This window comes from Notothenia rossii (genome assembly GCF_949606895.1).
Source record: "Notothenia rossii genome assembly, chromosome: 11".
Lineage (NCBI taxonomy): Eukaryota > Metazoa > Chordata > Actinopteri > Perciformes > Nototheniidae > Notothenia > Notothenia rossii.
In genome coordinates, this window is record NC_136910.1 from 35,476,673 (window position 1) to 35,757,777 (window position 281,105).

General features: G+C 40.8%; 9 protein-coding genes and 2 long non-coding RNA genes across 28 annotated transcripts; 6 read left to right on the top strand and 5 right to left on the bottom strand.

Moving 5' to 3' along the window:
- Positions 1-31,262: 31,262 nt before the first annotated feature.
- Positions 31,263-62,137, bottom strand: LOC307024749 (electrogenic sodium bicarbonate cotransporter 1-like). 5 transcript variants are annotated; one of them, XM_079659131.1, is made up of 27 exons: positions 61,798-62,137; positions 57,239-57,312; positions 56,136-56,312; positions 51,148-51,280; positions 49,749-49,909; positions 49,482-49,661; positions 49,175-49,270; positions 48,436-48,512; positions 46,956-47,113; positions 46,756-46,843; positions 44,918-45,072; positions 44,202-44,327; positions 43,633-43,807; positions 42,325-42,458; positions 40,785-41,047; positions 39,625-39,677; positions 39,310-39,495; positions 38,294-38,407; positions 37,511-37,672; positions 36,881-37,059; positions 36,085-36,157; positions 35,161-35,229; positions 34,266-34,439; positions 34,003-34,167; positions 33,790-33,886; positions 33,462-33,535; positions 31,263-33,350 (listed from the first exon to the last, which is right to left on the bottom strand). In XM_079659131.1, exons 1-26 carry the CDS (start codon positions 61,812-61,814, stop codon positions 33,492-33,494), a joined length of 3,330 nt encoding a protein of 1,109 aa, XP_079515257.1. In that variant the 5' UTR covers positions 61,815-62,137; the 3' UTR covers positions 31,263-33,350; positions 33,462-33,491. The 5 variants fall into 5 exon arrangements, with proteins under 5 accessions (XP_079515257.1, XP_079515255.1, XP_079515256.1 ...); XM_079659129.1 differs by having other exon boundaries at positions 33,790-33,889; positions 61,798-62,136; XM_079659130.1 differs by having other exon boundaries at positions 33,458-33,535; positions 33,790-33,889; positions 61,798-62,136.
- Positions 62,138-62,870: 733 nt separating this feature from the next.
- dck (deoxycytidine kinase) lies at positions 62,871-67,607 on the bottom strand. The gene is made up of 7 exons (XM_079656788.1): positions 67,359-67,607; positions 66,959-67,074; positions 65,534-65,727; positions 65,109-65,256; positions 64,551-64,666; positions 64,133-64,232; positions 62,871-63,149 (listed from the first exon to the last, which is right to left on the bottom strand). The coding sequence occupies exons 1-7, from the start codon at positions 67,471-67,473 to the stop codon at positions 63,123-63,125; spliced, it is 816 nt and encodes a 271-aa protein (XP_079512914.1). The 5' UTR covers positions 67,474-67,607; the 3' UTR covers positions 62,871-63,122.
- An 826-nt stretch (positions 67,608-68,433) lies between these two features.
- On the bottom strand, positions 68,434-76,912 carry LOC307023407 (MOB kinase activator 1B). The gene is made up of 6 exons (XM_079656659.1): positions 76,587-76,912; positions 75,152-75,318; positions 73,403-73,496; positions 72,440-72,573; positions 70,560-70,723; positions 68,434-70,436 (listed from the first exon to the last, which is right to left on the bottom strand). The coding sequence occupies exons 1-6, from the start codon at positions 76,598-76,600 to the stop codon at positions 70,359-70,361; spliced, it is 651 nt and encodes a 216-aa protein (XP_079512785.1). The 5' UTR covers positions 76,601-76,912; the 3' UTR covers positions 68,434-70,358.
- Positions 76,913-83,029: 6,117 nt separating this feature from the next.
- Positions 83,030-105,347, top strand: tnpo1 (transportin 1). Of its 4 annotated transcripts, none has more exons than XM_079660441.1 (25): positions 83,030-83,156; positions 83,291-83,410; positions 84,870-84,945; positions 85,491-85,640; positions 86,411-86,517; positions 91,900-92,033; positions 92,639-92,720; positions 93,815-93,937; positions 94,551-94,669; positions 94,991-95,051; positions 95,225-95,396; positions 95,586-95,738; positions 95,843-96,068; positions 96,191-96,362; positions 96,661-96,747; positions 96,845-96,952; positions 97,538-97,696; positions 97,787-97,874; positions 98,277-98,375; positions 98,513-98,608; positions 100,601-100,676; positions 101,542-101,641; positions 101,728-101,802; positions 102,043-102,182; positions 102,306-105,347. In XM_079660441.1, the coding sequence occupies exons 2-24, from the start codon at positions 83,306-83,308 to the stop codon at positions 102,148-102,150; spliced, it is 2,676 nt and encodes an 891-aa protein (XP_079516567.1). In that variant the 5' UTR covers positions 83,030-83,156; positions 83,291-83,305; the 3' UTR covers positions 102,151-102,182; positions 102,306-105,347. The 4 variants fall into 4 exon arrangements, 3 of the variants coding, with proteins under 3 accessions (XP_079516567.1, XP_079516569.1, XP_079516568.1); XM_079660443.1 differs by having other exon boundaries at positions 97,547-97,696; XM_079660442.1 differs by having other exon boundaries at positions 83,039-83,156; positions 83,294-83,410.
- Positions 105,348-106,521: 1,174 nt separating this feature from the next.
- fcho2 (FCH and mu domain containing endocytic adaptor 2) lies at positions 106,522-163,678 on the top strand. 7 transcript variants are annotated; one of them, XM_079659502.1, is made up of 30 exons: positions 106,522-106,687; positions 118,661-118,752; positions 123,058-123,132; positions 123,231-123,372; positions 126,092-126,244; positions 126,484-126,588; positions 127,720-127,818; positions 137,467-137,563; positions 142,505-142,549; positions 142,697-142,766; positions 142,860-142,884; positions 143,063-143,119; positions 143,789-143,846; positions 144,145-144,320; positions 146,852-146,876; positions 149,240-149,279; positions 149,411-149,496; positions 151,107-151,190; positions 152,115-152,612; positions 153,003-153,118; positions 153,209-153,338; positions 153,471-153,554; positions 153,737-153,796; positions 154,307-154,418; positions 155,751-155,906; positions 156,568-156,700; positions 159,650-159,849; positions 159,938-160,002; positions 161,001-161,165; positions 161,250-163,678. In XM_079659502.1, the coding sequence occupies exons 1-30, from the start codon at positions 106,655-106,657 to the stop codon at positions 161,270-161,272; spliced, it is 3,204 nt and encodes a 1,067-aa protein (XP_079515628.1). In that variant the 5' UTR covers positions 106,522-106,654; the 3' UTR covers positions 161,273-163,678. The 7 variants fall into 7 exon arrangements, with proteins under 7 accessions (XP_079515628.1, XP_079515630.1, XP_079515629.1 ...); XM_079659504.1 differs by lacking the exon at positions 153,471-153,554; XM_079659503.1 differs by lacking the exon at positions 151,107-151,190 and having other exon boundaries at positions 106,523-106,687.
- Positions 163,679-197,999: 34,321 nt separating this feature from the next.
- Positions 198,000-211,726, top strand: LOC307025071 (uncharacterized protein). 2 transcript variants are annotated; one of them, XM_079659654.1, is made up of 2 exons: positions 198,000-198,177; positions 210,788-211,726. In XM_079659654.1, the coding sequence occupies exons 1-2, from the start codon at positions 198,109-198,111 to the stop codon at positions 211,463-211,465; spliced, it is 747 nt and encodes a 248-aa protein (XP_079515780.1). In that variant the 5' UTR covers positions 198,000-198,108; the 3' UTR covers positions 211,466-211,726. The 2 variants fall into 2 exon arrangements, with proteins under 2 accessions (XP_079515780.1, XP_079515781.1); XM_079659655.1 differs by having other exon boundaries at positions 198,000-198,159.
- Positions 211,727-217,965: 6,239 nt separating this feature from the next.
- Positions 217,966-220,574, top strand: LOC307025264. Its single transcript, XR_013804132.1, has 3 exons — positions 217,966-218,401; positions 219,110-219,189; positions 219,766-220,574. It is a non-coding gene; the product is annotated as an uncharacterized lncRNA (long non-coding RNA).
- A 4,000-nt stretch (positions 220,575-224,574) lies between these two features.
- LOC307025533 (uncharacterized protein) lies at positions 224,575-226,411 on the bottom strand. Of its 2 annotated transcripts, none has more exons than XM_079660260.1 (2): positions 226,038-226,411; positions 224,575-225,849 (listed from the first exon to the last, which is right to left on the bottom strand). In XM_079660260.1, exons 1-2 carry the CDS (start codon positions 226,096-226,098, stop codon positions 224,747-224,749), a joined length of 1,164 nt encoding a protein of 387 aa, XP_079516386.1. In that variant the 5' UTR covers positions 226,099-226,411; the 3' UTR covers positions 224,575-224,746. The 2 variants fall into 2 exon arrangements, with proteins under 2 accessions (XP_079516386.1, XP_079516385.1); XM_079660259.1 differs by having other exon boundaries at positions 224,575-225,853.
- Positions 226,412-241,126: 14,715 nt separating this feature from the next.
- Positions 241,127-246,260, top strand: LOC307025629 (uncharacterized protein; the record flags this gene model as incomplete). Of its 2 annotated transcripts, XM_079660445.1 has the most annotated exons (3): positions 241,127-243,753; positions 244,481-244,502; positions 244,883-246,260. In XM_079660445.1, one exon carries the CDS (start codon positions 241,127-241,129, stop codon positions 242,429-242,431), a length of 1,305 nt encoding a protein of 434 aa, XP_079516571.1. In that variant the 3' UTR covers positions 242,432-243,753; positions 244,481-244,502; positions 244,883-246,260. The 2 variants fall into 2 exon arrangements, with proteins under 2 accessions (XP_079516571.1, XP_079516570.1); XM_079660444.1 differs by having other exon boundaries at positions 244,481-246,260.
- Positions 246,261-247,521: 1,261 nt separating this feature from the next.
- Positions 247,522-253,749, top strand: LOC307025630 (uncharacterized protein). Of its 2 annotated transcripts, XM_079660446.1 has the most exons (10): positions 247,522-247,909; positions 249,425-249,542; positions 249,645-249,870; positions 249,978-250,163; positions 250,309-250,675; positions 250,918-251,104; positions 251,180-251,439; positions 251,592-251,763; positions 251,981-252,129; positions 252,372-253,749. In XM_079660446.1, exons 6-10 carry the CDS (start codon positions 251,043-251,045, stop codon positions 252,524-252,526), a joined length of 798 nt encoding a protein of 265 aa, XP_079516572.1. In that variant the 5' UTR covers positions 247,522-247,909; positions 249,425-249,542; positions 249,645-249,870; positions 249,978-250,163; positions 250,309-250,675; positions 250,918-251,042; the 3' UTR covers positions 252,527-253,749. The 2 variants fall into 2 exon arrangements, with proteins under 2 accessions (XP_079516572.1, XP_079516573.1); XM_079660447.1 differs by lacking the exons at positions 247,522-247,909; positions 249,425-249,542; positions 249,645-249,870; ... (1 more) ...; positions 250,309-250,675; positions 250,918-251,104 and having other exon boundaries at positions 251,118-251,439.
- Positions 252,627-254,000, bottom strand: LOC307025632. Its single transcript, XR_013804219.1, has 2 exons — positions 253,753-254,000; positions 252,627-253,125 (listed from the first exon to the last, which is right to left on the bottom strand). It is a non-coding gene; the product is annotated as an uncharacterized lncRNA (long non-coding RNA).
- Positions 254,001-281,105: the final 27,105 nt, after the last annotated feature.

Consider the following 281,105-nt stretch of genomic DNA (forward strand, 5'->3'; position numbering starts at 1 on the left):
AGGTGAAAATCACTACAAGTCTGGGCATGTTGAGAGCTGTACATACGAAAAAGGGGAGTTAGTCGGTTCCGTAAGAGCCAGCAGGCGGGACCGGCTTTACAAGGTTTCGGTGAGTAACATGAGTGTAATGTGTAACGTTAATGTCAGCTAGCTAACATTAGCTAACAAGGTACACTCTCGTGTTTTGTTTTAGTTGCTCTTCGAGAACGAGCAAGAGGTACTATTACTGGTATGATAACAACCTGGTACAAAGCAGATAGCCATCTTGTTAAAGTAAGTAAGTAAATGTATTTTTAGCTATCTGGAGGGAATACATCAGTTATGAAAGCACTTACACGACTCTGGGATTTGTAGTCTTTCTAGTTGCGTATTTTTCATAGTCTTATATTTCAACAGTTTTAAGACAAACTTTGAATTTTTTGACATGGAAATGATTTTGTGTAGTTCATGGCACAATTCAAACGGGATCAAAAGATAAGTTTTCTCTCTCCATTGACTTCAATGTAGTATTTTTTCGGAATAAGGTCCCATGATGCGGAAGTAAGTGGGCGTGACTTCGCCACTCTATAGATATATATAAACGACGCCTAGATATATATCTATAGGTTACTTACGTAACCCCAATTCTCAGAGTGACATTAAGTGAGATGTCTCACTATGGGATGCGCCTCATCGTGGAGCAAACAGAAGCATCAATCTCACATACGCCAATCCTGATTGGCAGGTGATATGCCCAGGATGTAGCCATACCACGAGTCGAGTGAGCACGCAAACCCGAAGGTGCCTGCAAACCCTGACTCGTATAGGCCAAAGCAATTGCCTCCACAATCCAGTGGGAGAGCCGTTGCTTGGTAACAGGTCTGCCCTTCTGAGGGTTAGCCCAGGACACAAAGAGTTGGTCATTATGACGAAACTTCTTTGATCTGTCCATATAAGTGCGTAAAGCACGGACTGGACACAGCAAATTCGGCTGCTGTTCCCCGGAGGGACACAGCGGCGGAGGAAATGCTTCAATGTCAATTGGAGAACATGAACCCACCACCTTAGGTAGAAAGGCAGGGTTGGGCTTCAGTAACACCCTAGTATGCCCTGGGGCAAACTGGGTGCATGAAGGATGCACAGACAGCGCTTGAATGTCACTGACACGTTTGGCGGAAGCCAGGGCCAGTGAGTCCATCTAAAACCACTGTCAAGTCCCATAAGGGCACCAGTGACCTGGAGACCGGGAGGAGCCTGCGAGCTCCCTTCATAAAACGGCAGACCAGAGGATGCTGGCTGGCCGTCTTACCCTCAAACCCCACATGGCATGCGGCAATAGCAGCCAAGTACACTTTGATCGTGGAGAAAGCTCTGTGTTTATCAACCAGGTCCAGGTAGAAATGATAAAATCACTCCAACAGGACACTGAAAGGAATTGTGCCTCTTTGGAAGACACCACTCCTCAAACACCCTCCACGTATAGTCATAGAGAGACCTGGTGGAGGAGGCTCTCGCACTCTGAATAGTGGTTATCACCTCTTGCGGGAGACCCACTGTACTTAAATTGTACCACTCACGGGCCAAGCCCAAAGGGCCATGCGCTCCGGGTGTGGGTGAAAGACCGTCCCCCCGCCTGAGACAATATGTCTCTGCGCAAGGGGAACTGCCACGGCTGACCGTGCAGCAACTGATAAATCTCCGCCAGCCAGTACATTGCAGGCCAGTGCGGAGCTATCAGGATCATTGTGTGGCGCTGTTCCCTCACTCTGGTCAGAGCTTGGGGTATCAGGGCCAGGGGTGGAAACGCGTACAGGAGGACCGGGGGCCACTCGTGTGCGAACGCATCCACGCCTAATGGTGCGTTTCGATCGCGCATTGAGAAGAAAAGCTGACAGTGAGCATTTTATTTTGATGCGAACAGATCTACCATGGCTCGGCCGTAACGCACCCACAGCTGGCTCACAATCGTTGGATGTAGAGTCCAGTGTGCATATAGTGGTACACCTCTGGACAGTAAGTCTGCCCCGAGGTTCAATACCCCTGGTACGTGCGTCGCTCTCAGAGAGAGGAGAGGGCCGCAGCTCCACAAGATCAGTTTGCGTGCCAGCATGTGTAACTGGAGAGAGCGCAAACCCCCTTGTCGGTTTATATACGACACTGTGGTCGTATTGTCCGTCCTCACGAGGACATGGTGTCCTCTGAGAAAAGGCAGGAAGCTTTTCAGGGTGAGAAACACCGCTAGAAGCTCCAGGTAATTTATGTGCGCCCGCTGGCGGTCTCTGCTCCAGAGACCCCTCACCGGGCGACCCTCGTAAATACCTCCCCAGCCTGTCAGACATGCGTCCGTGGTTACTATCCTCCGTAGAAGGACAGTTCCCATCGGTACGCCTCGTACTAGAAAAGTCGGGTGTAGCCAGTGAAGCGCCATGACGCGCGGGGTCCAGTTTTAGAGCGGCTACCCAGCGCTGAAACTCTCTCAAGTGTAAGCGTCCCAGTCGTATCACCAGAGTGGCTGACGCCATGAGCCCCAGTAACCGCAGGCATGATCTGAAGGGAACATGTTTGTGCAGCCGGAAACGAGCGAGACAAGCTCTGAAAGCTTTCACTCTTCTCGCCGACAAGCGGGCTGTAAAGGGCACAGAGTTTAGGTGTAAACCCAGGAAGAGCACAGTCTGTGCTGGGCACAGCATGCTCTTCTCTGTGTTTATTATGAAACCCAGGTTGAGCAGGTGCTTTACGAGGACATTTGTCTGCGTAATAGCCTCCTGCTTCGACTGTGTGAGGAGCAGCCAGCCGTCCAGGCAGGTTGCCAGGCGAATACCCTGTTGTCTCAACGGGGCTATCGCAGCTTCCGTACATTGTACAAACACTCTGGGACTGAGAGACAGTCCGAAAGGGAGTACTCTGTATTCGTAACAGACCCCCTGAAATGCAAATCTCAGATATTTCCTGTGTGGGCAATATACTGGGATGTGGAAATACCATAGACCAGGGCTATTCAACTAAACATTCAGTTGGGCCAGATTTTATAACTACAAAATTCGGCTGGGCCAGACATTCAGCGGCCTGTAAAAAGCGGGTAGTGACACATTTTAAACCAACACATATTACTGCGATGAAAAACATGCAATTTTTATTCATTGTTCATCTAACAAAAGGTAGGTCAAAAAGTGCATAAAAACACAACCAATTAGCATTAATTTAACAGAATCTGAAAAAAAAGTGAACTGTTGTAGCATTACATTTGTTTGCTTTAGAAGTCAAATATTCAGGTTATTTTTTTTGAACCAGGCACATCCCAAAGTGCATTTACTGAATACAATAATAGCAGTCTTAATGAATGTCCTCACATACAAAAAACACAGCTAAAGAGCTCCAATGCAACACAAAGAGGTAGTACTGTAGCAATACTTTTTTTTTACTTTTCAAGTAATAGCAAAAAAATCATACGTTTTGGTCACATTTGACCCAGACACATTACAAAGTGCATTTAAATGAATACAGAAAGAACTGTCAAACCCTTCAGTGCACAAACCCATAACAAGAGATACGGCTAACTATATGAATGAATACTACACTACACGCCTACTATAGTAAACTAGGTGCTTACTATCACCTCATTTGTGATTTGTCATCGCTGACTTACTCAATGGGAGAAGGGACATTTTTTGTTTTGAACAAGAGCAGTGATTTTTGGCTCATAGGATGTCAATGCAATCCTAAGACATTGGTGAAGAGTGCTGTCAGTCAGGGAGCAGCGAGTGCTACTTTTGATTGAGTTCATGTGTGAAAAGCTTGATTCACATGTGTATGTTGATCCAAACATACTGAGCACACAGATCGCTACTTTCTGAACGTTAGGGAACTGCTGTTTTTTGACATCACTCCAAAACTTCGCTGGCCCGTTAGTGCGCTGCATGTCAATAAGTTCCAGTGTATATTTCCCCTTGTCGATGCAGGGGACCACTTCCTTTGCTCTGGTTGATACGTCCCCCTCTATTGCAACAGTGAAGGGGTCTCTGGCAAAGCCCATCATCACCTCTGTGGGCAGAGCAAGTCCATCCAATCGACCGGCAAAGTTCTCTTTCAACCTCGCAATGAAATCTTTCATAACATCCGTGATTTGTGCCGGAGATGTGATGTGTTTGGGGAGCGTCGGAAAATGCAGCATCCGACCCGTGCTCAAGTCGGTCGCGAAAAGGTCCAGCTTGACTTGGATCTGCTCCACAAGATCAATGACCGTTTTGTCTCTGTTTACGCTTCAGAGTTGAGACAGACATGTTTTTGAGTTGCTATCATAGTACCACCGTTACTAGCACCACTAGATGCACTTTCAAAAAACGTGCTACGTTGTGGTTTGGTGGTTTCTATGAAAAGCGGAGTGTTGCGTTCAAGGTCTGTACTAGTGTAGGAATTTGGCTACGGGAGGCTGGGCCACTCGGGAGTTGGTTCTGGGCCGCATCTGGCCCGTGGGCCGCCAGTTGAATAGGCCTGCCATAGACTGTATATATAAATGGACGTAGGGTCCGTGACGTCACCCATAGGATTCTGCAGAGTTGCCGAGAAGCCCTTAGTAGGCGGAGTCGGCCACTAACGGCTCGACAGTGACGTCAGAGTTCAACTCCCGCCTTCTCCAGCCTGCTCCAAATAAGGGCAAAGAGGCGGAGCCGAGGCGGGACCTGGTGCCATGGCTGCCACCGAGCTGAAAGTTCCAGAGCTAGCTGAAGCTACCAAGCTAAGCTAACATGCTCCCCATCTGCACACTGCCGTGGCATTTTACGTTTCTAAGGTAAGCGGACATGAAACTATTCAGCAAAACTATAAAGTTATTGAGTTTTTAGCATAATACTTCAGAATCTTAAAATCCCTTAACGTTTGTATGCAATTGTGCTAAATTCAACACTGGGATCAAGCAAATATTAATATGTTTGCATGACATTAGTTATTTATATTTTGATATCACTTAATTATACGTTTAATACATTTAAGTCAAGCTAAGGTACATGTGATGGTAGCTAGTTAGTGCTCTTACCTGTGAGGCCTCCTCCAAACAGCATAATAACCAGACTGTATCATTAAAACTAATTACCAGTTCTAGATCCTTAACTTTAGACAAACAATTCAAAAGACAACATGTATTTAAAGACCAATCTTTATTTGAATGTGCTTCTTAACCTGATATATTAGTTATACAGTAATAGTATTGACAATCTAAAAAAATTGAGCAACTCAACAGTCAATTTTATGTTTCTTATTGTCTAAAGCATTTGTTATTTTCATTTTCCCCCTCTCATATTCAGTGTGGACGGATTGAGACAGCGTGGTGTCCAGAAAGCTGCAGAGACTTCAGGGAGAAACCTCCGTGTGATGGACGTCCTGTCTGTGTGTTTGGAGAGGACTGAGGGTCTTTCCTCTGTGAGGAGGTCCAGGCCTGATGGAGGAGCCCATGCTGGGCAAAGCTGATACAAACTGCACAGGCCTAATCTGTCACTTTATTTGACTAAATGTGTTTACTTTAATAGTTTTACACCTTCTGTCCATATGTGCTTTTTATTTAAAACATGTTTGATTAAGTTTTGGTTCACATTTCAATAAATTGTATTTGTATTTGCACTCCTTTTGTCCATTATTCTTACTGAAAATGTTAGATTACATCTGACTGAAGATTGGCCCCATTTATTTGTGACGTTGCAAACTCTGCGGTACAAGGCACAAGTGATGTGAAGCTCATAAAGCGAGGCAAATAGAAATAATCAGCTGATGGAGTGTAGATGTGGAAATAGGTGCATTCGATCAGCTGACTGTTTTTACAATAAAAGCAGTGTACTGGTCTTAAAATCTCATAGCATCAGCTTTTAATTTTCCTCTTGGATGTTCTTCTTGACCCTCAGAGAAGGAGAAAATGTTGTGTCTTTCAGGCAGGTCCTTTCCTAACAAAAATGACAGGAAACATAAAACATATTATTGCAGAACAAGTGTGTTATTTATGAAAGCGGTGTGTTTGCGTGTTTAGGGGCTGTAGATATAATTATTTTGTAATTGTAATGTTTTTTTTTTATTTCAACAGTAAGCTACAAAGACAATCAGATTATGAATGAAAATTATGAAGTTCATCAACATTGAAATACATGTTATTATCAAAATAATATATTTAACTGTTATCAAAACGTAGTGCAACTGTAGAAGCTTGCTCTGTTGTCTCACTGAAAGAATAACTTTTACCACGTTTTTTACAGACAATATTGAGAGATAAATAGTAGCAGTTCTCACTATGTGTTAAATATCTTTGCCTTTAATACATTAAATTAGAAAGCTGACAAAATAATATTGCTTGTTAATATCTAAATGTAACTTTTTGCACAGAAAAAACCCTCAACTTCACTGGTGTGTAGGTGATCTAGTATTGTTTAATGGAATTTATATCATTGTATTAAAGTCAATACTTTCTTGATTTTTTGTACAGTATGAAAAAAATAATATTTGTACTAGGGCCGGGACTTTAACACGTTAATTAAGATTAATTAATTAAACAAAAATTAACGCATTTTAATCGCACTTATTTTTGCACCGCGGAACGTTTCTCACTGGATGAGTTTCAGGGGTACCGATTATACTGGAGCACCAACTAACGTTCATGACTTCAGACAACAACAAACCACAGTGAACAATTGTCAAACATGAATGAAGAAGCTGATGAGACCGCTTTGGTTGGCCCCGTGAATGGGACATTTTGTTTTAAAAAATGGACGGATGGAACAAACAGGGACAGGGATGCAACAGAGAGATTTTATTTTTCATCAGGATATTGGAAGAATAGGAGGGATTGAGGTCAATCACTGGCACTTTTTTATTTTATTTGAAATGGTACACTTTATATTGAACTATTTATTACGTTGTTGGTGCAACTGGCACTTTATGTTGAACTGTTTATTGTTTTGGCCAAGGTTATTGAGAGAGTTGGACTGAAATTGATTAGATTTTTTAAATCAACTGTTGGTAAATCAACAAAGTCTGTTATGGCCTCTGAAGCAACAGAGAGATGTTTTCTAATAGTCAGGGTTTCCAATGTTCTGAATGTACTTGAAAGTATTGTGTTTTACTTAAAAAACAAAGTGTTATAGTTTACAGAAGGTCTACCTACCTATAGGCTAGCTGAATCTCTGAAATGTACTATATTCCTAAATATGCTATTGCTACACTTTATGGCAAAAATTGCACTTTTCTGTTGGTCTTGGTTAAGTACCACCTTGAAAAAAATAAACAATGTTTTGTTGCTTAAGCTTATGTATTCAGTCATTATTCAGTGGTATACTAAAATCCATGTGAAAAAAATTGCTTCTCACTATTCTCAGGTCAAATATTTATATGTGATTAAAAATGCGATTAATTTTGATTAATTAATTACAAAGCCTCTAATTAATTAGATTAATTTTTTTAATCGAGTCCCGGCCCTAATTTGTACCTGTGCTGAAGTTCACTGCTGTGAGGAGTCCAGTTCTGTCTCTCACTCTCTGGTCCAGCCTGTCTGCATCACATGGATACCTTAAACAAACAGATATATATGTAAAGTACCATGTGTACAAACAATATAACTGATTCTCTTCTGTTGAACATGTTGGATTGTGTATTGTCCGAGTCAGGGTCCTTTTTATTTTACTGTAACTTTGGAAGTTGTGTTACCAATGCTTGCTGTTTATTTGATACCCATTTGGTAATGCAATTCATAAAAACAACAAGGTTTGGGTTTGTTCTTCAGATGACTGTGATGTTAATGTGTAAGCTCAATAATGAACTCCAGCTCAACCAACCATATTGTAATATTTAAGTAATCATCTTGAAATATGACATTAATAATTGTAATATACACACATCTTGTTGTTAGGTTGATTTCACATACACTACTTCAACATTAGCTTGTCTACATACTTGAGCATAGCCAACTTAAATTAACCTTAGCGTGCATACAGTTCCTACCTACATAATAATCATCTCTCTAAGTTCAGTTTTTCCCCTAGGATGGAGTCATAGCAGCGGTGCTAAGGCATGTGGGCCCAGCATAATGTGAGCGTGGAGCACGTGGAATTTTTTAGTGTGTGCGCGTGCGAAGTGCGCCCCGCCAATTTGTTTCTATATGTCAGCACAAGAAAGGCTCTTGAGGCCTAGTACCAGGGCCGGTTCTAGACAATTTGCTGCCCTAGGTGAGATTTTAGGCGACATTTTATATGTAAAGAATAAATGAAAAATCTCTACAAAAGACAAATACACTGCAAAAACAGAAACTTATTGACATAGGTAATAGACGTCAAAATGACTTCAAATGTATTCCGTATTGTATGAACATGTTTGAATTGGGGGGTGGACGTCACATCCTCTAAGGGGGTCCGGGGCAATGTCTCAAGATTTAGCAAAAATACACCTTTATTGAACATACAGTAACACAAATACTACAAATCCACATAACAAACAATCAAAAATGAAAAAGGGTCGCCACTTATTATTATTTTAAGAAAAAAAAAAAAGGTTAAAAAATAAATAAATCTTTTTTTATTTTAATTTTTTGGTACCTGGCTGGCTCTCCCTAGCAGCGGCACTCAAATTTCAGCAGCGGCGCTGCGCCGCCACTATTTATATATAGGGGAAACACTGACAAGGATGACCTTATTTTATCAACCTCAAACAAAAGCCGTTTGTTCAACAGTATTATCCCACTTAACGCTTAACACTTTTCTATTTCATTTTAACCTTTATAAATATAGTATATGATTTTAACTTGGAGGCTACTATTAGCATCGTTAGCACCAACGTAGCTACCACTGGCTTACACGCTAACCCAAGCCGTAACATTAATTACGTAGTTGATTTAAAATCATTAACACATAAATAAGTACTCGAATTTCACTTACCACAAAACCGCATTCATGCACCGTCTATTTCAACCGCAGAGCGAGTCACAATAGTCCGATATATAAGCATGAAGAACAAACAAACACGGCCGGGGGCAAGTTGTGTTCCCTGGATGAGCTGAACAGGCAGAGTGCCTGTAGCTTCACGGAGCAGCTAGCAGAGAGACAAGAAGCTAACAGCAGCAGTCACTTCACAGACCCGTCACTCAATGTGACCACGCCCTAATTTATACAAAAACTTTAAGACCTAATATAAATAAAAGGGTCGTGTTAGAAAACAATTCACTCACAGATCCATAATCATAAAGGTGGAATCTAACTATTGTAGTGCCGAGAGACGGGAGTCGGAGGCGGGGTATCGAAGGTACAAGCTAGACTTTTATTTAACATCAGAACAACATGTAAACAGCTTTCAGCCCGGGAAGATAAGACCAGGGGAAACAGGAAGTCCGGTCAACTCACTAATGTCCGTGCGGAACAATACCCCAACCCATAGTTCCGTGGGTGAATAATGTCAATCACCACACAAGCCCCCCCAGAATTCACCCATAGTCAAAACCCTCGCGCCTGGGAGGAAGTACCGCCCGACCCCGGCGCGTACGGACCACAGGGGCTGAGGAGGGCGGGGCCGCAGGCGAGGGCAGGGGCAGGGGCGCCAACGAGGGCGAGGGCATCCCCACAGGGGGTGGGGGGCGGGACATGGGAGGGCGGCCCCGACGTGGGGGCAGAGCCAACTCCAACGGCCTGGAAACGTCCACGTGAGCAGGCTTAATCCGATCAACGGACACAGTCTCAGGCCTGCCACCAACGTCCACCACCAGGCTCTTGTCCCCGTGACGTATGACCCTGAACGGACCGTCGTAAGGGGGGCGCAGGGGACCGCGGTGAGCGTCGTGGCGAATAAAAACGAAATCCGCCGACCGTAATCCGGGGGACACCCGGAAAGCTGGGTTGCTGTGCTGCGACGTGGGGACGGGCGTGAATGTCCCGGCGGTCTCCAGCAGGGAGGAGCGCTGCCCGGCTGCAGACCAGGGCACAGTGGCGGTGGGAATGAATTCCCCGGGGACCCGTAGCGTCTGGCCATAGACGAGCTCCGCCGACGAGGACTGCAGGTCTTCCTTGGGGGCACACCTGAGGCCGAGCATAACCCACGGGAGCTTATCCACCCAGTTGCCGTCTGTCAATCCGGCACGCAGTGACGCCTTCATGGATCGGTGAAACCGCTCACACAATCCGTTAGCCTGGGGGTGATATGCGGTGGTGCGGTGCAGCTTGACCCCCAAACCCACAGCAACAGCGTTCCACAGCTCCGAGGTGAACTGAGAACCGCGGTCAGAGGAGAGGTCAGACGGGGTCCCGAAGCGCGCCACCCACGTGCCGATGAAAGCGCGGGCGACGTCGGAAGCTGACGTCGAGGTGAGGGGAACGGCCTCGGGCCAGCGGGTCGTCCTGTCCACCATCGTAAACAGGTAGGTGAAACCGTGAGAGGGGGGAAGCGGACCTACGAGGTCGACATTGACATGGTCAAACCTCCTCTCAGGAACCGCAAACAGTTCAAAAGGGGCCCTAGTATGGCGGTGGACTTTAGCCCGTTGACAAGCCACGCATGCGTCGACCCAGGACTTCACGTCCTTCTTAAGCCCCTGCCACACCAACTTCTGCGACACCAACTTCACGGACGGTTTCCTACCGGGGTGGGAAAGATTGTGAACCGCCTCAAAAACGGGTCGGCGCCAGTCCGTAGGGACTAGCGGTCGAGGCTGGCCCGTGGAGATGTCACACCACAGCTTCGCGCCCGAGTCACCGACCGTGACCTCCTCCAGTCGCAATCCCGTGACCGAGGCCTTGAGGGTCTGGACCCCGTGGTCAGAGGCCTGGTCAGCGCCCATGCGGAGGTAATCGAGGCCCAGCTGCACAGCTCCGATGACCGCTCTGGAGAGGCAGTCCGCGACCACGTTAGCCTTGCCAGCGATGTGTCGTAAGTCCGTGGTGTACTCGGAGATGTACGAAAGCTGGCGTTGCTGTCGGGCGGACCACGGCTCGGCCACCTTGGACATGCAGAAAGTAAGTGGCTTGTGATCCACGAACGCCGCAAACTCCCGGCCTTCCAGCAGGAAACGGAAGTGGCGAACAGCCAAATAGAGACCAAGGAGTTCCCTGTCAAAAGCGCTGTACTTGCGCTCCCTGGGAGTCAACTGGCGGCTGAAAAAGGCAAGCGGTTGCCAGGCGCCGTCGACCCATTGTTCATGCACCGCGCCCACAGCGTAGTCAGACGCGTCGGTGGTGATAGCGATGGGGGCCCTGTGTGACGGGTGAGCCAACATGGCGGCTTCGCTCAGGGCGGCTTTGGTGGCATCGAAAGCGGCTTCCCTTTCAGCCGTCCAGTCTATGGCCTGGCCGGGGGACTTGTCCTTGAGGGCCTCGTACAGCGGGCGCATGGTGTGGGCCGCCCGGCGGATGAACCGGTGATAAAACGTCACCATCCCGAGGAACTCTCGGAGCGCCCGAGCTGTAGACGGTCGTGGAAAGGCGGACACGGCCTCCACTTTCGATGGGAGGGGGGCGGCTCCATCTTTGCTGATGAGATGCCCGAGGAAGTGGATGGAGGACCACCCGAACTGACACTTTGCCGGGTTGATAATCAGGCCGTGTTGGCTGAGCCTCGCAAAAAGGACACAGAGATGTGCCTGGTGCTCTTCAGAGGAGGAGCTGGCGACAAGGATGTCGTCTAAATAGACGAAAATGAATGGCATGTCTCTGAGCGCCGAATCCATCAGCCGCTGAAAGGACTGAGCTGCGTTCTTAAGTCCAAACGGCATACGCAGGAACTCGAAAAGCCCGAACGGCGTAATCACCGCAGTTTTGGGGACGTCTGAGGGGTGCACCGGAACCTGATGGTAGCCCCGCACCAGATCCACCTTGGAGAAAACCAGCTTGCCCGCCAGGTGTGAAGAGAAGTCCTGGATGTGAGGGACCGGGTAGCGGTCTGGCGTAGTGGCGTCGTTAAGGCGGCGGTAGTCACCACACGGTCGCCAGCCACCGGCTGATTTAGGGACCATGTGGAGCGGCGAAGCCCAAGGGCTGTCCGAGCGGCGGATGATGCCCAGACGCTCCATGCTGTCGAACTCCGACTTGGCGACCGACAGCATGTCAGGGTTGAGCCGCCGGGCCCTAGCATAGACTGGGGGGCCTTCAGTGTCAATGTGGTGCTCTACCCTGTGTTTGGTAGTGGCAGCGGAAAAGGTGGGCTGCGTCAAGTCGGGAAACTCACTGAGAAGGTGCTGGAACTTGTCACCCTGTGAGAGTGAGCTGGAGAGCCCGCTGAATGACGCCTCGCCGCGGGTACATGCGAACGAGGCAAACGTCAGTGCGTCCACCAGGTGGCTGTTCTTGACGTCCACCAGCAGTCCGTGAGCGCACAGGAAGTCTGCGCCAAGGAGGGCGAAGGAGATGTCAGCCGTGATGAAATCCCACTTAAACCGCTGACCCTCGAAACACAGGTCCACTGTCTTTGTGCCATAGGTGCGGATAGGGGTGTCGTTAGCGGACGTCAAAGGTGGGCCGTGGCCCCCACCGGCGGCGTCCTCCACCGTAGCCGGCAGGACGCTCCGCTGGGCTCCTGTGTCACAAAGGAGTCTGCGACCAGAGAGGGTGTCCCTGATGAACAGGAGCCGGTTGGATGTGCCCACGCTCGCGGCCACTACCGAGCGCAGGCCTTGGCGTTTCCAGTTTCCTTGTAGGTGCAGGGGGGACGGCACATCCTCGCTTTCGCCCCATAGCGTGCATGGTACTGACACAGGCCAGGGCTGGAGTCGCTGACGTCGGCCCTGGAGCTTCTGCTAGGTGGCATGCCTCTACCAGGGAAGGAGCCGCTGCGTGTCGGGGCCAGCACCTCAGGGGTAAAACGCTGGGTGGCCAGGAAGAACCGGTCAGCTTCTTCGGCTAAAGCGCGTGGCTCAGTAATAGCCGTGTTAGCGAGCGCTGTCTGAACATGCGGCGGCATGTGCCGAAGAAACAGTTCTATGAACAAAAAATTGGGTTCTTCCGTACCTAGCAGGTTGAGCATCATTTCCATGTGGTCAGAAGGCTTGCTGTCTCCCAGGCTATGAATAGCGAGCAGGCGTCGGGCCCGTTCCGACCGAGACAGCTCGAAAGTCTTTAGCAGGAAAGCCTTGAACGCTGCATATTTATCCTGGGCAGGGGGAGATGTAATAAAGCCCACCGTCCGGGTCGCAGTGGAGCTTCCCAGTGCCGAAACGACGTGGAAATAGTGTGATGCGTCATCAGTTACTCCGCGGAGGGCGAACTGAGCCTCCGCCTGTGCGAACCATGCAGCCGCAGATGTATCCCAAAACTCCGGCAGTTTGAAAAAAACGGCGTTATTTGCCATGCTCGGTTCAGTCTCGGATCCTTCTACGAGACTTATGTCGGGGTCACCAATGTAGTGCCGAGAGACGGGAGTCGGAGGCGGGGTATCGAAGGTACAAGCTAGACTTTTATTTAACATCAGAACAACATGTAAACAGCTTTCAGCCCGGGAAGATAAGACCGGGGGAAACACGAAGTCCGGTCAACTCACTAATGTCCGTGCGGAACAATACCCCAACCCATAGTTCCGTGGGTGAATAATGTCAATCACCACACAATATTCATTATAATATTTATTGCATCCATGGGTAGAAACATGTTTTTTTCTGCTGTAAAGTTGGGCATTTTAACATGGGGGTCTATGGAAATTGCTCCTTTCTGCAGTCAGTCCCTATCGGCCAATATATGAACTGCAGTGTGTGCCACTTCCGTATTGGCGTCCCGGCTCTTCCCCAGAGTTTGCCGCTTGGGAAATACGCATCTTTCAGGTCGACTGATGTAAACCAGTCGTTTCGTCGCACGAGACGCAGCAGAGATGTGTGAGTGAGCATTATGAATTTGTATCTTCTTAAATACGCATTCAGAGCCCTCAAGTCTAGTATTGGCCGAATTCCGTTCCCTCCCCGTTTGGGAACGAGGAAATACTTGGAATAAAAGCCGCTCTGACTCTGCTCTGCGGGTATTATAGATATAGCTCTCTTTTCTAGAAGTGAGAGGATCTCCCTTTCTAGAATGAGGGCTGACTCCCCTTGGGCCTGTGAATATACGATGCCCGAGAAGCGAGGGGGGGGGGGACAGCGAATTGGAGTTTGTAGCCCAGTGTAACTGTTTTTAACACCCAAGCAGACTTTGTGAACATCTTCCACTGTTCGCTCCTTAGAGTCAGTGGAGATGACACGTCTCCTGCACCCTGAGTCTCCATTTGTTGTGTTATAGGGCCCTCTAGTGTCTGAACACGGTGGTACCCTGATTTGACGATTCCTACCGGCACTGCGCATGCGCGAGACGGAGGCGTCATCACAACCCCCACCGGCACTGCGTCTGCACGTGACGGTGGCGGCCTCATGGCCCCAGTCGTCACTGCGCATGCGCGAGGCGGTGGTGCCTTCACAGACCCGTTTATTGTCCGTCTTTTGAGAGAGCTCCTAGCTGCTCTCAAAAGGGGAACAAATGGCGGGCTGTTTATTGTTTTTATTGTTTTTATAGTTTTTTCTTTCATTTTTTCAAGCTGCGCCCTTGGCCCTTGGCCTGGATGCGTCAGCGGAAAATGCTTTATAAGAGAAAACGGAACAATATTGTGACAACATGTGTATTGGTGCACTTGAGGATGGCGTTGAGGCATTTCTAGAAGCAGCGGGAACACATCTGGAGCTGGGGAACCGTGGACTTCCAGCTCTGTCACGGGGGGGAGAAGAGGGGGCTGTCAGACCGGCCGCTTTTTCTTCCTCGCCTGTTGGCTGAAATTATGGGTTGGCTGTGCCTGGGCTGCAGCCGGACCGGAGATTTTCTGGGCCAGTTTGTCCTCGTCTCCTGCCTGGGCTGGGGACTCTGGGCGGACTGTGACCTCTGCAGCTTGGGTATCTTGAACCGAGCTGCTGGGGCGGCCTGGGTGAAGGACTGCCGCCGTGGAGGGAGCGGCTGGACCCGTCGAGGGAGAAAAAGGTGGAGGGCCTCGTCTTCCTTCTTTTTGGACTCGCATCTCTTCTGCATGGAAGCTAGCGCAGATCCAAAAATTCCCTCGGGAACGATGGGCATGTCCAGCACATCCTCTCGTTCCCGGTCTGGGAGGTTGGTGAGGTTGAGCCATCTCGCTTTTTCCTGCACCACCATAATTCCCATAGCTGCGCCTGGACGGCGCAGCATTGAACACGGAGACAGATGTCTGTGATCGCGGCTATCTCGTCCAGTACTGCCGGTCCAGGGTTGCTGGACATTTCCTCGCACAGCTCCGCTTGGTATGCGGTTAGCAGCGAGGAAATGTTCAATGCCCTGGCGGATAACGCTGCGGCTTTGTAGGACCGTTCAGTCATGGTTGACTGGAACCGGTCCGCCTTCGCCGGCAGCGTGGGGTTCCTGCTCGTTGCAGACACCGTCCTCGGAAGGAGGTGAGCTGCCACCAGTGGTTCCATCGGCGGCATGCGGAGTAGGCCGAGCTTCTCCATGCCGTCGCAGTCTAGGGAGGAGGCACCCTGGATCGGGGTCTTGTTGCTGAAGGGCCGGTCTCTCCACAAGACCGACACTTCTTCCAACATCTCCGGAAAGACTGGTAGGAGTTGCCTCTTTGTCCTCGTTGTTTGGGGCAATTTCTTGCCCTCGTAACGGGACCTGGAGGTCTCCTTGGCCATTTCAGGCCATGGGATGTCCAGTCTGGCTGCGGCACGCTGACACACGGCCTGCAGGTCCATACTTAGACAGGGCGAAGCTGGTGTGCTATCTCCCCCGCGAGCAGTCATCGCTCCCGGCGTCGCAGCCTGAGCCGATGACATGAAGACGTTGTCTTCCTGCTCTTCAGATTCGGACAGGAGGAATCCCGAGGCGTCCTCGTCATCCTCCGTATAATCCAACTCTAGGACGTCTTCTGCGGGCTGGACCATGGTGAGGTCCAGCCGGGAGCTCCAGCTTGGTATAGCGTGGGGCTCCGCTCGCACGTCCCTCGCTGCTACCGAGTCCCAGCCTGACACGGCGCGGGACTCCGGTTCTGCAGCGGCTACCACTGATGAGCCCCAGACCGACACAGTGCGGGGCTTCATCTCTGTGGAGGACGCCCTCATGTCATGATTTCCATCCGGTAAATCAGGGGACATGAGGGGGTCCTGACTCAACAGGCTAGCTTGGCGAGCTAGACGTCGGCGGAGGCTCCTCGTGGTGAAACGAGCACAATGCCCGCATGAGCCGGGGTTGTCGATAGCCTCCTGGGCATGTTGAAGCCCGAGGCAGGACGAGCAGACCTGGTGTGCGTCTGTGTACGAAATCTTTGACCCACAGCCGCAAAGCCGAGCCTCCGGTTCCCTGGCTCCTCTGGTGTGAGGGAGAGACCTGTCCATCTTGTTCGCCATTATGGCAACGTAGGAAGGACGCGCTTGTAGCAGGTGCGTTAGCCGAGAAAAAATCCTCTCCGACCTGTCGTTAATCCGGGGAAAAGACGACGGTGTAGGATTTATTCCCGAAGAATATTAACTGGTGTGTTAATATTTTTACTTAATCCTATTCTTCTCTGGTGGAGAAGAAAGCGTCCTCGCTAGCGTGGTGTCGGTAGAAAGGAGTGTAAGCTAGCAACAGGTGTGCTGCTAGCTTAAATCAAAACCTTACCTTTTCGATTTCCAAAGAAAAAAGGGTGAGGTCGAATGTGGCACTAACTGGTGTGTTAGTACCTACAATCTTCTCTTCGAAGAATATCTAAGGGTAGCTCGCGAGCGTCCGTCGACCGAATTTAGCTAGGATAGCTTGGTTCCGTCTGTGGAAAGTCAAGCTGCGCGGCTGCCGATAAAGAGATGTGCACTGAAGCGAGAGGAGGTGTTTGAATGACGCATGCGACGTAGCGCAAGCTACTTATAGGGGGTGGATTCCCTGACGCTGACGTCAAGATCACCTGCCAATCAGGATTGGCATATGTGAGATTGATGCTTCGGTTTGCTCCGCGATGAGGCGCATCCCATAGTGAGACATCGAACGGAGTGTTATGAATGAGAACTATGGGCAAACCAGTTGACTTCTTCTTCTCTCGGTTTTTTGGCGGATTGCAAACAACTTTAAGGTGCATACCGCCACCTACTGTATATGAGTGTGAATCATCATATCATTCCATCTCTTGACTCATGGACGTATCTATGATATAATCCAAAAATAAATAAATAAAAAAGTTAATAATAAAAAAAAAAAAAAAAACAACAATCTATGATCTTTTTGGCGTTAAAAACTAAACTAAAAAAACTAAACTAAAACAAACTAAAACACAGAAAACACTGAAAACACACAACAAACAAAAAAAACAGGCTTGTGTGCTAGTATGGTTTTTGAATAAACACATCAGTATTTTAAAAGGTCGAGGGAGACTGATACAATTTGATTTTTTTAAATGAAACAAAGATACAGGTGTCAAAGTACAAACACTCTGTTTTTCTGACTAAATTAATCCTGGCAGGTTTATGTAAAGTATAAGTGTCTGCAGTTAAAGATTTATCTGAACAAGACAATTATACTTTGGCAGGGGTAGACATACAGTATCACACACGTCTACCTGCATCACCGCAGAAGGAAGGAGGCTTTGAAATGCACCAATCATATTAAAACCTACATAAGATCTTTTTTAATTAATATGAATACCATCTTCACTAAAAGATACGTCCTTGTAGTTAGTAAACTATGTAAATATTAGTTAATAGTCTCACAAAACTTAAAAAGAAAACCCTTAGCAAGCACAAATCATTTAAAAAAAAAACCCAAATCAAATTTAGAGAGGACAATAACATTTTTAGGTGTCTTAGTGAGTGAAAATTAATGGCTTTTTATTTAGTTTGAGCGTATTTCTTTTTTTAAACTAACTCCATCTTCTTGCTTCTCGTCTTAATCAACACATAGAATAACATCCAAGGCTTATAACAGGCCGTTGCGAAATCACACCGGCCTGTTATAACACCTCAACCTTCACACCAAAGAAAAGATATCAGAGGCTAATTAGATTAGAGAAAAAAAGTGCTACTGCCAGGGTTCAGTGTCAGGAACCTTGACAGACACTTGGACTCAAACGCACGACTCAAAAGAAAGTTTGTTCGAAAAAGTCTTTACTTTGGAAAAGTATAAAGTTCAAACAAAAATCACTCTTGAGAGGCAAAACGTAGCAAAGCAAATTACAAACTAAATAAACTTGACTATGGTCACAAAGTAAAATAATCTCTTGGCGAGACAAGCTGGCTCTCTAAATGGCACAAGGCACAAGACGAACTGGCACAGGACAAAGGGAGACAGGACTATTTATACATGAGGTAAGGGGGAACAGGTGGAAACAATCAGGGGCGGGGCAGACGCTGACGATGGCGGGAAAACACACAAAGGGAGGAAGTAAGGGGACCTGAAATGAGAGACAAGAGGTAGGTACAAAAATAAAACATGAAGTGCAATGACAGGACTAGACAGGTGAACAAAAAGACTTGACTAAACATAAATCTAACCTGGGCTATGAACTAAACGTGAAACAATAACATGAACCTGATTAACATGACATGAATAATTTAGCAGACATGACGGGATGTTACAGTACCCCCCCCTCTAGGGACGGCTCCTGACGTCCCAGGAACTTCTGGGTGATCCCGATCAAAATCATTAATCATGGCCGGATCAACAATGAAACTCGCTGGGATCCATGCTCTCTCTTCTGGACCGTACCCATCCCAGTCCACGAGGAACTGTCTTCCTCGCCCTCGCTTACGAACTGCCAGCAGTTTCTTTACGGCGTAGACGGGGCCTCCTTCTACCATCTGGGGGGGTGGAGGGGGTTTAGAGGCGGGCACCAATGAGCTCTCCCTGACCGGCTTGATCTTGCCGACATGAAACGTTGGATGGACCTTTAATGACCTGGGTAGACGTAACTGCACAGACACCGGGTTTATCATCTTCGATATCGGGAATGGACCAACAAACCTTGGAGCTAGCTTTCTCGACATGACGTTGAGGGGTAAGTTCTTGGTATCTAGCCAAACTCTTTGTCCAGGCCGATACGGTGGAGCAGGTCTCCGGCGTCGATCCACAGCCTCCTTCATCCGGCTGGCACTGCGCAAGAGAGCCCGACGAGCAACGGCCCAGATCCGGCGGAATCGACGGACCATAGCGTGAGCTGATGGGACCGTGACCTCGGCCTCATTGGCAGGGAACAGAGGTGGTTGGTAGCCGTGCACACGCTGGAACGGTGTGAGTCCTGTTGCGGAAGTGGGCAGCGTGTTGTGGGCATACTCCACCCACATCAGGTGCTTGCTCCAGGATGCCTGGTTCTGGGAGACCAGGCAGCGCAAACAGGTCTCTAGTTCCTGGTTAATGCGCTCTGACTGGCCATTCGACTGGGGGTGATATCCTGAGGAAAGGCTCACGGAGGCTCCAAGGAGATGGCAGAACTCCTTCCAGAAACGGGAAATGAACTCGTAGTGACCACTGGGAGTGTTAAAACCGGTCTTCCACTCATCCCCCTCTCGTATCCTAATGAGATGGTAAGCGTTTCTCAAGTCCAGTTTGGTGAAGAGTTTTGCATCCTGCAAAAGTTCAAAGGCTGAAGACATGAGAGGGAGTGGGTATCTATTTTTAACTGTTATTTCATTAAGGGGACTATAGTCAATGCATGGACGGAGGGTACCATCTTTCTTATCGACAAAGAAAAACCCAGCGGCCGCTGGGGAGGAGGATGGTCTGATCAGTCCAGTCTTTAGAGAAGAGTCAATATAGAACTTCATAGCCTCCCTTCCCGGTGCAGAGAGACAGTAAAGTCTCCTTTTAGGGATCTGAGAACCAGGCAACAGGTTAATGGGACAGTCATACGGTCGGTGGGGAGGTAGGGACATGGCCCTAGTTTTGTTAAATGCTTCCTTTAAGTCCTGATAACACAAGGGCACTTTAGTCAGATCGGGATAATCTGAAATGGAGTCAGGCTTATGAGTGTGTTTGTCTTGTTCCTTTTCAGGTTCTGTGGAGAACCTAGGAAGGTCTGAACAGGTCAGCCTACAGCCTGGGCCCCAGTCCTTAACCCTCCCTGATCGCCAGTCAATGATCGGATTATGTTTGATCAGCCATGGATAACCCAAAATCAAGGGGTGTAGTGCAGAGTCAAATAAATGGAATTTCATTTCCTCTATGTGTGTATTGTCAATGGTTATTTGGACAGGTTAAGATACATGTGTTATTTTAAATAATAATTTGCCATCTAAGGCACTGGCAGTAACAGGGGAAGTCAACGGAACAGTCTTGATGCATAGTCTCTTTGCCAAACTCCAGTCCATCAGACTTTTGTCGGCACCTGAATCGACTAATGCCCCCACAGTAATGTCTTGGTCACGCACTTGAATATTTACCATGGTCAATGAACGTGGAGGGAAATCAGTTGCAGAGAATTGGCTCACCAGCGCCCTCCGTCGTGCCGATGAGCCTCTCCTTTTACTGGGCAAGAAGACACCACGTGACCCTGATGCCCCCATGTAGTAACAGCTTCCTTGTTGGACTCGGCGCCATCTTTCTTCTGGAGAGACCTTGGCTCTGCCCAGCTGCATGGGTTCCTCCGGTGCAGCCGAGGGCGCTGGTTCCTTGGGCGAGGCTGAGGAAGGTGGACTGGAGCTCCATGGGTGTCGAAAGGCAGGTGAGCGCCCCGGAGGTCGTGCACTGGTTCTGATTCTTTCCTCCTGCCTTTCATGAAGCCTGTTATCAATGCAAATTGACATGGCAATGATGGAATCAAGATCTGTGGGTAGTTCATGGGGTCGCAACTGGTCCTTTATAGAGTCTTGTAGACCATTCATGAAGGCATCAATTAAAGCAGGGGTGTTCCACCCACTGTCTGCTGCTAGGGTACAAAAATATATTGCATAGTCTGTCACTCTCTGTTGTCCCTGTTTGATCTGCATAATGACTCGTGAGGCTTCTCTGGAAGGTGATGAGTGATCAAACACACGGCTTAGGGTCTGGGTAAACATGTTCAGTGACTGACATATGGGCGAGTTACTTGACCACTCGGCTGTAGCGCAAGCAGCGGCTCTACCAGACATGTGGGACAACATGAAAGCTACTTTAGCTTGGTCCGAAACAAAGGCAGCAGGGTTATGAGCAAAATGTAGTTCACACTGTACCAGAAAGGGTAGACAGTTCCCAGAGTCCCCGGAAAACCTCTCCGGAGGAGCCAGACGAAGCGTCGATCCAGGTGGGGTGGTGTGATCCGAAACAACAGCAACAGACGGTGGACCTGGCATTGCTGGAGTAGGTGCAGAGGAACCGGCTTTGAGGTGTGAGAGAACTTGCTGCATTTGAAGTGCCAGGTGATTTACTTGGTTGGTTACAGCTGATTGGAATTCTACCTGACGATCCGTGAGGCCAATCATTCCTTGGTTGATGGAAGACAGCTGTTCAGCATGGAGGGTTAGCTTAGCTTCCTGCGCTAACACATCGGCCTTGAAGGAACCGGAGTCGGCTGAGTCCATCTTTTAGCCAGTTCGTTCTGTTAGGAACCTTGACAGATACTTGGACTCAAACGCACGACTCAAAAGAAAGTTTGTTTAAAAAAGTCTTTACTTTGGAAAAGTATAAAGTTCAAACAAAAATCACTCCTGAGAGGCAAAACGTAGCAAAGCAAATTACAAACTAAATAAACTTGACTATGGTCACAAAGTACAATAATCTCTTGGCGAGACAAGCTGGCTCTCTAAATGGCACAAGGCATAAGACGAACTGTCACAGGACAAACGGAGACAGGACTATGTATACATGAGGTAAGGGGGAACAGGTGGAAACAATCAGGGGCGGTGCAGACGCTGGCGGGAAAACACACAAAGGGAGGAAGTAAGGGGACCTGAAATGAGAGACAAGAGGTAAGTACAAAAATAAAACAGGAAGTGCAATGACAGGACTAGGCAGGTGAACAAAAATACTTGACTAAACATAAATCTAACCTGGGCTATGAACTAAACGTGAAACAATAACATGAACCTGATTAACATGACATGAATAATTTAGCAGACATGACGGGATGTTACATAGAGCACATGTTGCGAAACACAATAGCCAGCATGTGTAGTTCTCGGGGGGCGTTCGAGTCCAGTTTTTAATAGTCTGCCGTGTTTTCGTTCCATTTCAAAGAGCTTGACGCTTGTCGTAACCTTGGCGCACTGCCACTCCAACATCCAGTCCCAGAGCTTGAAGATTAATCACAGGGTTTGTCGCAAAGCGGACAGGCGTCGTCACAACAATAGCTGGGGATTGTGGGTAGTGTAGTCTCTTTGGCGCTCCACATTTCAGAGAAAACAAGTCAGAATTGAAGAGGAAAAACACAAAAGCATTGTACAAAATGTAAACATATCAATGTCGTTTAATTAACAAAGGTAATCTGGTGTTTTTGAGTTGATGAGTAGTGGAGATATCACTGTCAAATCAATCGACATTAAGGGGAATACTTACTTCCGGGTGTACAATTCTCCGTTATCCAATGGGAATGGACGCTCACATTGCCTTTAAGAGCTGCCGACATAAACTGATGCGGTGCTTCCCTGAGCGTCAAATACCGCCGCCGATGGGAATACATTGCAATCAGTTGAAAGCTCTTTGCGTCCGTTTATGAAGCTGAAGGAGCCTCGGCGTGTCACAACTGGACGCCACGGGACCCTGACCAAGCGTCGCTCCTGGACGCTTAGGGAGTGAGAGTGTGTTGTACAAAAGCGAACTTGTACCAATTTGACGACAAGCCAGAAAACTACTGGGCGTGGTACTCCTCATTCACAGACACAATTAGTGACATAAATTTAAGTGCAGCTCAGCAGCTCGACCTGATGACAAAGTGGCTTGGTAAAGAGTCATGTGAATACGTCAAACGCATACGTTCAGTGCATGTGGGCAATCCAATAGAAGTGCTATGAAAAGCTTGGGAACGTCTTCGTGACTGTTACGCTGCACCAGAGATAATGGAGAAGTCACTCTTTCAGCGGTTAGAGAGTTTCCGAAAACTCAACAACCGAGATCACATCAAGCTCCGTGAGCTGGGTGACTTGCTGTCCGAGATCCTCGGTGACAAAGAAGATGGCTATCTCACAGGTTTGTCATATTTGGACACCTCACGAGGTATCTTGAGGTAACACAGAACTGCTAACAGAGCACTTATATACTAATAAAGTCCTGGCTTATCTATAGCGAGTTGAGTAGCACTTAAAATGTTTGGCTCTATGAAACCTGATGTACTTATATGTGTGAGGATCTACAGTGCTGCCTCCTTCTTTTCCCCTTTTTTGTGTTTGTTGTTGTGTGTCTGTCTTCCTGGCTGGGCGTGGCTGACCTACATTCGATTCCCGCCAACTCACCTCCTCAGCTGTTGCTCGTCACTCTGATTCAACTACTCACCTACACCTGCTTATATACCCGGTTTTCGTCATCCAGTATTCACCAGTTCGTCGTTTCACCACAGTGGTAATACGTCTTGGTATTTAGCTCTTAGCAAAACCTAATCTCAGCGTTCCTGTAAATCTTCACCTTGTGCTCTCTCTGTTCAGAATCCATCTGCCTACTCGTCTGCCAGCCACCAACTCCTCGTCTGTGTTCCTCCGTGCTTCCACGCACACCTGCCCCAGCCTGCTTGCTCTCGTCAGCTCTGGATCCCCGGCTCTTCTCGCCTGTGTTCCTCCGTGCATCTCCGCACACCTGCTCCAGCCTGCTCGCACTCGCAAACTGGATCCCCGGCTTTGGACCTCCGCTCCACCTCCGGAGAAACTCCCTGGCCCTGGACATTGTTAATATCAATTCCCTCAGCTGTTCAGCATCACCGTTTTTGGAAATAAAGCTTTTTGTTTCTTAAACTTCAGGCTCCTCTCAATAGTGTTCAGTATTGTGGGTTCACACCTATGGTTCACACCTGTAAGCTCTCGGAGAGCGTAACAATATGATTCTGTTTTCTTCAAGGTTGTGTCTTCCTGGTCGAATGTACTTATTGTAAGTCGCTTTGGGTAAAAGCGTCAGCTAAATACAATGTAATGTAATAATGTAATGTATTGTAATCTTGTCGATCACAGAACAACTGCCCTTTGGTCTCCAAGAGAAATGGCTGTCCAAGGGCTCGAGTTTCAAAGAAGACAACAGTGGTTGGTTCCCTCCCTTTGAATACTTCTGCAAATGTGTGTGTCACGAAGCCAAAAAGAGGAATGATCCCAGCTTTATGATCCAAGGGAGTGCTGAAAACTCTGTCAATCCAGAAAGACTTGTCTTAAATTTTTTTGATAAAACGTTCTCAGTAAACAAAACAGAAGTCACCACAATAAATACCACCAAACAAACACATTTTGACCCAGCCAATAATTACCCAGTGCACAACAAACCACACTCACTACAAGATTGTCGAACATTTAGAAACAAACCACTCCACGAAAGAAAGGCCTTCCTAAAGGAAAAAGGGATTTGTTTCAGATGCTGTGCATCCACTTCACACCTTGCTAAGGATTGTAAGTCATCAGTGAAGTGTCAAGAATGTGACCACACTTATGTCACGGCCATGCATCCTGGCCCGCCATTGCAATCCCCTAAGGCTCCTTCACCATCACAACAGGACGGCGGGAAGGGAGAAGCAGAGGCTAGCTACGATGATGTTAACTCAAGCTGCACAGAGGTTTGCGGCAAAGGCCAATGGATTCGCTCCTGTGCTAAGATTTGCCTCACAAAGATATATCCTAAGGACGCTAGGCACAAGGCTGTCAATGCCTACGTGATTATGGACGACCAGAGCAATCGCTCACTAGCCAAACCAGAGTTCTTCAACCTCTTCAAAATAGAAGGCAAAAGAACCCCGTATCGGCTGAGAACATGTTCTGGTTTGATAGAAACATCAGGGAGACGTGCCGAAGGATTCCAAGTCGGATCACTGGAAAAGTGGTCATTACACTCCCATCACTCATTGAGTGTAGTGATATATGCCAAATAATCGTTCGAAGATTCCGACAGCAAGTGCTGTAATCCAACAACCCCATCTCCAGCATATTGCCAAACACCTCCAAGAGCTAGATCCAAAGCAGAAATTCTACTGCTTCTCGGAAGAGACATTTTGCGGGCTCATAAGGCAGACAGCAAGTCAACGGTCCACACAACGCTCCATTCGCTCAACGTGGACCTTGGCTGGGTGGTAGTAGGCGAAGTGTGCCTGGGAAATGTCCACAAGCCGACGGTCGACAGCTTCAAAACCAACATACTGGAAAACAGCCGTCATTCCATCTTTTCACCCTGCACAGGTTACATGCATGTCAAAGGAACGCACGGCAACATCAACCAAGCAGCAAAGCTACAGAGGAGACACTGGGAAAAACAGTGTTCAACAGAACAGAACAGGACAACAGACCAGCTCCATCGATCAAGGATACGATTTTCTTGGACATGATGGATGCTAGCGTCTACAGGAGCAGAGATAATAGGTGGGTTGCCCCACTCCCATTCAGGGAATTCCATCAGTGCCTTCCCAGCAATAGAGAGGAGGTCAACAGCAGGTTAACATCTCTGCACAGAGTACTGAAAAGGAAACCACACATGGGAGAAAAATACTTTGCATTCATGGGCAAGCTCATCCAAAATGGACACGCTGAAGTGGCACCACAACTGAAGGACGCGGAGAAATGCTGGTATCTTTCTACTTTCGGAGTATATCATCCTGGACAACCCCCAGATCTTCTCTCCATCGATGCTTTTCACCCAAAAGGCCGGTGTTCCACCACCCCTAGGCGATTTATCCGAGGAACGGTGGAAACACAGACAGAAATGGACATCACTTCACAGAAACCTACAAGTTGGGGATGTGGTCCTGTGCAGAGACAAGCAGGATGTACGCAACTCTTGGCCTATGGCTAGACTCTCCGCAACGTTCCCTGGAAAAGACGAAAACGTCAGGAAGGTCGAGGTCAAAATAGCCGACCGAGATACTGTGAAGACATTGCTCAGACCAATTTCCGAAATTATTTTACTTCTCCCAGAGGACAAGGCCTGACTGGCTTGTATATTGTATTAAGTGACCTCACTGAGGTCAAACGGGGAGTGTGGTGTTTTCAAAAGCACATTTGTAAGGTTAAAATACTGCTTGCAGCACCTTTCAGGTGACGTTTGTTTATTTGACACTGTTCATAAAGTGATTTGAATGTATCACTTCCTGTCAATCTTGCATCACTTCCTGTCATGCTGAAACTCAAGGAAGCCACATGTCTAGGCACTGTTAGGAGCCATTTGCATCTGCATGAAAAGACCGATCAATCAATGTCGTAAGTGATTACATTTCATTGTTAACATGTTGTGTTCCTATATCAATGCTTATTTGATGGAAAGAAGTTCAAGAAATTAAGAAACATGTAATGTTATATTGTATACATTTACAATGCAACTAAGGGTGTTTGAATAGACTACACAAGACTAAGATCGTTTTGCATTCTTTATTTATTGTTACAGTTTTCACTCCATGTCATGGTGAAGGAGTTACCAGTAAAGTTTCCCAACTACAACGATAACTCTTTTTCTTCATTTTGATTGGAGTTTAACTTCATGTTAAGTCTGCGGCTCTTACGTCCGGATAAGAACATTATAGTGATGTTATCATTGGAAACAATAAAAGCTAATTGTTTTGCTGTAGAATGACAATCTATAAATTGAATCATTAGAGCAGAACAGAATGGTTGTATTGTAGTCTGAGTTTCGTGCAGCCTTTAGTTTTACCTGGTGGAAACGTTTTCTATATAATGTGAATACATGTAGAACTAGACATTAAGAGGCACCTGACATTAGGCCTATTTTAAACAATAGTAGGGGCTTTTAACAGCTCGCTAACATACAGGCATCCTCTGCGTTGCAGTATGAATAGCCTTAAAAAAAAAAAAAAAACACTCTGCGTTAACGAGAGTCATGTATCTGAACCAAATGCCCTAAGTGAAGCCGCACTGTAGCAGGGCAGAACTGGGTGACTTTTAGTGAAGCCGTCCAAGGCCATATACAAAATGGAACCACGTACTAAGAAAAGGGTCACAATGTCATCAATGTCTCTCTTTACATTTGGCCAAATTGTAAAACAAAATAGTGGAACAAATGTGGAACACTAATCTATCATCATATGAAATGTAGAGTTAATTTAAAGAATTACTTATGGGTTAAGTCAAATGTACATTAACATTCTAATTAAAGTCAGTCAAAATTGGACATGCACGGATCAGAACTTAATCAATACACCATTTTCCCAGCTCTGTAATGAAAAGGATAACAACATTAGGTACATTACAGGAGTGTTAAAACACCCAAACATTCACACGTATCTTATTCTAGTAGAGATTAGAGGACAGGTCTAATGTTTTGAACCAAATTATCAAGTCAAAGTTATTTTATTTATTTTATCTTATGTACCACATTTAATTTAATAATTAATCTTGAATTACTAATAACTCTAAAGAAGGCAACAATTTACAATGTGGATAAGGTGAAGACTTATCCAAAATGTGTGTGTGTGCGTGTGTGTGTGTGCGCGCGCAAGACAATACACATGGTTTCTTTTGAAGTGCATCTATCAAACAGCATTATCAGAGCTTAAAGAGCAAACAAATAACAAACACCACCAAACAAAAATCACTGCAAAATAAAAGCAATGTGTGCTTTTATTTTGATGAGGCCCGGTTTATTGAGAACGACTCTTGTTTTGCCAGGCTGTGAAGATTCACCCCTGACATTATTACCTTTCATATACAAACAAAAAACGAAGTCTTGACTGATCAAAAAAGGCCCTAATAAATTACTTGCAATTTGTTTACAATTCTAGACTTGATGAGCTAAAAATATATATAATATAAATATATTTGATGCATTTTCCTTTGTCAATCCAATCTACAAAACAATTGCATGTATTGCAACACTATTGCATGATAATGTGGGTTTGTAACATTGTGGAAAAGCACAATCTTTAAGACATCTGTCAGTACAATGCAATTCAAGCATAAGAACAGCCTGCAATACAACTAGAGTTGAATTTACATCCTCCTTATACTTCAGTTTTTAGCACTATTTTAATGGATTGCATCACAGTTTTTGTTTCCAGATTTCTTCAGCGACCTTAAATGCTGATGTCGTAGACACAGTTGTGAGCAGAAATGGCTCCTGAATGTCTGTGCTTTAGGTCACTACTGCCCCCTTCAGACACAATATAGTATATATATATATATATATATATATATATATATATATATATATATATATATACACAGTGGGGCAAAAAAGTATTTAGTCAGCCACCAATTGTGCAAGTTCTCCCACTTAAAAAGATGAGAGAGGCCTGTCATTTTCATCCTAGGTATACCTCAACTATGAGAGACAAAATGAGAAAAAGAAATCCAGAAAATCACTGTCTGATTTTTAAAGAATTTATTTGCAAATTATGGTGGAAAATAAGTATTTGGTCAATAACAAAAGTTCCTCTCAATACTTTGTTATATACCCTAGGTCAAACGTTTTCTGTAAGTCTTCACAAGGTTTTCACACACTGTTGCTGGTATTTTGGCCCATTCCTCCATGCAGATCTCCTCTAGAGCAGTGATGTTTTGGGGCTGTCGCTGGGGAACACAGACTTTCAACTATCTCCAAAGATTTTCTATGGTGTTGAGATCTGGAGACCGGCTAGGCCACTCCAGGACCTTGAAATGCTTCTTACGAAGCCACTCCTTCATTGCCCGGGCGGTGTGTCTGGGATCATTGTCATGCTGAAAGACCCAGCCACGTTTCATCTTCAATGGCCACGATACATGGCCCCATTAATTATTTCCTTTACACGGATCAGTCGTCCTGGTCCCTTTGCAGAAAACAGCCCCAAAGCATGATGTTTCCACCCCCATGTTTCACAGTAGGTATGGTATTCTATGGATGCAACTCAGCATTCTTTCTCCTCCAAACACATCTAGTTGAATTTTGACCAAAAAGTTATATTTTGGTTTCATCTGACCATATGACATTCTCCCAATCCTCTTCTGGATCATCTAAATGCTCTCTAGCAAACTTCAGACGGGCCTGAACATGTAGTGGCTTAAGCAGGGGGACACGTCTGGCACTGCAGGATTTGAGTCCCTGGCGGCGTAGTGTGTTACTGATAGCCTTTGTTACTTTGGTCCCAGCTCCCTGAAGGTCATTGACTAGGTCCCCCCGTGTGGTTCTGGGATTTTTGCTCACCGTTCTTGTGTCACCCCACGGGGTGAGATCTTGTGTGGAGCCCCAGATCGAGGGAGATTATCAATGGTCTTGTATGTCTTCCATTTTCTAATAATTGCTCCCACAGTTGATTTCTTCACACCAAGCTGCTTACCTATTGCAGATTCAGTCTTCCCAGCCTGGTGCAGGTCTACAATTTTGTTTCTGGTGTCCTTTGACAGCTCTTTGGTCTTGGCCATAGTGGAGTTTGGAGTGTGACTGTTTGAGGTAGTGGACAGGTGTCTTTTATACTGATAACGAGTTCAAACAGGTGCCATTAATACAGTTAACAAGTGGAGGACAGAGGAGGCTCTTAAAGAAGAAGTTGCAGGTCTGTGAGAGCCAGAAATCTTGTTTGTTTGTAGGTGACCAAATACTTATTTACCATCATAATTTGCAAATAATTTCTTTAAAAATCAGACAATGTGATTTTCTGGATTTTTTTCCCCCTCATTTTGTCTCTCATAGTTGAGGTATACCTAGGATGAAAATTACAGGCCTCTCTCATCTTTTTAAGTGGGAGAACTTGCACAATTGGTGGCTGACTAAATACTTTTTTGCCCCACTGTATATATATATACAGTTTAGAATTATTCAACATTTAAAGGAGCAACCAATTATATACTGATTGTATCTGATGGTTACACAATTGCTGCATTTACTTTTGTTAAAGGTCACCTATTATGCAAAATCCACTTTTTGATGTATTTCATACATAAATATGTGTCCCTGATTCAGAAAGTTTCAGGAAAAAAGTTCAGATAATTTGCATTTAAAGCTAGAGAAACTGAATCAGCACTTTTGAAACAGGGGGGTTTATGGGATGCTCCAATGATCTGTTTGGTGTTTCAGCCAATCAGAGACATGTTCTGTATATATCTGAGACCTGGAATATAATGTTAAAAAAGAGTATAATATAACCTTTTCACAAACTTAAATGTTAAAGTGTATGCCTGACATTTGCAAAATGAAACAATGTGATTTTATAATGTAAACTTGTGAGAACCATCTTCTATTGTTGGGAGAACGGATGCAGGGGTTAAGGATATTTTTCAGGACATCCCGTCAGGTAATCCCCTCCTGAGCTTTGATGTGGACACAATCACTCGCATTTACTCACTAAGGCAAAACATGGACAAACTTAAACCTGAGCCAAATGTCAGGATAAAGACATCAATGTTCTCTGTTCTCTCCTGCACCAGAAAGCCAGAGTCATTCATTAATCCTCTTGGCAATGTTTAGAACATAGTAACTCATAATCATGAGCCAATTGGTTTCATCGCAGCCGACACAAGTCCTGGGAATGGGATGAAAGTATGCTGCCATCATTACTTACTGTATATTTGCTCAAACTGAGCACAGATTAGCTCTGAGCTAACCCAATTCATCCCCTTAAAAACACATGTCAACACTTGGACTGTAAAGGGGCCTTAATAATGCTCCTCTTTAGGTGTATATCAGTATGTAGTATCTCTACTCTAAAGAGTCCTCTCCTGCTGATGTTCAGGTGTATATCAGTATGTAGTGTCTCTACTCTAAAGAGTCCTCTCCTGCTGATGTTCAGGTGTATATTAGTATGTAGTGTCTCTACTGGGACATGTCTCCATGCTTTAATGTTCAAAAAGCTCTTTATGTTGCTCATACTGCCTGCTGCAGCACCTCTTTTCACCCTCTGTCTGAAACCAGAGCCCAGTCTGCTCTGATTGGTTAGCTGGCCGGCTCTGTTGTGATTGGTCCCACCCAGCCTATCACGTACAAGGTGTTCGAACGCTGAGCAGTAGAAACGCGTGTTACAAAGTGATGTCGCTATGTAGAAAGAGAAACTCCCTCTGGAGGGAACACAGGGATTTGAGCCTTTGCAGACCATTTACATGCAGAAAAACCGATAACACTACAGGAAAGGGACAACCCCAACAAGCAGAATAGGGCCTCTTTAACTGACATATTTGAGTGCATAGAGTGCCTTTAAGAAGTAAACAGTGTTATAAATTACTGTGCATGCCAAGCTTTACACAAAGTTGTTTCTCCAGATTTAAAACCCATCTTTTTGGAGCTGTATCTTCTGAACTCTTGGTGTAATTAAAAGAAAAACACAACAATGTATTTAAGAATCATTTGAACTGTTTTATTGGGCTCATTCGAAACACAACTCCATTAAAAAAAAAAAAGAAGTCTGCTTCCTTCAGAGTAACCTATGGATTTCAAGCAAACACGATGATTGTACAAAATCTGTTTCAGAATTCAAAAATATATCATTCATTGTGGAATCACAACCAGAAAGTCAAAAAGTCCAGATATACAGATCACAGAACAAAGTGGAACACCATGTTTTTGGTTCATAGCTATTGTAACAGTCTTGTGCTTCACATCTTGACAGTGTATTATTGTGAAAGCATTAAAGCCCTTATTTGCACACATATCAGATTAGAAGCATTGCTGATTGGGATTTTCTTCAAGGAATATATGCATTATAAATTATTCAGATGCATTACATTCAGATATGCATTAATATCCTAAATCAGTTTAGTGTGTACTTCACACAGTTATTTGAATAACACAGAAAAACTGTAAATGATAAATTAAAAGATTCTCAGTAAAATGTCCATTTTAAAATAAAGCTGTTGCACAAACACTTTTTACCTCCTATAAAGCTAATTTTTTTCTTCCAGGACTGAAAGTCACAACGTTGCATTACCTCACAGTGATTGTTTGTTGATTTGCATTAAAAAATAAAAACACATTACATCATTTAAAAAAACAAAACACAAATGTACTCAATGATTGAAAATGCATCACATTGTACAGCTTTTAAATATGATCACATCTTAAAAGGATATTCAACTAAAATATTTGCGGGGCGAGTTCACAGTCATGCGTGTAAATGGTTACAGTCATCATTTCCCCCCTTTCTTCAGTACTGGAACAATTGAAAAATATGTTAGGGACGAAAAATTTGATTTTGGTGGAATTACCCTTAAAAACACTGCAAAAATTATACATAATTTGTCAAAAGACAAACAAAAAAAATCGATATCTTAAGTGTCATAGAGCAAAAAGGGAGTCAACTGAAGACTCAGAGATTCTAAATCAGTGCCGGTTAAAACGAAAGTGTTTGATCACAAATAATTGCAAAACAGATGAATTTAATATATAATACCTGGCACCTACAAAATCATAAGAGGTAGAGCTAAATACAGGTATATTAACATCTAAATCTCCCTAAAACTGGGAAAAAGACAGAGGATAGACGACAAGGGGGAATATCGTGGAATTTGCACAAATGAGGGAGTTAAATAGTAAAGCCATAGGTTCAAAATGTTTAAATATAATAAATACAGGAGGAAAAAAAGGAAAAGTTAGACAAAAACAGAAGTCAAAGTCTGTCTGGTGTTAGCGTTTACCAAAAATGGAACAAAAATAATCTTGCATGAACTTCTGGGAGTTTTTTGTTATTTGTAAAGTCTTAGATGCTTGATAAATAATTTATACGCCCATAAATACAAAATGTATGTTCACGCTCATGACTGCGCAGATGACCTCGTGTAGCCCTTTTGTTCACTGTGAGTAGAGGGAGATTTCTTACGTCCATCCTCTTTTCTTGCCTCAAACTTCAGTACCTCCACTCTTAAGATTCCAGTGGTTATGATTCAAAACGTAAAAAAGTACTTTCAGAAAAGCTGGTTATGTTTGGTATTATTTGGAAGAAATCTTTGAAGAAAAAAAAATATGTAGTGAATTTTGGACATCTTTGGATAAAAATAATGTATCTTAGTTGGACACCAATTATAATACACCTTCATATGATATGAATGTGTCATTCATATGATATGAATGTGTCCTAGAAAAAAAAACCTGACTCCAGAAACTCTTTAAAAGCCACTTAACAATGCATACAGATGACCTCGAGTAGCCCTGTTTCCTGCAAGAATGCATGCAGAGCAGGAATGCACTAATGTATCCTGTGTCAATTTGAAGACAAATACTTCCAGCCATTTTGATTTGCATAGGGAATATTGAAAAAAAACAAGAGGTTCAATATTACAAAAGAGGATGTGTGACGTGTTGTTCTGCATCTCTGGATAGTTGAGTCACAGATTTGATTCAGAGCCCTTCCTCCAAGAGAAAGTGCTTTCCTTAGAGACGTCCATTCCAATCTGAGGCAACCCTTTTTCGTATGAATCTTTGCTCAGACTGAAAGAAGAAAAGATTTAGAGAATTATAAATATATAGCAGAGGAACATAACAATACACACAATTCATTACTGGAGCATTTCCTGCTAAATACAGCTTTTACTCACTCACTCTGCCACTGTGGAAGAGTCAAAGTATGGATCAGCACGGCGAATGCGTGTTAGGGACAGTCTGGGGTTGATCTCCTGAGGGGGAAACATATATATTTAAGGACATTTTCCTTTAAACTTCATATGAATTAACAGAGAATAAAATAAAGAGAAAGCAAATGCTGCAGAACTACAATAATAAAAACTAGAGTGTAAAGAAGTAAAGAAGAGTCAGAAAAACGAATGCATCTGGTGTGAAGAATTGCATGCAAGATGGCTAGTAAAAGAGAAAATAAATGTGGTCATGAAGCGTTTGAAAGCAGAGTTAGCGCCGCCTCTGGAGTACTCACTATCCATAGATTTATCACCCAACATGGGTTCCTGCTCCTCCATCATATCCATGGAGATTTTTATACTGGGTACATTGTCATTGTAGGGGTAGTCAGACTGCTGGAGGAGGGAGGGAGAACATTAACACTTTAGGATCTACAGGAGGCTGAACACTAACACATGACAACAACACAGGGAATATAAAGATCAGGTTGAAGAAATGGTTATCTTACAAATTCGATTTCGCTGTCTATGCTTCCCTTCTTCTTGATTTTCTTTTTCTTCTCATCCTCCTTCTTCTTCTTGTCTTTCTCTGGGATGACGTCGTCCAGGTAGCTGAGGTCGTGCTGGGAGAACACGTAGTCCATCGCCTTGCGAACGGCAACCAGCGCCAAGATCTGCAGACACAGACATTGTTTATAATGAGCATTCATGCTCCTATAGCATTTTATGTAATCCCTGTTTGGCTACATCTGTGTTGGCAGCCATTTCTCACCATGACGGGGAAGACGATGGCAGCCACGGTGGACTTGAGGACCCAGAGGAGGGCCAGACACAGGCCCTGGATGAAGGTGAAGAGGTGGATGCGTCTCTGGGGGACGTGGCGCAGGTAGATCAGGTCCGGCTGGTGTTTGGCCGGCATCAGCAGCAGCTGCAGCCGGTCCATGAACTGAGGCACGCAAACATCAGTCAGTCATGAGAGGCAATATTTAAACATATCAAGATGCTGCAGAATCTTCCATTTCACTTGAGGTCATAACCCATTTAGTTTACTTGTAATTGTTACTGCAGGTGGAATTTTCTAAGGGTGATATTAACTTTGATTTGTTGTTAGAAGCAGTGCTTTACAGAAATGTAGTAACCTTTTCCAGTCGAGGGATTACAATTTGAGATTCAGCTCTTACAGTACGAAAAGGGAGTGCATGAGGAGCAGTGGGTACAGTGCAAAAGAGGAAAAACAACCCTCCTCCAACATGTAATGTGACAACATGTTGGAAGACATTTACATTAGCTAGACACCAAATAGCTTTGCTTGGATTTGATCGGTAAACCTATATTCAGGTTTTGAGGGGCATGTGAACAGGAAAATCTGCGGTCACTGAATTTGCCAAAGTAAATACTTCCTAACCACAGGCTGGCTACCTGTAAACTACCATGTCCTTATTCCATTCTACATGTGTTAGGTTTAGAAGATGTGGTCTGAAACTCCGGACATTTTAGATTTGTTAAAGATGCTCCTCTGACAAAGCTGGGCTATATAAAGTAATGAATTAAAAGTAAAGTAATATGGATTTTTGTTGTTGTTGAATAATCAGTTAAGTAATGTAATAATGACTATTTTGAAGTATCCTGCCAACACTGGTCACCAGGCACTGTTCAGACTCACTTACCTGGACACCGTTGAGCGAGGCCACCCCCATGTAGAGGAACACACCGTAGAGCACTGGCATGGGAATGAACTGAAGGGGCACAACAAACAAAGATATTAGTCAGTTTCCATATTAAAGATTTGTTTTTAATCCAGAGATGACTAAGATGTTCAAGTTAGCTTCATACAGGTAACGATTATGTTTCATTTGATCAATCAAGGTTTACTTATACATCCCAATACCACACATTTTACATTTGTCTCAGGGGACTTTACAGTTTGTACAAAACATGAATACTACACCCTCTGTCCTTAGACCATCATTTTAGCAGCATTGCTAAGTTTGAAAAAGTTCACAACAAGTTTTTTGAAGAGTACTCTTTTAGTATTCTTCAGTGTCACTAGGGTGGCATTGGGTAATTCTTGGCAACTATGTATTCAGTGTTAGCCAAAGAAAATCAGTGTGGGAAGAAAAACACTGGGACATGTCAACTTATTGCAGATTTTTGCAGTTTAAATGTGAGTGAATAGTTTAATCGCCAGCAAATAAAGCATGAAAAATAGAAAGAGAAATAGTGTAGGAAATATAATAGTAATGTAATTTATACTAAAATATTTCAACTTATTTAAGTTGATACAGATGACAAGCCAGTCTGGGAAAGTACAATATCCTAAATGTCCACACGGGGGCGCACCAGCTCCAACAACCTCCCCTCACTAACACTGTGTTTTCCGTTTGGCAGCGTAATGTGGGAATGGAAACTCGAGAAGGCACTCGGAGATTAAGTTTAAATGAACATGCTTATTTCACTTCAAATTACTTCAACTATGGGAGTTCCTAATCGGATGAATACAAGATGTTTAATTATTTGACAGGAGTTTGTCCTAAAAGAGGCGGACAGTAATCCATATTTCCATGGAAGATTTAAGAAATTAGAGGTCTTACCTTGAGGATAGGGGCCATGAAGACAGAGAGTCCAGTCAGGAGGAAAACAATGATACCGGTGACTCTTTGCTCCCTGGATTGGAGAAGAGGAAAAACACTTTGTTATTGAGAAACTGTCACAAGCATGAAAAGCAGAAACTAAATATTGATTTTAGTCTCATAGCTCCATTTTTAACAGCTGTGTATGCATAGAATGGAGTTTAAAAAATGTGTGCTTTCAAATGACAACTTAAGAATGCTATATATGGTAATTGTGGTCATTGACTGCATCACAAATATGGGATGCCAAGATACACAAGACACTTCACTCTGAACTGCTCCTGTGGGTATTGTCCACTGTACTACATGTCTAATATATACAATATGTAATGTAAAGCACTTTGAGCACTTGGAAAAGCGCTAAAATAAATACCAACATTTATTATTTTCTTTAAGACTAAGAAAACATTCATGCTAATATAGTAATTCTCTATCTAAAAGTACAAATAATGTGGAAGTATATACATGAACATATGTGGCTCTGAGTAGATTTTGGACCCTTTTATCTAATTGTTGTGCCTTATGTTTCTCTCCTTCCTGAGAATGACTTATTTCTGGCTTGTATGACCCTTTATTGTTTAAAAAAAATGCATTCACAACAAATGTTAATAATGGGAGTATAGCAGGAGGGAACCACGCTTTACACAGAATGACTGGTTGGAATATTCATTTTTGGTATGGGATTGGCACACGGCATTAGTGCCCAATATTATTACTTAAATAATATCAACACTATCCAGCAGCTGCGTGGCCTCACCTGACTCCCAGGAATTTGGGCTGCTCCCCGGGGGCTGACGTCTGGGTCTCCATCTTCAGAGAGTCGATGTGAGCGATGGAGATGACGGTCGCAGCCACGTACCACGGCAGGCCCATGAAGGAGCAGATAATGATCAGGACCGCCACCAAGAACAGATCCAAGTGATAGCCTGCCCCTTTCTGAGAGGACACAGGAGGAAACATAATGTCAGTTAAACAAATAAAGGATTTCTAAATCATCAAAATGATCCGACGGTGTTAATTATATTAACAGCAGGCTGGACTTTTAACGACCAGAAAGTGTTGAAAATCTACAATACATACAACAGTGTTTCAGGTTATATTAAAAAATAAGAATTTTAAGAAGATATTTAACATAGAAAAGTCATCATTTAAAATGCTTTAAATGCATTTAGACAGGAAGATACTCTTTGCATAAAATACATTTTAACAGTTAGATTAGTATAGAAAATAATTTCAAAGAATATATTAGACTTTTTCTGGTGGTTATGTATTTGTCTTAAGGGGCAGGGGGTGAACCACTGACTGTTCATATATAACACTCTTGTCCTTAAATGGATCCATTAGTTTTATCCTAGAAATGAATACATCTTTGAGGTGGTGCACCAACCTTGAGTTTGTGCTCCTTCCTGTTGACAATCACAGCAGTGATCTGCTGGTCCATAAATATCAGAATAGTGACCAGCAGGGCGGGGATGGTAGCTGCCAGGTAAACCCACCAAGGGTTCCCTCCAAACGGAGGAATAAACCAGCCCCTCAGTGGACTCGTGGGCTGGACAAAAAGAAGAAGAGACAGGATCGTTAACCTGGACCATAAAACACTGAGACACCTGACTAGAGTATCCTCTTATTTCTTTGCAGTCCAGATCTCTTAAAAACAGATAACATCTAAAAAATTTGAAGTGATGCCCTATTACACCCTTTAACACTGAATAGAGCGTGGTGCATTATTACAGGACAGAAGTCTGAGAATTAAGACACTGTGGTCAGACAAAGCTGGTTCTGTGCTGGCGGCGATAAGATGGTGTGTGTTCACACATCACCTATAATCAAGTTGTTATTCGATGCAACTTTGCTCCTCTACCCCATCACTCCCTTCCTCTATGTCAAGGCGGGGTGGTCTTAAAGCCAGCTGAGGAACATTTGAGCTGAGTAATCTCTCAGACTGACTGTGCCTTAGCTTCCTGTATCACTTACTGGGCAAACTACAAAGGAAGCATTATGCTAGGATTTTCCTAGTCTCTCTGGCAGAAACATGGATCATTATCAGTGTAATCCCAGGAAACGGCATCCGGCTTGCACTCATCAGTCAGATAAAAAACAAGCCAATGCATAAAACATAATGATTGCTAGTTTTTTTATTGCAATCACTTCATTCATGCTTGGTACGTACCTTGAATTGACTCGGCACTATGAGCTTTGGAGTGTTCACACCCACAAGAGCATCCACGCCGCAGAACAGAAGAATAGTCAGGATGATGGCGAAGTCACTGATTAGCTTCCTCACCTAGAAGAGATACACATTTTACAGCAGTTTTTTTTTTTAGCTTGTGAAATGTTACTGAACAGCTTCAGTGAAATGTTCCTTGTGTGTTTGACCAAGAACAACTTCATCATGTCAGACAACATGTTTTACACATAACCTTGCCTAGCTTGCTACTTTGCTACTAACCTTGCGTTTGTTACTAGAAGTCATTATATCCATTATTTATTTAAAGTAAACAAAGTTGTTCTGCAATTTGTGACTAGAAGGCTTTAAACCAGACCGGAGGCTAATGAAGAACCAATTCAATTATTTTCTGGAAGAAAATGCAAATGGAACTTTACCATATCAGTTTTGTAACATTCACAAAATGCTATGTCATTTTTAGCCTTGCTAGCAGGGATGGCAATTTTAGCTTAGTTTGGCCAAGACTGACATATTGCAACAAATATTGGACGGTTTGCAATTAAACTTGGTATAGACATTCATGTTCCCATGATGCTGAAATGTAATAACTTACAATAAAGATTCCTTGTCTTTTTTATCGGCATCAATCATTTGGTTTATGAAATCTAAGCCTCAACACGATGTTATGTCATTTATTTGCGTGATTTACCAGATGTAGGAAAAATATATTAAAAAATGAGTATAAGCCAGCAATAATGTTTCGATCTGAGCTTGAGTCTCATGTCTTATTTACATCAAACACTGTTCAAAATGTGAGATCTGACCTCACATCGACTCTCACAGACATTGGAGCTTTTAGATTAAACTAAAAGTGCCACTTAACAGCCCGTTACATTACATGTGACATTATAGATGTTTGTGGTGTTCACCAGTTTCACTAGATGTGAGCTGCTTCCTGCATTAGGGTCAGAATTGAGAGACAAACAGCTGCAAAAGCATTGCTGGGTGCTTTCACTCACTGTGGTGGGGAAGAAGAGGCTGAACTTGAACTTCTTCAGAGCCATGGAGCAGGCGTAGGTCCCAAAGAACAGGATGAAGGACATCAGGGTGATGTCAGGCACGTAGCCACAGGCACTTCCGACCAGCTGCCCTCCGAACTTCAGACACTGCTCCATGTTCAGGGATGCCCATGTGGCATTCATTTGCTGGAAAGACAAGAATATCCTTAAAGCAACTATATTTGGAGAAAAACACTTCTTCAAGTCCATATGGCAAACATTTTTTAATTCTGAATCCATGCTACAAAATGTCACAAAATCAAGGAAACTACATACCATATCAGTACTGTTTGACCATGGAGAGAGATCATGGACATCTGATGAGTTGCCTGGTAAAGAGAAACAAAGTAATACAATGAGAATGCTTGTATTACTCACAGTATCACACTTTTTGATCAGTGTCAAAACTCTCCCCCAAACAATCCTGTCAAGTCACTCGACCACAGAAACCGATAGGGCTTTTGAGAAAGTAAACAGTGGTATCCACAGGCCTACTCATACTAGTGTCATTTGTTATCTCACAGTAAACACAGCTAAAATAAGAAAAACGCTTTGTTTAACATACAATGGTGATATCACTGCCAAATGGAACTAAACCAAATACCACTGTTCATCTTTCACTGTCTGGTATGACGGTGCCAAACATCTTTCAACATTAGAGTGGTGGTATCAGACCTGTGTTAAGAGATACAGTGAAACCCCTGCAGCTTTTTCTTGATCTGCTGCAGTATTAATCAATCCAATGAGACAAGTGTGTAATACATGATTGTGGGTCATGTTGTTTGTAAAGCCTACAAGACCCTCTGTCCTTAGACCCTTGCAGCAAAAAAGGAAAAATACCGAAGGACGGACACACACACACACACACACACACACACACACACACACACACACACACACACACACACACACACACACACACACACACACACACACACACACACACACACACACACACACACACACACACACACACACACACACACACACACACACACACACACACACACACACACACACACACACACACACACACACACACACACACACACACACACACACACACACACACACACACACACACACACACACACACACACACACACACACACACACACACACACACACACACAGGTTTCAGACAGAGGGTGAAAAGAGGTGCTGCAGCACAGGCAGTATGAGAAGAATAAAGAGCTTTTTGAACATTAGAGCATGGAGACATGTCACAGAAGAGACATTAAATACCAATATGAACTTCAAAGTTAAAATAATATGGCCTCTTTAAAGAGGGAAAAGTGGAGGAAACCTCAGGGAGAGCAACAGGAGGGATTTCTCTACCAGGATTGATAGACGTGCCATAGATGTCATTGATATAGATTTTTTATCTAAGATAATAAAATATATACATAGACAAATGAAGAAAAAAGATAAAGTACCAGGCATGCAGCTGCAGTCGTAGTTGGTGACGAGGTTGGGATCGTAGCCGGAGTTAATCTGGTTGTGGTGGGCCAGCTTCAACATCTTTTTGAAAGCATCGTAGATGAAGATGAAGCTGATGAGCGAGGAGAAGCCTTCCTCTGTGAATCGTGTGAAGTACTGCACCAGGAAACTGGCGTCCGTGGCGACCAGCACCAGACAGAATACCCCCGACCACAGCCCGATCCACAGCCGGAACTCTAGGTAGTCCAACTCGTTGTCTCTGAGAGAAAGGAGGCTTGATTAAATGAGGATTGAGGATTTATTGTGCACAAGAGTACTATTCATTCATAATAACTTCAAGATCTCAGTGTACTTTCCATCACCTCCGTCTAACCTGGATTGTGTGACAAATTAAAGGTTGGAACATATCAGTTATTCTCTGGAACTCTTTAAAATAAAACCTTGTGATTCTGAAGCTGTGAAACATTTTCCTCTATCTTTTCTCTCTACTTTTCTCTATTTGGAAGGTATGCATACAACAAACATTATTTTTTGTATATGTCCTAGATCACACCCCCTTAAATATAGAGTTCTATAGAGCTGAATGCAGGAGGCACATTTTTTTGTTGAAACCACTTGTATAAAACCCTCTCCTACATCTGGTACTACACAATGGTGTGTGTGTGTGGTTGAAGGGTAAATGGGGACAGGAAATTGACTGAAAAAAAACATGAAGCATTAACAATCAGCTGGCAACTGTAACCACCGGCAGATTTACAAAACACTTCTAGGGAGTTCATATAAACCTTTAAACTAAGTTGCCACCCTACCGTAAATATTAATTATTTTTATTCCACATGTTTTAATTTAATTTATAGAAGTACAATAAGATAGCATCAATGTAAACACACAGACAGCATGTCATTTGGGGATAGACAAAGATCTATAAATATATATCAGGCTACTGTAGCTGTATCTGATTTCACCCTCGCTAATGTGCATTGAGTCCAAAGTTCCTGAATTAAAAAGGTCCCCTATTCTACTGTTTTTCATCAATATATTATAGGTCTCAGATATATACAAGACATGTCTCTGAAGTGTTTGGCTCGAAACACCAAACAGATCATTCTAGTATCCCATGATCCCCTCTGTTTCAGCCCTGTTTCCAAAGTGCTGATTCTCTGTCTGTTACTTTAGATGAAAATAAGGAGCCCCTCCCCACGCCCCTCTGAGAGAGATTTGGTTAAAAATAACACAATGGTGCTCTAGGAGGAGATTCAGGTGATAAGGTGGGGGGGGGGGGGGGGGGGGGTTACCTTGGTTGCTGATTGGCTAATGGTTACACAAGCCAAAACATCGTTATGACATCATAAAGTGGCCACAATTTGATCAGCTCATTTTCAGACAGGTTTTTATATAAATGGATCAGGTCAAAAAGTGAGCGAATCTTTTTTCCTGAAACTTTCAGAGTCTCTTTACACAGAGGGGATACATGTTTACGTATAAAAGACATGAAAAGGTGGATTTTGCATAATAGGTGACCTTTAAATGACTCACTTGCTGAAACTGAAGAGAAGTCTCTCAAAGACCAGCACGGGGCCTGTGGAGCTGAGAATGGTGAGCGGCTGCCCGGCCAGCAGACAGAACACTATTCCTGTCAGCGCTGTGCCCAGGAAACTCTCCAATACTCCCTGCACGCAAGGAAAAAACACATTCAGCCTTTACACACAGCAGAATGGAACAACAAATACACAGAAGGTACGAGACAGGGCAATTATACGTTGTGCATGACTCCATATTTTCTACATTGGAAAGTATTTGTTCAACAGATTTTATGAGTAAAATAAAAACATTTCAATTTTGTTTTCTTTCTGAGCCTCCTGACATGATTACTGTAATTCAGCCAACTCAGCTGGAAGCTGTTTTGCCTGTACACATGACGCATCTGCAGGGCAGGCCCATCAGGACAGGCCTGTTTCACTTCCAGCCATGACAGATGCTCAGACTGAACATTTTACAAGCCGAAAGCTATGTGAAAACAGCCCATAGATGATTATTTACAACTCTAAGAAAGGTCAGGTGAGTTCAGGGATTCCCTATGCTGTGCTTGGAGTGGAAAGGGAAAGTGATGGAGGCTTTAGGAGGTGCTGGAGGGTCATTGGAAATGCAGCCATGACGAGGCTACAGTGTAATCTGTGGTTATTTACAGCCTGAGCAGATCCTCCAGGCCAGTGCAGGTGTGATATGAGGCTACTCTGTGTGAGTAGAGCGGCCAGGGACAGTACTCTGCACTGCCAGAACACAGGGATGGGCACAGCAGGGTATGATATTATATCACAACTTTTACATATGCAGTTCTGTCAGCAGCAGGTACAACAGATGGAGTATGAGCCTCTGAGTTCCAAATGAGCATGACTTAGCAGCTGGTTAACTCTTTATTTTGTTTAGTAGTCTGTGACTTAACAAGAGCTATGCCATCTAAAAACAGATGATGTCATCTCCTTAAGTGTACACAGGATCCATACGCCCTGCTAATGTGAGCTATTCTCCATTGTTAACATTCGGAAAGGCAAAATGTGCTATGTAAATGCAAGAAATGCTACACAATGTTTAGGTCATGCAGTAGCCATGAATTCGAGCCAAAGTACCATGACGCATCAGCTCTTTAATCTAGTTACCCTAACACCGTTTGACCAAAATAGAGGCTCAGAGTTGCACCTCTGTAAAACAAAGCCTACTTTAGCATTAGAATTAGGAAACAGCATGCTACAGGCTGCTTCACTAACTCAGGGCTATGTTTAATGTGCATTTAGGATAGTTCAAAGGGCAAATAGGGTTAGGTTTTTGAGGGATGTGTGGGTTTACCTGCATGTTTTCTGTTGCATCACCAAGCAAGCCTCCAAATGTGATCGCATTGGTGACTGTGCCTAGATAGATGAACAATATGGCCGACAGAGACTGGATATGGAGTGCATCATAGAAGTCACTGGCGAAAAATGGCAGCTTCCGCTTGATATCCAGGATGAGACCTCCACAAAACCTTAAAGACGAAGCCATTCAAGTTAGTAGGAGACATATTGTTTCATGTCACATCCTGGCCTACTATGCTTTACTGCTAATGGTTTCCAAAGAAAGGAAAATATATTCTGAATGTTGTTGTGCAATAGTGAAGCGCTTTAATTGTTCACTAGTCATGTGTGGAATATTTCGTTACTGGAAACTGACTGAGAGACTAAGAAAAACATATTTCCCAGTTATGACTTTTACTTTATGACGCATGTCTTCACTGACGGTATATCCCATGCCATCACAATTATGATCAGGACTATAATGCTCCCACATCCTTAAAAAGGTATGTATTAAGACCATGGCAATGCAACATTGGGATATTTCTTTCTTTATCATTTTAGTGTTAAAAAGGAAATGCAAATTACTTTTTTGTGCGCTGAAGCTCCTCTCCAACCGCGTGTCCTCCTCCTCCTCCTCCTCCTCCATGCCCTGCATCATGGGGAGTGTCACCATTCATCTGAGGCGCCTCTTGTCCAGAATACATGTTTTTCCTTTGAAAACATAAGAAACGGATCAAATTCCACAAAGACAAAAATGTGTGGGGTCAAATAAAAATGTTCACAATACGGTTAACAATAAACACTAATAACTATTCTTGGAAATGTATGTTATGTATATCTATGTGAATAGATCCAAACAAGAAAACAATCGATTAATCAGAAAAAAGGCATGACAAAAATGATTATGTAATATTTAGGGTTTTGTTTTGAAATGTGTGAAATAGTACTCATTCCAACTCACAGTATAGGTATAAAAAGAGATATGACTTCTGAAAGAATAAATTACATTTTTGTTCTTAAGAATGACTATCTAAAACTTCATCAATAAAAACAGCCTTATTTGGTCTAGTATGACTAGTGTCTGATGGCCAATGCAATCCATGTAAGCAAGCGTTTGATAAATATTGCTGAAACATACATTACCGAATCCATTTCTGACTTTAGGCTGAACAGCAACTTTGCATTTACCTTTAAATAATGATTTGTAACCACTGCTTTTTTTTGTTTTTTTGTTACACATTGGGTAGCAATATATTTATGCATAAAAATCATTTGGAAAAATAGTGTGGATTAAAGGAAACCTCTTGTCTGCGGAGGGCAGAGACTTGGGGGGCTCTATCCTGATGTCGGGGTCCCACTCTCCGGGGGGCAGCACGATCACCTCGTCCAGGAACTCCTCGATACCTGCCAGCAGGTCCTGCCTGTCCTTTGCTTTGTAGGCAATATCATGGAACACCTGCCAGCAAACAAAAATAACTTATCAATTAATAATCAGCAAATCACTACAATAGCTCCCTGAAGAACCACCTACCCTTGCTGGACAATTGTAATTATTTTTGACTGATATATGCTTTTTAATTCACAATATTGGAGTTTGAATTATTACCCAAATTCTTATTTAAATCAATGTTATTATAATTGTTTAAGTCTGTATAAAATACGGTATGTGTGGGACTGCACATGGGAAATTAAGTATGCCGTAATTCTATTTCAATAAACTGTATGGTTCAACCTAGTGTCTACTTGTGTTTATTTACTACAATGGAACCCAGCATGTCTCTAAAATGCAAATCGTAGCAGACAATTTAACATCTATACATTGACACAATGTATACAAAGAGTTGGTCATTATCTGTGTGCACCCCAGGGTCACAAAGACAAGTAGGTAGATTACTAATACAGGGCTGTTTACTCAAAAACACAAACATCTGATGAACCTATGTCACTGCGTTCAGAGGAGCGCTGAGAGGGGAAAGTTCAACTTGAGGAAATCCTGGACAACATGTCCTATCCTGGCTCGTTGACATACGAGATATACTGGGAAAAGCTGAGGCCTGTGGGAATGTTTGCGCAAGGTGCTCTCAGGGTTAAAAAGGGTTATGTGTCGTCTGTTAACATTCCTGATAACATTAAGGGGTTAGGTAAAGGTAAACACCAAACATAAGAAGCAGGCAGAGCTGAAAAGCCTGAATTTGTTTGCCTTATTTTATTATGCCAACACAAAAACAAATATGTGTCCTAAAACGTCAACACAAAGATTAACAATTAAGCTATCAAATGTTCACAGCCAAACAAATGTTTGGCCAGGTAACCTGCTATGACGATTCATATCCAGAGTGGATAGATTTGGCAAGAAGACAAGTAGTGTAGAAAGTGTAATCCTCTTTTTTTATCCAGTGCCACCATGAGATTTTTAGTTTTTTTTTTTTTTTCCTGTTAACTGGGATGAACTGTCATGAAAGACCAAATACCTTCAAAACTAGGGACATTAATTTGTTAAAAACGACTAAGTGCATGTCAATGCATGGAACAAAAGGTGGTTAACATGGTTAACAGAAACCTGCAAAAAATCAAGATGTCATGTATGCTAGCATGCCTACATTAGCATGTAGCTCAAAGCACCGCTGTGCCTAAGTAAAACCTCACACAGCAGCAAGCAGGGCCAGTAACTCTGTCTTCGTTATTGACGTTTTATTTATGGTATATAGTTAGACTGTAGACCGAGATTTGAGAAACCTTTTTTTCCTTGTATGCCAACAACTTCTATAACCTTAATGGGGTGTTTCATGTCTGGAGAAAAGGCCACATCTTTCCAGAACAGATTATCTTAAATTCACAACCAATCAGGATTTATAGGGGATAAAAAGGTGTTTGTTAGAGCAGTGAGGATTAATTTTCGTGTTCTGAAGTCCAGTTGCTTTAGAGTTCAAAACATAACCAATGCATGAATAGAAGCCCTAATATTTGGAAATAAAACTGGAAGAACAAAACGTGAATTTTAGAAAACACATTGCACCTGAGATTAACATAATCCCTTAACACAAGTACAGCTATCTCGCATCAAAAACACACTAAACTCCCTGCACAAGAGTGAATACTAAGAACTGTAAAAGTTATTATCCAATTAAAGTAAAAGTACCTCATCTGACATCAGGGTGGCGATGGCTCTTCCAATTTCATGATAGGACTTCGCTTTACCTTTGGGGCCCAGCAGGATAAAGAGAAATCTGTGCAACAAGAAAATAAGATGTAAGGCTACAATTTCAAAAAATGAGAATCTAAGTTTCATTGAAATAAGGTGATGGGAGTATTTTTCAGTAAAGGATGAAGCTTTTATACCTGGTGGGCACAGGGACCTCGGTCAGTGACCCCAGCATGACGGCCTGCTGCAGGCGAACAAATGCCACTAAGGGGGCTTCCAGGAAGTCCACCTCTCCAACCAGCACGTTTGATGCCTCTGCATCAGGGGGCAACTTCTTCATGAACTTATTCTTCAGCTATTAGGAAAGAAATAGAGAATGAAGTCAGCAAATTAAACTGTCAGGCTTCAATGCAAGATAGACCCAACATTCCTTTCTCTGTCACATGGAAAACAATTAAAGATAAGAAAGACATTGTAAATACAGTTTGTGATTAAAATGTGGTTGTAACAAGAAAAATACTGATGTGGTACAGAACCTCTCCTAAAATTACATCCTAAAACAGCAGCTATGCCTTTTTTTGAACACACAATACACATAAGTTGTCTTTAAAAGAAAAGGGAGAAGATTAACCAAGACTTTGGTGTGAAGTTACATTTGAACAACTACATTTTAATTAACAGATGCAGGAGCATATACCAGCTGTTAAGAGTAAACTGCTTCTTTGAGCTTTTATCTATGTGTGCGGGCAGGGGCGCGGGAAGGGGGGTGCTATATATATTTTTTATTTCATTTCATTGTGCCTGAGATATATTTGATATTATTATTCAAATGATAATTTTCAACTACATAATAAATGATTTAGCTTCAGGGAAGAAAAATAAAAAAAAGATGTGGAAAAAAAGTGTTGTTAGTTTTTAGTCGGCTACTTTTAACGTGACGCACAACACAAGTGACAAGTAACTGACATGGCGCAAAAACGTATCTCCGGAATTCTTTCTCACTAAAAACGCTAAATCTGCTAAAAAGATTGAAATAGAAGATGCAGGGGCAGGGCATTATTAAGCAGGATCTGTGTAATATGTAGCCAGGAATTAGCAATACCTTGATAGCCTACTTCAATGAATGTAAATTCCACATTGTTGGTAAAATAATATTTTACGTCTTAATAGTGTGTTTGTGCTCGCGCTTTTTTGCGTGCTCTATAGTGCCCGTAATAGCGTATACTGGAGTCCATTGTTATGCACTGTGTGTGTGTGTGTGTGTGTGTGGTTTTGCTCGGTGCATGGCAACGTCTCACACACACACACCCACCCACCCCACCCCCCGCGTAATTAGCACATCGGACAGCACCTCCACTCAAAATACCTTCCCGTGTGCGGAGTTTCTGTTTCGGGAAAAAAAACTGTTATTTTTTTTTCTCAGTCATGACTCATGACAGCGAGAGAAACTGCACATAGAAGCTCAGGACAAAGACTGGAGACAGTGAGCTTTTGTTGTGGGAGAGCGCGATAGAGAGCCAGGGGTCTTATCTATCAGTGTGTGAGGCTCATCAGCACACACACAGCCACACATGACCCTGCATAGCGCTCCTTTGTGAAAAGACAGCTTAAGTATCAGAGGATGCATAATAGTTGCATGTCTTTATGCCACAATTCAAAGAGACAGAAACAGATTACCTGATCCTTCTCTGGTTTGTCGGAGAAGTCACTCAGGCTGTTGGAGGTGAGGTTTCTGTGGGCAGTGGTTGGGCTACCTGCAGAGAGGTGAGACACTGTTAGGATCAAAAGAAGATAATCAAAACAGCAGAGCTTCAAATGAGACATTTTTGGCAAAGAAAGAAGACGAGCCCCAGAGAAGAAAGGCAGATGAAGAGAGCCAGAAACTGCTGGACATGGCTAAATGTGGCAAGGCTTAGCTGTGGGCCTAATGCCAGTTTGTCATTCACTCAGCCACTTCAGAGAGCTGGGACACTTTGCAGTCGTAAGTTGGCTGCTTCTGCATGTCAGCAGAAACAAGCCAAGTCAACTTCTGGCAAATGAGTGAAAATGTAAACTAGGATCGATTTAAGGATGATGTTAGTGACCATTTGACCTTGCTGTTGCCATTTGTCTTTCGTACATTAGTCTTGCAATATAATCTGGCAGCATTTTAAGCTACTTTGTATATTCTTGAACTATTCTATTATTATGCATTGCCATATCTACACTGTAGCTCCTGTGCACATGCCAATAAAGCCTTTGAAGTTGGGAGTTACTAATGAAGCCATTTTATAAGCGTGTCGCTGAATAATCACACATCCTGCTTCTTCTTTTTTAAACAAAAAAAAATGAAGAGTTTAACTGTGTCCGTTTTTACATGAGTGTGTTCAAACCATGCTGCTCTCAGTGGGAGTGCTATGACTGTGTTCTGTCTTACAGAGGTATCCCATGCTGGAGCTCCTCAAGACCTCACATGGTTCGGCTGGGTCAAGTAGGCTAGAACAAGGCACAGGGGTCTCAAGGCGGTTGCGGGCTATAACACCCCAGATGCAGGAGGACAGAGACAGACCCAAACGAGAAGGAAAATGACAAGGTAGGGAAGGAACAGAAGACAAGAAAAAAAAGATTAGGGAAAGAAAATCCTTCAATAGGAAGTTTTAGGATCAGAAATAAGACACCAGAAGAGAATACATGTAAGATGTTGGGTTAAGAGGGTAAAAAAGAAAAGGGGGATTTTGCATTACCGTTCTCCTGGTTGCTGAACAGTCTACTTGCACTGGAAACACTCTTGCCAATGTCAGCGAGGGAGCGCAGGTTGGACTTCTTGGTCTGGTGGCGATGCTTTCGTAGCAGCGTGTACACGACCTTCTCCTTCTGGTCGGACTTCAGCTGACCGGTCTCAATCTGGCTGTCGATGATCATCTCTGTTAGAGGGATAAAACATCATGAGTCACCTTCAGCTGTTTTAAAATCTTCAACAGTGTGCTGGTACTCTGATAAACCTCACTCACCGACAATCTGCGGCAGCGTGGAGGCCTCCAGGTCCAGCATGATGGTGCCCTTCTCGATGCATGTTTTGAGCTCCATCAGGCTGTGTAGGGACAGCGTGGCCACATGAGGCTTACTCCACCGCTCACCACCTTTCTCCACCTTCTCCTCAAACTTGATCCATCTGTACAAGGGAGGACAAAAAGACACAAGTAGGGAGAGTGGTGAGATGTGTTTTCAGGACTGGGCTCGTACTGCTGTGTTTGACCTTGTCACATAACTCTGTGTTCCTGAAAAGGCAAGAGTGAGAGAGGAAGAAAACAATACACAAATATGTTCCTGAAAGTAAAAAGGTCACTGCACATTACAAATAAAAAGTGCGTAACAGTGGATTTATGGGCTACAAACAAAAAAAAGGAGACAAGAAAGGTTCTCTTTTCTTTACAAAACAACCCCATAGTGTTTTGATTTGGTCACAGTTCAAAAGGCCAAAATAGGTGATGCAGGACAGCTTAGAAATACAAAATAATGGCATTCTGGGATGGCGACAGTCTTCAACACACGGTTAAATGTGAGAAACGACACTTCTTTCCTACCATGGATGAGATTAGCCTCGAAGGTAGGGTTCAGGAGAAGAATGATTTGTAATAATGATGCCTCACAAGTCACCGCTACAAAAGAGCCATTCTCCTGAGGCCTGAGGATGGGGTTTCCTCCGGGGATAGAGTATCCCTTCTGGCTCAAATCCAAACTCCTGTGACCAGCCTTCTAACTAGGAAAGAAGCCTGGAGAAACTGTCGACCTCAAAGAGTTCATTTATCTTCTCCGTCTTGCGAGCCCTGCTTCCCCTTCCCCAAAATGTAGCATGACTGCGCCTTTGCCCTACTTTCTAGTTTATCTGCAGCACAACTGTCTATCTCTCAGACCCAGATTACTATTTTTAAGTAACATACTAAAACTATATCCTTTTGATTAAAACTTCCTCTATCACAATTGGTAAAACAAGAAGGCAAACATGTCACGTGGACCATGTAAAAGCCGCTGTGGACAATAAAATAGGGAACCATTAAACATTTGTATAAGCTTTTTTTCTCATATGCTCCAGAGCCAAGTGGAACATTGAGTCTTGTTGTAGCCATGTGGGTGTTTCTGCTTTTTTCCCCCGGTCTCACAGAGGCAGGTACTACCGATCTCAATCAGATAAGAGCAGAGTGGGAGTTCACTGGGGTTCAGCCTATTTCCCTACACACACAAAACACGATTATTCACAAGTGATTGTGTTCTGCTGACTGCGCCGGGATTGGGAAGCAGGACATTTGGGAGCACACTGCCTACGGCTTTTTATGTAAAAGGGAAGAATGGGGGGGGGGGGTGATAGATGCATGCCTGGCTTTAAAAAGGACATTGGGCTCAGCAGCTCACCTGGCTGTTTCCTTCCACTCCATCTCCTGCCCGTCCACAGACAGGAGCTCGTCCAGCTCTGTGAAAAGCTGAGGAGGAGGGGGGCCATCGTCTTCCTCTCCCAGGATAAACCTGATCCTCTCAGCCGGAGAAACTGCAGAGAGGAAGAGGCATGTTAGGAATCATCAAAGCACCCAGCACAACTTCATCTGATGTCCAAGAAACCCTAACTTTGGAAAAAGATTTCAGCTCTCTAAATGTTACACTCAAGTTAAGGTTTAGTTACTGTACATAAGCCTGGTTTAAAATAATGGTGATTTGTGATTGAGAATGTAGTATGTGGCTGTGCATGAATGAGCTAAGAAATAGGCCATGCTAAACACTTCCTGATTGCCTAGACATTCTGGCTTTTTCCAGTGGAATTAAAATATCTTGGTTTTGTCGACTCTGCAGACTGAAAGTAAAATACACAGTACAATCTCATTATGCAATGAAACTAGAATACTTTGACAAAACGCCCTCGTGAGGAAAAACTTCCTTCAACTTCCTTCTGACAAAGGTGCGTCAAAATGCATTTCAATACTGACTTAAGATTAATCCCTTCCAGTAAATTTTCTTACTCCCCTTCAGAAATGTCAGTTATGACCTCATGGATCACAGATAAAGCCTCAATGATGCAACAAGGATGGTTAAAATGATTTATATTGTGTATATGCGGTTATCTATTTTAGGTAGAATGATTTAACACTTCTAGGAATGTTTCTTGACACACTAGTCAGGACTGAACAGGTGGATACCTCGACAACGTAACAGTACCTGTAACCTTTTAATCCCAGCACAGCATCCAGGCTTAATTAAGGATGCTTGTTTTTAAAATAGTACAGGTAGAACTCTTCTAATGTAGCACGGAAACCTAGAAGGTCAGGACAGATGTATTGGACACACTGGAAACATTCCTTCTCTGTTTTGTATATCAGTATATTGTATCGACACAGACGTCACACACCAACGGCCCAAAACATACACACTTGAGATCTGTCAGTCGTCCAAATGGCCTTTATGCCGTCTAGCCGACTGACTGGTAACGCAACACTTGGACACCACATGGTGTTCACAACACCACTCACCTCTAAGTCTCACAACCGATGTTATCAATGAAAACCAGGCCTTTGTTGTGGTCACACACCTTTTAAGTGGACGGATCCACAGCGTTTGCCAGAGTCAACAGGATTATGGGGATTTAGATGGAGGGCAAAACAGCGGAAAATCCAACAAGTGGAGGGCTCTGTCTAGCATTGTGTGTCTGTTTTGAATTAGGGCTTTTGACATTTGGCACATGTCAGTCTAAACGCAAACATCAAACTCTCTCACACACACACACCCACCCACCCCTCATTATTTAGCCTAAAAAATAGCAATAATTTAGTTTACATTTTTATTGTAGGGGGTTAAAAAAGTAGTTTACAGCGCAACAGGAAAAAAATATGTATCCCCACAGTGGCTGTAGCGTGTGTGTGTGTGTGTGTGTGTGTGTGTGTGTGTGTGTGTGTGTGTGTGTGTGTGTGTGTGTGTGTGTGTGTGTGTGTGTGTGTGTGTGTGTGTGTGTGTGTGTGTGTGTGTGTGTGTGTGTGTGTGTATTTAAAGAGGGCCACAGTTCAGTTTCAGTCCTGTCTTTGTTTAGTTTTGTTCCACATCTGAAGCCTTCTGATTAACAGTCTGATTCTTTGGATAAACCATCAACACTGTTTGCATTTAAACTAATGTTGCAGTGTTTGAACCATACACACAAAAGAGTGGCCTTAAATTACCCTGTTGCATTTTAAAAAGGCTGCAAGCATTTCGAAAAGACCTTTAATGAAGAGACCGCTACTGACATTTATTTATGATTCAATATTAAGTGTTCACAGCTACGGTTCTGATTTTTTACGACCCTGTTTTTGATAACAGCTTCACAAGGGGTCAAATAAGCATTATCAAATACCTAATATAATTGCCCATTAGTCTCTTTGAGAGGGATTTGCAATATTGGAAAAGGCTGTAATTGGGCTCACAGAGTAAACAGATGGGGGCCAGACATCTAGACAGATTAATGTGAGCAAAACTCTTGTTATATCATGCGAGCTGGGGATGACTAAGCACAAAGGGGTTTATCACCTGGGCACAAGGCGTAACAGAGGAGGATTACAGTGTCAGAGGAGCGAGAGAGGATTACTCAGGTGCTCGTCTGCTGCGGCAGTCTGCGAGCCGCAGCTCAACGTGATGATGGCAGGTTAGAGGAAGGTGTGAACGTGAGGGGGAAACACATCCAAGATAGAGGGACAATGTTCTTCTCGTATGATAAGTAACATGGGGATGCCTTAATGTTCTCCTCTTACTGATCTGCATCCAATTTGAGTAACAGATCAATAGGCAACTGAGGTCCTGAATACATGTTGAGGGAACAATCATATTGTATCTTGTAGAGGGAAAATAAGATTCTAAAAACTAATGTATGTCTGTGTAATTAGAACAAATAAACATAGGCAGATAGCAAAATTGACATCGGATTATCCTTGTTTTTAAAAAAAAAAGGGATTTGTAGGGGAGGGAAAGGGGCTTCCTTCCCTTGTATCAACACTGTTGTTTTTTGTGTATGCATGTTTTTTAAGTGGAACTTATTTTATGGCTGCAACATGTGTGAAAAGCCAAATCAGTAAAGTTAATCTTAATTTCGCAACATATGTAGCAGCTGCTGAATATAAAAAAAATGAAACTGTCAGATAGGGAAACATCAGTCATGACACGCCTGTTGCTTGATAATATATCCCAACCATGATCTGTAGCACACAGTGTAGTGTACAGTTTTATTTCCAAATCCAGTTAGAGGCATCCAGTTCTCTTTGAGGTCCGTTTCTTTGCAAATGTTATACTGCAGTCAACCAATAACACACACAAGCTTTCTTATTGTCCTGGTTTAACCTTAAAGATTATTTAACATGCCTTAAAATTTGATGTTGCAGTTCTACCTGTTCACTTTTTAACGGGTTTGTTTAATTCTAGGCTACCACTTCAAACCTACACAGACTTCTCTTCTGTATTTTCCCAGAGCGAGTGCGTGTCTGCACACGTTGCTAGAAAACTAAAGCTCCTTTATGGTGTCTTTGAATTCTTGTGTGATGCGTCTGCTATGATTGGATTAAACCACAATTTACTACACATTTGATTCAAGCCTTATCTTAAAACTGACTGTGACTGTCTATTTCAGATAGTAATTACCAGCTCGTGATATCTTATAATTTTAAAATGTAGTTAACCTTTCAAAAGGATTCAGGTATGTTGTGCTGATATTATTGTCCACAGATGCCCCACACACGAGTTAAGAAGAAAATCCCTTCCTTTTCCCATCTTCAGTTCATTTTGAGACCTTAATGGTTACCTCCACCACAGTAAAGCAGAGTGTAAACACGCTCCATTATGCCAGTTTCCAGGCTGTGCTATTAGAAGGTGAATTCCAAGGCTGGAATAATTGTATATCTTGCAAATAGCTTTAAACCTGATTGTAATGTTTGCTGCTCTTTGAATTCCCTATTGGGTTTGTGTGATGGTACAGACTATACAGAGATTAAACAAAGACCTACATAATTATATGGCTCATTTACCAACAGTTGCTCTTGGTTTCCCACCTGTGTAACCACAAGGTGTTCAAAAAAAAATTCTAATACATTCAGAAGATGTATGGCTTTGACACTGACCTATATCTAAAGACTCTTTCTGATTTACATCCTCCTGATCTTGAAAATGATCTTGGGATTATTGGTTTTACAATGCCCCTCCTTAAGCTTCTATATATGGAAAGACATCTGGTGTGTTTCCTTCAGCAGGAAGAAGACTCCAGAGACTTATGACTATTTTAATGTGCATTTTATGGACTAACATTCATTTAGTGCTATTGGCAGAACAGCACTAAAATACCATGGACATGCACTTTATTGGATTTATTTGGAACTACTAAAGGATTTCTGATTTTGAAAACCCGCTTCATCACCATGTTAATTGACAACTATCTGATCAATACTTGTTATTTCACTGCTCTTATAAGTACTGAAATTACATGAGGCCCATTATGTGTAGCATTATCCTCATATCACTTGTGAAAAATGATGCCGTTTTGGCTGCCTTTAACGCCAAATCTTTCTTCCCATCTACCTTTTTTACATGTTCTGGGAATCCTTCCTCACAGATCCCACACAGTACAGTGTTAATCATCATGACAACAGATAATACCCCTGTTGTAGTTACTTCACACACGTTAAGCCAATCCGGTATCATTTTCAGATTAGTATTCGGCATGTTCCCATTCCCTCGCTCCACTAATTCTGTTGAGTGTAGGTTTCTGTGTTGTGTTTTTTTTTTTGGGTGCTGCGACCCCACCCTGTGTCCTTAACTACAGAAACACTGTGTTTGACATTGTGTTTCCCAGAGGGCTGCTGGACCTCACCCAATGGGACTCAACCAATATCTCAAAAATTATACAACTGCTATTAATCTGGTGAATTTATACTCTGATCATTACCAGTGGACGATTGTAATAGAGTACATTTGTATCTATGTTACTGTATTATTTTATTCTACTATATTTTAGAAGCCAATATTGTAATTGTACTCCTTTATATTTATACAGATAATTAGCTAAAACTAAATATAAACCACTACTAAATATTGGTTATAACATCCAGCAGCAGTATATAAAGTAACTACAATTAGCCCACCTTTACCAGCTGTGATGAACACATTAACGCATCAATAATCATAATGCAGTCATTTAATATATTATGGGCCATTTTCCATAACAAGGACTTCTACGTTTGCTACCTAAAGTATATTTTGATGCTTATACTTTTACTCAAGTAAGATTTTGTATGCAGGAAATGTACTTGTTACAGAGTATTTTTAAAATATGGTATCTGTACTTTAGTACCGGTACTTCAGTAAAAGACCTGAATACTTTTTCCATCACTATCATTACTCACTGAGGGGTTTGAGGATGCTTGGAGGGGATTCGTCTGCGTTGTCCCCGTCCGACTTGGACCCCTCCGTGCCGTGCTCGGCCCGGTCCCGCCTCTCCTTGTGGCTGGACTTGCGTCTGTGGCGTCTCCTGCGGTGGTAGCTCTTGGGAACATGCACACCAATGTACACAGTGTGGTGACCTGTGCAGAACAACAGAGGAAACGCAGGTCAGATTACTCCCCCGGTTACAGGGAAATCACATTAATGGTGAATGCTGGCAATTTGTCTTGGCACTCGGATGCGGTGTGAAATGTTTGCTTATCACAAGGCTGCTTTGACGCAAACAGTTTTTTTAGCTTGCTGAGGTCGAAACGGTTCAGTGATAATGTTGGTCGGTTACTTATCAGTCAGTCAAACTGCAAAATCAAATAAATAACTACTTCCTACACAGCAGCACATACAGGAAATGGTAACTGAATGTCTCCAGGAAGTAATTAAAGAGACACAGAGAGAGAGAAAAAAATCAAACTGGATTTACTGACTGAGTTAGTGTTGAAGCAACCATGTATTTTTCCATTCAACCATGAATTCCATAAACATGCCTTTTTGGATTTGATGGTATCTTCCACATCCAAAGTTGTCAGTTTTGCTTCCTTTTAGAAACCAAAGACCACTTTAGGCACACGCTAAACAACATGCACACCACATTCCCATGCAAGAGAAGCAAAAAGGATTTTGCAACAATTACTGCACACGCACAAACAGCTTGACATATTTCCAGAAGCTGTGACGTACTTCTCTTTATGTGCAAGTGTTGGTTTGTGAAATGTGAATGTAACTGCAAAGCCTATCAAGATAAATTATTTTGTGGCTTTAGCTGACAGCCAGAACTGGACAGGATTAGAGCACTTGAAGACACTTCTTCCTGTTCAGAAATGTCAAGATAAAGTGGATATTTCTTCATGTTGTATAACTTGTTGAATTCTGTGCTTGTACTAGAGAGGACACTATAGCTTCGACATGCACACTATGCTGTGAACAGTATGCGTGGAAAGACAAGGATAGGTTAATGCTTATGACATGTCTGTCAGCTGGACAATGTGCTGGAATTCATCACTGATCTTACCCTCCACTTCCTGTTCATCGCAGACATGTTTGACACAGGACGCTCCTCTGTCCAAGACTGCCTCGTCTTCAACTCTGCAAGGCAAAAGAGATAAAATATTCAATATGGATCACCACATAGTCGCTGGAACATACTTGAAGATTTACACGTTTTGTCCTCCACCATCACTGAGGCAATAAAACAAACTCAAATTAAACAACCAAATATTTTAATACACATTAATCAAAAAAACATTAAGAAGCACCATTTTCAACCTTTAAGACAATGTGCTTTGCCCTATTTTTCTTCAAATCCATGTTGGGCCCAAAAATAAAAGTCATATTCTGGTTATTCTGTAACAAAATAGACACATTCTCAGCTAGTTTCTGCTGCTGAAAAAGCATACAGGCTATTCTATTGCTCTCTTTGTTAACTTGTAACTGTGCCACGACTTCCATAGCGACAGTAATTTTGTACATTTTAATTAAAAAAAAAGAAATATGATGAATAGGTGCTCAGATGTCAAGCTCTCACGTTTATTAGCATTTCTGATGCTATGCTTATCTCCCACAAATGTCAAGTTCCCATCCACCTACAATGCTTTGCACAACATTAATATATTGTATACAGCTTCTTCTCCTCTGTGAGTGAATGTAGAAAATGTAAAGTAAAAACCACTTTTCGCCCAGTAAGATCTGCAGAGTCATTATTGGACTTTAAGGTGAACAAACAATGTCTTATTTCAGAGACATCTTCTTGACCTTCAGTTTCCTTTGATCGGCAAATGTCAACATCCCTCAAAGCAGGAATGTGCCTCCTCCAGTCCAGCAAAGCGTGGACTAAATAAGTCAATAATGGAAAAATTGTAACTTTAAAATGGATACTTTGCTAAAAAGAAATTGCAAAATGGAAAGAATGCACCGTCTTCTTACTACAACGTGAAGGATGACGTTTCATTCATAGGAATAACTCTTGTCACATTTATATGTAGGCATAATGTCAAGAAACAGAAAGTGTATAAGAGGATCCAATTATTAATGTTAAGCGTGTCAGTATCAAATAATGTATTAAACTGCAGTGGCTAATTTTTCCAACCGCTTTATGAGTTTTCTCCAACAACAAAAAATAAATATTTGATTTTAGATGCGCATCAAGAATGTCAATAAACACATGGACAGTTTCCACTGAAAAATCTTCGTCTGGGGATGACACAGTTCAAGAAATGAGGGGATGGGAGCAGTGTACATCAGCTGCTAAATAAACAAAGTCCGGAAGGATGCAACTTGTTCCTCCGATTGCGCTGCACGCCCATCTGAACCTCCCCTGTGGATATGCTATCAGGCCTTAAGAGAGAGGGAGAGAAGCAGAACGCTGACAGCTGACGTAATGTTGATCCTCCAGCTCTGAGATCAAACAAGTGTTAAGGAGGGGCCGGGCTCGCTGCCAACTTCACAAGCAATACCAATACAGTGATTAGACTCTGTACCCTGCTTTTGTGGTCCATTGTTGCTCACAAAAAGAAAAGAGGAGGCTGGTTCCCACACAGCAACCTGTGAACAACGCCAGCGCTATTGTTTAGCTACAGATTCTGTGAATGTTCTGTTCAACTTGTCCTCTCTCCTTTCCCCCCAGGACAGAGCGTACACAAAACAGCACCAGCTTCAGGGATTTCGGTCACATGTTTTTTTCTTTTGGGAAGAACTCATACTTTTCCATTTATCATTAAATGACCCTATTTGCAACTGTGAATGTGTAAGTGAACAGACATAGAAAGCAAATAGGTAGAGTTTTTCTATTTTTCTTGCAAATATTGCATATGGATCTTTACAGAAGCACATCTCCATCCTGTAGCGTTTACATCTGCAACATGTAGGCTACCATGCAGGCAGGTCATTTCACTGAAAACTATTGGTCTCACAGGAGAGCAAAGAGAGCCCAACTTGCAGGTTAACTATGGCCAGTCTGTGGCGCCACGTTAATTCGATCTACTCTAAAAGGCCTCAGACAGGGAGACCCTCATGTTGAGAAACATACCACAGGTGGTGCACAGATCAAAAATAATAAGACCGGGATGTAAAGTGGGATGAAATGCAGAAGACAGAGGGAGCTGCAAGGTGAAAAAGCTTAAATCTACTCTACAGTGTTTAAGTCTAAACGACTTAATGTCAAAAATGTGAAAACCGGTAAAAAAAATAAAAGTCAAATGCATCTCTTGTAAATGTATATGAAGCACAAGACCGATAAGATCCTTGTTCTCCTTATAAATATCAACACTGCTCAATCTTCTTTTTCATTTGTCTTCTTCTGCATGATTAATACAAATAATCAAAGCTGGGTGAGGGTCAGAGCGATCAGATGCAGTCATCTCACAACCCCTCACTTCTGTGTCTTGACCTCATGAGGCTGGATAAGGCTGTCGGTGCGTGAGGAGCCGGGATCAGCTGCTGGGGATCAGGGATCATCTCCATCTCTTTACAGAGGGAGCAGCCAATCCCCCCCCGGCCAGGTGTGCCCCCCCCCCCCAGCCAGTAGAAACTCAGTTATGATTTAGGAGCCTCAAAGTGATACTCCACATAAAAACTAGTGTCGAACCCCAAAACCTGAAGGCTTGAAAAGGTAGCTTTGAAAATGTTTTTCTCCCCTATGATAGAAAGTTGAGAAGCCTGATTTCAAATGAGTTTTGATGTTCTTAAAATGTCCAGAAACTTCTCCAAAACTCTTACTGTGTAATCCATGTTTTAGGAGGAACACACTTTTTTTGTAGCGAGTAGGTTAAGGTTACTAGGACTAGAACATGCTTTCATTATTTGACTAAATAAATGACTTGTGGGATTTAAAAAGGTTGCAGCGATAATGTCCGGCATGTGTTCTTGTGATATTATCCTGTTAAGTCCCACAGGCTTTTTTTTTCTTCACGAAACTGTGTCTCAGGGCTTCTTAACCTTTAACAAACTATGAATGTGTCATACCCACCTAACGGGAAGAAACTCAGCTAACTGACGATATGAACAATTTTTACCGAAACAAAACACAAGTCTCACAAGAAGCGTCTAAATGAGCCCTGAGTGAAAAAATGCTAACACACTTAGCACAGAACTATATAAATACTTTATTACTTATCGGATCTGCACAAAAAAGATATCAGCTATTCCACAGATTCTAGAAATATAAAGTATCAATCTTGATACAGGGTACTTATATGTTAAAGCTTTTAGTCTACTATCCCATCATTCAAGGGTGGTTTTCACTATCAGTCATGTTTTTTTTGGACAGACACTGTAATTTACATTTTTGTACCATGTTCAATCTGAATTTACTTTAAAATAAAAAAACATCTATATTGATTCTGACTTTTCTACATCCAACTCACAAGTTTATCATTACTTTGAGAAAACAGATTATTAATGTAACCCTTTTAGAAGTGAAAATATAGTCATTTGTTCTGGGAATGTCATTTTCGAGCCTGAGACCTGGAAAACAGGCTTGGGGCTTAGGATATACCTTTTGCGCAATCATTTCATTTAAATGAACCACCCGCTCAACAGGTCTGCCTTCACTTTTGGAATTTCCTCGCATAGGTGAGGAAATGGATGGATATCAATTGTAGTGAGCATCACTCAGCATAGCACAAAGGACCATTCACCATTCCCGACAGCATAGAGGCACACAAGTCATTGCATGGAACAAAAGTAAAAGGGAACGTTTCCTCATTGCAACACATTTCGAGAAATGACTCTAAAGAATGAGGAATACAAAAAGCTTGTGTTTTTGCAGTTTCTGCAGCCATTGTGATAGCAAAGGACAGCAACATTAGGTCACTACAGGTTGCTTACTCTTGGTTTCACCCCATGTTGCTTTAAGGGATTGTGCCACACCTACTAACAATTCAGTGGGGCTCACACTGATACTTTAAATCTTACGTACACTGGCTGCAGCTGATTTCGCAAACCAGCTGATGAATTCCAGGTGCATGTCAGAAAGGTTTCTCCACACTAACTAGTGCGTTTCCGTGTTTGGTAGTAACCCTCCAGTCTGATTTGTTGCGGCTGCTGCGTCATTGCGCAACGTATACACACACGCTGGCTCACAACCAGTGTGGATTTTTGGGGTGTCTGCTCAGCTCGGATACCGCCTGGTCTGAGGCATACACAGCTTTAATCATAAAGTTACACCAGGGACAACTCTCCAACGCTTGGCCTGCTTTCCCCGCGTCACTCTAACTCAGAATGACAGCCTGGAAAATAGATTAGCCTTTTACAGGACGTCCATAACCACAGCAGTAAGGCAACAGTGGCTGAGGCAGCCAAGGTGTAGCTGCTTTCAAACTGTTCTGAACATAAACAATAGTTTACTAAAGTTATGGGCACCAATGGCTCTCTCAACCCAGATGATGTTCTGAATTTACGCACAGAAAATATCACGGAAAACACACTGAATATTCAGTTAAGTTGCTGAATGATATTCACCTGACGACTAATTTACACCTGGCAGGAAAGGGACCGCAAGTTACAAAGTAAAAGTTCACAAACATGGTTACTTAGACTGCTGAAAAGAGTACAAAAGGAAAATCATGAACTTACTTCTTTTCGGAACTCATGGTGACAAAGTTCGCCTTTACAGAGGATCAGTGTGGCGTTCAGTAGTCCTTTTGTAGTCGGTGTTTGAAAAACTCTAGCTGACGCTTTGTTTAAGTGGATAAAAGAAAAGAAGTCGAGGAGCTATCTCTCTGGAAGGATTTCTGCGACTCTACAAATCAAATATAACTTGGAACACACAATCTTCATATCGTGCTGGGCTGCTGCAGGTTTTCTCCAGGTGACATCTTGAGCTAAAGTCTCCTTTTGTGTCTCGCTGGAAGCGTGTGGAGAGCCTCTGAGACCGCAGCGTGTCTTTCTCCATATTTAAAGTGCCATCCCTCGTGACGCCACCGGGGGGTGGAGGTCACAAAGTTGCTCATGGGTGGCGCACCAAACACTTAAACTTTACAAAGGGCTTGTCTACTGTCCACATTGCATTTTAAAAGGACATCCTATAATATCACCGGATATGTCAAAAATGAAAATAAATAAATATTAGACGCACTTTCTTTGTTTGGACGGAGAATTCCATCAGCGTGGACCCTGTTTATTTGTAATGTACAGTTTCTATCAAGATTCAACCTATGATTAAATGCTGATGTGTATTCAGTTTGTATATCGGTCACATACTAACTAAACTAGTCATTATTGATTTTAAACACGTTTGTAATGGGTTAGGCGTTACACATTGCTGTGCATTGTGATATGTATATTAAATATGTTGTGTGTGTACACACATATACATACACACACACACACACACACAAGGCACCATAGGTGAAGGAAGGCACCTATTTCAGGTAGCTTTAATACAATTCCATTAAAGCTGCCAGGTAAAAGCAAGCTCAGCAGTCTGAAATAGCTGACAGCAGTGCATTATGGGGACTGGCGACATCTTCTGGAAGATGTGAGAAGATTCCACTCAGAGCCATAAAGGCCAGCTATTACAATCTTTTATTTTGAAGTCAATAAACCCTGGGTGTGGATGTTTAAATAAACTAAAATGATTTTAATTTGAAAAAATAGTTTCTTCTCATTACTTATTTCTACAGTATATAGGAAACACACACAATTAATAAAGTATTTCAAGTTTATTGTCATTTGTAAGGACCAACAGCCATGCATATGCACACAAACTATTTATAAATACACCGAAAATGTAAGAAAACAGTAATAAAAACGTTTTTTTAGAAAAACGCCACATGTCACATCATTAATGGGGATTGTAGGGGGTAGAAAATTAAGTTGATACATTTCATCATTATAAAAAACTCCATCCAGGTTCTCTTCATTGAGTAAAAAATTAAATCTCTATCATCAGTTGAATTCTACAAAGTGCTCAAAAACTCCTTGACCTGAAAAATAAAAAAACAAGAGTCAGCATGAATGAGTTAACACATTAGTACAATCATTGCTGTTCTTTAGGGAAATTATTCCAAAATCACAATAAGTGAAAAACAAGTAGCTTTCCGAATTGGTGCAAAGGGTTATGGTGATAACTGGACACATTGTGAAATCTCTAAAAAGCATCTGTTTACTATCAACATGAAACTGCTACATAAGCATCCCTGCAGGCCTCATTACCACAGGTGAAACCTGGATGTGTGTGTGTCAGTATCACAGCAAACACTCAGTACACATTACCTCCCCCAATACACATTGTACTGTCTATTTATACTTGATTTGGTTTCTAAATAGTGAACTAATGTTTTATTTTTAAGTGAAAATTGGGCGAACATATTTCTAATACAAATGAAGTGGTTTTCAAATCTTTTAAACTAAAAAGGTAATTTTCTTGATTAAAATGAAGCATGATGCCTTATTCTATCTTCTCTCAAATGACACAAATGTATACTTATTGAAACAACTTGATTTGCATTAGAAACATGCTTCACATTTGTTATAAGAAAACAAAAATGAAATGCTCAATATTATACCATGTAATGCTTTAATAGCTCGTTGATACTGCATCAGATAGGATTACTGTTAGATTGACATGAATGTACTCTTTTGATGTTGAGCTGGTGGAGGTGGAGCCCATTTGAACTACTTTCTGGTTAGGTAGTTACAGGTAACATACATTATATCTATGATGTCATCCTTTGTGTTTGCATATAAAAAAAAGAAGTAATTAAAGTCACTAATGCAAACAATAAATGTGGAACTAAACTCGCTCTGAAAGTAAAAAATCATTACCAAAAAGGCGATACTCTGGTTAAATAACCCAGCTGTGGGGATAACAAAGTAAAAAGGCGTGTTTGGAGTATTTGGGTGGACACAAATCCCAAACCATTCTTTGTCCATTTCAAATCTTAAATTTGGCTGAACCGTCACTCACCTTCTCAATCATGTCAGCGCTCTTGCTGTTGTTTCCTTTAAAGTCTTCATTTATATCTATGGTCAGAACGGGCACATCATTGAGATACTCAAAATCCGTTCTGTGGGACGGAGAGGACAGGGGACACTGTCAGTGATCATTAAGCAACATCAAAATGGATGCAGTATCCTGAATATGAATTAAGCTACTGAGGATGGCAAATCTTGGTTAGTAAATCGTGTACAGAGAATGGGACTAACCAACACATTTCCAGGTGATCACATGTTTCAAAACAGTTTCACTGTATTAGTTGCCCTCAGGTTATTGCAATAATGGGGTATTTTCTTATGGCCAAGATCAGTAAGAACATCCTTTTTCTGTTAGAAAAAGACATCTGTTGTCCACACAGCAATGCAACGTTTGATGTGTGTATATGCACCTCATGGTCTTGTGCTGCAGCCAGCTCTCGTGCTTAAAGTGGAGTTTCTCCAGATACTCCAGAGAGATGTCTTGCTCTTCTTCTCTGCCTCTCAGATGCAACCGCTGCAAACATTTCTACACACAACAAAATAATATTATTGAAATCTGTAACCTGTAAACCTCAGGTTTCATAACGTAATAATAATATTTTCATTACATTTCATTATTTTCATAATGATATATGATCAATTATTTGCAATTTCTACTACAATATGATTTTTATTAGATGCAGTTCAGTTACCTGCGATTGATATGATCATATCACCTCTAAACAAAATGTGTAATCATTCTAAAATTGAGTCAGAATAAGTTGACACAATATCATTAATGGGCAAGGGAAAGGTGATACACTAGGATGTAATAGTGACACAGACTTGCTTTGGGAATTACAAACTAAGGATGATGATACCCCTCCAAGACATAACACATAGTTCCCTCCCTTAGTATTTTCCTTAGCAAGGTCATTCTATTCCGGTGTAGTTTAATTGCAATGAGGCAACAGAGTCCGCCAGCCTACCTCCGGGGCCGCTCTGAGGTAGATGATACCGTCCAGCTCGATGTGCTTTCCAAACTGGCTGTGCAGCCACCCGTGCCAGTCCTGATAGATGGACCACTCCGTCTCGTTCAGGCACTCGCTCTCATACAGGTTGGCTGCAAAGATGTACCTGGGACATTAAGGACAAGGACTTTCAGATTATTAAACATATAACAAAATAACCATAGTCTGCAAGCTGCATATTCACATTAATCCCATTATCCATCAAAACATATTTTTCAATAAAAAGATTGAATTTATTTTTAAGCCATGACATCTTAAAATGAATACCAAAACACAAACTGTTCAGTTTTTGCCAAGAGTGATGGATAACCAACAACATCTTTTTTTATATCTGCACCTATGTTTTTTATACTTGTTGAATGCATCCGTTTTTTCAGTGGTACCTGTCGCTGTAGATGGAGCGCTCGAAGAACTGCACAGGGTTCTCGGCTTCCCGCAGCTTCCCATTGGCCGACGTGATCTGAGCGCGCACTCTGCTGATGCAGGCGTAGCTCTGGAAGGTGTAGGCCCACCTCTCAGGTTTCTCATACATCATCTGCAACACATTCCCCCCACTCCTCTGAGAGGTGGTCAGCTCCTGAGACACAGGGACAAGGGGAATGTAATAGAGGTCATAAGTGAGTGCATCCCAATTAGGGATCAATATGTCTGTTGCAAGTATAGGTTAGTGTACAGTCCATGTGTTTGCACATTGATTGCATTCAGATTGCAATCTAAACCCAACATTTGGTTGTTTTCCTAGTATATGTTTAAGCTAGTGAAAATCATCACATTGAAATTGCAGCAACTGGATAATGTTTGCAATGTTGCATTTTGGCAAAAGAAAAAAAATTGAAGAATCAATCATTAAAACACATATCTACTAAAAACTACTTGTAGCCTATTAAAAAAGGTGCCTGAATTATTTAATATTCTCTAGATGTAATCTTCCTACCAACTACACAATGTCTCCATAAATGCCGCAATTACATTTATTTAAGTTTTATCCAAAGCTTAAAATTAAAAATGACAACTCGCAGGATTGATGACTGAAGCAGAATTATTTAAAAACACTAATTCCATCATGCATGATTCTAATGAACTATTTAACATCATCCAGATCAGCAGAGGGCGCACAACCATCTATGTTTGTTCACAATATACTGAGAGTTGTGGCAGCAGATGAGTGTAGGAGGATTCCTATCCCTTTACTTTTACAGTGAACTAAGGGGACATTAATTCAGATGTATCAGAATCCTTCGTCATGAAGAGACAACTATACCATTCTACAATACAGTACATGTTAGGATATGCCAAAAAACTAGTTCAAATCACCCTGAATATTGCTAAACCCACAGTATGAGTGATGTGTATATGCGGGTGTGTTAAACCACTAATATTGAGTGTGAGGGTGAGGCTAGCCCTGCGTCTGTGTTGGGGGGTCAGAGATGTTCGCGCCGGCCCTAGGAAGGCATGTTCATCTGTCCAGAGACGGACCATCTGTTGGGTGTGTGTGTGGTGATGACCTGTGCAGATATGTGGACAGATGGCAGCTGCACTCTAAATACAGATGAAGACTCTCCCTGTCATCTTCATGTGTGCAGATCATGTAGAATCACTGGTTGAGAAAGGACCGCAGCATGCTGGTGCACAATGAAATGTATCCCAGACTTAAAGAGGAAGCAAAAGTGCAGCGCTTGCAAACACAGCAGATGTGAAGAAAGCAGATGTGAAGATATTACACAACAGTGTGCTGCATATTCACTGTATATGGGTGCCAACTGACTGATTTGGGACCATTACTATAAAACAAAATGCAATGTGAATACCTCAAAGTCACTGCCTTTTGTTTGGACATTGCACCATCTGGCGATTGGCTCTGGAACCACCTCCCAGTCCCCGCTCTCCTGATCCAAAAGCCGCACAAAGGTAGATTTGCCCGCCGCTGAACACAAAAGGATCCAGAAAATCAACATTGATCATAGTCAGTGACATGTAGCAACACATCATGCAGGTATGTTAGCTGTACAGACAGTACTGTTAGTATAGTTAAGTGGAGGCATAAAATGCAGCCTTCAATTGGCGGTAAAACTGTAACGAAACAATAGTGGATCAATAAAGAGTTATCACTGTCTGGAACGCAACACCTGCCACCTAAACTAGCGAGCAGTTAAGGTTCTGAGCTAGATTTTAAAAATTATTTTCGCCATAAAGTGGTGCTTTACTCACCAATATTTCCCTCAATTGATATCCGGCGTATCCTCTTCTCATGCCTCTTCTCCATGGAGTCGTTCATAGAGTCGTCTATTGAGTCGGGAGACGGCCTCTTTGGAGTTAAAGACATTTTCTGCAGATTAATAAACCTGCTTGTTAATCAGAGCGGTGAGAGCTGCAGCTTGTTGTTTAAAGTTTGGCGGTAACCCTGTCAGGAAGTGGCGGTCTGGTGCGCGCTGTGTCCCCGCCCAGGAAGCAGCAGCTGCCCCCTCACGTGGCCCGGCTCCAGACTTTGTGTTGTTGTAATACCATCAAATTCAATACCATACTGCAAACATAATGAATTATTAAGAGAAACCCCTGGATTTAATTGTTACCAAAGCTGTATTAGCATTAGAAAACAACATTTACTTATAGTATCAGAAGTAAAAGTACTAATTCTGCAGAATAGTCCATGCCAGTGTTGAAGCAGTTTTGTTCTTTAACCTAAATTAATGCATCTTTTGTATTACAATTCTTAATTTGAAAGGTAACTGGTATAGCTATTTAATAAATGTAGTAAAGTATAAAAACGAGCATTTCTCTTTGATATGTAGAAACAATACGTTTTTTTTTTAAAGTATAAATTGTAATGTTATACTATAAAACCCGTCGTACTTTTTGAGGAAATGTATTATGTATTATTAAAATACTGATTACACAATCCCCACAAATCATAAAAACGTATAGTCGGACTCAAAGTAAAGCATTTGAAATGTTGCCCAAGTAAATTAATTGAAAACAACGTACTTTAATTATCAAAGTTAACATCAGCCAGAAAGCGTTCAGTCAGTTACATGATTGGAAAATGATCAACGATGAATTAACATTCAAGCAGCACTTTATTTTGTAGTTGGTTAAAGATAATTTTAACAATACTTAAGTGATATTTAATCTGAAACAACGCAATATATTTTATTAACTAAATGTGTTTTGTATGGTGCATTTCCCTCTGAAATGTATTGGAACGCAGTGTAAAGTGGTATAGACAGGAACAGTTTTAGCATAAGTACCTGGAATTTGCACTTGACATAAATAAACACACGCTTCATTCAAAGAGTCAAGACCACCTTTATTTTCCTTGTAAACAGCATAAATCAATTCAGTAGCATTGAAAACCCCTACCAAGCCAATATTTACAAACATCTCAAGAATTATTACAGTCAAGGAGGAAAAACCGTAGGCAATAGGCTATGTTACGAGCATTTCATAAGGATGAGATGCTTTCAGGATGACTGATTTTACATTACATTTTCGGATATCTGGTGAGCAGTAACATTCAGAATAGTAAGCTAAGGAAGTGGGAAAAGATACAATAAAACAAACAAGGTTTCAATATGGGGGAGGAAAGCAGCCTCAAAAAAGACATGATGGCAAAAGCTGCCACTCCATGCTCGCTGAAAAATGATCTTTAAGACAGGTCTAACCCTCAGTATTTACATGTGTGCATTGAAGTATTACACCTCTCTCACAAGTTATATATAACGATATATAAAGTGTTCATCTCCCTGCTTTTAAACCAAACCTGAAAGACCATTTCATCATAACCCAGGATTTAAGCACTATAAAGGAAATTAATGTTAGATAAAGTATGAATGAGCCACCCTTTTAGTGTAAATGATTGCATCGTCAACAACATTTGATATTGGGAAGGTTTCATGCATCTGCTGTTTGAAGCACAGCGACAAACAACACATACAAAAAGCATAATAAATCTCACTTGTGCCTCACAGCCAATTTCAGAGGAGGTTGAGCAATTCAACATTCATTTGGGGAAGTAAGAGGGGAGGAAATAAACTATGATCAGTCACATGATACAGCTTCTCACAAAGCACAGTCTATGCAGAATAAACATTCAGGCAAAAAGAGGTCAGGGAAATAGTTCAAAGTGCTTTATGGCTAGTGAGATAACAAGGGATGCAGCATAATCCAATTATTATTGAACACTTTAGGTCGTGAATTCAAACAGGTCTCTATTTCTATTTGAGGACGTTTATATACAATTTGAGATCCCTTGAAGACTTTTCCTAAGATTTGTTTCTACTTCAAGTTTTGAGGGGAAACAACTCGTACAGAGGAACATGTCACTAAAGGAAAAGCTACACAGTTTAATCCATTTAAGTCCATGCTACAACATGACAATATTCTAGCCTTATTTCTATTTCCTCACAACATTCATGTATCATAACCTGCACAGAACACTTGGTTAATAGACTTTCAAAGTAAGAATAACATTGGCGAGTGTGAAGAAAATGGGCGTAAATATAGAACCACAGAAACTCAGAAGGAGGTGGCATGGATCATTTAATGTTTTGTCTATTAAGTCAGTAGTTTATGGCATTTATCTTCTTACAGCTTTCTTTGTTGAAATAGGGCAAAAATGAGCCATGTGAGGCACTTAGGATTATTTTGTTTTGAAGGATGCAGGCTCTTACAGATGAGAAAAAAGCAGACCCCAGCCCAAATCCATCCATGTAGATAATTGAATAAAATAACTAGCTACTGCGGTGAAGTTGGCTTAAACTCTAGCCGTAACACCCCCATAGCCTTCCTAATATGATTCAGTAACTTTGCTTACACACTTCTACCCTGCAAGTGAGTTAGAAATGGGAATCTAAGAGCATCGAAACGCCTCGTGTTGCCATCAATCCAAGTGAAACAAACATCTGTGCAGTATAATAAAAAACTAATGAGCATAAGTCTATATTATTCTAAATGTAAGCCATGACTGAATGCTGGGGCTCGTTCCATACCAATAAAAACATCTCCTCCTATATGTTAGTCTGTGGCTTTTTCTATTGTGTAATCCCTGATAGCGTTAGCCTTAACCCTATCAAGACCCTTCCTTCTTCCTGGCCTTATTAAAAACATTTCCCCAAATGGAAATATAGTATTTACTGCATACATACAGCCAGGGCGGGGTGGGTATCTGTGCAAAAAACTAGAAGACCAATAAAATAAGGGTTACATTGTTATTTATCTATCCTTGGTTGTCAGTTTTTCAATCAGCTCCTGAAGTGGAACCAGCTCTTTCCTGTCAATGAGGTTGAACTCCTGGAAAAGAGACGGGGAAGGGAGCAAACACAAGTCAGATGATCCGCTATAAGCTAGATTTTAACGCTCATATACAGTACATCATACATAAAAGTCCATACTCGTATGTCAGATATTCTTCACCTGAACAAAAAAGATGAAGTGTTTGAACGACGTGTTGAGGTGGGCCTCCTCCTGCAGCTGCATCACAGAGTCAAAGTGCTGGTGGTAGATGTGAGCGTAGACCCTGAACAGGCGCTTCAGGATGGTCTTCGCCACGGACATAAAGTTTCGCTTGAAGGGGACACCTGGGGGGAAAAGGGCAAGAAAGACTTATGATGTAACCAAAGATATGGATAATACAGTCAGTGTGTAGGTAGAGAAAATGACTGGATGGAAACACTTTGTTGTTTTTAGAGTTTCAAAATGACCAAAAAAGATATGTATTTTACAAACTGTGCTTGATATAATAACAATACTGCACATAGAGTACAATGGCAATGCTGTAACAATACTGCATATGTTTTATTATTGTATATACTAGTATTTTGTTATAGTATACCGTACGTAGGTTTTTGGTATATCTATATTTCGTATTAATCATTTTCTATATCTTAATGATAATCAATTTTTTTTGGGTTGTTTTCATTACTATTTATCTTCTTTAACTGTGTTTGTGCATGCACCATAGACACCCAGGCAGATCCCTTGTATGTGTAAACCTACTTGGCAATAAACCTGTTTCTAATTCGGATTTCTTCAGGCATAGCTTAAATACAAATAATACATTGGTAGGATCGCACCATCAAACAACCACTCAACCTTTGAATGATGTATTTTTCCGAAACAAACTATTAGCTACGAAGAAAAATATAAAGCCCTGACAGCTCAGAGCAATGAACACCGATGCAGCTACAACATGTTCTCGATTGCACATTTCAGGCAGGCCACAGCAAGATGTAAGTGAAGTGCAAACAATCAAGAGAGCAATAAGGAACCACCTCATGGAAACAACCCGTTCATTTGTAGTCGGGATAGTCTGATGTGTTGATTCAGTAAAGAGATTGTGAGTAGAGAAGCCTGATGGACAGCTTCTTCCCACAGTGTACATAGAGATAACGTAGCAACAGAAAAACTACACATCTATTATTCAAAAGGCGCTGGTGACCGGCAGGTAACCACCGAGGGCTGAATGTGCACATGGTCCACTCTTTTGAATAATTAACTTGGACACGAACTAGATTAATTCAGGAATAGTAATAATTTAGAGGTTAAGGTGGGATAAAACCTGACCAGGTACAAAATATTAAAAAGGTATCCTGTGGAGTTTTCTTAACTTGTGACCGTACTTGTTTTTAGGCTGGTGAAAGGCTTTGAGGCACTCCTGGTAAATAATGAATAGCACTTATTGATGTAGCGATGGTGGAACATGAAGCACATTCTATCACTACTGCTTAGTCATCAGCTCTTTTCATTGAGATTCACAGAGGAAAAGACGAGGCATGTCTTTGTGTTGGCTTCCATCCAGCTCTATTAAGGCTCCACCCTTGATAACCCAAGCCTCTACTAGGAAGGAGGCGGAGAACTGAGCTGGTAAGTATTCAAACCCTTCTCAATGAGCCTATACATGGTCAACTACAGGCAATGTTCATCTGGAATATATGTGAAATATATTTCGGGTGATACAAATAAGCACAAAGACGTATTTATGTGTGCTCAGCTGATGACAACGCAGACAACCTCCCCTAAGGACTTTACTAATAATCCATTTCAGCTTGTGCCATACATATTTATCTGTTACCAATGTTTATATAAATGCGTAAATTCAATTCAATTAGATTAATATTCATTTATCTTGGGTGTTTTAAGTATTGAGTAAAACCATCAGGCACAAGAACATAATGACGCATTCAGCAGGTTTATGAATGTTTCTCTCGTTAAAAGCTGAGCAGTAATAGAAAACATATGAAACCCTCACAAATACAAATATAAAGAAGATAAGATGAAGAAAACGCTAATCTTACCGATTTTTGAAGGGAAAAGGGTCTCATCATCCAGCTGGTCTTGCACCCAGGTCATGAGGTAATCGATATACTTGGGAGCGGAGCATTTGATTGGCTTCTTGATGTTGGTTCCATCCGCCCAATGGTACTCGTATCTAAAGAAAAATGTAGATGACCAACATTATATATTGAAAAAGATGAATGAATTCAATCTAGGTTCACCATCATTTACCACTGACGTCCATGAAGTGTGCAACACCAAGCTGTTTCTGACTTCAGTTTCACTTCCTCTTTTACAAAAGGCTGATGCAAAGTCACCAAACACATCCCTCCCTGCATCAGGGAGGTTATGTTTGAGACTCGGCTGTCTGTGTGTTTGGTGTCTGTCAGCAGGATTACTAAAACAACGACTGGCCGGCTTCGTTTGGCAATAATTGGAAAATGTAGTTCCTGACTGGGAAAGTTCTACATTTCCTCAAGTTGGAACAACAACTCAGAAACAGATATCAACGTCTTGTTTCAATACTCTAAGCAATAAAATGTTACACATTTCCTTTGTAGCATCCATGTTGTTTTAATATTACGACTTAAAGCATGTGATCAAGTTCCAAACTAAAGATCTGAGGAGCACACGAATGCAACATTGGCCTTCAGGGAGGTTTGCACTTTCGTGATGCGATTCTATTACTCATATGGACCTGGTCAATCTTTCATAAGTCAACATAGATGTTGTGAGCTCAGCTTTCCCTGTGAAATACTAGCTTGTAAAACATTCAACATAATTGACTGATCCTGGCAGCAGCTGCTGACTAGGGCAGGTGTTTTATATGACGTCTTCTGTATTATGAATATGAATATAACTTCCATTGTCACATTTATGCTAATTGAGGTTATTTTGTCTGACTGACAATCCCTGTTGAGCCATGACAGAGGAAGATGAGTGAGGCAAAGCTTGTGGTTGGTTTGAAAAGATAACAAACTTACTTAGGACCAGCAGACATGACTGGACAGCTTTCCTCTGTGCAAAAATCTGTGATGGTGCCATATAGCATGTTGATCTGGTTGAAGAAATCCACAGCTAAAAAAAGGCAAAAGAGCAAATAGGAATTGTGTACATGAGAAATACCTTTCCTAACAGCACATACAGCTGGCATCCCTCCCACTCCACTACCCCTATCCAAAGTACACAGTGCACACCGACCCCAGTTATCAGGAACAAATTGTGTTATCACTCATTACCACAGGCAGAGAGCCAAGTCTGGCTCTCCATCAATTGGAGAGTTACTTTTAAAGTGTTGGCAGCGTTGGTGTTGGAGCTCCATTTGCCAATCTCACAGGAAAAATTGATATTGAACAGCTGATGTGTGAAGTGTGAGGTCCTGCGTAGTGGGACGCCATGTTTAAATGACTGGGTTTACGCAGTCTCCAATAAAGGTATTTTTGTCTAAAGAGTTTGTATTCATAGCAACATGAAGACTTGAAAAGAAGTTTCAAAAAATGACGTAACCTCAGTTCTGTGGCCTCTGCCATGCCCTCAACTTAACTCAATTGTCACTGTGACCGAGTTTTCCGAGAGCGAAGAAAGACAAAGAGGTGTATGACAAGAGACAACAGCTCTACAGAACTTCATAGGTGCGCGGTGGTGGGAGTAAACTAGAGTTGTTGTATGTACACCTTCACAGTCATATTCTAGCCATGAAACTTTTGGTGCTATCCATTGAAATACCATCAAAACATAGTGGTAGGAGACGTTGTTATGCACAGGATTGTATTCCAACTTCCCTTTATTGTGCACGCTAAGCTTTAACAGCTTGTGTAGCATTGACTAACATTACTGCGTTTCCACTAACCTGATACGAAACCCAAGAATACAAATCTTGCAATGAGCAGTCAAGCTATTTCCCTGACAACAATGCTAGTGAATGCGCTAAATTGTTGCCTTCCATTTCTGTTAACATTTTGTAAAAATATGCAAGTCATCCTTATCAACTGCAATGACTTGAGTCAAGAGATTCAAGTCAATGATCAGAATAACTTTGTAATCCTTACCATTTGATGTTCTACTGTAAACAAGCTTAGACACTAGACATCTCAAACCCTAAGGGCTCTCTAAGGCAGGAGGAAATTCAACTTCCACGGACAAGTCGTTTGTCTCGATTCAGAGAAAAGTAAACAAAGCTCTCACAGCACAGACAATGAGGTCTATTTAACATTCACAGTGGTTTTTCCAGCATGAATGCACAGGGTCCTCAGTGGAGATGCCAAGATCTTACACCCCGATAGTTCACTCTCAACTGATTCTTGATGCCGACTAATTGCGATCTCAGGAGCAGGATTACCGAGTAGCATGCAAATACAAAAACTTAAGAGGTGAGGGAACAGATGAAAAAAATGAAATGTGTAAAAAGGTAGACACCGAGTCCCAGGATTTAATAAAGTTAGACTAAAATACTATTTCGTGCAACAGTCAATCATAACATTAAACGCAGAGTTAATCCCTAATCCCAGGTCAAATCTAACATATTGTTAAATCTGTTTCCTTGTTTCTTCTCTTAAATATTTGCCATTGTTGATGTTGCTAATGGAGTTTCTATGATGCAAGAAAGATTCCAGATATGATCGGACAATAAAGTATCACTGTATCGTACACTCACTCCAGGAACACCAATCAATACAGGGTGTATCAATACAGGGTGTATCAAGGAAGGTAAAAAAGTTCAAATTGGTGCTTACTGTTGACTGCGACCCACTCATTTAAGTCTTCCCCCTCGGGCAGCATGACTGCCATGCGCAGGTTTCCACTACCCAGTGTAGCCTCTGCATGTTTCAACAGCTCGTACTGATGCGAACCCTCCGGGATATTCTTCTTGGGCTTGAACGTCTTGGATGAACGGTTTCCACTGTGAGTCACATTGCAAACAGGAAGATAGTTAGTGTGATAAATAAGAAGGTAGTCAGATATGATGACTCATCGTGAGTTCACAGTGCCCCTGGCCCTAGGTGAGGGACTATTGCTCACATCAAGTCAGTATCTTCTTAAAAAGCTGACAGAAGAGTTGAGCTCTTGTTGACTTGGTGTGTTTGGCAGAATGAGAATGGGGGACAGGAACAGTATGTCTCTATGTGTTTAATGAGGCCATTTGGAGAGGGGTGCTGTATTCAATCCCTCTCATCGCTCCATTAAACAAGAATTTGAGTCATCACAATATGGTAGGTCACAAACTAAAAAACAGTGTTCCCTTTAATAGGAGCATTCAAATCTATATATCTCAAAATCAACATCCTAGATCACTATATGACGATATGTACTGTATATTCTAATAAATCAAGAGAACATTTTAATTCAGTTTAATAGCAATCAAATGCCTTGATGTAAAATGATGTCATAACTTCTCATTCTGCTGAAATGTGCTTGAGGCAACACGATTAATTAGGAATCAGCTGGAAATAATCAAAAGTGGAGCTGTTCTTGAGTAAAATAATTATAGTACAACTTTTTTATTTTTTAAAGGCTTTATTTGTCAGAAGTTTGGATCAATTTCAGATCAGTAGTACCTGAAATAAGTAGTGTAAATTGACCTATTTGATTGTTGCGTCTCTGAGGTTGAGGGCTTTTAACTCGACTCATTTACCTAACAACAGTCACATCCTCACCAGAGGGAACATTTAATGTTATCCCTCCACCCTCTGATTTGACCCATAAACAAGGTATTGTTGTGCTGCTTTAGAAATACCAGCGAAACAACTTTGTTACTTTGATCACATTTGGTGTCAAATATTTAATTGTGCGTTGTGTTGTTACATCAGGGCTGCTGGATTAGCCTTTGGCAACAAAGTGTCCGCTCCAGTAAATATCTAGGCCAGACAGACATCCCCTCTCAGTTACAATTTGCTCTGGCGTTAGTACGATTTATCTTAAAAGTGTTTAAGCAGAACAATAAGGGATTGCAAATAATTTACTATAGATGCTAAATAGTTAAAACCATAAAAATATAAGAAAGAATTAAAGTAATACATCACACATTCGGATGTGATTCCAGCAAGTAGACCCAGCCCGTATTATGCTATTGCTAACTAGCTAGCTTTGTAGCGCTAACATCTCTGATATTTCCATAATATAAAACAACATGGCAAGTCCAACTAAGTATTTATGAAAGATATTACTCACAAAAGAAAGCTCATGTTTCCTTGGACCGTAGAAAAATAACTCTCTTGGCAAAAAAGCTAACAAGCAGGTCAGACCAAAGGGATTGTTTGTTAAAAACTCTCACACGTCCTCGTTTATTCTCTGGCTTTCTTGTGTGCTCCTTGTAAAAATTCAAAAATAACTATTACTTTAGCTGAAAGTAATAAGAGTGTCTCCACGTCCGTATGAAAGAAAATACATAAATTGTGTAGAGAACTGGTCCACTGGATGCTGTTCTGTACGCTGAGAGGCAGCAGCGTACTGAATGTAATGCTAACTTCTTCATCTGACGTTTAAAGCAGATTCGATACATTTCTGTCGTGTGCTGCCATCTAGTGGAGCTCAATATCTTCTTCTTCTTCTTCTTTAGTGTTTATTGGCGGTTGGCAAACCACATTTTAGGTGCATTACCGCCACCAACTGGACTGGAGTATGGACAAGAGACTATGCAGAAAACAATAAACAAAATAAAACAAACAAAAAACAACAAAATAAATAAAACCAAAACTCTAGAATATTTTAAATTTATCAATTTCTCTAAGAAACGTAATAAGCTCACAATACATATTGCCTGATGTTTTCCCTAACAGCCCTAATAGCGAAAAGTCAATGTATTTTGCTTTCTTCAGTGTTTGGAAAAGCACATTTCTCTGAATACTATATTTCCTGCAATGCAGCAAAACATGTTCAACCGTTTCTGGCTGGCTACAGTGTGTACACTTTCCGGTTGGATGCTTTCCTATTACCCTTAATGTATGATTGAGACCTGTGTGACCTATTCTCATCCGAGAAATTACGTTTTCCTCCCTTCTTTTAAACCCCACCTTCCTTCCATCACCCACATACCTTTGAATGTTATAATGATGTCTTCCTGTGTCACTAAGGTCCCAATGATCTTGCCATGTTGTTTGCGCATATATATGTATGAATGCTTTAACCTCCGCTTTGCTGAGCGGAACTTCAATGTCTATATTCGTAATTCTGAGTGTTTGTTTGGCCAGAATATCCACCTGTTTATTACCCTCCACACCAACATGAGCAGGAACCCAGATGAAACGAGTTGCTATGCCTTTGATTTGCATTTTATACAAAATTAGAAATATTTCATTTATTATGTCCATTCTAAATGAAGATCTGCCTGATCGTATACTCGATAAAGCTGAATAGCTGTCAGATGCAATTACAGTATTATGTATTCCTTTCTCCTTTATCCATTCCAATGCCAATACCAATGCCAACAACTCTGTGGTGTATACTGACACATGGTCTGTTACCCTTTTCTTTATATGTGAATTACTCACTGGGATATAAACTGCTGCCCCAGCACGCCCTGTCTCTGGATCTTTGGAGCCATCTGTAAATATGATTGTTGAGTCTGAGTGATATCTTGCAAAAATAATTCTGGACTATGCGCCATACTGGTATTTCTTTATTTTCCTTCAACTCTTTTTGTATATTGAGGTCTACACTTGGCAATGGGAATAACCAGGGTGGAATGGACGAGATTGCAACTGTGGGGCAATACTGTATTTGATTCAATCCTATACTTGCCGCTTTAACATCACCAATCCATCCGAAACTTGTTAAATGTGACTCATTGTACTCCCAGCAGTCTTTCAAAAATACTTTTCGCTGGATGACTATCACCATGCCCCTGAAGGTTTACCCAGTATGCCAACATTAACTTTACTCTTCTTATCCTTAAAGGCATTTCTCCCATTTCTACCTGTATTGCTGATACTGGAGATGTTTTAAAAGCTCCACTACAAATCCTCAGGGCCTGAGCTTGTAGGACATCCAGCTTTTTAAGGTTTGATTCTGCTGCTGCCATGAACGCTATACACCCATAATCGAATACAGGTCTCATGAGTGCCCTATCTATGTTCAGTAGTGATGACATACTCGCTCCCCACTCCTGTCCCACCAAACACCAAAGTATATTGTTGACCTTTTTACATTTACTTTGAACTTTTCCTATATGATTGCTCCACGTTAGTTTTCCATCAAACCAAACACCAAGAAATCTTATTGTATTTACCTGTTCAAGAGGTTGCTCATACAATTTTAATGATACAGGAGCAATTTTATGCCGTTTTGTAAAACAAATGACTTGCTTCTTAGCTACTGACAGTTTGAATCCCCATTTATTTTACCATTTCTCCACTTCAACTATTGCAGCTTGTATTTTCTTTCCAACATGTGCTACATTGCGGCCTTTTGCCCACAAAGCCCCATCATCTGCATACAAAGATTTTCCCACACTTGGATGAACTTGATTAAAAATGTCATGTATCATTAAATTGAACAACAACGGACTACATACACTACCTTGCGGAGTACCATTTTCCACATCATACACACTTGAATATTCTGCACCTACTCTTACTTGTATTTTTCTGTCCTGTAAAAAATTCATAACCCAATTATATGCTTTACCATCAATTCCCAATGATTTTAACTTGATTAGTAGTCCTTCCTTCCAGAGCATGTCATAAGCCTTTTCAATATCAAAGAAGACTGCAATCACTACTTCCTTGTTGGTCTGTGCTTTCCTGATGTCTGATTCTAAGCACAATATAGAATCCATTGTATTCCGACCCCTACGGAACCCACATTGATATGGTGATAAAAGAGCTTTACTTTCTAAGATATATGTCAACCTTTCTGTAACCATTCTTTCCATGATTTTGCATAAATGCGATGTCAGGGCAATAGGTCTGTAGCTAGATGGATCTGAAGGGTCTTTCCCTGGCTTTAGTATGGGCACTATTATTTCTTGTTTCCAAACCGAAGGAAGTTGGCCAGAATCCCAAACCCTATTAAACAATCTTAACACAATGACTAGAGAGTTATCCGTCATATATTCCAACATTTTATAGCAAACACCATCTTTCCCAGGAGTGGTTTGACGAGCACTAATAATTGCTTTCCTCAACTCAAACATACTAAAATGCAGGTCCACCTGATCCCCCAACACTTCTACTCTATCCAATATTCTCGGGTTTTCCATTAATGTATTATCTCTGCAATGCCTGGCTTCCTCTGTAAGGTTATCTGAACTATGAACTTTCTTAAATGTCTGAGCTAGAAGTTCCGCCTTTCCTAAGTTTGTGACAGCTATTATGTCCCCACTGCTCAAAACTGGCAACTCATAATTCCTTCGAACTCCCCCCATTCTCCTAATCATGCCCCAAACATCTGCAAGCTGTACTTCTCTTCCAATGCTATTGCAATATTGCCTCCAAAAAGTGCGTTTTTGCGTTCGTATCGTCCTCCTTACTATAGCCTGGGCCCTTTTATACTGATTCAAAGCTTCCTGAGAATGGAGTTGTTTGAGTTGTCTGAATGCTTTATTTCTGTCTTTAATGGATTTGTTACATTCACCATTCCACCAGGGTACACTCTTCGTGCGCCTAACTCCTTCAACTTCCGGAGTTGTTTCTTTAGCTGAATGTATGATAACCTTAACGAGCTCCTCATTCAATTTATTTATATCATCATCATTTTCCTCTTGAAGTGTTTTACATCTATTCGTACTTACAACTTGGAAAGCATCCCAATTAGCCTTTCCCAATTTCCATCTAGGAATTTTCTTCTCCTTTTCAAAACGTATGTTGGTCCCAACTTTAGTCATTACAGGATAATGATCACTGCCCACTGTAGTATGCTTTACCACACTCCATGTACTTATACCTGCTATATCACTAGACACAAATGTCAGATCAAGTACTGTTTCTATATTCTTTGTACAATTATATCTTGTTCCTTCCCCAGTGTTAATACACACTAGCCCGTGGTCATCTATAAATTCCTCAACTACTGCACCATTTGCATCTGTGCTACTGCTACCCCATAGTGAGTTATGTGAATTAAAATCCCCACACCATATGACTTTTCCTTGCAGTAAACCCCCAATATCCTCTAATATACTTTGATCTAATTTCCCACACGGATTATAATAATTTACTATATCTATAGGTCCTCTATCATTCCATACCCTTATAACTATTGCTTCATGATCTGTACTTACATGCATAACTTTGTAACTTACACCACTCTGTATGAATGTTGCAACTCCTCCCCCTCTGCCAGAGTCCCTATCTCTTCTAACTGCAGTATATCCCTTCACAATAAAATCCAGTTGTGGTTTCAGCCATGTTTCCTGAATACAAATTACATTAGGTTTCTCTCCCAGATTGTCATTATATTTTTTAAACTCTTGTCCATTTGCAATTAAACTTCTGGCATTCCACTGCAGTACAACTAACACCATCAAGTTGATCCACTGCATGTCTGAGATTGTTGAACATCATCATTTAGTATATCTTTCACACTGCATCCCTTTCACATCAAGGTACTTTTCAGCTGATCTGACAATTATTTTTATTCTTTCATTCCGGCTATTAGTCTGCGCTGAACAGTTGATAATCTCTGCCATAAACAATACAAACTCTGTTTTACTCACTATCAGAGTGTCCTCCTTCAACTTAACACAGTTGTGGACTTTTTCTGTTTCTTTGCTCTTATTCTTGTTTTCCATTGTAACCTGCGTTCCTCCTGAAACTGTCTTTGCTGCCTCTGCATAGCTTACTCCCTACGTCACCCTGACTCGCTGCACCTCTTCTGCTTTATTGCTAACCTCACATCCACGGTACGCTGAACTATGCTCCCCTCCGCAATTGCAACATTTCAGCTTTACCCCTTCTTCACATTTGCCGTATTCATGATCTCCACTACATCTGCCACACCTTTGTTTCCCTCTGCACACTGCCGCCACATGTCCAAATCTCTGACATTTAAAACATCTTATTGGTGGTGGAACATACAATAAGTATTTTTTCCGGAAGCCTTTTCTCATCAAAGGTGATCAGAACCGAAAGACTATCTTCATTAACCCCATTGCGGTTTGCTTTCATGCGTTTGACATCACTTATTTTGGCATTTGTTATATTCTCTTTCACATCATCCGCTGTAATTCTGACGGGGATTCCTGTCACCACTCCCCTGACTAGCTTTTTACCACTAAACAGTGAACACTCCACTTTCTTACCCTCCACGGTACTCATCTTTATTGCCCTCCCCTGTTGCTCTCTATCCCTACATTTGATCAACATTGATCCATTCCTCAATACTTTGGCACTCATTACCTCCCCGATTACTTTACTGATCGATTTAGTTAACCGTATAGGGTTCCACTCGCCAAACGAAGCTCCCTCTTTCGCCAGTTTCACAACCACCATGAACTCCTGTTGCCTATTTCCGACTACTCTTTCTCTCCTTTCACCCTCACTATTACTCTCATCCGAATTAGTATTTCCTTGCTTTTTACGTTTATTCCTCCTCACTATATCCCATTCTCCATTTCCATAACTCCCGCCTACTCCCTCCATGTCTCCTAACTCGCTTCCTGCCCCGTCACTTCCCTCTGCCATCTCTCATCCAGTCACAGTCCAGTGTTGCCACCTGCCCTGCTCCAAATGTTTGTCCACGGTCAAGAACCGACCACCAAGAGAGCTAGCCACTCTGGAGCTCAATATGCAACACTACTGCTCTTTTAAATTAATTAATTTAAAGAAAAAACGTCCTGTATCTATTCACGCTACTGCAATATCTGCTGCCTTCACGGACATTGCTGATTACTTTTTTGTAAGTGCAACCATTATTAGGTTAGAGAAAAAAAAAGACATAATAATAAATAAACAAAAAATATATATAATTGATTTCTGTAACAATTTTATGTCATTGAATATGTTGATGTAACATTTACATATACATTTTTTTTTTATTGTGCTTACCATGCCACTGTTTCTGCTTAAAAATAATAACCTAATGCCATTTTTTCTCAAGAGCAATGTCCATGGACTTACTGTAACTAGGAAATTGTTATACTTCCAGTACTGGGTTGGATATTATTTATTCAATATCTTTATTATAATTTGTGTGGAATAATCATTGTATTTCCTACAAAATAAAACAGAAGAAGTATGTGGTATCCAGTGTTGCTACGAAAATTAAGTACATTGTATACATTTGCGTAAATCCTGTCTAGTTGTTTCGTTGCATAACAATAACACAAAGAGCCTCTAGATGTCAATGTTGAACATTTACCCTAATATAAACAAACGGGCCATGAACTCCAAAGGGTTTCAGACAAGCCTTGCTGCCTTCACTGCTATCGTAATTATGCAACCTTGTTGGACTGCATTATAAACCGCTTCTATGCTTCACCTTTTACCCTCTTTCTCACAGCTAATCTGCCTCTTATTAAATTGGATTGAGTTCACGTATATGTCAATGAAGTAAAGATAATAAATAATTAACAGTGTATACTGATTAGTGAACATGTTTTGGCTTAAACACGTCTAGCACTAGGACCTCGCAGCCGTGTGTCAGCTGATGGGGCAGCCAGATATATTGCGTCTGTATGGCCCGCAGCTTTTTCAGCTTGTTGCGAAAACGGATGTGGATCCTGTAACAGGCCCATGTCTGAAAACCCAGACAGACGGTCACTTTTCAACAGAAAGTCAGCTTCACTCGGCTCAGTCAAGACAGGTAAGAACATTTGTGTATCTAAAACCAGGTTATGTGTCTAAATAACGCACCGTTAACGTGTTATTGTGTTTTATGGGTACGCGTTTAGTGAGGCGTTTGATGACAAATCCTCAATGTTATTTCTTTATCCGCAGCAGCAGTAGAGCAAGATGGAGTGTGAGTGGAAGCCAGACGAGCAAGGACTTCAACAAATTCTACAGCTGCTGAAAGAGTCCCAGTCGCCAGATACCTCCACACAGAGATCGGTCCAGCAAGTATCCTTCCTCAAGCCAGACATGGATTATAACACATGCTTTGTTACATGTTATAATACTAGCCCGGGTTATTACCGTTATAACAGGTACGCAGGTGCTTACCGGTCGGTGCTTTTTGTCTCCAAGATGATAGAGTCAAAGCAGTCCGTGCCGTGCTCAAATGACTGCTGCATGGACAGCTATAACATTGGATATTGATGTACAATGTCAGGCTAATAAAACATTTCGCTACTGTACAAGTAAACGTCGCATGTAGGCTCGATACAGCAGCTTTAATCGCCATATACACCGAACAAATAAATGAACAGCCAATGCATGCCCCATTATGGCACTGAGCAAAATGCTGTTAATTCTATGTGATGTTCGATTTACATTTCTATATTGCATATTTTACATGCAAAATATCAAATATTGCATATTTTCAAAGCAAGCAGAAAATTATCAGGTTAAATGCACTTGTATTATAATAATTCTCTTATGATGATGATATTAATGATATTATAAACATGCCTACATATGGCATCTAAATTATCTGAGGTACAAATAATCACCGGTCTTTAAAATATATATCTGGCTGTCACACTAAAATGTGCACACCAACGTTTTTATGCAAATACCATTGTGTTTAAGCAGAGATTACTTGTTTTGTTAAATGCACCGAACATATACAACTTTCTTATGATAGGACACATTTCAAATCAAATGTAATCAGAATATAAATCATAAATGAGTATACTACTCTGAGAAAACTAACCCGGTCAGCATTACAAAGAGTGAAAAACAAAAAATCACATTCATTGATGTGCAGTTACATTAATTTAATCTTTCCATGTCTGATTACTGAAAAATCAATTCATGTTTGACAAACGACTATAATGGCCCACCCAACCAGCCTAATCAGCTAGCATTAGAAATATATATTCACTACAGCTGGGACTGGCCACACGAAGCAGGGAAGCTGTCTGGAAGATGTGTAGTTTCGTAATTACAGTTGTGTAACATTTAAAATGCATTATACATCTTCTGTTGTCACCTTGCAGATTTGATATTAGAGAACATTTAGTATCCACTGCTCCATGCTGCTGGCCCCTGTGAGTCTTGTCTTGTTGCACACTGATCTTAAATGATTTGCTTACGTAACGCATATATGTACTGCATCGTTAACTTGTAGACAAGCTGCTGTGAAAGCCCTAAATACGCCATCTGTCTGGGGACGTACAGGACTCAGTCACGTCATATGACATATTTATGACCACCCTCTACAACCACACACCTTCTCCCCCTCACACACCATTATACTGTTTCATTACAGCACTTAACTGCTTAACATTTGCTCTTTCTACACATCTTCAGAAGAGAGAGTCCATTATTACTTTGTGACAGTTTGCAGTGATGATGTGCTCTCTCACAGCCTTTTAACATCCATATGTACAGTGTCTTCCTCAACCACTTTTCCCAGAGACTCGAGCAGCTGAACCAGTATCCCGATTTTAACAACTATTTGATATTTGTTCTGACAAAGTTAAAATCAGAAGGTAAGCCCTCTCTTATAATCTCAGTTTCATTTTGCGGTGTGTTTGTGCTGTGTTCCTAGATCACCTGACGGTACTGGACAGTGTGAACGTCAGACATGTCAATTTTATGTAACTGTTCAGTGACAGCTCTGTTTGGCCATGACTCCGCGACCCAATGGCATCTTTGCCACAGATGATGTGGCGCACAGAATATGGGTCACTCTAATTTTAAACCTAATTCCTGGCAACACTCAACACTTGGCTTGACTGTCTGCACAGTAGAGCACCGAAATGTTAAGTGGTGTTAAGACATTTTAGGATGCTGTAACACTACTGCTCCTAGCTCAGATGCAACACACACATATTATACACCAATTTACAAGGAAAATACATAGTGTAAGTCAATTGTTTCTTTTAAATAGTTGTTGTTTTCCCTGTTAAAGCAAGGCTGTTTATGTTCCTCTGCTTGGGCTAAGTGAAAAATAATATAGTGGCAACAATATCCTGTGATCAACTAAATTGTTAGTTTACAATTCAATTATCTGTCTTTCCTCCACCCACACCAGATGAACCGACGCGGTCCCTGAGTGGGCTGATACTGAAGAACAATGTGAAAGCTCACTATCAGAACTTCCCTAATGGCGTGTCTGATTTCATTAAGAGCGAGTGCCTCCAGAACATCGGAGACTCGTCTCCTCTCATCCGGGCCACCGTGGGTACGTTACATCCTCCGCTGAATGGAATGGCCTGCTTTAATTGAGGCTCAATTAAATGATCACTCATCCTAACTCGCATGTTCATATGTACAGCAACAAATATCCTCCCCAGTACTGTAGTGTAGGATGTTTAAAAGCAGCTTTTAGGGATGTATTGTTCTGTGTGATGTTTGGCAGTAGACAAAGCAGGTAAAGAGGCCCTATTATGGTTGTTGTGGTTTCCCCCTGCCTGAAACGCCTCAAATGGACTCCTTTGTTCTCTGCCGTAAAATAGTGACATTACTATGTAACCCGTGCACTTCTATTGGCTACCGCTCAATCACATTGTATGTGATAGGCTAAGAGACCTAGCGGTTGACCAATCACAACAGAGCCGGCCAGCTAACCAATCAGAGCCGACTGGACTCTGGTTTCAGACTGCAGCACAGGCAGTATGAGAAACATAAAGAGCTTTTTGAACATTAAAGCACACGAGAGGCACTAAATGCAAATAAGAACCTGAAATTGAGCTTATTATCTGGGGATGAAGATTCCTGTTGATAAATATAAGATGTAATTAAAAAAATATAGGACAGTTTTCATTCACAATGCTAACTGACTGTATATGAAGCCTATCCCTACACGTCAATAAGTGTAATGTGATCTTGAAAGTCTGTATGGATTTTCACTCATGTTCTTTGTTTTGTTTGTATCATAAGGTAACAGTGTTTGTGCATAAGTTGTTCTTCTGTCACAGCGCTCTAACTAATATGAAATCCTTCACATTACAGGTATCCTCATCACCACCATCGCCTCAAAGGGAGAGCTACAAAACTGGCTGGAGCTTTTACCTAAACTCTGCCTGCTGCTGGATTCTGAGGACTACAACACATGTGAGGTAAGGATAAAAGAGGGAGATGTAGGTCTGAAGGCTGTGGGATTTTCAACTAATCAGACAGGGCCTATAGTAGGTGGTAGCATCTAGAGTGACATTATACTGTACTGAAGAACCATGACAGATAACATTTCTACTTTCTTTTTGCATCGTATACCTTAACTGTTTTTATAGGTTTACATGTAATGAGAGTGATTTAAAAGCAAGAACTCTTTGGATTGGATTAATTCGGCAGCAACCTTAATATATTTCTGTATAAATTACTATCTGTTATAGCGTAATCAGAATGAGAGAAACCATTTGCATAAATCAGAGGTATTAGATGACATCTGAAATCTTTTGACTACTCAATTAGCATTAAATATGGATTAAAATTAAAAACTGAATGCTGCCGCAGTTATTCATGCTTTGCTAATCTACAGTGTACCATCAGGATTTGTCGGCATACTAAAATAAAAAATGTTTAGCACACTATGTTGTCTACTGAAGCAATTTAATCTGGGGGCATTAAACTTAAACATGATAGTGTTTTTGGCTCAACCAGTATCTATATTGCAGTATATTTGAGAGATTACACTTGGCTTATTTAAGATATTATGGTATGGTATGTGTTAGTTGTATTAATTGGTGCTGGCGGTACATTTGGTTGCTTAAACATTATTTAGTTATTCTTTTGTCGTAGCTGTGTGTGTGTGAGGAAGAAAGAGAGACTAAGTGTATGCACATTTGTGATCACACACTCGGGCTATAAGTAGGCATGTCTGGGCACACAGCGCCGACTCGCTGTTTATTTCTTTCTTTATTTGTTTATTTATTTATTATGGGACGGGAGGAGAGCTGGGTCAGCTGTAAAGCAGCATCTGGATAGCATCCTGCTGGCCAGATGAGCTAAAGGCAGCCTCACAGCTGGAGGGGAAGCCACAACCACAGATTTTTCACCATGGAATCGTTTGTTCTCTTTCTATCCTTTTTACCAGAACCATTTTGACCCCATTTTCTGATTTCGCTAACATCAATACCCAGAATAGCTTTTATAATATGCATATCAGCAAAGTACAATGTGTGTTGTTCTGTTCTTTGCTGCATATGCCATCTTTTTTAGTCCATCCTAATCCAATTCTTGCATCCTGGAAATATATTAGACCCATGTGATTGCTTTACGGTACGTCAGCTCTTATCACTGCATACAGTAGAAGTGCTTGATGTCCTGAGTTGTTGATTATATCAGTGCTTGTGCAGTGACAACATTGATGTTGGGGGTTAAATGCTCCATGCAACGGCCACTGTAATGAGAGTACAGTAGCTAGTAGTGGGTGTTGGATCACCTGATCTGTGTAATGGTGTTGAACCCATGCTTAGGTTCACATGAACTGGTCGTTAATGTGCTGTCAGCTGCATGTGCCTCTGACATCAGACTCTATAGGAAAAGGAAGAAACATTACATAAGAGAACACACAGAAAAAAAGTTACAAATTCAATGTAAATTCAGCTGTGTCCAAAAGGCAGGAAATAAGTACTAGCTACTCATCACCCCTTACAGCAGCAATGCCATTTATTTGAATGTACCGACTGAATTTGAAGGAAGACTTGTGACAGAAAATGGCTCTCCATGCAGCAGTCAGCCTCCTCTCTTGTAAAGCTCATTGAGATGCTGAGATTTAGGTCAGCTATTTACTGCAGAGGATCTTGAAGTGTATGTGTGTACAAGGCTTAACACTGAACGCGACCAAATGTTGCAACTCCTCATAAGGCTCCCTATAATTTTGAAAAGCAGCTTGGAAAGCTTCTTAGCGTTTGATGTTGAAGATGCTTAAGTTGGTGCTGGATCAGAACAAGTGTCTTGTTATCTTGTGATATAAAGTGCAAACTATTTATTTAAGAAGATTTTAGTGCGTTTGGCTATTTATTATAAAGTTTGGGAAGCTGATATGTTTTGCATTTCTATTTATTTCTTCCTGAAAAAAGCTAAATAAATACATGAAATGTAATAAACTAATAGGCAAATTCACAATTCACAATTCACACAATGAATGGTTTGCGGTTGCTGGTAGCACCATGGATGTGCTTCTTTTGCAATCTGCCCTGTCTCAAGGTCCGATTCACAAAGACATCGCCCTAATGTTGTTACCGGGTGAAGTAGCCCATAAAGTTTTGCAGCGGAGTGCAATTTGTTCTTTTTTTTGCATCTGATTGTATTATCCACGTGGCAAAATAACATTGTAAATGCGCTTGAGTGCAATGTGTTGGAGTCGGCCTGAGGCAGGATGGGTTGTCAGGAAGGACTGCTCGAGTGCCACTTCCACAGAACAATCGAGGAAAGATACAAATGTAAGCCAAGGATTTAGGAAATGAGGAAGAGGAAAAAAAGAATGAGTTTGTATGGTAACCTTAGTGTTTTTTCTCATGTATTTTAAGTGACTTTCTTTTGGGAGCTTTATTTGTCACGACACAAACCCCATTGCATCATGTCAGCAAGAATTAGTTTGAGCAGACACCCCTGTAGTCTGAATGGGCTTCCGTTGTTAGCAACAGCTCTCTGAAGATGCCAATGATTCCACTGTAACTGCGTTGTGCAATCAGTGCTGAATTGGAGTGTTCTTGGGTTCCATTTGCATAGAAAGAGGCCAGTTTTCCACCATATGACCTCTCTTAAGTACGTGCAAATAGCAAAGGAGCACCGAGACCAATCGGCTTGACACCCTTTTAGGTGTTTTGCGAATTACACTGTTTCTTTTTTTCCTAACTTTTGCCGGTGTAGTGGCAAAAAAAGCTGCACAATTATTTTGTGCATTGTCACTAAATTAATATAGTTTTTGCCAAGTTTCCTGGAAAATGTGTAATTGTTTGTAGTTCTTGCTTTATTAAGAGAATGTATGTCAGATTCTGCATATCTTGTAAATACACTAGTGTATCCATGTCGTGCCAAACTAACTTTTAAGGTGATGACTGTTGCCATCGTGACCCAGAAATAATCCACACCATTACTGCCACACTTTGATATCTATTTCGGGAGTATGTTTGGTGGCTGCCAGTGTTGGGTTTCAGAGCAGTGTGCACTTAATATAAGCAACGAGGAACATGTTGGCCCTGCGCCATTTGATCAGGAGAACATGTCCTCTGTGTTGTGGATCAACAACAGATCAATGCAAGAGGATCTTCATCACTGTGACTGAAATATCCTCACACACAACGGTCTCAAACTGAGCTAATGTCTGCTCATGTACGGCGGAGCAGAGGGTTGATTGGATACCTGATATAATCCAGACGTGTAGCTGTAAACATTAACAGATATGTTTAATTGGGTTGGATTATGACATTGTCTTCTTTTAATAATCTTTTAAAAACCTACATGCATTTCTGTAATAAACAGCAAATCAACACGCAGGTAATAGCAGCTTCTGCAGCAGCAGTACCATAGGTCTTTTTCTCTGGGTTTCAGAGCAGCAGATGCATTAGGAGCCTCCACGCTGTAGCCCTCTCTCCAGCTCTATAAAAAGACAGGAGCAGGTGTGCTGGACGCCGAGTGTAATGTTGGTGGATGCCTTAATATAGGTTTTGCCTGAGAGCAGTTTTACTGTTGAGATTAATGGCAGTTGGAACGGTGTTGTGTAGATCGAATTGACGTTTTCTCCGGAAAGCAAAACGATTATATGAAAAATCGTTGTCACGTCCTCAGCCCTCGAGACATGTGTCACATTTCAGAGCCGGAGTCTGAAGGAGCTATTTGGTTTTCTAAAAGCATGCCTCTCTTTTCTCCGGCTGGCTGTCATCTGCATGACTTACATTCTGGCGTTTAATGACCTTCCACAGCAGGACTTGGAGGGAGGATTACATTTTAGATGCTTCAGCGTAACTGGAATGCTCTGAGGCCACGCCCATTTCTCTGCCCCTCTCCGTCCACTCACGGACAGCATGTCGCCGGTGGGAGCACTCTTCTGTCCGGTTCCACTCATTTTCACGTGGGATGAGTTATTATGAAGCTACATTTCAGAATATTATAGTGCAAAGAGCTTAAAACTGCATGAATTATTTATTCATTTTAAAAACAACTACTTTAGTATTCTGCTTTGTAGGAAAGCTGGGTTTTATTGTATTTACAAGGCTGTTACGTATTTACGAATACAGGCTGCTATTTTCAGGTTATTTTGTCCAACAACAACAATCAAGATATTGAGTAAAAAGGAATTATAAAATGCAGAAAGGTAGAACATCTTTGCATTTTAGAAGGGGGCAACATTTTGGGGGATTTTCTTCTTTAAAAAAATGTCAACACTTATTGAACATTCGTTTTGTAACAATTCTTCAATCAGGCATCATTGTTTTTTTTTATTATAGTACTATTCAGTTACATAATTTCTATATCTGGTGGTTTCATCTCAAAGCCTATAATACTATCATACCTTCTTTAGTCTCATTAAATGAGAGATGCATAATATCACCCCCCAAAAAGCATGCCTATTTATCAAGGTTCAATTGAGTATCATAAGTGAGGTTAACGTCTGTTTGCCCTTGGTTACACTTTGCCTCCTCCTGTCTGTGACCTTGACACAGTCTCCTCCTCATCCCCTCCTCATTATTTCATCTGCTTGGCTCCTGCACATTTTGAGACAATTCTGTATCTGTCATCTGAAAGGAATGCTGACAAGGGAACGGTTTCCATGGAAACCCATTTCAGACACCGTCGGTGTCAATGCTGTTTTTTAAGTCTTCTTCTCATGCTGCATTTTTGTGAGAAAGACACTGAAGTCTGCAGCATATTGTGATACAGGCACTAACCTTCAGTTAGGAAGCCAGTAATAAGAAAGTGTGTGTGTGTGTGTGTGTGTGTGTGTGTGTGTGTGTGTGTGTGTGTGTGTGTGTGTGTGTGTGTGTGTGTGTGTGTGTGTGTGTGTGTGTGTGTGTGTGTGTGTGTGTGTGTGTGTGTGTGTGTGTGTGTGTGTGTGTGTGTGTGTGTGTGTGTGTGTGTGTGTGTGTGTGTGTGTGTGTGTGTGTGTGTGTGTGTGTGTGTGTGTGTGTGTGTGTGTGTGTGTGTGTGTCAACTGTTTGAAGGTTATTAGAGCAGAAGGGGATGCATTCTATTGAAGATCATGGGTGAGGGAGGAGGATGAATACATATCTGAGCGCTCCCACTGTGCAGAACAACATCCTCTATATGCCCCATGCCTATGTAAACAGAGATGTTATTACATGTGTTCCCTGCAGGGCCAAAACAACATGAACACATATTAAATGATATGGAGAATATATTGCAAAATGTTGGTTTCATAATAACAAAACAGAAACTCATTCCACCTTCGCAGACTATAGCTGCAGAGTAGCCTGCCTTGAGGATTGCTGTCTTGACTTTCTTATCAATCTTTTTCCTTTTTTTAATGTTACCTTCAGGGAGCGTTTGGAGCCCTGCAGAAGATCTGTGAGGACTCTGCTGAGATTTTGGACAGTGACCTCCTGGATCGTCCTCTCAACATCATGATCCCCAAGTTCTTGCAGTTTTTTAAGCACAACAGTCCTAAGATTAGGTATCGTATACGTTTTTTTTCCTTAAACTTTATTAAGTGTAAAGTGAAATCATATCTAAATCAAACCTGTTCCTATTTAACTAGGTTACGTAGGTAAATGTTGTAATGCTACGTCATTGGTGATATTACATTAGAATACAAATGTACGTTTGTATTGATGATGTATGATCACTTGTTTATTTTCCATATATTTGATTTTGTGCTGTTCTGTGATTTTATAATTCCCCAAAATGTTTGTATTTGTTGTATTTACAATCTAAAAATCATTTATTTGTTTCCCCTTCCTATGATTAAGAGTGTTTCTATCTGCCACCTATTTGAACTCATTCTAAATAAATCATCGACTAATGATTATGTTTTAAGCAGATATACATATCCTCTTGACTGTACATTATTTTTACAAGACAGACTAAAGGTCTCTATAGATTCACGGTTGAAGCCTCAGACTGTAGTAATGCCACAGGCTGTTAAGAAGAGAAGTCTTCCTCATACTTGGAGCTTAAATCAGTGGTGGCAGAGAAGAAGACAGGGGGAGCATTCATAGTGTGGGACATGTGAGGAAAGCATGTGTTTGTGTTCACTAAGTGCTGGTTATATTTTTGCAGGTCTCATGCCATTGCCTGCGTGAATCAGTTCATCATCAGCCGGACTCAGGCTCTCATGCTGCACATCGACCCTTTCATTGAGGCAAGTGACAGTAATGCATCTTTACACTTCGTTGTTATGGATACAAAGATAACCATAAGCTTGAACGTAGTATATGGAGCCAGAAGGTCTGTCAGGGAGGCGTGTGGCGCAGTGGGTAGGGCATTGGTGTTCGGATCAGGGGTCACAGGTTCGAGTCCCACTGCAGTCAGCATGTCGTTGTGTCCCTGAGACACTTCACCCCAAATTGCTCCTGTGGGGATTGTCCACAGTGTTGAGTATTTAAGTCGCTTTGGATAAAAGCGTCTAACAAGTGACATGTCATGTAATGTAATGTCAACAATGAGAATGACCTCCCACCCTTCAGGTCATTAACACAAGCTACTTTACTGATTGCTCACTGAGGATTCATCTGGTTTATCCTTAACTAGATTATAGGTTGACTAACACTTCTATTATTTATTTGATTCATCGATTAAATTGACACATTGAGTTTCTCAACAAAGAGTAATGCAATAGCACCACTTAAATGTGCTTGCTTCTAGGATATCAGTCGTTTAGCATAGAAAAAGCATTAGATAACGACTTGTTGACTGAAAAAAAGGAAGCCGGCTAAGACCAAAATAAATATTTAGTTGCCTTATCATCTTTAGAAGTCATTCGTTAACTTCTGATTTAGTGTCGTCCCTTTTTAACATTTTCTTTAAAGGATTTATATTCCTAATGTATTTATTTAATTGATGAACATAGTGCATATATAAAATATTGCAGACATCTAATATTTTGCTGAAGGAAACTTTTGTATCTAATAGTGTAACAAATGACATAGAGACTTGGTGTTTTAATAGCAACCATCAGCGGGGTAAGCATCATATACCAATTTATATACCATCCTTAAAATATAAATACATACAAAATGCAGAGATAAGATGTTTTGCAGAAACGTTTACCTTTGTTAAAATGCTACTTAATGCTACTTAAAAAGCTACTTAGCCCAACCCAATTCATATATATTCCGGAAAGCACTTTGTGTTTCAAATGCTATGCAATTCTAAGTATTGTTTGTGTTAGTTATTGCTGTTGCACACCATGGAAAGACGACATTTGACCCTTGATTTTTTTTTCATCCTCTGTAGAACCTGTTTGCACTGGCGACAGATGAGGAACCGGAGGTGAGGAAGAATGTGTGCAGAGCTTTAGTCATGCTGCTGGAAGTCCGTCTGGACCGCCTCCTCCCACACATGCTCAACATCATAGAGGTCAGTGAGTCAAGACAAAGACTGAGAATGTGACAAAGGTTAAATAAGGATTAGTCAAACACAGGTAAAAAGATGTAGAATGAATATGTGTGTTTTTTAGTCTGGCGTATCTCGTTGTTGTCTGTCCAGCCAAAACTTGATAAAGTTAGTTTCTTAGCGACATCTTTTTATCAGAAATGACTGAAGACACATCAGTGAGCCACACCGTTTCACTGTGGTTCTTTCTCTATAATAAGCACTGCAGTTTAATTTGAGTTCATTCCAAAAAACACTAAGGTTTTAGAAATGCTAGCTCACCAAAGTTTACTCCAGTTTTAGTGACGTTGGCTTAAAACTACAGTACCCAGCTGCTTTAGGAAATACTTTTTAAAAAAAAGTATGTATTCACAGACATGGCATTAAAGTAAGCAAATATTGAGAGTATAATGCACCGTTGGTTTGGGTCTTTTAATGGGAGGTGTTTCTAAAAATATATAGAAAGACAATCTTTTTTGTAATAACTCCTGTAACGCCCTGTGGACGGACATGCTGGTGTTGCATTGGGATTTTTAGAAGAATATATGAAGTTTTGTTAATATAAAAGTATATAAGATATTTGCTTCATTTTCTTTAGTACATGCTACTGAGGACTCAGGACCAAGATGAAAATGTCGCCTTGGAGGCCTGTGAGTTCTGGCTTACTCTGGCAGAGCAGCCTGTGTGTAAGGAAGTGCTGTGTGGACACCTCTCTCAGTAAGAATACTCACACACACACACACACACACGTTGCCACAATACACAGACTGACACTCGAGTGTTAATATTAGAAGCTGTTGATTCATAGCAACCTTGAAAGTTAGCTGGTGAAGACCTTGTAATGGGATGATATTCTTCTTCCTCACATCAAGCCGGCTGATTAAGAGCCCTGACTGTTGACCTCGGCTGTAACATCTGTCAGCACGCTGTCACATTAAAGTGCCCCCACAGCAGGAATCACATGTGATAGATTGCCCGTGGCCTCTGACCTATCCTTGCCCTTTGTTCTCATCATGTTTCCTTTGGCCCCTGTTCCAGGCTCACTCCGGTGCTTGTCAACGGGATGAAATACTCAGAGATTGACATAATCCTGCTCAAGGTCAGTTTATACAGCCTAATATTTGTACCTGTAGGTAAGAGGATGAATTGCCCCATGACTCAGGATGACATGCAGTTCAATGAAGTGGTTTATGTGGTGTACAAATACATGTGAGTTTAATACTTTGTACGCAAAGATTAATAGAAGCTGATTTTTTTTACATTCACTATTAGGGGGACACCGAGGAAGATGAGGCTATTCCCGACAACGAGCAGGACATTAGGCCGCGCTTCCATCGCTCCCGCACAGTTGCCCAGCAGCATGAGGAAGATGGGATCGAGGATGACGACGATGAGGATGATGAGCTGGATGATGATGACGATACCATCTCTGATTGGAACCTGCGTGAGTTCAGAGCCAGTGCCAACATTTCTTTCAAAATGATTAAAAAACCTCCATTTGAATCGTCTTTCGTACAAAGCTAGCTAACAAAATATGAATGACTTGTCTTCTGTACCTGTGATGTCTGTTTGATGTTTGTCTGCTCATTTCTGTGTTTGTATGTATGTCCCTCTGCTGTTCACCGAACATTAGGCAAGTGTTCGGCTGCAGCGCTGGACGTGTTGGCCAACGTGTTCAGGGAGGACCTGCTGCAGCCCATCCTGCCCCTCCTCAAAGAGCTGCTCTTCCATCCCGAGTGGGTGGTCAAAGAGTCTGGCATCCTAGTGCTGGGGGCTATAGCTGAAGGTAAGAAGGGATAGAAGAAGTGGGGACAAAACACGAGGTGTAGAATTACCCCAGATTATGGAAAGTGACAGCTTTAAATGACTCTGTTCCTCCCCCGCCTCCAGGCTGTATGCAGGGCATGATCCCGTACCTGCCCGAGCTCATCCCCCATCTGGTCCAGTGTTTGTCTGACAAGAAGGCCCTGGTGCGGTCTATTACCTGCTGGACACTGAGCCGCTATGCCCACTGGGTGGTCAGCCAGCCCCCAGATACTTACCTGAAACCTCTAATGACGGAGCTGCTCAAACGCATTCTGGATAGCAACAAGCGTGTACAGGAGGCTGCGTGCAGGTGAGCAAGAAGCGCTGCTGAAGTCATTTTACACATAAAAGAATCTTTCAGGTGTTGGGATTGCATGCATATTTCTTTAAGTACTGCTTGCTGTATGATGTTTTCTTCCCTCTCCTTTTTAGTGCCTTTGCCACTCTGGAGGAAGAGGCTTGCACAGAGCTGGTTCCCTACCTGGCGTTCATCCTCGACACCCTGGTGTTCGCTTTCAGCAAGTACCAGCACAAAAACCTGCTCATTCTTTACGACGCCATAGGAACCCTTGCAGACTCCGTGGGGCACCATCTCAATAAACCGGTATGCAGAACGAAAAAAACTAAACTCAGTTTGACTTCACATTTAAGGTTAATATAAAATTAGCACACACTGACATCACAAACCTTCTTCCTCATTTCTCTTTTGTTGTGCTAGTAGTATATAAGATATATAAGATCTTATAAGATGTATGATCATTCAAAAGTATCAGCACATCTCCCAGGCTTCATAGATTTGTTTGAATGTCTGGGTTTGTGCTTTACCATCTTTTATGATCATGCCCACTCCGAAATGGCATATTCTTTGTGCAAAGGCTAATTGAGTCTGTGTTATTTGATAGGAATACATCCAGATGTTGATGCCTCCACTGATCGCAAAATGGAACCAGCTGAAAGATGAAGACAAAGATCTCTTCCCTTTATTAGAAGTGAGTCTCTGATGCAGATAGTGACTCGTTGTGTCAGTCTCAGTTCTGAGTGTATGAACACACACTGACTTTGTCTCCCCCTGCCTGCCTTCCTCAGTGTCTGTCGTCTGTAGCCACGGCACTTCAGAGCGGCTTCCTGCCCTACTGCGAGCCTGTGTACCAACGCTGTGTCAACCTGGTGCAGAAGACCCTCGCTCAAGCCATGGTGAGTGTGTATGGCTCCTATTATTTTCTTTATACGCAGAAAAAGCACATTCAAGGTGCCAGACACCTTTGTTGTTGACGATACCTTCTGTACAGACGGGCTAAACTTAAAGGGATGGTTTGGACGTTTTGAAGTGGGGAAGTATGAGCTTCTTATCTATAGTCAGCAGCTAGTATAATACCCCAAGTATGGAGGAACTGACATGAGTATGTGCACTGAAGCCAAGCGATGTTCTGCCGTGGGCGTCAAAACCGGTTAATGTTGATTATCATCAGATACCAATCGGGACTGAATTATTTTCTATTGTTTCTGTGATAACAGATTTTAACAATCACCCCTCGTGAAATCTGCGAATATTTTTCTATTTAAGTATCTAGTTATGATTTTAGATTTCCCATAGTTTTGCTGTATATGCTTATATAGGCTGGTAAAAAAGGGAGTGAATAGATACAGCAGTTATAGGACAACTAGGCCTGAATAAATTAATAAACATACTTGAAAGTCCCTTCCCCAGCGTGTTTTTTGCTATGTAGTTGCCCTTCTTTAGCATTTTCCTGTGAATGTAATGCAACCATTTTTATTCAGCTTTATCAGTCACAGCCGGACCAGTATGAGGCTCCAGACAAAGACTTCATGATCGTGGCTCTGGATCTCCTCAGTGGACTGGCTGAGGGTTTGGGAGGCACCATAGAGGAGCTGGTTGCTCGGAGCAACATCCTCACCCTTATGTACCAGTGCATGCAGGTGAGGGGAGTGAACAACTTGAGCAGCTAATCTGATAAACTGATTAAGTCTCGCATTGTTCACCTTTTGTTTTTTTCTGCAACCCTTCAGGACAAAATGCCAGAAGTGCGTCAGAGTTCTTTTGCTCTGCTAGGGGATTTAACCAAGGCTTGTTTCCAACACGTCAAACCATGCATCGGTATGTTCTCTCAAGATCACTCTTAAAGAGGCCCTATTATGCCTCCTGGGGTTTCCCTTTTCCTGTAGTGCGTTTTACAGGGTTTTATGCATGTAAATGGTCTGCAAAGGCTAAAATCACAATCCGAAACACTCAAAGTAGCTGACCAATCAAAACAGAACCTAACCAGAGCTAACCAATCAGAGCAGACTGGGCTCTGGATTCAGACTGAGGGTGAAAAGAGGTGCTGCAGCACAGGCAGTATGAGAAAGATAAAGTGCTTTTTGAACATTAGAGCATGGAGACATGTCCCAGTAGAGACACAAAATCAAACATGAAAATGAGCATGATAAGGCCTTTGAACCTTTGTTTGGAAATAATGTGTATGTCAGTTGCTAAATGAACTCGCTTTCCTTCTTCCAGCTGATTTTATGCCCATACTGGGTACTAATTTAAACCCAGAATTAATATCAGTGTGCAACAACGCAACATGGGCAATCGGAGAAATATCTATACAAATGGGTGAGTGCCTGAATTTCCTCTTCTTACCACAATATATCACAATTTCCTGTGTATATTTTGCTGTCAGAATACAGTCACCTTAGTTAACAGTGAACACATTTCTTTCCATGGTTTTCTTACTGTTCCTACACCCCCAGGCTCTGAAATGCAGCCGTACATTGCCATGGTGCTGCACCAGCTGGTGGAGATCATTAACAGGCCCAACACCCCAAAGACCCTGCTGGAGAACACAGGTACCACTCGGTGGCGGTACTGAGCCAGCCGCCACACACAGGGAGGTGCTCACACACACTCAGTTCCAGCCAGGAATCACAGCACTCTCTAGGGAGCCTGTCCTACCCTTTAATGTCCCTCCAAACAACCCTTCCCAAGCCACGGGCCTTACAGGTTTGGCTGGTTTCTCCAAAGTTAAATATTTCAGATAGTGATTTGCAACCTGGCAGTGTGGCCTGGAAATAGAGATAAAAGAAAGTGAAACCCCGGGCGAGCCCTAGTGTGAAATACTTGAATCCAGCGAGCCTTGTAAGTGCCCAGTCTTGGAAGATACTAATGTGCACACATAGGAGGAGTTATAATACTGAAACAGAAGAAAGGAAGTGTGTGAGTTCACAGCTTTACATAGTTACCTGTTACCGTAGGACAATCATCAACACTTAAACAATAACTACTGATTAATGATTGAGAGAACACCTAACCTGAATAAATGAAATATATCATTTCAAAAAGGTTACACTGTGCTCTTGTTTTTACCAGTTCAATTGGAAATTATGATTTAATGAGACCAAAAAAGATGCATTCAAGGGCGAAGTGTAACCTGTCTAAATTAATAAAATTCTAGGGACTCTGTAGATGTGTTCCTGTTTGTTTGCTGTCAGTTTATTTGTTGCTTTTATTTACTGTTGTTTAAATGTGGATGCAAATCTGCCAATAGATGTTAAATGTTGTTAAGAATGGCCAATGTTTGATGCAGGATACATGATAATTATAACGGTGTCATGCCCATTGAATGTTTTCATCTGACCCAAGATATATATTTACCATTTGTTCCCTGTTTTCAATGTGGTAATTGAAAACACAACATGGGCCTAAAGGATATTTAGGGAAGAGGATTAGGGCCAATGAGGAACACATATTGGGATGTGACCAAAAGTTAAAAGAAGAAGTTTGGTTCTGTCTTTAATCTCAGAATTGGGGGGGAAAAAGGAAAATATAAAAACAACAAAAACAGGAAAAATTAATTCTCACATAATTTTTATTTCCAGAAATATCATAATAGATTAAAAAAAACAAGAAATATTTTTCAATTCTGAGATAAAAGTTTTTTTTTTCATCACATCCTAAAAGATGTTTCTCATATGGCCCTAATCCCTCTTCCGTAGATACAACATTTCTCACAAAATCTAAGTTTTCTTATGTCTGTCAGAGATTTTCCAGGTTATCACTGGAGCTAAATTTAAACGACCTCCACCACAGATGTGGCAGAGTGCGTGGTGGCACTTTTCAGTTTGTCTCTGATCAGCTTATCCTGCACCGAACTTTATTCTAATGAGCATACCATCTGCTTTCCGCATGTGTCATTGGACTGTTCATAAATGCCTGTTTGTTAATGAGAATGTCACATAGTTTTGTGTCTCTTAAACTTAGGTCCTCCCTCCTCTCTGCCTCATAAGAACCTGCTGTGCTGGATACTAGTCTCCATCCATGTAGTTGGCTTGGAGTAAACTGTCCTTTTTTCTTTTCGAAAGAACCAAAAAAACAAACACATTTCTGTTTTTGTTATGAACAATTTGTGAGTTTAAGGGAGAAATCTCTGAATCGCTCTTGTTGAAGCCAGTAACATACACATGCTAACTTAGCTTGCTAGCTTGTGTCTTTACATTTTAAATCAAGCTAATGAATTTCAATCACTTTCGATCCATATGATTTGTGAAAGCAGATGCCATTGTTTGCCTTTTTCTATGAATGTCCTGTCAAAGTTGTCAATGTGTTCTCCCTTAAACGTGTTGTATGTTTTTTTTAGAGTGTCATATTTTACATTCCTCCCCGTGATAAAAGGGGCAGTAATAATCGACACCAGTGAAATCTTCTGTTAATTATCATACACAGATTCTGTTGATTTATGTCTCTGAGTTGTTTGTTTTTTCTTTATTTTTCTCCTCCCCCTCCTCATTGCTCATGTCTTGGTTGGCGTTTGGTGGTGTGTAACCGTGATTGCGTTACCTTAGCAATAACAATTGGTCGTCTTGGTTACGTTTGTCCTCAAGAGGTGGCACCCATGCTACAGCAGTTTATAAGACCCTGGTGTGTATTATTCAATCTTTTATTTAATTCATCTCCTCTCTGCTTTCTTCCTCTCTTCTCGTCTGTCTCCTGTCGCTCCCTGTTCTGCTCTGTTCCTCTCCTCACTTTCCTTCTCAAACAAAAGTCTTTTCAGTTTTTATTTTGATTTGATATCAGTTTGTAATCATTGCCAACCATGTGACTAACCCTGTCCTCTTTTAGGTCTTACTTGTGATTTGTTTTTGCCTCAGTAGCACCTTCATGTATTATACATTAATTTGTTTAATTTCTAGTTTTCTGTCATTGTTAACTGTTGTTAACCTAAAAGATGCATGGGATCAGATTTTTCACATGCCTGCTGGTTCAGAAAAAAAACTCGAGAAAGGATGCAGTCTTTGCTGCAGATAGAGCATACAAAATGCTACATGTCCTTTCTCATATAGTAATCACCCAGCTGCATGTGCCTGTCCCAAAAATGACCCAGACCTCCTTTAGACATATTTAAAAAGTAATGTTATTGTTAAGGTGCTATAGATGAGGTTTTGCTGAACACACTGCTCATAGACAAAGGTTATAAGAGATCAAATGAGTTGTTAAAAGTAGAAAAACATGTTTTATGTTTTGTGTGCATGCTTGACTTGTTGTGGTTATCTCTCAGGTCATGATAGACACAAATGTCTCCTCACATAGAGTCAATGATATGTTTAAGGATAAAGACAATAATGAGGAAATACCTCAACAGTATGTTTGTACTAAGGTTGGAAATAGGCTATATTTGATTATTTATCTAAAATATAAAGATAGTATATTCATTATAGTTGCATTCATAGTGGCAATAGTTTTTATTTTTTGAATGTCTGATACATGTGGTCGTCCCTGTTGTCAGGTGCACCTCTCTACGAAATATAAGAGACAATGAGGAGAAAGACTCTGCGTTCAGAGGAATCTGCACTATGATCAGTGTAAATCCAGGAGGTGTAGTGCAGGTGAGGTCCAGAGACACCATTTGATTGTGTTTATTACGTTGTTTCCCTCATTTGAAATGTTGGCTCACCTGTCTTCTCTGGAACAGGACTTTATATTCTTCTGTGACGCAGTGGCCTCCTGGGTAAATCCAAAGGACGATCTAAGAGACATGTTCTACAAGGTAAAAGCGGAACAGTGCCAACATGTACTAGATAAAATCACAATTTAAATGTATGATCTCATTCCCTCATGAATTAATCATGCACTGAGACCATTTACTCCTGTCTGCCCACCAGTGGTCAAATGGAGGAATTACAGTATCTACAATTGACGCCAATAATAATCCCATCGTGCAGGAGATCTATTTTGAATGCAGCCGTCATTACAACTTGTTTGAAATTCTCCCGGTGTTTCATTTCAGATCCTTCACGGCTTTAAGAACCAGGTGGGCGAGGACAACTGGAGACGCTTCTCAGATCAGTTCCCCCTGCCACTGAAAGAACGTCTGGCAACCTTTTACGGGGTGTAACCGTTTCCACGGCAGCATGCCTCATCACTGGGGTCAGTTTCCTCTCCAAGAACGTGCTTTTGCAAAATACATTGTAAATAAAAGTCTTGACGGTGTTTTATTTCAAATGTTGCTGCAGGATGGTGTTCTAATGAGCCTTCTCTTTCTCTGTGCAGGTTATTCACTATGGGAGACAATATAGGGAACCTCTTTTACCCAGGGAACATTTTACCCTTTACTGGGGGGAAGGGTCTGCCTGCTGAGGGGAGGGAAGGGTGCGGACCCTTCCCCGACCTGAAGGACGGGGTGGGAGGGAGGTGGTAGCTGCAGTGCTCGGTGCCCCCATGCACAGGCAAGGGGGGGAAGGGACTGCCAAAACAACCTTATCATGGGAGGAAAATTCATGTTGTCACATCTCAATCAGAAATATTGAAATCTATTACCCTTCTTTTTTTTCAACAATTAATACAATCTTTTTTACTGTTACCTGAACTGCTGAAAAGAATTGTAAGCAAAACAGGAAGCTCGGTTAAGCATTTGCTCTTCAATTTGGGTACAAAAGTGCAGAGCAGATACACATTTATTATCATGTCAATGGATGGCATAAGGTCGTTTTAATGACATCTCAATTCTACAAGTTGAGTTGAAGACTGTTCTTTGAAGAATGGAGAAGGTATTTTCTCTTAATACAAGGACAGCTTACAGCTAATGAATAGCAGCTGATGCTAATAAAGCATCATATTGGACCCGACTCATTTGATAACGCTGCATATCACCAAGAATTAGTTATCACCCTTATAGTTATTAGATTTTTTAAGTATTTCTAATTTTTATCAGGGCAAAAGCTGTCAATTATGGCACTGGAGAGCACAAGGTTTTCTTTAAAAAAGCAGCTTTTCTGGGAATAGGTAGCATGCTTTTATCGTTGTGAAAAGCTGTGGAACATTAGTGGTGTGTGTTGCGTTTGACAGCTGTCATTGCCCTGTGATAAGGTTCTTCTTCAACCTTATAATTTATCTATTTACAGTACTTTTGTTTGGTTTTCCTCTGCCAGAGAATTACGGCAAACAGATGTAATGTAGCATGACTGGGTTTACACACCAAATTTAAGGAAATGTGTCAAATCTTGGCTGTGATGTAGCGTCCGAGTGAATTTGGTCTTGTGGCGTGAATGTGACATGGACATTCATCAGAAAAGCTTTAGACGCTTCACAATCCTTTATATTGTCTGAACCTCACGAAGGAGAAACACGGAGGGGACAACACATCGACCCGAATCCTGTCTTAGTGGTTTCTTTTGGCTGTCAGAACCACGCAGTCCATCGAATGAATGTTCAATATGTTAATGTACTGACGTTTTCTTCTTGGTTGTTTGGCTTCTTGTGCTCAAAGCATGATCTTGAGGATGACTATAATGTTTTGGGTGGTTGTGTTTTGTGGGGTACTTTCATCTCTTGCATGTTGGTGGCCCCTCACAGCCCAACATAAAGTGGGAAGGGGATAACGGGGAGGGGGAGGGGAGCTTTAATTACAACATAGTAACCATTCATGTATTGCAACACTGGGACTTTTATAACTTCACATCAATGTTGCTGGAGTGTTCTCCCTAAACGTTTACCCCATAGCTGGATGTATAGTTTTGAAATACTGTGAAACTACAACATGTTATCGTCTCTGGTTGTTTTGCGCTGTTATATTTTATAAAAGTGTGTAAGTGTTCAGATAGCCTGAATGTATTCCATGATGGGTTGGAGAGATAGTACGATTTTTTTATTTAATTTTTTTTATATGCCCTGCCAGTAATTTTTCCTCTGCTGGCCAGAGTAGTAACTGCAGTATTTTAATCATTCACGATGCACATGACATGCACTTAAAATGTAAATGGCAAGTGCTTGAAATGTATGATGTAGCCGAACCCTTCAGAATATGACCTTAGCGTAACGGGATAATGAATTAAGTATTGCTGCTAAAATGTATTTACCTAATGCAATAAGTCATGTAATGGGGTGATGCGCTTTTGAAAGTGTCTTCGATAAACGTTAACATTTTATAACTGATCTCTTAGATTTAACATTAATATAAGGTAACACTGAATACAGGATATAATGCATCATGGAATACAGAGGCAAATACTTGTATGTGCCACATCATTTTGTGTTTTGAAGTGATTTTGTTTGTCTCATTCCAGCTGTTTGGCATGCAAAAAAAGAGGAGTAATCATGGCTTGATGGGGTGTGCGTGTATGTGCGTGTGTGTGTGCGCACGGTCCTGGTATTCTGTCATTGAGAGAGTGTAGGTCTTTAAAACACATGCAGAACCATTACTGTGCTGTATTTCTGACTTGACTGCTGCTATACATTGTAGTTGTGTTTCACTACTTGAATATGTGTTTTCTATGTGTTAACCTCAGGTTGTCTGTGTCCAGTGTTATTTGTTATCATTTCCCCCATGTGTACGCCTTCATGCATCTCCTCTCAACAACTAAAGATTAGTAAATATCTCGCCCTTCATATTAAAGATGGGTAAACAAGCGTGTTAATTGACATTAATCATATATGTGTGCAACACTGCTAGCTGTCAAATGTGATTACAGCTGCAAAGCAGGGGGAAGAATAAAATGGTTACATACTTCATGTACTTTTGTCAGAAGTGATTGTTATAAGACTATGGTAAATATTTAGTGTAATGTGTACACAATGCCTTGAGAGCAAATATGTTGAGGTTTTGTTGGTGTTTGCATTAGATAAACTGTATCTAAAGGAAGCAGTAACACCTAATTTAAAAGAAAAGAAATAGGTTGACAACTCATAAAGATAATGTTATAAGCATAATTTGCAAACATCAGTTCGACTTTCTATGAAGCTTTACTGAAAATTTGTATTTTATAAAAGCGCCCACCAATATTAAGGAATGTCTGGTCAAAGAACTCCTGTATTTTTATTTAGCCTTTGAACTTGATTAGACTATCTGCCTTCATCTTTTTTTGCTAATAAAAGCAAACACTTGATTTTGATAGACATGATTTGAATTTTCTTTTTTTGAATAAGCTGCTGACATTTTAAAAAAGTAATACTTTTGGGGCCACCAAATATTTTGGATCATGCAAAGAATCTATATTGTACTGTAGTAATTTTGTAATATTTGTAAGATGATATAGTGGATGTGACTGGTTACCATTGCTTGAATCTGTACATTGTTCCAATAAATTGTTTACATTATATGTGTCTGTTTCTTGTAAGTGTAGAGCATTCATCTCGCTGCAGCTGCACAAACATGAACAAGAGCAGGGACAAAACTTGTGTTGATTCATCTGTCAAATTTGTAATAATAGGTGTTTTTTGTATATTATATAGATAACCCTTCTTGTTACAATGGCAAAGATTTAAAATGTGCCCCCCTCTCATTTCTTTAGATACATGTCAGTGATCAATTAGACCAACAACATTAATACATAGGTATTTACTCTACTTAATTTGTATTTAAAAAGAACAATTTCACCCCATTCACCCCCATTTCACATGCATTAAGATAGAAAGCAAACATTTGTGAATAATTGTTTGGGCACCACAAACACTGATTTCCTATTAATTGTCCAAACGCTACACACTATTGTAATAGAAGCTGTGCCAATATGACAATGTATTGTCGAGAAAGAAACCCAGCACTCAGAAATTGCTCTAATTTCCGGTTGTTTGGGACCCAAAAAGTAGGCCTACCCCCCAATAATTATTTCTTGAACATTTCTTTAGATTATGTTTATTTGGTCTATTCTATGACAAAAAAACTCTCCAAATATTTTCCCCCAAAATGGCATCATAGTGCGTACCATAGAGGGTTAACAATGAACCTATAGTTAACTTTTGGATCAAAAAGAATGTTAAATTACATTCATAAATGTTAAACAACCCATGGTACCACAAATAATCAATCATTGTTTTTCTTTTTTGTGAGTTTAAAGAAAATGTGTAAAAAAATCCTCCCTGACAAACATACAATAAATCGGAATTATTAGATGATTGAAGAGTAAACTTCACAAGTTGTGTTCACAGCTGGTTGGAAAATGGCTTAATATAATATGATACAATAAACTATTATGTTATTTCGTATGTATCTGAGCTAGCAACTGTTTATTTTTCGCTTTTTATGTTATCAGTCAATTATGACAGACAGTTTTTAGACTAATTCGCAGCTTTCTTTCGTTCAATATACCACTGCAACAGCCTACATGAGTACAGGAGTTTACGTGAAACACATGAAGGCAGCATTTTACCGAACTAGTGTTAATCGGCCAAAGGAGGCGCTATTTCTTTCATAAAATGTAAACGGGAAGAAGCCATAGGGGAGAGAGATGCAATACAGACGGGTGGAGGTGGAGTCTTTAGGTGGGGAGGGAGAAGAAAGGGGAGAGGAGGAAAACGGGGAAAGGCAGATACAACAGAAACGGGGGGAGGACGGTGGATGATTTACGCGTTAAAAGTTGCCTTACAACATATTTAAGAGTTGCGGCGAAGAGGAATAAAACAAGATGATAATGCCCTACTTCCTAGAGAATTTCTGGGTAGGTGGTGCTTTTATTCACGTTGTTTACAACCGGTGCTATTCCTTATTATTCTGTTGCTGTGTTCCCTCCCTATCATGGCCATGTCAGCCAGGAATCAAATGTTATTAACGTTGCAGAGGTTCATAGCTTGCTGCTGTCTACCCGGTGGTGTCCGGTGCCGCCAGACTTACTGGTCAGCAGCTCCCCGGCCATCGTTCATTTTCCTCGGCGATTATTATTTTTGCCACCCCGGGGGTTTGGGCCTCTGTAACCCATCTAACTTGAAACCTCGAAGAGTCCACCCTTGCTCCCGCTAATTGGCTGTCTCAGGCTTGCGTGGAATGTTTATGGTCATTTCCTTGAATGCTATTGGTCACATTGGCTGTCAGTCACAGCCCCTGGACGTACGCGTCATTTTCTTCCGTAACAAAGTTTCAGTGAGAGACCAGATGTTTAGTAAGTTAGAGAACAGCTTTAAAAAACACGAAATCACTCTCCTACTGTATCAGATATTAAGCCTATATTTATATAGCGAGTGCTGAGGTATCTGTATTACTAATAAGCGGTATACAGTGTTATCTATTTACTTCCGAAAGGACATTTTCTCTTCCGATTTGACGTGGCTGCGGTAGCAGGTTGAAAAGTAAAAGCAATGTCTTAACCAAACAACCGAATAATTTCCTCCTCAGTGCTCCCTTTACAACAAACTGTTGGTCTTTTTGTATTGCTTTTGCAAAACCCTAAAGTCCTAAAAATAGACTGTTATTGAAAGTGAGAGAAATTCCAGCTTTATTTGGGCTAACAGCTCTAAGCTAAGGCCAACGATTGTATGCATTGATACCACTGTTGCAAGTATGGGTCATGTTTTAATTTGTGTTGAGTCATTTAGACAGTTGTTAATTCTGTTATCTTGGTTGACCACCCTAAAGGGTTTTGATCAATAGGCAAAGATAAATGGGACGACTGCAAATGGGATGTATTTGCTAATAACTGTGTTATTGCTTTGCTTTGTTGGTTAAGATGATACAGCTTGTTAAAAATGTAGTGCTTCAATTAAAATTCATATTGCATGCATATGCACTGTGTAATACCTGAGGTAGTATGCAGTATAGTTATTGCTCGGAATTTGGATATGATAATGTGTATAACTATTGTATTTTAACCTTCTTCAACTTCTTATATTAACCTTTTCAACTTTAGCTTTATTCTTTTAATGCGCTGTATCATTCACCAAGTCAAATTGTTGTGTATATTTGGCGAATGAAGAATGATACATATTTGAATGGATTAAGTGCTTCTTTGTTGATTAAGAAGGTGATACATTACTATTTTCCAGGCTTATGCTACAATACAAAGTACTGTCACATAGCCAACACTCATATTGCATCTCCGTCTTCTCTAATGCGGGAAACACAGCTTTGGTTTGTAGCCTCAGTGGACCTCACTACCAGCTAACACAGCTGATAACATTAGCTGTGTTACTGAACATTACATTAAGTAAAGTCATTTTTAAAAGCGCAGTGCTGTCAACCCAAAAGCCCTTTTCTAAAGGAGACTTCATCATGAACTAAATGGAGGAGAGGAGAGCCGAGACGCTCTTGATTCTTCAATCTGCCCTTTGTGCCCTGTATGGGAACACAAGAGAATCCAGTGATGGCAAAGATCAGCTGTGTGTTTAACATGCAGGACACACACACACTAGGCATTAGGAGTTGCACCCATTTCCCTTTGACTTGACTACAAATCATCCCCACAAGCAGACACACTTTTGAGAATACACCTGTCTCCGCTCTGTGCTCTTTCACTCTGTGGCCAGGATACATTTTCAATGATTCTCTTCTTTGAGTGCAATCTTGGCATGAATCTGTGATAGACAACATGTCCCCTCAGCTGAATAAACATGTTCTTTAGGAATTAGGAGCCAGACATGGAACCGCCATGGCGTCTCTCTGTCAAAGCTGCAGCACTTTTTTTGTTGTTGTCCCTGCTACATTTCCGCTCAGTAGGTTCGTGTTCAAGTTTCGCATGTCCGTTTCCCTTTTTCTTTGTGAAATGTGCACCAGTAAGCTTAAGTGAACTGAGGCCTGTTGAGGAAAGTCTGCATGTGAGATTGTCCCCACATGTGCTGAAATATCTCAGACACATGTCAAGTTAGCAAAAGCAGCAGGTAGTTGGCCTGAACTTAAGTTTTTTTTAGCAATACTTCTATGATAAGTACATGTTTAATGTGGAGTCATGGGAAAATCAGATGGAAGCGTGATAAGCAAACAGTGTTGGCGGGATGTCTTTCTCCTCCCTGGTGTGTGTGTGTGTGTGTGTGTGTGTGTGTGTGTGTGTGTGTGTGTGTGTGTGTGTGTGTGTGTGTGTGTGTGTGTGTGTGTGTGTGTGTGTGTGTGTGTGTGTGTGTGTGTGTGTGTGTGTGTGTGTGTGTGTGTGTGTGTGTGTGTGTGTGTGTGTGTGTGTGTGTGTGTGTGTGTGTGTGTGTGTGTGTGTGTGTGTGTGTGTGTGTGTGTGTGTGTGTGTGTGTGTGTGTGTGTGTGTGTGTGTGTGTGTGTGTGTGTGTGTGTGTGTGTGTGTGTGTGTGTGTGTGTGTGAGAGAGTGAGTTCTCACACTCCAGTTTTCACAGTCACTATCGCTCAAGTGTTGCAATAACAGCAAAAACCAAAGTAACAAGAAGAGATCAACAATAGTGACATTTCCTTTCAGCTTTCACACACTTCCATGTTGCTTTCACTCTTTATCTGTAGAGGGAAGATCTTGCTGAGATTGAGAATACCGTCCCCTTAGGTGAAACGGTTTGGATCAACATTGACTTGTGGTTGCACTCGTCGTAACACATATCCTTCCTCATGGTGGTTGTTTTCATTTTTATCATTTGTGTCTGATGAAATCCTTTTTCAACCTTTAAAAGGCAGTCAAATAAAAAAAAAATTAGTGCACGAAGAAACAGGGTACAGAATAATTGAAGATTATGTTTCAAGTCCAATGTGCAAGGAATGCAGATATACGGTAGTCAACTATATTCATGTCATAGAATGTTGTAAGTGACAAAGTATTTGCAGGAGTCTGTATACATGTCAATGGAATAAGATAAGAAAGACAGGAAGTGAAATCAAATACTGTACAGTGAAATTAAATACTGCTTATTGTAGTAGTAGTAGTAGTAAATAAATGATGAGATGCAATGTAGACTGGGTTACCAGGGGCTTAAATGGGTCTTGCTTTGTGGTAAAGGCACCTTTCCTGGGATTATTCCAGTAGCCATACACTTGATGTCCCAGCCCGACTCTAAGTAGTGTTATGTTTATCCCCCAAACAAAGCCCGGCTGTGTGTGCTCACCACATACTACGCTCTGTTTGTCTGATGTGACAGCTCAGTGCACCGCTCCCAGACCTCCCTGGTCACATGACCCGGGGCAGACACTGTGATGTCATGCTGCTGTCTCCCCGCTCTGTGCATGAGGCTCCGGGGACTACACCAGGCCATCGTGTACCGTCTGTCTGGAGAGAGGCTCGTGTTGTTGAATCCTCACTAGAAGTGTGCAGTATAATTCTTTCCAGTGTTTTGACCTGAACACAGTAATGTCCCCCGGGACACTCTGAGCACCTGCTTGTTTCCTGTTTACTGAGCTGCTAGTGGAAATGATATAACCGAGACTTCCTATGGACACTTCGGCTACATGTGATACATTTTGCACCATAATGAATGCACATACTATGTACTCTACAGCAGTGACCAATCCTTTTTGTTAGTTTGCTTTAAAAATGAAGAGAAATAGGTTTTTGGTAAAGCTAATGTACTTTGCAGCCTGCTTAGCAATATGGTGTATTTAACATTTAACATTGAAGCAGCACATCTTTTATTGTCTTAGGTGTAGTCTAATATTCTATTTTAAGCACATTATATTTAGTTAATCCTATTCAGAAGTTTTATTTCCATAGAAATGCTGTGCAAATCATGTATTAAGGCTGCAGTTAACTATTTTTTCTATTAGTAATTTATCACTAGATTATTTTCTTGATTAATAAAATAAAAATAATGACACTTCTCATTAGTTATAGCCCCTAGATGGACACTACCTTTAAAATAAGACCATGTATGATAATAAAATGAATGGAAGAATTTCTATCTTAGTTTTTCATTTTAGTTTAAAGCAATAGGCAGTAAAATATTGGAAGATAAGCAGCTCTCTCTGTCACGAGATGCCTTAGTGCGTGTCAGGCCATAAACACTGGATTCCCTAAACACAGGAGCTTGGAACTGGTTTTATGCTCCGAAAGAAAGAAAGTGAATTCCTGTCCTCCTCTGCCCGGCAGATGTTACATGACAAACTGCAGCTCTGTGGTTTTGTTTATCAGTCCTTAAAGGTGTTTTCTCAGATTAAACATTGGCCTTGTAACTGTCTCTTGTTGTGTTTCTCACCCTGTAATAACAGGGATGTTACTGTTGTGTGAAAACACAATCCTGTGTGTATTCCAACAGCAGTCTGTGGTGTGTGTTCTGGCCCCGGCTTCATGAAACAGACTTGAACCGAGCCTTTTGATTCTGCCACTTCCTGTATCTCATACTTTAAATAGACTCAATTATTGACGCAGGTGTCTGTTTGCTCAATACAAATGAGAAAGAGTGTCAATAGGGCATTTATGAGACTGCTGTGTCCTTTTGGTTATTTTATTATATGGTGTATTTAGGTCTCTGTGTTTCTATATTTTGTATTCAAGGACAAAACATTAACAGGACAAATAGGGCTGAAACGTCGACCTTTTTCACTGTAAAATGCCCTTACAGTTATCTATTGCCAAGTTGAAGTCTTTAAGTTGCTGGTTCTGTGCAAGAAGCAGTGTAACACCCCAAAATAAATCAGGTTAAATATCATGAAGACTCTAAGTAGTGAATCTTCACATTTGAAAAGCTACAACAAGGGAAAGTTTGATGCTTTTGCTTAAACATGTATTTAAACATCACGTAGTGTTTTGTGGAGTGTGCCTTTTGTGTTCTTATGGCGCTTTTCCACTGCAGGACCTAGCATGGCTTAGCACAGCTTAGTTTGGTCTTGGCAGGCCAGGCTCACTTTAAGCTGCATTTCCATCACAGTTTAGTAACTGCGGTATAGTACTATAGTAACGCAGTGTAGGCGGGGCGATCGGCTGTTCGGCGGGCAGAGCGACGCTGCGTAAAAGTGCCGTGACGTCATCTTCAATGCGAGCCACAAAACCAAAACATCATCCGTTAGCTGTTAGCACTCATATCTGTTCAGAAACCAGACTAAAGTTAAACCAGTACAATTCACAGACTGTCTGTGTCATGGTGAACACAGTCGCTGGTTTATTTCTGTCTGTAGGCCGTTGTTGTGAGTTTGGACGGAGCATATACAACGTTAGCTTAGCCTGGTCGACCCAATCTTCATTCAGAAAACACGCATTTTAAAAGGTTTTTCTCCTGCCGTCTTGTCTGCAGACAGTCAGTGTGTTGTTACTTCGGCATCATTTTGAAACGTTACAATTTAAATCACGGTAAAATATGTCCATGTTGTTGTAGTTGTAGCCCCCTTGCCAGCGATTCTCTCTGACCATTCAGCAGTCGAGAGTGTTTACGTCACTAGTTTAGCATATTCAGCCCGGTTGTTGGCCCGGTAAGAACCTCGGTTTTGGAAAAAAGGTGAAAAAGTAGCCCTGAGCTAACCCTAGTGGAAAAGCAAAAGAAAACGTGCTGCAGTGGAAAAGCGCCATTAGTAGCTGATTGGTAGAGCTTGCTGAACTTTATTTTCGTCTCTTTTGAATCATTAACCATATAGCCCACTCCAAGTTCAGATTCAATTCTCAAATGTTTCTAAAATGACTATTTTGACATGTTGCTATTGTCCATGAAGTAAAAGGAATGATTAGAAATGAAATGGTTAAATTGCCACGAGGAAAGTGGGGGCAGAATCAAGAGTCAAAGCTTTCTCACTAATGCAAAGCTGTTGTTTAGTTAATAATTATAACTTCAGTGAAGAACTCCATGAACCCTCAGCAGCTCACTTCTGCTTGGGAAACAGACCTGTGTCAGTCTAAATACCACAAATAACCTGAACGTATATGTCTTGGTGTGTATTCAATTCTGCTTTAATTGGTAATGAGGTAAGGTTCCTGCTTTTTCCATCAAAGCTCACCTTCTCCTTGCTCATGAGTGAAACCACTCTTCCAGCAAGAGCATTAGTGCACATGTAACCATGACGTAAGCTGTCTAGTTGCCAGGCTATTACCTACATTTTTTCATGTCAGCCTCAAGCATTCAAGACGCTGAGTCCCCTGTAGTGAGCCGTGTAGACTTAGCACAGGATTTAGGTTCTTGTGTAAGAATGTGTGGCCTATATACCCATAAGAGCCAATACTAATGGGTAGAGGACGTTAAACTATTCTGTTGAAGGAAGCGCGTCTACAGCAAGTCATTTTGTCTGACTGAGGTTGAAGAGAGTGGAATATAATTCAATTCAATCAGAAAATGAAACACTTATAGATCTTCCAGCAGCAACCAATAAAAACAATGCATGATTCACTCTTGCACATGTCAGCAGTAAACTCTATTTTTGCTGCCTCTATCTATATGCTCTGCTCGTTTTCAAGCCTGTTCTATATGTGTATATGTCATATTGCTGCTTTTAACAACTGTGCGCAATGTGCTACTTTATGTATATATATCCTTACTGCTTTTAACAGCTGTGTGCAAGGCAGTACTCACTGTATAAGTCTCTCTAGCTTTCTGCCCATTTTCAGTTTCATATTAGTATTTGTGCCTCTTCTGCGACAAATTTCATACTTTAATGTTCAAAAGGCTCTTTATTTTTCTCATACTGCCTGTGCTGCAGCACCTCTTTTCACCCTCTGTTTGAAACCAGAGCCCAGTCTGCTCTGATTGGTTAGCTGGCCGGCTCTGTTGTAATTGGTCAACCTCTGAGAGATGTCTCACCCGTTAGCATGTACAATATGTTGGAGCACTAGCCACTAGAAGCGCGGTTGTACATAGTGATGTCACTATTTTACGGAGGTAAACAAAGGAGTCCAATGGAGGTGTTTCAGGCAGGGGGGGGAGTGGAGGGAACACAGGGATTTTAACCTTTGCAGCAACACCATTTAGATTAGGGTGCGGAAATTAAGGCTATTAAAAAGTATTAAACGGCGTTTTCCAAGGTATTACATTTTGTGGCTTGTTTTCAATAAGTCTATAAATTGTCCAAAGAGGTTGTATTCTACAGTCTGCCTGAATGTAATCATTGCGTAGGTGTGTAGTGTGATTCTGTGTAGTTTATTTATGGCATCCCGTTGGGTTTGACGTCATCTGAACAGGACATCGCACGCTCACTGCTTGATAGCGCGCGAAGGTCCGTTTACGCCGGTTGTTAAACAACATCGTTATGGGGAAATGCGAGTCTGCGTCCAAATGGTTGGAAGATAAGGAGGAAGGACAATCAATACTGTATAGTCAATGTGAGTTAAAGTGTGTCGCCAATGTAACCGGTTAAAACTCGAAGTGGCGATGAGGTCTTAAAATGTATGGAAAGGGTCTTAGTAGAAAAGTCTTAAAAGGTATTACATTTGACTTCAGGATTCCTACATATACCTTGCAGATGCACAAAAACCTTTATAGCACAATTCAGGAAAGGTGAAAACCCCAAACAGCAATCTGAATATGTGTCCTTTTCCAACCTGCCTGCGTTCGGTTTTTTTTATATGATGTATTTTCGAAAGCATTTAAACTTCATGCCCTTAGATTTTTTTCATTTGGCAAATGTTGCCATTTTGATACCATGCTTATTATGTTTATTTGCTAGATGGGACAGTGCTGAAGAGAAAACTAAAGCAATCTGTTTCTGTGTTAATATTGGCAGTGTTTGGATATGGAACAGCTGACACTATTCAGTCTGTTGGAAGCTGTCTCAGCGGCATACTGTGCTTTTGCTGAAACAGACTGTGAGTGACATGTGTGCTAACCTCTCAGCATGTCATCCTCTCTTTTGGGTGGGGCAGGGAGTTTCAAACCTCTCCATCTAAATCCAAGAATAAAGACCACTTCTGAATTTCACAATGTGTGGTTGGAATATTAAACACCCAGTAGGGAGGCTTTCATCAATGAGTGTCCAGAATAGGATATTGAGAAACTGTGCGGTAGACCAGTGTCACTTCTCCAATTCTCCCGGTTGTACAATCCTGAACTAGCCAGTAGACAAATATAGACATTTCTATTTAACTTCAAATTCTTAGACATTTCTGGTTGGTTTCAAGGGGGTTCATTCTTGCCTCCTGCTTTTGTAGGATTATCTTTTTTGCAGAATTTATATTGTAACATGGCTGCTGAAACGCCCCGAGCAGTTTCCTGTGTTTGTTTTTATTTTTCATTTTGTATTCATTGATATTACATTCCACATGAGCACAGTTAGTTGTTGCACAGAATGGAGTCTCTTCCTGTTCTGCTCTGTTCTGGGCCGCTGTGTGTTTTCACTCACTTTTCGTCACTTCCCTGTTTTGTCGACTGATTGGCCAATTGTCGATGTTTGTCTCTCTTTGTGTTTCGTTTAGGTGCACAGTAGGGCTGCTCAATTCATCGTATTTTAATCGCAATTAAGATTTTGGCTTGCAACGATTATGAAAACAACATAATCAAAATAAAACGATTCTTTTTTTTCTTTTTTTTAATTGAATTATGCTTAAAGTTCAGGGTAATCAACTGTTAAAAACACACGACACATTTCTTTTTTCAATAAATTGATGTTTTCAAAGTAAATGGATAATCGTTTTTAATAATCGTGATCTCAATTATTGACCCAAATAATCGAGATTATGATTTTTGCCATAATCAAGCACACTCTATGGAGAGGCGAAGTCCCTCCCCTTCCGGTGGACCTCCATGGGACCTTATTTCGGAAAAGTTATGTATTGAAGTCAATGGAGAGAGAAAGATTATCTTTCGATCCCGTTTGAATTGTGCCACGAATTACACACATGATGTTTGTCAATTTAAAAGATAATTTTACAAGTATAAAAAATAAAAACGTGTCGTAAAAGTGTGAAGTAACACTTTTTTTTGTGTGAAACTGCTCAATGAACTACATCTCCCGTCTCGCACCACACACCAAGACGGCCGTCACGTTGGCACATTTCATTTCTTTCTTTCAGAACGAGGCGGAAAGTATTAAAAGAGGTGAAAATCACTCCAAGTCTGGGCATGTTGAGTTAGTCGGTTCCGTAAGAGCCAGCATGCGGGACCGGGATTCTGGGATTTGTAGTCTTTCTAGTTGCGTATTTTTCATAGTCTTATATTTCAACAGTTTTACGACAAACTGGGACTTTTTTGACATGGAAATGATTTTTTAAGATTGACAAACATCTTATGTGTAATTCATGGCACAATTCAAACGGGATCGAAAGATAATCTTTCTCTCCCCATTGACTTCAGTACAAACTTTTTCCGAAATAAGGTCCCATGAGTCCCACCGGAAGGGGAGGGACTTCGCCTCTCTATTGCAAAATCTGTCAGAAAAACCGCAATTAGATGATTTCCCCAAATCGTGCAGCCCTATAATGGAGGACATAAGGTCAGCTGTTATGGTCGGTGTCTCACCTTCCCGTCTTGACATCTAATGCGTGCAGAAGTTTGCATGTCATGCTGTTTTCTGCAGGCCGGGTTACTGCTAAACTTTTACTTTGTTACGGTTATCTTGTTACAACAGGAAGCTAATCTCAGTGGTCTGCTCGCTGGGGTTGAATATAGGTCAGTGAGCTGCAGCCCAAAGAGGGCTTTCCTTTTTAATGTCTATTTGCTCTCTAAACAGAGTTATATCAGAGCTACCTCTGAGCTTCATTTTGACCTTTACTCTTTGTTAATGTGCAAAAACAAGGACTTGTTAAAGCTGCCTGTTTACCGAACTGCTGACAGTGTATTGCTCCAGGAACCAGGAAGTATCTGTGACTCTCGGGTTGAGGTGAAACAAAGTTTGCTGGCAGATTTTAGACAAGAATGAGGATAAACTGCTGTGTTATCATGATTACATTTCACTGAACATATGACTTTCCTTATCTGTCTGCATGTGGGTAGAGCTATTGTTCAGTTCTTTGCATGCTGTTCAGCAGAATCTATTATATTTGACCATTTGCTTTAGAAGAGAGAGAAGACTTTTAAAGGCACTTCCTAGCTTCAAGCCATGGTTCTATTCCCTCTGTCACTGAATAGACGGCCTGAAGGAGGTCATTGAGGAAGTGATTTTTCTGTTGTGGGAAATGCCAAGAAGGTGTTTGTGTTTTAGGTGTGTCAGGCGTGTAGACCATGTATCAAATAATCAGGTACAATTTCAATGAAATGTCATGCTGCCTGGTCCTTCAATTTGTGCATTAAAACGTTTTAAATAAAAGAAAGTGAGTTCTGTGGGGGTTAAAGTTAGTGACCTCATTAAGATCCTAGTGATATCGATGCACAAGCTATTGCTGAGCCTCTGGTGTATTCACTTTTGATCTTCTTGACCTAAACAGGGAGAAAAGGCTGTGATCTGAAAGGTTGGATCCTTAATATTGTTGTCCATCACAGGGTGTACATATTCTTATGCGGGGTCAAGCACTGCCTATTGTGTGTCCAGCAGAACAAACCCCTATTTGTAGGGACATGTGGTTCTGTCCTCTTCTGTTGGCTCACCAGACAGTAAGGAAACGCTTAGTGCTGCTGGAGTAGAAACTCCCAGGAACTTTCTCAAGTGCCTCTGCCTTTCCACAAGTCAGTATGCTGCTCCCAGGTCAGGCCTTCTGTGAGGTGGCCACCAAAATACACAATCTAACTACCCTCCCCACGAGGACCTGTCTATAATAATGGAGAATTATTTCTCTGCTTTGTACCAAAGTCTACAGTCGGCTCCTTCAGCCGAACATCATTTGTATGACCAACATGCCTGCCTTGTCAACTCTACTACAGACAGCCAGAGAGGTAGGGTCAGGTCAATAACTGTTCTCCAAATCAGCATAGCTCTTATCTTGAATACAAACCCAGCCAGCACCATCAAAGTCATTCTAGCAGAGGCCACCTGGCCTATCTACTGTAATAGTGAAGTTCAGAGTTTATTATCTGAATCTGAAGGGGATTTATTGGCTGTTTTCAATACAGTCTGCAAAGGCCTTATCAGTCCTAGCATGCTGATAGTCAGCATAATACATATCGTACACAACAACACACAATATCAAATACAAACTTATCAGGGCCTTCTGTTGGAAAAACAATCTAATGGTTACTCATTTTATAAGTCTGCAATAAGCTAATATGAACATGTCAGCCTGGCTGATTGATTGGTCCAGCTCTGATAAAGGAGGTAGCTTGGTGAAAGAATACAAAAACAAAAACTAATTTGTATTTATTATGTTAATATTGTCCTTTGAATTCATTGTGCTTTTTTACTTTTATGTATTGAATTGCCTTCATTCATATTTTGTGTATTCTGTTTGTTGGATTATATAAGTATGTGGTACACAAATAATCTTTTTTCATTATTAAAACATTTAATATCAGTAGTAGTAGTAAGAGGGTGTCACTCTATCTTTACTTTAAGGGTCATTTGTGATTATTAAAAACAATCTTAAATGGAAAACCAACATTTTTCATTAATTTAAATTATTCAGAGGTATCTGCAATTTTTTTAGGGCATCAGTGCAACTGGACACCCGTCCCCAGGTGGCATGGCAACGGGAACACAGACGGACAGACCTCTATCTGTTACATTATCTGCCCCAGACATAGACCAGTCCACAACACTTCATACATTTTTTTTGAACATACATTTCTCTCAAACATGGCAAAGATGAGTATGGTTGACCAGAGGCTTCTGCACATGCAGCTGGACGCTATGCAGACAATCAGAGTCCTGCTTTTAGAAAAGGCCATCACGGTAACGTCAGTACAAAGTTGTTGTTGTTGTTTGTTGGGCTTGGTGCTGTGACTCATCTATCTGCATTCCTTTTTTGTCTTTGAAATGCAGGGTGAAAAAAACAATGGCTTTGATGTGCTCTACCATAACATGAAGCATGGCCAGATTTCCTCAAAGGAGCTGACCGACTTCATCAGAGAAAGGTAGGATATGGCACTCTGACACACTTCACTTGATCTGAGGAGGTGGCCCTCTCTACGTAGTTAACAACATGTGAATCCAGTACATACAATAAGTTACTCATTAGCCTGCTGTGATGTGTTTCTTCTTCAATACATGTATTACCTGTTGTGTGGTTTTCTTTGTATTTGAAATGTACTTCCCAAACAGCACCAGCAGATCCTGTTCCTGTAGTAACACCCAAGTACTTAGCTGCTATTCGAACCACTCTGAATGTGGCTGATTGCTAAATACATCTCAAACCATATGGGTTTGTTCCAAGTTGAGCCTCAACTTTTTTACATTATATTCCTTAAGAATAAATCCTCCTAGTTATTTGTTCATTATTGGTTCAGTCTGCGATTAGTCAGAGAACCAAAAAGAAATGAATTTCACTGTAATACTCAGGGTTCCTACGGTCATTAAAAATCTGGAAAAGTCATGGAAATTCAAAATGCAAATTCCAGGCCCTGGAAACGTTATGGAAAACAATATTTTTCCCAAAGTTTTGGAAAAGTCATGGAAATGTAACCAAAGTTGCATCAAATATAATTTATATTTTATTGAATCGCCAAAATAGTAATACTATAACGATAATAAATACTGTATAGTAATGAAACGTAAAATGGCCTTTAACTGTCGAGGTATTTAGCTGGTGAGAGATTTTACAATCACGCCCTCTAGTCTACAGTGGCTAGTCTGTAGGAGCTAGTAAGCCTACTATTCGATTTGTTTTAGATAGGCACAGCATGTTTCATATGCAGACCTTTATTTTCCAGCTTACCATGTTCATATAAAAATGTTTCAGTGGTACCGCTGAGAGTCCTTTTTTTGATCATAGAAAATAAGGTAAAGATCATGGAGAAGTCATTGAAAATCATTGGTGAAAAAGTGTATGAACCCTGAATATATATATATGACAAAGAAAAGCAGTTTAACCTCATATTTAAGAAGCAAAAAATATAGAATATACAAGTCAATTTTATCATCAATATCTGTGATTGTGTTGCAAACAGGGAGACCAAAATTCAGTTTTACACTGTCCCAAAGATGAAAATATATACCACAAAAAATGTATATACAAACATACACAAAATAAAGAAAACAATATAAAAAAGGCATATAAATAAATATATAAAAATAGTACAGCCTTTATTTTAAAAATCCCTGAAATGATTTAGTGATAATCAAACTATCTGTCCATTTTTTTATTCTCGATTAACTATTCAATAAATCAACTAATCATTTCAGCTGTAGTTCTCTCATGAAGATGAATTTTTTTTCAAGGAGGTAATCAATATTTATCAGATAAATGAACTGTAAATGTAATGAATGATTTGTATTGAGTCCTTTATTTAAACAGGTAGTCTTGTTAAGATCAGTTGCTCGTTGTAAAGAGACATGTGTACAAAATAAATAAATATATCCACATACAAGTCAAGCATTGAAAGACGAATACATGTAACACCTGAAGGTGGGTGTAGATTATTGTGGTAATGTTATGCAAGCCTAACCTCTTTGTGAAAGAAGCATAAAACTTAGCCCACATGTGTCAAACTCAAGGCCCGGGGGCCAAATCAGGCCCTTGGTGGATTTAATTTCGGCCCGCAGGATAATTTTAAATTACTATTAGATCTGGCCCGCTGGTATATTGCACGCACACCTTCACTCCATCCGGAGGGTCTCCTCAGCTCAGAGCCTGACCCCAAACATTGATGACCTTGCACCCAAGATGAGATGCCAAGTGTCTGGTTTGAACCAGCATCACAGAGCAGCACACTGAGTTTCAATGGGTGTTTTCTTTTGTACTTTTTTCCTCTCATGACAACAGGGCCTGTTTGGTTTTTTCTTTGAGGGAAATAGTTTTTTTGATAAGAAATGGCTCTGCAGATAGAGCCATAAGAAATGAATGCAACAGACTATTTAATGTTGTTTTTATAGGCAATCATATAAGCTTTGTTAGTTCCAGGTTTAATATGTGCAATAAGTTCATTTCAATAAGTTTTGCAATAAACGTTGAACCAGTCCTGCCAACGACTAGTACCCATTTTTTTTTATTTTGGCCCACTGTGTATTTGAGTTTGACACCCCTGGCCTATCTCTACCCTGGAATTATGTAACACACCCCCAGTGTCTGCATCTGGATAATACCATAATAATACCTTCTTTACAAAATGATTTCCACATCCACAGAGATTAGCCTCCCTGTGTCAGAGGTGTGTGTTTATAACCTGCCGCATGATGGATGGGCGACCGCTGGAATTAAACCGTGGATTCCAGCTCTCTCACTGCGTCACTCAGACACTTCATTATAACACTGGGTGCAGGCTTTAATGTGCTCCATCTACTGGATTTATTGTAAAACTGGAAGTCTTATTAATAATAAACAAAGCTAAGGTTATGTTACATTACCTTAATGGCTGGGTCACAGGGAAAATAAGCTTCTTTATCACATTATTCCTGGTGGCAGGGGCCCTAAATTAAAACCATTCTCTTTTTGAAGAATTTCTGTGTACAATGGCAAATGCACCAATGGTAAAGCTCTGTCACTGTTTAAACCATTCAGACTGATTCTTTCTAATAAATCATCTTTAAGCTTTTAACTGTGCTTAATTATTAACACTTTATTCAGTCAGCTGGAATGTCTGTTTTATACTAAACAAATGAATCGATACATCATCTGTAAAAGAGACAAGAGATTCATTTAATTATTTGTATTGTAACATTATTGCTTATTTTTGCTTAGTTTTATAAACACTGTCCAAGTTTCTAGGATGGCTTGGGTGTTTCAGTTCCCAGGCTTATGTTTTGTTTTGTACTTTAGAATACTGCACAATGGCTCCCTCTGCTGGACAAAGAATCTACATGCACTGTTTGAATATACCTCAGATTTCTTTCAATACAACATTCTTTTACAAGAGCTAAATAGAAATGAACAATCTCCAACAGGTGCACACAGGTCCGTACAACATATTTTAAGAGATTAATCACAGTTATCTGACCTGAAAGAAACAGGTGTGTGAGCTCCAGTCACTATATAACTGTTCACTTTTGAGCTGTAAGTAGAATTTCTTTAGTGTTTAGCTGTTTTGAGTATCCTTTATCTTGTCACTGTGTGAGCTCACTGCAGTTTCAGCGTATGACGTGAATCAAGAATCACCATTTGTGATTTAAATGTGGTCATCATTTAAAAAAACAATGTTTTCACCAAATACAGTCTGCTTCAGGTCAAAACCATTTATCATATCCATATAAAAAAAAGATGGAAATAATAAGACCTTAGCCCTAAGAATTACAAGAGTTAGACGCCTTAAGCCACATTAGGGTAGCAGGGTTCTTGAATAGTACATGGCAACTAACATAGGACGCAACCTCCAACATATGAGACAGGAAACATGAACAAAGCTTAACGTCATGTTAAGAGGTTGTCTGGCTTGACAAGTGTGACCAACATAAAAAAAGAGCTGTGTAAAAAGAATCTTTCAGTAAAACACGCATTTAAAAATGTCATTGTGGTAAGCTCTGTACAAACACTACGACGTTTTTTAAAATGTTTTTATTAAAAGGCAGAGGTTTCTCCTGGCACTTTGTCAGTAAAAATGCAAAAGGTATACGAATAAACTTCCATTCTTGGCTCACAGAGAGATGAGGAAGTTTCCTATAATGCATTTCTATCTATGTTGTTGTGCAATGTTGGATGTTTGCTGGCAGGTACCTGTGTGTGTTTATGATGTCTGTGTGTGTGCACGTGTGTCCCGTTTCCCCCTGGCCCACCTCCCTCCTGTGACGTGACTTGCAGAGAGAGGCAGGCTAAATGAGACATGCATAATTCAGAGTTTCACTATAACACTGCTGCAGCTTTTTTTGTGTGTGTGTTTTTTGAACTCCTGTCACTTTGCTGCAGAATCAAAGAATAAAAAGGGAAATTGAGGGAAGCAGGGGATTCAAACACTAGCTTTCATACTCTTGTCAGCTCCGACATGATGTTAATATGAACACATCACAAGAGGAACCACACGTATTTCCCTCACACTGTGCATGTAGTCAAACATGTATGTTGCTAGTTGTTAGTGGGTGTTTCTGGCTGGGATCTACTCTGGCTCTGGGGACATGCCCTATTTGAACCTAGTTGCACAAACTTTGAAAAACGTTGTGAGACTACATATTTTAAGGGCATTGTTATGTTAACTTTGGTGACATGGCGTTGTTAACTTTGTGGTTATTTAAACTGTTATTTGTGATCATTTATAACTATTTAAAAATGAATCTTTATTTTTGCTCGATTCTAGGAGTACTATTGAAGAGGCGTATGCCAGGTCTATGACCAAACTTGCCAAGTCAGCGGGCAACTTTTCTCAGCTCGGGTGAGTGTGCACAGCATTGTAGTTTTCCAGAGTGAAGACTAGTTTGCATTAATATAAGTTTTTCTATCCTCTGATGGATATTTTCTGTTTAATCCCAGGACTTTTGCTCCGGTGTGGGATGTGGTCAAGACGTCAACAGAGAAGCTTGCCAGCTGTCACATGGAGCTGGTGAGGAAACTACAGGAACTTATAAAAGAGGTCCAGAAGTATGTGGAGGAGCAGGCCAAAGCACACAAAAAGGTAAAGAGATCGAAAAAGAAATGTGGCAATCACTTTCTCAAATCGCAAATGATGTTTTAACTGAAGCTGCTGTAATAAAACGTCTCTGAATAATAACATCTTTAACATTGAAAAGCCACCATTATGTCAATTCTGTGATGAGAGGAATACCAGATGTATTTGTTTTTCTACAGTCCAAACGTTGCAAGTCTGTAGTCCAAGATTCAAAATTGGCTAAAGCCACGCTATATTGACTTTTTACATTTACACCTTTAAAATTATTTTTGGGGCTTTTGGATGAAAATAGATGATAACAACAATTATTCTTCTGGGTAAAATACTTATTTTTAAAAGTCAATCAAGGAGTTATCTGCATTAAAAGTGTTTAAAAATATAAATTGCAAAGACAACTTTATCGCCCCAAAAAAACCTCACTAAAATACAGAGTAATATTGAGGAATGGGAATTTAAATCAGGAACGTGGATGAGAAACAGGTTTTGGCATCATCAATACCGAAATGTTCCCTTTTGGTCTGCCATTCTTTCCCATAAACCTTGTTTTTTACAAGTGGTTAACATTACAAAATAAGAGTTTAAAGATGGACCTTTTCTCACCTCTATTTCTTCCTCCGTTATTGGTAATATCTGTTCTTCGTCGCACGAAATTCTTTATTATTCCGCCGGGTTATTTTGCGCCTCTTCTGCTCCCACATTCCATATCGCAGAAACTCCATTCAAACATCAAAACGTTCAGCTCGGTCGGGAATCGATGGCTATTACTTTTCTCATTCATAACTTTCATAATTCCAGAGATATATCCCATAATTCATCACATCTTTAACATGGAAGTCAATGGAGAAACTCTTCAGACTTGAAAAATCTTCATGCGACTTCAACTGCTAACTGCTCCTTCATACTTTCACTCAGAAACCTCATTCCAACTTTAAAATGTTACAAATCTTTCTTTAATTATTCGTGTAACACAACTTTTGAATCTGATTCATACTTTTAGATATATTAAACATTGTTCAGACCTTGGTAAAGAGGCCTTCTTCAGATTTTAGAGTGCGTGATGTCACAGCTAAAGTGGAGGACAGATTTAATTCTTTCTTCCTATTTTCTTTTAAACCTGCCATAATTCCCAAATCCTACATTCCTGAGACATCATTTTTCATGACAAACGTAGGAAGACATCTCGTAGCTTGAAAAATAAAAAAAGATTAAGCAAAATAATTAAACAAAATGCCTCTTGAGGGCATGAAGTGACAAAACATTTCAACATGTCTCTATTAAACCCCATTGTAAATTCAGCCTCATCTTTCCCCACCATAGCAGCCGTAAACCTTTTTAGTTAATCTGCCAAAAAGGCCACATTATTGACCCGAAAGTACACAAAAAGCACACTTCAGATGCTTAAGTTCCTTGACATGCTTCACGCTTTGAAATTTCACTGATATTTGTTACGGTTTTTCAACAAAACGTTCACATCTAAGAGGTTTATCTCTCATTCAGAGCAATGAAAATGCTCTCCTCTCACTGATTACTCCACATTACCATGGAAACCTTTGGTCTCTGGACTCGTCGTTAGCTCAAATATAAACACCTGTGTCATGGAACACGATGATGTCATAACTCCAACTGACATGCTCAGAGCACAGGAGTTGTGTTTGTGCTTTCAGCATGACAAAAAGCTGTCACAGCGCCTCTCCGTCGCAGCGCCTCTCCATCACAGCGCCTCTCCGTCACAGCGCCTCTCCATCACCTCCCCACACTCCCTGCTCCTCTCACTCTGTGTTTCTTGGCTTACTTGCAGACACAGTGAATACTGTAGCTAAGCAGTGTGAATAACACAAAATAAACACTCTGAGTCTTGGAGTGGCTCCTGAGAAAGCCTACATAATTTATTTAGCTTACTCCAGGGATGTTTACATTATACCATAAATGTGTCAAAATGAGAAACAAATAGGGTTCAGAGACGGTGATGAGTAAAACAAACGACCAAGCTTACTGTGTGGCCACTGTCATTACCCCTTTATTTAACACTTTTATGTCCTTAAAGTAAGCCAATGTGACGAGCTTTGCAGATGGAACAAATGTGGTTTATTAAGAACAAATGCAGAGACTTATATATTTTTTAACAGCCGCTATATAATTTTAACTGCTTCCTGCTGTGCTATGCAGTTCTTTATCACATGCTGCAGAATAAAACTGAAGGACTGCAAAAGGGTTTTAATAGAGCCGTAAAGGACCTCTGTCTACACTGAAATTGAGTTTGTTATTAACTGAAACTTATTTATTTAGGATAAACTCCTTGAGATGAACCATCTCACTTTTAATGGGGTCCTAACATAGTACAAACAGCAACACAGTGAAGAGGAAACAAAACAAAATGACCAAACCAAATCAAGTCACAACACAACCAACAGAAATGAATCACAACACAAACACTCACAACAATTTAAAATGCTAACATAACCATGGCCACAGAGAGGCCATGAACAAATACATTGGCCCAGCAATAAAAATGAAATAAATATGGACACAATTCGCCTCAAAATCAGAAGACAAAGTATTTTTAAACATTTGAATTGTTAAAAATTTGAAAGGAAGTTATTAGCGTAACTAAGTTATGATAAACAAGGGGATTCCAAGACAAGTGTTTACTGTATTACGTTAACTATACAATAGCTGCATAGTTAGTAGCTGACATATCATATTTTATTCATGTGTATGTTTTCAGACAAAAGAAGAGGTGGCGTCCACCCTTGAGGCTGTGCAGAACATCCAGACCACCTCTCAGGCTCTGCAGAAGTCCAAGGAGATCTACAATGCCAAAACCGTGGAGCAGGAGCGCCTCCGCAAAGAGGGGGCCACCCAGAGAGATGTGGACAAGGTGGGAGGTCACAAATGACGTACACACACACACACACCCTCATAGTCATGGTTTTAGTAATAAGGCATGATGAAGTGCCTTAACACTCCACTCTATACAGAAACTTTAACCCCAGAAGCGGCTTGGCTTCAGAAGTTAAGTGGAGCTCGGTTTCCTTGCTGATTTGTCAGTCGATCTGTGAAAACAGAGGGCCTTTGTGTATCGTACATAAACTGATGATGGCTGTTTATACTTTGCAGGCTGGAGTGAAAGCCAAAAAGGCCACGGAAACCTACAAGTCATACGTGGAGAAATATGCTGCCGCCAAGTCAGAGTTTGAACAGAAGATGGCAGAAACAGCACAGGTGTGTGTGTGTGTGTGTGTGTGTGTGTGTGTGTGTGTGTGTGTGTGTGTGTGTGTGTGTGTGTGTGTGTGTGTGTGTGTGTGTGTGTGTGTGTGTGTGTGTGTGTGTGTGTGTGTGTGTGTGTGTGTGTGTGTGTGTGTGTGTGTGTGTGTGTGTGTGTGTGTGTGTGTGTGTGTGTGTGTGTGTGTGTGTGTGTGTGTGTGTGTGTGTGTGTGTGTGTTTGTGTGTGTGTGTCACAATTCATGCCCTGTATCATCTCCAGATTGTGTTTTTTCCTCTGTAACGGAATCGTTGTGGAAAACCCTGATTGGATCCATATTGAAGGACTGATTAGATAAACTCCAAATTAAAATCAGATCAACAGAATTTGGCCTCCATATCCTCCCTCACCGCCACCAGAAATGTTTCCAGTTAGCGTAGCGTTTCTGTTTCCCCCCTAGCGAAAGCAGCACTGCTCCCCCCAGGATCACAGTCTACGGCTCATCTCAAACGCAGCACATGTGGACATGAGTTATAAACACTGAACACATGTGTTCTGACATCACCAGGGGTCCTACATGTGTGTCCTCTTTGTTTCGAGCGTGTCTGTGTGTGAGCATATGCTATCTGTTTCCGTGGAGAAGGACAAAAGCCTTATTTATTTGTCTCTGTAGTGTAGATGCAGGAGCGTGTGGCTCTTTATCTCTGAGCTTGTGGTTTCTTCTTCCTCTGCATCCTCACTTTGATTATCTCCTCGGTTAACCCTGAGTCAGACTTAAATGGGAGTAAACACTAGTATTTAGTCTACACCATACTACTGCTTGAGGCCAAAATGAACCTCCGTCCATGTGTCTCATGTATGGAATAAGAGACGCCAGGAACTATAGCAGAGGTGGAAGAAGAGTAAATGTACTAAGTTACTTTACACCACTGAACTAAAGTGTGTGAGAGCACGATAGACTACCCAAACAGACACGCAGGAAGCGGCTGGGGCAGAATAAGGAAGTGAAGTTTCCTATTCTGCATTTCATCCATAACTTGTTTTTGTTTTCATGCCTGTTAAACGACACCATGATGCAGATTGTGCATGAAACTCATTTGATATGTTTGTTGCTCCACCGTGCCATAACTCACCTCGCCCTGTTTTTTTAGAAATTCCAAGACATTGAAGAAAACCACACTCTCCACATGAAGGAGATCATCCAGTCATACTCGCAGTCCGTCGAGGAAACACACGTTCAAATAGGAGAGGTGAGTGTGCACACACACACACACACACACACACACACACACACACACACACACACACACACACACACACACACACACACACACACACGCTCTGAAACATTCCTGTGGGTGGAGTAGGTGTCTTGTTGACCTGTGGCTCCACTCATTGGGTTCACTGTGTGTCATATCAATTAGTGTCGTCTTTGATCTCGCTAATCGTTTAACTAAGAACCAGGAAATGGGCCATTCAGCCTTTTATGCCAGGCAATTAAAAACTGATCAAAACTCCCTCTCAGCCTATCTAAAACACCTCCAGAAGTCCAAACACTCGTCAAATCCTGTGTCAGAAAGTTAGAAGTGCTGCACTAGGCGCGTTTGTTCCTGCTAGATTGTGTTTAGGTTTGAGGATATGGCATCAAGTTAAATTCAATTACGATTTTAAAGGCTTTCAAACATTATCCACAGCTATATTAATCAGAATCTAACATTAACCAGAGATTTATTTTCATTTATTTATTCAGCAATCATACTTACCAGCGCCACACAGAAAGACTAACGACAATCTGTTGCTCTGTTCTCATTCATCTGAAGCTTCTCTGAGCTGATGCTGTGATGTAGTTCTGCTGTTGCCCATAGATGGCGTCACAGCTCCACCAAAAGGGTCTCAGTCCAGTCTGCAGCCTGGTCTGCACTTTGGAAAAGATGTGGAGCGACAGGCTACCGCAGGTTATTCAGCCTCACAGTTTGGGCAGGAGATGGCCAGTGCTGCCTGTTGCTGAAACAAATGAAAATATGACTACCGTAATTTTCGGACTATAAGGCGCACCTGAATATAAGCCGCAGCAGCTAAATTGAATGATGTGTACATATATAAGCCGCACTGGACTATAAACCGCAGGTGTTTTAATGTTTAATTACCATATGTAAGGGTTCGTGCACAGAGGGGATTGTCGGGAAAGAGATGGCTGTTTGAGGAAGCTCCAATTTTATTAACATTTCAACAAACAAGTTGCATATTTGCTTAACGTATTCAAGTGTTAGCATTTAGTGCAATAGTAGCTACAGAACATGTACTGTGCTGTATAAACTGTACTGTATGACATAGCGTTTCAGACACACAAACTTTTCAACTTTCAAACTTAAACGGTGCGCTCCCAGCGCACGTACCGACAGTGATCTACAGCAGTGGTTTTCAACCAGTGGTACGGGGACAAACTGTCTCGCTCTCGTAATGTCTGTCTGTCTTGCTCTCGTTCTGTCTCTCGTCCCACTCTCGGTTCCACTTTTACATTTGTGCGCTACCTGTCTCAGTCTTTTCCGGCCTCCAGCTTTTCCTGCTGGAGCCTGCCGCTTAAAGGTGGGGGGCACGGACCGGCCATAGAGCCCATAGAGTTAAAGGTGGTGGACTGTAACCTGTAAAATCCATAGATTTAGGAGGTCCCCTAGTAGCCGTTAGCTGTAAAAATCCATAGATTAGCCGCACCGTTATATAAGCCGCAGGGTCGAAAAATGGGGGAAAAGGCGCGGCTTATAGTCCGAAAATTACGGTAGTCCACCATAAACAAGAAAAACCTGAGCACACAAGGAAATAGTGATTTAGTGGTCAATACTCTGAAGACCGAATATGAGGGACTATGGGATGTTAGTAGGCTTGTTTGAGACAAGCGAGACCTGCGCAATTGCGATCAACATCTTGCTCGTGCGTTGCATGATGGTTAGTCATTTTGTCCAACTTGCTCTGGAGGCTCGCCTACATGAGACGTTGAAATCTCGCGGGACAAAGACGCCCGCAGCCTTGAGAGCGAGGCGCGGCGAGGCGGCGCAGTTCCTCTCCAAGGGCTGCGGAAGCGAAATGCTTGATGGGAAACGACTCGCTGGTATCTCGAGCTGAACGCTCATTGGTGGTTTTTACCCCGTGCTGGTGATGAAACTCTCCAATTGGCTCGGCAAAAGTTTGTTGTTGTTTTGTGTCAGTTTTACGTCGCCACTTCCATTCACATTTTTCATCATTGTTCCACAATGTTTATCATCATGAAATTAATATCTATATATGTTATACTATGCTTGCACTGCTTACCGTTTTTATACTTTATATATCTTAGCATATTCATACACACTGTTCATACTGCTCACAGGCTGCTGTGTATATCTAGTGTATTCATACCCCTCACTGTTTATTCATCATTCAATTCATTCTATATTTTATTCTATAGATTGTGTACATTACTTTTCTCTTTACTGCTTGTTGCACTCCTGGTTAGAAGCTAAACTGCATTTCGTTGTCTCAGTACCTGTAATATGTGCAATAACATTAGAGTTGAATCTAATCTTGAGCAGGAACAAATGTATTTACTTAGTAGGCCTACATATCTGACATTAACGATTAAACACGTGTGCATTCTTTATAAATGCAAACTTAGTCAAGCCGACTCCGGAGGTGGCGGTATGCACCTTAAAGTTGTTTGCAATCCGCCGGATTCTTCAAGCCTAGTATCACATAAGGGGGAGGCAAGAGGGTGAGGGAGGAGGGTGAAGCAACATTGTGCTTAGTCACTGTCTGAGCCCACAGGCCCTGATGCTGACAAGCTAACACACACACATTCATACGTTTACATATACTTGCATTTTTGAATGATACCTCTTAAACCCCACGGACCTGCCGAAGGGAACGAAATCACAACATCTGCAAGCAAAAGTGTCTGAGGGCTTCTTAAGATTTAATAAACTATGAATGTTTCATATCTATGTTTTTTTTTTTTAAAAGCCTCTGAATTAGCGACGGCCAAAACAATATTAAGGCCGTTAGCACAGAACTCTAGCTATACCGATCAATATACTTATTGGGTCTGCACAAACAAGCTTAGCTAACATCCTGAGATTCCACAGATTATAGAAGTATAAGGATCATCACTTAGCGATCAGAACTCGTGACAGGGGAAGCAAAGACAGACAACACGCGAGTAGCTTTAGGTAGCAAAACATGGAGATATGCTCACTTTAGCTGTTATTCTGATCAAAAGTCGTGTTCAATGGCATTAAAACGAGAAAAAAGCGGCTGAAGGTTAATCCAAAGGTTATAGCAATGTGTCTGTCACTTTGAAAAAATTATTGATAGCCCATAATTCAATTTTTATGCAAAAATCTGAGAACAAAAATGAGCTGCTAATGGTAGCCACCAGAGTCTAGCGCAGCTTCCGGTTTTTCTACGCGTCACTATCACTCCTTATTTAGTAACCTGTGTGTGTATGGAGAACTTTCCCTCGATTCCATTGACTCTGACGGTTAGAAAGAGATGTGAATCATCAAAATCGACCAAGGGGGGCCGGAGATATGGAAAATCCACCAAAATGACCCCAGAAGTGGTTTTGTTTAGCTAAATCTCTCTAAAAAGGTCAAATGTCAATTGTTTTGCATCAATCTTGATACAGGGTACTTATTATATGTTGTACTTTGGATTCCTAAAGCTTTTAGTCTACTAACCCATCATCCAAGGTTAGTTTTCACTGTAAGTAAAAAAAGAATCTTTGGACGGACACTATAATTTACATTTTTTTTACTATGTTCAATCTGACTTTTCTTTAAAATAAAAAACATCTATATTGATTCTGACTTTTCTACATCCAACTCACAGGTTTTATCATTACTTGAGAAAAAAGATTATTAATTTCCCCTTTTTAGAAGTGTAGTTATGGTCATTTGTTCTGGGAATGTCATTTTCGAGCCTGTGACCTGAAAAACAGGCTTGGGGTCTAACAGGTTGTGCTGTAATTTTCCTTCGAGCAAGAAACTGTTTAATATAAACCTCCAAAACAGTTTTCTTGAGTTTTGTCCCACTGATTAATTCTTAAATGATATTTTATTACCCAATGTATTGTTATATTGACAGATGTTCTTACTTAAATAAATCCAATGTAACCGGTAATATAGTTCAAAGCGGCAACAATAAGTGACACGTACCTTGTCCAAAGACTTGCGATACAGTACATTTACAGTTATATCCACTGTGCCTGATTATTTCTGCACACAAGAGCAAAATTAAGAATTGAAAGACAAATTAAAGTAAACTCTTATATGGTTTTCAATAGTTCATATGAAATGTGTGCTAATGGAGTGAGGTAAGCTGAAGGTAAATGAGGAAAGGTCAATTTTCAATATTGAAACGAGATAGCAATAAGATATATATATACAGTCAAACTATTTTTGTATTGTTATATATAAATCGTTTAACTTTAATTATTTATTCAACCAATAAAAGCTTTCCAAATAGTTTCCAACAGATTAAAAGTATGAATAGACAATATGTCAAAACAAACAGGTAGAAGCTTAAATGGTGACTCCACTGATTTTAGGCATCATTCTTCATTGTGATGAGGAAAGACGAAATGACCTTGAAGCTTCATCAGCAGCTTCTTATTGACATTCAAAGCGCCTGTGAAGAGGCCTGCACCGCTGGGTGTGATAGTAGTGTGTGTGTTCTCAGTAAACATCCTAACTGGCAGGTGAACAGGAACTGCTGAAGACATGTGTGTCACTTTATCAGAGGAGACAGGGGTGGTCTGCACTCTCACCAGGTCAACAGTGGAGTTAGTATTGACTGTTGAATTGAATTTTACTCCACTACATTTATTTAATACCTTTAGTTACTTTGCAGATTTGAATTAATGATGTGAAATATAATCAAGTTTTAAATTAGACTTTAGTTCCACCTGGAGTGAATTCACAAGCTATCCTGCAGCATACAAAGTCATTAAAGGGCCCATGTCATGCTTTTCCGGTTATTACCCGTCCCCTTGTGTATTATGAAGGTTTTTCTGCATGTAAACGGTCTGTAGTCACAAACCCTCAAAGTACACCCTGTAGCGAGTAAAACTCTAACACAGAAAAGACCTGTCTATGCTGCCCCAGAACGCCTCGTTGCTGTATGAGAAACCAATGAGATTTTGGAAAATTGAACAATATAAATCTATTCTAGTAGACCTCAACAATGGAATTATGATCAGTAGAAATGGCCATGACATGGAACCTTTTAAAACTAGCTGCACCTTTACCAGCTTTGAGAACACTTTAATGATCAATAATTATAAAACACATCATACAGTATATATTATTCTGAAATGGACCAATCAGCACAATGACTACTTTTACTTTTGCTACTTTTATATATTTAACACTTTTCTACTTTTACTTGAGTAACATTTTGAATACAGGACTTGTACTTGTTACAGAGTATTCTTACACTCTGTTACTTCTACTTTTCCCACCTCTGTACGTACGAAGAAGTGCAGAGAAGTAAACTCAGGGCAGGTGTGTCTGTGAGGTTTGCGTGCTCTGTTTGTTTTTCGTAAGTGAGCGTGTGTGTGTGAGTGTGTATGGGGATCCCTTGAAGGCAGAGGCTGTTTTGAGCATGTGGTCGAAAGTCTCCATGGGACGAGGTGTGTGTGTGTGTGTGTGTGTGTGTGTGTGTGTGTGTGTGTGTGTGTGTGTGTGTGTGTGTGTGTGTGTGTGTGTGTGTGTGTGTGTGTGTGTGTGTGTGTGTGTGTGTGTGTGTGTGTGTGTGTGTGTGTGTGTGTGTGTGTGTGTGTGTGTGTGTGTGTGTGTGTGTGTGTGTGTGTGTGTGTGTGTGTGTGTGTGTGTGTGTGTGTGTGTGTGGCAAGCGGGGCACGCAGGTTGCTGACATTACTGCCCTCCGTCATGGCAGCAGCACCTGACAGATCGCGTGTGATGCAGCGAGCATGATTCCTCACACACACACATCACCCTCCCCCCAACATCCTCTCCTGCCAGGGCACAGAAGGCTAATGCACTCCACCTCTCCACAGGGGCCTGGGGGGCAGACACATATGTGTGTCTTTGCGTGTGTGTTTGTTTGATGGTGGAGCCACTCTGCGCTTACAGTATCACGCACATCTAAATGGTTTGGTGAGATGGCACAGTTAGATGCTGTTCTTCATCCCCATGCCTATACGCAGCTCTCACTTCCCCCTCAGTAAACACACAAGCCCATGCACATCCAAAACAAACAAGCAAACACACACTATCCTTCCTCTGATACTGCCCAAAGGGCTTCAGCTGACCACAGTGCTAACTACAATGATTCAACCTGACACAAAAGAAACTCAGTAAAGTACAGTATATCTCTGTGGGGCCAATTACGCAAAGCACCGTGGGGCGGCCTCCACAGATGGCGTGCAGTCTACGCATCCTGGTGTCAGGAAACACTACGCCAAGTAGACCAGGCTTGCTAAAGCGACAAAACCCTATCTAACTACAGTAGATTGCTATTAAACTTTGGCGAAAAACAAAAACATTATCAACGTGACCAGAGTTGGGTGTAACGCGTTACTGTAATAATATTACTTTTGTCGGTAACGGAGTAGTGTAATGCGTTACTTTTATAATTCAGTAATCACACTACAGTTACTAACATTGCCCCGACACGCGTTACTTCGTTACTTTTATAAAATCAGTCATAATCACACTGACAGACAAGAGGGGTTTCCGTCGCAGGCGTACGTAATCTGCGCGACTTGCGCGTCCACATCTCCACGTGCAGTGCTGCATAAACATGGCTGAGTCAGCGATAACTTTCGAGGGGTGGAGGTATGCCCATTATTTTGAGTTCGTCCGAAGAATAGACAGGAATGTGACGGTGCATACTGTGTCCAGGCCAGAAGCTGTTATCCACTGCTGTAAACACCACGTCAAACCTCAACAAACACCTGCAAAGAACATATGCTAAGGTGAAGCTAATAGCTAAGGTTTATACAGTTAGTTTTATACAGGCTATTTATTTGTAAAGTATTTGTTTATTTTGCCAGTGTCACATCACATTGATATGGCCCACTTTTTCCGTTATTACACATTTTCTCTTGAAATGCTCTTTACGTTTCACAGACTTTTAGCTTGTTGTGGTAGGCTGGTAGCCTATTTTATTAAAGAGCATATCAAAAGAAAGACTTGTGTTATGTCTTCCTTAATGCAATAGTAATTGGGGGTGCAAGTGGAGTCTCGCAGAGGCAAAACTGTGGCGCGCTTACACTGTAGGTGCGCTGCAGTCTGCGTGATTTGCCTGTAGGGAGGGGCGGGCCGGCCCTGCGAGTAAAGTAACGAGTAAAGTAACAAGTTACTTTATGTAGAGAGTAACGAAGTAGTGTAATATATTACTTTTTTTTAAAAAGTAATATGTAATATATTACTTTTTTTTAGTAACGACCCCATCTCTGAATGTGACATACCGATTTGTAAGTCTACTCCTGCTCTAAGGAGTTCACTTAGTGCAGGTTTAAAGTGTCCATAATTGCATTATGTAATGTATGTAGCTGACAAGAACAAGACTTAATAGATTTATTGCAGTTACAAAAGTTTTTCTTTGTGTTCTATTCAACTATTGCCTCACTTTAAAAAAAACTCTCATTCTTCAGGCTAACAGCATGCTTGGCAAACCACCATACATTATGTATTGTGTTGTTCCATCTCTGCTGGTGTGTTTTAAAAATAACTGTGCTGCCAGCACTAGGATGTAGTTAACAGTGTGTGTGTGTGTGTGTGTGTGTGTGTGTGTGTGTGTGTGTGTGTGTGTGTGTGTGTGTGTGTGTGTGTGTGTGTGTGTGTGTGTGTGTGTGTGTGTGTGTGTGTGTGTGTGTGTGTGTGTGTGTGTGTGTGTGTGTGTGTGTGTGTGTGTGTGTGTGTGTGTGTGTGTGTGTGTGTGTGTGTGTGTGTGTGTGTGTGTGTGTGTGTGTGTGTGTGTGTGTGTAAATAATAAATAGATCAAACAATTAAATGTGTAAGTCTTTCAACAAGACACTCAATTAATCAAACATTCACACATGGTGCAGTAAAAAAATGTTTCGATTACTTTTTTTATTCAAAGTGAAGGCATATGTCAGAAAATATTACAAATAACTTTACTTAAAGGAGAGGTGTCATGGCCATTTCCACTGATCATAATTCCATTGTTCAGGTATACTAAAATAGAAAAATACTGTGCAATTCTCCAAACTCACATTGGTTTCGCATACAGCATCTCTGTAAAGTATGTGTATTCAGCAGTGTTCACTTTCTCCACTAAACGGCTCGCTGCAGCCCCCCCCCCCCCCCCCTTCCGTGATTTCCTTGTTTAGCGACACACAGCCAAACACAGCCAAACTCAACCTGAACACACACAAAATCACAGCCGAAATAAAAACAATAAGTGTGGCTTGATATTGAATAAGAAAAAGGTTTATAGGTTGATAAACGCTGTGAGAATGGGTCTGCAGAGAGAATTTCGCGCGATCCCAACTGTCTGTTCTCAGCCTGCAGCACAGAGCAGAAATCAGCAGGGCTGCCTGCACTGAGTGTGTGTGTGGATTGGTCAATTTGGACCAATCAGCCGCGGCTTAACGTAACGGCTCCGCGCACGTAACGTAACGGCTCCACGGATTGGCCCATTTAGTTCCGGGTACGTGCTTACGAAAGCACGTACCCGGAACTAAATGGACCCGTACCCGGAAGAATCAAATGACTATGACGTCATGATGACGTTTCACCAACGAGGCGTTTTGGGGAGGTATTTTCTGTTTTAGAGTTTTACTGGCTACAGGGTGTACTTTGAGGGTTTGTCACTCTGCAGACCGTTTACATGCAGAACAACCTTCATAACACACAAGGGGACGGGTAATAACCGGAAAAGCATGACATGTGGCCTTTCAAATCAAATCAAATCAAGTTTTATTTATAAAGCAAATTTATAAACGATTTTTGGTCGAGCCAAAGTGTTGTACATATAATAAAAATAGCCTACAGTAGAGACACTTTACAGCAAATACAACAGCACAGTTTGTTCAGAATATCAGTAGGAGAAAAACGACACCCTCTATCCTTAGACCCTCACATCGTACAAGGAAAAACTTCCAGAGAAAAAACCCACAGTTTAAAGGGGAATAAATGGGAGAAACCTCAGGGAGAGCAACAGAGGAGGGATCCCTCTCCCAGGACGGACAGACGTGCAATAGATGCCGTGTGTAAATCGAAGAGATAATACATTTTACAGCCTATAGACCTAATGTTAGGCAATGCATGTGTCTGTAATAAGAAGATGAATCCACGAGGATGTCAGCTACAATCCTGTGGAAGCCATCAGGGAAGCAGCATGACGAGACCCAATGCAGGACCGCAGAGACAGGTTCAGCCACGACCCGAAGTCCACGACTTAATCCAGAACTCAGGATAGAGGATCCAGGACACAGGAATATAGCAAGAGGATCAGCCTCGACTCCGGATCCCGGCGTCGATATAGATACAAAACAAGAAAAAAGATTTGGGTGGGTTAATCGGAACAAGAGAATACACCGACACAGACAGAGAGGGAAAAGGTCATTGGATAAAAGTTATTCTTGATAACCCTCTAGAAAGATCTCATGAACTTCCCCACTCAACCTTTATGACACTCAGGTTCATATCAGTGTAAAAATAATACAAAAAACACAATGTGATGACAACGGCACAGAAATGATATAGTTTCAGCAAATCCACATGAATTAAAAACAATATGTTCACAAACAAGAGGAATACCTCGTAAAGGCCACTATGATGACATTTATTGAATCATTACATGTTTTCTTTTGTCATTGTTGCTTTGTTTTACCTACACAAAATGTAATTATTCATGATTTGTTTTGGATTGTGTAGGTCCAGAATGAATTTGTGAGGAACGTTGAGAACACCTCAGTGGACAGTTTAATACAAAAGCTGGCCGAGAGCAAAGGAACGGGCAAGGAGAGACCAGGTAAGAATCTTTTATCTTATATTCTAATAACAAATATTTGTGTTGTGAGTAAATAAGTGAGCGTGCCTGTCCCTGCCTCTTGGGGAGGTTAGGGATGTATAGAGAGGGGCAATTAGAAGTAAGAGTGCGCCATCACAGGCAATCATAGTAATCTGCTGTAAAGGTAGCAGGCTTGGCATTCCAGTAAGCATGTGACACACTGGGGGCTTTGCTCTGCACAGACTAAGCAGGCAGAACAACCTTTCAGGAGGTCAGAGCCCAACAATGACTCTTGTGTAAACTTTGCCATGCCACAATAATCAAGGGAATACTCCTCTTGCTCTACCCCCTCGGCTCCCTCTTTTTCACACACACACACACACACACACACACACACACACACACACACACACACACACACACACACACACACACACACACACACACACACACACACACACACACACACACACACACACACACACACACACACACACACACACACACACACACACACACACACACACACACACACACACACACACACGCTCCAGCTCATTCATTGATAGTTGTAGCAGTGTAGGAGCTCTGAAACATGATCACTGTTTACTTGTTTTAGTCAGTCAAATCTAATAAGATTAGAATAGATCCACTAGACACTATGGACAGAATACATGTACCATAGACTGTTTTTGTCATTTTTAATAATATTATGAGGTCCCTCATCAGATCCAGTCAGTCACTGGGTATCTGGGGGGGGGGGGGGGGGGGAGTAGTGTATGTGTATGCATTGCATGTTTACATTTTGAAGCCCTGTCTTAAATATACAATTACTCCCCTGGTCGCTGTATTGGTACTACATTACGTCAGGTCACACACACAAAGGCTTAACCTCTGCTGTGTTTGTGTGTACACACACGGTGACCCCTGTGTCCAGACGCTGCGTCCAGGGAGTGGTGGCCTTCATTTGTTTGGACAGCAGAATTAATTGAGGCTAAAAAAACGGTCAGAAAATTCCTCTTGTATCAAGCTGTTCATTAGGGATTGCGCAGCAGCCCTGGGCCTGTCAGAAAAATAACCTGTCCGTCCCCTGATGAAATAGCTGAACGGATGGCTGGTCCACTGCCTTTAGAGAGAGAGAGGTTGAATAAACTTTCTATTGAGGAAACAATCCCAAAGTGACACGCTGCGAGGCAGGGGGGTTCGGAGTGTTCAACGATATCCAGCTGAGCTGTCAACTGGCGGAGGGCCAGACACGCAAACCCCCCGCCCCTCTCCCACTCCCAGTGCCATGTGAAGCATATGCAATTTAAAAAACCATTCTCCGCTCATGCGTGACTGCATGCTTCCCTCACAGAGAGGAGGAAGAAAAGAAACATCTTCCCCTGTATAAACAAAGTCGTCTGTCTGTTTAGGAGATGTTTAAACAGTTCCTAATGTCGGCCCACATTTAGGTAATATTCATGTGTCTGGTGTTTGGACTTTTCCTGCAGTTGGTGTGCATAAATATTGTCAGATGCTATCCCAGGGTGCTAGAGGCAAAGAGTTCCTGCTCTGCCTGGGCCTGACGTACATGCACAGCATGTGTTTCACATCCCAGAGATAACGAACACAATGTGTGATTCAACAATTCTTTCTCAGTCTTTTTTTGTATTCCTTTTGTTTGACAATATCTCCAACTGATGCATTTCATGAAAGGTGAAATCAAATGAGGTAATGTTTATGAGCTCCTTCTCTTGAAACACAACACACCTCTTGAGTTAAAATATCCTCACCTGTTTTCTGTCAGCACACTTACCGAATATGGATGATGGATGGATAGATAGATAGATAGATAGATAGATAGATAGATAGATAGATAGATAGAAAATGGTTTAAGATACTGAAAGTATATTCAGTATCTTAACACTTTTTAAATCATAATACATTTGAATATTCTCTAATATATACAAATCTACTCAACACATAAACATAGTGAACTTTTATACACTAAAATATTATATACAGTAGCTTGAAATGGCCGTCTCTCCTGTTTCCTCCCATGAGAGAAAGTTCTTGAATGAGCATGCCAATCTTGTTTTGATTGGCATGAGACTCTCTCCCTTTCACACACAGCGGTTCGTGCTGCCGTTGTGTGTTCGCCGGCGGTGAAGAGGCCCGATATTGCACAGTAGAGTAGATCGGTCATTGGTTTACTTTATCCACTTCACTTGGCGTGATGCATGCCTCTCGTGACTCGCGGCTTCCCTGCGCTTCACTCGGCGCTGCACACGCCAAACAAAGCGTCAATTCTGCGCGTGACTGACATCCTCTGGGGAGAGAGATTGGACTGCTGCTACTGTATACATTTTGAGTTAAAATATCATTAGCTTTGTTGTTTTCAGGTCAAGGCATGTTAGTGTATCGGACATACTGCCAGAGGGTCTCTCTCTCTTCTGCTTAGCTTGCAAGCTATTAAGCTGTATATACATTATATCTGTGTCCATGTGGTCTGATGGCAAACACACTGCATGTCTTCCAGGTCAGGCTTTTTGTGTAAGAATGTATGAATAATATACACTAAAGGCTATTTAAATGCATAGTCAAACGTACAGATACAATGGACTAATGCAGATTTTACACTGACATAAAGGATTTCAGACAATTTGGAAAAATACTCATTTGCAATATTTCGAATGATATTGCAACTGTGAAATTGTTCACGATATTCGAGAGATAAGTAATTTTTTTAATTAAACTTCTCATTGCCATTGAAAAATGAATTTAGACTATTATAGTGCCATTTTTAAAGATGATCAGTTGCAAACAAATCTTATTTAGTTAAGTCTGTAGACTACGATTTGTATGCAGGTAAATCCCTGCTGATACTTCATTAAAAACACTTTTTATCTAACAAATATTGTGCATCCTGCTATTTGAATATTGCACGAGTCCATAATGCAATCTAAATATGCAGTTATAAGGTTAAGGTGTCACTCTTCCTAATAGATATTACAATCACACAACACCAACCGCCCAACCTAGCTGCTTTCTCTGAGTGACATGCACACTCATTGCATGCCCTGCCTCTGTTTTCTCTTCAGCTTTCAGTGAGTGTGTGCGTGTGCGTGTGCGTGTGCGTGTGAGTGCGTATGTGTATGTGTGTGTTTGCGTGAGCATGTGTATGTTTGTTACAGTGCTTTTCCTTTGAAAATCCTCCATAAATGTTTCTGGAGGCACTCTTGAAGCGTGACAGTGCTGTGCAGGGCCTTGGAGGTACATGTTGTGTATAATTGATGAGCATTAAATTAAGTGTAAACACTTTTGTTTTTTGCTCTTCTCGTCATTTCAATCATAGATCTGTATAACCAAAAGCAATGTTATTTTTGTTTGGATAAATCCATGGCTGGTTGTGATCTGAGGGATATTACGGCTGTTGGCTGGAATACATCTGACACTGTTAGTTCAGTCTATTAATCAGGGATGCTATGATTATTTCAGATGTGTGTTCGTTTGTGCTGATTATTTTGCTATGTTTATTTTAGGGTAGAGCTGTAACAATAAGGTCTTTAGACAGAAAAACAATTGCCAACTGTTATGATTATCATTAATAGTTAAGTGATTTCTTCATGCAGAAATTGCAGAAATTGTTATTTTCAGGCCCTTTTTTAAATACAAAGATTTCCTGATTTAAAAAAAAAAAGAATTCAGTAAACTTAATGGATACATTAGTGTTTTTATCTGACAAGAAAACATCAAAAATAAGGTGCAACCTTAGGGTTGGAGAAACTAAGACATATTTCACTTTTTTTGGCATTTTATATTGGAACATTCAAAGGCTTCATTGTCATATGCACAATAACTATAGTGTAGTTACAATGAAAATCTTGTGTTCAAGAGACCTCCAACAGTGCAACTTACCAATATAATTAAAATATTAACAAGTATGTAAGTCAAATAGTTTAATAAACTTGTGAGAGGGACACCATAGTAAAAGTAAAATAAATCAAATGAATAGATCATTGTAATAAGGGTGTGTTGCAGTATGGTACTTTCCCCTTGGGATTTCTTGCTTGCCAAAGAGAGAGGGAGAGGAGGGCTGCTTCTAAGCCCGAGAGCAGATTTGTCCATGTGGCTTTAAACACTTCACTGCATGTAATCTCCCACTTGTTTGTCTAGTTGTAATAGGGTTAGGGACTTTGCATGTCCCGTGTTGGAGGTTCACTTTTCTATTCGTTGTTTGCTATGAGCACCTATCCTGTTCATAGAGAATCAGTTCATGATGGGTTTTAGATTATATTCCACTTTACAAGTACTAAGACAACAAAATGTAGTCAGCATCTAACCAGAATTCCAAAACAAGTAGTGAAGAGTTATTAATAGTATAATGTATAGTCAGTATTTACACTACAACTCTATAAGGAGTTATACACACAATACATCATTTCTATCTGTATATATATGTCCCTCTTAAGGGTGACTAGAAAACAATAAAGGTTGGTCACAAAAGAAGGTGGTATAATCAGCAGAATAGAAATTCCATTTATTAGAGATCAGGTATAAAAGATGAATGCAGCCAATACAAACAGAATACATGTGAATACACTATAGACCGTTTTTGACATTTCCAATAGTATGAATAAATATGAGTATGCTTAAGAATGTTATTGTTTTCATGTGAGGAAGACTTTGTGCTGCATAGTGCTTTGTGTCCCCAGGAGGCAGTGTCACATCTCAGTGAGGGCCACCAGACACACATTTGACTCTGCTGTTGACCCTGTCTGCCCTGTGGGAGCAGCCGGCCTGTTTGTGTATACACTCTGTAGCACACCAGACTGAATGCTGTGTGTTTGCCAAAGTGTGTTTGTGCTGTGTGTATGTGTGTGTGATTATTGCGTGATGTACATTCACAGCATTCACAGCAGTAGGCCGTTGACCCTTTCCGTGCCAAATGAACCTAACATTTTTTTTTTGTCTCGTTAGGACCCATTGAGTTTGAGGAGTGCAATACAGCTATTGCTACGGAAGGTACGTCTTATTACAAATACGTTATACAACAAATATTTTAACAAATGCACTAAAGTAAAGAATGTAATGTTTGAATCAAGTCGAGAGCAGATTTAAATGCATTTTTTCTTTATGGTTGATCAAGTGCTTTGGTTTTTTCGTATTAAGGTGCCAAACCAAGAAAGAGAAAACCATTCGGCATCCCAGGTCGAAGGAAAGATAAGGATACAGACTCGACGTAACAGAACATAACTTTAGTCCACCAACACAATTAATGCAACTTGTTTTAAATAAATCAGTCTCATCATGATATCATCATTCTATCTTTCAGGGAGTCTACAGAAGTGGAAGCTGCTGTGAGTATAATTTCAACAAAACACCAATTTAATTGATTTTTCAGTTTTGATTTCAAACAGGAGGAGGTGGGAGGGATCATTTTGCATTCAATTGTCTTTCTCTCTGTGTGTGTTCCCTCCCTCCTGTTAGTTTTGTAGATTGGCTCATTCATTCATCTCTCTGTGTTTGTGCTTGTAGAACACTGCCAATGGAGCTCCCCCTGGGTACTATGGGGCCATAGACATCCAGAACGCTGTAAGCAAGCCGATGCACACAGGAGCGAAATGTAGTCATATCCAGACCTTTTGTATCATTCAAATCAAATATATTTGTTGAGCACATTTCTAAACAATGTGACAAAGTGCTTCACAATAAAAAGCTCTAACAAGTAATAATAAAACGCACTATTTGTAAACCACAATAACTTAAAAAGTTAAATAGTGGAAACTTAGATGTTCCTTATTTTCACTGTCCTTTATTACTTTGTATATCACATGTCTTAAAAACAGAATGCCATACATTAAATATGCACTTTCCATCTATATGATAACAAACAACAACTGTTACTTGACAATTAGAGAGCAAAATAAATAAAACGATGTTTACATTTTTGACCTATGTTAAGATTCAGTGTAAAAGAGGGATATTTTGAATGGTATCATTTATAATTATATGTATTATGTATTGACTCATTTTAAGAATGTTTGGCCTACTCGCTGCCTAAAATGTAATTTGAAAAACATTTTATGCACAATAAGATGTGCACATTTTAAGTGTTGCTAAATACATTGTGGGTATTACTTTACCGCTTTAAAAGTGTACTTTATTTACAGAGGATACAAATATGATACATTTATTTAAAATTCGGTTAGAAATATACAATAATGTGATATTTTAAAACGACTTTCTGTTTTTGTGTTGCAGAACGTTCCCCAAGTTGATGCAGAGGGCTTCTGCATCAGACCGGAAGGAAATGAGAACGATATCCTTTATGCTTGTTTTGAAACTGTTTAAACTCTGAGGCTCCATCCTCCTCATCCTCCTCCTCCTCCTCCTCCTCCTCCTCCTCATCATCATCATCATCATCATCATCGTCGTCATCGTCGTCGTCGTCGTCGTCGTCATCATCGTCATCATCATCACCATCGAGGATCTGTCACTGTGTGTTTCTCTGTTCACAACCTGCCTCCTGAAGCCAGGCCAATTCAATAAGAAGATGATCTTTCTATTGTTCTCTCTTTTTATAATGTGTCTGTTTTCGCCTTAACTGTTTTGCTCACATGCCAAAGAGAATTCCTTCTATTCGTCCAGCGACTCTGAGGACGAAGATGAACCCAGGAAGTTCCACGTAGAAATCAAGCCTGTTCTGCCAAACAACGGCACGCACCAGAACAGAGCCACCATCGACGAGCTTAAAGCCTCCATCGGAAACATCAGCCTGTCTCCATCGACCTCGGTACGGCTTTAAACACACCAAAAACACCATCAAAGACACTATAAATACTAACACTCCCTAAACACAAACCTGTTGCTCTGTTGCTCTGCTGCTCTGCTGCTCTGCTGCTGCAACACTAGAGGGCAACAGGAGAATATGAAACCTCTGTTAGAGTGGATGCCGTTCAATCCTATTATCCCACTTACAGATGCCGTTAGTCACTTTTCTTGGAGCTTATTTAATTTTTATTAAAAAGGCATTTGTATTTAATTTAATTGATTTCCAGATTGTCTACTTTTTCAGTGATGTTCCCGTTTGGACACATTTCCTGGTTTCTTATACTTAATGTAGTTGTCGAACTACTTTTGGGGTATTTTTCTCTCTTTTAAAGTAAATACATCAAGAACTCAGATATAATAATTTGTGATTTAAGTATCTGATTTTGTTGGCCTTCAGTGCAGACTCACACTTGCTGTCCTTGTAGGAATGATTTGCGGTAGAGGGCAGGCTACACACGCACATGCACATGCACACACACACACACACACACACACACACACACACACACACACACACACACACACACACACACACACACACACGCGCAGACACACACACACACACACACACACACACACACACACACACACACACACACACACACACACACACACACACACACACACACACACACACACAGAGATCCGTGACCTCACTCATGGACTCACTCCTTCATTCAGTCTCTCACCATCACTCTATCTTCCGCTCTATGAAAATAGCCGCTGCTATTAAAGTTAAAAGCCACTACTGCTGGTGTGCAAACATTCACTGAGCTGCTGCTGCTGCTGCTGCTGTTGTTGTTGATGTTGTTATTGTGGAGCAGTTGAAAGAGCCCGCTCGGTGTGGAGAACGGGGTATTGTGGGTTTCACCCGCCGCTCTCCCGGCTGCACATTAAACAAATGTCAAGGCATCTCCCCCCCCGCCCCCCCCCTTTCTGCTCCGACCACTGTTCCTCCTCCCTGTGTGTGATTTACCTCACTCTTTTTCCCTCCTTTCTTTGTTTGCTTTCACTCGTTTGGTTTGTATTGGAGACCACTTGTGCTAGACAGCACTCTGTTGTGGTTATTTATGAATACTTTATGGAGTTAGTTTTGGGACTTATGTTTTCAAATCTTCTCTTTCTCTTGTCTGGCAAAGGAACTAATGACAAAGATAAAATACAAAGGATGTTTTTCTTTTTAATATAACAACATTCAGTTGGAAACATGTTTTTTTTTTTTTAAACCTTTTGATTTTGTCCGTTCCAGTTTTGTTTTTTGTCGGGATGCAAACCCACAAACTTTCTCATCCTTAAAGTACAAAAAAAACACAAACCACAGTTTTTGTGTGTTGACTCTGATTTGCATTTAAAATACCTTTTTTAATTAAATGTTTCCGACTCTCTGTCTTTTCAAATTTTTGTTTAGCACCCTTTTCCTTTTTTTTATATTTACCCAAAGTTCTGGAATAAAGTTAAAACACATCCAAGGCGATGACGAACGTTGCATCATCTGGTGTGAATTATTGAGAGATTTTCTTTTCTTTTTTTCCTCTGCTCATTTTGCTGTCTTTTTCATTTTTCCTCCTGTTTGGTTCCTCTGCGGTGTTCCCTTTATTGAAATAGCAGTGGAAGTCGTGTGTGTGTGGCCAGCAATAGCCGTAATTGAACCCATTTGCCGCTTAGCGCCTGTGGGACTAAACCCTGGCCTCACAGCTCTACGGTGGTTAAATGCTTTTGCTATGTTCCTTAAACCCATTTTGTTTCTTTTTCTCCCCTCCTCCCTTGACAGACCCCCCACCACACTCACACCACCTTTCTCATTGTGCAAATAAAGTCTTTATTGAAATTGATGCTCAAACTTTCCATTGGGTTGGTGACCCTCAACAGCCAATCTCGCGTATCTTGTGTTACGCAGCATGACACAGCAGATTTATGTCCGCTGTGTAACGGAAATTGGTGAAGTGTTGGGGGCACGCTCTCTGTTTTCCCTCAGTGATCGTCAGATGGGCTTAAATGCAAAGTTTTGCGCTGCTGAATATTGCACCCTAGGTTTAACGCCTGGTATGTGTGAGGCGAGAGCAGCCCTGAGATTTACTGTCTTTAACTCTGAAGTGGAAAATTCCCTTTGCCCCTGGGACTAATTAATAATACAGTTTCCAACCCTTTTAAAGCTTTTTTCCCACTATTTACACTGTTTTATATATTTGACATCTTTATATATTAAGGCTGAAGGGCTTTAGGTTTCAAATAGTTTGACAAGGACTTTAGAAATTTGAGCTTCCAAAAGTTGCATAGGTTGTAAAAAAGGCGAGAAAAAGTCACATTAAAAGGCTTTGTATCACTTTGTAAAGAACATATAGCCTGTTTGAGGCCTCTTCTATTCAGCTTGACCATTTCTCTTAGATTTCTCTTTTTTTATGATTTCTTTCCAACCAACCAAGCAAGTCAAAGTTGGAAAGTCATGGCGTGTTGCAGCGTCTTTTCTTAATTAATGTCTGTTTGTGTTTTCAGGGACACATGCGGAGGAACCAGTCCAGTGAGTATTTGCTCTGTCTGACCTCTCTGTATCTGTGTGTGCTGGATGACTGAAGGGGGTCGACTGTACAGCGTCTCAACTACATTTTTCTTGGCACAAGACGTTTTTAAAGAGGTTGTTTTTTAAAAAGGAAAACCCAGAAACTTAGCCAAAACCAACATATCCCGAGAAAAAAGTCAATAAGTGTTCTTTTCTGTTAATGTGAGCTTGAGGGACATTTCCCTCCACCATGGTCCGAATAAGATTAATTGCTTAATTGGATGTTTATGGTTTGAAATGTCAGAAATTATGTTTTCCACTCTGCAAACTGACACGGCTTGGAGAAAGTGTGTGTTTGCTGTGTTTGATTAATTCCACAAATGCTTGAGAAATCCTCTAAATATAGTGTGTGTGTGTGTGTGTGTGTGTGTGTGTGTGTGTGTGTGTGTGTGTGTGTGTGTGTGTGTGTGTGTGTGTGTGTGTGTGTGTGTGTGTGTGTGTGTGTGTGTGTGTGTGTGTGTGTGTGTGTGTGTGTGTGTGTGTGTGTGTGTGTGTGTGTGTGTGTGTGTGTGTGTGTGTGTGTGTGTGTGTGTGTGTGTGTGTGTGTGTGTGTGTGATATATACATATATATTATGCACATATATACACACACACACACCATGAATAATGTTCCATGGGTTCTTAATGTTGGTTTTCAAAGCTTGAAGAGTAACTGAAAAGGTGTTTTGATTCTAGTAAAATTGTTTTTTTCTTGCTAACAAGAACCATGTTTGTATGTAACTAAACGGTCAAAAGAATGACATTCTGCAGGTGAAACACTGATATAGATCAACTTACACAGTATATCGCATGTTTTTTGCATATTGATAGATAGGAGTATCCACCTTAGGCTGAGTTTGTTTGCTCTGTTTTCTTTACTCCGCAAAGGCTTGAGAAATCCTTCAAATATATGAAGCTACACTATATAGCATGTTCCATTGGGTCTTAATGTAAGATTCAGAAAGCTTACATATTTACTATAAAAGTAATGCTAGGAAAGTTGTTGTTTTTTCAAAAGTTGCTAACACAAACCAAGTTTATATGTAAGTAAATGATAATACAATTCCAATTCTGCAGTTGAAACACTGATAAAATATCAACTTACACAGTATATTACTCTACCTACTACGCTAAGCCTTAGCCTTTAGAGTACACTGCACTAAGGGAACACAGAAGTATCTACATCAAGCAACGTTTGTTTGTTTGATTTACTGCTTGAGAGACCCTTCAAATATGCAGTATATACCTACACTATAGAGCATCTGTCACAATCAGAATTCCTTTATTAGTCCCACAACGGGGGGATTCACGGTATTACATCAAAAGTGGCTGAGCAGGTAAAGAAAGGCATGCAATAATGGAGCGTAAGCTAACACATTAGATATAGAGAAGAAAGCACACATTAGTAATGGACAACCATGGCTAAAAATTAGTTTTATCTTGAGGCATTATAAAACTGTATAAAACTATTTGGACGTTTATAAAGATGTATGTTTTGTTTTTAGTTTTTTTTGTATGCATCATCCATTTGGTTTTAATGTAAGTTTCAGAAAGTTTGAATATTAACTAAAAGAAGTAGTTTTTTGCTCGCAAAAAAGCATGTTTGTATGTAACTGAATGGTAAAGGAATCACATTCTGCAGCTGAAACACTGATAATGCTCAACCTAGACAGTATATTCCATTGATAGATGTATACTCTACACACACTTAGGGAACACAGGAGTGTCTGCATTGAGCTCTAAGGCTCAGGGTCCGGGTGAGTATGTTTTCTCTACAGTAGTAAGCCCACACCCCGACCCCCCCCCCTGCCACAACCCTCCTCTCAGCTGACACACTCTCACTGCAAACTTTTATTTGTAATATTGAAATGGTTTTATATTTGGGTCCTCTCATTGCCTCCTCTGGTGCTTTGGGGCTGCTTCAGGTTGCTCGTATGGTTCTTTGCAATGCTCTGTAACACTTTAGAAAAGGGGCGCAAAATAACAAAGTAATGCTTGGTTTTATTTGAGGTGCTACATCCCCTGTTGTAAAGGTTTACCATCGAATCAAAAGCACATTTGAACCCTCTGCAGTATTTGGGTAAGATGTTCACTGTGTAAGGTAGAAATAAGAAAAATATTGTAACCAACCGAAATCTTACTGCAAATATACTTCTATGACTTTTCACAGCTGTCAGAACCTCAGTTTATATTTCTGGTTTAAGGTGTGAATAACTTTAAATATGGCTTTTGGCAACTGTCACCTTCGAAACCCTCTTGTGTTGGGGTTTTATTTGTATCTTAGTAATGTGCTGTGCTCTGCAGGTCTGTTGGGTCTGAATTTTCCGTTTGTCTCTTCCTGCAGGTGATGAGCTGGCAAAACCCAGAGTGCCAACACCATACGAGTAAGTATGAATGTGTCCATGACTGCCACCTATTTTAACATGTTAACACTATCTTGTTTTGTATGGAAGGAAATTGTGCCGCTTTCTGCTGTAAATGTTTCTCATTTTAACTTGACCCTCTCCCCCTGCAGACTCACCAACAACGACCTTCTGTCTCTGGACCCGTTCGGCCCGACCCTTGCAGCAGGCTCCTCTTCCTCTGTGTCTTCATCAACAGGTAATCCCTCAAGACTCATTCTTTCTTCACTGCTGTGCACATAACTTACAGGTTACTGCAATTCCTTTTTAATTTGTACTTCTTGACATTTCCGTCCCGGTTCGTTTGGCCACACCCCAAAGTGTAGCTAAACTGACTCGCATTGTTTGAATGAAGAATCAATCATAATAGCAACAGCGACCTGACTTCATACTGTACACAGTGTAACACGGTTTTGAACACGGTGATAGGAGTTAGTTATCTTGATGAGAAGTTGAATGTGTGCAGCCCTTCTTCCAAAATGTCCTTGTAGCTTCTTCTTCTTCTTGTTCCAACAATTATATGACATGTTCTGACACGATGCAGGACAGTAAACCCTAAACAGTGAGGCTGATATCAATCAAATAAGATCTCGCTGGATACATGCGTTCTTCATTTCCTGTATTATAATATACTGTAATTACAGAAGGTAAGTACATTGAAGATCAGATACAAATCAGAGCATATCAAAGTGGGTTTGATTTTATAAAAATCTCAAGATTGATAACTTTAAGTAGCAACCTTCTTTATGTTTTGTTTTTAATAAGTCAAATCCATAAACCAGAGAAAAAGAAAAAGTCAAACAAAAGTTTTTTGTTCTGTTAATGTGAGCTTGGGGGATATTTCCCCTCATATGGTACAAATAAGATGAATTGCTTAATTTGATGTTTATGTTTTGAAATGTCAGAAATGATGTTTTCTACTCTGCAAACTGACAGCTTCAAAAAAGTCTCTAAAATGATAACTTTAAGTATGCTACAAGCATTCTGGCTTTTACTCCCACGTTTGAGCCAGTGATCGTGTCCTTTTTGCTGTTTTTGTAGTCTCCCCTTTCCTCTTGTTCTTCTTAGGACCTCAGTAGATGACTTTCCTCTCAGGGCAGTCCCAGTTAGAGGAACTAACCCCTGAGGTCAACAGCATATTCAGCCTTAGAGAATTAAAATCGCTGCTATCACAGTTTTTACTTTTACAATCCTTTTCAAATCTTGTGCTCCTCCTGTTTCCTATACATCTTCCTGAAGTCTCTACAGTCATATTGCGCTCTAAGTGTTTGTTTGACTTTGAAGTGTTGATAGAGTGATTCTCATGGCTTTCCATGCATGACACCAGTGTTTAAACAGAGTGACATTAGCGCTGACCCATTGCCTAGGCTAAGCGTAATCCACAGTTAATTGGCACCTAGTTGAGGTCAGGGGGTCGGCTATAAAGCCCCCTGGCACGTATGTTGTCAAACATTGTCTCGTTACTGTCAAAGGTCTCGGCTTAAAAGTCAAAAGAGCATCGCAGAGTGCCCTGATTAAGCTACTGTGATGGGAATTAAGGCCCTGCTCACAGCCTGTTAAATCTCTCTGTGTACAGTGCAGCAGCATTAGCACACACGACACTATACATAAGTCTGTGCTCACTGAATCAAGCCGCATGTACAGGATTTGTTTTCATATATTGTATTTATTGCTTTTTTCTGTACATTTTCATTTGTTTTACATATTGTTTTATTCCTTTGCTTTTTGTTTTCATCAAACATTTTTGTCTGAGTTTAAAAAATATGTTTGTTCCTTGTTTGTTTTATTCATTTGAACTTTTCTTGTTAGACCTTGCCTCTATCTTCCTTTCAATCCCTCCATCTCCATCTTTTCTGATGAATGATTCAGAGGTCTTTCTGCCAGAGGCATCAGGTAAAGAGTGTGTGCCCCGTTTATCAGACCGTCAAACGTATCAACTACCGTTCTGCTGCATGGTACTTATGTCAGATTTGTGTTGAAATGCATGTGGACAGGTATGACATATACTCTAATAATCAGGATGTGTGTCCTTATGTGTGTCAAAAATCAGGGTCATCGCTTTGCTCATTTATTCCTGATAAGAGGAAACATTTTCCATTCAAATATGCGTCATATTTCCTCAAGACTAAGGATACTCAGAGTTTTGCCTGTGCTTTAAACTTGCAGTGTGATAAAATAGGTACATAAGATCTATGATTCCCTTTTCGAGTTAAAAGAAAATGTAGTATTGTAGACAGCGAGGTAACAGCCACTTACTAAAGATTAAATAATGTGTATATCGGTTTGTTTCTGTTAAAGTAACCCCTACTGCGTGTGAGACGATTAAAGTGGATAAACAATATGTTTTAAACACCTAGAAAAGACTTAAAGACTACTTTAATACAGTGCCACAGAGGTGCTTAATATTTCGTTCACCCTGGGATGTTAAAGAATAGCAATAAAAAGGGGGAAATACTGGCATAGTTCTCCAAATGACTCACTATACTACTCAAATATGTGAGTTGTATAAGGTTTGGCAATCAGTAATACAATATGTTGTTACAAGCAACATTGAGACAACCCGAGCCAAATCATCTCCCATTGCATACAAAAAAAAGACCTGCAGAACTATCTATTTGTATTTGTCAACAACATTGAACTGCATCAACACAGAAGCAAACCAATCCCAAATGAAAACTAGAAGGACACTCAAGCATCATCTCGTATTGTTAACTAATGTGAAAAGTATTGTTAAACATGTAACTACATGTCTGATTGTTACCTGTCTACACTTTGCTTTATCATGTTTATCGCTCTATCACTCACGCGCCCCCCCAGCTGAGGCAGTGACACAACGGGAGCGTTCCCCCCCTCTGGCAGAGAGCCAGCAATCCAAAGAAGTGTCCTCTTTCTCCTCGTCCACTTCCTCTCCCTGGGACTCCCCAGAAAACCCTTTCCAAGTCCTCAAGCCCGTGCCAGCGAGGGCCCAGAGCGCTCCCATCACCCTGCCCACGGAGCCCATCGACCCCATCAGAAGCCCCTCAGCTGCCAGCCCCCCAAAGAGCGGCGACGCCTTCTCTTCCGTCAGCTGGTCCCAGAGCCAGTGGATCGCCTTCAGTGATAACTTAGCTCCAGCGCGCCATCAGGGGTTCAGTGTGAAGGAGCTCCAGAGGCCCCACACCGGCCCCCCCCGGTCCACCCGCTGCCTCTCTGACGACTCTGCCGACGCATACTGCAAAACGTCCGGCAGCAGAGAAGACCCCCGCTTTACTGACGTCTTCTCTGGGATTACAGAGAGGGCGATGGCAGCAGCTCAAACAGGCAACATATTGAATGGTAACATTATAACTGATGCTAAGGTTGTGATGTGGCAATGCCTGAAGTTTGGAGTTTTATTTCTATTTGTGTTCCGTTTCTTTATGTTCTCATGTGTTTTATTGTGAAGAATGTATTTTTTGCAGTGTTTTCATTTTTGTTTCAAGGAAAATGCTTGTCTAACTCCCTGCCTGCTTTGCAACATGTTTGTATTTGAGTTTTTTCTTGTGAAGTTAATTTGGGAATGTGTTTTTCTTGTGAGGTAATGATTTTCATGTTTTGCAATTATGTTTTTTATACTTCATGCATGAGGTTTTTGCATCTACTTGAATTCATTTCAGTGTTTTTACCCTATTTCGATGCTGTTTTCCGCCACCAACCAGTAAAACCTCCATGTGTTTCTGTGTGTAGTGCCTTTACCAAATCGACCAACCACCCCCCTCACAGCTGGAGCCCTGGTGCCCCCACCCCGACCCTCTTCCAGGCCCAAACTCCCCACAGGGAAACTCACAGGAATCAATGAGATTGTGAGTCACTACAGGAACACAATACTGATTGCTATAAAAATAACATTCTGACATTGTAATAACATCCTATTTATGACTCCCTTCACTCAGGTACGGCCGTTCAGCCCACCCAAGACCTCCAATGCCAGCCCCCCTCCCGCTGCGCCCCTTGCCCGGGCGGAGAGCTCCTCCTCTTTGTCCTCGAATGCCTCACTCAGTGCCGGCAACACCCCCACTGTTGGTAAGCCCCCTCTAGACAGAGAGAATCTCCTTTTTCTTCTGCTTTTCAACTCTTCACCAAGTTTCCACCCACCTTTTGTCCCTGCATAAGATCAGCTTTTCCTCCTTGCTCCCTTGACTCCTCTCCTCACAGGAGCTGAGCCCCCCTCTGCTCCCCCCCTCTCCTCCCCAGAGCAAGAGCTGCTCTTCCTCTCTCCTTTCTTTCCTCTAAGCCAAAGTGAGTCCGCCTTTCCAAACTGCCTTCAAAGATACTCCTTTCAATGAGGTCATGCCCTGTACTCTGTACATGTCACCTGTCACTCTCACACATCACACTGCTTAGCATTATCATGTTTGTGCTCTCTGGGTTTTTCTTTTATCTCATTCTTTCTTTTTGTATCGCTTTAATTTGGCGTGAAGAGGATGATTCGTTCATAGCCAAGCTGCCTACCTTTGAGAAGCGGTGTGAAACACCAGCAGGTATGGTTGAGATCATGCAAGAGGACCCTCCTCTGTATTTAACTCAAACTAACCCCAGTCTGTTCGACTGGATGGACTGCTTTGCAGTGATGCATTTCTTTGTCTTGTGTGCTCTCACACATTCAGATCATTCCTCCCATTTGTCCTACCGTCAACTGCATCAACTCCTAATATTATACAAATGTTGTTGTTAGAATAACGACGTAATGAATGATTTGACTGGTAAATATTTTGTTGACTTAACTTTGAATATGCTGCCTGAAGCAATCTACTGTATGTATAACTAATATAATTAATTTGAAGTATAGAATCTGGAGCATGATCTACTCAAAAAAAGTTTTTTTCATTATGAAAATTAACAGAATGTACTGCTTTGAAATGTATGAATGACTGAATTGCAGCAATACTTCTATATTATATAATGCATCTTTGCATGGTCAAGCCTTCTGATGTGAGCTCTGGTTTGAAAGTCCGATCAGGCCTCTCACTCTGCGCCTTTCTCTTTCTCAGGAACGTCTCGCGGCCCCAGCCCTGTGACCCTGGCGTCCCAAGATGCTTTGCCCATTGCCGTGGCCTTCACAGAATCGGTTAATGCTTACTTCAAAGGCGCTGATCCCACTAAGTGAGTCTCACATGACCTCCTGCTGCTCAAAGGCCCAAACATGGACCTGTACGCATACGCATTTGTGTCCATATTTGAACTGAAACTTCACCACGAATGACGTTATGAGTTAAACGGTGTCATTCTGCATGATGTGCACTGCACTCAGAGCCTTTGGTTTTGTGTGTGCACCTCCCTCTCGCCCTGCATGTGTGGATTTTTTTGCGTGAGTCTGACACCATTCTTTCAGAGTGGATAACCTACATGGGGCAGATTATAGTCCGGGGCAGAGAAAACATACAGCCGTTTATTGGTTAACTGCTGTTAAATTGCAGCTGTGCAAAAGGCTTATTTTTGCAGGGTTTAGTAAATGGAACGTTTCATAAGCAATGCAGCAGAGACACGGTGCGAGGTTCAGACACGCTGTGGACAGTTACCACCGCAGACTCTCATCTCAACTGAAAGGAGAAGCTGGATTTATATTACTGTAGAAGCACGCAGATGTGCGTGAAGAAAGGTGGAAATGGAGATGTGTTGCATCTAAAGCCAATGTGTTTCATGTTTACTCTAAAAAGGGCCTTGTTTACTGTATATCTTTGTATACAAAGCAGATTAGTAGGCTTAAGTACAATATATAATCACAACAAATATGTCCTATTACTGTAAGCTTTGTTCTCAGTAAGAGTAGTGATTAACTCTTGTGTTCATAATGGATTTTCTAAGAATAAAATCCAAACAGGCTCTCATTCCAGCTTCTTAAATGTGTTCATTTTATACTAATCTCTCATTGCTTTTTAAATAAAATAGTATATATGGGTTTTGGACTGATGTACAGACAAAATGTAGAGAAGGCAGCTTTATTTATAGAGCCTCATGTAATTACAAAGAAACCCAATGTGCTATGTATTCAAAAGAAAAGAAAGAAAAACATCTAGCATTATGCAACACAGCGGTATAGAAAAAATATAACAAAAATAGATACTATTTATATATTTACTCCTTATTCCGGGGACATTTGAAAAGGAAAATAAGAGCCAAAAGCACATCAAACAATCAAAATAAATACCATATACAGTTATACACACAGTCCATACACATCCATATATGCTCCTCAAAGGCCTGAGCTTCTCTTTAAATCAACATACAGTTTTTCTAGATGCAGAAAAGCATTTCAGAAGGTCGTTCCACAGAAAATAAAAGCACCTTTACAAGCTCCTGATGTTATTCTGGTTAAAACCAAATTGAAATCTGATGAAAAAAGAGGTCTGATGGGGTCATTGATTCAAAAGAGGGGCTCTGAGAAAACCCTTTTCTGACATTCATAATTCACGTTAACTTGTCTGCGTTCCACAGGTGCATTGTGAAGATCACAGGAGACATGACCTTGTCGTTCCCCATGGGCATCATCAAGGTGTTCACCTCCAACCCCTCCCCCGCCGTGCTCACCTTCAAACTGAAGAACACCAGCAGGCTGGAGCAGATCCTCCCCAACCAACAGCTGCTGTACAGGTGAGCTGTCCACAGGAGTGTGTAAAACATGTTTAAGAAGTCTGAAGAACGAAATGAAAACCTGTCAGAGTGGTGGTTAAGTGAAAGAGGGATTTGGACGCGAGAGCAGAGGAAGTGTAGTCTGCGTCAGTAAGAGGAAATTCAATTAGTAATCTGACATAAACCTCATCATTAGGCTGTCAGGGAAGCATTTTCCCAGCAGCGGCCTCTCATCAGCCCACGTCTCTTCTGAAATACTTCACACGCTGAAATGGCAAACTTCATATAACAGCTGCTTAATCCAACATATATAAATCTACCTCTCACCTCTTTTGTCTGTCAGATGTGTATTTTACCTCACATGCAGTGCAAGATTCAAAAGTCCACAATTTGTTTTGTTTCTATTTTAAAACTACAACTTTTTTAAACTAATTGAATGTGACAAGTTCACAACGGTTCATAAAAAGTTTAGATAAAGTGCATGTTTTCTAGTGCAGTGCATGGTGGGAATGAAACGGAATTCATGATTTAGCAGCTGGTTAGATACAGCAGGGTCATTTTTTCCAAGCTATTGGAGCTTAGCACACAAAGCCAAAAAGAGTGTTGAATAATTGAGCCTCTGATTATTCAGAGAGTGTGAGTGTGTGCACATATCTTTCTGATTGTTTATCTTTTTATCTAGTGATCCTTCCCAAAGTGACTCAAATTCCAAGGACTTCTGGTTCAACATGCAAGCGCTGACGTCCTACCTCAGAAAAGCCTCAGATCAGAATCCTACAGCTTCCTATTACAACGTGGACATCCTAAAATACCAGGTGAGTCCGCCAAAGGCCAGACCATAACATAAACCGGATCAAATAACTATATTTAAGAATTAAAAATATGTTTCCTCAAGTGTTTCACAAGAAAAAAGCTAAAGAAATGATCCTGGTGAGGTACAGCCAGTGCAGTGTCCTTTTTATTTTAAATAATAAAAGGTAATAACAATGGTATCAGAGTATTTGATTACTGCTGTGTGTCAGAGGTCTAAAGGATGCTCCAGACATTAACATATCTCATAATATTAGTTTGAACCTTTGTCTCTGCTCCTGCCTCACAATCTTCCTGGGCCAGTTAGGAATGTAATTAATGTGTGGTCCCTAACTTTGTAATTGAATGTACTGCTCTAACATCATGTATTGTTATAGTCTGGTTCAGACCTCAGCTATATACTATAAGCCTACTGTGGTCCTACACTGGTGGAGGCTCACACGTGAATGCCCACACTGGATGACATCATCTTTTAAACAAACCCTAAAAGTCTTGTTTTACAGCTTGAAACCAGCGTATTTACATGATGACATTAGTTTATATTGCATGTCCCTGTGCATAAAAAAGTTATTGTGAAAGATCTACCTATAAAATCCAACTATACATAAAAACGTTGAATAAATCTTGATAAAAATACTCAAAAACCCATGTTGATATAAATTATTTTCAACGGTGTAAACAGATTAATTTGTTTTCCTACCTACGACTTGAGATCACACAGTGTATACTTTTTTTTAGCTTGTATTCTGAACTTCAAAAACATAAAACAACTAAATCTGTGTGTCAGATCTGCAATATTAAAATAATAGTTTTTTAACACTTTAATTTTTTGAGAGTTTTCATTATAAAGAAATATCATACAGAATGTCATTGTCAAATACATACAGTAGATGCAACAGTGCACACTTCAACTAGACTGAAGCAGATTAATTACACCCCCACCCCAGCATGAAAGAAAACAACTGAATGCAAAATGAAAGTAGGTGATACATATATAGAACATTTTGAAAAAGAAATAAGAAAACAGAGTAAATGGGATAAGTATACAAGTTTTCATAACGGACACAAAAACAAAAATATATACAACACATACAATATTGCTATAGAAATGGTGGTAGACCAGATTTCAGCAGCACACAATCATCTTCAAAATGTTAAATCCAGCTTGCGAAAATAATACTTTTTGATTCAGTTTTTGATTTTAAACATAGTCTCATTTCATTACTCTAATTCAGTGACCACCAACTGGCGGCCTGCGGGCCACATCCGGCCCGCCAGACATTCTCATCCGGCCCGCCAGACATTCTCATCCGGCCCGCGCGACTTAGGTGACTGTGGCGTTGGCGGAGTGGTTACTGCGTTCGCCCCCCGCCCAGTTTTTTTTTTAAAAAACGTCTCGTGCAGTACCAGAGTCCAACAGAGAGGCAGCAGCTGCGGGACAGTAGACTGCCTACTGTGAAACCTTCCCTTCCTTGAAGAAGAATTGATCCTTCGTTGTGAACAGTCTTCTTTGTGCGCTCCACAGCAGCAGCAGCCGTGCTGCGACAGAGTCCAACAGAGAGGCAGAAGCGGCGGGAGAGTAGCCTAGAAGCAGGGTTGGGTTGTAAAGGAATATATGCAGGGGTGCACATAACTGGTACGCAGGTACGCATGAGCGGCAACAATCCGAAATGCGTACCGTCTCTTGTGTCACAAAGCGCATTTGCGTACCGACGTACTTGTGAAGCTTTTCCAGAAGGCGGTTAGATCACCGGACGACAGAGTCGGTCTCCGTGTGCACAGACAGAGCTGCTGTTAACGTTGGTCTGTACATATATGAATATATGTAACGGAGTTACGTAATCAGAATACAAAAATCAAGTAGGCTAACTGTATTCAGAAGCTGGCGTTACATTTGAAAAACGAGTAATCTGATTACATTTACTTTCGTAAACCTGAAGTGAATACATTTTGGAATACTTATTGGAGTTATTGGTGGAAAAGTTTCCTCACAAAATGTAATATTCATTACCGGCAGAACTGTGTGCAGCGCTGCAGCATGTCTGTGAGCGAGAGAGATGCAGTGTGTCTGTGAGGCCCCGCCCCCGCACGGAGATGAGAGAGAGATCTCTTATAAAATATATTGAAAGTTAGGAACGGAGATGGTTAGATAAAATGTGCAAGATAACGTTTATGTAGCATTTATCTATTGTTGAAATGATGACATTTCATAACGGGATCAAATCAAAGTGAATGGCCTGCTGCTGCTGCTGCTGAGTGCATGGGGCAAGTGACTGGAAAAAGTTTTAAAAGTTATTACATCGTTTCAGATAATAATAATAATAATAATAATGATAATTCATTCAATTTATGGGCACCTTTCAAAGCACCCAAGGACACCTTACAATTCATAACATATTCCAAGGAAAGGTTTTAAGACAGTACAAAGAATGCAGTCCGGGTGATGTTTTTTATGTGGGGTGCAGATGAGAGGGAGCTGTCCAGAATGACACCAAGATGTTGGGTTTGAGTTCTTGATAAGCCATTAAAACAGTAAAATAAGTGTCTCCTGTTCACCAAAACATACCCATCTGTTATGGAAAAAGAAAGTATTCCAAAAGTATTCTAAAAGTAATCTGAATATGTAACTAACTGTATTCTGATTACTTTCAGAGCATGTATTCAGTATTCAGTAACTGATTACATTTTCAAAGTAACCCTCCCAACCCTGCCTAGAAGTGATCCTCCGTTAGCGTGAAGAGTCTGCTAAGCTTTATGCTGTCCGCAGTACCTGAGCGTGCTCCACTAGCATTGTGGACTATATAAAAATTGCTGGTCCGCGATAGTGTCTATTGGATACATTTTGGCCCTTGGACAAATGTAGTTGGTGATCCCTGCTCTAATTGCTCAAATTTGCTCAAAAAAGCTTTATTCTTATCGAATGTTCTAAATGTCCACTCTACTGCTGCGTTCAGGTGCAGTCAGACGGGATCCATTCCACTCCTCTCAACCTGGCCGTGTACTGGAAGTGCACGCCAAGCACATCCGACCTGCGGGTGGACTACCGCTACAACCCCGAGTCCATGGCCCACCCCGGACCCCTGTCCAACGTCCAGATCCTAGTGCCTGTGGACGGAGGGGTCACCAACATGCACTCCCTACCCAACTCCATCTGGTAAACGCTGTTCCATCAGTGGGAGAACACAAAGTGTGAGGCGCTGAACAGAAGCAGCTAATATTTCATTTCTTGTTTCTTATTTTAGGAATGCAGAGCAGAATAAGTGTCTGTGGAAGCTGAATGACATCTCGGAAAAGTCTGAAAATGAAGGTAAATCCTGCTTTTCTTCTGTGTTTGCAAATGAACTGTAAATGGACTGTATTTACAAAGCACGGTTTCAGTCTTTGAGACCCCTCAAAGCGCTTTTACATTCAATTCAGCTTTCACACACATTCATACAAAGGCAGCCTGCTCTGATCAAATGGAAACGTTGACTTTAATTAAATGTATTATGACAGATTTCACATAACTGTATAAAGTTAATTGAAAGCACTAACATTAAGTTTTAATATGATGTGTTTCAACTAACCTAATACAGTTATGTGAAATGTGTTGACATAATACATTTAATTAAAATAAACGTTTCAGGTTTTTTGTGCCAACTGCTCATGAATCTAACATGATCACATGACTGCAGGAGCTGGGGATCAAAAATACAAAAAAAGCCCTTAAAAATGTAATGTAGGCCTTGTAACTGATTCACCAGCATTTACAATGGTCTGCCTTGCTGGAAGTGAAGATATCTGCACTTTCCTTGCTGTTTGGAATTTCAATCTTTATGGTTTTTGCACTTATTGTAAGTCGCTTTAGATAAAAGCTTCAGCCAAATGTAAAAAATGTAATGTATCAAACCCCCCGCCCCCCCGCCTTCTCATTGGAGGATGGCCATCTAGCTCCTGAGCCACAGCTGCCCTAATTAGAATGTTTGATCAAAGTCCTGCCTGTAGAGATTGTGTACATTGATCAGTGAGGGTGTACAGTAAGTGAGGGTGTACAGTAAGTGAGGATGTATAGTAAGTGAGGGTGTACAGTAAGTGAGAGTGTAAAGTAAGTGAGAGTGTACAGTAAGTGAGAGTGTACAGTAAGTGAGGGTGTACAGTAAGTGAGGATGTATAGTAAGTGAGGGTGTACAGTAAGTGAGAGTGTATCGTAAGTGAGGGTGTACAGTAAGTGAGGGTGTACAGTAAGTGAGGGTGTACAGTAAGTGAGAGTGTACAGTAAGTGAGAGTGTACAGTAAGTGAGGGAATGTATTTGTGTCTGCCCCCAGGTGCCGGATCCCTGAGGGCCAAGTTTGAACTGTCAGACGGACCCTCGAGCTTCTCCACCCTGGCAGTGCAGTTTATGAGTGAGGGGAGCACCCTGTCAGGGGCGGACATGGAGCTGGTGGGGGCGGGGTACAGACTGTCTCTCAACAAGAAGAGGTTTGCTACAGGTATGTGGTGCTGGATCATCCTTACCTACCTGATATTCATATATGTAATGCTCCAGCAACTCAAACCTTTGTTCTGTTCTGCAGGACGTTATATGGCCGATTGCTGAGTTGACCCAACACTCATGAAATCAAATCTTCAGACACAAACGGCTTCCTGAACCTCTGGATCCATCTGAGCTTTTGCCCGGGAGGCGAGAATCTCACTACAATAAAAAAGCACTGAGTATTGAACACTGTTTAAAAGAATAAAAGAAGACGAGCTTTCAGGAAATGTGTAGATATGAATTCTAATAATGCTTTCTGATCAACTCACTTGTGTATAGTCAGAAACAATTTATGAATTAGATATACATCTATATTGTATTTGAAATCAGAAAAAAAAAGTGCACTAACAATCTTTAACATGCTCTTCTTCCTCTTATAGTCATTTCTCAAGAGTCCATAGGGAATATAAAACAAAAACCATGTCTGCGTGGAAGAAAATAATCTGCTCTTTTCTCTTTTCTGTGAACTGTAAATATTAACTCTGATTATTCTGCTCGACCAGCTCTGACTCAACGCTCAAATCAGTTCTGTTTACTGAACCTTCCTCTTTCCATGATTTGTCTTTTTCTCATCACGTGCAATGAAGCAATGAAGGTATAATCTGTCTTCAACACACACTTACACTATGGCACAAGCTTGATTTCTTAAAATAACAAGTGCTTTTTAACAAATGCAAAAAATCTGACCTCAGTGCCTCCTCTGTGGATCAAAAGGCAAAAAATGTGCGTCAATGATTGGCCCACATGTGGGTAGCTTTGAATCGCCCCTAGTGGGGTCTGTGATCAGTGGGATCTTTTTTAAATTCTATATGTTTCCCCTTTCAGTCATGGCTTATATTTTTACAATTCTTAAGCCCTTCATTTTTATACTTTTTGACTGTAAACATTGTGTCAAATGTCAGTTGCTTTAAAAAACGAATCGAGAGAGATTACCCTAAATAACTTGCAGCCTTTTTTTAAACTGGTGTTTTTTTTATCAAACTTTGGTGCCCTATTAATGGAGAAATGTGCCGGAATCAAACTTTTCTCTCATCTTGTTTGTATACTACAACACAGTCGATGAGAATAGCACCAACAATGTGCCAGTCTTTTTTTTTACTTCTACTATTTGGATGTTGAAGGGAAAATCTCCTCTTTTTACAACTGCCTTCCAGCAATGAATGAGTCATATTGGCCTTATTTGATTGAATGTAATCATCAAACTGTTTTATAGCTTGTATGTTTTCTATTCAACACTCGTCTGTTGACTTGTACCCCTCTCTCACAATGTAAGTGAGTAGAAGCACAATAAGGCCAAATTAATGATGGAAATGCCTTATCACAACGTTTTGACGCTGAGTGATCCTGTGTTGTTGACTGTGGTTAGATATTGTGACACAGTACTGCCATTGACCTGTGATACATTACTGGCCTGCCTTTCACCCAGTGCATGCTGGGAGAAGCCTCTTTTAACTATACACAGCACAACCGGGTATAGAAAATGGATGGATGGATGAACATGACCACGTTTGACTCTCGGTGCTTCATTTTTCTGTCTTTTACTAATGAAGGTTGCTGTAGAGGCTGCTGTACTTCTTGATGGGGTACTTTTATGTGTTTCATTGTCCAAACCATGTAATGATCCTTTCATTGGTTAAAATGCTGGTAGGTGTAGTCAGTTACGTGGAAGCTGTGATTCAAAATTGATGACCCTTTTTAGGGCAGGGGTTTCTAACACTGTGCCTCGTTGGCCAACTGACCTCTTGGATAGGATTTTAGAAACTAACTTTTCACATCAGGCTTGTTTTTAACCGTCAGCCATAGAACAGGCTCAATATGGCAGGTCATTTAAGCTCATATCCATACTTCATTCATCCTTTGTCAAATGATCATTTATTTGATTTCACTCTTCATATCATTACCAGCTTTGTACAATTCTGGAACACGATTCAAGCCTTTATTAATATTCTAGAGGCAAACAATAATCCTTAAGTGGCGGATGGAAAGATCCATTTAAGTCGGTTATGCTGAAATGTTGTATCACTCTGAACTTTAACCAGGTGTTTGAAACGAATGAGTTCACACACAATCGTAGCTCCAGATATGTGTACAGTGAGACATCAGCGTGTAGCGCTGTGTTTCCCTTTGTAAAGCATACCTGTGGTTTGGATCAGAACAGCCAAATGCATAAAAAGAACAAGTAAACACATTTCATGTTCAGTATTAGCAAGCTGGTTCTTGCTCTCCTAACGAAAAGTACAAAACAAAGTAAAGAGGCTCCTTTTCCCTCACTTTCACATCCTTTCTTTCTTTATATGTTGTATTGGACAGAGTTTAAAGAGAGCATTATTATGTAAATGATTCTCTTAAATTGTACATTTTTACCAATATCTCAGCCACTTTCTGTCTCAACTTTATGATTGCTCATTGTGTCTGTATTAAATGTGTAATATATGAATATATACAAATATATTAAAATGACTAAGGGTGTTCTGTGTGTTTCTTTTAGCCTCGCCATAGAGATCTAGAAAGAGCTTCAATCATATCTCAAAATGTACTCGTACTCTTGTTCACCATGTGAGTCTGTGGGTGTGTTTGTGTGTGTGTCTGCACTGATGTTGTCTTTGTTGACTACAACAGTGTAAAGTTCAACATGCAGTAACAGAGCTGTGTGGTTGAGATTGATTTGAATTTGAAGAACAGGGCTTAGATACTGTTGGTCCATCCACTTGATGCACCTGGTCCGGTTTAGCATCCCGCCTGATGTGATCCCATTGAAAGATGCTCTAGATCTTATTTTCTGCCTTAATTTGACACTTGTTCTGAAAGTTAATGTGTATAAGGTGCAGGAAACGGGGGGCGGGGGCTATGACCATGCTGCAAGCTTAGCTGCTTGAAAAGTTATTTGAATTTGAAATTGCTAATATGAGGCAGGGTCGACTATGGTGGTTGCAGAAAGAAGTCTGGTTGATTGTTTAGAGGTCTATGAGGAAAGCACCTTACTTTAACTTGGTATATTACCTCAGTGGACATTGTAAACATGAGTTTGTTGCCCAGATTGCTAGTTTCAAGTCTTTCGCATAACGTTATGATGTTGTTTTTGTAAATGATCTTCCTGTTTAGAGTAAAATAAAATATATTTAGGGCCTGCTACCTTGTCATTGGTGTGTTGCTACCAAGGTGCAGTCCAGTCTGGGTGTTTAGGTTTTTTCTTGGATCTTCAACCTTTTGAGCAATGTGTTTTCAGTTCATTCAAGTAACATCTTTTCATTTTTACTCCCCTTGTGTGTTGTGCTTTGCTCCAACCTCTCTTTTCACTTTTGGTGAATGCCAAAACGCCAAACCTAAGCATATGTAGCAAATATCCATCTACATCCCTGCAAAATATGCTGATGAATTGTTGTAGGCTCAAAAGTCTGGATTTTCAATAGCAAAAGAGAAAGACTATTATCCTTTTTTTCTTTTAAGTAAACACAATCCATGCAGGAAGACAGGGCATGAAAACAAAGCTAGACACCACCACACATGTTTCTGATGTAGGAACCTCATGCAGAGCTTTGCTTAGGAGGATGTATGCATGACTGTGCGTCCACGCTCAGCACTACATCAACACCTTGTCCATATTTACACACTCAGTCATGCCTTGTGTCCCTCGGCCAGAAGACCTCCTCCTCGCTGTTTGAATTCACCGCCTGAGCTGCCTTTTCACAGCCACATGTGTGAGCCATCAGTGTTGACTCCACTTTTCCCTGTCCGCCTCACTCAGACAAGGAGAAGGAGATCTTAGGCTTCCTCCTGTATGATGTTATTCTCTTACAGGCCAAAGTGAGACATCTGAACTGCTGAAGTCATATTCAGAATCTGTTGGTCCATATGTAGACTCTCGTGTGTGGTCAGGCATTTTAAACAAGTTGAGCGGATCTTTGAGTGCGTTGATCACACAAGTAGCAGCCTTCTAGAGGGAAACGTGATGGAGAAAGCTTATTTGACATGATCTGCCTGATTGCCAAGAACTAGATGAGAAGATTGATTCCACTCTCTTGTATGCTAAATGAGGCTAGAGTACGTTAGCTTAGCTTAAATAATGCATACGTTGGAACAGATAGCCAGGCTCAGATCTAAGTCATTTTATCGTATTAGTGTTGCTCTTAAGGCAGAAATGCTTATAAGTTTGAGTAACATTTTATTCATTTGTATCCCTCATAGTTGTAGGAGTTTAGTCTACAACTCAAAGCTTTTTAATCCAATGTTAGTTAACCTTTAAGTCATTAGGGTAATTTTCATCCACATTTGTATTTCTTAATTTGTCAGTTGTTATTTATTTTTTTAGTCTTTGTCTTCTGAGTGTAGTCTCAAATGTCCTTCTTCAGTCATCTGGTTAAAACAGTTTACTAAATCTAGACTAGCCAAAATATATTATTATTATTCATATAAGTCAGACTTTACATTATATATTTTCTTTGATGAAGAAAAGGTTTAATGACTTAGATCAGGGGATTGATCTTCTCCCAAATGTCAAACTAGAGTAAATCTGTGCTCTGGGATGGTGGATCTGTCTGGTGTCCATTAAGAGGGTCTGAATCATCTCTGTGAAACAGTGGAGCAGAGGGAGCATTTAGTCTTTGTTGTTCGGCATCACAGTTATGTTGGTCCAAAGGCCCTCTGGAACCATAGACTTGAGTTATTCTAGGATCCAGCGAGCGAGCCCCACATCAGTAACATTTATGGACAATTGAGAATTGATGTGCCTATTTGATCTCCCTCTTCTCCACTAGGAAAGCCATCTGAACAAACATGCATGGTGTAGGTTTATAGCACTAATATGGACGCTGCTTTTTCTTTGCTACTCCTGCTTAACTCCAAAACCCAGACGACCTCTTTAGAATAACTCAAACCCGGATCACGTCAGACTCCCTTTCAAAGGAATCTGTCAAGTTTCCCTTCAACTCTTTTATTTTGGCAATAAAACCATGAACACAATTCACTGTTAATCAAGCTGACAAATAATGTATTACTTCAAAAGGACTTGGACAAACGTATTTAATCTGGCTGACACCGGGGTATCACCAACTTTATAATCAGCCAGTCCATCATATTCAAAACACATGTGAGTGTTTTAATAGATGTTGGGTATTGTTGCCAGAAGTCAGAAGATTGAAATCTCTTAACAGCAGCTGCTTAGCAAGAAATGACAAAAATGAAATTTGTTGTGTAACATGTCATCACAAATACCCAGGTGTGTTTTCTCCATGGGGGCATTACTGAATAAACCTCTCAGGGGGCCACTAAGCCAGAACCATGCGTGAAGTTGCTCAGTCAAAGAGTTGTTCAGCTCCAAAACTGAAGTGAAGTATTTCTATGCATATAATTGAATAAGGAATAGTCAAAAAGAAAGTATAATTTTTCTCCTAATGTGCCGCGCTACAGCATAGATTTGTCATTGAGGTCTTTGCTCACCAGAGAAATGGTTTCTTCTGTTAGAATTGGGGAGACATTTGCACCACCAAGGTGTGTGTGTGTGTATATATATATATAAAACTGAGAGTGTTCAACATGGGTACTATCCCCCATGTTCAAATGGGCTTTTGCCCTGACCTTCTGCTCTGGAAGTACTCCATTGAGTTAAAAATTGTTATTGATCATTTGTAGACGGTTTTCTGTTTTATAAATTACTTTTGATAATGGAAGTGTAGAAGTTTGCAGAACAGGTTTCTTGGAATTCAGTTTCCTAGGGAATTGTTCAAGTGTGTGTGCCTTGTTAATTAAAAAGGAAATGTAATGCTAATTAGTGTGAATGCTGTTTACAACATTCCACTATACCGTAGTTCTTCAAATCTTTATTCTTCAACTTCATCTTATTTCAGTTCTTCTGTACGTTTTTTGCCTTCGAAAAACTTCAGCATACTTTCAGCTACAGAAACCATGCAAATATAAAAAATATTCAGCCTTTTCTGCACATGATGGGAAACGTTCAACTTTTTCAAAATATATTATACTTTTTGAAATATTCAGCTTTTTAAACTCTTTTTTTAACATGTAACTCAATGGGAGGAACCTTCAAATCCTCTTTTACCTACACCGTGCGCCAAATGCTACTCCTTCCACATACTTTCAGACTTTTGAGACTTCATTCCAACTTTAATACGGTCACAAGACCTTCAGCTATAAAACGTATCCTTCAGATCTTTGATATCTTTTACACTTTTTGAGATATTTAACTTAGTTTGGAGCTTGGTAAAGAGGCCTTCTTCAGATTTTAACATTAGGGTGTATTGCGCAGCTCGTTAAGGCTTAGAGTGCGTGATGTCACAGCTAGAGTGCAGCAGAGCTTGAAATTCGCCTTCATTCTTTTTTTTTTAAACCTGCCGTAATTCCCAAACCCTACACTCCGTCCTTGGACATCATTTTTCATGAACAACGTAGGAAAACCTCTCCTACGTTGAAGAATAAAAATTTTTTTTTTTTTAAATATATTTTTTTTAACAGAATGCCTCTTGAGGGCATGAAGAGACAAAAACTTTCAACATGTCTCCATCAAGGCCCATTGTAAATTCAGCCTGATCTTTCCTCAGAGCACCAGCTGCACACCTTTAATAAATCTTCCAAAAATGCCACATTATTGACCCGAAAATACACAAAAAGCACACTTCGACGCTCAGGGTCCTTGACATGCATCACGGGTTGAAATGTTACCGATGGCAGCTATCGTTGTTTTAACTATAATTAGGAATATAAGAAGTTTATTTCTCATTCACATCAATGGAAAGGCTCTCCTTTCACTGATCACTGCACATCTCCATGGTAACCTTTGATCTCTGCACACAGGAGTTTGATAACGTCGTCACCATGGTAACCTTTGATCTCTGGGCTCACACACAGGTGTTTGATGACGTCGTCACCTCAAACACAAACACAGAGGGCGTTTCTCAATGTTGAGGAAGACTGCTCCAGAGCCACTATTTCAAGCATACTACATCATCGAGTGCCACCGAAGGGCTGTTCCAATGTCAAGCATACTTGGAATTCTACCGAGGCTGGCGTACTTTGTAGCGGGAAATTTTGAGGCTGCACATGTGTAGACTCCGCGGTCTTAAAATCCCCAAAATGCTTTGCGCACGGACAAATTTCCAAATCTTTGGCGGAAATCGCGCTCCATTTAAGGCGGGGCCTCTCATATGACGCACACCTGCACACCTGTTAGCCTGTTCCACAATTCTTCGTTTTCCAAGGCTAGGAAGGATTCTTGCCTCGCTTCTGAAGCAACTGACTCGGAAGACATGTGCTACCGAGCAAGCGTCCTCGACATTGAGAAACACCCACAGACTGGAGTTTAACATACTGTCTCAGCCTATTCTTTTCTGTCTGAGGAAGACTTCATACTGACTTCAACATGTTCCACATATTTTATACATTATTGGTGATGTATGGTTTTACTCCAAAAGTTTGCAGTTAAAATATTCTGCTGCTCTTCAAAGCGTTTTTACTTTCTTTTCTCTTCTTAATACACATTCATTCACTACTACGTACATCTGATATCTAACTCCTTCAGCCTACTTTCAGCTACAGAAACCATTCAGCTATTACATTATTCAGCTATCTCAGGACATTGAGGCTGTTGTTGTTTATACCTTTTTTTAAACCTTTTCTTTTAAATATTAAGCTTCTTTACTATTTTTCCTACTCTTCCAGTTTAACATTTACTTAAAGTTGAACTTACTTGGTTTTTGTAGCTAAAAGCAGCTACAGAGACCATTCAACTAATACAATATAAAGCTTTTTCTGCATTTTCTGCTAAATTCAGCAACAAATGTACACAGTTTACAGCATTCACATGCATTTTCTGCAGGAAATGCATTTCTAGTTTCCAGGTTCATGTTTGTGTTGTATGCCTGTACTGTGACATGTCTCCATGCTGTAATGTTCAAAAAGGTCTTGAATATGAGATTCAGTCATATTTTATTTTACTTGAAATGGTGCTTCAAATTGTGCCTGTTCTATCAGACTTGAAATGTAAGACATTGTTGTGAAGAGATAATTGGCTGCACCAAACTGTTTTGGTCTTGTTTTATTTTATTTGCAATGTAGGCCTCATAATGCTAGCTATAAGGCTAATTTTATTTAGGTTGGTTTCCATACAAATGCCACGCTTTGTTGTATGTTAAAGTACATGGTGTTGATTTTATTTCATTGACATATGGGTGGGCTACTTTATGCAATTTAGACATTATGAAGTGTGGACCTTTGCTGGGAGGAAATATTAGGGTTAGGGTTATTGGACCTCTTTAAAGTGTCAGACGGTGAATCCTGAGACGGACAGATACAGGAATACTACCTTTTGATTCCACTGGATTTTTTTTTTCTGACCTCTGCTAGAAAGGTGAAATGATTCAGAGGAAGTGAAAGTCAGTTGCAGCGAGGAGACACTCAGTCCCGGAGTGGACCCTTCCGTGCCATGTTCACAGAGACACGTCACAGGCTATTTGTCATCGTAAGCGCGTGTGTGTGAGCGTGTGTGTGTGAGCGTGTGTTTGAGGGAGGGGATCGCTGAGAAATGGTCACATCTTAATTCCTGCAGTGATCCATTGGCCCTATTTTGTTGGCCCAACAGCATGTGCCACTGGAATTGTGTTGCTTTGTACTGTATGTATACTTAATCCATACTTAGACCCCTGCTTTGAATAAGAAAAAACACTCAAAATATCCTTAATGGAGCAAAAAAGGAGGAACCTCAGGAAGAGCCTGAGAGGAATGGTTATTATAAACATATAACAATAGTATATTTGAAGTATGGAAATCGGAGGAACTATATTTCTGTATTTAGATAGTTGCTGCCTAAACCGGTTGGATAAATAGATGAGGAAATCCTTTAAACATGGGAGAACAGACAAGGACAGTGTTTGCACATAAGGACAAGAGGAAATAAGGTCGAAAAGGTCACTTTTGCGCCGGCTCAGTTGAGGCTCCCCCCGCAAGATGAGGCCCCTCCGTAAGATGAGGCCCCCTCCGCAAGATGAGGCCCCCTCCATAAGATGAGGCCCCCTCCGCAAGATGAGGCCCCACGCAGTCTGCGTGATCGGCCTGTTGGGAGGGACGGCCCTGCCTTAGCCTATCACGCACAATGTGTTGGAGCGATAGCCAATAGTAGCGCGAGTGTTACATAGTGATCTCATTAGGTTGTAATGTAATGTAAACAAAGGAGTCTAATGAAGAGGTTTCAGGCAGGAGGTGAATGTGTAGGAAACTAGCCTTTGCAGACCATTTACATGCACAAAGATCTTTAAAGTGGCATTAATGCTGAACTTTAGGTATTTGACATGTGGCTGCTCTTGGATTATTTCTGATATAAGAGCGAGTTTTCTTTCGTAGAATGGTGGCACATAGATCAAGTGTAATGAAGCATAGGCCCAGGGGATCAATACACCTTAGTGTGAGGTAATAGCACACACACACACACACACACACACGCACACGCACACGCACACGCACACATACTGATCTCTCCTTCCTTCCAGAGAGGAAATGTTCAGACCATAAATATTTGGAGTTGGCTAATTGAAAGAATCTGTGCAGCTTCAATTCTGGGGGGTTCTTTAAACACTGCCCTCATATGGATTCTTTGTATAGTTATCTGTCCCTTTGTTCATTAGTGCCAAGTGAAATGAACTGAGGCTATAGTAAACATAAAGACAGAAAGACGCACACATTCAGGCACACTGACACACACAGGTTAGGTTTGTCTGCCTCTGGCATTGTGTGTTTGATAGTCTGTTGTTTCCTTTTGTTTTGCTTGTGATCCTGCCTTCCGACTGGCAGGTTTGTGACACGCAACACAGAGCGGACGTGCTTTCATGCAGGCGAATGCAAGCTGTCCACTGGGAGAAGAGCAGACTGCTAGGAAATTCAACTGAATTTTTTTTTGCATGTCACCGTGTTTGCATTCGGGATTAAAAATTCAGGAACATAGGTCTTTTTTTAGTGCACACACACATGTCTAGCTGTTTTTTTAGACTGCTCTGCTGCAGCCTGGAGAGGAAACACTGAGTAAGGGAGACTATAGTATGATACATAAGTAAGCTTTATAGAAATCAAATTAAGTTTGTACATATACAAATGCAACCATAAGATATAATGGAGATATGGGAAATGGGTCACCCCGATTAGCTTGCCAAAGCTTTATAATAGGGGCCTAGACACTAAACAGAAAATATGTATAATATATATAACTAACACTTCTAGAGTTGGAGAGAGTTCATGCATTATTAGAAACATTTACAAGCTAAGGAAAACTAAAAACCCTAATCCTAGCGCTAAAAACTAAATCAAATATACCCTGTGGGCCGAAAACCTTCTAAACATTGGTTAAAAATGGGTAATATTTCAAACCAATCTTCAAAAGCAGTCAGACAACAGTTTCAGGAGAACTGAAACAATAGACTTGTAGACTGAGAGAGCAGGCAGCTTTAGTGACACCCCTATAAAGTGCTGAGGCTCTCTCAGTGGGCCGCCTGCGTGTTCTGTGTGGGTTTCACTTTGTGTGCAGCCCATTTAGCCTCTGACTGTAACACGTATAGCGTGATGTGTTTTTAAGCCCCTCCACTTAACATGCTAGACTGATTGTTCAACTATTGCAGCACGAGCTGTAGCTGATAAGTTATGCATTGCAGCGCAGATGGGAGACGTGTCTGTGTGAAATGACATGTGACAAGGTGGATTTTTGGATCACGTTCTATGCGTGCAGGAATCCCCCTTTCTTCTTATTTTCCTGCCTCTCAGATGGACCTTAAACACACCAAATCTCATCTCGTGGTCTTAATACCTCACGGTATGCTCCCTGGGGGCTGGGGACATGTCTCATACCTGACTAAAATACATGCCTTATAGGGTCTTCTGTAAATATAGTACAATCATTTCACTGCAGGCTTATGTTTTATTGTGTAGGAGGATGTTTAATACACTAAAATACATATGCCGAAACATATTATCTGCCACAAGCATTTCTAATTCACCATCCCAATATTACTTTGTGCATAAATGACTATATATGCATTATTCTGTATACTCTTTGTCTAAATGAGTTCATTTACTGAAAAGGAAAAGCTGCTATTTGTAGATTGTGACTCATAATGTTGCACCGTGTTTTTATGCAAAACAGAATTAAAGTGCAGGTTAATTTATTACTTTAGTTACTCAGTGTGCATACGTTTGACTTCACTGTGAGAGAATCAGTCTGAGTGTCACACACCCAGGAGACTCACGATTGAACGTTTTCTGGACTCACTTGATGTTGCAAAGGCCTATCATGGAGACCAACCAGGCCAGACATCCTGCACATTCAGACAGTTTGCAGTACAACAAGAAGTCTGGAGTCTTCCTGCTGTTCTCAGGAGTTTCCCTCGGCCTTGCGGGTGCCACTTTAACCACCATGGGCTGGTATCACTACCCAGAAAACTCCAACTTTGGGTGGACCAAATTTCTAGGACCCATCCTGATCTCCATCGGAGGCACCGTCATGCTAATCAGCTTCTATAGGTTTGGGGTGGTCTCCTGCGGGCCCTGCCGACAGCTGGGTGAAGGAGCGCCTGCCATGGATCAAACATCAATAGGACCTTCGATCATTTTAAGTGGCATAAATCCACCAATCATGTTACACAATGCCACAGCAATGTTTCATCTTCCACCTCCATATGACTTTATAAACCGGGAAGTACACCAGGCTGCTGGGTTCCAGTCTGGCCGGTGTGTGAGTGGCGCCGGGTTCTGTGTGGATAATGCAGCATTCACAGCAGAAGAAGAAGAAACAGAGCACATGAGAAGCAGGTATAAAACACTGCTTAAATACATTGTTCAGAAATTTGAGGAAGCACAAAACTTAAATAATCTGTACTTCCAGTTTGGGTACTTAAATGTGACTTTCAGTTTCATACTTCTATTTTGGTTACCAATATAACATTTTTCCCAATGCAATAATGTTCAAAAACACATTATTTTTCAAATACTGTCAGTCTTTCCTTTATTCACCTCAGTCGAAATTTTTTAAAAGCCACATTGTTAGATGATGCATGTTCGCAAGTTTGTGGAGAAGCTCGCATTAAGTAGCGGTATATTATACACCTGCATGCTTCCTAGAAAAAGGAAGCAAAATGTTATTGGCAGCCCCTAAAATACTAACTGGGTAGTCTTACTTCACAAATTGTGGGTTGGTAATCACTTGAAATACCCAAATGTGTGTGCATTGACACTGAAGAAATTTGTTTTTTCATGAAATGTCCCCTTAAAACTGTTGATGAAGTTCTCTCAGCATGCAACAGCACTGAAGCAGCTAAAACTGGCAGAGGTAGAGAGTTAATCTTCAATCTTCAGTCAGATTTGTGCCTAAAACTCACAGCTTCTCACAGTGCTCATTAAAACAGAGTGTGCCTGAGTTCATTTCTTATTAACCACAAGATCACTTTCCACTTGGCCCAAAGTGTTTTTGGCCGTCAAACCTCTCTGTCAATTATAGCGCAATGAATCTCTCTAGAAGTCAACACACGGATATTTGTATAAATCTTTATACTTCAAAATGTGTCAAAAAGTAATATAAGAAGGAAAGAAATGTTTTGCATATATAATGTGTTTAACACTTTCTTAGGCTTTTCATTAAACCAAATAAGGCCTGTGTCAATAAAATGAGGAGGATTAAAACCGAAATTGCTCCTCAAATTCTTTTTTAATCACCCTTGGCACCCAGTCTTACTAGCGGCATCATCAAAAATATGGCTTTCACTGAGCAAATTCAACGCTATAACGTCATATTAAAGGTATTTGACGGTGTATATAAAGCTAATTGGGGCATCATTAATCATATCTCCCCACCTGTTCAACAAAGTGCGGAGGGAATCATAACATGGCGAATTGACATAAAAAAAATCTTTCTTCCACCAATTGCACGAACCAATTATTTGAAATCCAATCAAATATCCTTGGACAGGCTTTCTGCTCAACACAAAGCTGCTTTTCATTAGTGGAAAGTTGCAAGTTTTCACTTTCTTTTATTGTTTTTAGGCGATTACTCCCAGCAGGTTTCCAGGAAAGTAATTCACTTTAATAAAAGCAGACAGCAGCAATAATACAGTTAACCTAGGATAACTTTAAACTGCTGCCCTGATCTTATGAACACATGCTCTGCTCACCAGCTCTCACTTAAGCTGTCACAACTTCTGACCTGTTTTTGTCTCTTTCCACTGCTTAATGCCACATACATAAGGTAGGAATTGCTCTGTGTTTTCTTTTAAAGGGGCAATCTGCTTCCTAATGTGCGCTTAAAGAATAACCAATTGGGGCTGGAAGAACTTGGATATTAGCCAGTTCTTCTCTTTAATATGTTCTGCCATGTTGTTTTATTCTTGTAGGATTGAGAAGACGGAGGAGGAAAGAAGACGTGGTGATGCTATGAGTTCACGTCCACCTCGATATGAAGACATCTACCCTTCCTTTTTTAAAACAACCTGACTTCTCCTAACTTGTTAGAAATGTCTTTCTTAGCTAAAAATCTTTATTTTTGACATGTTCATTTTAAAGGAAAACTCCAACCTCCCATGTATTTACCACAGCATGTGCAAGTAAGTGAGTGAGTAACTTAGGTTTTACTTCCCTCACACAGCTGTTATCATGTACAGTTACCATCATAATTATGTATGAAGTCATACAAAATGAGGCTCCCTGGAAGAAAACCTCATTAAAATTGAGATTTATGGATAAGCAGCTTCATGTGAGGGCTCTAAGGTTCTGGAAACGTATATATATTTGGCAAAAAACATCACATTTTGTATCCAGTGCTTGTTGTCTCTCAATAGCTGCTGACAACACTGTACAACCATTTCATATTGGCAGAGAAAATAAAGAAAGCAATTGTTGCCTGAAACCAGGACAATTTACCAGATACGTTAAAAGATTAACCATTATTATACTGGGAGAGAATTAACATTAAAAGAGAAACAAATTTCATGTTTGTTTGTGGATTTAAAAACATCACGAAAGTTAAAAAAATCTAAAAATGTCTTGATTGCAGGCTCTCTTACCACTACTACAAATACTACAAATACTACTATTACTACTATTACTACTACTACTACTACTACTACTACTACTTATACTTATACTAATAAGAGTAATCCTAATAGGTGATGATAAGGACAGTAATCTACTCAATGAAGTGTCCATATTTCCCCTTCTCCCTGCAGGGTCATGTAACAGTTTAATGAAGCGTTCACTGTCGTTTGTGTTTGCAGGATAAACACACTGTAAGGTTCACTGCACCACACGGGGGCAGAAACACTGAGGAAATCTGAACACCTTCACTTACCGGCTCAGGTCAGGTGGTGTTACCGGGACTATTCAAGTATGCTATAATGCATAGCCTATTAATTATGATAATAAGAATAATTAAATTAAATGTCGTTTTGAAAAAACAACATTAGGCTACCTGAAACCATTCTTAGAAAGTGCCTGCCCATCACTAAATTGCACATTTCGTATCCGTCGCAAATAACTTTAATTTTCCAGTTTTTTCGACTTGTGCTTATTAAGGCCTATATATCTTTATTTTTTACAATTTATTGTAAAAACCTCTTTCGCTTCTATAATGTAGGCTACAGAACTTTCAATGGACTTTTTGTTGAAAGGTCTTAAATAAACACGCCTTGCTTAAAACAGTCCGTGTTAATGATTAATGAATGACGTCATTGCTCCCGGTGTTTACACACTTTTTTCCACTGAGTAACTGTTGGTTATTACAATTAAATCAATTGCACAATTCATAATTTGTGTAAAGATAAAGCATAAAAAAGCCTATTTTTTATGTGTTATCTTTATTTTGTGTATGTTTGTATACTTACATATATTTCTTTTTTGTAGTTCTTTTTAATGTGTAATCTTTGGGACAACGAAACGCACTTCGGTCTCCCTGTTTTTAACACGATTAGAGATATTGATAATAAAGTTGACTTTGACTAAAAACTCGTCTCATTCATGTGTTTATGAATGAACAGCTAAATAATTTTACAGCATTAAATAATTACATAATTTAATTGTGATCAAATCAGGAAACTTTTGGGGATTCTCTGAAAGTTGATTTAAAGTTAATGTATGTAGTTAAAAGTTATTGTAATGGATACGTGCCAAACAGTTGATGATATATAAATTAAATATCAAGTATTTGATATATATTTAAGAAATAGATTCAATTTATAGATGTGGATATTATCTTTTGACATTGGTGATATATTTGTACAAAGAAGTGTGTTTTCTGTATTTCTGTCATTATTATTTTTTACCACAAATTGAAAATCATCAGTAGAAAATACTTTAACTAATTTATTAAACTCTTTATTTGGACAAAGATGATATGTAACTGTGCTCAGCTCGGTAAATATTGAATCCATAACAACAAATATATTTGACAAAATATGGTCAAATCCCGCATGTTAACTGCCGGCTCCGCTCCAAAAAAGCATGCACTGTCCAAATAACTTTCCAAAAATTCACATCAATTTATAAAACATCTCCGGGCCTCCTCAACACTTGTGCCGTGTTCCTGCATATCTGAGACCGCAGCGCAATATGACTTTCATTATTTTTACAGCACAGTAAAATGCGGGTGGGCGACAGGGCCATTATTTCACCATCCTGCAGCATGGAGGCGATTTATGAAAGTATTACGGAGCATGTTGAATGATCACAACTCTGAAACAAAAAAGAGGGGGAAAAGTGGGGAAAAAAATCGCCCAAAAAGTACAATAATGTGTAATATGAGGTTTAAGGCTATAAATATAATAGCAGTTAATGTTCAGGGAAACAACTGTGTTATTTCAAGCTGGAGGAAAAAACGACTAATTCTTTGTTGAAAGTGTTGTACTTTTTAAAAACATATTTGGCATCCTAGATTAATCTTTAAAACTTTGTTTAATCAAATAATAAATAAATAAAATCCTAAGTTTATTATAGCCTTGAAACTCTCTCAGAAGGCAACAGGTGTTTTCCTTCCGTTATGCATCCCTGCTGGACTTGAACAAACTCTCCTCACTCACAGTGTGTGTTTTTTTGTCACGTGTTTTCCAGGATGAGCGTGCTTTGTGGGACCACTAAAGTGGTTTGATTGTGAAGGAGGGCCAGAGCTGGAGGCCCTCTCTCTGAACCGCATGTGCTCAGCTAAACATTTGTGGACGGATTTGGAATACATCTGAGATGGTATTTTCCTTTTGAAATCAAAAAAATACCAGAGGCTCAGATAATCCCTGGAAATCATGATTAGAGTAATTAGCAGTGACCTTTCTCTGTGCTGACAGAGTGGACAGAGCCTTTGTGTTTGCATTGTTGCACCATATGGCCGGTGCTATAAGACTGAGGCTGTGGAACTCACAAACAGCTGAAGTTGGTGTTGGACAGTAACCTGAGCTCATTGTCTGAGGATATTCTGTTGTAACACTGCGCTCAACAAGGGGCTTTGTTTTGACTGACAAAAAGCTACAAAATAAAGCTACGGTGTAGAAAAATGCACAAAGGAAATGTTTAGTCAATTCAGTTTGAGCAATTTAACAGCTTTCCAATTAGCATATACATACATATTCATGTGACCTTTTAAAACTCATCTTATGTGGCTTTAACCAGCATTAAATCATATTATGTCACTGTTAATCTGACTGATCATCTTTTTACACTGAGTGAAATCTTCAAACCTCAATTATTCCATGTTTTTATTTGTTCAATATTCCAAGAAGAAATATATATAAATAAATATACAAATACTGCTCACACATTTGCTATCATTGTAATCTTTTTTACCTAGAATGTGCATGTAGACCATGTCATCAGTGTAAAAATGACTTTTCCATATCTGTTTCTTAAGGGGTTGCTTATTTCTTCATTGCTAATGTATGTAATTATCAGTAATGTATGTAAGTCATTTGCTTTTATTTGCAATATGTAAGTGAGATTACAAAAAAAGTTTGAACAGTGGCTCCCTGCATGCTGCAAAATGTGCATACATGTTTTAAACTGAGAGAGCTTAAAGAGGTGACACTAACATTTTCTCAAAAAGAAACAAAGATTGGAGAAAAGTCAGAAAAATATATATTGTATTAGCTGCATTTATTCATTTCTGTATATTTGGATTTAAAAAAAAATATTCATAAGTGGTTTACTTTCATTAATAACAAAATGAAAAATTCCTGAACACATCAAATCCACACTTTCTTTTAGAGGTCAAAATGGAAAATATGTTTTGTTGTATTACAGTGGACCAGCTCTTTCAATTTCACATGCATGTGTTGAAAATCAAAGGAACACTTTCCAGCAAAGTGACATTAAAGAACTCAAGCCTCTGTCAGGACATTATTTTGATGGGGGGGCAGATCTGGCCAGCATCACTCACATGTTCCTCTCGGTCCCTCGGGATTATTTTTAGCAGCTGAAAGTGGCTGTTTTCAAAATAAGTTCCTGAACGTATATCAAAAGATCCCAGTGCCACAGTGGTGGGCTCGCTCTGTGCCTGCTTTCATTGCACTGTGTGTGTGTGTGTGTGTGTGTGTGTGTGTGTGTGTGTGTGTGTGTGTGTGTGTGTGTGTGTGTGTGTGTGTGTGTGTGTGTGTGTGTGTGTGTGTGTGTGTGTGTGTGTGTGTGTGTGTGTGTGTGTGTGTGTGTGTGTGTGTGTGTGTGTGTGTGTGTGTGTGTGTGTGTGTACAGGGCATGAGAAGACAGGGGACAAATGGATTCCATGTTTGCAGGAAAACACGCTGCAGGCACAGGAAAACTTTGTTGTTTATGAAGAACACGTGAAACCAATCAAATGTGAATTATCTCCCTGTTGTTCCAGCTTTTGTCGTTTGCAGTTTTCAGTTCGCTCGCCAGCAGTGTCACCACCCAGCGAGCAGGTCTGTGAGGGAAGGTAGGAGCTTTCTGCCCGCAGACACACACTTGCTCTGAACCCACACACCCAGCGGCTCACACGGCAGGCTTTCAGTGCTCTCACTGTTTTTCTACTGACACTCTGAAATGGATTGCACAGGTCTGTCACTTTCAGATTAAAGTCCTCACACTTTTTATTGTGTGTCTTATGGTGGTGGAGGTGGTGGAAATGCAAATTGTCAGCTTTAACATAAAGGGAAAAAACACAAGTTTAATCTTGTTTTTTGTCTGTCTACTTTTAGCTTCCTTACACACACACACACACACACACACACACACACACACACACACACACACACACACACACACACACACACACACACACACACACACACACACACACACACACACACACACACACACACACACACACACACACACACACACACACACACACACACACACACACACACACACACACACACACACACACACACACACACACATACACACACACACACACACACGCACACACACTTTCTCTCTCTCTTTCTGCATTGTGCAATATAAACACTTTTTTGCAATTGTAGTGCGATATCACTTTTATGTAAAACATACATTTCGTTAAATGTCTAAAAACATTTCTAATGTCTCGCCACCTAAATATGTTACTTATGTCACTTTTTTTGTTTTTATATTTAAAAAATAAATGCTGCTACGCATTTTTAGCCATGGTTGTGCACTTTTTTGTCTTCATATTGATTTGATTACTAATTACTGCGGGACTAATAAAGGAATTCTGATTCTCATACACACTTTGCAGATAGAGGCTATGAATGCCCCTGTTTCCAGGACTTATGTGGCAAAACTATCAGCAACAATTAGATCATTTTTCATCTTTGCATAGACTGTAAGCCAAGGATTATATGCATCCATGATAAATCATATCCCCCTCTGTCCCCCACCCCTCTAATAACTTCTCCCTCACATTTCTTTACGGCCAAACTCCCTCCCAGCTCACCTCAGGGAGCAGGTGTTCAGCTCATTCATGGTAATCTTAGCGGGGTCAGCTCCATGCACTGCGTTATTGGAAATAACTATATGGTGTTATGAGGGCAACCGCAGTGGATTTAACTGTTTTCTGAGTGCAATTACATGTGTCCTCTGTAAGGGTCAGTGCTTTGTCACACCGCAGGAGGACATGTCATGTGGAAAAATACTTTAGAGATGATTACATATTTCATTTTGTACATGATAAGGGGCCCTCGTGAGAATTCTATATTACTTTAACAAGTATGAGGCTTTTAATGTGGGATATTATATGGTGGATTCATTGAAAAATGCAGGCAAAGTTCCGGAGTTTGAAAAAATGTGTTTGTATCACACAATGAGCTTTCAGGATTATATAGGATTTAACATGAAGAAAATAAGTTAAGTGCATCGAATGATTTAAAAAATAATCTTATGCAAGCCATTTAGTGCACAAGCAAAACAATAAATACCAACAAAAGCTAAAGTGAAAACTTTCAAGGAGTTTGTACTTCCTCAACTTTTAAACGTGTTCTCTTTGGTCTCAAATACGAAGCTGCCTCTTTAATGGACTTTTTATTTATTTCTATGAATCTCTAAAGTATATCTATAATGTTTTAACTCTTATCAAGTTCCTAATGATGTCAGTTGTCCAAGCATACATATATATTTACAATTTCAGTAATTCAGATGTGTGTTGAAAGGATATTTTAGGGAATAAATCAGCCAACGATAAGTAAAATAGTCTTATGTGTATACTAAACCTGAAGTCGATTGGTTTTGTTTTTACTGCAGATAATGTGATAATGAATTTTTTTTTTTATATATATATATATTATGGGGGAAAAAACATCTGATTACAGTTTGATTGAGCCGGGAAAGAAACTGCAACGCAAAGCAAATATTGAGAAATTATTAATGGTTGGTTTATTGACTGTGTGAATGGTGATTAATCAGAGATTTACTCAAAGTCCCCAGATGGTGAAAGGAGCTTTCCCGCTCGTATGATGTGAAGCTGAAGGGACAGAGTGTTACTTATTTGGCGGAGCGATGCCCCATAAGAATTACTCTCTGGCTCCCAGGTTTCCATTCCTCCCGTCAGCGAACGCAACAGTAAGTATAACATTTCACACTAACAGAAATTAGGGGCAAGGAGAAAAGTAAACATGGTAGAATTTGGGAGCAGGGTATTTTGGAAAAGAAATCCTGTGTTTGTATTAATATTTCACCCCTGGGAAAACTTCTGTCACTGACAATTTAAAAGGGCATGCGGCCAACATTATGTCAATTTGCAGTTACGGCGGTATTTATGACTTTATTGAATTAGGGCAGAAAGTCTGCGGTGGGTCGAAATGTTCGTGGTGGGAGGAAAGGCAAAGACGGAGGGAAAAAAAGACGGAAAATCATGACTTATTTTTGTTTCAAATGTGCTTCCGTCCACATATGGTCCTTGTTTTGGCCTATACTGAGAATCTCAGAGCTGACCCCTGACCCGGCTCCTCAGACTAACATGATTTTGGCTGTCTCACTTTGAGTTCAATTTGACCCTGTGTCCCAGAAGTTCAAGGGTCACCTCCAGGGAGCAGCAAATTAACCCAATGTGTCAAAGCAGGCATGACACCATGTTCAGCCGAGCTCTGCTGTTTAAATATTCTCCTACTTTCCACTTGCATGCATTTGATGTTAAGCTGTCTCTTGTCCAGTCTTTTTTGTGGGTTATTTAAAATTCTACCTCTCTTCAAAGTTTATGGTGTGTGACTAATTTGCCCCCTTTAAACCCCCCTCATCCTTTTCAAACCCACCCCTCTCCACTGCAATCATTCTGTCTCTTTTTCTTCTTCTGTGATGTCCTCTTCTTTTATTTCGGGCAGGATATTTCCTTCTGATCTTCCTTTTCTCTCCCTCTCACCATTCCCCTCTCAGCCCGAGACCTTTCTCTCTCTGTGTCTCTGCCTGCGGTTAAAGACGTTTCAGTTCAGCTGTCACAAATTATGTTCGCCTGCCCAGCTGTCAAAACAGGGGGGTGTCCCTTTCATTCCACCTCACATACTACGAAAGGGGATGTGAGGGAGGAGGGCTTTAACGCCCGTGTTTGGACACAAGCAATTATCTCTAATTATTGTTTTTCTTTTCAGTTTCCCTGTCCTGATGGAGGTCCGACGAGACGAACATGCAATAATCCGCTCCAGTCGTCCAGAATCAGCGGGCCTTCGTAGTCCGGGCTCGGTCCCGGGACTCTGTGGCTTTCATCTCAATGTGAGTCAGGAGTTGATTCAAACATGGAGTGATGGGAGAATTAACCCCTGGGACCCAGCTTTCAATGGGCTCAGCTAAGAGATTATATGTGTTGATGGCAGGCTTTTATATGCACTGGGCTTTCAAAACTTCAGCTGTTAAATCAAGGCACAGGATCTTCACCTTTACATCTTAAGTTTACGCCGTTTTCTGCCTGCAGGCACCTCATGCTTCGTTTTTCTACCCTAAAACTGTGTGAGACACAGTCATATGTCCTCTGAAGTGACACGGCTAACAACTCCAGAAGTTATAGAGTACATGTTCAGAGTCAAAGGACCCTCCTCTGACAACCACTGGGAGTTTATGTTCAGTGTGCAGACTCAGATTCCCATGACTGTCACTGAGCCTTTGGGTTCAGGCTCTTTTTAGTGCATGTGAAATAGGGCTTGGAAGCAGATGCATACTTACGTTACGTGAACAGGGTAACGGAAAAATGCAGTTGATGTCAGACGAACTGGATCATCCTCGAGATTTGTAATTCATTTGAGGGTTAAAAAAGAGAAAGAAAAATCCCTGTCCCTCTTTGCAGACATGTTGCATGCATCCTTTGGTTGGACACCCATGCCAAAGCCAAAGGATGTTTTGGCAAAACAAAAAGCCACATGTCTGAAATGGGACTGACAAAGGGGGAGGGAAGAGGAGGAAGAAAACTCAAATGGAGACAACAAATTAGTTAAAGAAACTGTTTAGTGAATAAAGCAGAACATAATTAATATAAAAAAAGAAACAGTAGATATGGGTTAGCAATTCATCTTCCTCTAATGTGCTATGGATATGGAATCTGGATTAACCTCATCGAGCCTGACCTCTGTCACATGATGTTCTCACTTTACCAAATGCTCCCTGCAGAGACTGCTTATACATCCTAAATACCCGATACCAACAGCATTTAAAACAGTTAATTTGTGTGCAAAATACCTTTATTTCAATGGAAATGGCTCGCAGGGGGCAAAGTAAATCCATCGCATCGAGTTTTACTTTGCAACATAATAACAAGTTGTGTTGACAGGGCTGACCTTTTAGGGAACAGAGAGCAGGGTTATATGCTGGAGGATGCGACTGTAGCTGATCTGTTGAAGAACAACTTTTTAAAAAATATTATTTTTAAACTAGAGTAAAAAACCAATGAGATAAAAGGGCGCAGTACAGAGAGTATAAAAGTGTGCTGGCACGTTAGCCAGCCAACAGCCACAATAAACGTCACAAAACATACCTGCAAGTACTGTAGTTGCTTTATCTCAAAGCACTGTATTCATTTGCTAAAAGGTGAATACGTCTAGATGTGTCTCTTTATGGTTTGATCTAGCTCTTCCTAATTCTCCACTGGTGGCCATCCAGTTTATGTGACCATTTTGCAAACAACAACACTTGGAGACTGCTGACCACAGCCAATGCATTATGCCGTATCTCACAATGATATCAAACTACGAACTGTGTGCATCTGCCCTGCTCTAAAATGTAATAAGTTCCAACTTGCCCCAGGCTTGTTATTGAAATAATCGGATAGGTTCCAATAAGTAAAACAAAAATACAGCTCAGTAGTTTTTATGTAATTCTGCTGACAAACAGACAGGGATAACCCTCGCAGCGTCCACACGGCGGCGTGCGTTGAAGCTTGCCGGTGAGCTTGTCTGAAACTCGACCAACAACCAATCACATGAATCTCCCACCCAGGACACACAAGCACGCGGTTTGATTGATTAGAGCTTGTACTGGCATATGATTTGATTGGCTTACGCTTCCGTCGAAGCTTCAAAAGTTGAACATTGATCAACTTTTGAAGCGAGCAAAGCGAAGCAACGCTCCCACAATGCAGTTCGGCGAATCGTGACGTCACCCCATTCAAAGTGAATGGGCAGAAGCGTTGAAGCTTCAATGCACGCCGCCGTGTGGACGGGCCGTAACGGCCCCTACACACGGCGGCGTGTGTTGCCGCTCGACGGAGGCGTCAGCCAATCGAATCATATGCCAGTACAAGCTCTAGCCAATCAAACCGCGTGCTTGTGTGTCTGGGGCGGGAGATTCATGTGATTGGTTGTTGGTCGAGTTTCAGCCCCCCCCGCCGGCATGCGACAACGCACGCCGCCGTGTGTAGGGGCCATAACCCTCAGCAGAAAACATAACCTCTTGTTAATGGAAATAAAAACATTATTTGATATCAAGGTATATTATTCAATTTGGCAAATGTCTGCAATAATTGAATACATTTTAAAATGAATGATCCTGACTCCACTGTTAAGCATTACATGAGACAAAACTCTTTATACTATATTATGTAAGAACCAGTTGTACTGTACTTGCTAAATATAATATATTTTGACCACAGACATTTGTGAAAGGATGACAGGACACAAAATATATAGAAAAGTTACCCATGATGCATTGCACTGTTCTATCTCAGAAATATAAGAAAGAAAATATGGAAGTTAGCTGAAGTGAATTGCTCATATGCGATTTAACGACTGAATGAAGCTGATCTTCATGACTAATCCAAACCTCATGCAGTATTTGGTGACATTATAATATAGGTCTAGAAATGTGGGCCTGATTACACGGACCACCGAGGTAAGTATGCTACATTCACACATGTAAGAGCAGCTTATATCCCTTTTTTTGTGTGGAATGATTTTGCCTCTGTAAAAGTCATCTATGTCACTGAAAACCACCAAGACGAGTTCTGCCTCGTAGAGTTATGAGCCTGCATGTGCTTGATGCATTGAGACCTCACTTCTCCCCTCTGGTTTTTCCTCACAGAGCTGAGCGGATATTTGTGGAGCAAGTGTTTGATAGACACTTTTAAAGCAACAGATTATTTTTTTAAATGTGAAAATTCGTAATTTGAATCCTGATAAGCGTCCTATGGTTGATTTTTAGGCCAGTTGGGGGCAGCAAAAAAAACAAAACATATTTAACCAAAATGCCGATATATCACCTTTTTAAGTTGATTTTTTGAACATATTAGCAAACAGCTGAATCTTTGCACATCCAGCAAATCATTAGCAACATCAATATTAATGTGTATTTGTTTTTGAAGAAGGGTTTTGCCAAAGAGCTCCAGCCACGGATCCCCATCCATCGGATCCTGAGTTGGAGGACGAAATGACGTCTGAAACATCACAACCTCTAGCAACAACACCAAGCTAAACAATTCAAACTTAATATGTCAATATAACTGTCACATGAAGCCAGGTAACATAATATGTTTAGTGGTAAATAACTCATCATAGGATTGGCTAACTTAAATGTCCCATGTCATGCTTTTCCGGTTATTACCCGTCCCCTTGTGTGTTATGAAGGTTTTTCTGCATGTAAACGGTCTGCAGAGTCAAAAACCCTCAAAGTACACCCTGTAGCGAGTAAAACTCAAACACAGAGAAGACCTGTCTATGCTGCCCCAGAACGCCTCGTTGGACATTTTCTTTTTCTTCCTGGGTACAGTGACGTATTGGGTATAGTGACATTACGTTACGTGCACGGAGCCGTTACGTTTGGACCAATCCGCGGACTTCCTCACACACACACACACACACACAATCTTTTCTCAGCTGCAGCTCCGCGGATTTCTCAGCCTGAGACAGCGGGATGCGGGGAGGCTGCGGGTGTGTGTGTGTGTGTGCACACAGACTCACAGCCAGGCTGCGGGTATGTGTGTGTGCTCGGGCTGGGTTCGGGCTGGGTTTCGCTGTGTCTCGCAGACCCCACGCAGCAGCCAGGAAACAACACCAGTAATACAGCTCACACTGTCTGCTCCTCGCAGCAGCGAGCCATGCAACGTCCCGCCAACACGGCACCCAGACCCCACGCAGCATTCTCATCTGTTTGTCTTTACTGGTGTCATGTTCTGGTTGCTAACAAACGCCATTGTAACACATAACCACACATCAGAGCACAGTGGGCTCATAGGGAGGGGGGGGCAGGAGCTCCAACAAGCCGTTTAGGACAGAGTGAATACACTACACAGAGATGCTGTATGAGAAACCAATGTGAGTTTGGAACATTGAACAATGTAAATCTATTCTAGTAGACCTCAACAATGGAATTATGATCAGTAGAAATGGCCATAACATGGGACCTTTAAGTTAAAAACGATGCAAATGTTGCCCCTGTTGTTGTTAATAATAATATCATTAGTTTGCTAACTATTAGCATACGTAGCTAATGCGAACTTATAGGGTTAGTCAAAGTTATATGCTGTTTTACATAACATAAATGTTTGTTCAACTTGTTTTCGTTGCTGGAGGTAGTGTGGCATGAACGTGATTTAGCGGTGCGCAACATACCAAAGTACAGTAGCATGTAAACATAGTTTATTGTGAAAACACAGGAGATTAAATATTATGATTTTCAACCATCGGTCCCAAGGAGCACTTTTAGTTTGTTGCTATCTAGTGAACATAACTTAAATTCTCTGCACTTGTTGCTCGGTTTTTGGTAACATCTCAGGATTTATCATATATTTTCTGCATTGAAAAACCAGCCTAATGCTCCATATAAGAGTGGTGAGAAATAACCAAATCAGTAAAGATGAAGGCCATAGAAAGCTAAATAATGAACAAGGAGATGTTATCAAATCTGTAGCTAAGTGGAACGAAAAGTAAACAGAGCGTTCTTATTTCATTTGAGCCAATCATAATACCCCGCACACATGGAGCAGTGCTGACCCATGTGATGCTGAGCTTTGTGCTGCCATGTCTCCCTGCCCCACCCCCCGTCCACCCCATCACCCCCTCTCCATCTTCACATTGTCCCAAAGGTGGTACCTCTTGGCTGGTGTCACACCCACCCCCCCTGCCTCCCCCTCCTCTAATTCCTCTATCCTACGGTCTGATCCACCCTTTTATTGTGTCAAGAGTCTATAGTGGAGACATTACATGGCAAATCTCCATTGTCCAGCTTCAGGCTCTGCTTGTAATCTCTCTTGTCAAAGGGAATATTTAGCGATTAGCCCCCGCAAATTACAAGGGGTGATCAGTGTGTCTGTTCAGCTCTCATTAACTGCCAACAGAGCTTCATCAGAACCACCCACACTACCGGGACCTTCAACCTCTCACCCCTGACACCTGGAACTTTCTCACGTCGGCTCCCTGAGCGCAGACTTCTTTCTTAATCAGAATTGCTCTTCTTTTTGTGTCTTCCTGAGGCATCTCGGGTAAGACGGGGTGATTAAAGACTCGCAGTGGTAGTCAGAAAGAAAATAGAAGATCTTTCCAGTGACTGGCATCAAAGTGGCATCATAATGAGAAGGTTGTGATCGCCTGCCTGACATCATACTGGTAGCCTTCCATCTTTAACACTGTTGTGATGGTGAGCACAAGGAAAGGTGTCATTCAACGACAAGGCAAGCCCTGTGCCGAGCTATCACAAGACCACCCATCTTTTACATATGTTGAACAAACACAAGAGTTTTTTTTGGTGTAATATCTAACAGATGGGGGTCGGCCCGGCGGAGAGGGCACATCAGAATGGGGTCGTATGATGCTGGTCAACTGGTCATTTCTCCCGGCCCATTAACCACCTGGGAGACTATGTTTTGTCAGCTTTTTCCCGGTTTTAGGTTTCATTTGCCGAGCTTTGAAATCAAACACGCACACCCAGAAACAAAGCTTTCTCTGACAAACGCTCCTAACTGACATCTGCCCCAACCTCCTCAAACACATACGTACATATACACAAATATACATGCACATGCCTATTTATACAGTAGATATTATTTACATTTATTACCTTTTTGTTTGTGCTAGAGTTTATATTTTGTAACTTTGTATCCATCCTTGACATTGGTATCAGCCTTTCTGTCGGACTCAAATATCTCAACAACTACCAGATGGATTGCAAAGAAATGTTAAACACAAATTCATGATCCCCAGACGATGAATCCCTTTGAACGCCCTTTTTCTCATTTGCTAAAAGCAGTTCAATCTTCCCTTATCCATTGAAATGTTTCAACATCTACTACATAGATAAGCATACTATGGAAAAAAAAGACACTCATGGTTTCCAGACGATAAATAATAACGTGATTCTCAACGGTCAAAGAGCAACGGTTAGAGTAGCATTTGTGCTAACAAGTCAAATCTCTTGTCTGCTATAGGATGGAGGGCCATGAAATTCGGTACAGGGTATTAACCCCTCAGTATGTTTTGTACAAATCAAATGTCATCCTCTGACCAAATTATACCTGCAAAACTGACGTTCCTTCTAAGGCTGAACTTTTTATTTTGTACTAAAAGCCACATTTTATCATTGAAATACTTAAAACTTAGATGATTGACGTGATAAACATTATACCTCCTAAAAATCAGCATGTTCTATTTTGAGCAAGTTGCAAAATACTGTATATGCTTTTAGCTCAAAGCATTTGTGACTAAGTACAAATATACAGAGCCACTGGCATGGCTGTCAACTTTGCACTGTCACATCTCATTTATCTTTCAACATAAATAGCAATAGAAGTTTTCTAGCCCAATATCCAAAATCACAGTGAAAATAATGTGACCTTGGGTACAGTAAACATTGTATAAAATGATCTTCTGATACAAACAGGCGAAGGATATGCTGCAAATATGAACAGTATGCCTTTTTTCTTAATGTATGGTTACACAAGAGAAAATGTGACTTGAAAGGTTCACGAGGTGAAGTAACACTGTGATAGACTGTGATCATGTCATAAACCCACACACTCTGAGCCCACATGTGAAGATCTTTTGTGCGTCTGCCAGTGAATTAAAGACTGGACAGATTTAAGTGCAGAAGTCTTTCAGGATGAAAGAGGAGTTACTTATCGTTTTCCTTCAAAAAGCTGCATCATCTTACAATTCACCTTTCAGCCTTGTCGTAGACATCACCGCTGAGACTTTAAGTGATAAGACATGAAAAGTAAAAAGGAAACTGATACTCTTTATAAATCTCATGGTGTCCAGACTGCACAAGGAAATGCTGAATTCTAATTTTGGAAAGAAATGTTGATTGTTATCAGATGTAGGAGAGACAGTCTGTTAAGTTTGAACACTTTGACAACTATATTCGACACTTCAGATTCAAACTTAACATATATATTTGGGCTTTTCTTATTTTCCAAAGAAGATAACTGTTTTTCAATGTCTCATTTTGGAATAAAGACCTAACAAATATTTGCAAATGTTACTATGATCAGTCTAGGAGTCTGTTTTTATTGATGAGTTGCCTGAAATAAAAACAGTGAAATGTAATCCGAACAGTATTGTTGACATGGAAATCTGCCACCAACAAAGCCTACATATAACTTTCATGGCCATGATATTCATTAGGCTGTCAGCAAGTGTGGGGCCTTCTTTCACTGCGGCTTTAATATTCAATCGTATAAGAAGCCCCCTCAGCATGTCCTTTTAATTATACTTTTCTTTGTAGTGATGTGCTCGACATTACAGTAAAGATGAAGCTGTATGACAAAGAGGAAATTACTGTTTACAAACAAAATAACTAAAACCCTGTGATTTATTTACAATTGTTTCAGATTTAGACACAGCAAAACAGCATTTGCCATGTGCATGGGGTGTATGTGTGGACACTTGAAAAAGGAGGCCATCATGGGCAGACATACAGCCCTACTTGACATCACATGTCTCTGTTGGATGAGATTTTGTAAAAAGAGCTGCTGATTTGATAGGATCTTAACATACCTTTTTGAAGGCTATTATTTTGGATATGTGGAACTGAAATGCTGATTTGAGTTTGCTTTGATTTGCTTTTGTATGCGTCATTTCCACCAAAGCAAATTTGTCGTATGTGTAAACCTACTTGGCAATAACCTGATTCTGATTCTGATGTGAAATGCTTTCAGATCCATGCAGATCTTAAAATATATTCTAGTGGCATAGTGTTGAACTGAAGGCCAACCATGTCTTCAGCTGTCCATGGCCTCAAAGTCTTGTTTCTTGTGCAAAATCATGGGAAACGCAACGTTGACGGATATTATGCTTTGGACTCTGAATTACTCTTCAGGACTCATGCTGTTCATAATGAATGGTATCACTTCTGGAGCTCATCGTTGAGCATGTCTCTCACAAACATGTTGTGCAAAAAACATTTGAAAGACAGCTTCGCACGCACGCACGCACGCACGCACGCACGCACGCACACACACACACACACACACACACACACACACACACACACACACACACACACACTTGGCCAAATTACAGTTGCATCTGGATTTTCTCAATTGTTTTGCATCACAGCTCCTTCAGCATAGCTATAGATCATTTTGTCCCGTGGGAAAATCTCAGTCTAAGTTTTTAGGCACCTACTTTGATGGGAAATTAAACAGGATTTAACCCGCTACACACCACACTCATCAGCATGGTACAAAGCACATCAACATGGATAACGAATCAATATAATTAAACATCAATAAAATCAATGTTTTACCAGAGCCCAAGGGTGAAATGCTTCCAACTGCCCTGCAACAACAAAGACATTATTTCCGGCAATGTGTAATGTTGACAAAATGTTACATTTGCTGCTACTCACTATCATCCTAGGCCCCTTGTCTTTAACAGAAAATGTGTTCCATCCATCCTCACATGTGTGTGGTTTGGTTAAAAGATGATTGCAACATGTTGGCTCCCCTGCTCATGGGAACTTTGTAGAGAACCGTAGAGTAACTATTGTGCAGAGGACCACACTCGAAGCCTTAACCAATATCTGCTCTGCTCCATATCGATATTTCCATGAAATGTTATTATGAAGCTAATTGTGCTCCTGTACTTCAGATCAGATTGCCAGCGTATGAAAGTCAATAAAATGTGGTATTCGTGGTTTCGAGGATAAATCCACTTCGACATAAATGATCTAACAGCCCTCTCACTTACTAACTGTGTGGCGTTCATGATTGAAATTTCAGCGTGATTTTTGTGAACATTGCAAAACCTTCTGGCTGGGAAATGATCGATTTTACCCCCATAGCAAGGGCGTGTGAGGGTCTCCTTAAGCCAAATGTGAGCAGAGTAATGGTTACACTGCAGCACAAGTAGTTAATGCTCACTTAACTGAGCGTGACAAAAGTAGATGGATCACTAAACGTAATATTTGAAAGGCAGCATGCAGGCCTACAGTAAGTGGATAAAAAGATAGATCCATTATCTATCTGATTAATGTTAAATGTCCTTCACAAACTATTATCATGCTTTGGTGGAGAAAACTTGGTGTTGTTGTATGGGAGGCCAGCTGTGCGGTGCTGATGAAGATATTGCACGGTAAACAGTTCCAGCCTCCTGCAGGAGATTGTTGCAGTAAAACGGCACACAGAGAATGTGAGCACCCCAGCTGAGAGCCACTGCTATCAGATGGAGGGCGCAAACCGCAGAGTGTGGGACCATGTGGGGCGGACCACCCATGAGTGGGCCTCCCCCAATTTCCCCGGGCTGCAGCTGGAAGAGACACAATACTGGAGCATGGGAACCGAGCGCAGCCATCCGCCGTGGAGCTGGTCCCTTAAACGGGGATATCTTTGGTTTAGAAAATGATGACGGTCTCACTCGACTTTTCAGTGAATGCACAGGTTTTTTAGGCTTTCCTCTCTAATGCCACTCTGAGCCTTTATTTGTTTATGGAACGTCCTCTGGGAATTTCAGACATGTGTAGTTTGCAGCCTCGGAGGTAGATGGGAGATAGTAGTTTAAACTTTTTTCAAACCTAAGACCAGGAGGAAAGTTAAAGGAGCACATTGGGCAATTAAAGCAAATAAAAATAAAGTATAATTTGGTTCAAGAAAATGTAAGATTTAAGAACTTTCTCGTCATTGTCAAGGCACAACAACATTTATTTTGTGCTGCTCCTGTAGGTGCAACATTATAAATTACAATTCTAAACACAAATAAATTAACACAAATAAATTAACACCCCTTCAAAGCTAGTAATAGAAAGAGATAAACAGGATAATAATAAATCAATCAATACAGCTAAACTAAGTACACTAGATATGTTCAGATGTGGATTGCACATGAAAATGCACTATGTTGCACAAATGGCTTATTTTACTGGTGTTTTTCTCAGACTGTGGAGATCTGATCAGAGATCTGCAGGTGTATGGAAGTTAGAAAGAAGCTGTGGTTATGTGGGCTAATCTAATGTACTTTAAATGTCAAATCAAACAGGTTATACATTTTTTCTCTAGCTGATCCCCTTTGATTTGAAATAAAAGGACAATTTCTAAAATGTCTAATCTATCATCCACCAATCACATTCCCACTTTACAACCACTTGCCAGCCTGGATCATAATCCCCATCATCCTCACCCGCTGTCACTTTCAACTGGGTTAAAAAAAAATGAGACTTTTGTTAAATACGTTGAAACCCAAAGCCCGAGCGTTCAGCTGCAGTGTTTAGGTTAAGTAACCCCCTGGGTTAATAAACTAAACAAAGGTAAACCGTGCAAAATGGCCACAATGAAAGCCAGGCTAAGTAAACGAAGCAGAGTTTACAAGATACAAGAGGTTGAGGCTGCATGCGTGAAACTTTAATGTGAAACAGGTGATGAATGTGTTTTTACTCTAATAAAAAGGCTTTGAAGGGACAATCCTAGTGAAGACAAGATTATTGAACATCACATTACAAACCTTTATGTAGGGCTGTTTATGGTGCACGGTCCACAATTGATATTACAGCAATAGCCTGGAGATGTTATCTGTACCGTATCATGTGATCAAACATTATGGCTTTGGTGTAAGTCTGGGCTTATTATGGTAGGTCACTAAATTGTTCGCTAAGTCTTGGCCGGGTATAGAGCATGAAGTTAAATTGTCTAAACAGGATTTCTGGCGATCACCTTCAATAAAAATCCTGCAGCTCATAGTTTGCACCCTTGCTTGATTTATGTTTTATGTAAGAGATTATCCGTGGACTCTTCTGAGAGTTTGTCTTCACTTTAGGTGAGTTATTACATTCAGGTTTTACCCTTTTCATTTCCAGTCGGGGGAACAAACACTGCACGTGGAGCAGCTCCAGAGAAAATATGAACCCCAAGAACAACAAGAGGGTTCTTTTTAACTTCTTCAAACCACATCTCCCAATAAAAGCTGAACAAACATACCCTGCCACTTGCAAGCGGCTGCTGTCCAGTGAGTTTCACAGAAAAAAGGGCTCGCTTTCCAAAGGGGGGGCTTATGGGACTAATGAAAACTTCACCTTAACTGAAATAATAAAAAGCACACCACCCAAACACTGGCGATTTGTTCCTCTCTCCGGTGTTTTCTCTGGGCCTCGGCTCCTTATTCTAGATGTTTTGAGAAAATTCAACGCACATTGAAATGTAATTTTTAGCTTGTGTTTTGTGGCCTGTTGATTCTTTTCGGGGAATAATGTTTTTTAAAAGATTTAAAATGTGCTAGGAAGTGCAGGAAACCGCATTGTTGTTGGAAGTCTACAAGACCTGGCTGCGACGGCCCGTCCCTGAAACCCCCCCGAGCCCCTCCTGTGGGAGACAAAGCCGGTTTAGCAGCATTATGAAAAAGAGTGGCCTGTGAATGGTTACTGTTCAATTTGTATTTGGTTCCCCGCTGGTCGCTGAGCTGAGATCAGAGCCGAAAGTGAAAACACATGGCGAGGGTCAGCAGGATCAGAGGACCACCACACACACGGCAGAGAGAAGGAAAAAGGCAATGGGAACTTGTGTGAAGAAATGGATTGAATAAACAGAGTCTGCAATCGCCTGCACCCTATTATCCTATAATTTACACTGCATGGGAGCTTGCAGGCTGTGGAAGGCGACCAATGGTTTCCACTGAGAAGAGGCATTCCATGCCTCATGCCAATCAAAAGGCCAGGCATTATAGCCCGAGACAAGTTTTGAATTCTTTCAGGCTAATGTGTTTATTTTAAAAATCCCAAGGAAATGATTACATCAGCGGCAAGCAATGTCTTCAGGAACAGCCGGGCGCTTTGAAGTTTCCAGCAGCAAATCATACATTTAATTACATAATAACTTTGAAAATTGTGTTTGGACAATCAATAGCGAGGATTAAATGTGGAAGTATGAGATTGGGGCTAAAAAATTGGCCGTACCATGACAAAACAAACTTCAGAGGGAGGAGAGGCCAAGAAAAGAACTAGAGATGAAGAATTAGCCTGTTGGTTTGGCCCGGAGCTCAGCATCAGCTTTCCCGCCTCAGCCCTGATGAATGTTAGCTCTCTTCTTCCACCTCGCTTTAATCACGGCTCTGTGCACTCCAGCCTCTCCAATCCAGCAAGAAACGAACACCAGTGAGCTCAACAGTCGTGAAAACATCACTCGAAACTCTTCAAATATGTCCTATATGTTTCTACAGGGATCCTGCTGCCAATGAATTCTGCACATTGAAGACGTTTTTTGCTCCTAATTTGAGTGAAGGTGCAGTCGCTCATCTACTAACAAAGTGCATCGTAATGCAGCGGGTTGAATTGTAAGGATGTGACATCAGTGTTTGTAGAGAAAACAGCTGATCTACTTTGATGAACTGATCTAATTACACGGAGAGTTAGAAAGCTTTGCATTACATGGCAAGACGGTTTCAAGCTTTATGAGGCTCCTGCATGGGGATAGAAAGGGACACATGTTTTTAACAAACACCAAAAAGGAGAATAAAGTGTATTCTCTCACTTATCTTTTGAATGCATTCAGAAAAATGTAAGCTCTTCTCTTCTTCAGACCTCCACCCACATCCCCCTGTGGATCTGGGGCTGAAGGCTAATTGGAGTCAGTGTTGTCCCATGGAGGATGGAGCAGATTACTACGCTCTCTCATCTGTTTGGTTTGATGGGCATTGGCGGAGGTTATCCCGCCTTTGAAACTCTCTGCTTATTTATCCAACAGCTGGGCAAATACCCACAGCCCTTCTGCATTAGGGCTCATTTTTAAACATTTAGAAAAGACAGAGCCCAGTGTTTATGCCTCCATCTTCCTTCACATCTGCACTTAATATTATTTTGCAGACTTTACGCAGAACAAGGGCTCGATCCTTTGTTATGACAGGAAGATATTTTGAACTTTTTGACGATTAATACTGTTTGCTTTCCTGCTCACTCCCTTCAAAATAGCTCCAGGGATCCGATAGGTTAAAGCTGAAATCCGTAACTGAATTTGCCCAGCCTTGTGGATGGGATATTGTTTTCAATTCATCTGCCACTTACATTACTCAGCTGGGATGCATTGTCTCTTTTATCAATCCCTCTTTTCCTCATTTTTTTCTCCATCAGGGTTTTATTATCCAGGAAATGTTCAGTGGAAATATGTATTGTTCTTGGTATGAGCTCATTTAGTCTCCATCCATAACTGTAATGAAAGCTACTTGGTCTTTCTTTCATAATCTGATCAATTTGTTATTTCTGCATTACATATTTTTATGAAGTTTTCATCGATTTATAATCGTCTTGGATGTAGTCTTGGATGTAGAAATGTTGTTATTATAGTGAAGTCAAACTTTGTCTTTGAATAATATGCTATTATAAAGTATTTAGCTAGACTTTTTTTTTGAATGGTGCAGGATGATATTAAGAAGCCAACCAATTCTGCAGCTCCCTCCAGCTCTTTGTCATTTAAAACGTTTGGTTTAGGCGTCGCAACTTCACTACTTAGTTTTACTGTTCTCGTCAAGGTTAACAGCTTTTTGTGGACAAAAACATAAAATAATTTAAAGTATTTTCTGCTAATTATAGATGTTCAATAACTTAATAATACAAATGAAATATCAACAAGGAAATCTTTAAATATTTTGAGATGTCTTCTCTTTCATGTAATGCCTCCAGTTGTAGGATCTTTGCATGCATGTATATGTTGCATTCAAGCACGTAATACTGGCTATTGTATGAATATTCTTGCACTTTCTGTACCCAGATTCAGAGCCAGATCAACTAAATCACTCATTTAGTTTCTTGATAATAAAGATGTTGGTATCTCAAGTTGAATTTGCTGAGATTTATTTATGGGGCATTTGATATGCAGTAGGATTTGAGAGAATTTGAGGTTTCCATCGTTTTTTGTGTGTGTTGTTGTGACTTGACCACAGTCAGTATGTGCATCTTAGAATGGCACCGGGCAGAAACACAAAAACTAACTAGCAACAGACACAATTGCCAATTCGTTGGAGAGAGAAATCCTAATGTAATTTATTGTTTTCCCGGATTGAAAGATGTCTAGCTGTTCTGCGTATGTTTTCTTGATGGAGCGTTTCAACACATGGCCACATATAGATTTATATCCCTTATTGCTCTGAGGCAGCGGTGGTCTTTGACTCTTTCAACAGGGACCAATCAAACAGATTATTGAGGAAATATTTTTGATGGTTTGAATTTGATATAATTGATTCAAAACATTGTTTTGATGGAAAATTTAACTAAACAATTATCAGTTTTTACAGAACTTTTATTCCTTGGTTTAATGAGCAGGGCTGGCTCTCATTTTGAGGTCCCACACGCTTAACATAAAATATTTGACTTATTCTGCGGGAAAGAGAGATTTTTTCGGAAAATAGCTAAAGCTCTTGGCAGGAGGAATCGTGGAAGTGGCAAGACAACTCTTGTCGATATGTGTTTTTCACTTTAAGAACGATACAGATTTAAGTTTTTAGCAAAGTAATGACATATAGGTTTTTTTTCTCAATGTGAACAGAAAACACACGTGAAAAATAGGGAAAACAAGACATTAGTATTACTATTAATACTTTAACAACAATCGTTTTAAGGGGTGGACACTAGGGTTGCGTTCCGATAATCCAAAAATCAGCTCCTAAATTCTAACCCTATCTCCTATTCCTTGACCTCTGAGTGAAACATCACGGGGTTAAGGGATAGTGGATAGGAGAATTCAAAAGGACTTAGGAGAAGAGACTGCAGTACTTTAGAGAATCCGAATGCACTTTCTCTATCCGGCGTGTTTATGATGCGCCAGCGGACGTCATTGTGTGCGTCTGCTGCTCTGGTGAAACTACAGTGTTCTATACAACGGACTACATGGATGTTTAATAAGAACGAGGGACTCATCTTGAGACTCTGCACCGTGCTCTGATGCTGTTGCTTTATGCTTTATGAACGTGGACAACAGAGAAACATATTCTTCATGACCAAAGTTGTAATTGAAATAAAAAAGGAAAGTGAAATTTATGCTCGTCACCCTCTCCCTCCGGTCCACATTAATACAAATGATCCCAATACGTATGATTGTATGAAAATATCTTAAAATCAATACAAATATATTTATTATAAACGTTAGTCCTTAACACCTATCACTGTGTACATCACCATTCAAACATCTTTTAAAAGTTGAACAAACCCCACACAGCTCAGTGAAATGTTGACTTTATTTGATCATTTCAGTAAAAACTAAAGTTCATTTTTCTCTTTTAGATTATAATACTGATGAACGTTCAAAACAAAGCACTTTGGCAACTTACCACATACGTTTTAAAATGCTTAATAAACACCGTAACTTTCATGATATAATTTCTCCGTCATAATCGTTTGTTTCCGTGAACGGCCGACTGTTGTGTGACGCAAGGGGTGCGGCTGCAAGGCATTGTGGGGCAGCATTTTTTCCTCTCCTTTCGGTAAGGGAGGTCCAGTGGTTCCTAAGCCAAAGGAGGCTATGAAGAAAGTTTGAAACCTCCTTTCCTTTCATTTGGAGAATTGGAACGGCACTTAACATGGCTGCCACTGACGTACTTCCGGGTCATTTCACTTGGTTAGGAAGGTTCCTAAGCTAAATGGACTATTGGAACGCAACCCGGGACTCAGGCACAATCAGACCAATCAAGGTGAGAGGACTGAACCAGGTGTGTGAGCTCCATTCATGCTCCTGAGATCACATGCTCCCAATGGTAAACCAAACAAATGCAAATGCACCTGAAGTTTTACATTTTGTATCTAAGTGTTTATACAGAAACAGTTTGATATCTTCGGGATTTAATCAAAAATAAACTAAAGGTTGATTGTTCATCATAATGATGAGTTGTATGTCATTTGGTGGGCTCATTGATATGTTTTTAAAGAGGCCATATTGTGTTTTTAGGGTTGTCCCTTTCCTGTAGTGTGTTGTTCTGCAGTAGGCTATGAGAAAAATAAAAGCAGGTCACAGAGGAACAAAATATGAACCTGAATAGGAGCATACAGGACCCCACTAATAGAATTTTGGGGGAAATGGAGCTGTATTGCACAGAGAAATAAGATATATCAGGCTTTGGATACATAGATAGACAAACATTTCAAACATCATTTCAGTCTTTCTTTTTTTTTTAGAGTATTTCAATGTAGCGCAATCTAGTCTTTCAATGCTTTTAAATTCAGGGTAATGTGCTGTTAATTTCAGTGATGACAGATGTCAGCTTTATGACATGAGGACACTTTTGCGTGTGATCCCTTTTATGATTCCGATCAAACTGAACACCAGTGTTGTCCCGTGCCGTCTACAGTCAGTATATCTCCTTGAATACTTGAATGATGGTGTCTCATAGTGGTTACTGCGCATGTATGTGTGTGGTTTTATCTGTGTGTTTATGTGTGTGTTTGTGCAAGAGCAGACACACAGAGAGCAGAGGACAGACACGCAGTGAGGGAAGTGTACTGTAAACCTGCCACAAGTGATTTACAAAGTCGTATTTTTTTTTGCCGTTGACCAGCAACATGTGGTGTTCATAGACAGCACATGAGATAGGACATAATGGAGGCTTATAGGATGGTTTTGCCCAAAGTGGTTCTTTCTGTCCTCTAAAAAGTTAAAAACACACACATGCACAAAACATTTTCTTAACCATAATTCAGAGGGACCACCAGCTAAGTCGAATGAGAGTGTAGGCTATGCTCGGTATTTAACACGCACCAATCTTCCCCTCACACTGTGAATTACAGCATCTGTCAAAAAGTGAAGGAGATGAATAGAGAAAACTTCTCCACCCATCGTAATGAGCCTCATCCCCAGACTTTTTCTAACCATAATTGGATGGGACTGTCAGAGGCGCATGAGCATAAAAATAGAGATTGATCATTTTTTGTTTCCTTGGTGAACTATAAGGGGAGAAAAAGATAAATAATTATTAATTTCCGTTGCAAACAACAAAATACTCTGAACATTTGATATTTGTTTGATGACATAGTAGGACTGAGCATCCACTCTATTAAGTTCTGATTTATTTCATCCCAACGGACAAGCGTCCTGTTGCTGGCTATGAATGTGGCGTGCTATGCTTCAATTTACCCCTGCAGAGCTGCGATCGATTACTTTTCATCGTATTTTACACTATCAACTTGTTGCACTTGATTACATTTGATGGAGTTGTATTTGTCCCAACTCATGAGGCAAACACAAGGCAGCTGAGAAACATTACCGCTGGTTAACTTTGTACTCAGAAAGATTAATTTCCTAATTGTTTTCATATTTCTACTCACGGAACTCAAGGATTAAGCATCATAAAATATACATTTGAGCCATTCCAACTTCACTACAATGTACTCATTACTTGTCTAGGAAGTGAAGACCAGCCAGTGTGTGTGTTTGTGTGTTTGGAATGTAACACTTTACAGAAGGCTCGACCCTCTGCTGTGTAGAGTTGTGCTGATATGCTCACAACGACAATACGTACAAATGAATACAACTGTTTATCAGCCCTACAGAGGAATAGGAATGTCATTAGTTTGGCAGGCATGTGTTCATAAGTCAATGCATGGAGTGCAGCAGGAATGAGTCCTTAAACCTGGAAATGAGTTAGACTTTTGCACTTTTTGTTCCTTGGTTAACTTTGACAGGAAGTAATCTGTGTATATCAGTGATGTGTAGATCATTTATAGCCGAGCTTGTCCTTGAGACCATTTTATGCTTTAAAAATGAAATGTGGTATTCATTTGTGAGGATTATCTTGCTGAAACATGGAAGTATTTTAAACTTTTCTTTGCCAAAATTCATGGTCTTTTTTTTGTTCAGTGAATAGAGCATTGTTTCACTTTTATGAATTACATCACAAAAAGTCCTCATATTCAGGAATACATTTCCTTTTTCTCATTGTATTAGTCTTTTTAACAGCATTTCTGATGATTTAGCTGGAAATTGATCTGTGATTATAATACTTCCATCTGGGCCCTTAACAAGCATTATTCATCACATGTCTTGCAGCTCACCCAGGTACAAAACCTGTTGACTGAGATGGATAAGTTATATATATATAGAGCATGGGAAAACTGCAGCGCTGTTTGTGGGGTCTCTGAGTTAACCACGTACCGGCCAAATTTGCTGCCGTGCATACTATTAATATCATGCAGGACTCACGCTGCGACATGCTCTTGCTGTGCACATGCTCTATGTAATGGGGAAAACCACAACTTAAGACCACTAACGGTGGGGTATAATTTTTCTAAATTGTTCTAAAAGCCACATAATGTTAAATGCTTGTATAAATCCAACCCACACCAGACTTTGGGGGTATTTTAGCACAGCCCTGGGCCTAATTATTAACCATCATCCAGGGAGACACAGTGAGTGGGAAACCCCTGAGCCACCACCCACATTGAATACAGCAAGAGTCATTTGCACAGAACAGGTTATCCTTCCTAATGAGAGGTGGGTGGGTGGAGGGTGACAGACTTGCTTGGCCTATGTGTACGCGGCCCACTGCACCCAAACTAAAGAGGGGATGGTGGTCTCCGCCTTCAGCAGACATTAGGCTCCGGTGGGGAGAGTAAGCTGGCTGTGTCAGGTGTCAGTGGACACTCAGCGACTGTGGAGGTCAGTACACAGACAACCAGCGCTGGTTAGATCCCTACTTATCAGAGGACAAGGCCTCCATGGTCAGTGCATCAGCCCAAAGAGCTGCCCTAATCCAATTAGAGATCATTTTGTTAGCATTTGTGTGTGTGCGTGTGCATCTGTCTCTTTATTTTTGTAAGCTGTAAATCCCTTGTAAACCAGAGGCAGTGCTTTCATTTCATTTTTTAAATAATCAAACTGTTGTCATTCTTTCAGCTCGTGCTAGAAGACGCAATATCGTTTCTTTTCACAGTTAAACAGGAACATAACAAAAGCACTTGTGTACACCAAACTGATTCAGCCCTGTGGGGTCCGAGACACATTTATTTCTCAAACGTCTCTCTGTCAACATGGAGTCGGTCACACAGTAAGCAAAAAGGCCAGCCAGATTTCCTTGTGTGTTCCTCTCATCAGATAACCACCTCAGTGCCCTGAGTGTTCATGAATGAAGGCCCAGATGTGTGCCATATGCAGATTTGTATCGCGGAGGGTGGGAAACATGTTGAAGTGAATGACGGCTGAGGGATTTTCACATACGTGGAAACACATCTCCTCTGCGGTGGTGATTCCTGAAATGGCTAATTAGGCTTCAGCAGCTGGCAAAGGAGGAATCTGGCTGCAGGGGTGGCCATGAGCAGTTTTAGGGATCGCCCCGGTTTCTGTTTCTGTGGGTTCCCAAAGCTCGTCTAGAGAGAAAAACCACTTGTTGGCGTTTGAGGTGTGCAACATCTGCAGCTAAAAGAAGAGTTTCTTATTTTTCTTCATGATAAAAAGTTTGAAACAGTTCAAAAACAATTCCAAATCTGTTGGCACATTTGTTTGTGCCATAGAATTAAACATATTTCACACATAGAATTATAGAGTCCTTCAATTCAGAAATAATGACCTGCTACCTGTTTTGAAGTCCTTAGATATTTGAAAGCTGGGATAATGGCCCTAAATGTGTCCTTTTTTCTGACTATTGTTTTTACAGTCACTATCTTTATTATTCCAATATAGTGCATACTACCCCAGTCATTATATATTTCAATACATCCAGACTAATGACAAAAGTATTTTGTATCATCCACTGCGATTCCATTTTAAAGACACAAGCCATTTGGTTAGGATTAGGAGAAGATTGTTGTCATGAATAAGAGAAATCAGCATGGACTGTGGGTTGGAAACAAAAACAGTGCTATCCTGCGTCGAGGTCCAAACTTTTTTGATACATCCATCCACCCAAAGTTCTTCCTCAGGATAATTTTGTGCTTCTGATATCAATGTTACACCATGTTCACCTTTGTTCCTGACAGGCAATGCTTTTAGCTCCCAAAGCCTATGTCTTTGTCAGATAAATAACACATATTTCTTCTTTAAATAACGATAAATGCGTAATGTTCTTGTGTGGATAGCCTCAGATGTTTTTAAGCTGGACGCATGACAATATCCATTCATTCCCCACACTACGAGGGACATGTGATCAGACCAGATTCAACTCCAGATTCAAGACTTTTATTCAGGGAATTTCTTTCATGAAAAACCCACGCCTTTCAACTCCTTATCCTGTTCAAGACAACACAGCCGAACCCATTTTCTGCAGAACTTGTATTGTAATTTGAAACACACTTGAGAAACACCCCCCCTACAGCCCAATGGCTTCCCTCCACACCATTGTCAATTGCAGCGAGACAATTAAGACCACATTAGATCTTTTCAAGTGCTTGTAATTTCATAAGAGTGGGCTTTCTTTTCCTCTTTCTACCCTTTTTGAAAATGAAATGGGGGAAACCCGCAGTTCCTCAAGAGCCACTTAGAAAAGATGGGAAACAGATATTAACCCTGCGAGTGATGGTTCTCCAAGAGGCCTCCTCACTCAAAGCCCCCCCCCCCCCCACATCTCAATACCGCGAGCACCTCGACTATGGGACCACACACACACAGACACCTGCACCCTCTGAGAAACATGCACACTGAATCTGGAACCCTATATTCAAACAGAATGACACACTCTCCCTCTCTAATGTCTATTTAAAATAGAAACTGCAATAGATCTTGACTGATTTCCTGTCTTTTAATGACTCAAGATGTGCAATTACTTCCATTAACCATAGAAATGGTCATGTTTATGTTTAAATAATTGAACATACAGTATATTTCATGTATTTGATTCATTTTCCTAGGCCCCTCATAAGCTCCCATGCATGTTGAGTAACCTGGGCCTCTCCATTTGGCCTCATTCCACCGTGTTAAATTGAAATGATGTATTGTCCTAATTAGATGAAAAAATATGAGTAATCCTCCCAGCATGCACCACTTCTGAGAGGGTTTATTATTCTAGCCGAAGGTGCTACTTTGTTTTATTTACTTTGATCCTGCATGTTTCGGTACTCTTTGGTAATCAGAGGTAGAAAAGTCATTACATTGTTATCACAACTGCAGCTATGGCGGCCAGAGCTTGACACAAGACGTTAACCCGTCTGAGACGTAGAGGCCTTCTCTGGCTGAGCGGCTGGCCCACACCGCCCGGCCCCCGGAGGAACATACATCACAGGGCCACGACTTCATCACTACCTGCCCCTGAAACCAGAGCAGCAGCAGAGGTGTGGGAAGCCCGGCTGCGGGGGGCCCGGGGGAAGTGGGGGAGCAGGCTGGACGCCCTTTGAGCACCAAGGCCTGAATATCAAAAGAGAATGAGTGATGGGTGTGATTTGAACCCACTCCTCCACCCTCAGTCATCGCAGTAATCACCACTTTAAATCAATGTGTTTAAAGGAAATATCACCATGGGAATTTCTGAGCTACAGATTTCATTAGGAGCTCTGCTAAATGAATGGAAAGTCGCTCGGCATTGTTTGTTTTTCCTGGTGTGTTCTGTCACCTTCCCCTTCCTCCCCCCCTTTAAGATCGGCATTGTGTGAGTGGCAGCCATTTCACCTTGACCCTGATGATTGACCCTGGCGATTGAGGTGAAAAAACCGCTCATCAGTGTGAAAGTCTAAAACTTTTTTACCCATCCACCTACTACTAAAACATGTTGTGGTTTTGATATCAATGTTCAGCTTTGTCCCTGAAAGGTAATGTTTATAGCTCCCAAAGTCCTTTTCAGGTGAACACAATATACGTAATTTTAGTTATTTAAAAAAGTTCAAATGCTTAATTCTCTCGTCTGGACGGCTTCAGGTTTTTTCAAGCTGGACTGCATGAAAATATCTATTTATTTCCCACACTTGCCGAGGGACACCATGTGATCACACCCGATTCAACTCCAGATTCAAGATTGTCAATCAGGGCGTTTATTTTACGTAATAAAAGGGCCTCATCCAAGCCTTGCACCTCCTGTTCAAGACAACAAAACCACACAACACAGCCGAGGGGATTTCTGTACTAGAGATTGTATTTTTGGATTCATGTGTCTTTAACAAGAAAGAGGGAAAGTACTGAGTCCTTCTTTCCCACATAATACAAAGCTATGTTTTAATTTAAAACTAACTGTATAGCTCTGTATTACCAGATGGGGAGTAGTTTTATACCGGGTAAGCAGTCTGAAGGATGCAGGTGTTTCAACAGATCCAAGTTACCAGATTCACCACAAGCATAATCTTAATTCAGGCCGCGCAGACTCTTGGCGTGAACATGTCACTCTGTAATGTTTTGATCCTTTTCTGCTTATTAAATATTCAAAGACAATCTCTTGACTTGAACCTTTGTGTCTGAGGTATGAAATATGTCCACCACCAGATTTCATTAGGAGCTCTGCTAAATGGATGGAAAGTCGCTTTGTTTGTTTTTCTTGGTGACCTTCCCCTTGTCGATGTCGGTGAAAAAATCCCTCATCAGTGTGAAACGTTGCCATGGTTTCGTCTGAGCTGAGACCCCTTGTCGTGTTTAACGGGGACAGTAGGGATTTCCTCACCCCCTCCTCTCTTCCGTGGCTCCCTGCCACAGCCATGTGGGGCTGCATCATGTCTGCAGGCCCTCTCACACGATCAAAGCACTATTGCGTGCCGAGGCTGCACTGAGAGCACAGCATTTTCACCCCACTACCTTACGCATGAGTAGGCTTGGGAGGGGCTGAGTGATGGAGGGTGGGGAGTAAGGGAGAGGGGGGAGGTAGGGGCGATGATGTAGATTGATGGAAGAGGATGAGACGCAGAACAAAGCTCATGGTAACTAGGTGAATATTAGAAAAACAAGCAAATGATTGAGAGATCTGAGGTTAAGATGAGTGAAGGAGATAAGAAATGAGGTAAGAGGGAGGAAGGGAATCTCCTGATGCATTATTCAGATCATACACAGACAGCAAGATGAGCACTCTCTGAGGTATCACACACACACACACACACACACACACACACACACACACACACACACACACACACACACACACACACACACACACACACACACACACACACACACACACACACACACACACACACACACACACACACACACACACACACACACACACACAATGAGAGAATAGTCTGGGCAGTGGGCACTCAAACCACAGACAAAACACTGAAAGCATACACACTTTCCCTCCCTCTGTCTCACACAAAGCTACACTCACCCGCCCACACACACGATCACTAAGTAAAGCACGGTTATTTACTCTGATTAAATGGAAAGCATTAACTAGGAGCAGATTTATGTGCTTAACACAATTTCATGATTTCCAATTCCCTATGCAGTTCCGCAGACACATCCAGAAGTCCCTTACTGTGTTATCACCCTAACATACTATATGGAGTTCATGTCTACTGATTGTGCCATAGTGATCTGTCTTTTTCTCTGAACACATACAGCATGAACATAGCAATAAGATTCTGCATTGTTCTTGTATTGCAGGAGCTGGTTTACCTTAGTGTTACAATGTGGTAGCAAAACGTAAAATCAGAACATCTTTTGGTTGTTAAATAATCCCTGTTTCTATGGTGAGATTACTTTTAAGAAAGCATGCTTTATTGTGCATTTACTGTACAAGAGTTACATATTTAAATAGTGTTAACTTCCCTAAATAAAAAAAATTGCTTTTGTGATGAGTCAGTTGCTAACATGCTAACATTTGAGACTGGGACAAGATGGTTTAATCAATTTCTCAATTTTCACAATGATGAAGAATCATGTGGCATATTAAAAATGAACCAAGTGTGTTTTATTGTTATACATTTAAGTAGCAGTTAAAATTACTTTTTTAATCTGCAATATAGCCTTTTTGGTCTGCAAGGACAACTAATAATTGCACTAATCTAAATCTAAAATCCTGCTCGCGGTGACTTCGCAAAAAATCCAAATAAAGATCTAAATAGGGTTCTTCTCAAGCTCACTAATGCTCACCACCACATGGCCTGTGTGTGTGAGAAACAGAACGGGTGTTACTGAAGCACTTACGTTGCTTTAATTGTAAATGAAAGCCCATAATAGATGAGTAATTTAGCGCTAAGTTAAAATGTGTGGTTTCTCACATGTCCTAGCGTTTCTAAGTGTTTTTTCCACTATTTGTACCACTCTCACCCCTTTAGAATAACATTATTATCACAAGCATGAAGAGCACCACAATTATTCACAGCCCGCTCTTTCTCAAGTTAGGAAATCGCCTTGAAAATTGGGGAGGCCTGCAGAGTGTTTGCCACTTAAGTCCCTGTGCTTAAGAGGTGTGTGTGTGTGTGTGTGTGTGTGTGTGTGTGTGTGTGTGTGTGTGTGTGTGTGTGTGTGTGTGTGTGTGTGTGTGTGTGTGTGTGTGTGTGTGTGTGTGTGTGTGTGTGTGTGTGTGTGTGTGTGTGTGTGTGTGTGTGTGTGTGTGTGTGTGTGTGTGTGTGTGTGTGTTGACATGGAAACTCCACACCATGCATGCTGTCAGATCTTAGAGCGTAACATAAACCAATTTTCAACAGTGTTTCTCCTACAATAACAAAAAGAAAAAAAGTTATTTGTAATTGCATCTACAAATTAGGTAAAATCTAGCTTGCATACATTTTCAACTTATACAAAATTTGGTAACACTTTATTTTGATAGTCCATATTTAACCCTCTATAAGTCATCAGTTGACATTTAGTAGCATGTCAACAGTGCATCAGTTGACATGTGTCAGTTGACATTCAACAGCATCGTTCAAACCGACAAGTAACTAAGCATTAGTTGATGATCAACAGATAAGCAACTAAAGTTCAGTTGACTATTACATTAAGCATTAGTTGATGATCAACAGATAAGCAACTTTAGAGTTTAGTTGACTATTACATTAAGCATTAGTTGATGATCAACAGATAAGCAACTTTAGAGTTTAGTTGACTATTACATTAAGCATTAGTTGATGATCAACAGATAAGCAACTTTAGAGTTTAGTTGACTATCTGTTGATCGTCAACTAATCTAGAGTTGACTATTAGTATACTTTTAGTAGGTTTTCCACTTAGCGTTTGTAGGCATGTGTTAGGACTATCCAATTAAAGTGAAAAACAGTTGAGAACAGTAGAAAGTCTATAACCTATCAACAGAACACAAACATTCATCCACTAATGATATGCAACAGACAAAAGCGAAATGTTTTGCACAACTGATCACGAATACTGGATAACTGAAGTCAGTACCAGACTATAAAGCACAGTAGAACAAACACTGTACACAGCATATCAGAGAAAGAAAGCTTTTTTAGTTTAATAATATACTACAAGTAAAAACTGAACAGTTGTGAACCACATTCAATCCTACTAAAGGACATCTAAACATAATTATTAACAGGTCGCCAAAAAACTTCCCCAAAGTAGCTTTCCAAAATGAAAAAACTCCCCCCCTACAACAACAACGCTCAACCCACATTCAGAATTACCTGGCAGAAAAGGGGATGAGCTGTTTGTTGCTTTTCATTTCAGCAATCTTTTCTGCGAGTTCACCGACTATTTTTCTCTGATAGAGTTGGGCTAATTTTAAAAATTTGGTTTTACCCTTAAACTGGTCAAGGACACTTTTGTCCACCAGGAATACTTCAGCAATTGCTGCAGTGTCTTTCGCAGCATTCCTGGAAACATGAGCTTTCTTAAAAGCTTTGGTCATCTTGAAGCCTCTCTGCACCAGTTTAAGGACACGCCGATATCTTCTCACCACATCTGAGATGGAAGACACTGAAAAATAAAGAATACATTAATGTCAATAAATGTTATTGCCCCCCAATAATTGTTGTGGTCTGTATTCAGTGCAGTGTCTTAGTTGCAGGGTGAGCCATAGTGTTTCTCACATATTTTCTCTTGAAAAGGGACCACAACTTGGATGAATGTGTGTGACTTCCCATTTGTTTTAGAACATGTGTTGTATTTTATAGTAGGTACTAGGTAGTGTGCCTGTATGCGCAGTGTGCAAATCTAGTTAGATAATTGGCTATTTATTGATAAAAAACATATTGGTGGTAAAAACTGGTGAGAACATTATTTATATTTCATTATTCATTACAGGTTCAGCTCAAACAGCCATAAGAGATGAGCATTAGAGGTGTGGACATTTCTCGATTTATAAGATGCATCGCGATGTACGATGCACTCTGAAACTACGGGGCGGCCGAGAACAAAAAATACACATGCGTTAATCGCGTAAAAATAATTAGTGGCGTTATTTTTTTTTTGCGTTAACGCGTTAACTTGACAGCCCTAATTTAATCTGGAGTGCAGTGATTTTTTTCCGTTTGCCTGGTATTGAATACCAGCTGGTAGATAATGTGTTTCAAACTTTATTTTTTACCATTTCACAACTGTTCGGTGTTTTTACTTTTAGTATATTATTAAAATAAAAAAGCGTTCTTTCTCTGATATGCTGTGTACAGTGTTTGTTCTACTGTGCTTTATAGCCTGGTATTGACTTCAATTATCCAGTGTTCGTGATCAGTTGTGCAAAACATTTCGCTTTATTCCCATGTCTGTTGCATATAATTAGTGGATGAATGTATGTGTTCTGTTGATAGGTTATAGGCTTTCTACTGTTCTCAACTGTTTTTCACTTTAATTGGATAGTCCTAACACATGCCTACAAACGCTTAGTGGAGAACCTACTAAAAGTATACTAATAGTCAACTCTAGATTAGTTGACAATCAACAGATAGTCAACTAAACTCTAAAGTTGCTTATCTGTTGATCATCAACTAATGCTTAATGTAATAGTCAACTAAACTCTAAAGTTGCTTATCTGTTGATCATCAACTAATGCTTAATGTAATAGTCAACTAAACTTTAGTTGCTTATCTGATGATCATCAACTAATGGTTAATGTATATTCTACTGGCAGTTAGTTGAATGCATGTTACTTGTCTGTTGAAACAGTGTTGTTGAATGGCAACTGATGACTTATAGAGTGTTAACTATGGACTATCAAAGTGTTACCAAAAAAGTAACTAGATTTAACTACATTGGGAATTCCTTTCATTGTTGGTTATAGCTTTTACAATGTATTTAAAAAATCATGCAACACTCAGATTATCTGACAAATAAAGGCTGGACTTCAACATCTCATTCTCTTTAGAGTATTATTAATCTGCCTCTCTCCCAGCTAGAAATCCTTGGTTCTAAAAACATTCTGAGAATGTTACCATTCATTGTTCTAGGAATGTTTTCAGCGGGAAGTTTTAGTTTGGTTCCCAGAATGTTCTTCTGAAAGGTAGGATAACGTTCTCTAAAAGCATTCTTAAAATGTTTGGTAATAACCTTCTTAAGATGTTTTTGATAACATTGTTCCAACATTATGCCCTAGCATCATCGCCTAAAGTGGGAAAAGAAATGCCTTCAAAAAAAGTATCTAGCAGTTTTTTATTCCTACAGGATTCGTAAAGTCTACTATAGAAGTTCTTAAATGTGTTGTTGATTTCACCAGAATCATGGGTCAGGTGGCCAGATTCATTTCTGATTTGAGCTATTAGTCGTGAGCTCTCTGAGCGCCGCAATCGGTGAGTAAGAATTTTGGATGCTCTTTCGCCCTGCTCATAAACCAATCCCTTTGATTTTAAAATCATCTGTTCAGTCCGTCTAGTAGAAAGAAGACTACATTCTGACTGTAAACATAATCTCTGTTTATATAAATCAGGAGATGGAGAAGCAGAATGTTTCTGATCCAAATTTAAAATCAGGTCAACTCCAGCAAGCGCATCCTTCTTTGTTTGTTTTTGAAGCTATAAGAGATTATTTTCCCACCTATACAGTATATGCTTTAAGACTTTCCCAGATAGAACTCCATTTCATGTCTTTATCAATATCAATCTAAAAAATATGCCAATTTCTGAAGATATGCATTTTATGAAGGTTTCATCAGATAGTAAGTAAGTATTACATCTCCAAGATCGAGAACGCGTTGGTTGATTCTCAAAGCATAGCTCCATGATCAAAGGACAATGATCTGATATTATTATAGCATCATATGAGCAATTTTTTAGAATCTGAAGAAGACGTTTGTCAATAAAAAAAGTAATCAATGCGTGAGTGCGATTGGTGTACAGGGGAAAAAAAAGAGTACTGCCTAGCTGACGGGAAGAGGAAGCGCCACGCATCTACAGCTCCCAGAGTTTCTTAGTGTGACTGCAGACTCAATGCACATTTTGTTAACTGCACAGGTCGTGCTGAAGAGCGGTTTAACTTTGGGTCTAGAACACAACTCATGTCTCCTCCCACTATCAATTGGTGATTCTCAGGTCCTGCCAACCCTATGTCCTGTGCCGTTGGAGGCCCCGTCGACTACTCATCTGCCTGGGGTCCTGCCAACCCTATGTCCTGTGCCGTTGGAGGTCCAGCCGACAACTGCTCCGCCGAGTTTCCTGCCAACACTGTGTCCTGTCCTGTTTCGGTTCCCATCGACACCAGACCTTGCTCCGTCGTGGGTCCCATTATCACCAGCCCAGGTTCGGTCCAGGGCCTTGTCTACGCCTGACCCGCCAGGGGTTCCATCAGCTCCTGCCCGTCCTTGTGCCCGGACTCCTGAGTTCCCAGCGGCTTTCGCCCTAGATCCCGGTCTCCTGAGTTCCCCAGCCGAGGACTCCACCATGAACTCTGCCTTGCCCCCGGGCCGTCCACTCGAGAACTGCATCCTGGGCTCTGCCTTGCCCCCGGACCGTCCGCCCGAGGACTCCACCATGAACTCTGCCTTGCCCCTGGGCCGTCCGCCCGAGAACTCCATCATGGACTCTGCCTTGCCCCTGGGCCGTCCGCCCGAGACACCCAACATGGACTGCGCTTTGCGTCTTGGTTGTCATCCCGGACCCATTCTCCAGACCCCATCCACCCACCCTTTTGGAAAAAAATGGGACGTCTGGAATCCGTCCCTTGAGGGGGGGGGGTTCTGTCACGATTCTTGTGTTGTGTCACGTTTTTAGTTTTGTGTGTCTGGTAGTGGGTGTTTTGCTGTTCTCCTTGTCATGTTTTCCTCTTTGTGTATTGTCTGGTCTTTCTCCCTGTGTTTTCCTCTCTGTCGTTAGTTTCCCTGGTGTGTCTAATTTCCTGATAGTTTTCACCTGTCACCCGTGCTCATCAGCGTCAGCCCCGCCCCTGATTGTTCCCACCTGTGTCTTATGTGCTTAAATTCCCCTGTCTCCCAGTGTTCAGTGTCAGTTCGTATTGTCTCTTGCTGTTTTCAGGTCTATGCTCTCTGTGCTCATGAAAGGTTTTGATTCCTCACTACGTGAACGCTTTCACTTTGTTCTCTATTTTTTTCATCTCAAACTTGAGATTTGATAGTGACCTTTTTTTGTTGTTCATATTGATGTATTTTGGAAAAATAAAGTATCTTACAAATAATTTACCTCTGTCTCCCGGGTCGTGCAATTGGGTCCTACATCCTAAGTGTCTGAGTTCGTAACATCTTCAGTGATCTGAGATACAACAAAGGGTACGGATTTGTGAATAAGTATAGCAGTGCCTCGAGCTTTACCATTGAATTTGGAGTGATACACCTCACCCACCCACTGAGTTTTAAGTTTGGAATGGTCTGAAATCCTTAATTGTTTTTCCTGGATAAATGCAATATTTACCTTGAGGTTCTGAAGATGGGAGAGGGCTTTCTTACGCTTTACAGGTTGATTAAGGCCCTTACAGTTCCAGCTGATAAAGTTGACCTGGCAGCCATGCAACCCAGGGCGGGTAGATCGAGTCGTCATTGAAGATTTCTTACTGAAAGAATGGAGAGCTGAAGTGCAAGCTGGACATCGATTAAGGTGCTAAAATATTGCCGTACTCTAGGGCATTCATAGCAGAAACCATAAGAAAAAAACTAAAGAAAAACAGACTATAACACACACAAAAAAGAAAACATTTACCACACATTGTTCTGACCATTTTCCAATTTCCCCTACACAGTGTATTTCCCAAAGCTTAACAAGCTTTGCTCTAACTGCCATTGCCTCAATATCTAACCACTTTCGGTCCTTAGTGAACAGAATTTGCTTATCCAGCAGTGAACTCCTCTAGTATCCTTATTCTTAGCTAAAAACAATAATCACATAAAACAAGACCCAAAAGACATGTGTAAAATAATTGTAAAGCTAAACCCTCTCACAAATACGTTTTGCTTATGCTATCTGTATGATCTTGTGAGCACCTGCTACTATGAGAAGTGAGATAAGATGCTTTAAACATGAACAGATACATTCATTTAGTAGTTACTGAAGTTAAACTCGAACTGAAGCAACAGGTGAACAAGACAGACCAAACCTGCAGGTGGAGATCTCAGGGAAAGAGTCTCCAAAGTTCCCGTGAATGAAAAGTCTGTTTAAACGTTATAAGAAATATGATCACGAAAAAGAAAGAAAGAAAGACCCTCACATGAGGCATTTTCTAGGTATAAGCAGCGTAATTTTCGAGATAAATGACTATAGGAAGATAGCACAAACAGTCAGTTTGTGTTATAACAACGACCCTGCAGAGAGCGTTTCCATTACCTACGGTCTCATCCACCCTGAGCATTCCAATCCCGATTTCCAGTCCGTGGTAAACAACTCCTTGATTTAACAGACGTTAATGTTCACATATTTTCGGCGGTAGGCTTTATCTTCGTAGTGTAGTATTCCATCGCGGATTGGAGAGAGTCGTCTCACTGCCGAAAGTGATCCGCAGTCGTGCCGGGTAAAGGAGCCCATATCTGACGTCTGCCTTGCGAAGCACAGCCTTCACCTCATTATATGCCGCTCAGCGCTTTTCCAAATCTGCGCTGTAGTCAGGGAATATGAAAATCTGTGTGCCCCCGAGCACTAGCTTGCCTTTCTGACGTGAAAGTTTCAGTATTTCCTCTTTCACTTGAAAAATATGAACTTTACATAGGAAGGAGCGTGGGCGCTCTCCGTCTTTAGGTCAGGAAGTGGGTACACAGTGAGCACGGTCAAGTACCGGTGCTTTCTCCAGTCCGCCCGGTCCGGTAAACAATTTGTGAAGCATGTTAGAGATGAAAGTAGTTGGGTTGCCTTGTTCCACATCTTCTGGTATTCCAACAATACGTAGATTGCAATGTCTCCCTCTATTCTAGCATGTTGTTGCGTTGATCATTAGCCTCAACCGTGCTACTGGTTAAGCTAGCAGTCGTCTTGTTCACCTTTGGAGGCATGATAGCTGCACATACAGTGGGGCAAAAAAGTATTTAGTCAGCCACCAATTGTGCAAGTTCTCCCACTTAAAAATATGAGAGAGGCCTGTCATTGTCATCCTAGGTATACCTCAACTATGAGAGACAAAATAAGAAAAGAGAATCCAGAAAATCACATTGTCTGATTTTTAAAGAATTTATTTGCAAATGATGGTGTAAAATAAGTATTTGGTCACCGACAAACAAACAAGATTTCTGGCTCTCACAGACCTGTAACTTCTTCTTTAAGAGCCTCCTCTGTCCTCCACTTGTTAACTGTATTAATGACACCTGTTTGAACTCGTTATCAGTATAAAAGACACCTTTCCACAACCTCAAACAGTCACACTCCAAACTCCACTATGGCCAAGAGCAAAGAGCTAAAAATTACGTTCCCACAGAACTAACTCAACTAAATTTAGCTAGAAACGTATTTTCTCCCACGTTACGTTCGTTATGAACATATCTCAAATACGTTTATTTTCTACATACTGTAGCGTCTCGCTACAGGAACACAGGGAGGCTTACGGCCCGTCCACACACAGGCATGAAAAAAATCTTTCAAAGCTTCGCCCATTCACTTGAATGGGGTGACGTAGAAGATTTTTAATCTTCGCCGAACTGCATTGTGGGGAGCGGAGCATGGCTTTGCAAGCATCGTGAGCATCAAAAGTTGAGCAATGTTCAACTTTTGATGCTCCCGATGCTTTCGAAGCTGGCAACAGCCAATCAAATCCGTTTATGCAAATCCCGCCAGTACAAGCGCTGGCCAATCAAACCGCGTGCAAGCTGGGAGAGCCAGACCGCAGTTCATTTCCTCATATTCCAAACGAGAAATTAAGGTAGCAAATTACCCGGTTCTTTACGACCAGAACTATTTACTGGGATACAAACCGGAGGAACCAGGCATGGAGGGAGGTGGCAGAGACAGTGGGTGAAACTGGTAGGTTTTCGCCTGTTTGGGCAGTTTATATCCAGTTTACTTCGTTTTAACATTGCTATTGCTTTGTATGTCGGGGGCGGGAGATTCATGTGATTGGTTGTTGGTCGCGTTGCTCGAAAAAATCGCCAAGCTTCAGATACGCCCAGCATCAAGATTTTTCAAGATTTTTTTCATGCCTGTGTGTGGACCGGCCGTTAGTTTGTCCTTTATCCGGGAGTTTATTGTACATGTTACAATAGTTGTTATATGTTTCCACACGGACCCTGTTGAGGGGAACACACCGGAGCAGGCATGCGGATGAAGCCAGGGTGTAAATGTTATATTAAGGAAAATATGTGGGAATGGACAGAAATGCACGAAGAAGCATTCAGCAGGCTCAAGGACAATATAGCCAAAACACCAGTACTGAAGTACTATGACCCAGAAGAGGAACTGACATTGCAGTGTGATGCTTCAGAAACGGGGCTGGGAGCAACACTGACTCAAAAAGGGAAACCTGTAGCATTCGGGAGCAGAGCACTGACACCAACCGAAAGGGTCTATGCCCAAATAGAAAAAGAATATTTAGCTATTGTCTATGGCATGGAAAAGTTCCATCAATACACGTATGGCCGGAAAGTGACAGTACAGAGTGACCATAAGCCGTTGGAGAACATTGTCAAGAAGCCACTGTTAAGTGCACCAAAGACACTCCAACGTATGTTACTCAGACTTCAGAGATATGATTTTGATGTGAATTATGTCCCAGGTCGTGACATGTTACTTGCAGATACATTGAGTAGAGCATACTTACCAGAGAGCTCATCTGCAGGAACAGTGGAAGTTGAGATTGAGACGGTCAATATGGTGGCCTACTTGCCTATCTCTGAAGAGAGACTGAGCACAATCCGCTCTGCTACACAAGGAGACAAAACGCTACAGACACTTAGCAACACCATTTGGAAGGGATGGCCTAAACATAAGAAAGACACACCGATAGATATTATGCACTACTACTCATTCCAGGAGGAACTGAGTATAAAGGATGACATCATCTTCAGAGGGGAGAGAGCTGTCATCCCATATTCACTAAAAGGGACATCACCCGCCGGATCCACTCCTCTCACCTGGGTGTGGAGGCATGCCTCAGGCGTGCGAGAGAATGTGTCTTCTGGCCGGGAATGAATGAACAGATAAAAACGTTCATAGTGAAATGTGACATTTGCAGATCAGTTGACACAAAACAACAAAAAGAGACACTACATCCACATGAGGTACCAGGCAGACCATGGGCCAAGGTTGGTACAGATTTGTTTACCTTTAACGATAAGAACTACCTCATTACAGTGGACTACTATTCCAACTTTTGGGAAGTTGACTACCTACCTGATACAAAGTCAAGTACTGTAATTAGGAAGCTGAAAGCTCACTTTTCCCGTCAGGGGATTCCGCTTATTCTTTTATGGGACAATGGGCCCCAGTATTCGTCCCAAGAGTTCCAGCGTTTCAGTCGGCTGTGGGAGTTCGAGCACAAACCGTCGTCTCCTGGATACCCACAGAGCAATGGGAAGGCAGAGTCTGCTGTGAAAACTGCAAAACGACTGATGCTGAAAGCTAAGGCGGCGGGACAGGACCCGTACCTGGCTATGTTGGATCACCGCAACACACCTACTCAGGGACTGACTACAAGCCCGGCTCAGGGACTGCTTAGCAGGAGGACCAGAACTCTACTACCTGCTCGGGACAGTCTCCTACAACCCGAGGTGAAACAGACAACACAAGAGCGGATTGACAGGCAGGAGAAGCAAGCCACATACTACAACAAGACAGCTAAGGACATGGACATGCTCAAACAGGGAGACCGGGTTAGAGTTCAGCCTTACGAACCACACACGATCTGGAGGACGGCTACTGTGGTGGAGCCTGTTGACCACAAGTCCTACACGGTGCAGCTGGAGAATGGAGGTGTTCTAAGGAGGAATCAACGTCACCTGAGACGGGACCAGGGCACAGTACCGAGTGTGACAGTCCATACGGTGACTGTTGACACTCACACGACTCCAGAAACGGTTACAACCCCTGACAGAGTCATGTGTGACACACAACAGATTGTGACTACTAGAGCTGGCCGACCAGTTGTTAAGCCACAGTACTTGCAAGACTATGCACACTGATATGGGGTCACTGATGTGATGTGACTCAAGGACTTTGGGGGGGATTTAAAAGAAAAAATGTTGAGTGAAAAATTGTATTTTGAAATTTGTATTTAAGAAAAAAAATTAATAAGTGATTTTGTACCTACACTTAAAAAGAAAAAGAAAAAGGATGTTACAATAGTTGTTATATGTTTCCACACGGACCCTGTTGAGGGGAACACACACCGGAGCAGGCATGCGGATGAAGCGAGGGTGTAAATGTTATGCTACGTTCTATGCATGGCTGTATCCACCATTGAGGTCACCGAGGTCCTTACCTCTGTAATTTTTTCCGAGCTGTGTATTTAACAAAACTTGTGAAATAATTGCACTAAACAGGGTATTTTGTAGTACTTCCATTTACTGACGATGGGGGCGCTGCATAACTACGTAGCCTCGATTAAAGCAAACAGAAGAAGACGACATGTATCAACACACCTCCGCAGTTCTGACTTGTACCGGATCAGCGGAGGAGTGATGAGGTTTCTAGAGCAGTGGTTCTCAACTGGTCAGGCCTCGGGACCCACTTTTTACTTGGTCAATACTGTACATCGCGACCCAACATTTTGAAGCACTCAAATCTATTCAACAAAAAAACGTGCTGTAATATATGCTTTTCAGCATAGTTTACAATATTAATAAAAGTGAAGTACAGTGCATATATCCCTTATATCCCTTCACAGAACTAAAGTATGCTTTTAAAAAAGGTTTAATGAGATGATGGAATCAAAGCTGAACTATATAAAAAGGCACACATGCTGAAAACCCAACCCCAGCACGGGAGTCTGGGGGATTCTCCCCTAGGAGATTTTTTAAAATACTAACATAAACTATGCATTGTGGTACACTCTGAGAAGAAAATAAAGAAATCTATTACTACCCGACATATTAATAATATTTTATGCCATTATTTGTTTTTCACTTTGTTCTGACATCTTGCAGAAGAGTAAAGAGGAGATGACTGTGTGTGACTAAGGGTAGATAGCTCCCATTGTTCTGTGACCTGTCAATCATCAAACCAGGGGTCATATTTCATTATGTGTTCATTTTTATCTGAAGTTGTACCAAGCGGCAAACTCTGTGGAAGAGCCGGGACGCCAATACGGAAGTGGCACACACTGCAGTTCATATATTGGCCGATAGGGACTGACTGCAGAAAGGAGCTATTTCCATAGACCCCCATGTTAAAATGCCCAACTTTACAGCAGAAAAAAACATGTTTCTACCCATGGATGCAATAAATATTATTATGAATATAGTTAGATTCCACCTTCATGATTATGGATCTGTGAGTGAATTGTTTTCTAACACGGCCCTTTTATTTATATTAGGTCTTAAAGTTTTTGCATAAATTAGGGCGTGGTCACATTGAGTGACGGCTCTGTGAAGTGACTGCTGCTGTTAGCTTCTTGTCACTCTGCTAGCTGCTCCGTGAAGCTAGCTACAGGCACTCTGCCTGTTCAGCTCATCCAGGGAACACAACTTGCCCCCGGCCGTGTTTGTTTGTTCTTCATGATTATATATCGGACTATTGTGACTCGCTCTGCGGTTGAAACAGACGGTGCATGAATGCGGTTTCGCGGTAAGTGAAATTCGAGTACTTATTTTTGTGTTAATGATTTTAATCAGCTACTTAATTAATGTTATGGCTTGGGTTAGCGTGTAAGCGAGTGGTAGCTACACCGGTGCTAACAATGCTAATAGTAGCCTCCAAGTTAAAATCATAGACTATATTTATAAAGGTTAAAACGAAATAGACAAGTGTTAAGTGGGATAATACTGTACAACAAACGGCTTCTGTTTGAGGTTGATAAAATAAGGTCATCCTTGTAACTTAGAGATATTATTATTATTTAGGTAGGAACTGTATGCATCGCTAAGGTTAATTTAAATTGGCTATGCTCAAGTATGTAGACAAGCTAATGTCGAAGTAGTGTATGCGAAATCAACCTCACAACAAGATGTGTGTATATTACAATTATTTATGTCATATTTCAAGATGATTACTTAGATATTACAATATGGTTGGTTGAGCTGGAGTTCATTATTGAGCTTACACGGTAACGTCACAATCATCTGAAGAACAAACCCAAACCTTGTTGTTTTTATGAATTGCATTACCAAATTGGTATCAAATAAACAGCAAGCATTGGTAACACAACTTCCAAAGTTACAGTAAAATAAAAAGGACCCTGACTCGGACAATACACAATCCAACATGTTCAACAGAAGAGAATCAGTTATATTGGTTGTACACATGGTACTTTACATATATATCTGTTTGTTTAAGGTGTCCAGGTGATGCAGACAGGCTGGACCAGAGAGTGAGAGACAGAACTGGACTCCTCATAGCAGTGAACTTCAGCTCAGGTATAAAGACTCTATTGTTCATACTGTACAAAGAATCAAGAAAGATATTGGTTTAAATGAATGAAGTATTGACTTTAATACACTGATATACATTCCATTAAACAATACTAGTTCACCTACACACCAGTGAAGTTGAGGGTTTTTTCTGTGCAAAAAGTTACATTTACATGTTAACAAGCAATCTGATTTTGTCAGCTTCCTAATTTAATGTATTAAAGGCAAAGATATTTAAAACATGGTGAGAACTGCTACTATTTATCTCTCAATATTGTCTGTAAAAAACGTGGTAAAAGTTATTATTTCAGTGAGACAACAGAGCAAGCTTCTACAGTTGCACTACGTTTTGATAACAGTTCAATATTATTTTGATAATAACATATATTTCAATGTTGATGAACTTCATACTTTTCATTCATAATCTGATTGTCTTTGTAGCTCACTGTTGAAATAAAAAAAAAACATTACAATTACAAAATAATTATATCTACAGCCCCTAACCACACAAACACACCGCTTTCATAAATAACACACTTGTTCTGCAATAATATGTTTTATGTTTCCTGTCATTTTTGTTAGGAAAGGACCTGCCTGAAAGACACAACATTTTCTCCTTCTCTGAGGGTCAAGAAGAACATCCAAGAGGAAAATTAAAAGCTGATGCTATGAGATTTTAAGACCAGTACACTGCTTTTATTGTAAAAACAGTCAGCTGATCGAATGCACCTATTTCCACATCTACACTCCATCATCTAATTATTTCTCTTTGCCTCGCTTTATGAGCTTCACATCCCTTGTGCCTTGTACCGCAGAGTTTGCAACGTCACAAATGAGTAGGGCCAATCTTCAGTCAGATGTGAATGTGTAATCTAACATTTTCAGTAAGAATAATGGACAAAAGGAGTGCAAATACAAATTCAATTTATTGAAATGTGAACCAAAAGTTAATCAAATGTTTTAAATTAAACGCACATATGGACAGAAGGTGTAAACTTATTAAAGGTATAAGTAAACACATTTAGTCAAATAAAGTGACAGATTAGGCCTGTGCAGTTGGTATCAGCTTTGCCCAGCATGGGCTCCTCCATCAGTCCCTCCCCCCAGTCCCCCTCGCAGAGGAAAGACCCTCAGTCCTCTCCAAACCAACATACAGGACGTCCATCACACGGAGGTTTCTCCCTGAAGTCTCTGCAACTTTCTGGACACCACGCTGTCTCAATCCGTCCACACTGAATATGAGAGGGGGAAAATGAAAATAACAAATGCTTTAGACCAGTGATTCTTAACCATAGGGCCGCGGCCCACACTTGGGCCGCCAGTGCCCCCCAGAGGGCCACAAAAAACTTTCAGTTTTGCACCTGTGGGCCGCAAGGGCCGCGAGACTGCGTGCAGCTTTCGACCACGTGGTGGCGTTTTTTTTTTTGTCAATGTATCTTTATTACTACTCAGTTGTTAACAAGCGCCAATACACATAGATGAAGCGGCAAAAATGGAGAAGTTTTTAAAAAGAAAAAATGAAGACGAATGTCCTGCCAACCCCCCCACCCAAAAGACAAAGTTTTTACGGAAATACAATCTCGACTTCATTAAATACGGTTTCGTAAATGGAGGAACAGAGGCAGTGCCAAAAGCCCAGTGTGTGGAGTGTGGGCTAATGCTGTCCAACGAAGCCCTCAAGCCCTCAAAACTACAGCGGCATCTAGAGACCAAGCACCCGAATCTCGTGGGAAAGCCGGTGGAATATTTTAAGAGGAAGGAAAGTGGGCTGCAGATGCAGAAAAGGTCTGTCGTGTCACTGACAAGCAACTCTAAATGTGCATTGAAAGCGAGCTACCTCGTAGCCAGACGTGTGGCACAGAGTAAGAAAGCATTCACCATAGCGGAGGAGTTGGTTCTGCCTGCCGCTGTTGATATGTGCCGTGAGATGGTCGGAGAGGCCGCTGCAAAAAAGCTGCTGACCATCCCACTCTCAAACGACACTGTGAGTCACCGTATCGCGGACATGGCATCAGACATACAGCATCAACTTATAGAAAGAATAAAAAGCAGCCCTTTTTTTTCTTTGCAATTAGATGAGTCCACGGATGTCACGAATGCTGCACTGCTGCTTGTTTTTGTTCGCTATCGCTGGGACAGTAGTTTGCACGAAGACATACTGTTTTGTGGAGAGCTACTAACACGAACTACGGCTCAGGAATGTTTCCGCTGCATGGATAACTACTTCACTGAGAACGGCCTGGACTGGCAGAACTGTGTCGGGGTGTGCAGTGACGGTGCAGCATCAATGACTGGCAGGCATCATGGTGTCATTAGACAGATCCTTGATCGTGCACCAGAAGCTAAATGGACACACTGTTTTCTCCACCGTGAAAGCCTTGCAGCAAAAAAGATGTCACCAGACCTCCACCAGGTGATGGATGTAAGTGTGAAAACCATAAACTTTATTAAAAACAATGCTGTGAACTCCAGATGTTTTGCTAAGCTTTGTGAGGACATAGAAGCAGATCATGTCCAACTGCTATATCACAGTGAAGTGAGATGGCTTTCCAGAGGACTGGTCCTCAATCGTTTGTTTGAACTGAGGAATGAGGTCTTCTCTTTTCTCAGTGAGAAAAAATCTAATCTTGTAGATTACTATGCTGACACAATGTTCACAGCAAAACTTGCCTACCTCTGTGACATTTTTTCACTACTGAACCAACTGAACACCTCACTTCAAGGAAGAAACAGCAACATATTTTGTGTTGCAGACAAAGTTGAAGCTTTCAAGAGGAAACTTGCTTTGTGGACCAAGAGGGCCCAGGAAAATAGGATGGACATGTTTCCACTTTTGTCTGACATTTTGGAAAACTCCCCTCAGGTGAAGATCAGCGACTCAGTCTCCCAGCACCTCTCACAACTGGCAGAGAAATTTGGTGACTACTTTCCTGAGGATCCCAGAGAGGGAAACATGTGGATTTTGGACCCATTTTCAGTGGATCCCACTGCAAATGATGTTGTTTTGCCCTCACACCTGGAATCCCAGCTTCTGGACGTTTCCACTGACAGCACTTTAAAGCTGCAGTGGGGCAAACTGGACCTGGGCTCATTCTGGGTTGCTGTCTCAAAGGAGTACCCATGTCTTGCACTGAGGGCTGTGAAACTCCTTCTCCCATTCACAACTACGTACCTGTGTGAATCAGGATTCTCCATTGTGGCCACAACTAAGACCAAAGCCCGAAACAGACTCAGAGCAACACTGGAGTCTACTCTGAGAGTGAGCCTTTCTCCCATTCCACCCAGACTGGATCTGATTATGTCTCAGAAGCAGGCCCAAGTGTCTCATTAAGAGGTCAAGATAAAAAGGGAGTTGTATTATTGTTGTTATTGTTGTTCATTGTTGTTATTATTTGTGTCATTGTTCATTTGTCACAGATATAAAGATTATTCTGGTTCTGCCATGCAAAAATGGAGACTGCTGAAGCAATTTTCAAATAGCTTTGCAGATTATAAGGCTATAGTTTCATTTGCACTTTATTTCAATTTCATTTAGTTTATTTATTTAATTTAAAAATAGATTTATATTATTTGAATGCATTTATTTTATCACCCCCTTTTATTGATTGATTGATTATTTATATATATATATATATATATATATATTTTTTTTTTATTAATTTAAAGTAAAATCCTAATATTGGTCTTTTTTATTATTATTTAAAAGCCTGACTTGATCCTTGACATTTTTTCTTGTCACAGCTTGATTTGATCCAGGAATTATCAGCCTGTTCGGTGTCTTGATACAGTATGTGTAGGTTTACATACACATGTTTAATAAAAGTATTTGTGATGATCCCATTTTATCATGTCATTTTATTTGATAAGGTTTTTGCTTGTTAAACAGTTAGTGGATTTGGTTTATTATTGAATACAAATCAAACCGAGAATCAGGTCAATTAAACCTATACAGTGTTAATATTTAATGGGCCCCGGGCCACTTTGTACTATAAAAATTGGGCCTCAAGGTCAAAAAGGTTAAGAACCCCTGCTTTAGACAATAAGAAACATAAAGTTGACTGTTGAGTTGCTCAGTTTTTTTAGATTGTCAATACTATTACTGTATAACTAATATATCAGGTTAAGAGGCACATTCAAATAAAGATTGGTCTTTAAATACATGTTGTCTTTTGAATTGTTTGTCTAAAGTCAAGGATCTAGAACTGGTACTTAGTTTGAATGATACAGTCTGGTTATTATGCTGTTTGGAGGAGGCCTCACAGGTAAGAGCACTAACTAGCTACCATCACATGTACCTTAGCTTGACTTAAATGTATTAAACGTATAATTAAGTGATATCAAAATATAAATAACTAATGTCATGCAAACATATTAATATTTGCTTGATTCCAATGTTGAATTTAGCACAATTGCATACAAACGTTAAGGGATTTTAAGATTCTGAAGTATTATGCTAAAAACTCAATAACTTAGATTATTATTTATAGTTTTGCTGAATAGTTTCATGTCCGCTTGCCTTAGAAACGTAAAATACCACGGCAGTGTGCCGATGGGGAGCATGTTAGCTTAGCTTGGTAGCTTCAGCTAGCTCTGGAAGTTTCAGCTCGGTGGCAGCAGGTCCCGCCTCGGCTCCGCCTCTTTGCCCTTATTTGGAGCAGGCTGGAGCAGGCGGGAGTTGAACTCTGACGTCACTGTCGAGCCGTTCGTGGCTGACTCCGCCTACTAAGGGCTTCTCGGCAACTCTGCAGAATCCTATGGGTGACGTCACGGACCCTACGTCCATTTATATATACACAAGTTATTGAGCCGTTTCCGCTCTACATCCTGAACTCCTCCCTTCGATGCAATGCACTTCCGTTTTGGCGGACTGGGTTTGTTTTGCTAGCTAGCTCCGTTGTGCCGACAAAGCACTGATATCGCAGAGACAAAGAGGATATAACAATTACAACATGAAGAAAAGTGGTTCGGGAACTACGTGTGCGCTAGTTGGTTGCAATCACTCGAGAAAGCACCTGAACGAGTGGTTAGATAGAGAGTGCTACGACCACAAACCAGCACCCAGCACCCAGCCATGTTGTTCATTAAATACAGATAAACACAACAAATACTGCATGCATTGTATTTTTTAATATTATATATGAATATTTTCATAGTGATGTAATTGTGTGGGCTGCTTTTATATTTTAATTTGTAATACCTGTTAGGATTAAACATGTGATCTTTCTTGTTGAAGCCATTTCTTTAGTTTCCTCTAAACAATTAATTCATTCAGTGTTATTTATGTACAGTATGAGCTTAATATGAATGATGAACTGTGTTAAAAGAAATTGTAGCACTCTAAGGAACATATGAAATGCAATAATGCAATAACAGTGCAATAATGAAATTAAATTACATCAAACTTTATTTTCACTCAAACAGTACAGGCACATATGATATATTGCACAGCATAAAGAGATCATGTAAATTGTGCATTATGTAAACAACAGACAACTGTTGGCTCCTGTGGGCATGACCTAAATAAGGCAGTTTATTTTGGTTTTAAAATGCTGAGATATTTACTTTAGAACTGTAACCTTCCCTCAACAAAATCGTCAACAATTTTCGGGAGCATGTGGACAAAGTAGAATGTGCGCAGCCTTATGATATGCCCCTGGACAAAGTCTTGGTCGTAGGGTACTTCGATTTCTAGGTGCTCAGTTTTGTTCCAGATCACCAACTTGGAGTGCTGAAGCCCTGTGCAGTGCATCCCAATTTGTACCTGCATATAGTAGCCTTTTGGACCATTGCAGGCAATATGGTAATCTATCCTATTTCCGTTTGCCACAGTTGTGATTTCACAGTTCTTTGTTGCCAAAAATTCTGCAAGTGACTTGTTTCCCAACACAGGTGATTTGATCTCCAACAGAATGTCTTTGTTTATCACTCCATCGGGAGATGCTGAAAGCCACGGATCCTTGTCGCACACCACTAAGCCTTTGGTTTCAATGCTGTTGCCCAGAGTTTCCAAATAGTCCCTTGCAAGTTCCTCCCCCTCCGCTCCTTGACGGGTTGCAGCATTGCCACGGAAGGATGGGTGTAAGTGTTCTGACAAAAACTTGTCGGGCGCCGTGGTTGAGCGAATGGGCACCTTTCTAGCTGTGCTCGCTGTGATGCGCACTCTCCGCGCATCATGCCAGACCTGTTCTTTGCTCTGTGCTTTTGTAACCTTCTCGATCTCCTCAAGCCGGGCTGTGGACATGTTAATGTACTTATCATAGAAGGTTCTGCATTTTACACAAGCCAGTGGTATGTGGTGCTCATCATGGGTTAGGAGATGGAGGTGTGGACATGGTGTTGGCTCGGTGATGGAAGAGGTATCAGCATTAAAGCAGAACTGCAGGAGGCTATTCCCAGGGCAATTGAAAAGTTCTGCCATTGGTGAGGCAAGTGTGTTCTTCCTCCACTCTTCATGAGTCCTAAAGAGTGTCACCTCCTGTGCCGGTTCTGGAGTGGTAGAGGATGGCTGTGAAGTTGGTGGCGGCTGGTAGAGATCCTTCCTGTTGTGTCGTTTGAAGCGCACATACTTCATCTTCCTCTGACCAGCATTTCTTTTAGACCCAGCATTCCACTGGTTCTGTCTGTCTGTGCAGGCAAGCCCGGTTTTCCCCTGTCTCACAGCATTTTCTACCTAGAGAGATAGAGTAAAAACAGTGCATAGATATTATAATGGGTTCACTGCAAACATGTCATATGATATAATACATCATGGCATACACACACTTTGCACTCTAGCCAAGTAGCCTATGATGTAGTTCGGATACCAACAACAAAAGACATAGGCCTAGGCTATAATGGTCAAATAATCTAGTTACCTTCCACAGGATCGCAGCTGAGTGGGAACAAGATCTCCCTGGTCCAGCAACACACGTACATCCCGCAGTTTTGACTTCTCCAGCTTCAGTTACCAGCACCCAAGCATTATGCCACGCATTGTTCAAACACTGGCTAGGCTCTACCTTTGCTTTTAGATAAACAAAACGATCATGTTTGTATGACATGACACAACCAACTTTGTTGCTGTGCAAATATTGATATGCCTCGGAGGCCTTCAGACTGTCCATTGCTTTTCCATCTATTGCCATGGATTGAACGAAGTAGGAGCAAATTTTGCTGTACGTTATGCTGGGCCACGTCGTCATGTTATCCTCCCAGTTTTGCACTGAATTCGGCTGGGGGAGAGTAACGCCATCTCCAGTCAAAGAAGTAGAATCGTGTTCCCAAGCTAGCATCACTGTTAGCATCGAAATCGCTGTGTTTACACCAGTGCCCGTCTGACTGTTTACACCGGTTTACACCGACAGACGCTGTACAAAAGACTTCCGGCGGAAATGAAGTGCATTTGTGTAGGGTTATGGCGCTACCCGTGGTTTGTCGCGTAAACTTGTCTATACAGTCTATGAGTTGTACCCATGGATGTATAAAGAAGACTTCTACCGCAACGTTATTTTCCGTGGGGACTTCCGGCAACAATCTTGATTCTGATTGGCCAGAAGACTCGAAAAAACATCAGCAAAGATATTTTATTGAGAAGATGATCACTACGTGAAAGAAGTTTTCAAAACCGTTTATGCTCTCCGGTACTTCCAGTCCAACTTCATGCAAAGCGTTAGAAAATCGGCCTTCAAAATAAAAGTTTGACTTTTTCCCCCCCAAAAAAACCTCACACATCCATGACCCACTCGAAACGGGTCCGCAACCCACTTTTGGGTCGCGACCCACCAGTTGAGAACCACTGATCAAGTGATCTGAGTCCAGCGGGCTGCTTGTGCTTCTGTTCTCCAGGGAGGAGAGCTCCAGAGGCTAAACTTTGGTTTAAATTGCGTGAATAAACTAGCTAGAGAGCTAAAGTTAATTACATTCATCCAATGTCAGAAGGATTACCTTTTAACACACGTTGTAATTTTTTATTTTTACATTTCAATTTGAGTAAAACATTGAAGATATAACATTGTATTGTTTTCTTTTTACACTGACTCAGATATAATGAAAAGACTTCGTCAGTCGAAGCTCAGCTTTGGTAAGGAAGAGACAGGACAGGCAGAGAGAAAGAGAAAGGGATGGAAGTCAGGGAGGAACTGCAGTCACACAGAAGAATGTAGGCTTAATAACCCCATCTACATCTATCTATATATCTATAACAATAGTCTTCATTTACAATATAGACAATAGGCATAATTTTTAAACAACATACATCTATTGCAGTTATGATATCATGATAACATACAATTGTATAAGACACAATTTGCTTATATCTTTGTTCTCTTTTGAGAATCAAACAAAACAGATTTAAATTTAAAAAATAATGCAAACAAACAAGTGAAATGAACTAAATGGCTGAATTGCTTTTGATTCACTGGCAGGAGCGACATGCAGCCAGAGCAAAAAGTGAACAACGAGGGAGAGATTGAACAAAGAGAAATAGTAGAGGACAGAGAGAGTAATGAACAGGAAGAAGGCAGAGAGACTCAAGAAGATGGAAGAGAGGCTGCCGGTTATGGAAAGGAGAGAGACATGGAAAATGAATGTTGACAATGTTTTGTGATCATTTTAGCCTCTTCTGCATGTCCAGATCATTAATAGTAACAATCAACTGATTCTTATGTATTACACTTTCAAAAATAATTTATGCTGACATTGTCAGCCCACTAACATGGTTTGAAATCAATATATTATCCAATGTGTGACCCCCCACAGGACTTAAAAAGCACCTAACTAGATCATGAAAATCCCAAGAATCTCGGGGGGTATCCCCCGAACCCCCCTAGCATATTTGGACCTCGGTATTTAGGAAATCCTGGATACGGCCCTGGTTCTATGTAAAAGTTTAATAAAGTGTAAGCAGCTAAAAGTGCTTCAACCGTCCATTCTTGTAATATGAGGGGCAAGAATGAAACAGTACAGATCACAGGTCGCTGTTGGCCATAACCACGCCAAAACATTCCACTACCCTGTTGTTCTGCCCTCCAGGCAGCTTATCTTGTGTTTTGTGTTGTTTAGCACCTCCTATGTTGAAACGTGGTACTGCACCGTAGACCAGTATTTAAAAGTATATCAGACCACATTGTCAGTTATATGTGAGAGCCCAGCAGTGCCACATGGTGTTCTCTATCCAGTGCAATCCTTTGATCGTACGCATTGCTTGTGAGTAATTATTTGTTGTTTAAAACTATATCTTCTAGTTTTAAAGCTTATTTGAGTTGTTCGGATGTTTTAGCATGTCATCCGTTCTGTGAAACTAATTCAATGTATGTCTGTTTTATTTTAGTTTTACTCCTTTGCTGTAACGGCATGTCCATTGAGTCCATAGTAAAGCTGGAGCTTAACGCTATATCCTGACTCGTGTCCATTATTTGGGAGTTTGGCTGGCTGCCTACTTTTGATTAGAAACGTCATCAGGAGGACAGTACACCTGTCTTATTCTTCTCACACGCCGTCACGTCTCCCGCTAGCTCTCTCCTAGCTTCCCGCGTCCCTCTCGCCAGGAACCTCCCTCTTCCAGCCCCAACCAACCAGACAACACTCTACCACCCAAACCCACAGCTACAGGTCACAAGAACCGTCCATCAAAACAGTGGCACGTTCACTGACACTCTGTAAAATGCCAACAAACTTTGAACAATAAACATATCAAACATCAACATTATAACAAATCCGTTACAATATATTTGCCATTTATTGTCTTGCTTAAGATCATGATAATAGTCATTTATAAATATCATTTTAGAGCACACATTTGAAATCAGTAGGCGAGGCTGTAATTTCACCAACTGTTACTCTCATGAGCGAGGCAGAAAATAATAGTTTTATCATGCCAAAAAGCTGCTGTGTCGTTTAACAAAACCAGAGTTACGTGTTTCTGTACTTCCTCTTAGAAGAAAGGACAGTCAAAGAAGATCTCTGTGGCTTCAGGCTTGATCGCCGTTCAAATGACAGCATTGGTTTCCCCAAAAGTGGGCGGGGCTGTAAAGTGACGTAGATTTTCTACTCTCATATATTATTCAAAACGATTCTATTTATTCTAACGTAAATTACATGCCAGTGTTTTATCTTTTTATTTATTTGTTTTTATTTTAAATCGTATAATTTCTGACTTTTTTTGCCGTCTGTGAGGAAAAGAAATGGGGCTCAGAGCCTCAAAATACTGAAATCTGTATTTTAAAAAATCTTTTTTCCCTTCTTTTTTTAAATAACACACTGTTATTTACTCAACAATAACACACAATTATCCTTGTTTTATTTATTCGTTTAATTATATAATCTTGGGCTTTTTAGCATGGTTTTTAGCCGTAAATAAAGTCACCGGAAACAGACGTAGGCCTGTAAAGGACATTTAGAGTGATACACACCACAAACCAACAATTGAACAGATTACCCAAGATCCTCAGCTTGAAGCTCGTTGATTGGATGTTTTAGCCGCAATGCATGTTGGGATATGATGTTAATGCGATATGATATCCGAAAACATTTAAAAAAATAAAAAATAATACTTTATTCCGAGTGTTCTTGCTTTTCTCTTTGGAAGTCATCACATAACGGCATTGTAATACACGGATCGGCTGTATTAAATATTACACATCTGCCCTAGTTCTTTATAGAGCCCTGATGAGAAGACTTCTGGACAAACAGGAGAACTGCCGTCAAAACTGAATATGTGACGTGGATCATAAATATATCAACAATTAAACAACACCTTGCATTTGTTTTCACAAAATACGTCTCCTTGCAATATCAATAGTAATTCGGCTGACTTTTATATTTGATCTAATTGATAGATAGGTTATATTTACACCATAACGGTGCACAGCTGATAGAAAAGGACTTGTAGTTTTTAAAGATATTACTGATTTTCTTTGAATATAAGAATGTAAATACTGAGTTGAGAGAATAGTCAGGGGATTTGGGTGATGGGAGACACATCTATGGAATCACAATTTCAATAGCTTACCATTAAATGACGGATATAACTTTCTGTCTGCATGTTTTACAATTCAGATATTAATGTGTAGAATTAAAACATGAGAAATAGTATAGCAATATCCTGTAAAATTATGTAAAAACATGAATAAAACTAGTAAACTACACATCTTCAGATGTTATACATACATAAGTGTCCTACACTAATGATACAAAGTTATTATTAGTATGCTGTGTGTACCTTGTGTGCAGCGCCTAGTGGTTAAAGCATGTTATTGAATTATTTTTGTTGAATAATGTGATTTTTGTTGAATAATGATATTTGATGAAAAAAATATTAACAGTACATACTTTCATAGGGGGAAAGTAGAAGGTCAATGATAGAAATATAGAATATAACAAATCAAGAAGATACTGTAAGTGATCTCTACAATAAAACAGTTTAGTGCTGGATGTACAAAGATATTAATATGAGGATGTGCAAAACAGACTAACTAATTAACCTTTAGAAACACATTAAAGAATACTTTAGATTAAGGTCTTCTTTCAAATAAGAAAAAAGCTTTGGGGGTATATATCCACAGATAAATATTAAGCCTGACAAAGTGCTTAACGTCTAATATATTGCTTTCCTGCAATGTTAACTATGTTGAAGCACTTATTTTAACTGATATTATACACATTAATTATACTCTTATGTATGTATATAGTATAAGAAATGTGCAGAATTTGACAGTTTATTGGTGGAGGTACACACACATATTGATAGATGTCTTGTAATGCACTGTTGCATAGTTGTGTATATGATATGTCAATAAACCTTAGGAAATCTTGAACTCTTGAAAGGGATGTACAAAATAGCAATTATATACAGTTTTTAATTAACTATTAGTAGAGAATAACGAGTAATTAATATACTTTATAGAGATCTGCAGATAAATGTTTAGTCTTCTCAAGCACCAACAATCAAATATCTCTTCTGATTGTTGGCACTTGACAATCACCTTTCCCTGAATTTTACTTAGGTGTAACTAAAGTCTGCTTTAAGGGTTGTTTATATTTCACATCATTAATCAGAATCTGCAAAGTAACTAACATAAATATAGTGGAGTAAAATTAACCTCTGAATTGTAGTGGAGTAGAATTACAAAGTAACAATGAGCTGTCATGTGGGTATATATTAATGCTGCCCATTATGGATACAAGCAATTCTCACCCATTTAGTAATTACATGTTTTAAATGTGTACACACCATAGACTGGTACACACTAATGTGTTTCCTTTCGCCTAAACCTCCAGGGCTGTACAAAGTTTAATACTGTCAACTTCTAATTTTGGGAAAAACGAAAACGTCTTTTAAAACTACAATTCCCAGTAGAGACGTGCCATAGAGAACATGTTGCGAAACACAATAGCCAGCATGTGTAGTTCTCGGGGAGCGTTCGAGTCCAGTTTTGAATAGTCTGCCGTGGTTTCGTTCCATTTCAAAGAGCTTGACGCTCGGCGTAACCTTGGCGCACTGCAACTCCAACATCCAATCCCAGAGCTTGAAGATTAATCAAGGGGTTTGTCAACGGGACTGTAGTCCCAAACGATAGCTGGGGATTATGGGTGGTGTCGGCCATCCTAAACTGAATTTTTTTTCGGATATCATATCTACGGTGGCCGGCAGGTGCAAACGCGGAACAACAGCCCAAAACGCATACATTAGCAGGAAACACCTGTAAATAATTAAATGAAAAACAAACAAACCTGGAAAACAAATACAACAGAAAAACGCTGCATTTACAGAAATGATGCAAACTAAATACAACGCACAAACCCCGAAAACAAACGCAACAAAAAAACGCTGCACGATATGCAAAGTCCAAAGCACATACAAATCCCAAAACACATACAAAAAAAACATTACGGAAGTGCTCCAGGCCTCTAGGCAGGGGCGTGCTATGTGGAACAGATTGATGTATGACCAGAAATAGAGAGAACGAACAAGAGTGATGGAAATCGGGAGGAAATAAAGTTCATTTAAGTGGAGAAGGTACGTTTTGTTTTGTTTTTATACATAGAGCGTCATATTTATATAGCTAGCGTTAGCGTGCCTAACTACTACACCAGCTAAGGAGAGGAGAGCTTCACGTGAAGAGAAGATAAAGTGAGGGAAAAACATTGTTAAAAGAGATGACAAATCAAGTGCAGTCAAATAACCCGGGCCATAGTGAGAACCACGGAAAAAGGACATTTGAATTCTTAGCAGTTTGTTTCTATGTATGTATTTGTGTATAGATGTTGCAACTATACAGAGCTTTAGCAATTGCCTGTAACTATGGTCATGCTAATAAAGCTATTGAATTGAATTGAGAGAGAAAGAGAGAGAAAGAAGTGACAACATGTGAAGAGGGACAAAGTAATGACAGGAGAGTGTGCATTAGACATGCTCAAGAACAAATATAGAGAAGACATTCAAGGAGAGAGAGAGACAAAACACAGATTCAACGGTAAACATGATGTATCTTTCTATTTATTTAGCTAACCACTATTTAGACTATGTGTTTTTGATTGACCTGATTAAATGGATTTACTACATCAATGTATGTATTTTCAGGCTGCCATGTTTTGTCCTTTCTGTGGCCAACATCTGGGGACAGTTCAAGTGTTCTGTGGCTCCTATGGCAAAAATGTACAGTTTTTGGCAGAAGTTGAACACAACAGTAAGTTCACTTTTTTTATTGTATCTGTTTCAAATGCAAGAAATAAGGATTCAACACACAGCAGGTATCAGAATCAGACTCGGAATCAGCTGGTGAGCGTAACATTTGTTTATTAGAAAAGGGGAGCTGGGAGTGGAGGTTGGTTATAAAAAAATAATAATCAGGAATTCTTTTTTTGACACGATTCCAAGCAATTTTTTCATGGAGACTTAATTTTTGACAGTGGGAAACAGTTGTTCCAGGGTGGGTAGAGAGGCCTGGCTGGTCTTGGGAGTGTGGAAGGCCTTGGATTCCTCCTGGGAGAGACATACAAATGAGTGTCAGGCAAAAGCAGGCAAAGTTGTCAAAAAATCTGCTTTCAAAAAGCTAGAGCGGCCTGCAACAAATCGTTCATGGCAACAATCCGGCAGGGAATGAGTGCAGGCTGCAGGCTTTCATAGTGTGGCTGATGAGCAGGTTGCAGGTGTGGTTGATTGGAGATTGGGAGAGAGAGACACACAAGAAGTTTCTCAATACTCTAATTTCCCCTCCTCGACTCCTTACCTCGACTCCTATCCTCGATACTTAGTCCCGCCCACAGGAGATGGGAGCGGAGGACTGAGGAGGGGAACCGAGGAGAGAGGAGGGGAAGCAGCAGGCGCTTAGAAAAATGAGAATTCCTCTCCTCTGAGCGGTCATTTTAAAGAGACGTCCATCAATGATGACAGGAGGCAAAGCAGCCCTCTGTCTGATGGACAGATGTGTTCATGACGACTTATATATTTACTTTTAATTAATTGTCAGTGCGATATAATGAGAAAATAACGATACAGATGCGGATCCACACATATATTTATATAAATATATACAATTTCAGAATCAAACAAGTATGAGAGCACTCTCATAATAACGCAACACAATCAGAGACTGGATATATATATCCCCCCCGCCCCCCTCTCTCTGGTCGCTGAAATGGGGAATTGAAATGACGGGCCAAAAGTTGTATTACAAGTATTAAAAGTAAGCATAGGACACCAAACCAACTGAGACCCGTTTGTCCGCCGCATCTACGCATTGTACAACACACGCATACACACTGTACCACACACATCTACAGCTCCTAAAACATAATCAGGCTACAGCCGTTGTGTATTTTATTATGTGAAGCACTAAATGGTCTTAGAAAAATATTGACTCTTTGTTTGTAGATATCTACTAAACTACAGCATACAAATACAGAGAGTAATGTGCCTGTTATACTGAGTGATATATATTTTACAAACTGCTCTGCTTTCTGCACGGACCTCACAGCTGTTCTCACTGTAAACATCGCGTGCCGTTCAAGCGGTTACTAAAATAATATCCAGGGGATGCATGCAGAGCTGTCATTGGCTGAGATAAGTTCGGCCGTGCGTAACGCTTCCACCGTTCCCGGAAATGCATCCGTGGAGGAGCCGTGGAGGACCCATCAGTGTCCCCTCGGTTAGAGCTCCTCCAGAGAGCCTCCTTGATGCTCGGTCCACGATGGGCATTTAGAGAAATGAGATGTCCTTCAATATGGCGCGCTGAAATCCATTTCCGGGTCACAACCGGAGGACCGAGGAGTCGAGGAGGGGAAATTAGAGTATTGAGAAACCTCTACACACACACAGTAGAAACAAACACATACAAACACTAACAGGGGTTTCAGGGACGAGCAGTGACAGTCAGTCCGTTCATCTATATGTTTGTCGGTCTCAAATCTAAAAGGTGCAATTACGATTTGTATCCACTATGCATAAACAGCGGACACTGTTTATGCGCAGCCCTCACAAACCATACACGGCCAGATAGCTTATCCAACAGTTAGAACCTACATACGAGACACAACCTTTGTAGTCAGGAAAAAAGTGTGATTATTTTTTAATATTTTACACATACATACCTTAGTGTGATTGTAAGAGTATGTGACTGAATATTGGCATGCAAATTCGTTTTTTATACGTCCTATTCATTGTCTCAATGCACTCATACGGCCATTATGCAAATGTTTCTAGAGGACGTTATCCTACCTTTCAGAAGAACTTTCTGGGAACCAAATTAAAATCGCGCTGAAAACGTTTTAATAATAGTAGGGCACAATGTTCTAACAATGTTATGAAAAACATCTTAAAGGTCCCATGTCATGGCCATTTCTACTGATCATATTTCCAGTGTTGAGGTCTACCAGAATAGACAATTATAATAATTAATTAATGATAATTGTGCAATTTTCCAAACTCACATTGGTTTCTCATACAGCATCTCTGTATAGTATGTGTATTTACCAGGTATTCACTCTCTGTACTAAATGCAGTGGAGAGCCGTGACTTTTATACCTAGGCCCTCTGACCCTCCCCCCTTCCCTCTTAAAAAGAAGAGATATTACGTCACAGCGTATACTTCAGCGGAATATCAAAACAGCGGCCCGGGCTGCAAAATGCATCAATGACAGCGACCCTCTACCACACAAAACAACACCATTTATATAAACACCTATCATGACAGGGCACCCATAGCCAAGTAACAATTACAAATGAATTAAATCGGCACGGCGGCCCACATTGAAAATGACTTAGGCCTACCTTTGATGATCAAATCATTTAAACACAAAGTCCATCCTCCTGTCCTTTTGAATGAAGCACTTGCGGGTTATTCAGCTGATCCTTTGCCACTCCAGTTTATCATTGTAACTCAATCTTGAAAATGACTCGGTTAATAACTTCGCAACGATGTCATCACTATCACTGAACTGAGCCATCATGAACAAACTTATGCTAATCATAAATCTATCTATCATAAATCTATCGATTAGATTTATGATTCGAAAATAATAAAAGTAGGGTAGACATGTGGATATTATCCGGCTGAACAAAACGTGCATTTATCTAACAGGTTCGTTTTCCACAGACCTTATTTCGAGCTATTTTCCAAAATCGTATGGAGAAATCTTTGGCCCAATCCCAAACCACTCCCTCGACCCTACCCCTCCGTGACGGAGTGAACTCCGTCTGTAGCCACAGTCGCAGCTCAACGAGGCTCCCTCCTGTCAGATGGAGGGAGTAAATACAGCAGCAAGCTTTGGGACGGACTCCCCTCTCTCTGGCAGAAACAGGAAATGCCGTAACTGTATGTAACAACGTTTCAAATCAGCATCTCTTAGACAAAAAGTTTCAATGAATAACTCAAATAAAACTCCAGACATCTTTCATTGTGTTTCAAAGCTCTTTTAGTTTTAAACCTGATGTTTATAAGCTTCTTAGTTTTTGCAAGTCTGTAAATATACACAACTTTATAATAAAATGCACACATGACATTTACCTTTTTCTAGACTAAACACAGGTATGATCCTAAGTTAAAACATGAGGTTATCATGAGGTTGTTAACATCGCAGTTTATCAGTGGATGTTTCCTGGAACTACTTGTAAACAGCGTGTTTCCTGACGGACACACACAGCGTGACTCCAGTCAGGTAGAGACCGGTCTCAAGTCAGCACTGCTGCAGACTCGCTGTTTGAGGGCTTGATAGCCCGCTCCCCCTCCACACCGCTCCACACTCGTTGGTTTGGAACAGCCCTCAATATGGCGGACCCTCCGCGTGAACGAGCAAACGGAGGGGTAGGATGTAGGGGTAGGGTGTAGGGGGCGGTTTGGGAATGGGCCTTTCTGTCGAGGGAATCTGAGCGCGGCTTACTTCCGGGTTTAAGGACGCGTCACATATGAAGAATTCATTTTCAAACATTGATTACAGCCAATCTTAAAATGATTTAAAAAACGCCTTTTTGAGAGTCCTCAGTGCACACAAAAACATAACTTAATAAATAAATAAATACGGATATGTTATTTAAAACCACATCGAATATGTTGTGTTAATGTTATGAAATGTTTTTCTCATAAATGATGCGGTAAGCAGGAGGACAGAATTACGTCTAAACTGACGCCGTTTTGCTTTTCTATAGGTTGTGTAGCTACGAGCATGGTTTTATATACTATCACGTTTAATCGTGTTTTATGCCGTTTGCCAAGACTTGATAAGTCGCTCGTAAAACACAGGAGGTATGGAAACTAAGAACACCATATGTGGTAAATTGTACAGCTAATATAACACAACACATTAGTTGTATTTCCTTTAACTGGTGGATTATGGATATAGAGTTGCTGCAGGGGGGGTGTGATGCACAGGCTGCAGTGGAGACGCTGCGCACAGATTGACAGCTGGGACACAAACCACTAAATACAAAAACATAATTCAGATCCAGTCGTCATGACTCCACTCCGGAGGGATTCCCCCATCATTTATTAAAGTTTCTCATCAAGGGGGTGTCTCCTGTCCCCGGTACAAACACACTGCCTGAGGAAAGTTAGGCTATGTGTATTTTTTTTTTCATTATCCTTTTTCGAACCACTTATTTATTTATTTTGGTGACGATCCGATCCATACTGCTACTCTGGTTCAAACTGCATCCACCAAACAATATGATTTATCTCCACCTCCCCAAAATAACCTAAATCTGAAGCGGTGTGGGATGTTTTTTTTAGCTGTTCTGTCGTCATTTCCTGCGATCTTCTTCATGCAGTCAGTCAAAATGAATGGCCGTTTCTTTGACTATTTATGGGCAAATATGGGTGTGATGGGAAGCCCGCAAAAGCTGCTCCGCATTTCGAGTTGATTGTGATTTATAAAAGGGAAATAGGCGTAGGATGTGCGGTACGCACTTCCCTCGCCGGTACGCAATGTTTTGTGAATCGGAACATGGCGTAACATTTCTGTACCTATTTTTTTGCTTTGTACTACGTAAGCAACCTTCCCACGTGAATCCTAAGCACGGCGTTATAAATGAGGCCCCTGATCATAATGTACCAAAAAGGGAGTTTCACTTAAATTACGTGGCTCTTAAAAGTGCCTTTGGATTGATGCTATAGCTTATAACGGTGTTTGGCTTTCACTTAGAACTCAGAAGAATCTGTTGAGAGAAGAAACAACAATTAGGAATTGAACACCTTACATTTTACAGTGGCGTTATCTTATCAAATAATTAACAACATCAAAATAGCATGATTACAAAAAGACAGTTTGGAGCTATGGAAACATAGGTTACTGGAAATACATTATTAATGGAACCCTACAATTCCCTATGACTGTAACCTGTAAGATCAAAGATCATATCTTACAAATAAAGGTCACCTAATATGTAAGGGGCTTGGCATTAGTGTCATGAACATGGAGGAATATTTCTGAACTTTTATGATTATTTAATTGTTTTTATTGTTGTGTCATTCATTTAATCAACTCTAACCCCATTGAAAACACATAACTGACACATAATAACTACATTCCTAAACAATCACAAATATTATTTCATGTAATAACAGGTGTCAGTCGTTTGCCACCTCTTAAATAAAGTTAAACTTAGAAGCACCTTCTGTGCTAGCGAATAGCTAGTAGCAGCTAGCTAGCATTCTGCACGTTTGATGCAGCAAGTTATACTTTTTTGAATGTCTTAAAATTATTTACAGGCAAAAAAAAACGACTACCCTGCACTTGTAAATGTTCCAACAATGTCTTATTGGTCCGACATAAGGCTGTTTATGCTGAATATTGAATGATTTTCTCGAGTTAAGGCACATGTTCACGGTGTTTCTTACCTGCTGGAAGGATCGCAAATGGTCTTTAACATCGTCGCGCATAGATGACGTCAAGTGTGTGCCGAAAACATCGTCGCGCATAATTCAGTACCCAGCATGCATCATCTCAACTTCACATAAGAGAAAGAAATGCCTATAAACCTATTATTTTTGCCTAACTGTCGCCGAGAACTATCACAGAGTATGGCAATTACAATTTTGTCATTTTGTATAAACTATAAAGAGCAATGACGTCTCGCACCATACGCTTCAGCTGAGAACGGGGAGCTGTTGCAGCGTCCATAGCAACCACCTTAGCAACCATGAATGTGTACACATTCATTCAGTAATCTTCGTCATAACTAGCAAACTAAACATCATGTACATCTACTGCACAAATAATCAGAAATAACAACTCATATTAATCGCATATTATGACATCAAAACGCATTTTAATGGCCAAATGAACCTTAAAATAGGCATTTTCCACCGAGAATAACACGAAGGTCGGCCATTGTTGTTGATCACGTGGTCTATGAAGGTCTATGGGACGCCCTACCCATAGAAGCCTGACGGCCAAGGGGTACCCTGTACGTAATAGAGAGGCGAAGTCCCTCCCCTTCCGGGAGCCTCCATGGGACCCCGGAAGCGGAAAATTATACATTGAAGTCAATTGAGAGAGAAAAGTTATCTTTTGATCCCGTTTGAATTGTGCCACGAATGACACATATGATGTTTGTCAATCTTAAACAATCATTTCCATGTAAAAAAAGTCACAGTTTGTCGTAAAACTGTTGAAATATAAGACTATGAAAAATACGCAACTAGAAAGACTACAAATCCCAAATGCATTCTGGGTCGCGTAAGTGATGTCATAGGCGATAATGCTCCAAGACTGGTTGCGATTCGTAAAGCAAAGAAGAAGGAGATCTCGCAATTAAAGCAAAGAAGAAGAAGAAGACTGGTTTATTCCCTCCAATAAATATAAGAGATTGCTCAAATAAATTCACTTTTACAAGATGCCTGTGTGCTTTGTACCAGGTTGTTATCACAAAAGTGATCATACCACTTGCTCGTTCTATCGCTTCCCGTCTGATGAAAGGACCAGGAGTCGTTGGACCAAACATATCAGGTAATATACATGTTTTTCATGGAACATAGTCAAGTTAGCTACCTAGCTAGTAGCGAGCATGTTAGTTAGCATTACATTACATTACTTAGCCTTGTCATTTGTATTAGCCTTAACATGAAGTAAACCAAAAATGTTAAACAGTAAGAGTAGTCATGATGGTAAGTGTTTTGTGAAACATTTGAAGAGTAGCCTATCGCCCCCTCCACCAGGTGCTAAGGGGGCGGGAGGTAGGCTAACGCCACATTAGTATCAGCGATCTTTTCTACTTAATGCTATCTGCACAAATGGTTAACATTGACCATTAAAAGATCAGGCAGTTCAGGGAGAGTCGAAGGAAGGAAGGAAGGCAGGCAGCTTTGCATGACATTCTTCTGGACGTGTTTCATTGTGATGATAGTGAGAGTGAGTCAATCTGTTTGTTGGAAAGACAGTAGTTGAGTGATTACTGAGAGAAAATTATTAAAAGAGATAATTATAATTCAGTGTTGTTACTTTAGTGTTGTTACTGACCTTTTTCTCTTTTATTTTTTCTTTACCTCACCTGTAACTGCTGAGACCCTGAAGAACATGCACACTGGACTGACCTGCTCTGGCAACCTGATTTCCACTGTACGTAATAGTATTTGGTTATGGTATATTATTTATATACATCAAAGGCACAATGCACCCCCCAGAGACACACATGTATTGAGTGTGATATTTTGCATTGGTCATGTGAAATCATCTTTACATTCTAGAAAACTGTAGGAGCGGCAACTTCTTTTGAAATTGAATTTTTAATATCCGATAATAAAGTTGATCTGTTTTCTTTATTCTTCTCTCTTCCCAGTTCCTGCAGGTCCTGCTTGCTAATCAATATTCATATCTTTTTACACAATTACAAATAAAGTCAATGTATTGTATGACATGAAGTTGTGCTTCATTCTGAGTCAATAATAAATTCATTCTGCCTTCAACTGCAAAATTATTGTGGACTGCACCGACATCCATGTAGCTGCCCCCCAGTAAGATGAACCAAGCAAAGTTGACACTCAACATACAGCTGTGCTCTTAAGTTTACATGAAGAATTTGTGAAAAATATAAGTTTTAATGATGATTAGTAATTAATTATATAATTGTCTCATTGTAGACGAGCAGACAGGGAGCCAGATGAGAAAAGCAGAATATGCAGCTGCTTTTCCACATGGAAAAGAGAAAGGGCCAAGTGTATTTGAGTGGACAAAAGAGAAATCCCAAATACGAAAAATAAAATTATACAATTTACAGATATGTATACAAGTGAAAGCTTTAGCGCAAGTTCAATAAGGAAGACCTAACAATGAGTCACTTACACGTCACTCTATTGCTCTCTCCCCCCTCATTAAACATGTGGGCGTCACCCCTCAGCAGCCAATTGCTGCACACGTTAAAATCCTTAAAATGCCAGCTCTTCCTCCCTGTCAGTTGTCATTTCAGGCGACCACACGCAATGGTAGTACTACATACTCCTTCTTGCGAGAAAACTGTAAAGCAATATAGCTCAAGATGTCCAAATCGGACAATTCGGATTACGAACCTTCTCTGGAAGCCTTCGGTCCCGGTTCGGCTCCCTTCAGCGGATTATCATCAGAGGCAGACTTCCTCATCGCCCGGCTCCTGCAGCAGGGCATTCCCACAGCCCCAGGCCTCACTCTCTCTCAGCTCCGAGAGCTCTCGGACCAGGTCTCCGGCATAACTCCCCAGTCCGGGGCAGCAGCTCCAGTCAGCTCCCCGGAAAGATCAGGGCGAGGACGCGGCTGCAGCCGCGGAAGAAAAAGGGGCAGGAAGTCGAGCCCGCCAGGATCCCGTCCGCCTCCAAAATCCACCCCTTCCCAGGCTCGCCAGGCCGGGAGTGTCTCTAACACGCCCCTCATGGAGAGTAGCGTGGCCGGCTCCCTGCAATCCCTGGCGAGCTCCATGAGAGCTATCGATGCTCGCCTCCAGGCCCTGGAAGACTCAGTCACAGGAGCTCCAACTTCTGCTGCACTCAGAGCAGCGCTCTCTGCCTCAGTCCCGCCGGGGTTGCCGGGTCAGGGTGTCCCACGCATTCCAGCAGTAGCTCCCCCCTACTCTCTGGCTTCGGCCCTTCCAGCCCCCCCTTCAGCGAGGCCTTTCATTTCCCATGCCGCCAACATCTCCTCATGGCTTAGGTCGAAAATTCTTGAAAGGAAGGACGTCAATCTGCTCAGCCTTATTCTGCCCTCCCCGGAATGCGATAAAGCCATCGCCACAGGAGGAAATATCACCACCGTCTTTAAGGCCGCAGACCCCAGGCTCATCAGAGACATCAGCGTAGGGCAATTCATGGTCGCTTTCGGCATCTTCGGCGATGTTCTCTGCTCCGTCTACCCTGAGAGAAGAGTAGAATTAGATGCGTACATGGCCATTATTAGCGACATTAACATTAGATACGGGAAATCCGTCTTCTATCAGTACCACAAAAGCTTTTCAAGCAAAGCAGCGCTCCACCTAGCACATAGCAATATCCGCCTGGACTGGTCAGTGATGGACATTGAGCTGCTCGCGATGGCCACCGACGGCCAATCTGCTATCTCATGCAACAGCTGCGGAGCGCAGGGCCAGCTCATCGACAAAGAATTTCTCAAAGGATACATAATTGGTCCTTCTAGCTCCTCCCCCTTCTCAGTGTTCCGTTCAAATCCCATCGGAATAGCCACACGCAAATACTCCGGAAAAAAGAGGCTGATTTCGATCTGTCCGCTCCCCGCTCCGGCCCATTCTGCAGCGTCAATAGTATCATCCCTCCAGATCAGTTTTCCCTTCACTATGCCTCAGTGGTTAATGCAATAAAAAGGATCAAGTTCACAGGGCACGGAGCTTGGCTCTCCAAAGCGGACATTACCGATGCCTTCAAAATCATCCCCATTCATCCGTCTCAGCGGAATTCGTTCGGTATTAAGTGGGAGTCCAAACTCTATTTTGCCGTTCGCCTGACTTTCGGGTGCAGAAGCAGCCCCTGCATTCTCAATTCCTTCTCGGAAGCGCCCTGCTGGATCCTGCTGAACATCGTCAGAATCCCCTCCGTCCTTCACCTACTGGACGACTTCCTCCTCATAGATCCGCCACAGGACAGCTCAGGGATCTCACTGGCCAAGCTTAAACATTGCTTTCAGGAGTTTGGCGTCCCTCTCTCCAAGGAGAAAACGCTAGGTCCCAACACATGCTTAGAGTTCTTAGGCATCATCCTCGACTCCATAGACATGAAGGCGTCCCTCCCCTCCGACAAATTGCAGCGCATCCGGGACATCACCAAGTCATACTACGAGCAACAAGTTATCACAAAACAACAGTTGCTCTCCCTTCTCGGACACCTCAACTTCGCCATGCGCGTCATCCCCCAGGGGCGCTCGTTCATCTCCCGCCTCCTGGACGCAGCATCGGCGGTCAACAACCTCCATGACTGCGTCTTCCTAGACGAAGGCTGCTGCTCAGACCTACGTTCCTGGTCCCTCCTGCTCGCCCACTGGAACGGAGTTACTTTCTTTTACGATGACCTTGTGTGTTCCTCCGACTCAATGAGGCTTTTCACGGATGCCGCCCCATCCGCGGGTTTTAGGGGGGTTTCTTCAGGGAGAAAGAGAAGCTCAAGTAAGATGATAGAAGACAGTCTAATCCCCCAACCAAGCACATCAGCATCTATGTCTCACTGTGGCGTAATCGAACTGCTGATTGGGCTAGTCCTATATCATGGGTCATGTTTCAGTATTTACCTAAGCAAACATTATTTCATGCTGCTCATATTGCACTTCATATTCTTGGTTTCATGCTCATATGGCTCATGTTAAGCAGGGTATTACATTCATGCATCATTGTACCCAAGCAACAGCTGCATCACATTGTCTACATCTCCCTCTTCGCCGGGCATCGGCTCGTGCCGGCTATCCAAGATCTCTCAGTTTACCTATGGTAAACATGCATATAACTGGTGGTGGTGTCTTAAGAGCATTTCAGGGCTCGTCCAGGATAGGTGCAGCAAACCTGCCGCAATGAAGGGAATTCTTCCTCTTCCCTACAACGACTGGACGGCGGTCCTTCTCTGCCTTCACATCCTACACTCGCCCGGACATCAGCGCCGTGCTGGCCATCCAACGATCTCTCAGACCCTAACTACGGTATTTATGCATATAACTGGTGGTGGTTCATAACACGTTTACAAGTATATATGTTCATTATGGTATCGGATTTCAAACTGCATCCCTGTCCTAGTCCGCGGGCTCCCGCCCACAGGCAATAATGTCTCGTCTCACGTTGCATCTACACGTCACGGGCTACATTCTCCTGCACGCAGGTATCTAATCCCAGGCCTGTGCTCAAATGCATACCCTGCGACGTCAGGTCATAAGAAGAAGAGAGGAAAAGAAAGAGAGAGAAAAGAAAGAAGAGACAGTAAAAGAGAAAGAAGAAGGGACCGTGTGTCCCCGTAGACTCCGGTCTGTGCTCAATGTGCCTGTGTAAAAATGTATACCCTGCGACGTCAGGTTGTAAGAAGAGGAGAGGAAAAGAAAAGAGAGAGAAAAGAAAGAAGAGAGTAAAAGAGAAGAAGAAGGGACCGTGTATCCCCGTAGACTTCGGTCTTGTGGACTGCGGGTCCCCGTAGACTTCGGTCTCGTGGACTGTGGGCCACCGTAAACTTCGGTTTCCGTTATAAACAAGATCCCTGCTTTGGCAGGACGTTCAACCTTCGTGGCGGCGTAGTAGCCAGGCAGGCGACCCTCAGGTCGTTTTCAGATAAGACCGGCACTGATTTGGGCAGTCAGAGTCTCAGCATGACCCGTAAGCTCCAGCAGTGATTCCGGCCCCCTGCCCCATACATATATGAATCTATTATTTCTTCCCCAGATCACCACAGTCACCCTACAAGGTAAGAAACTCAGTTCATCTCAGTATTCCATACTTCACTGGTTTTGGGGATTTTCATCGGAGCGGTTCTTTCCCTCCCGAATGATTATCCTGCAAACCGGGGCCAATCGCCAAACACAATTCCATTCTCCTGTTGTATTATCATGGCAATCATTTCATTTACGTGACTTCTAACAATAAATATGTATTCCATACATCAAGTCTCTCCGGTTTGAAATGAAAGCTTTAGCGCAAGTTCAATAAGGAAGACCTAACAATGAGTCACTTACACGTCACTCTATTGCTCTCTCCCCCCTCATTAAACATGTGGGCGTCACCCCTCAGCAGCCAATTGCTGCACACGTTAAAATCCTTAAAATGCCTGCTCTTCCTCCCTGTCAGTTGTCATTTCAGGGGTTCACACGCAACCCTCCTCCACCCCTCTCGCCTCCCGTCTCCTCCAGGACAAAGCTAACCTTCCTCCTCCAGACCGGTCCCACCTACTTATCACCACCACCAGTGTCTAGACCCCGGGGATTTTCATCGGAGCGGTTCTTTCCCTCCCGAATGATTATCCTGCAAACCGGGGCCTAATCGCCAAACACCATTCCATTCTCCTGTTGTATTATCATGGCAATCATTTCATTTACATGACGTGTAACAATAAATATGTATTCCATACATCACGTCTCTCCAGTTTGAAATATATATATCCTATATCAGGGGTGGGGAACCTCCGGCCCCCGGGCCGTATACGGCCCGTGAGACCATTTGGCACGGCCCTCGAGGTGATTTATAAACACACGCAAAAAGGAAAAAAATGAAAGAAATCTAGACCGCAAAAAAATGAAACAAGCGAGTGCCTGTTTTTCCTGGCCAAGGTCAGGGTCCTTGAACGCAACACGGGCCTAACGTGTCATCACGTGGTAATTATGTCTCGTCTGACAGAGGTGTAGTGCTGACGGAGAGCACCAGAACACTGCTCCGGCACTTCCAAAAATGGCAATAGCCTACCCATAAGGAGCCGTACACATGCCGCAGTTGTTGCGTGGCTGTGTCTTTAGTTGAAAGCCCAGTGGCGATCTGTTCATCTGTCATACTGATCATACAGTCAATAACTTAGTTGTTATTAGCATCTGGCTATGCTAATGAATATAAGAAGCTTTTTCTACAACCACTGAGGTAAAGGCACACCTTTATATGATCATTATAGTTATTATAAAAAAATAAGATAATAAAGTAAACTGGTATAAAATACTATATGACAGTAAAATAAAGTTGTTATTAATAAACAAGAATACAGTTTGAAAGGGGAGTGATTTGTAAAATATCCATAAAGAAAAATAAAACGGCTTACAGTTCTGTTTCATATGGGTGTTGAGAGATGTATCCATAGATCTCCTAATGTTGCTCTCAAAGTGCACCAGATTGATGCTTTTAACTTCAACATTAAAAAAAAAAATCTTCCCGGGGGAGCATGCCCCCCGGACCCCCGTAGAGGAGGTTAGGTCCTCCCTCACTTAAATCATGTCCACATGGATAGGAAACTAAATACATTTGCTCACATCTTGTGTCCATATCTTTCTGTTTTGGTGGTCATGTCACAACCGTGCACGTGCATGAATGCGCGAGTCATGGTAAGATATCTGGATTAAGAGGTTGCTTTTTCTTTGCACAGCATGAAAGAAAGGCCAAATGAATGTGCTGTGATTTTAGTTTTTTTTAAGCAGAGGTCAATAATTTGTACGGCCCTCGGAGGATGTTGAAAAAATTGAAATGGCCCTTGAGAGGGAAAAGGTTCCCCACCCCTGTCCTATACTGTATACACCATCATGTATAATGATGGTGTATGATGTAGAAGGAAGTGTGGTAGATAACAAGTAAATATAGAGTTAAATACAGATCCATGTTACAGCAAACGATGGAATAACTAAGAAGCACGCAGTATAATAATAATTACATGCAACAATTAAATAACTGCTCAGCATCTCCACCACAATCCCAATATGCTGTGTCCTGTTTTCCTCCCCTCTGCATAACACCCTATCACACATACGAAACACAACGCAGAGTCCGAGGGTGTTAAGAGTATGTTTATTTAAATGTACTCCTCTCTACTGGCCAACACAGGGAGCATATGCTCGGTGTAGAATTGTTCCAGGAGGAGGAGATTTCCATGCCATGCAGGGTCTTTGGGGATGGGGATGATGATCGCCTCCTTCGTGGTCCACAGTAGCAGAGACTCCGGTCTGTGATGTGCAGCTGTTATATAATATACAATACATTTTTGAAAAACATTTGATCAACAAAAAAGGATTTGGTCAGGATCTAGAGTCAGTGTGTAGTTTATTAATTAATCAATGCTCTCTACATTAGGAAAACACATACCAGTGTACCAGAGGGAGTCACAAACAGCTGTGCCTAGATAACCAAACAAATTGACAAGATAACCAAAATCCTTGAATCTACACACAGCAAATAAACTCAAATGACACAACGAGATGTAAAAAGGAGATCACACATATAGTCGATATAAAACTGGCCGCTTCAATCTGAAGAGCAACTAAAACAAAACACGTGAGTGTATCTTGTTCTTGTGAACACTAATGTTATCCACAGCATACACAGAGAACACGAAGTTCTTAAGGAGAAAAAAGTTGCTAAAACAAAACACGTTGGTGTACCTTGTTAGCTAATGTTAGCTAGCTGACATTAAAGAGCTTACTAAATGCTTTTAGCACCTGTTAGTGGGCTTAGTATATGATAGAGGCTGCATTTGTATTGTGAAATGTGCCATTTGTTTTTTTTATTATCAATGTATTTTTTAATACATCACGATTATAACAGCATACAAATGTTGTCAGTTAGTAACGATCGTTCGTAGCTCTGGAAACAACAACTTCGGTCATTTCCGGCGGTGACGTCATGAGTAGAACACAGCTGAGCAGAACACAGCTGAGTCACCATTGTTTAAATGCCTTGAAGCGGCAAATATTAAAACAAAGGATGCACAACAACAAAACGCGAAGAATAATCGGCTAGCGATGTGTGGTATGGGGATGTGGGGCCGTCTCCAAATCTGGCTATGGGATGTTTTTGTGGCCAAAAAATTATCAAATGTTGCGTATATGGACCAAACAAGTGTGTCGTACGAGGGCGGACTTTGCTGGTCCAGGTAATCCGGGGTCGATGAAACCTACAATTTGTGGGCAACACTTTGAAAGATCGTGTTTTGACCAGTCCACAATGCTCGCTAAGGAAATTGGATTAAAAAATAATTTCAAACTGAACAAAGATGCTGTTCCAACAATACTGCCAAGACCCCAAATGCCAGCACAAGCCACCACGCCGATTCCTACACGTCCCCCGATGCAGAGTCCTCCACTAAAGAGACGGCGAAATGCATTCGCCAAAAGGGAGAGAGCGAAGGTAAGCTGCGCTACTTGCTTTAAGCATAAAGCCTGAATCCAAATGACATGTCAAATCTCACACATTTATGAGTTGATGAAGTCATGATGCCATATATGATTGCATGCACTTTGCCCACAGCATTTATAGTAAAAGTATACCTCATAGGCCTAAAACCGCTTCAAATTATGAAAAATGTCAATATTATGACATAGGTATTGGAAACTTTGTTCAATGAAGCCACTGACAGAACTGAGGATAGCGACAATACAATTTGTATCTTCATCACATGTATGTACATAATTCATATATTTAATTGTTTGATTTTATAGCATTGCTCTCTCAATCAATTCAACCACATGTTGTATTATGAATGTTATTAGATATTATATTATGTATAAACTTGTGTTACCTTATTTACTAACGGTATCTCCGTAGTAAAACCGTAGTTTCGGGTTTCTGACTTGGCTCGTTGCCAGTCGGTGACCACCTGCCCAGACATTTCGAGGGGAAAAAGCATGAAAACGGGGCTTCGGGTGCCGTGGGAAGAACCTCCGTGTATTCACGTTCTTCACAGTAATCAGTTACATTGACACTGTATTGGATAGGCCTACAGACCAGCGCCATATAGATAGAACACAGACTACGGGGCTATTGATAGGTTGTCAATCTTATGTTTTTGAAAGTAGTCTAATACATTAACTGAAGGGGCTGGGCCGGGAGAGGGCGAGGCCTGCGTCAGAGGTCCACTCATCAGACAAGCTCCCTGAGAAAACCGTCATGAAAAAGTTTAGCAATGTTACGACTAGCATAATTTGCCCACGGCTGTGATTGACAACCTGGACAGCCAGTTAGAAGCTAGAATGCCAACCTAGAGAGCCAATCAGAACCTAGAACGGGCTGCAGGGCTGGCCAGACTATTATATTGTGCATAAAGTTAGATGCATTAGGATAGTCATATGCTCATGATATTCCAAGTTAAATTATATAATATTATCATTTAAAATAATAATATTCAATAATATTCAATAATAAGGACAGAGATTTGTGGCCAATTCACTATTGCATTTATTTTATAGGCCTGAATTAGACAAGCAGTTCCTTTCCGAATTTTGATATTGATATAATATTGGTAATTTAATTGATTGCTGATGTTCTTCTTATGCAGTTGACCCTGAGGAAAATGAGACAGCTGCAGTTATGGCTTGACTCTGGGGAATCTAGCCATAACAGTATATTAGCATGGATGTATAATTTATCTGTAGGCTACAAGGGTGGTCCGCACGCGTGGGCCGGTGCGTCTGAACGTCCCGGGCTGAATTTGTGTCCCAGTCCGCCCATGCTTTCGTATCTCTCTTCATACCTTCGCACTTCGCCTTGGCCATCACATTTTACACACACACAGACTCCAAAACCCACAACCCCTTGCGGCTGCTACTCTTGAAGTGACAGGCCAAGCCTGTAACACTTTCAATACAATTTCAAGCTAGTTTCAAAAATGTTTTGTAAAGTTGTGCTGTGTTTTGTACATTTCAGAATGAAATTGATGTGCAAACGGACCCCCCTCCACGAATACACCACAAGTCCATGCAGGCACGACCACGTTTCAGGTCAGCTGGACAGCAAGTTCGAATCCATGTTGGTTGTTCCAAAGGTCAGTATCATAATATTTAAATATTGATATGTAAGATACAAATACACATACATGTAACATGCGTATATATATTATATATAATATTGTATATAATATTTTCAGGAATTTAAGTCAAACCAACTGGGTGTACTGTTGGGACACAAACACATGATGACACAAGTACTGTGGATGCTGGGATTCAGTGCAACCTGCAGCTAAACCTCCCTGAAAGGGACATAATTGATGAGGAAAAAGAGCTTGAGGCCGACAATAGCCAACATGAAGAGGATAATCAAAATGATCATCTTTATAGCCCATCAGACGTGGAATCTGATTCGTCAACTGATGAGTATTGTCTTGTCATGTTTTTTAAATGTTGCTACATTATCATTATGCACGGTCGGATCCAGCCATTTATTGCAGACTTGATCCTTTTACTCTCTGTCCATTTCACAGGGACAGTGACAACCAGGACGACAATGATCCTCTTAGGAGTAAGCTTCTGCTTGTGTTCATGTCTTCCCTGATGTCACTATTCACCCATTGTCTGATGTGTAAAGAGAACTCGCCAGGTCGCCTTCGGAGAACAATGGGCACATTTGTGGAAATCGATCAAAACTGCAAACATTGTGGTTTTCAAAGGTAATATTTTTAAATGATGACCATGCGAAATATGTATTCGAGAATGATATTTGTGGCCATGATTGACAGGTGGTCCTATTCATGAGATACTCATACAGGTTGTATAGTATGATAGAAGAATTGAATGAATATATTTTTCTCACAGGTCATGGCAGAATCAACCTTTAATTGATAAAACTCCTGCTGGAAATCTGCTGTTGTCAGCAGGAATTCTTTTTGCGGGTACATCACCAACAAAAGTGATGAGGGTACTGAAGTCCATCAACTGCTACACCATCACAACAAGGACATTTCTGAATCATCAGAAGAAATTCCTTCAACCTGCAATCAAGACAGTCTGGACCAAGAATCGGAACAACATTGTGCAGAAACTGAAGGAGACGAACAAACACAAAGAACTGGTGTTAGGAGGGGATGGACGCTATGATAGCCCTGGTCACTGTGCCAAGTATGGATCCTATACCATACAAGACCTCACAATAAACAAGGTGTTGGATGTTCAATTAGTGCAGGTCAGTATTAGTGAATGTATCCTATGTTATGAATAGCCTCCTCCAAATACTTTATAGCCAAACACAGCTGAGAATATTTTCTATCGAACCCAAGACAATATAATTTCAGGAGTGTTTTTTTTTGGCCGATGCATTTCAAGCTCAAAGCATTAACCATGTTCACAAATATGACCGCTGAAAATCAAATGCTCTATGATAGCCATCTTTATAAAATATTATGTGTGTTCTGAATGTATTTCCAGAGTAATGAAGTCCCTTCAAGTGTCCACATGGAAAAAGAGGGGCTTGTGCGATGTGTCCAGTTCTTGGAGAGTGAAAACCTCGTCATGAAGACAATTGTGACAGACAGACACACACAGATCAACAAATGGCTGAAGGAAAACCAAGAACATGTGGACCATCGGTTCGACGTTTGGCACCTTGCAAAAAGTAGGTTAATTTTTTTAACAATAGTAGAATTAAAATCCTCCAATATAAAAAAATACTGAACTTTCTATTTTATAGACCTAAAAAAAAACTGGTAAAGCTTGCAAAGGACAAGCAATGTACCGATATTGGGGAATGGATACAATCCATTCTGAACCATTTGTATTGGTGTGCCGTATCAACTCCGGATGGAAATGGAGAAATGATTGCTGAAAAATGGCTGTCCCTCAACAACCACATTATAAACATTCACAACAAACATGGCAGAGTGTTCGAGAAATGTGCCCATGGTCGGCTGCCTGCAGCTCAGAACCGCAAGAAAAAATGGCTCAAAGCAGGTAATAATATTTTCTACGACAATGGAACACTCATCAAATGTTGTGTTGGAATGTTTTTGTGTCTTCAGTAAAGAAAAATGATATGCAGTGAAGAACTAATATTTTTTCTATTATCGTATATCCTATATCCTTTTTTGATTGTGTATTTTCAGATTCAGTGCCATCACTAAAGCTGAATAAAGTTGTCAGCCAGAAATCTTTTGTCAGAGATGTCAAGAAGATGTCACCTTCACAGCAAACCTACGGGGTGGAAGTATACCACAGTATAGTCAACCAGTTTGCCCCAAAGATGTATGCATACTCGTACACTTGCATATATTGCAGGTAAAGTATAATATGAATCTCATCAGAAAATACTAGAGACTTCAATTTTATTTGCTTATTTATCTATTTGCCAAGTTCTTCTTTTTTGGGGGTTTCCCCTCTCCTGTAGTGAGATCTATGGGTTTGTTTGCATGTAAATGGCCAGCAAATGCTAAAAAACCTATGAAATCTCTCACTCTCTATCTCTCTCTATACAATAAATGTATTTATTTTGTAGGTTGATCCTAGCAGCACTGCACTACAACGAGAACTCTGGCAGGAAGCATGCCAAAACCAGTACAGGACAACTCCAATACACTGTGAAATTCCCCAAAGCAAAGAAAGGTGGTCATGTAGTTAGACGTGTGAATACAGCAGCTACATATGGTAAGAAAGTGAAAGTGAGAGAATAATAACATTAATTATACCGTTTTACCAAATTAATGAAAAACATTCAATCTTGGACAACATTATTGTGTAAATATTGAAAATTGAGCTATGTGAGAATGTAGTGTACAGTTTCAACTACAATGATTAATTATGCAAAGTGCCTCAGGGCATGCTATGCATAATCGGGGGACTAGAAAATATAGTATATCATTCTTGATTATAAAACATCTTTTTTGCAGAGTATGTTACCGAACTCTTGACCGAGACTCTACGCTTGTGCGAAAACAATGTCGATGAGGAACCTTTCGATGTCCCAGATCCACTCAGCAGTCGATGGGAAAAACCAGACAAGAGAGAGGCTGTTGCGCTGTTTAGAAGCAGATTTAATCACTGAACTGACAATCAGTTTTGTTATTGACTCTAATCAAGTGCTGGATACTTGAAAGACGTGTAGATGTCAGATGGAAACGTCGCCTGGATCTTTTTAATGGCAGTGGGATTCTGTGGTTCTTACCAAGTATTCCCCAGCAAAATCTGACAAGCTGGCGGTATGCCACATAGCGATACATTCTGTAAAATACAAGATCATAAATGTCAATGGTAATCACTTCAACCTTATTTGCTTATTTATCTATTTATTCTGTAACTTTGCCAGAGTGACCCAAAAATAATAACCCCAAAAAAATGACTTCCCAAAAATACATCAAATTTCTGAGCTCTACAAATTTGTGAACACAAGTAACTTACTCATTACGTGGCTGATCACCTGCTTGTTGTCTGTCCCTCTTTGAATAATGATGGTAGGCTGTCTGCAACACCCAAACATCCAGACAATTTGATTGGAATCCTGGGTGATCTATTACACAGGTTATGTTTGCACCATCTCCCTCATATTCATTGAATTCCTCCATTTTGGCCACCATGACATCCTTTTCTTGGCAGCATTGGCACTCTTCAATTGTTTCCATGATTGTACATTTTTCACATGTACACCTAAAAGTACAAAAGATAGTTGAGAAATAATTGCATTTTTAGGAGGAGACCTACTTCTGTGGTGAGTTCTAAGCCTAGCAGAGTGTGATGCAGTTAACTGAGCCAAGTGTCTATGAATTATAATCAAATGTATACCAGTAAATGGTAAATGGACTGTACTTATATAGCTGCTATGTATTATTATTTATTTACTATATATGAACATCTCTATGAATTATAATCAAATGTATACCAGTCTGTGTTCTGTTGCCTGAGCAAATGTGTCTGCTATGTATTATTATTTATTTACTATATATGAACATCTCTATGAATTATAATCAAATGTATACCAGTCTGTGTTCTGTTGCCTGAGCCAATGTGCCTGCTATGTATTATTATTTATTTACTATATATGAACATCTCTATGAATTATAATCAAATGTATACCAGTCTGTGTTCTGTTGCCTGAGCCAATGTGCCTGCTATGTATTATTATTTATTTACTATATATGAACATCTCTATGAATTATAATCACATGTATTCCAGTCTGTGTTCTGTTGCCTGTGCCAAGTGTACCTGCTATTTATTATTATTTATTTACTATTTATTGAGAATCTCTATGAATTAAAGTCAAATGTACAGTATACCAGTCTGTGTTCTGTTGCCGCACCGGATCTCCGCCAAATCCAGGATCATCGTCCCCCTGTTTAACGTTAAACAATGCACTAATATTACTCACTGAAACCTTGTAAAGCCGGTCCCGCATGCTGGCTCTTACAGAACTCACTAACTCCCTTTTCGTGTATGTACAGCTCTCAACATGCCCAGACTTGTAGTGATTTTCAACTCGTTTTATACTTTTTCACCTCATTCTGAAAGAAACAGGTGAAATTTGCTAACGTGACGGCCATCTTTGTGATGGTGACGCGTATTGTGCGAGACCAGAGACCTGTAGTTCACTGAGCGGTTTCACACCTAAAACATTTGTAACTTCACTGTTTTACGAGACATTTTTATTTTTTTGACTTGCAAAATGTTCTTTTAATTTGACAAACATCATATGTGTCATTCGTGGCGCAATTCAAACGGGATCAAAAGATGACTTTTCTCTCTCCATTGACTTCAATGTATAATTTTCCGCTTCCGGGGTCCCATGGTTCGGAAGTAGATGGGCGGGACTTCGCCTCTCTATAGGGTGACGGGGAGGGGCCCTGACCGTCCGTCAATATGTGACGGGTTGGGAGTGAGAACGTGTTGCTCGCAGAGACGGCATTTAACCCTTCACATTCCAACAGAAACTGAACAGGCAGATTCGAAGGATTTATTTCTTTGGACATTTTATTTTAAATACAATTAAATCAAGTTATTTTGGTAAAACTAATGAAAAATGTAACAACAAAAAAATATAAAAAATAATATTTAAAAAAAATGTTTTTTTTTTTTTTATGTTTTCAAATATTATTTTTTAGAATATCTTAGGCCCTCACTGAGGGCCTAGAGGGCCCTGACGGCTCGCCACTGCCTAAACGGCTTGTTGGAGCTCCTGCCTGTGAGCCCAGTGTGCTCTGATTAGTCGGGACGTTGCGAGGCTCTTTGCTGCTCGCTGCTGCGAGGAGCGGACAGGTTTCCGGGTCGTCGATACAGCGAGACACAGTGAAAATCATCCTGAGCACACACAAGCCCTCACAGCCGAAGTAAAAACAATAAGTGTGTTAGATATTGAGCAAGAAAAAGGGTTATAACGCTGTGAGAATGGGTCTGCGGAGAGCATTTCTCCGCCATCCCAACTCGTCTATTACCAGCGTTGAGGGAGCTCTATGCAAGTCAATGGGGACTCCCTGTTAGATAGCCAAGGGAACCTGGTGAGCAGTATTATTCATCCCGCTTTCATCTCATTAGTATGCATAAAAAAGTGACAGGTCACACCTCCCCCCATTATGCAAATGAGCTAAGTCCCGCCTCCCCTTACATCGAGGTGTGAGATCTCAAGTAGGTGTGATATCACAAGTAGGTGTAGGAGGGGGTTGATGTGTATTCACAGGTGGTAAAAGCCCCCACTGTTGCGCCTTATGGTGTGTAATAAAAAATGTTTCAATCACATTAGTATGCATAAAAAGTGACAGGTGGGCCCGCCCCCAAGTGTGTGTGTGTGTGTGTGTGTGTGTGTGTGTGTGTGTGTGTGTGTGTGTGTGTGTGTGTGTGTGTGTGTGTGTGTGTGTGTGTGTGTGTGTGTGTGTGTGTGTGTGTGTGAGAATCAGTCACGGATGTCTTCACATGGAGATGAAGACTCCTGTCTCTTAACACCCAAGGTCCTGCAGTCGGCTGAGGCTGTAAAAGTCTAGAAAAAGCAGGTAGGAGGGGGTTGAGAGGAGACTCTGGGGTGTCAATATATCCAGACCAAAATATGCTGATTCAGAGCTGATCAGAACACAGAAAGGCTGAGAAATTCTTTTTAGTTTTTGTCTACTATCTACATGTTTGTAATGTATGTACATATTTTCAATGCCATCTCTCTCTGTTTCTGCTAATGTGTAAAATATACAAAATAACGTTTTATATACTTACTCTCTTGTTAAAAGGCGATGAAGTTTGCAGCGTAAGCCAGCCATCAGTGTTCTAGATTGTAAGGCTTTGCATACCTCAAAGAGTGTCTAAAAGTATCTTGGCAAGAGAAAAAAAAGCCAAAATTCGCCTAGGCCATTAAAAAGAAACGGAATTGCTGCTAAGAAATAAGTTCAAAAAGCTATGACTCCAGTGGAACACTGTTAGAGTCAAAAGTAACTCTCAATGTATTCAGACAGAGTATGCAGATTGGGGCCGATCAGAACAAAGAAAGCACCTTCCTCGTCAAAAGTTAGTCACACACTCCCTTACTGTCACCCTTACCTCGTCCTATGGCTGTCAGGCCTTTTGGTGTGTGTGTGTGTGTGTGTGTGTGTGTGTGTGTGTGTGTGTGTGTGTGTGTGTGTGTGTGTGTGTGTGTGTGTGTGTGTGTGTGTGTGTGTGTGTGTGTGTGTGTGTGTGTGTGTGTGTGTGTGTGTGTGTGTGTGTGTGTGTGTGTGTGTGTGTGTGTGTGTGTGTGTGAGCCTGGCCCTGCCCCCTCCTCCCCCCTTCCTGCCATCTTATCACTTGACAGAGGGGGGAGGGGTTCTCTCTAAAACAAAGTGTCTGTAAAGGTGGAGGGAGACTGTCTCCCCCCTTCCTGCCATCTCTCTCTCTGTTTCTGCTGATGTGTAAAATATACAAAATAATGTTTTATATACTTACTCTCTTGTTAAAAGGTGATGAAGTTTGCAGCGTAAGCCAGCCATCAGTGTTCTAGATTTAAGTTTTTGCATACCTCAAAGTGTGTCTAAAAGTATCTTGGCAAGAGAAAAAAAGCCAAAATCCGCCTAGGTCATTAAAAAGAAACCGAATTCCACGTTTTACAAATGAACAGACACAAATGCAGACTTGACTACTTGGCAGTTGATTAAAGCAGATGTGTCCTTTTTCATCTCTCAAAGGTTTGGGTCCTGTTCAACACTGGGTACAGAAATATATTCAATATACAGTCATTTGTACGTAAAGATTTTTTAAGTTTTCAGTGTTTCAGTGGTTTCAGTGTTTTCTGTGTTTCTGTGTTTCCATGTTTCTGTGTTTCTGTGGGGGTATAATACGCACGTTTCAATACACATGTAGCATACATCTTCACTGCTACCCTCCCCTTGTTATAATGAAGACAACAGTGCATGTGAAGGACTGTAATACACATATATCAGACACGCTCCCCTTGCTATAATGAAGACAACAGTTTTTAAAATGTAAAAAACACATTTTTTATTTTTTATTTAAAAATGTCCTATTTACATTTACATTTTTTCACACACAAAATCAATAGTTATACTGATTGTAACATCCCCAGGACCGTCTCCAGCTTAGAATTCCCCAGATTACTGGAAATATCATGATGGAGTTTTTTCACTTCAGTCAAAATATTCATGTGTATGCTGTTTTTGACACAAAGATGCATTACATCGACAAACAGAGCATACAATAAGAGCACATGATACACTTTTGATGTTTGTTTCCTTTCTTTGATAATGTTACAGAATGTTTCAGAAAATGAAGATTCCAGGACCACTTTAAATGTTTCGTTTACAATCGTTTCCCAATGACCAGGAATAGTACTGCCAGAACGAACGATATCCAAAATGTCTTCTAGTTTACAAACTTCAGCCATTCTGTTTACACGGGGATCACTATTCACTCTGTTTTCAATCGTCCTCATCACCACACTTATTAAAAGGGTATTGACTACATTCTGATCAATATATACCGAGCTTTTTGCATAGTAGTTCCCCATTTTTATTTTACTTTAAATTAAAAGTCAATGTATCGAAAAATAAAAAATCCCTGGCTTCAACCAACCGCAGGTTATTAGTCTTCTTCTTCTCCATCCAAGTCGGCATGGATCTTTTCAAGTCTCTCCTTGAGGCGTCAACAATTTTTGAGATTGTGCAGAAAAGCCTCCGAAGCGCCTTGGATCCTCCAATCATCCGTGAAAATTTCTTTATCAATAAGAATCTGGACGATCTCAGTAATGAAGTCGGTGAGCCAGAGTCTTTTCATTAACGCGTTGTAATTGTTTCCGAAGAAAAAATCGGGAATGTCATTCAGACAATCGTGTTGCCTCTGGCCGGGGTGACTGACTCGGCATCCGTTGCATATTTCTTCTCTGTACCGATGTATCACCCCCTCCACAATATCAACCAACACTGATTTCACTGTGTCCATAAACAGAGACGTCTTGGCCCAAGGAGCAAAATAAGCAGCAGTAGTATTGCAAGATTCGGGTGTCCAGAATGGTGGTGATGATGGTAGTCCAGGAGTTTGTTCCTGGCTGCAACTCGCGGGGGGAGACTTGGTTTTTCTCAGATCCATAGCTAGTTTTCAAACTGTCGTCTTAGTGGGGTCCTTAGTTTTAGATGCTTTGCTGAGTGGAGGGAGGGACTTATTGCGTTGAGTGGGGGGAGTCATCTGTAGAATTGAGAGTTTTTTCACCAGTATAATGTCCCTCACTGTTTGAGTCTTTTTTTTTAAAAGTTATTTTTCATCTATCATTTTTAACCAAGCAGCAAGAGGTCAAATTTAAGAATAAGTAATAGTTTGTCACGATTTTACGGGGAATAGTCAGAGCGCAATGTCACATCTTAAAGACAGCTTGAACTGGATAAATGGTTAGTATTCAAACATACCGTACGTTCTGCATGTTAGTATATCTGGCCAATTGGTTTAGACCAGGGGTAGCCAACACGGTGCCCGCGGGCACTCAGTCGCCCGCAGGGGCAACGTGAGTCGCCCGCCGGGCATGTTCTAAAAATAGCTCGCCAAGCAAATCCAAAACAAAAAAGGAAATGTAATTAAAATAATCTACTCTATGCATAAACGAAACCTAAATCATAGCGAACTCTATCTACTTACTACAACTCTACATCTATCTAACACCCCTCCTCCCCCACCCCCACAATGAATATCGACCAATCACGTTCTTGCTTGATTTGCGGGACCAGCGTTGCAGTTGGGAAGAAAAGCAATGTGGCACCTCCCTGCTGATTTTCCTTCTGGCAGAATCTACATAACACATCAGCCCCATTGAACAGCCTATCATGCCAGCCTATACAACACATGAGGAGCAGAGTTTTACTCTGTGTGTATTGTAACTTGCATATATATTTATTCCACTTGATGCACACACACGCATGGCGTAATCTCCACTGGGGACAGGGGGGACATGTCCCCCGCACTTTTCGAAATCCCGTTTGTGTCCTCCCACTTTACAAATATGTTTTCTTATTATTTTTTAACGCAACCCGTCATCGCCGAGGAGGAGCACACAGCCTCTGTGAACGAGCGAGAGAGCTAGGGAGAGAGAGAGAGAGAGAGAGAGAGCGAGCGAGAGAGAGAGAGAGCTAGGGAGAGCACACTTTTATCACTTTAATATAGATAAAGTAAGAAGTCATTCCAGTGTGTACTATAGGACAGTACAAAAAAACAGTTTAAAAGGGGAGTGATTAGTAAAATATGCATAAATAAAAAGAAAGAATGCTAATTAGGTAACATAAGATAAGAATAAACCAGTTTAAATTATTTGTTATTGGTTGTGATAATATTCTAAAGATGATTGGAGTATTGAAAAGTATACAGCTCCCTTTCATATGAGTGTTGAGAGCTGTATCCATAAATTCATTTTGAACTCAAAGTGCAGCAGATTGGTGCATTTCACTTCAACATTAAAAAAAAAAATCTTTTAGAGGAGGTGAGGACCCCCCTAGAAGATGTGAGATCCCCCCTGGAGGATGTGAGGCCCCCACTAGAGGATGTGGGGTCCACCCCCAAATAAAGCAGGTTAAAATTATTAAATTGCATACATTTTCTTTTAGTAAACACTGAAAATGGGTCCGACAGACCCAAACAGCACACAAAGGATAAAGGTAAGCATATAATATATAAATATAAAAATATATACACTGCAAAAAACAAAAAAAAGAGGAGTAAAAGTAGCCCCCGACTTGCTTTATTTTTTGAAAGTAGCCCTCATCCTAAAAAAGGTTGGTGACCCCTGGTTTAGACCCTACTGCGGAAGACGCATGCTCTCAATAGGGAAGTCACGCTTTGGGAAGAGGTGTTTCATTTCACAGATCCACCTTGATTCTTGTTGTGCTGGCTGAAGGAAGAGGGACGGGGGAGGAAAATTCAGAGGATGAAGAAGCAGAAAAATAACTTGTTTTGTAAAACGGGCAGCACGTCAGTTTGAAGGAAAAGATGACACCGTGTTTATGCATGACATGCAATATATCCTGAAGCCCTACAACCACAAAAAAAAAGGTACAAGTATATTGTGTTAAAAATATGGCAAAAAGTCGTAATATTGTATAATGTATTGTTTCATCGAAACAGTGTTAAAATCACAAACTTGCCTTTTAGAGTCGCAGTCTTTTACAAAAAATTCTGTTTTGTTAAGAGCTACCAAAACATAGTAAACATCGCAATTATTCCCAAAACAAACTGGGAATGGGGACATCGATAACATCTTTTAATGTTTAATTGTCTTCAGGGTTACCTTAGTGCACATTGATGAACACTTTAAAACAAAAATAATGCTTACAAGTGTAAATGAGCCGGATTTTAGCTTTGAGCTAATTTCCATCTATAGTCCCATCACATACAGCATATAAGAACATGACATTTATATATACAGCAGAAATAAATACATGATATGCAGAAAGAGCATGAGCAGCATACAAGCATTTACCACATGGCAGTACAATGTAGCAGCTATGATATATAAAGTGCAAGATAAGATAAAAGCGCTACATAAAGTGCAAGAGGAGATACCCCTGTGTTAAAGTGCATTTATTTAGTGGTGATTACACGTCTGTTTGTTGCTCAACCATTCTTTAAGTTGACCTTTAAAACTATTGAGAGTGGGACAATCCCGTATCTCAGTTGGGGGGCTATTCCACAATGAGCTGCCTTTAATGGAGAGGACATTTTGTCCAAAGGTGGTCCGTCTGTGGTGGACTTCACAGTCTCCTCTGGTTTCTGACCTAGTGCTGCTTCCAGTGTGTTTTCTGTGGATGAATTCCCCCAAGGGGAGGGGGGTCCAGCCCATGTAAATATAATTTTTTTAAAAACACATACTTTTAAAAGACATAAAATTGTCAAAAACTCAAGAAATTGTGATTTTCAAGGATGGTACAGTGGTGGTATGACTGTGGCTTTCTGTCAAACACCTGGATAGCTCTCTTGAACAGCTGTTCTATGGGTTTCAGGTGTGTGGCACAAGCAAACGACCAGTTTGTAAAACAGTATTCAATGTGGGATAGAATCATACAGTGGAGGTATGACTTTGCAGCATTGACAGTTAAGAAAAGGTCTAATTTGTTTAAAATGTTGCAAGTTGAATTTAATAGTATTGGATACTTTCTGGATATGTTTCTTAAAAAGTCAAGTGCGAGTCCAATATGACACTCCCTGTTCAAGATACTTGAACTGGGAGACTAGTTCTCTTTCTGCTCCATTTAAAAATACATTGGATCCTTCGATTTTGATTGATCGTTTACTGAACATCGTCGTTTGCATCAACATGCATACTGTTTTTGTTGTACTCATACTGTCAATACGTAGATTGTGTTATATAGCTTTAGATAGAAGGTTTTTTCTTCCTCTTTGCATAATTTGCTTCCACAATCCTTTGCCAGTAGGTGTTCCCACAGTCCTTGCGGTTTTCCAATTGTTCAACTAATTGGGAGCTACTGTAAGCTATTTGTATTTGCATTTTAGCACATTACTTCCTGCATTGATTCAGAAAGTATTGTGTTTGGGCTTTTTATTGTGAAAGGGAGAACACTACTCAGAACCAGACATAATTTCATAGAGAAAGCGAGTCTTATAGAGAGCCAGTTTAAATGCTAATGTCGTCTTTATTTTACATCCATTACAAATTTGTGCAATCAACTACTTCCTTTTGATAAGTTGTTTACAGCCACTTTAAATGCAATCAAATGTATATTTCTAAGTGCTTACAACTTAAAAAATCTTTACGTACAAATGACTGTATATTGAATATATTTCTGTACCCAGTGTTGAACAGGACCCAAACCTTTGAGAGATGAAAAAGGACACATCTGCTTTAATCAACTGCCAAGTAGTCAAGTCTGCATTTGTGTCTGTTCATTTGTAAAACGTGGAATTCGGTTTCTTTTTAATGGCCTAGGCGGATTTTGGCTTTTTTTCTCTTGCCAAAATACTTTTAGACACACTTTGAGGTATACAAAACCTTAAAACTAGAACACTGATGGCTGGCTTACGCTGCAAACTTCATCACCTTTTAACAAGAGAGTAAGTATATAAAACATTATTTTGTATATTTTACACATCAGCAGAAACAGAGAGAGAGATGGCAGGAAGGGGGGAGACAGTCTCCCCATTGACAGACACAGTCTCCACCTTTACAGACACTTTGTTTTAGAGAGAACCCCTCCCCCCTCTGTCTAGTGATAAGATGGCAGGAAGGGGGTAGGAGGGGGCAGGGCCAGGCTAACACACACACACACACACACACACACACACACACACACACACACACACACACACACACACACACACACACACACACACACACACACACACCAAAAGGCCTGACAGCCATAGGACGAGGTAAGGGTGACAGTAAGGGAGTGTGTGACTAACTTTTGACGAGGAAGGTGCTTTCTTTGTTCTGATCGGCCCCAATCTGCATACTCTTCTGAATACATTGAGAGTTACTTTTGACTCTAACAGTGTTCCACTGGAGTCATAGCTTTCTGAACTTATTTCTTAGCAGCAATTCGGTTTCTTTTTAATGGCCTAGGTGAATTTTGGCTTTTTTTTCTCTTGCCAAGATACTTTTAGACACACTTTGAGGTATGCAAAGCCTTAAAATCTAGAACACTGATGGCTGGCTTACGCTGCAAACTTCATCGCCTTTTAACAAGAGAGTAAGTATATAAAACGTTATTTTGTATATTTTACACATTAGCAGAAACAGAGAGAGATGGCATTGAAAATATGTACATACACATTACAAAAATGTAGATAGTAGACAAAAACTAAAAAGAATTTCCCAGCCTTTCTGTGTTCTGATCAGCTCTGAATCTGCATATTTTGGTCTGGATATATTGACAACCCAGAGTCTCCTCTCAACCCCCTCCTACCTGCTTTTTCTATACTTTTACAGCCTCAGCCGAGGGCAGGACCTTGGGTGTTAAGAGACAGGAGTCTTCATCTCCATGTGAAGACATCCGTGACTGATTCACACACACACACACACACACACACACACACACACACACACACACACACACACACACACACACACACACACACACACACACACACACACACACACACACACACACACTTGGGGGCGGGCCCACCTGTCACTTTTTATGCATACTAATGTGATTGAAACATTTTTTATTATACACCATAAGGCGCAACAGTGGGGGCTTTTCACACCTGTGAATACACATCACCCCCCTCCTATCGACGGATCTCACACCTACTTGGGATATCACACCTACTTGAGATCTCACACCTCGATCAAAAGGGAGGTGGTACTTAGCTCATTTGCATAATGGGGGGAGGTGTGACCTGTCACTTTTTTATGCATACTAATGAGACGAAAGCGGGATGAATAATACTACTCTGGTGTGTGAGGTGCTCCACGGATTGGTCCATTTGCGCCAATCCGGTCATTTGTTGTTGATTTGGGTGTTCACACGTCATAAAAACCCAGGAAGAAAACAATGGAAAATGAGAAATCTCCAACGAGGCGTTCTGGGGCAGCAGGTCTTTTTTCTGTGTTAGAGTTTTACTCACTACAGGGTGTACTTTGAGGGTTTTTGACTTAGCAGGCCGTTTACATGCAGAAAAACCTTCATAACACACAAGGGGACGGGTAATAACCGGAAAAGCATGATATGGGCCCTTTAAGAAAGTTATCACCAAACATCTAAGAATGTTTTTAGATAATGTTATCCTACCTTTCAGAAGAATATTCTGGGAACCAAAATAAAACTTCCCGCTGAAAACATTCCTAGAACAATTCATGTTTTTAGAACCAAACATTTCTAGCTGGGAACTCGCATGCCACCGCAAACATGCAATATCTGCTTACAGCTTATCATGAATTACGTGCTTGTTTTTTTCAAAAGGACAATGTGGTGACATCAGATTTTTTAAAACATCCTTTTTAAACAAATGCAACAACTTGTGTTTTATGACAACTTCTGCTAAAATCTGTTTGTTGTAAAGCACTTTGGCACAAACCTGGTTTGTTTTTGAAAGCGCTCTACAAATAAATCTGACGTTGACCTGTTAATATTTCGCATCACAGAAATATTTTATAAAAAAAGAATGACCTCCTGAAAACCTATAAAAAAACGTTCTGTCATCTTAGGCCTCAATAACCGCCTGAAAACATTTTCTGAATGTTGCTTTGAAAATCTTCTCCTTTTGTTATCATGTAACATTGAGGGGATGTTTTATAAAAGAACATCTATAATATGTTACCCCAACGACATCCAAAACATATCCTTAGAATGTTGCAGGCAAAACGTTCCACCTTTGTTAACATATCACATTAAAGGAACGTTTTATAAAAAACGTTCTCTCATCTCAGGCCTTAATAACATCCTCAAAACATCGTCTGAATGTTGCAGTTAAAACGTTATGTCTTAGTTAACCTTAAACCGTATAGGAACATTATTTAAAATGATAAACATCCTCAAAAGGTTCTTTGAACATCAGATTAAAACGTTTTCTTTAAAACATTATTAGAACCTGTTGGTAACGTTAGCCAAAATTGTGAGAATGTTCCCTGCTAGCTGGGCCGTCCCCTCTTACAGACACTTCTTAAAACCCTTTTAAATGCCATTCTCTTCCCGTCCCCTAGATGCCCTCTGAATGTTTCCAGTCCATCTGCATTTTGCTCCTTCTCTAAGCCAAAGGAAACCGATGAGTTTAAATTGGATTTAGGAGAACAGATCAGGATGATATCCTTCCTCCATACAAATTAAATGTTTAGGCCTGACTCTACTAAATGTCTATAGTCTTAACAAAGAGCTTTTAAAACGACATAATGAAAATCTAATAATTATAATAGAATATGATATGCCTCTAAAATGTATCTATCCGTTGTTGAATAGTTTATAAATACTAATAATACATGACTAGAGATGTGGTGCAGTTGACTGATGAAGCTTTAAGTGTTCCAGTTGAAAAACAATAAATCATAATCAATGACTCGCTGAATTTGCCCTCTAAAGATGTATTTCATAACATAATGCATTTATACAAAAACACATTAACATATGCAGTAATCATGTTAAACATTTGGTCACTCCGAGCAGTTTGTCTGACTTTCTGTGCACACAACAAAAAGAGCTTTTCCCACCCAACATGTCCACAGCCTCTAACAGTAGGCCGGCCTCTCACTGTTTACAGGAGGGAGTAAAGTCTATCCCTTCTGGCACTGTATCACTACACTCTGGATTCAAAGCAGAAATTGCCTTACAATAGGGAAATGATGTCATACAACAGAAGGGGGTCAAACTCAAAAGCAGGGGAACCTCTGGAGAAGTTATTTGTAGACAAACCATAAAACTGAGGGAAAAAAGCTGAAATCTATTACCCCCCCCAAAAAACACAATGGAGCACAGAGCTAATGAGTCACAGCGCTGTGTTAGCGTACAGAACCCAGATGACTGTTGCTCCATGTTTGCATGCGTTTACCTCTGAATGGCATCTGGTAAACCAATTTTTTATCAAAAGTCTTTGTTTAGGGAACATACATATTGATCAATATTAGCCTAGATATACGTTTTGCTTTTTTTAAATACATCTATAGTTGAAGGTAATCTACAGTGATTTCATTCAGTTTGAATGTTCAATAACACTCATAAAAGTACAAAATAATGAACAAAGGGTATTGTGCTTCATCCAAACAGCTTCAGATTGTGTTACTTATTTCTATAATTTAACCTTGACCACAGCTTCCTGTGATGAAATGAAAGGAGAAAGCCCTTGTTAGCAGCTTTGTTAGACTAAACTTAGAAACAGCAGCTATTTGGGCTAAATGCTAACGTCCACATGCTAACATGCTCATAGTTACAATGCTATCTTGTGGATATTAAGAAGGTAATAGCTTGCTCTCCGTTTTAGTTTAGCATGCGTGATTAAACTTTTGACAAATAGCACTGAACACAAACCACGTCTGAGGCTGTAATGTTATTCATTTAGTAGGTATTGGCTCATAAATCAAATAAATAACAAATATAATTGCATGGTTCCCAGAAGATGAGTCCTACTAATTTTAATGTTTTTAAGAGATTTTCTTCAGTGTTAATACATAATAACATAACATAATAACATAACATAATAACATAACATAATAACAGTTAATACTGTCTGGATTCAAGATGATAATCATTAAGTCAATGGATCATGGATGCCTCTATTTAGACCATCCATCCAATAGTTGTTGAGATATGAGGGGGACCAAACAACAGTGATATCCGAGTTGTAAAATATATGACTATTAATTGGTTTTTATTGATTTAAGATTTCTGGAGTAATGTCGCAGGTAGACAGTAGATGTGATTGACCTGCATACAAAAATGCCTGTTATTGCCATGACATGCACATTGTAAAGTATTTACTCTAAAACCTGAGGCTGAGTCATGTTTAAACGAACAACGTCAGCATTTTAAAGCGCCCTGCAAACATTTAGCCTCCTTAAAAAAAGTAGAGCACATTTTTCCCCCTGTTTTTATTATTAGCAGAGTTCTGTGTGCTCTCGCTGTGTTTTCCCCCAAGATGAAACATTTGTCATTGTTGAACTGTGTTCAGAGACAAGAGCTGAAATGACTGTGTGAAGTAACAAAACCATTAATGTGGCAAAGAGTGCTGTGTGGATGATTTTAGAGTAATTCTGGGATTAGGCCCACATTCTCGCTCGCACACACACATTTCATTTTGTAAAGGAAATTGAGGCCTTTTATTTCAGAAAGAAACGAGATGGATGAACAGCTTCAGAACACACACACACACACACACACACACACACACACACACACACACACACACACACACACACACACACACACACACACACACACACACACACACACACACACACACACACTTAAACACACTTAAACACACATTGTTCCTTTTTTGGGATCTGAGCTTATTCATGAGTCTTATTATGCTGAGGTTTTCAGGTTTCTCCTTTTGATGTGTCATTGTGTTTCTCTATAGCCTTTTAGGTGGTTTTCTTCTTTTCTGAGTAACGTTTCATGAACACCCCCCAATACACCCTCACACACTCCCACAGTATCCCTTTTGGCACTAATGATGCCATGTTGTGCATTTGTCTGAATTTTCTGAAGTTGCTCCAGCAGGTTCTCTGCGTTTATACTCGGAGCTGACTGATTCCAGATTTTTTGTGTGAAGCTGAATCATGATAGGTTGTGCGTGAGAAGAGCCAGCCGTTTGTTAATTTGTTTTGAGGTTTGTTTGTTTTACTCATCCGTGTGAGAGGCAGCAGCAGAATCCGAACAGTATGTGTTTATTGTATAAATGCAGTTGTTAATATTAGGGGATGAACACGTTTCCTTAATTTTTCTCTGGTATTATACATCAAATTTGACTTTAGATATGTTATATATTCACAGTGGTGTAAAGTAGCCAAGTACATTTACACAAGTACTGTACTTAAGTACAATTCTGAGGTACTTATACTTTACTTGAGTATTTCCATGTTATGCTACTTTGTAATTCTACTCCACTACAATTCAGAGGTAAATCGTGTATTTCCTTCCACTACAATAATGTATTACCTTTAGTTACTTTGCAGATGTGGATTAATGATTGATGATTGCATAGATGCAATGATCTGCATAGCGAGTACTTTTACTTGTATTACTTAAGTATATGTTGATACTTACTTATACTTTTACTTTTACTTGAGTAACATGTTGAATACAGGACTTTCTACTTTTACTGAAGAACAAGATCAGAGTACTTTTGCCATATCTCAAATCCTTGAAAGTTCTGAAAATAGTTTCAAGTTTGATAAATAACCAGGTTTTAATATGCATTTAAGGCTGTTTTCAGACTTATTGAACTCAATTACCCTCCCACCAGTACCACTAACATGAATCTATAACCCACAATCCTCTAATTGGCCCAAATAGTTTGAACTACACATGATCTCCAAATGCTTGGATACATGTTGCAGCTACAGGCCTCGGCTTGGAATCCCACTTTGGCTTCCTCCTCATTCCCCATGCAAGATGCATATGCAGATTGCACATGAGCCCTTGTGAAAATAAAGGCACTTGTGGTGAGGGGGTCTGAAAAGTCTCCTGAAGTGGTAGACTCTGCGGCCTAATTAACATGCCATATGTGTTAATTGGCAGCAGGCAGCAGTCAGAGCATGCAGCAGGTGAGCACCAGCGCTCGTTGAACTCAGATGCACTGAATGGCACGAGGAGTCGCTGGAGGTTTATACGGCAGAGATTTGCAAATCAATGCTCACGGCTGGAGGTTAATTTGGATGTGGAGAAGTCTGACATCATGCTTCCAACCTCATTTAGGAGGTTAAATCACAATTTCCCCGTGCTTTTTTGTTTTGTGCCCATAGAATTTGATTATATTTTAATCTGATCATTTTACAGTGGTGTGTGAGAGCTTTTTTCTCATTTAGAGAATCAATGTTTAATAAGGCATTTTGGTGTTGATAGCTTCATAAATTAAGTTATTTTGAACGTTATCACTTTAAAGTCACTTGTCAGTAAAAGGTGATCATTTTTTCCCAGCAAAGTGAAGCCTCCTGACTGACAGGGGATTAGCAGACTTCCATTAATAATGGTAGGTAATAAGAAATCCATGTGGATTATTGAAAATGGGATTTTACTTCAGATAATCCAGCTGTTATTAAATCCATTAAACACACAGGTTCCCACATTAACCTAATGACAGAGACCCTACAGCTTACTTTTATAATACGAAAGTGTACTGAGCCTCAAATGCGTTTTTTTTTCAAGTGACTATTAATTTAGCTAAACTAGACTTAAAGGCATTATTTATGATTCAATGTAACTGATTTAAAAGAGTAATTTCCCATAAAGAATGAGCAAATGCTTCAAAATTAAAACATAATTGTGTCCTTTCAAAATTAAATCATTTTTTCAAATTAAAAAGTTTGTATTATTACATTACATTACATTACATTTAATTTAGCTGACGCTTTTATCCAAAGCGACTTACAATTTATTAAGAATGAAACTATAATGAAGTTATCCCCCTCTTTAAGTTTAAGAGCCTGAGCTTTTTAAAGTTGTCCTGTTTGTCTTTATTTAATTGTTGAGAAGCTCTGCTCTACTTTTCTCGGCGGCAGCAAACATCTCTTCTCCTCCGCCCCTCGGGGGGGTCATGGCTCACATTCCCTCCCAGCCTCCCGCGGACCCTGAGCGATCTGAACCTGACCAGTCAATTAGAAGAGCAAACAAAAACTAGATGCAACCAAACACAGCATCGCGTGCAGCTCTGAGCCAATAAACATCCACGCACGCGCGACATAATAGTCTGCACCCGCGGGATTACTGAGCAGGGTTTACTCATTACTTTAGAATACACATTACAAACACGCTTAATTTCTCTGTGATAGGTTTCAATTGATCTGTATTGATTTTGTATTTGTCTTATTTAGACTCTCATTTATTACTGCCATTAGTGTCACATGACTTCACTCTAATTACGCTCCCACACATTAAAACAATTCGTTTGGAGAAAAATAGTTACTAAACCTTTACATCAAAAATGTAATTCTTTGAAAAGCAATGTTTTGGGTAACCTAACAAAAGCTGTAAAGATCCTTACAGCTATAAAGTAAGTTAAGTACTTAAAGGGCTACTTTGATTAGGTTTTGTCTGAAATCAAACATGAAATTGTACTTTTATTTCACCTTTGGAAAAGTTAAAATAAAAACTATGAATATGTAAATATTTTTCATTTAAAAAGTTGAGTTTGTAAAACTCTGCATGCATCAATTTCTAACGAAACTCAATAGGCTGCACAAGTTGATAATTACACAATTATTATGTTCCAATTATTCCAAAGTGTTTTTGTTTCCTTCACACAATTGACTGAATCTGTTATTTTCGTTTTAAATCAATATGATAATACATTAATTATTATTCGTATTATTATTACTATTATTATTATTATTATTATTATTATTATTATTATTATTATTGTGACCATTCTTATGACGATGGACGAGTTTGCAGGCTGCATTATGAGCCTTTATTCGATGTACGTCATGTGTGTCCCTTGTGCCACGTTAAGTGAGATTAATCCATATTGAGAAAGATGATTATATAAAGTTGTAATTAAAACAATCATTTAAATACACATGAGATCAGCATTGAACAACGCTTTGTTGGCAATATTAAAAGCTATTCCACTAGTTGACATTTTGTGAAGGCCTCCTTGAAGCATCAGGCATGAACATTTGCTGCCAGTCTGAATTTGAGAAAATCGTATATTTTTTCACAAATCAATCTAACAAACAGATAAATACATTAATAAATACAAAATATTCATTTTTCACAGTTATTTTCCCCTTACTAATATTATGTTGAAGTGATTTACAGTGCTTGGGACCTGTCATAATATTATCCCGTGTCAAAAAGCAGTAAAAGTGTATCATCGTGGCTGTTAAACCCCGCAGACCTTGGGTTTGTTCTCCTTTGTGAGGCTTTGATGTGAGAATGGAGTCGCAGAGTGTGTTTGGTGGTGAAGGGGAACAGCTTCCTCAGCTTTGGGGCAAACACACTCGCTTCTTTCATCAATGAGCCTACCTCCCACCACGACCCAGCCCCACATGGAGGCTCCCCAAAACATATTTAGTTCTCTCCATGGGAAAACAAAACATCAATTTTTAAACATATTTTTGCATTAATATTTAACTTGTGATGGTACAGCCAAGCTACACAGTTTAGAGCTCTCTGCTTGAGGGATAAATACATCTGTTCAGCCACTCTAGGTGGCGAGTTAAGTCAATTTATTAAATTGCAACATTTTGCCAATCCCTTTGCACGGAAGGCATTGTTTCTTTTTTGTTTTCCTCCGCAGGGCATTATGAATAATTAGAGGCCAAACTCACAATCCTGCTTAAGGGAACACCAGGAAAGAGCCGCTCTGCTAATGCCAAACCATAAACCTAAGCAGCTGTGAGCGATCAATAATTAATATACACCGGTCTATGGCTTTAGCGGAAAATCGTATTACTATACGGAGAAAAGGAAGTATTAAGATGCAGCAACAAGATAACACAAAAATGGGGAAAGTTGAAAACGTTACCAAAGTAAGTCTATAACCTCCCTTGAATGCAATTATTAATACACAAAGGATATTTATTATTTTGTTAAGGCTCGGTCGAAGTGGGGTTCATTCATTATTAGCTTTCTTTGAAGTTGGTTAATCTATACAAAAACATGCATTCTATACTCATCATAAATTGTTCACAAATATCCAAGTAAAGTCGCTAAAAAAGTAGACAGAAACTAATCCAGTACAAAAACAATATTAATCCCTGAATTGCAATGGGGTTTCATATAAATTCTTAAGGATGATAAAAGTACCTATGGATAATTGTTTTTAAATATAATATACATGTGTATCCCCCCATGACAAACGAGCTGCTGAAGCCATGAATTATTTGAAAAAGAAGAAATATACGAATATATCTCCTTATTTTAAACTCAATATTAATTAATGGTTGAATAGTGCTTTTGTTTCAAGGACATAAAAACGAAAATAACTTCTTAAAAAAGTCTTAATCTAAACTTGCTTAACAGAGAAATGCATCTAATATTTTGCAATTATGTTTTGTTGTTTTCAAGTTTAGGGAATTTCCTAAAATAAAACGTCCAGGAGAAGGGCATCCCAACTTTCTTGGCTCGGCTCTCTTCTGAAATGCTAAACTCTTGTAATCAGGCCGAGTTTGGACTGGAAGTCCTCCAGTCAGCAGGTTTACCTCAGCTGAACCAAATGAGCCTGTGACTGCTATTTATTCAATCATTCTTACAAAACGCTTAATCATCATGGAGATCATTTAAAAATGGCACACCTACAGATTTAGGAATTACCAGCAATACAAGCTATGTTTCTGGTGTTTTACTCTGTCAGGAAACTGTTTATAAAATAGGAAAATAATAATATTCCCATTATTGTGAGGTTACACAAATGATGAAGCTATTCAAATGTATGCCCCCCCCCCCCCCCCCCATCACTCGCATGTTTATACACAAATACCCCGCCTTTTAAGAAGTTTAATTTGGAATGTATTTATTTTAATTGCATTGTGGGAAAGAAAACACAGAGTTTAAAGAGTTTTCATTTCAAGTGTCAAAAGGTGTTTCCTGACAGAAGGCAGTGATGTCTCTGTTCCTCACATTAAATGACACAAGCAAAGATCACTTGGTGGATTGTTACCCTAAAAAGAGAAAGAAGTGTTCAGATGTGGCTGAGAAGTTAGAATAACTTGAGAAGTGAGAGTTTTACGGAGTTCTCCACAGAAACACTGCTTCAGTGCGTGCATGGTGATGTTTGCAGGCTGTGACAAAGCAGGACATTCCTGTTTTCCCCCCGGCTGGCCGATCTGCAGTCTGCAGTCTGCAGTCTGCAAGAAGAAACGTTCCCAAGATGTTTATCGGTGAAATGATCCAGTCGGTGCAGTCCCGGTGATGACTGCGGGCCATGTGATCTGTTCATGCCGCCGAGCAGCGTCCTATAGCTGGCTTCTCGACTGAGAAGATAAGGTGCGTTTGGGAAATGTTTGTTTCTGTGTTTAGTCACATTTAATGACAACATAAACTTATCTGGAAACCCATAATGAATGGCCATTAGAACTACAAAGGTTTCCAAATGGTGCGCGTTCAAGGGAATATTTTAGTGTCATATCAAAATTACAACTCGAGTAAACCAATTTTCTCCACACAGGAATAAACACAGACTCAAGTGAACCGCATAGATCAAGCTCAGGGAATATCACAAAGTGTTTTCCAAACTGCAGCAGACTTCTTGAGCAATTAAGAGCGCTTGGCTCTGAATGGTAAAGGAAATAGCTTTCCTTGCTGTTAAATGTCACCAGAAACGCGCCCGGGGCATAAAGTGACCACTTTGTTTTTGTTTAGAGAGCTTAAATCCCTCTCAGTTACAAGCATGGTGATATCACTGCAGAGCGGGGGTCAACCCAAAGTCTGCACTGTGGCAAGCTATATGTTACCCTAAATAAAAAAATAAAAAAATATATATACATATATATATAGGCTATATACATCTTTAAAATAATAATGATGGTTTAACTTAGCTGGAAATTGCTATTTTTCAATTCAAACATTTATTTTTGATATACCTCTATCATTTTGTATTTCTTTTTGACGTACAATTATCTTCATTTAATTTGCTCAAACAACCAATGATCTGAACTTTGACCCGAAAGGAAAAGGTTGACCTTTGTTCTCCCTTTAGCCCAAATGTATATACAATTATCATGATTATAACATCTGAAAACATAAGATTTAAAATTGTGCAACAAGTTGAGAGCTCTTTGCCATTATAAGGAATATTTAATTTGCGACAAGTTACTTTATTACACAAGAAAAAAGGGAAATAAATTAATCCAGATCCAGATTGCGATGAGACATAATCACATGTAACTATTCACAATACTTTTCGATTTTGGAGAAACAGTCCACCACTCATATGTAAGGTCCAAAAGTCATTATTTTTAATATATTGTATTACACCTCCTGTTTTGATTTATTTGTATGTATTTACGTGCAGAAATACTTCATTTATTATTCAAACTAGCAGATTATTTATGAACCACTGACTGTGATATATTTCTCACTTTCACATATCTGAGTACATTGCACTTTTACACTCTTTTAAGTCGTCAGTAACCTGGGTCACGAGTACAAAGAGTGGTGTCTGCACAAATTCCCTCAGGTCAGGGAGAAAGCTGTGTTTTGAGGACCTTCTTAGCAGCCTTTGCCTCACTGGCCTTTGACCCCGGCCAGCCCTCTTTAGTGAAGGAGCATAATCCACCTAACATGGATTTAAACAAACAGTGTAATCCATGACACTCAGCCAGTGCACACCATCTCCTCCAGGTTATGAGCCCTGCATGCTGCTGTTACTTTGAATAGGTTTGTCTCTCAGACCTTTTTGTTTTTTGGCAGGAACAGGAAATTCTCACTGTCATTTCATTCATAGTTTAAATCTCTATGAAGGTGTGTTTCTTTGTGAACTCACACACAACTTCAATGTGAGTGTGCAACCGGGGTTTTTCCCAGTGCACTGGCTGTGTATGTTCTCCGTACAGCTGTGTTTGTGGCCCTTGCACCTCTGCCCTCGCCTGCCTCCCTGCCGCTTCAAGCCTCACTGCTCCCCCCCCTTCCTTAAAAAAGTTCATCAATATTTTGGTTGACCTTTGACTTGACCCGCACAATTAAACAATGGGATTTTGGGTACACTAAATGGCCTGGCTTTGCTACAGAGGGCAGACTAATGAGAGGATGTCGTCTTTAGTTTATAGTTCAGTCCAGAAAGCAGTGAGGCGGAAAAACAACCCAGCGTTCCGTTAAGCCGCCTCACGCAAACTCTCAAAGCAGGGGCACTTGGAATCAGGCTGGGCTTTCCAATGTCATTTACCTTCTCTCACATAACCCCACCCATCCACCTCCATCCATCCCCTCCAAGTCTATCCCGCTTCAGTTCTCCCTTTTTCTGTTTTGGCATTTTCTCTTCCAGTCCTCCCCTTAAGTATGCACAAGAGAAACAAACATGTTGCAGGTTTACAGAACAGATGCAGAACAGTATTGTGCATGTCACAATACTGTGTGTGTGTGTGTGTGTGTGTGTGTGTGTGTGTGTGTTTGTGTGTGTGTGTGTGTGTGTGTGTGTGTGTGTGTGTGTGTGTGTGTGTGTGTGTGTGTGTGTGTGTGTGTGTGTGTGTGTGTGTGTGTGTGTGTGTGTGTGTGTGTGTGAGACAAAGGATTGTTCTTGTGTGTTTAGCTGTGTTATTGATGTACTTTTCCCTCGGTTTTGCTGTGTTGCTTTTTCAGTCTCGCAGCTGGAGTAACAACTGACTGCTGAGACGCTTTTTATTTCAAAGTCTCACAGTGGCTTGTCTTAAACCAGCAGTCTTGCAGGTATAAAACAAGTGGTGCAAGTACTTTTACTCCCATTTTATGCCACTTTATGCTTATAGTCAACAAAAAGTAGAGGCTTTTTTATTCCTAAATGCTACATTTATTTGAATGCTACTCGTAAAAATAGATTTAACATGTGAAACATAATGATAAGCTTGTACAATACAATGTGATGTTGTGGATTAAACAAGAGGTTCCCAACCCTTTTGGCTTGTTGGTCCTTTTAATGTACCATCTAGTTTATAAACCTCCAGTTGGGAAACTTGATACCCAACAAAACATTGAAATGCTGCTAAGTCATATGAATAAGATATTATTATCTTATTATATATAATATAGGCTGTGGCTCAGTGGCTAGTGTGCTGGACTTCGAATCAGGCGATAGCAAGTTTGAGTCCCACTGCAAGACACTTCACCCCAAATTGCTCCTGTGGGAATTGTCCACAGTACTCAATGTATGTAAGTCTCTTTGGATAAAAGTGTCTAACAAATGACATGTAAAGAAATATAAGCCTCGAAGGGCCGTTTTACAATGACATAATGAGTACTTAAGGCACTTGAAAGGGGAAGTTATGTAATTTGGTATATTTTCTCAACATTTGGGGAATTGTTTGTTAAGTCCATTTAAAAAGAACACAAAAAACATAAAAAAGGATACCTATGTTTTTTTCAGGCTGCTTAAAGTTCTTTCAGAACCAGCATAAAGATCCCCTCAAGACATATTCAAATCAGATTTAAGGTGACAGAAACACTTTACCCTTTCAGCAGATAATTATGAAAACACTTTGCACATACATCATTTTGCACAGAGAAGATCAAGCATTTGAGTAAACAAACAATAAGATATTTTTTATATTTCAGTAATGAAAGGTCAAATTAAAAATATTTCTTTCCTAAAGTTGCATTCCTTTCAGAGGTAAACCTCTGCACCTAATGTAAGGATTCAAATGTAAACAACATGATAAAGATTGTTTAGAAACATTTTTAGTTAATGTGAGTATATTCATTCATAAATGTTTAATAATATATATTCTTAACAAAAATTCAGTTTTTAAATAATATAATTATAAATCAAACTAAGAAACTACAGTGTTGATGGTTTTGAATGAAGAATGAGTGTGAGCAGACGCTGCCCTGCACTTGAATGATTTATTAGTGCATCAGCTGTATGTTTATATAGTATAATGGCCCTGAATCTATCACTGCCATAATATTGTCGCAATGGGAACGTGTGTGTTGTTACCCTTATAGTTTATCTGATTGCCAGTAATACTATAACTAAATCCCCTCCCCCCCACTATATAAACACACACACACGCTTTAGCCCTATGGTGCACACACACATACTGGCTCCATCTCCATTCATTGGTTCAACCTTTCGAGGAACCTCCTCCCAGAGCGGCAGACTGATATCTTTCGCTCTAATAATCTCTCACAAACGCTGCGTGTGGCTTTAGTGTCCCCGAGTGCTCTACGCACAAGATGTGCCTCGTATGTATGAGCACTCACTCACAGAATAAGTACTGTAAGCCCACGGAAATGGCAAAAATATTCCTTCTCAAAAGCACACTATGATATCTTTAAAGTTACCCCTTCTTTCATGATATCAAATGGACCCATTTGCTCATATTGCTAATGTGCTTGAATGTATTTCCTTTTGTTCCAAGCCTGGAAATATTACCTGATGTGTTATATGGTGGGGATGAGAAACAGCAGTGACAAAGGATGGAGATCAATGAATTTGGGAGAGGAAGGCCGGCTGTCTGTAGAGCAAAGGGAGGTGTCGTGTGTGTGTGTGTGTGTGTGTGTGTGTGTGTGTGTGTGTGTGTGTGTGTGTGTGTGTGTGTGTGTGTGTGTGTGTGTGTGTGTGTGTGTGTGTGTGTGTGTGTGTGTGTGTGTGTGTGTGTGTGTGTGTGTGTGTGTGTGTGTGTGTGTGTGTGTGTGTGTGTGTGTGTGTGAGATGGAAGCAGACAAGCAGGCACATTATGCAATGATAGATGTGATTTGGGGCTAGGTGGAGGTTAGAAAACATGGTTTTCTTAGAGTGAGAGCTGATGGGAAGTGAATATTCAGGAGTCCTTTATACAACCCTGGAGGAGTTTCACATCAGGGCAACAACAACGCTCTGAATGGCTGATGTCGAATGCCATAAACAGATCCTTTAAAAGATCAACAACAGAATAATTTAGTAGTTGATAGAGAATTTGTAATTTTGTATTGAAAAGAGTCCTTTTTTGGCTTGTTGTTCCAACAGTTGAGGGTGTTTTGCTGGTGGCTCTGTGCTCGTTGGCTTGGTTCATTACCACTAAATCAGCTCCAGCAGACTGACGCCCAGACTTCAACCCGTACTCCTCTCAGCTCAGACCGCCTCCTCCTCTCCTCTGCCAAGATGGTGTGAGACCTCCTCTTTGTGAAGCAGGCTGCAGCTTACAGTCCTGTGACCTCTCCAGCAGGAACACATCTGAAAGTGCTCTCAGGTTGTTTGTGCTCTCTCCACCCTGGGGAACTCTTTTCTAGATTGCCCTGTTTGTGTATAGGTCAGTGTTATTGATCAGTTCATTTTGTTAAAGGAAAGGTTCAACATTTTGGGAAATGTTTGTTTTCTTTCTCCCCCATGTACTTTATCATGTTAATACGTATGCAACTGTTGAAAAGGCTAGATTAGCATTATCTCTTTTACCCATATTCAGACAAATTCATAAATGCCTGCCGCATCTTCATGTAGTTTAAAAGTGAAATATAATTAACACTGAGCTAAGCTTAGTTTATGGGCTAATAATGTAACGCTGGTATAACTCAAATAAAATGTACAGTTGAAATAAAAAGAAAAGGTCAAATTAGCACACACAGCCACAGTGAACAGCTACAATTGTAAAAGTAAGTACATTTAAATATGCATACTTCTGTGGAGAACTGGACCCTGTAAATTCAGATGGCAAATTAAATCTATCTGGAAATAGAGGTCTCTGATACAGGATGCCAATTGATACACTAATTGAACAATTTTTAAGTTGTTAAAAATAGGATGGGGCAAACTAACCCATCTGCCCTTTAACAAATACACTGATATTTTAGGAAATAAGATTATTTGCATTGTTGTCAAGAGTTATATGTTTGACTGTAAAAAAACAAAAAATAAAGAAAGTTGCCTTTTTTCAAAGAGAGCAATAAATAGTCAGGCACAAATAAATAAAATGTTGAATTGTCTCAACACATTGTTTTTATTAATACAGTCACAAAGCTTCCTCCTCCTCGTCTTGAATCACCCTGAAGTAAAATGTGCTCTTACATAGTGAGCTTTGGAGGTGCTGGGTAGCGGATTTAGTTACCTTTCCACATTATCAGGCTTGAGTTTTCCCTGTTTCCAGATGTTATGCTAAGCTACGTTAGCCAGCAGCCTCAGGGCTGCCAACACTCACGCATTGAGCGTGAGAGTCACGCAATTAACCCATATCTCACGCACTGACGCCACACATGCCTTTCCTCACGCTAAGTTTTCGTCCAAAATAAATGTATATAAAAATAAAGTGAAGGAAAAGCAAACAGAGCGGTCTACGAAATGAGACGGTCTTCTGGCTTAGTTCAGTAAAGTTGGAACGATATTGGGAGATTCTGATTTCACGGATCAATAACTTATGAACAAAACGTTATTCAGACACAAATGACGTCTCCCAAGTACCGTGGTAAGGTTGACAACGAACTACAATCACAATTTGATCAAAAAAAGCCAATACGCGCCGTCCTTCGAGCTGGACACATTACATTGGTCTCTATCTGCAGCCGGAGAAGAAACGAGTGATCAGGGACCGTCTGCAAAGTGCAACTCCGAAAAAAGGGAAAACAATAATATTCAATCACTATTATACAGCTTATTACTACCAAACTCACCACACACATCAATAGTCTCCTGGTGGTCATACTACAGCAAGGAGTTTGGAAGAATATGGTTTTGAATAATTTTGGGGAATATTTATAATGTAAAATAAATATTCAATAAACTTGGCATCATCTTAAATAACTTTACTATTATACAGTATATTTCTACCAAACTCACTATTTGCATTGTTGTTGTTAGCATCTGGTTAGCTAGCTGCGCTAAAGGATATTAGAAGCTGTCTCTAAAACAAGGAAAGGGAGAGCTCTGTCCTGTCAGACTGAAAGAACTACAGCTCAGTGAGGTAAGGGACTCTGTTTAGATAGTTAACTTTAGTCTAGTTATCTCAGTGGGTCTCAAACGTTTTGGTCACCATTTATGAGAATAAATGAAAAACAGTTATGAAATACTATATGACAGTAAAACAAGAATAAAGTTTAAAAGGTGAGTGATTTGTAAAATATCCATAAAGAAAAAGAAAATCTGTTTACAGTTCTGTTTCATATGGGTGTTGAGAGCAAGGCCGGATTAACCATATGGGCAACCTGGGCAAGTGCCCAGGGGCCCTTGAGCAAAGAGGGCCCTCAGTGACAAGATTAAAAAAAAAAAAAAAATCTTTTTTTATTTATTTTTTCGGGCACAACCTCACTCATCATACATTGTTTTAAATGACACTCACTCTTCGCCATACATAACACAGCTTTTCCATAGGGTCAAATTACTGTAGGTCTCTGTACTGTAGGTCTCACTATGTATACGCTCAACTTTATTACTACGCGGCGGCGGTGTATAGCCGAATCACAGCCCCACTCTTGAGCAACCACACAATTTCACTGCATATTTTACTTTTGTAACTCTCGGTGTTTGTGACAAATATAATGATTGTTGACTGAAAGGGCAAAAGGCTAGACCTGCTTTGGTTGAACAATGTGGCTGCGTCCCTGCTTTTGACGAATAGGTGTGCGATTTGACATGCCAAATTCTAAATATTGGTCATGTTGGTAGGATTGGGTAGGCGTGGTGTTACTTGTTGGTACATGGGTTGGGGGGGGGGGGGGGGGGGCATGAGTGCTCAGTGCCCAGGGGCCCCTTGAGGTACTAATCCGGCCTTGGTTGAAAGATGTATCCATAGATTCCTTTTGCTCTCAAAGTGCACCAGTGCACACTTGTAAAATAGCACTTTACCTCTGCTTACACCTATATGCCATTTTATATGCTGTAAGCTGATTGTCGAGCCTTCATTGTAAGAGTCACGGGTACACTGTGTATGTACGTATTCCACTGTAGCGCCCGGTATATTAATGGGAAACCCTAGTTTGTAACACTGTACACATGAACGTTTATTTTTTCGGTTCACCAAAAAAAAATCACTCCCTCTGAACTCAAATGTTGGCAGCCCTGAAAATGTACTTATTTTAAAATAAGGTAAAATAGTCATCTTTGGACTTGGCTCTATGTGTGAACAAGTAAGATGTAACAAGATAGTCGGTAAGATTTAGAGGCACAACTAGGTGTATGTTGTTACCTTTATAAAGAGCTAGGCTAGTTCTTCCCTCACTACGCAACATGTGCTAAGCTATAGCTGGCTGCTGGTATCTTCATATTAACCATATACACATTTGAGTGTTATCAAAAGTAAAGCATTATTTACTTTAGCATATTTATCAATATATTAAACGGTACCTTAAGGTGTCAATTGTGTAAATTGATTTTTTTAAACGTGAAAAATTGATTTCAGAACAACTGAATGGCATCATTATTAAAACAATTTGTATTAATATCTCATAAATGAAAGATGTGCAGCAGGCCCTTTAGAGGGAAAAAATGATTGAGAGGTGCAATTGAAAGAGGAAGTAAAGAGGGTAAAAAAGTTCTCTTTATTTTCTTAAGCATCCATACCACTGCTATTAGCCAGTGGTAGTTTCTTAACCTTTTTGGTCTTGAATCAAGGGCCCGCTCAGTTGAATTTCTCCCAAAATAGAATAAGACTAAAATTACAGCATGAGGTCATGGCTCCCTGGTATTGAACTCCACAGCTAAAAAGGGCTTAGCAAAAAAGATTTAAACCTTTTGAAGAAAAGGACTCGGTATAGAAATAAACGTAAATAAAGTCAATTATATTTACTGAAGTATGTCAGAGCATGTTAAAGCCAGAAACCTCAAAGTGGGAGGACTATAGTGGGAGTTTTATGGAAGTAGCCGGTTTCGGCATTCTTGTGATATTCCCAAAGGAACTAAAGATAGCAGGGCTGTAAAGTACACATGGAGGACATACACACACAGTGACAGCGCCTTAAGTAAATTCAAGTTTGTT

What these genes read in the sequence shown, in the direction of transcription:
- fcho2 (XM_079659502.1), top strand. Translation starts at nt 106,655, where the DNA reads ATGATAATGCCCTACTTCCTAGAGAATTTCTGG. An exon ending in AGGCCAAAGCACACAAAAAG is followed by an intron (nt 123,373 to 126,091) that starts GTAAAGAGATCG and finishes GTATGTTTTCAG; the next exon opens with ACAAAAGAAGAGGTGGCGTC. An exon ending in CCCAGAGAGATGTGGACAAG is followed by an intron (nt 126,245 to 126,483) that starts GTGGGAGGTCAC and finishes TATACTTTGCAG; the next exon opens with GCTGGAGTGAAAGCCAAAAA.
- tnpo1 (XM_079660441.1), top strand. Translation starts at nt 83,306, where the DNA reads ATGGAGTGTGAGTGGAAGCCAGACGAGCAAGGACTTCAACAAATTCTA. An exon ending in GGCACCATCTCAATAAACCG is followed by an intron (nt 96,363 to 96,660) that starts GTATGCAGAACG and finishes GTTATTTGATAG; the next exon opens with GAATACATCCAGATGTTGAT. An exon ending in ATCCAGGAGGTGTAGTGCAG is followed by an intron (nt 101,642 to 101,727) that starts GTGAGGTCCAGA and finishes TCTCTGGAACAG; the next exon opens with GACTTTATATTCTTCTGTGA.
- LOC307025533 (XM_079660259.1), bottom strand. Translation starts at nt 226,364, where the DNA reads ATGACGACGTGGCCCAGCATAACGTACAGCAAAATTTGCTCCTACTTC. An exon ending in CAGCTGCGATCCTGTGGAAG is followed by an intron (nt 225,854 to 226,037) that starts GTAACTAGATTA and finishes CTATCTCTCTAG; the next exon opens with GTAGAAAATGCTGTGAGACA.
- LOC307025630 (XM_079660446.1), top strand. Translation starts at nt 251,043, where the DNA reads ATGGCTGAAGGAAAACCAAGAACATGTGGACCATCGGTTCGACGTTTG. An exon ending in GAAAAAATGGCTCAAAGCAG is followed by an intron (nt 251,440 to 251,591) that starts GTAATAATATTT and finishes GTGTATTTTCAG; the next exon opens with ATTCAGTGCCATCACTAAAG. An exon ending in TACACTTGCATATATTGCAG is followed by an intron (nt 251,764 to 251,980) that starts GTAAAGTATAAT and finishes TTTATTTTGTAG; the next exon opens with GTTGATCCTAGCAGCACTGC.
- dck (XM_079656788.1), bottom strand. Translation starts at nt 67,473, where the DNA reads ATGTCTTTAACTCCAAAGAGGCCGTCTCCCGACTCAATAGACGACTCT. An exon ending in ATCAATTGAGGGAAATATTG is followed by an intron (nt 67,075 to 67,358) that starts GTGAGTAAAGCA and finishes TTTTGTGTTCAG; the next exon opens with CGGCGGGCAAATCTACCTTT. An exon ending in GCGCTGACATGATTGAGAAG is followed by an intron (nt 63,150 to 64,132) that starts GTGAGTGACGGT and finishes TTTATTTTTCAG; the next exon opens with GTCAAGGAGTTTTTGAGCAC.
- LOC307023407 (XM_079656659.1), bottom strand. An exon ending in TGAGTGGGTCGCAGTCAACA is followed by an intron (nt 73,497 to 75,151) that starts GTAAGCACCAAT and finishes GCCTTTTTTTAG; the next exon opens with CTGTGGATTTCTTCAACCAG. An exon ending in CCTTTTCCCTTCAAAAATCG is followed by an intron (nt 70,724 to 72,439) that starts GTAAGATTAGCG and finishes TTTTCCCCCCAG; the next exon opens with GTGTCCCCTTCAAGCGAAAC.
- LOC307025071 (XM_079659654.1), top strand. Translation starts at nt 198,109, where the DNA reads ATGGACTATTGGAACGCAACCCGGGACTCAGGCACAATCAGACCAATC. An exon ending in AGGTGAGAGGACTGAACCAG is followed by an intron (nt 198,178 to 210,787) that starts GTGTGTGAGCTC and finishes GGTGATTCTCAG; the next exon opens with GTCCTGCCAACCCTATGTCC.
- LOC307024749 (XM_079659129.1), bottom strand. An exon ending in GGTCAAACAGTACTGATATG is followed by an intron (nt 39,496 to 39,624) that starts GTATGTAGTTTC and finishes TTGTCTTTCCAG; the next exon opens with CAAATGAATGCCACATGGGC. An exon ending in GGAAGGAGCACAAACTCAAG is followed by an intron (nt 37,060 to 37,510) that starts GTTGGTGCACCA and finishes GTGTCCTCTCAG; the next exon opens with AAAGGGGCAGGCTATCACTT.